At 36.3% G+C, this 288,358-nt stretch overlaps 2 protein-coding genes and 1 non-coding gene across 9 annotated transcripts; 1 reads left to right on the top strand and 2 right to left on the bottom strand.

Moving 5' to 3' along the window:
• Positions 1-80,558: 80,558 nt before the first annotated feature.
• Positions 80,559-166,047, top strand: FANCL (FA complementation group L). 3 transcript variants are annotated; one of them, XM_043603439.1, is made up of 15 exons: positions 80,560-80,718; positions 92,663-92,721; positions 94,852-94,912; positions 97,396-97,452; positions 102,120-102,220; positions 116,561-116,657; positions 121,588-121,656; positions 125,646-125,768; positions 157,756-157,906; positions 162,113-162,196; positions 162,678-162,723; positions 162,801-162,882; positions 163,724-163,840; positions 165,165-165,236; positions 165,546-166,047. In XM_043603439.1, exons 1-15 carry the CDS (start codon positions 80,632-80,634, stop codon positions 165,579-165,581), a joined length of 1,242 nt encoding a protein of 413 aa, XP_043459374.1. In that variant the 5' UTR covers positions 80,560-80,631; the 3' UTR covers positions 165,582-166,047. The 3 variants fall into 3 exon arrangements, with proteins under 3 accessions (XP_043459372.1, XP_043459373.1, XP_043459374.1); XM_043603437.1 differs by lacking the exon at positions 125,646-125,768 and having other exon boundaries at positions 80,559-80,718; XM_043603438.1 differs by lacking the exons at positions 162,801-162,882; positions 165,546-166,047 and having other exon boundaries at positions 80,559-80,718.
• On the bottom strand, positions 127,721-127,827 carry LOC122467352. Its single transcript, XR_006292897.1, has one exon. It is a non-coding gene; the product is annotated as a U6 spliceosomal RNA (small nuclear RNA).
• On the bottom strand, positions 165,619-276,022 carry VRK2 (VRK serine/threonine kinase 2). 5 transcript variants are annotated; one of them, XM_043603433.1, is made up of 13 exons: positions 275,911-276,022; positions 273,704-273,844; positions 248,058-248,107; positions 247,273-247,342; positions 245,738-245,825; positions 243,267-243,372; positions 241,965-242,057; positions 203,688-203,820; positions 193,266-193,386; positions 190,914-190,972; positions 186,282-186,448; positions 180,991-181,152; positions 165,619-165,955 (listed from the first exon to the last, which is right to left on the bottom strand). In XM_043603433.1, exons 2-13 carry the CDS (start codon positions 273,837-273,839, stop codon positions 165,653-165,655), a joined length of 1,488 nt encoding a protein of 495 aa, XP_043459368.1. In that variant the 5' UTR covers positions 273,840-273,844; positions 275,911-276,022; the 3' UTR covers positions 165,619-165,652. The 5 variants fall into 5 exon arrangements, with proteins under 5 accessions (XP_043459368.1, XP_043459367.1, XP_043459369.1 ...); XM_043603432.1 differs by lacking the exon at positions 275,911-276,022 and adding an exon at positions 275,608-275,787; XM_043603434.1 differs by lacking the exon at positions 275,911-276,022 and adding an exon at positions 252,241-252,337 and having other exon boundaries at positions 273,704-273,803.
• Positions 276,023-288,358: the final 12,336 nt, after the last annotated feature.

Here is a 288,358-nt window from a genome sequence, read left to right as displayed (position 1 = left end):
CCAAATACACACAACTTCTACTACCCAACCTCAGCTTCCTCTCTATATATCTAACCCATATGTTTCTTATGAGATTATTCAATTTCCCCCACCTCTACTGTAACCAGCTTCTCCAAAGCTCCTTCTTTTGTTGAGTCTTCTATTTTCTGTACCATCCACTTGGCATGTATCCAGAGCTATTTTAGATTTCTGTTTAGCTACTTCTGGTTGCCTTTCACATAACATATCCTGACAACTATTTAGTGGGAATTTTTAATATTCATGAGATATTCCGATTATAGCACAGAGTTATCCAAGTGATGAAGCAAAAAAGCTATGTCCTTAGTCTATAAGTTTAAAAAGAATTTCTTGTAGATTTGCTTTTTCCACTTTCCTTTAAAGTTCAAAGTGTTCTTTCTCTCTTTCCCATACTCTCTGCAGGGTACAGCTAAGTTAAAAAATAAAGCAAAATTAAGAAAACAAACGGAAAAGACCCAACCACTGAGATATAAGAATGTCAGCTGAAATACCTAAAAATAATATTCATTAGTATAAGCAAAATTAGACAAGAGCAACAGTTCCAATCTGCAACAAGGGCAACAATCTAAAAGGCAGTCCATGCTTTATGACGTTTCTGATTTCCACCCTTCCTGAGAGCAATATTATGTGCAAACTAAACAAGTGATTTCTAGAGAGGGAAAATAAAATAACAACACAAGCTTTATCATCACTTTACCAGGGTTAATAAACATTGTTTTTAAAGTAAAATTAGAAAGTGTTAAGTTAGTTTAAAAGATCAGCAAATCTATTAATTTGAGAACAAACATATAAACCAAACAACAGTTGGCCAATTCAGAGATCATCTTTGATCATGACCTGTGTTTTGTTTGTCACCTTTACTTAAAGCAATGGTTGTGGGAGATGGGGAAGTTGAGGACTTTGGTGTTAGACGTGTTGGTTGTGTATTTTTTGTTTCTGACAAATAAACATTGTATATATTTAAGGCACACAATGGGATGTTTTGATATATGGCTACATCATGAAATGGTTACCATAATCAAACTAATTAACATTTCCATCACCTCCCATAGTTACCGTGTGTGTGTGTGGGGGGGAGGGGTAAGAACACTTGAGATTTATTCTCTTAGCAAATTTCATGTATCTATTATTATTAACGCTAGTCACCATGCTATAAATTAGGTCTCCAGAACTTATAACTGAAAGTTTGCATCAACTGATTCAATAGCTTCTCTTTTCTCCCACCCAGCAGCCTATGGAAACCACTACTTTACTTTCTGCTACTATAAGTTTGACCTTTTTATTTTAGATTTGACATGTAAGTGAAATCATGTGATATCCGTCTTTCTGTGTCTGGCTTATTTCACTTAGCATAATGACCTCTAGGTTCATCTATGTTGTCTCAAATGGCAAAATTCCTTCTTTTTAAAAATGAATAATATACCACTGTTTATATATACCACATTTTCTTACCATTAATCTATCAACAGATACTTAGACTGTTTCCATATCTTAGCTACTATGAATAATGCTATGAATATGGGAGTGTAGCTATCTCTTTGAGATAGTGATTTTATTTCCTTTGGATATATACCCAATAGGGGGATCGCTGGATCATATAGTAGTTCTATTTTTAATTTTGTCAGAACTTCCATATCGTTTTCCATAATGACTGTACCAATTTACATCCTGACCAACAGTGCACAAGGGTTCCCTTTGCTCCACATTCTCATCAACACTTATCTTTTGACTTTTTGACAATAGCCATCTCATCTGGTGTGAGGCGGTATCTCATTGTGGTTGTGATTTACATTTCCCTAATGATCAGTGATGTTGAGCATCTTTTTCATATACCTATTGGCCATGTGTATGTCTTCTTTGGCAAAATGTCTATTCAGGTCCTTCACCATTTTTAAATTGGGTTATTTGTTTGCTTTTGCTATTGAGTTGTATGAGTTCCTTGTATGTTTTGGATATTAACCCCTTATCAGATATATGTTATACAAATGTTTTCACCCATTCCAGAGGTGGCCTTTTCATTCTGTTGACTATTTCCTTTCCTATGCAGAATTTTTTTTTAATTTTGATGTCATCCCACTTATTTATTTTTGTGTTTATTGCCTGTGTTTTGGTGTCAATTGCAAAAAATCATTGCCAGGATCAAAGTTAAGGAACTTTTTCCCTGTCATTTTTCTTGGAGTTTTATAGTTTCAAGTCTTACATTTAAGTCTTTACTCCATTTTGAGTTGATATTTGTGTGTGGTGTAAGGTAAGGTCCAATTGCATTCTTTTGCACGTGGATATCCAACTTTCCCCATTGTATATTCTCAGAGACTTTGTCAAAAATTAGTTGACTATATATGCATGAATTTCTTTCTGGGGTCTCTATTCTGTTCCATTGGCCGATATGTCTGTTTTTATGCCAGCAACTATAGTTAGGTAATATTGTTTGAGATCATAAATTGTAATGCCTTCAACTTCATTCTACTTGTTTAAGATTGCTTTAGCTATTTGGCATCTTTTGTGGTTCCATACAAATTCTAGGACTATGTTTTCTCTTTCTGTGAAAAGTACCATTGGAATTTTGATAGGGATTACACTGAATATCTGGCCTGATTTGAGAAGAATAGACATGTTAACAATATCATTCTAGTCCACAAACATGAACTATCTTTCCATTTATCTTAGACACATTATGAAATGCCAGCACATCACAGGAAAGGAAAAAGGAAATCCTCCCCAAAGGAGGACATTCATATAGGCACACACATGCCTTCTCAGTCAGCATCTCAAACAGTGCCCAAAGCATCCCCTGAAGCAAACACCAAATTTAGGCTCATGCTACCATTGCCATAGTCTCTAAGATTTGCCTCAGCAACCTCATTTCTAAAAACCTCTTTTTAAAACTATTTTCACAAGTATACAAAACAAAACGTAACACAGATATCATGCAAGGCACCCTATCCTATGAGGTTTTCATCATATTAGAAGTGTGTTCTGAGTTTCTTCCAACACTTCTGGGAACTCTGTTGGGATGACAGTAAAGCCTAGAGCTTCCTAGTTTCCTCCTGTTCCAAGATCTGCTTCTATGGAATTAGTTTTGTCACATGCAAACTGTTCCTACTCCACATGGGAACACAGCCCTCTCTTTCTGAGATTACTGTGAAATCATCATTCACACAAGGCTTTTGTGCATCTAGCCAGCTTCATGAAAAGTTTAGAATGAAAGAGGGATTTTATATCACTAGGCTGCTCAACCCTCTCTTTCTAAAGACATCTGCTTCTCTGTCTTCAGGATTGCAACCCACAATGGGAGCATTTTCTTCTCCTAATCCTGACATATATCTCCATTTCTTTTTTAGAAAATCATACCCCTTTTTCATGAGAGTGGGCATTCTCTTCCTCTTCACAAGGCAGTCTATATGATGCTATAGGATTCTGCACAGTATGTTTGCTTTGAATTGAACTAATCAAAATAGAAAATAAATCATGTTGTTACATCAAATATATATATTATTATCTTCTTTTAGCTTAATAAAGACTAGGCAGGACTTAGCTTTGAAATTGCCTCTTCCAAGGATTTAAATATTTAGACAATCTAAAAGTCTATCAGAAGGGGATAGCTAAATAAGTTACACATCACTATTAAGAAGAATGAAGCAGTTCTCTATGAATTGACATTAAGATGTGTTGTTATGCTATTGTACGTAAAATATTTTAAGTTAAAAAAGTATTGTGCCATTTTTTTGGTGTGAATACATACATGTATTTGTAAGTCCATAGAAAAGAGTCTACATAGGTACATGTCTCTCTGGGGAAGGAAAACATTTACTAGTTTTTTGTATTATTTTAATCATAATAAGTATTTCTTAAACTATTTTTATGGCACAAGCACCAGAGTATCTCAGAAAATTTCTACTAAACTTCAAGGAAAATGCAGTTCCTTTATTATTTGGCTTATTTGCAAACAAAAACATAATGCAAAAATCCTCAGTTTTCTATGAAGTATTTTTTCCTATCAATATTTGTTATTTAATTTTATTTCCTCATTTGGAAATTATGTATTCATATTATTTGGGCATCCATCAGAACACTGAAAATTGATGAGACAGAAACCAATCCTGGTTTATACATTTCAGCCTGAGCTGATGATCAGTATAGAGCATTGTGTGTGGCCTTGGAACTGGCTCTGGGAGGCTAAGCAATCTTAGCCTCTTGTTTGACAGTTGTTTGACTGTCCCGCTGGACTAAGTTGAGAAATCACACAGCTTTGTTTACTGCCAGCAGCCATTCTGCTATCCCAGAGGAGCTAGCTTTCAGATGAAACTGATGCTGAGGATGCTGGGCAGAAAGACAGAAACTGGGTGTTTGGTGATGTCATCAGCCTGATGGATGGACCAACACTGAAACCTTCCCTACTCTGTATTTCCAGTCATAAGATACAAAAATTTTCTTTATTATTTAAGCCATTTTGACTTTGCTTTTCTATTGCTCTTGAAGGTGTTCTGTTAAAGTATATATATATATATATTATATAATATATATATATCACACACACACACACACACACACACATATACGAAAGATTTTATTTTTAACTAATCTCTATACATAACATGGGGCTCAAACTCACAACCCTGAGATCAAGAGTCACATGCTCTGTCGACTGAGCCAGACAAATGCCCCTCTGTTAATATATTTTTTAAGTAAATAATCAATATAGACAAAAACTTCTGCATGATAATTGTCATCAGAAATGTTTTATGACAATGAAAAGTACAAATGATCAAGATATTGAATATTGGGGAAAAGGCACATATGATTAATATTATGTAGCTATTCAAATTGATGTTATAAAGTATTTTTTATTTTATTTTTTTTTAATTTTTTTTTTCAACGTTTATTTATTTTGGGGACAGAGAGAGACAGAGCATGAATGGGGGAGGGGCAGAGAGAGAGGGAGACACAGAATCAGAAACAGGCTCCAGGCTCTGAGCCATCAGCCCAGAGCCTGACGCGGGGCTCAAACTCACGGAGCGCGAGATCGTGACCTGGCTGAAGTCGGACGCTTGCGCCACCCAGGCGCCCCTAAAGTATTTTTTAATTGACAATCCAGCTCCTATTCCATCTCTCTGGCCTTGGTAACTCTCGCGTATTCCCTGTCCTCATTCTACTGTCTCAACTATTTGCTTTGTCTCCTGGGGTTTTCTCTGACTAGAGTGCCTCTAAATTCTTCCTACTTGTGGCCCCATTCTACCTCCCCTTTAATTTTTTTTTTAATGTTTATTTATTTCAGAGACAGAGACAGAGCACAAGCAGGGGAGGGGCAGAGAGAGCCAGAGACAGAATCTGAAACAGGCTGCAGGCTCTGAGCTGTCGGCACAGAGCCCAATGCGGGGCTCGAACCCACGAACTAGGAGATCATGACCTGAGCTGGAGTCGGACACTTAACCGACTGAGCCACCCAGGCGGTTAAGTTCTACTTCCCCTTTAAACTCTGCCCAGGTACACTTCGTCCAGGAAACCTTTCCATAAACCCTTCCTTGTCCCCCAACTTGGTACTAGCCTCTCCTTTATGCACCCACAATATCTGTGGTTATCATTTCTCTAACTGTTCATGTTTCAACTACATGATTTTATGTCTTTGTTCACAATGAGATTGTGAGCTGTTGAAGACAAAGACCAACTGGTTCTTGTGTATCCCTAATGTCCAGCCAGAGGCCTAGCATTGCATAAATGCTCTATAAATATTTGTAGACTGTGTGTGTGGATGGTTAGATGAATAAAGAATGAATCTTAATCATAGATATATCACGAATGGAGGATGGTTAGCGTCTAAATTTTGTAATGGTTTTCTGTATTTTTCCCAGAAATGGGAAAACTTGTGTTTAGAAAAAATTGGCTATTTATGCAGAAATGAAAACTAGATTTTGAAAAATATCACTCATCTCTTAAGCTCCTTTGTAAAAGTTTATTGACCAAGATTCATTAACAAATATTTATAATTGAGATAGCCAAAGACAAACTTCATAGTGTTATTCTCTCCTGAAAAATTAAATCGACTTACTCTTTTTGATTAATTTTGAAAGCTTTGGTTTAAGGTTATAGAAGTCTGACAGAAAAATTGAAGCCGTGATTGATTTACATGACACACTTTTAAAAATGCTGTAAAACATTGCAAAAGCTCTGTGACATCTTTAAAGATGAACTCAGATGAGAAATGCTAGGTTTGCTGGGCAGGGAAGGAGCTCTATAGGTAGCATTCACCTCCAACCCACCCTTTCTGAAGATCCTGGTTGGGCAGTGTACTTTCGCATTCCTAACTGGTACCTTCAGGAAAACCGAGAGACCAGGCGGCATCATGCCCTCATCTTCTTTTTTTTCTTTTTTCTTTTTTTTTTTTTAATTTTTTTTCAACGTTTATTTATTTTTGGGACAGAGAGAGACAGAGCATGAACGGGGAGGGGCAGAGAGAGAGGGAGACACAGAATCGGAAACAGGCTCCAGGCTCCGAGCCATCAGCCCAGAGCCTGACGCGGGGCTCGAACTCCCGGACCGCGAGATCGTGACCTGGCTGAAGTCGGACGCTTAACCGACTGCGTCACCCAGGCGCCCCATGCCCTCATCTTCTAAACAATGTTAATACTAAGCTTTCTAGAGAGATGTAACACAGTAGAGAATATAAAATAAATTCTGAATCTGCATATCACACATTAGAGGTACCAGGCTGGCAAAATTTCCCCTCCCTACTCCTGTCTTGGGGACCGTTGGATTAGTCATTTTTGTATGCACACTACCTGAGGGTAGATGACATACCACAGGCATTCCTAGGAATTGCCAACTAAATGGTTGTATCTATGTGGTGAGATTATCTAGGACTATTAATTCTTTGGTTACATTCTTTAGTCTTTTCCACAATTTCTTGAATCTTTTCAAATTTTTGAATGATAGTCCGTTGAGAGAAAGGGGGAAGGAAGAAAAACCATATTCTGATATTGGGACACCTTTGTTCTCTTTTGTAATTCAGCATGCCCTTACGTATTGCTTTTGTACACCAAGATAGAAAGAGGTCTTCTCGGAGCATGAGCCTGTCAGATGCGCAGCCTCCCTGATGTTTTTCCTCCAGGTATCAAAATTTTTACTCTGATATCTACCTATGTAAAATCTGAACTCACAAGAGAGTAATAATGAAGAGAACTAAATATTTGTTTAGTACCTAAATGAGTTTGATACTTAGGTTACCCCCCCCCCCAAATTTACCCATTAACCCCACATCCCTTGGTAGTACCAATGAGTGACATGAGCATGGGAGAAACCTTTGACTTCCCTACAGTTTCCATCACTTCTAATAAATGCAAGTAAAGACAGTGTGATTATTCTTCAAATTCAGTTTTATGACAAATTCCATTGCCACTTACCAACAAGATTGCCATCCCTAGGCCTCTCCTGGAAAGATGATCTGTAGCTACCACCATAGATATTATCCTCATTTTAGAGATGAGAAGATTAAGTAAACCACTCAAGTGCATGATTAGTGAGATGTAGAGCCCAGAAGAGAACACTTGTTTTTTCAACCCCAAATTCTCTCCATTTCCTACTGTACCATACCATCAGAACTTTATAAAATCACAACATGATAGATTTAGAAAGACAGGTTTAGAATTATAGAATGAAGACCATATATAGCTTATTATCAAGAAAACTTAAGCCAAAGGATAAGCAATTCTGACATTAGTGGTTAAATTCTCCTCACTAGAAAATATAAAAGCCTCTCTACCAACAGTGGCTGAAGAAAATATTTCTGTTCTTTCCTAGTTTGAGATGTCTTTCAGATTGACATTCTGTTCTGTTTGTTTTTTACATTAGCTGATCTTCTGTAGCCCATGCTGCTTATATCCTAATGATCTCAATGTTGTAATGACTATATTCTTAGTTTAGCACTTAAATATTACTTGTAGATAAGATTCCCTCATTCTCCTTTACATAATTGCTACAGGCTCTCATTTTTAAAAAAAATTTAATGTTTCTTTATATTTGAAGGAGAGAGAGACAGAGCATGAGTAGGGAGGGGCAGAGAGGGTGACACAGAATCCAAAGCAGGCTTCAGGCTTGTAGCTGTCAGCACAAGAGCCTGATGTGGGGCTCAAACTCAGGAGCTATGAGATCATGACCTGAGCCAAAGTCAGATGCCCAACTGACTGAGCCACCCAGGTGTCCCTACAGGCTGTCATTTTAGATGCAATATTAGTCAAGCATACTTCTTTCTCTCCAACTAGCTCTGTGATTACTAGCTACTGCGTAGATCCACATAACTCTAGAACACACTTTAATTTGTTCACTTCAAACGACTGGTTATCTTACTTGAAAATTAATTATCTGTATGTGAGCCATTTCTGGCCTTTTGTCTCTTGTATATAGAAGGGAAAACTTGTATAATTCCTCACTTTGGGGAAGAATGTGAATAGTTATAATCTGATAAAGGTTTTCCACCTTGGAGCTGAATTCACTTACTGTTACCTCCAGTATGGCAATCTTACTATTCCTGTCCTGATCACAACAGCTAACTGGATTGTTTCAAGCTCACTAAACAACCAGAATTCTTGAATAGAAAACGTCATCTTCTCTCTGTGCCATTATTCTTCTTCACTACCATTAATTTCCTCCCCAGAGCCATCTTCTTATATTCTCTTTCTCATAGAAGCAATGGATAAATTTCACAAGCCTCAATTGATTTTGGTCAGGAGTCTCATCTTGAAAACTCCCATACATTCTTGTCTCCATACATACTTGTATGTGTACAAATGACCACAATGTAGTGATCCACATGCACAACCCCAGATCTAGATCTCCTGGGTTTGAATCTTGACTCTATAGCCTACTATGTTTTTAAAGTTTACCCAAATAACATTTTTATATGTTTTGCAACTCCAGAATAAAGAAGAAAATGAAAAACTGGCCTTTGAATCTAATTTAAATTGTTAGGAAATGAGTTTTTTGTTTTTGTTTTTGTTTTCACCAGAGACCTCTCTTACTATGACAGTACAGGCCCTTACACAGATTAGGAACAAAATAAATTAATAAATCTACTCCATTGCCTACTTGCATTCTACTTCCAAGTTGTACTAATTCCTCTTCAGTAATATTTCTTAATATTTATCTATATATTTCATTTTTGCATTATTAAATTGCAGATTTTGTAATTATGGAGGCAGCATGAACACTGTGGTTGTTCATTGTTTGGGCTTTAGAACCAGACTGCATGGGTTGGAAACCTGTCCCATACTTTCAGTAGCTGTGTGACCCGGGGCACAACCTGTTGTTTGTTACCTTCAGATTTCCCTTCTACACAATGGAAATGATAACACTTTCCTCATAGAAAAGAGTAGTTATTAGGTTAAATGAGTTAATGCATGTGATGCTTTTAGATCAGAATTTGGCACATAGTAAGTGCTCAAAAACAGTAGCTATTATTATACTTGCAAGATGATTAATGCTTTTCTTTTTGCCTTTAGCCTATTTTAAGTACTTTTCTAAGGTTTCTAAGCAATCACATTTAGCACTTTAATGGATTATATAATATCCCATAGTTTACCCAATATTTTCCCCAAAATTGGATATTCATATTATCACCAGTTTTTTTTTTGTATATAAACACAGCTATGTGCATCTCTCTTCATTCAGGCCCCTCTCTTCCCAGAACCCTACATTTTGTATTATTCTTCTGAGTTAATTTTCCAGAGGTTGAGATTTCTGTTTCACATAAGGCATGTAAATTTTTTTTTATTTTTAAAAATTTACATCCAAATTAGTTAGCATATAGTACAACAATGATTTCAGGAGTAGATTCCTTAGTGCCCCTTACCCTTTAGCCCATCCCCCCTCCCACAACCTGTCCAGTAACCCTCAGATTGTTCTCCATATTTAAGAGTCTCTTATGTTTTGTCCCCCTCCCTGTTTTTATATTATTTTTGTTTCCCTTCCCTTATGTTCATCTGTTTTGTCTCTTAAAGTCCTCATATGAGTGCAGTCATATGATTTTTGTCTTTCTCTGACTGATTAATTTCACTTAGCATAATACCCTCCAGTTCCATCTACGTAGTTGCAAATGGAAAGATTTCATTCTTTTCTGATTGCTGAGTAATACTCCCTTGTATGCATATATCTATATCTATATCTATCTATCTATCTATATCTATCTATCTATCTATCTATCTATCTATCTATATATCTTCTTTTTCCATTCATCCATCAATGGACATTTGGGCTCTTTCCATACTTTGGCTATGGTTGATAGTGCTGCTATAAACATGGGGGTGTATGTGTCCCTTCGAAACAGCACACCTGTATCCCTTGGATAAATGCCTAGTAGTGCAATTGCTGGGTCGTAGGGTAGTTCTCTTTTTAGTTTTTTGAGGAACCTCCATACTGTTTTCCAGAATGGCTATACCAGCTTGCATTCCCAGGGGTTTTTTTTTAATCCTAGATTTTATACCTTTTCCTTCTGGATAAAAGAGGAGGTTTTCCTATACATGCAGAATTTGAAATTTAAGTTAATAAAATGTAAGGCCACATTTCACTTTGATGAAAGTTCATTTTGAAGATCAAGTTTTTGCTTTTTTTTTGGTCCTTGCTGGAATCTTGTAAAAGGAGGACTCGAGGAGAATAAGAAGCCTGTCAATGAATCTGAAACAGTGACTATTTAATATTCAATATGAATTAAAGTAGGTTTTGTCTTTCTGTTTAGCTTTAATTTGTTCTCACCAAAGCAGGAGGATATACCTAATATGTAACCAAGTATGCTATAAATCTATCTTGTTAACAGATGTTTCAATCATATGATCTCTCCAGAAGCAGGGTTTATTTGTTTGTTTGCTTTGTGTGGGGGGTCGTTTATTATTTTATTTCTGTGTGTGTGTCTAATAGCTTTAATGAAGTATAATTTACATACCACAAACACACTGCTAAGTGTACAATTCAGTGCTTTTTAGTAAATTGACAGAATTGTGCAGCTATCATCACAATTCAGTTTTAAAACATTTTCATCGCCTGAAAAAGATGTTTCATTTGCGGGCATGCCCTGTTCCCATTCTCAGTGCCTGCAGCAAATTACAAGGAGAAAAAAGTTTTCTTAAAAACAATCCAACTCCTCTGTTATTTACTTTTTAGATAGGTCAATAGGCTAACGGATTAACATTAGCAAATCAAAACAAAAATGTACCTCAGATCAAACTAGCTTAGGAAGTTCAATGGCTTCCTGAGATTTATTTTCTGTTTCTTTTACATAAATCTGGCATTGTTTATGTCTAACATATGTCAGAAGGAAGATCTAAGTAAGAGGTGGAGCCAGCAAGTTATTTAGGCTGATTCTGTTTATCTCTAATTTAAACTCAATAAAAATGCATTTAAAATATTTCTTTGAACATAACTGAAATGTATAGAGTTTTTAAGAAACATAAACTCACTTTTTAAAATGTTTATTTATTTATTTGAAGAGAGAGAGAGCATTCAAGCAGGGGAGAGGCAGAGAGAGAGAGAGAGAGAGAGAGAATCCCAAGTAGGCTCTAAACTGCCATCACAGAGCCCAATGTGGGGCTCAATCTCACCAACCATGAGCATGACCTAAGCCAAAATCAAGAACCAGATGCTTAACCAAATGAGCCACCCAGGCACCTCAGAAACATAAATTCACTTCTAAATACTCTTTTAAACTCAGTAATTAAAAAAAAATTATATTTTGAGTAAACGCTTTTCCCCATACTGTTCCAGTTTCCACAAATAATATACAATGATTTCAGCTAAAATTTTAAATTCTGAAGCAAAATGATCCCAATATAAGTCACCGAGGACAAAGGTCAATGTCCCCACATGATTGATTGTACCCAACTTGGACATTATAGGTGGTTAGAAGGTGGGCTTTTGAAAGGTAGGATGTGGATCCATTCAATAAAGACACCTACCTCATCAACCTTGTTGGCCTTGAAGAAGGGGTTACTGCTTAGTGAACACATAGATTTCTAAGTTATTCATTAACAACCCAGAAAAAAGGAATGAAAACATAAGAAGTGGGTTATGGACCTAATATTAGGAACTATCTCATATCTTCTCCACCTGCTTGCAGGTGCTTTAAATGATTTCATTGGACAGTAAAATCTTTCTTTCATGAAGATAAGAATTATCATATTGCTCCATATATATATATGCTAACAAATGCATGACATATAATAAAGAGCCTATGTTATAGACAGACCATGCAATGGTAGAATTAAAAGCATTTCGTAGTTGGGAGGAAGAGATCTGAACTGCATTAGAGACAAGAAAGGAAGAGCAAGAGTACTTAATCCTTCTATAATTAATCAGGAAGGTTTCACATAATCAGTAAAGAAGTTGAATCAGCAATCAAAAATCTCCCAACAAACAAGAGGAAGGTTTCAGGAAGAAAACATAGGTCAGAAGTTTGTTGTAGGTATGTGATAGATTCAGAGGCTATAAAATTGGGGATGAAATGACAACAGACAGCATTCTGGTGATATTGAAAAGAATGGCGTTCTGTTACCAATGTGATGGCAGGAGGCCAATAAGGATATGACCATCTTCAATTCAATTCCTTTCTATTTAACTTCACAAATATTTAGTAAAAGCTTATTGTATGAAATCCACTATGCTAGAGCCACAGGCAGTGTACTAGGGCCATATAAGTAAATGCAACAGGAGAATGGCTAGAGCTCAACAAAATACAATTGTGGCCTCGAGCATACCAATCATCGTATTGTCTGCATTTCTTTTGGGTCCAATCTTAAAAACTGTAAGGATTATTCATTTTCTCACGAGGCTGAATAATCCAGGCTTCAGATAGAGGGGCTCCTCTAGGCAATGCTAAAAATATCTGAGAGGCTCTCAATGTTTCTTCACAATCTTGAAACTCTGCAAGGTAAAATTTCCACAACTTTCAAATTTTGCCAAATTTGACAAAGTCACCAAATCCAAATCCAAATTTGAAGTAACATATAGTTAGGAATTCCAAAGATCTTCAATGACTCCTTTACCGTTTGTACGAACGTTGCAGGGCAATGTTGGCATTGTATGGAAGTTCAGACGTCCAAACTGGAGGAAAAGAAGGAGCTGTGGTAAGGAGGAGCACTGTAGAAGAGCCGACTTTCAAGGTGGGTTATGGAGACAATCAGAAAGTGTTTCTTTGCCAGGCCTCCTGATAATTTCTTCCTTGCTCCCAACGTTTTTCAGGTCATTCTCATTTATCCAGGAAAATCTATTCACTACTCAATCAATTGGGTGACTAAGCATCATCTTTTTAAATACAAATAATTTTCAAGAGACTAAGAAGGCCAGAATACCTGGGTGGCTCAGGCAGTTGAGCGTCGGACTCTTGATCTCACAGCCCTGTGTTGAGCTCTGCACTGATGGTGCGGAGCCTGCTTGGGATTCTGTGTCTCCCTCTCACTCTGTGTCTCCCCTGCTCATGCTCTCCTCTCTCTCAAAAATAAATAAACATTTACAAAAGAGAGAGAGAATAAGAAAGATAGTAGTTATTCATAAGTTAATGAGAATTAGTTCTAAAATGTTTACTATAATTGTTTTCCTCTTAGTAAATTAAAAGCAATGGCAATGTCACAATGGTAGTTTTTATTTGTTAGAATAGTTACAAAACAACAAAATGTGTGTGTGTGTGTGTGTGTATTGTTCAGAAATTTAGGTTTTTTAATGTTGTTTTTTTTTTAATTTACATCCAACTTAGTTAACATATAGTGTTGGGGTGCCTGGGTGGCTCAGTCGGTTGAGCATCTGACTTCAGCTCAGGTCATGTTCTCACAGTCCGTGGTTCGAGCCCCGCATGGGGCTCTGTGCTGACAGTTCAGAGCCTAGAGCTTTCTTCTGATTCTGTGTCTCCCTTTCTCTGGAGTTCCCCCTCCCATGCTCTGTCTCACTCTTTCTCTCAAAAATAAATGAATATCAAAAAAAATTTTTTTTAATATAGTGTAATAATGATTTCAAGAATAGAATTTAGTGATTCATCGCTTACATATAATACCCAGTGTTCATCCTATGTGCCCTCCTTAATGCTCATCACGCATTTAGTCCATCTCCCCCACCCAACACCCCTCCAGCAACCCTCAATTTGTTCTCTCTGTTTAAGAGTCTCTTATAGTTTGTCTCCCTCCCTGTTTTTATATTATTTTTACTTCCCTTCCTTTATGGTCATCTGTTTTGTATCTTAAATTCCACATATGAGTGAAGTCATATGATATTTGTCTTTCTCTGACTGACTTATTTCACTTAGCATGATAGTCTAGTTCCATCCACATTGTTGTAAATGGCAAGAATTCATTCTTTTTGATCATGGAGTCATATTTCATTGTATATTATATACCACATCTTCTTTATCCATTCATCAGTCAATGGACATTTGGGCTCTTTCTCCATACTTTCACTATTGTTGATATTGCTGCTATAAACATTGGGATACATGTGTCCCTTTGAAACAGCATCCCTGTATCCCTTGGATAAATACCTAGTAGTGCAATTGCTGGGTCGTGGGGTAGTTCTGTTTTTAATTTTTTGAAGAACCTCCATTTAAGTTTATTTGAGAGAGAGAGAGAGAAAGCATGAGCAGGGGAGGGGCAGAGAGAGAGGGAGAGAGAGAATCCCAAGAGACACCCCCCCAAGATTCTGGGCCCGTTCTCACAAACCATGAGATCATGACCTGAGCTAAAATCAAGAGTCACTTAACTGACTGAGACACACAGGAGCCCCAGAACTTTAAATTTTAAAAAGAATTGTCACATGCATTAGCTAGTTTGATGCTTATAAATGTCATGTGACAAAAGACACTGTTGGCTGACTAGGACCAGTTGTTTGCATGTAAAATCCTGATTTGGGGTATGCCCCACATCTCGTTGTAACTCAGGGCTTTAGCAAGAAAAGTCTAAACCACATGGTTACCAGTGACTGGTTTAGGGTGAGCATGTAATGCATCTGGCCAATGAGATATGGGAAAAGTCTGTTGAAGGGCTTCCAGAAAAGCCCTTCTTTGATCTAACGGGAAAAAAAGATAAAGGATGCACAGGAAGAAATAAGTCCCCTTCCTTTCACCGTATATGGAATCATATAATAATCAATATACATTGTTATATTTGCATGTGAGACCACACTTTAGGAGACAAGAAAACCAGAACTGAGGAAGCCATTTTACAACCAGGAGATTGTTAAGTCACCATTTGGAAAATGACTGACAGAGAGGTGGAAAGTTCTAGAGTCCTTAAGTCATGTTCTTTAGCTGCCAATTTAAATATTCCTATAGCTTCACACACTTAGGATATTTTGTTATATGAATGACCTCATCTAACCTTATTGGTTAAAGTGATTCTAGTCAGTTTTTGGTTACTGCTAACTGACATCACAAAGATACATGTGAATTGGTTAGATACCCGGTTTAGAGATAAGGTAACTGAGGTTCAAAAAGTTCAGGAATTTGACTAAGAGACAGAAGATATGCTACAGACATGTGACATATTTGCAATTTCACATTCCAAGGGTCGTATGCCTTCCTTTTAATGCTATGTCAATCTTGTTGACAAGAAATACTAAATAGTTTTGGGATACTAGTTTGGGATAATAGTTTGGATGGGTACTTTGGAAAACCAACTCGATTTATTCTTCTATCCTCTCCAAAATAGGAATGTTGTGCTAGGGGCCTGAGGGCATTAAAATTGGAGCTCATAAAGGGACAGCATGGTATCATCCTCATATTTTGCCTATTTTGAAATTTTGTCTAAAACTGGCCTGAAACTCATGAGAAAGTTGAAACTCTCTTCCTCCTTTTTCTTCCTATTTCACATGTACTTCTATTCCCAGGACCCCACATATTGATGAGTAGCATTGGTAATTCAGCTACATTCTGTTTAATAGAGCCATATTCAGCCCAGTAACTTAGGTGGAATCTCACAATGACAAGGAAAAGAATCCACTTAAACTAAAGAAAAAAAATACAAATTTGTTAAAGAAAAAATGGGGGAATCTCATGGGAACAGAAAGAGCACTGATTGACTGAATATGTCTCTTTCTGTTCAGACCAGCTTTGCTCTACTCCTCATGCACAGGGCCCAAACATGCATCATCCCATTCCTCACCAACCCACCAGTGCAGATCTAACATGACTTTCCAGGCAAATGCTCTGTTATAATGGACCTATTCTGCCCATATCTCAGTCTTTAGTCCTGAATTCCTCAAGACAGAATAGGTCTGGCCAAGCTGAGCCTCTGGATTGGTTTCACTCTAACCAGATATCTCTAACTTTGTTCAATCAACTGTGGCCATAGGGTGATAGCCATATTGAAACATCATCACCTGTACAGTAAGGGACGGTTCTCAGAGAACAATCTATGGCTGGGAAGTAGCCTCAAATTGAATCTGACCAGTATTTAAAACTTCATTTTATTGAGTTTCCTAATGATTTCAAAATTTGTAATAGGCAATTTGTAAATAACAAACATAATTTGGTCTTAAGTAGGAAACTCCCTTCTACTGATAAAGGGGAAAAAACAACCAGACATCCCAGATGAAGATGATTACCTCATGTGGATAATGACAAATAAATGACAAAAATCCCGGAAGCATATCTCACCATTTTTCAAAGTGCAGTTATCTGTGTAATTTATAATTACCCATAATATATATATTACAAATACAAAAAAATTTTAATGTATACATATTCAAGGAGAATGAAAATGAATATATTTTATGTGGAAAGTACATTAAAAACTAAATTCTTACAGATCTGTGTTAAAGTAACTCAGCAATGTGCCTTCAGGACTATAGATGTAATGTTAAAATTCAGATAAATGTGTGATATACAGTCTTGTAATGACATCAGAAAATATAACATATATTTTAAAGTGGTGAAAATAAGTAATGTGAAAGCTAGATCACACTACAAATAATTCCAAGCATACAAAATATATAATTTAAGTCAAATAAAAAATGCCCATATGTGAAATAAATTGAAATTAAATGTTAATGAAAGTTAGGGAGGTACAGGTATAAAAACTGTTAAGAATTGTATAGGTTGTAAATTTTCACCATTAGATTTTTTAAGCTGAAATTCATGTTCTATATGTGTCAACACCAGTATGAATTTTGTTTATCAAAAGTGTTTTTCAAGCATCACAAATTTTAGGGGCACAATGACTCAAATCATAAATTCTGACATGATATGTGTATCTATGAAAATATATATTATATATGTAGTTATATATGTGAAAATATATTAGGGAAAACCTAGCTAACATGAAATTCCTTTTGTAAATTGAAGTAGGCAATAATATAGTTCTTTGTGAGATTTACAGGGAGTTTGAAAAGAAATGCTATGCCGAGTAGATCTTTTGAAAAAGTAATGACTTAAGATTTCAGAGTGAGATGACAAGAAATGTCAGAATTAAATCATATGGATTCATGTGCTGTACATAGAGGGGTTATCCAGGATGGGAGCTGTTTCAGCATAAAAATGAAAGTAAAAATCATACCATCCATTTAGGAAAATCAGAACCACACAAACATTTACCCAGTACTGTAAAAACAAATTTCCCACTTTTTTTCATAAGATAGGGCAATTTCATTCCTTTGTTAATTTCTATTTTCACTAATCTCTGCCTTCCCTGAGTTGAGTGAACGTGCCCAAATATTATGCAAAAAAGCTGTTCTTGTTTCAGCTTAATTGGGACCTCAAAACAGAGAACAACCCAAGGGATTCCTGACTGAGCATTGCAGACATGAAGTGTGTGGCATGTTCCGATCAGATTTTGGTTAAGAATGTGAACTATGTTTATTCAAATGGTCTTAAACCTCCAGAATCTTTAGGCCAAACTCTCCATGACTTTGACTAAAGAGTGATATTTTATACTACAAATGAGGCCGATTCTGCCGTGGCTATACCAGACACTTCCTCTGGAAGCTTGAGCCCTTCCAATGCCTTCAACCAGGAGCGGAGCCACAAGGGTTCCTGGGACCCCACATCCCAGATGGAATGTATTAATAACTTCAAGCAGCCACTGGCATTTTGCACAGGGCCATCAGGATACTAACTGCAAATCCATCAGGACACCCCAAATGGATGCTGCCAGGAATCCTCAGCCACTTCTGGCCCCCTAAGGGCCAGTTAATTTTGCCTCTCATGCTTGTAATTTTAGGACGATAAGCAATATTCAAACTCTTCTAGTCACCTGATTCTTCACTATTTGATCTGTGCTTTCCTTTCTTTGGCTTGTTTTCCTACTCTGCCTACTTTTTTCTCTTGTCGGTTCCCTGTTCCGCTCTTTGAAACTTGGAATTCAGTTGCAAATCAATTTTCCTACATTATTAACTTTCTCACATTTACTCCATGGTGATGTCTCCTCCCATGTGTATATTTCTTTGCAATAACCACCTTCTTGAGGTAGAATTTATATTTAACAAAAGCCCTAGATTTTAATTTGTAGTTCCATGAGCTATAAATACCTTGACCACCTCTCCAATCAAAATCTAGAACATTTCCATCATTCCAGAAAGTTCTCACAAGCACCTTTCCAGGCAATTGCTTATACTCCCTCTAAGCAAGCATTTTTACTTTTTTATTTTAAATGTTCATTTATTTATTTTGAGAGAGAGAGAGAGAGAGAGAACAAGAGTGAGAGGGGAGAGGCACACACACAGAGAAAGAGAGAGAGAGAGAGAGAGAGAGAGAGAATCTTAAGCAAGCTCCACACTCAGTGTTAAGTGCATGCAGGGCTTGATCTCATGACCCTGGGATCATGACCTGAGCCAAAATCAAGAGTTGGACACTTAACTGACTTAGCCACCCAGGCGTCCCTAAGCCAGCATTTTAAAATTTCTGTTACCCTAGATTAGTCCAGTACTTCATGCAAAAGCAACTATGTAGTGTGAATTCCTTTGTCTGACTTCTTTAGCTTAGAATGTTTTTGAGATTTGTCCATGTTGTCTGTATCAGTCATTCATTCTTTTTACTGTTGAATAGTATCCTATTGTATGGCGTTTCCACTGAACATTTGGGTTTTTTGAATTTTTTTGCTCTTAGGATTAAATCTGTTAAGAACATTTATTTACTTTTTTTTTTTTGCGAACATAAGTTTTCATCTCTCTTGAGTCTTAGGATTGGATTGCTAATTCCTAAGGTATCTGGTTCTTATAAAAAATTGACCATGACCCTCAGATTTTATAAATCAATCTAGTGAGTTTATTTAAGGTTAAGTTCACCTGTGAGAACTGGATCCCCTCTAAGCATGATGACAAATGGGGCTTCTAAAACTGAAGAGCAATCCTGAGTTGTGACGAATGAATCATGGAAAGCTCCCATGAGGAGCCATTTCTGGATACCAGTTGACCTTCACAACCATGTTTCACTTCTGCCCCCTGCAGATCATATGCATTGTCACTTAAAGCTCTATACATTTTACCTGTTCTGTCTGCCCTGTGTCATACTTTCACCCACATTCCACCATCTACTACGTCACTGTTGGGAGGAAAACTTTTCCTCTTCCAACCTGAGTTCAGAGATTGGGGGCCTGCAAATTAACTGACAATGGATTAACAGGAGAGAAAACAGCGTTCCTTTACGTGTGCATTGCATACATGCAAGAGTGCTTAGTGGTGAGTATTGCACTCAACAGTCAGAAATAAAAAGTTTATATTCCAAACTTGACAAAGAGGAGGTGGGTATGAGGGAGATGTGTAAAGTTTCAATGGGAAGATATGGAAGGTTCTGTTGGGCCTTTGATACGGATGGAAATGGGCAGTCTGTCTCCTTAGCAGCTGAATCCACAGGAAGCTTCCTCAGAGTGGGGGTTATTGGCAGCTTTATTTTCTGGAGGCTCTGCTTTAGTCAGATAAGAGAAGTTCAGATAAGACTACTTTCTGCATCTTTTTAGCACAAATGTTTTCACTTTAACATAATCTTTATGCCACCTCTGGGAGTCCAAGTAGGCCTCCATATTTCCCCTATCTTAAAATTTTACAGTACATTAGACAAAAAAAGAAGCTAGGTTGATTGCTATGGAGAGATTCAGGTTATAAGTTGTGAGGTAGGAGGTCTGCAAAGGGAGAGAAAAACAAACATTTATGCTCAGAGCTGACTATAAACCCAGTTTTTATGTCCAGAAGGCAGCTAGTCAAGATTTCTAGACATTGGGATCGAAGCATCTTTAGCGAGAGGAGGAGTGGTAATGTCACAATAATGGTCATTTCCTGGAGCAGAGATTGGAAGATGTAAGTATGGGGTGAACTTTCTGAGCAGTTCACAGTGTTGTGGTGATAAAACCTTTGAAGTTACATCAAGTCATCCAACTTCAGCTTACAGGGATTCAGGAAAAAGGTAACTGTAGGTCTCAGTGATGCCAAGTCAGGAGAATGGGAGAAAAATTGGAACATTAATTACTGAGAAAATGTGCAAGGTGGCAGGATTCAGTCTACAAAGAGGTGAAAAATAGTTCAAGACAATGAGCAAGACTAGAATCTGGTAACTCACAAGAACAGGTTACAGTTTTCCACTGAAACACAAAATTTCTCTCTACAATCACCCCCGCTTTGATCAAAGGTAATCAAAGTAAAATAATCCTTGTGAACAAAATAAGTCTAGTTTCATTAAATTTGGCCTCATCATTTAATAAGTACAGCAAGAATGATAGCTGAGGGTCTTTTAAGGTTTGCTTTGCTGGATTTCAGATTGCACTTTTAAAAATCTCTCGGGGCTAGTGTGTCAAACTAAGAACTTGCCATCAGATTTCACCTGTAGTACCTACAGACTTGGGTGAGTTCCTCTCTTCTCAGAGTCCCCAAAAGAGCTTAAGTTTCCTGGGCCTGCGAGGAAGTGACCTTCCCTACTCATCGACAGTACAGGGAAACTTGTAAGTCAGGTAACGGGTCATTTTTTCCAAGAGGGCTTTGTAAACATTGGTTCCGTAAAGCCAATCCTTGGTCCTTAAAACTGTCTGCTCATATCTGATTCTGTGCACATCATTCTCAAATATGACATTCTAGTCAAAACCTTAGTAATATAACCAATTTTCCCAACTATGACCTATTACAAGGAGAACAGATTCTTACTGAAGTTATGCAAATAACTATATCACCATGAAAATAAGAATGTTCAATAAGAGTTTCTGAATTCTGGAAAAATCAGGTGGGGAGAAAAATAGAAATTTTTATTTTTGTTTACAAAAGTATAATTTACTAAATTGTTCGAGTTACAGATAAGGGAAAAGAGAAAGGGATTCCTTAAATCCAGAGAATAGAACATTAAAGAACTAGAAATGTTCCAAACAAAAGGCCATAAGAGGTAAGAGGGGCGCCTGGGTGGCTCAGTCCGTAAACCGTCCAACTTCAGCTCAGGTCACGATCTCGTGGTCCGCGAGTTTGAGCCCCACGTGGGGCTCTGGACTGATGGCTCAGAGCCTGGAGCCTGCTTCCGATTCTGTGTCTCCCTCTCTCTCTGCCCCTCCCCCGTTCATGCTCTGTCTCTCTCTGTCTCAAAAAGAAATAAACATTAAAAAAAAAAAAGGCCATAAGAATTAGAATCATTCTTTGTCAGTTCGTTTGGTCCCATGTAATTAGTTCTTGTTCTGCTTGTTCTTGGTTTAGCAGTTTTATGAATCCATGAGCTTTTCCACCAGTGTTCTGGAAATTCTTAGTCCCATGGTATGATCTTAAAGTTATTTAAGCAATGCCATCAGAAGGCTGTACCACCAGGTACCCATCATAATCTTTTCTGTGGATCTCTGAGATAGTCTCTTTTGGGGACAAAGTATTCTGGCTTGTTGCTGATTGTAAGAGCTTTCAGGAAAGCACTAAAATAAAACAATAACTATTTGTGAACAGCAAACGATTTAAAATGGCTGCTATTAACGATTTGACAAGAGTTCATTATTATAAAAACAATGCAATTGACAAATGTTGTTTCTGTGACATACAAAACTCCAAGATAATAGCAGGAGTTTTGATTGATAACATCATATCAGAAGATATTATGGGCAGCTGACAAATTTCTGTTGATTTTATATAGCTTTGAAATATATTAACAATGTGTACCCAAACTAATATAATCCAGGGAAGATTAAGTACTCTTCTTACCTGATAATGTTTCTTATGCAATTAAACATAAAATAAACCCATTTTTAAGAAATATCTCTTTTTACAAAATGAAGGAACAAATCCTTTGCGATATTCCAGGGACTCTGTGGGAAATGTCAAAGGCAGTTCAAGATCAAGATTTTATTTAAGATTTGATTTGGAGAAGATAAATAGCAAAAGTTGTCAAAAATGACAAAAAGTTTGAATACTTGATTAAATAGGATCAGAGACCACTATGAAACAGTACTTAGTATTCAGCCAAACTGACAATAAAAGACTTTAAAAGTACATTTAGGAGGTAACATAACTGTAAAAAAAAAAAAACAAACAAGAACAAAAACAAAACACAACTTAGCTTGTTTAACACTGAGAAGATTTGATTCTCTCAAATAATTGAAGGGGTTGAGAACAGCAGACCGCCCCTCCCCCCCCCCAAAATGTGCCAATTTGGCATGTGGATTATTCTGAGCTGAAGGCCCTTGAGACCCTGTGGGCTCAAGAGAAACTTTGCCCCTCCTGTAACCACACAGAAGAATCTAAATTGGGGGTCTTTCCCAGAATAAGGTTTATTAACAGAGATATATTTTATCTGTATAGCAGGGCACACATCTAATTACCAAACATCTCTTCTTATCGCCCTGTGAAGTGCATTCCTTTCCTCTGAAATCCCAAACCACTGCCCCCTTCTCCTTAGTTCAGAATGACACATATACCTCATTTTCCTGACTTCCTTTGGAATTTCCATGTCTGTGTGGATTCCCCCGTATGTAAATTATTAAATTTCTCATGCCAATTTAATTCTTAGTCTAGTTAGAAGGACCTTTGAGGGGACAGGAATTCTTTCTCCCCTACATAATCAAGGACATTATAATGACAACATAAAGCACAAAATTAAGGTACAGATTCTTTGGGGTTTTATTTTTCGATTGAAAATTTTATTAAGTTTTTACTTAAATTCCAGTTAGTTAACATACAGTGTAATATTAGTATCAGGAGCACAACATAATTCAATACCTCCATACGTCACCAGCTACTCATCACAAGTGCCTCCCCCTCCTTTTTTTCACTGTCGAGGAGGAAAACCTTCCTCTGCCCTACAAGGTCCTTCCAGTTGGACTTAGAATCAAATTGACACAAGACAGATTCACAGGAGAACATCAAATTTAATAGCAGTATGTAAGGGGAATCCACACAGAGATGAAATTTCAAAGACAATGAGGCAACATGGTGCTTATGTGAGCTAAGGAGAAGGACATGTTCTAAGGATACAAAGAGGGGAAGGCCATTAGCAAGAAGGTGTAAGGAGATATTCTGAAAAATAAAGGTTGCCCTATTATGCAGAGAAGTCTCTTAGCTAAGGGGGAGTCTTAATAGTTATTTTCCTGGTACAAGCTCTTTCCAATGTAAATTTAGGTACCTGAGCATCAGGAAGAGAACTTTTCCTGCATCTGCTGAGTTTTGATTACTTTTAACTCAAAATAATGTTTATGCCAAATCAGCCCATCTAGGGTCAGCCTGCCATTGGGCCCCCTGCTACAAAGATTACTCAAAAGGTAAGGAAAAAATTTTTATAATCTCTTATGAAGAGCAGACCAATTATCTAAGAAACTGTGTCCTTTTGAGAGAGAGGGAGAAAAACAACAGTATTGCATTAGCGCACTATTGACATTAAAGCTCATTTTAAAAACCTATATTCTTGATGCCTGGGTGGCTTAGTTGGTTAAGCGTCCAACTCATGGTCTCAGCTCAGGTCATGATCTTAATGTGGGTTCAAGCCCCACATTGGGTTCTGAGCTCACAGCCCAGAGCCTGCTTGCTATTCTCTCTCTCCCTCTCTCTCTCTCTCCACCTCCTCTGCTCTCTCTCACACTAAATAAACTTAAAAAAATTAAAATTAAAATTAAAATTAAAACTTCCAGTAAATCCATTCAACTATAGCCAGCTTGACACTGCGGGATAGCATTCTTTCTCTCTCCTTTCTTTTTCTTTCTTACACTTCTTTCTTTCTTTCTCCACAAACCCTTTACTACCATCTAGATCCATTCAGGTTTTTGTCCTTAACCACCCTCTTTCTCATTCTGAAACAACCTTTGAACAGCATCTGAACAATTACTTTAGGATGATATTACTTTCTCACTCTCTTTTTTTTTTTACCTTAACAAAAACACATTCCTATATTCCTTGACAATCTTTGTACAGAAATATTATCATTCACCCTTGGTATTCATGGTAGTTGTATCCTTTTTTTTTTAATTTTTATTATTATTTTTTTCATGGTAGTTGTATCCTTAAAGTTAGTTTTCCAAAATGCAGATGCAATCATGTAACTATATGACATTCAACAATTGCAATATATCACCTAGTGGATGAAGTTCAAATTCCTATCCATGGAAGGTACTCCTCAACAAAGATTTTGGCTAACTTTCTAGTGTTGCCCAATAACATACCCTCCCCACGCCCTCTGCTTTTTTTAGCCACAGTACATAAGGGCTATTCCTTGAACAGACTGCCTTTTCACACCTCCAAGTCTTAGCACCTGGTAACCCTGCTCCCTTGAATCTCCCTTCTACTTCTCACCACAGGCAAACTTCTACACCTCTCAAGAGTCAGTCCAGTTGTTTCCTCCTCTGTGAAGACTTTCCAGATTGCCTTATTCATACCTGACACTTCTTCATGACTCCCATGGCAGCTTATACCGACCTTCGTTCCAGTAACTTTCCCAGGGTATCATTTTGTCAGTTTTCACATTTTGCCTCATTTTGACAGATATCAATGGAATCTCAAGGGAAGGAATCTGATCTTTCCTTCTGTGGGTCCCCATCACCCATCACAGTGCCTTGCAAAAAAGTTGTTGCTCAATAAGCAGTTGTTGAGTGAATAAGTGCATAAATGAATGATGTTCTTGAGCACTATTTTAGCCCATGCCTCTGGGAAAAGAAGATGCAGTAACAGATGTCATGTGCAGTAAGAAGAGGACTTTTGCTTGAATGAAAATCCAGGAGGCTTATATATGATAGTGCTTTCAAGTATTCTTTATTTTTATTTTGAGCCTTTCAGTAACCAGTGACAGGAGCAGAAGAGATAATATTTTCGTTTCTTATTTGATAGGTGAGGAAATAGGCTTAGAATGGTTAAAGGTCATAGAGCTGGGTAGGAACAGAGATGAAGCTAAAACAGTAGTGCCTAGAAATAACAACATCTATCCCACCTTTTTCTGATTTTCATTATGTTCTTCTTTTTAAGCCCTGTGTATTTTCCTTAACATGCATGCACGCGTGCACACACACACTGAACTCAGTCATAACGCTATAAGAGACGAGCTGGGAAGAACCCTAGAAATCATGTGATCCTCCTCCTTATAATAAGAATGACAATTTAATTTCCTACCAGAAGACAAACACCATCTACATCATCTCATTTAATCTGAACTGGTCTTTTTCGTCACCAGTGTCACTTCTTCACTTGCAAATAGGTACCCTTTTGTCTCACTGAAGCCTTAGAAACAAGTAAAAACTTACTTCTCAAGGCTAGACATTCTTTACGATGTGGCGTCCTCCTCCCCTGCAGAAGGACTCTTGAGGTGCCTGGGTGGCTTAGTCGGTTGAGCATCCAACCCTTGATTTTGGCTCAGGTCATGATCCCAGGATCGTGGGATCAAGCCCATGTCAGGCTCTGTGCTGAAAGCATGGAGCCTGTTTGGGATTCTCTCTCCCCGTCTCTCTCTGCCCCTCTCCTACTCACACTCATGTGCCCTCTCTTTCTCTCTCAAAAGAAATTTAATAATAATAATAATAATAATAATAAATAGAAGGTCTCTCTCTTTCTCTCTCTCTCTCTCTCTCATCCCCATCCTCTTCCCTGCACTCAAACATTCCCCAGGCCTGGTAGGGGAAGAGTCATACCTGGCAAATTGTTGTAACCCCAAACTTCTACACCCTAAATGAACTATTAAGGGCATCCTTCTGGTTTGAGTGCAGACCAAAAGACAGGCTAACCTGTCATTTGTGAGCCTAGAAGGCAATTGTGAACCAACACATCAGCCAGGTTCTGATATTCATCTCTAGTTTACCTGTATCAAAGGAAGGACAATGGGAACCACCTTCACCTTTGGCTGTATCACTTCCTCAATTTAAATATAGTCAGGCACCTGGGGTGCCTGGCTGGCTCAGTCAGTGGAGCATGCAATTCTTGATCTCAGGGTTGTGAGTTGGAGCCCATGCTGGATGTAGAGATTGTATAAAAATAAAATATTAAATATATATATCTATATACAGTCAAGCACCCTTCCCAGAATAAGACATGTTGCCATAGCGACTGATTTTTATAGCTATTGTTGTTTTGTTTTAGATTTTGCTTCTTGTTTTATGTTTTCTGACCTACTGTCAGGCCAACTGTAGCCCAGTCCTACAGGGTGTGGTGACTAGAGTAAAGAGTTTCAACCTAGCATAAATCAATGGAAGTAATCCTGAGTAGATAGAAGTAATGTTAGAAAGAAATGAATACCTAAAATTAAAGTTGGGATGGGTAAATGTATATTACTAAAAAGATAAAATAAAAAGCAATATCATGCTCAAGTCACAAAGTTCATTACCACTCATGACTAGGTTAGGTAATTCTAAAGGACTGTTAACTGTTAAACAATCGGCAAGAACATGGATTTGCTTTGTGTGTTTTATTTCTGTTTTGTGCATTTAACATACAACGTCTATTAATATCAAAGACATAGATATTTTCTGTTTTTTATGGGTGCCTGCTGTTTCTCAATACAAGGGCATGGAGAATTTATAGCAGAATTTGAAAATGAAAGCACGGTATAATACTTTCAAAGTCTAGTATACACGTTTGTTGTACTTTTCTGCAGGTGGCAAAAGAGATTAAAACACAGGAGTCCTTTTCTGATAAAGTCGACTTTTCTCTCATGGAAACCTCACAGTAAAATAACGTTAGATGTGTGAAATTTAAATGCATCTTTTTCATTTGAAAATCTTGGTGTGCTTATTTGTGATTTTCATGACAAAACAAAAGTTTTCTGTACTTTTTATAAAAGTAAATTACTATTCTAGATGACCTAAATCAGAAGCATCTCAACTGATAAGAGTTTTGCAGGATAGAATAGAGCTGGAAACTAGTTTCTCTGGGTGTAGACAGGTGTCTCCTCTCTCCTCCTCTAAAAAAGAAAAGAAGCCGAGTGGTAGACAATTTTATTATCTGAAAGCAGCCTAATTATTTATTATAGACTGTAATCATATTAATTCTTAATTCAAGTCTCTTTATATGATTTCTGATGTAAGTTTAATGCAAGGGGCAGAAGCTTTTGTATGTAGCTTATCAAAGATAATAAAAGCAATAAAAGCTGGATTTGTCTTTTAGGCTTGAAAAAAACCCTACCAAATTTACACAGAGAAAGTGATATACAGTGATGACACAAGCTATACTCCTGTTATCAGAAAATAACACAATTGAATTGCACTGGGCCAGCTCAAGTTGTCATATCATGTTGCTATTGTTTCTTATAAAATAAATAGCTTTGTTTATCATGAGCCAATGTGACATGGCAGTGCAAAAATCATATTCCATGCTGTGGCAGCAGGGAGGAGAGCAGATGTCACCATTCAACTAAACCTGCAAAATCCTTTGGAATTCCCATTTATTAAAGCCCACATTCTTTGCACCTTGCTCACTAGCAAGGTCTGTAGCTGGTCTACATCGTCTGCAGCCAAATTCGCAAATATCCTCACTCATAAACCAATACAAGTGCCCATCCAGAAAAACAAAGGCCTTTCTTAAGAAATGCTGGAATACAAATTGATTTCACCAGGGCAACCCAAGTGCACTGTGTAATGTACACTTACTTGTAACCAATTAACCTGCTCTTTCACCACAGTTAAAATGCAGCTTTTAAAAATTGCTCTTTGCCTTTATATATAAAAGTACAGGGCAGAAATCTTGCAATGCACCATTCATAATAATAATTTCGTTTACCTGTCTCCCTACCTCCTCTTGATATTTCTCATTTTATCCCCAGCATCTTGTGGCTTTCCTTTTGTAAGTTGCATTATAGAATCTTGCAGTGAGGGTACGATAATGAAGAAAAACAAAACTAATGGGGAAAAATTGTAATTAAGCAGTCCATGGCACATTTCTGCATGAAGCAATAAAGGCAATTTACAACATTGGTCATATCTATAGGAAAAGCTTTTGTTGTGCTAGGGCACATTTTTATGCTGATAAACTATTGAACTAGAGTGCACTCATAATGTCTTTCCCATAATATAACTCCGTTCTGTGTCCTGAAGTGGAGATAAGAGAGAAAAATAAAAATCAAAGTAAATTGATAATGGGTGTTTCTTTTTCCACTGAAAAGTGGAAAAATTCATGTACTCCGTGTAGATGCACAATAAATTGTCATTTTTATTTATGTATATAGGTAAAAAACATAATATTTTTACATGTATATGCATGTAACATATATAAACATATGTTTTATATGTATATGTAATATACTTTATATATATTTATTTTATATTATTTAATTTACATATATGTGTGTATATGTGTATATATATATACTTTATATATATATATTTACTTTATATATATATTGGGAAAGACTATAAGACAAGATGCCATAATTACAGGGCTCATATTCATGGAATACATTCCCTACATAAATCTCAAGGAATCCTTCAAAAGGTTAATTTCAAAAACATGCCTATTGATTATTTTTACTTTCCCTACCTTAGAGATTTGTGACCTATGATAGAATAGGAAAAGGAGTTTGCACACATTCACATAATAAATAGAAGAGCTAGTCTGGTACAATGTCTGACACCTCATCTTGATAATAACATCCCAATTGTTTGCTACCCTTCACTGAACTTAGTCTTCATGGGACTTGGAAGCCAATGAATGTTCCTATGGACCAAGCTAAGTCAATCAAATTAGACTCTTTTTGGAATTAGAATCTTGAGCAGAGTGTCACCAGAATAGAAAATAGCTGGATCTCACTCCTTTTGATCTCAGAGTCCTGGAAAAATTGTTCACTAGTTCCTGTAAACCAGATCCAAATGCTTGTCTGGAGGCCTGACTTTCCAAGGCTTGATAGTCATGATTTTCCTTTAGTTTTATGAGCTACCCTAACCACTTCCAATAGTTCTATTTTTTTTCTTTCATGCTTAGATTAACCAGAATAGCTTTCTGTTCCATGCATCCAAAGAACCCTGACTAAAGTAGTTAGCAATATTTTCTACTCTGTTTAGCAAAGTTTTCTATCCTGTATACAAGCCATTGGGCTGCTCCAGAAAATTCTCCATTTCCAATATGTAGAGAAGGAATTTAGAAGTGTGCCTGTGATACAATCAATAAAACCTCTGTCAGAAGTCAGTATTGAACTTCAATTCTGGTTTTTCCTGTTTAATTTTGGACCTTTTTCAAATCATTGAATATCTCTGAGCATCAGTTTTGTCGTTTGTAAATTGGGAATGTTTCTTGTTTAGTTATGTTGAAGACCAACTGATATTACTATTATTATTTGAAAATCTTTGGTAGGTTGCACAGTATCATCCAACTGGTAATTGTGATCATTACCTCCTTAATTCCAGCTTTGCCACTTACAGATGCTTCAGCATAATACCTCTCTTTTTTCCTCTCTATTGTAGATTGTCTTTTAAAAAACCACAATAGAGGCATCCAGATTGGAAAGAAGAAAATAAAACTATTTCTATTTGTAGATGACATGCTTTTGCACATAGGAACTTAAGGAACTTGCTAAAAAATCATTAGAACTAAAAATGAATTCAATAAGTGTTGTAGGGAGTATGGCCGAAGTCGCAAAAGATGAGTCCGCAAACAAAGTGCACATAAGTGAAGGTCCTCGTACTTGAGTCGGAATGAGGCCCAGACTCCAGAATGAAGCTTCTTTTTATTAGGATAATTGCTAAAGACTACATGCAGAAAGTCAGCTAAGCAAGTGTGTTAATCAATCAATCTAATGGTTTCGTTTTCAGGGTTGAATTTTGACTTAATTGGTTTCTATAACACTAGGAAGGATCAGGTGTGAAGGAGGATCAGGCCCTGGACAATATTAATGGCTCTAGGCATTTCTTACGAGCCCCAGTGGTGTTCAGCTGTGTATACATGTCCTAAGGCCTTGCATCTTCTCCAACCCTTTCCTTTTGAAGTCTTTTCTTTTGATGCTCCTCTCCTGCATCTCCCACAAACAAGGTTGCAGGATACAAGATCAATATACAAAAATCATTGTATTTCTATACACCTGCAATAAACTATCTGAAAATGAAATTATGAAAACAATTCCATTTAAGAGGGCATTAAAAAGAATAAAATACTTGTAAATAAGTTAAACAAAATATATGCAAAATGTATACTCTGAAAATTACAAAGCATTGTTGAGAGAAACTAAAGACCTCATTCTCACATTCATGGGTTGAAAGACTTAATATTATTAAAATGGTAACACTCCCAATATTAACCTATGGATTTGATACAATTCCTATCAGAGTCTCAGTGAGTTTCTTTGTAGAAATTAACAAGCTGATTCTAAAATTCTTGGGGAATTGCATGGAAATCAGAGTAGCTATGAAGTCTTTAAAAAGAAGAACAAAGGGGCGCTTCGGTGCTCGGTCAGTTGATTCTGACTTGGGCTCGAGTCGTGAGCTCAGGGTTTGTGGGTTAGAGCCCCGCATTGGGCTCTGTGCTGACAGCTCAGAGCTTGGAGCCTGCTTCAGATTCTGTGTCTCCTCTCTCTGCCCCTCCCTCACTCATACTCTGTCTCTTTGTCTCTCAAAAACAAAAAAAAAATTGTCAAAAAATTATTTTTTAATAAAAAAGAATTAAAAAAAGAACAAAGGTGGAGGACATACATTTGCAATGTCAAAACTCACTACAAAGCAACAGTAATCAAGAAAGAGGCACTGTATGGAGGTTTCTCAAAAAACTAAACATAGAACTACCTTATGACCCAGCAATTACAGTACTAGGAATTTATCCAAAGGATACAGAAATGCTGATTTGAAGGGGCACATGAACCCCAATGTTTATAGTAGTGCTATCAACAATAGACAGATTACAGAAAAAGCCCAAATGTAAATTGGCCAATGAACGGATAAAGAAGATGTGGGGTGTGTGTGTGTGTGTGTGTGTATAATGCAATACTACTCAGTGATGAAAAAGAATGATATCTTGCCATTTGCATCAACATGGATGAAACTAGAGGGTATTATGCTAAGCAAAATAAGTCAGTCAGAGAAAGACAGATACCATATGATTTCACTCATATGTGGAATTTAGGATGCAAAACAGATGAACAGAGAAGCAAAAATAATATAAAGACAGACAGGGGGACAAACTGAAAGAGACTCTTAAATACAGAGAACAAACTGAGGGTTGCTGGAGGGGAGGTTGGGTGGGCGAATGGGTTAAATGGGTGATGGGGATTAAAGAGGGCACTTTTTGGGATGAGCACTGGGTGTCATATGTAAGAGATGAAACACTGGGTTTTCTACTCCTGAATCCAAGAATACACTGTATATTAACTAACTTAATTTAAATTTAAAAACAATAATAATAATTTATTTATTTATTTAAAAGAGGGAGGGAGAGAGAGAGAGAGAGAGTGAGACAGAGAGAGTGGTGCTGGCACAATAATAAACATAGATCAATGGAATAAAATTGAGAGTCCAAAAATAAATCCATGTGACTTTGGTCAACTTATTTTGACTGTGGTCCCAAGACCATTTAATGGGGAAAGAATAGCCGTTTCAAAAAATGATACTGGGACAACTAGATAGCCACATCTAAAAGAATGAACTGGACCTTTACCTCATACTACAGATAAACATTAATGCAAAATAGATCAAAGGCCTAAAAGTAAGAGCTAAAACTATAAAATTATTAAAAGAAAGTATAGTATATCCCTTCACGTCTTCAGATCTGGCACTAGATTCTTAGACATGACAGAAAAGTACAAGCAACAAAAGACAAAATAGATAGATTGGACTTCATCAAGGTTAAAAATGTTTGTACCTTTGTTTCCAGTGTCAGGAAACAAAGTGAGAGACAACCCACAGGATGGGGGAAAATATTTACAAATGATGGATCTGATAAGAGACTTTTATCTAGAATATGTAAAGAACTCTTGCAACCAATAATATAAAGACAACTAAATTTCAAAAATGGGCAAAATATCTACATGGACATTTCTGCAAAGAAAATCAAATAGCCAATGATTACAGGAAAATATGCTTGACACAGTTTTCCATTAGGGAAATGCAAATCAAAAACACAATGAGATACATTACACTCACTAGGATAGCTGGAAGTAAAAAGTCAGATAGTTACAAGTTTTGGAGAAGTTGGAGAAGTTGGCACCCTCATATGTTACTAGTGGGAATGTAAAATGGTGCAGCTACTTTGAAAAATAGTCTGGCAGTTTCTTAAACAAACATTTAATTATCATGTGATCCAGGAATTCCACATCCAGCTATAGACCTGAGATAAATAAAAACAAAAACTTGTGCACAAATGTTTATAGTTGCATTATTCATAATAGCCAAAGACAGAAACAGCCCAAGTGCCCATCAACTGATGAATGGATAAAAAATGTGACATATCCATACAACAGAATAATATTCGGCAATAAAAAAGAATGAAGTAATGATACATGTGACAATATGGATGAACCTGGAAAAATTTATGCTAAGTGGAAAAAGTCAGTCATAAAATGTAACCTATGATTCCATTTACATTAAACATCCAGAATAGACAAATATATAAAGTAGATTAGTGGTTGCTTAGAGCTGTGGGGGATGGGAGAATGGGGGATCATACCTAAAGGGAATGAATAGAGTTTGAGGTGATGAAAATGTTCTAAAATTAGTATATTGTGAATATACTAAAAACAGTTGAATTCTGTACTTTAGAGGTGTGAATTGTATAATATGTTAATTAAATTTCAATAAAGGTGTTTTTTTTTTAATTAAAGCCATGATAAAGAAAGGAAATGGTACGTCTCCAGGTACAAATATTTAATAAAAGCAGGGGCACCTGGGTGGCTCAGTCGATTAAGCATCCGACTTCAGCTCAGGTCATGATCTCATGGTCCGTGAGTTCGAGCCCCTCATCGGACTCTGTGCTGACAGCTCGGAGCCCGGAGCCTGCTTGATTCTGTGTCTCCCTCTCTCTCTGTGCCTCCCCCTTCATGCTCTGTCTCTCTCTGTTTCAAAAATAAACAAACATTAAAAAAAATAAATATTTAATGAAAGCAAATAAAATACATTGGGTGCAAAAGTTATATAGTGCTGGGATCTACGCAAGCTTGTTTATATATTTATAGAGCATATTATGCCCAACATAGGTATATAAGTCCTGTAGCTTATATATGAAACTTTATTGCAGATCCTATGCCCCACCTCCTTATCTTCTGTATAGGATATAGAGCTCAATACTGGATGCAGACCCAAACTTTACACATCTTATACTAGTATTTCTCATAGTAAACTGAAGTACCTTGGTGGAAAGTAATAATAATATGCTCTTTGCTTTGGGTTATTGACCCATTTTACTTTTTATCCATATCCCACCAAAAAAAGCAAAACAGGAAGAATTATCTCCTGGCTTCTCTGTTAAGCTTTTCTACTTCTGTCTTACTGCTACCCCCATCAGGACTAAATACTATCATATTTTCTCAGAGAACTTTGTGTATAACTGCATCACAGTATTGATTTCATCTGAGTCATTTCTGTTTTTAAATGCTTGTTATCTCTGCTAGAGTACAGCACCTTGAGATCAGAGACTGTGTTATGTTATTTGTATTCTCCCATGGTGATAGACCTTCAGTACATTTCTGCAAAAAGGATAAAAATTTTACATTTGGGCACTCTTTTCTAGCAATTATAATAAGAAATCATAGAAATTCAGACTTGAGAGACCTGAAAAATTTGGTGTAATGTCTCAATAAATGTAAGAAATGTTTCCACAGCATTCCTGAAAAAATGCTTTATTCACGCCACTGTTTGAACATTTCTAATGCTGCAGAATCCATACCTCTTGCTACATTTGAGCTAGGTTTTATTGTTGAAAGCTTCATCATTAATGTTAAACCTAATCTCATAACTTCCACAATTTGGTTTGTCTAAGGTCTGTCACGTATGCCTATACAGCATTATCTAATTCATCTCCCATGACAGCATATTAATTATTTAAAGACACTATTATAATCTCCCTTGTCTTCTCTTTGTGGAGCATCCCACTCTATTTAAATGTTTCTCATAGACGTCGTTTCTGGACTTTGTACCATATGGATTCAACTCTTTGGACATCACCAAATTTTCAGCATTCATTTTAACTTGTACTTCCCTGAAAAGGAGCCTAAAATATGTGATTTATGTCAATTATATACATGTCTTTTCCCTCCACACTCTATCACCTGGTCTTCTGTTAATCATTCTAAAATTCTTGAGTTATTTTGAAAGTCACATCGTATCACAGTCTCTTACTAAACTTGTCATGAGTTGAGCTCTTTTCATATATTTTTTTCTGTATGAATCCTGTTAAATCAGATCTCCTTAGTTCTTAAACTTGCAATTAATCCTTTCAACCTTCATGTAAGATGCTATATTGATTTATGGAACAAACAAAATGCTTGGCATAAACTAGATGTTTAACAAATGTCTGTACCTCTCTTTCACCTCTCTTATCCCATAAGTAATGTTATGCTTATTACATAATTATTTGAGTCAAATATTTTTGGTCATCAGTATATTCTTTTCACTTGGCAATGTAGCTGACATACATTAGTTGCTCAAGAACACTATTTCCTTCCATAATTCTTTGACTGCATTGCCATGATGCTGAAAACAAGTCAAGTCAGGGAAATAGTTAAGTTGTGTTCTCAGTCAGTTCAGTCAAAACAGTTAACCGAGTGACCTCCTGGTGACAGCGTTTGGAACAACCTTCCTAACAAAGGATCGAAGATGGGTGCCATTAAAAACCCAAAGTTGGTGCCAGATTTCTAAATCATGCCCCCTCTTGCCTAAGAATCTAACCTTTGTGTCAAACAGTTAACGATCCCATAGCCTGAGAAGCATTATTTCTGTTAAGTGGCTGGCGGTTCACATGCTTAATCTCCATAATGCTGCCTTGTGATTCATAGGTTCACAATACTGATGGCCAGTTCTACCACATGTAAGGTTCAAAGGAGAAAGGCTGATATTTTATTTTCCTAGTTTTATCAACTCATGAAAATATCGATTTGAGCAAGTATGATTTGTGAGGTGTGTAATCCATTCTTGTTTCCTTGATTAAGGAAAGGTGAATTCAAAGACATCTCCCAAGAAAATACCTTTTTAAAAGTATAAAGGTAACTTGTAAATAAATCATAGGTACTATTGGCAGAGACAAGCTTCTCTGCAACCCAAATTTTCTAATTAAAATTGGGTTGTCATAGTTGCATAGTTTGTCTTGGCTAAAGGTGATCTTTTCTATCTCACACCAACTGGAACACATTATTTCATAAACGAAGCTTGAAATTCTAAGTGATTTTAGGATTTGGGAAGCTTTTTGTCATTTTTTGATATCCTCATATTTAGGGAAGGATAGTCAGACAAACCTCCTGTTCTTTAATAACATAACATCAGGTACTTCTTGGAAACAGGACACAATGGAGAGAGAGAGAGAGAGAGAGAGAGGGAGAGAGAGAGAGAGACTGTTTATGAGTCAGAGAAACATGTGCCACTGTCAACTTGAATAAGAGCCATCAGATATTTCTGGTGATGAAAACCTTTCAGTGAGGTGAAACAGGCCACATTCCATTTCTTTTATTTTCAGAGATGAGATGGATTTGAAAACCATAACCTGGCTTCTTGATGCAAGGACTCGCCACATGAGATAATCTCCAGCACATTACTATTGGCAAGCAGATCTTTCACCCTTTTGTCTCCATGCATTACAGAAAATGTTAAATCAGTTTGGTGTCCATATAGACTTTTGATCCTAGGAATAGCCTAGGGTATCATCATTATCTTCCCGAGGACCATGTATAGGCCTTCAGTAGGAAGTACTAATTTAATTTCTTTGCTAGAGGAAAAAGTAGCTGATTTTCTAGATCAATATTTGATTGAATATGTTTGAAATGTTGGCAGATAAAGGCCCCTTTTCTGGTCCAAAGACTTTTTGAACCACAGAGGTATAGCGTTCTAGCTCCCCTGGGATTTGAGTGGAAGGAGGTCTCAAAGATCTGTAAGAAGCCTTCCTGCCTTTCCTTGTGTTCTTCCAGCAAGACTCTCTAAAGGTTGAGATGAGAAAAAGATAAGATCAAGAACTGGAATGTCTTTATATCCATTTTTTTAATCTTTCCTGGGGCTTCTCTTAACTAAAAATAATCGTTTATAACACTAGTTTACAAAAACCTCCTATAATAGGATGGTAGAAAGAAAGCCCATCTGATCAGCTTTAAGGAGATAACCCAGTGACTTTGGCAAATAATTTGAGACATCAGATTCTACAACTCATTCCACTAATTAAACAAGAATGCCCGCATACCAAAAAGGAGATGAATAGAAATTAAAAAGCTGAGGTGTTAGACATAGATTAGAACTTGAGTTGTCTAGTTAAATTGATAAATAAAAGAGTTTTTCACAAACTGTACTGGTTTTGTAAAGACATTTAAGAGAGGAAACAATGAAAATTGGGGGAAAATTCCATCTAATATTTGACCATATGAACAACAACAAAGATGTTCAGAGGTACATGTGTCATTTTTGTTTTTTTCTTTTTAAATTTTTACCTAAATTACCAAAATTTGTTTATTGGGTAAATAAATGTATTCCCCCAATAAAATAGCTTACATGTGACTGAAAAGTATTATTCAGAGGAAGCAATGCTAGGAGATACTGTTTTCTAAGTCTACATAGGAAATTCAAAGAGATTCTTGAGGAGAACATTTTCTTTAATTTTTTCCTTTACTGCAGAAATGTACATGCATTCTCTAAGCACAAAGAGGAAAGGATACTTACAAATTCCTTCAACTTTCTTTCCCATCATTGAACTTTCGTTTGGCTGAAGGAAAAATTTACTTTCTCCTTGTCACTGATTTGAACACACGTGTTCATTTTATAAAAGAGAGTAATCACTACATACAAAGCCAACCACAACTCCTCAGAAATGCGGACTCCAAAAGATTTATTTTCCTCAGATTAATCAAGTCAATTCTCTTATTTTGAGATGGGAGGGTTGCAGTCAGTGTATCTTCCTTCCTTCCTTCCTTCCTTTTTTTTCACGACAATTCCTCACTGCTTCCATCTATATTGATAAAAGCACCCAGCCAAAGCAATGATATTTGCCATATAAACTGAACAATTATCCAGGGCATTGTATCAAATTTCTTACTTGAGATGGGAAATACTTAGCTTGTGAAAAGGGACTTAGTTTTCCATATGTTTTATTTTATAACACCTTGCTCCCTGCTATGGCACCTACATGAATAGGTATGAATATATATTATATGAATAGGTATTCAATAATACTTAAGTTGATCAATTACGTAGACAAATTTAATTTTCAAGTTCTGCTTTTAAGGAAGGGTCATAATTTGAATTAAGTAGACCAAATTTCTATCTATAATTATATTATGAAGTACACAATGCTAATGTTATCAGGAATTATAATAGAGTATTTTGGCTCAGTGCTTATATATCAACTGAACAAAACACATAAGCTTCTGCTACAAGCAGAAGGATCTTAAATGCAAATTCAAATTGTCCCTGAATCTGCGATTTAGAATCTTTGCTTCAGGTTGTCTTACAACAAGAACCTCCCTTGTCAATCAGGCAGCTCTGATTGTTAGCCCTTGAGAGACTTTCCATACTTTTCATGGCCTAAAAAGAAGGAAGGAAAAAAACACTGAATGTTATTGGATATGAAAATTTATAGTGACACCAGCCAAAAAAAAATAAAGAAAAGAAAAGAAAAAGAAAAAATTAATAAAGTCTTTCATATACTTTTCCTTAATATTATTGCTAATACAAATATGACTCTACACGTCTCCAAAACCTCAAGTTTTATAAGGTTCAATTTACATATTTCTGTAATAGAGGCCCTTTCATATGCTAAGATTTAAGGTCTTAAATTTCCTGATAATTTCCTTAAATAAAATGATGGGTAGTGGACTAAGACATTTCATTGGCTCGTATCAAGTCTGATTTTAAAATTCTAATTTTAAAATGGACAAATATTGGTTACACATATCCCCTGTCCTTTCTGAAACCAGAATTTGGGTAGGTTGGGGTATGTATTTACTCCTTCACTACATAATCCATATTTTAGGGAAAGTTGGCCCTACTCTCAGCCTCCCAGCTCTGGGAGAATCTCATTGACTTGCCTGACAATTTTGTCTCCCATGAAGAGGAAGCATGGAACTCCACCGAGGCCACACACCTATCATCTCGGCACAGGGGGAGGCAGCCTTGGGATGAGGCCCTTACTGTCACCCACAGAGAACTGACTAGAGAGACAGAAAGACCCTGGGTCCTTGATAGCATATCGAAGTCTCTGGATCAAGCACCTCTATGGTCTGCCCACCTCTTTATTTTCCTTGCTGGAACAATCAATCTTCTCTATCATTTGGGTTGTCTTGATCAGGTTTTCTGTTATCTGCAACATTATAGGTGCTGATACTCCAGCTTTCCATTTTTTAGTACATTTCTTTGCCATTTTGTCATTGCCCAAAGGAACATAGATCATTTGTGGCAAATTACGTGGTTTCCTTGTCACAATGTAGCCATGCCCCAAATTCTACTATTTGGATATTTAAATTCCTAGTTCATTTTCTCAATGGAATTTTCAGTGTTTCTAACATCATAATCCATCTGGAAATAAAATTATAAAAATACCTGTGTTAGGCTTGACTACCTCCCAATTGACTCTGAATCTGGGGAGGTAAATGTTTCATGAAAGATACTGTGCTGATAGAGAAACCTACTACTAAGAGCAGAAGGTTTCATCCACACTGTGTATATACTCTGTTGAAACTCAGCAGATCCTTTTACTCAAACAAAGTGTATGAGCAAATAGAATTATTTGAACATTATCCTGAAACAGTGATGTTAATATAATCTCATTAAGGTGAATTTTAAAATATACATATATGACCTTAAACAAAGTGGCATAATAACAAATGTCCATGAGTAAATAATTCCGTTTAATCAAAATATCATGAAAATATTATTTGTATTGATATGAATCAGGGACAAACTTTTCCAAAGAACCTGAGTGATTATTACATATATTTTTAAGTTTCTCAGCTTACTAATCATTTTTGTTTGTTTACTTTTGTCGATAAATTTGCAAGAGACTTTCAGACAGCTGAAGTTTACAAATGAAACTAATGTATGTCTGGAGGCACTACGATGCACTTAGTATACTTACCATTTGTTTGGATTATGTGATTAGCATGTTCTTACTTACTCATACTATAAGAAACAGGATATGGTTAGTTGCACGACTTTTAATCCTAATAAAACAATGCAACTGAAGTATGCCATCTATTTTTATCTGCTACTGTTACCTATTGCACACTCTTTTTGCACTCTTATTGCACAATGAGGACTGGATGCTCTTACAATAGAACAAAAGGTGAACCACAGTGGGTAGTATCAGTTCACTCCTAACATTTACGGCACTGAAATGAATATAATACATGGTGGAAAACTCAAGCAAACTCTGTTGTATATGTAAAGTATTCTGTATTTGTACATAGGTTCTCAGGCATTTTAAATAGTTTGAACATTCTTTTCCTTGATATTCATATTCTGGAATGATTACGCTGTCTTTAAATCAGCTAGATGAATATTCTGGTTGTATGTCAAAACCTATGACTGAGGGATGGGGATTCCCCACTTGCCAAAGCAAGAAACTCCCAGGAGCACAGGGAATAAAGATATGGTTTAATGGGAGCAGAAGAGAAAAACATGGGACCCGTGTAGTCAGAGTTGACTCTGAGATTGCATTAGGTGTGTTAAGCCCTGTGCATTGGCTCTCATTAATCCAAACACACTTCAACCAGTGTCCTATCACATAGAGAAAGCACAGTCGCACTGAATGCAAGAAACAGCTATTTTTTCTTATTTTTTTAAAGTTTTTATTTATTTTTGACAGAGAGAGAGCCAGTGAGTGTGAGCTGGGGAGGGGCAGAGAGAGAGGCACAGAATCTGAAACAGGCTCCAGGCTCTGAACTGTCAGCACACAGCCCAACGCGGGGCTCAAACTCACGAACCATGAGATCTTGACCTGGGCCGAAGTCAGATGCTTAACCAACTGAGACACCCAGGTACCCTGAGAGGCAGCCGTTTTTCTGGAGTCAGACAAAAGGGGTTGGCCACACGAGAGGTGTTCTCCCTCATCTTGGGAATGGGGCTTCTGGATAAAGTCAAGGCAGAGTGGCATCCTTTCCATCCCTGGATGGGGATTCAGGTCAGGCTTTCAAGCCAATAGTACCATGGATACTGAAGTTAGGGGACACAAGGAAAAACAAAGATGATGCCTATTGTCTCAGGAAATCTACCAGAAATGTAGTAACACTTTGTTTTTTACACCAGGAGATTAGCACTGCTACTCATACCATAATGCTGAATGCTTTTTCCAAAAGCTACAAATTGGGGAGTACTTTAGATGACATGTTGATATAACTTAATAAATAGAAGTTATGATGGAGGCTTATGGAAGCAGGAGGTATGGATTACATAGTTCTTGTTAGTTTTCTGCACTCACATATTATAGACTGAACCTGGAACATTGAATAGAGCACAAGTTAGAGGCCCTACATTCTGGTTTCAGCTGTTGCCAATAACTGCATTGCTTTGGGAAAGCCAGAACCAGCGTAAGCCTCAATTCCCTCATTTATGAAATGAAAATGAAGAAATCAGTCAGGTTGATCTCTAAGATCTCTCAAAAAATTCCATGGTTTACACATTTCTGGTAGATTTCCCGAGACAATAAGCACCATCTCTGCTTTTGCTTGTCCCACCTAACTTCAGTAGACTTATTACTATTCGTTTTTATATATAAGCTGATTTTCGTAACTCACTTGCCATTTTATGATCAGCGGCTCTTCCACTACTTCCACAACATCTTTAAGGACATTGATCATATAAGTGACTCTAAAAAGTAGAAACTAAGCACCCCATGGTGATGTTGGATACGCAATAGTGTCCAAAAGGATAAAAGTAAGCCTGGCAAAATCTGTTCTGTACCTGCCTCCGATACATTTGCGAAGGAGTGTTAATGAAAAACGAGAGTGATGTTCCCATCACACATTTTTGGATTACCGTGCAGCAACATCAATTGGAAACCTAATGAAACAGAGACCACCTATGGAGAAGGGATATTGTGTTCCTCTGTCTGCCTGCATCCAATTTACCAACTGACTCTATGAAACAAGTTGCCTGTTTGTTTGAGACACTAGGGCTGTCTGACCATGCCTTTAACAGTGATAATTGTCAGTGCCAATTTCTACTGTCTTTCACTGGTAGGAGTATGTTGTGGCCCTATAAAATTATGTGGTGAATGGTAACAGGTTAACAGGCACATTTTCACTCAGGGTGATCTCAAAATTCCGGCACTGTGTCCTCTCACAGTGTGAACTGTTGGAACCAGACCAGGTTCCAGGTAAATTAGCTGGTCACTCCTCTTTAATTCTTTCCGTTGATTAAGGAAACATGTTATGTATTCAGCAAATAGAACTTCTCCCAAGCAGGGGAATAACAATAAGAAACCTAGTAGGTGAGTTCCTGCAAAGCATATTAGGGACTGCATATGAAGAGGAAAGCTGATGATGTTCCAAATGGAAATGTTCTATTCTTTGTTTTTGCACCTGTTCAAACTGGCATCTGGTATTAGGTGTGTAACTAGTCAAACATTACTACTTTCTGTCAAGCTGGCTGGGAGAAACAAAAGAAAGAGAATATAGTATAAAACATTAGTTTTGTGTTATTTCAGAATGTAGTTACTGTGTTTTCCTTGTCAGGCTTCCTACCTGTACTTATCATTGACTGCGGTTTATTCTTTTTTTTTTTTTTTTTTTTTAATTTGACTTCTACAAGCCATCTGGCATTCAGTCTAATTCCCACATTACAGTTCTCCATAAGTCAGTCAGCTGACTGCCTGTCAGGTTATAGGATTAAGTTTAAGGTTTTCTTAATTCATTGTGAGGTTCTTCATGGATTTGATCTATTATATCTTCCTGAGCTTGTCCAGCTGTAGATTTCTGTATGTGATTTATGTTTAGCAGGTGTTAGTTTGCTAGAGCTTTCTAAATATCAGCTTCACCATGCAAGAGAGCCTCAGGAAGACACTAGGACTCAAAATTGTATTCCTCCACAACTGGAGAATGGCCTCCCTGCTGAAATCCAGTGTTGCAGAGCTATTTATTAAGCTAAAAAGATGGATATTTCAATATATGGAAAAGTAAAGAGGCTCAAATTCTATCATCAACTCACCAGTTGCGCTTATGTATTCTGGGGCTCCCAGGATATATCATTTAAGAGGTAGGACAACTGGATGAGTTTAAAAGACACAGATTTACTCTTTGCTGTGGATTGCCATGAACTGGAGTGTGATTTTGTAACGTCCCACTTTTAAGTTGAATTCCTTTGTATGGTTTTTGTTTTCCTGGTGTAAAGTTTAACTGCTTAATGGAAACATACTCATTGTTAGGAAGAGGGGGAAAAAAGTCTTCCTTTCATTTTAATATGCGTTATTACACATTTGGAAGATGTATGTAGCATTGAAGAAAACACAGCATACAGAGTAAAGCTCATTTAATAATCCATGCCCATATTAAGTTCTGACAGCTATTACAAAATGTTTATTTCTTACATTACATGTACTGTAATAAAATTTTTAGTTTGGGATATGGTGATTTCCATACTTCTCATGACAACGGGCCATTTTTCTTATCTTTGTGTAAATGACACAATGCAATGTTTATTAAATCCATAACATCTTTAGTCTCATTTGGTATTTTTTTGTGGTATGTATATATAGTGCCCTTTTATTTCAAGCCACTCTATTTTGTGGTTAGTCCTCACCTCAGCCACAGGAAGGAAATTTTTACATACATATTGTAGATGAATAATCCAACGTACAGGGAGATTAAGGTACTGTGCCTGTGATCACACTGAGAGTTAATGGAAATTAAAATGCACAGCTCTGAGTTCCCAGGCCACTGCTCAGCCCCTGGAGCAATGCCATTTTGCACTATAAATTGTCCCTATAATTTAAAAAATTTATCATGTGTTCATCAATTTGCATATCTGAGTATGAATTACTAACATTAAAATTGGCTACAACTCCTCATCACCCAATTACTAACAAGAAGCACCTAAAAGGTCAAAGTCATGAAAGACCAAAGTAAACAGATGTGTGTGCATCTTTTGCTAAACACCATGCATTCAATATAACATGTATTCATAAGTTTTTGATGCTTTGGCTTATTCATAATAGTTGCATTTGAATTATTAGGAGACATTAAAATTGTATTTAAAAATTATTTTCATATGATTCAGATTTGATGAGATCATCTTTAGACACCAACCAGTAGGGGAAAGTACTTGTACGTCTAAGTCAGTAACAAGATATAATTTGTCAATTGAAAATTGGTACAAATCTTTTTTAAAAGCCAGAATATATCAAGAAGTTGTATACATTGTAATATGTATTTAGCACTGACCAAATACATTCTGGTTTTGGAAGTTCTTGATTTTTATGCACGTTGCTTCTGTACTAAGAAATTTGCCACAATTTCTACCTTTCTGCCAGCTGTCATTGTTCTCATTCCTCGTCCTATCGTGGTTCCATTGTTTGGCTTCTCACAGTCGGTCTCAGTGGAGCAATTAACCATATAGCATTAAGAATACTAACTCAGGAAAATTGTCAAAAGAACACAGAAAATTCAGGATCTTTTTTAAAAAGGCTGGCAGTCTCACTGAAAACTGTAATTAAAGTATGTGTGATTCTGCTTGTGTGTTGTTACACAATTCTACTGGTCTAGAGTTACAGAAAATGTGGGCCCCTACGGTGGAGTACAATGGGAAAGCACTTTTATTCTCTAGGCAGTGATAATAAAGCATAACTCCTTGGGGAGGAGGGACTTTTCCCCAATGGTACTCGAACCACCTTCCTTTTAAATGCTGCTAAGTGTGAAATTAGTGTTGTCCCTCAAAGTGCATAAGATTAATTGTCGGTAATTGAACACAGTTTGGGGGCTAATTATATAAAAATTGATATTAAAAGAATACTACCAGATTGATTGAGTTTTACATTTTGCATTTAGTTTTCAAATTACATGAGTTGAAAGGCAGTGGTAAGAAACAATAAAAATCCATTCGAAGCTGCTAAAGCAAATCAAGGTTTACTTAGTCCTTTGAAAGACAAATGAGTCAAATGCTGTTATGTAGGGAAAGCAGTAGAAATGATTCTGAAATTAACTATAGAATTAAAATATCAACTGTTCTAAGATTGTATGGGTTGCCCACATTTTGTGGAGGTGACCTGGCTCTCTTTGTGCGGCTGACTAGTGAAGGTAGTCTGGCACTGTCCTTTGACAATGTAAGATATGATGATTTGACAAATGAGAAAAAGTGCAGGTCTTCCCTGCCTCCCATGATTCCCAATTTATTTTTAAATCTTCAGCTAAAGATTTCTGCCTCCTGGAGATGGAGTAGATGCTTTTTTCCCTATTCTTCCCACTGAGTACAACTAAAAACCACGAGACTTGTATATAAAGCAAACATAAGGAGACAAAAAGATGGAGAGAAGAAGACAGACTGGCTAGAGACCTGGGGACCAAAGGAAGGACAGACACACTGGTTTTCTTTATGCCTCATATATTCCAGACAAGGTGGTGGAGAATGTCAGAAAACACCAGTAGGTACAGACCATAGAGGTAGAAACCTGTTCTGTCTTGCCAAAAAAGTAAACAAACAAAAACCAAAACACACACACACACACACACACACACACCCAGAAAGAGATAGCCTAGCAGGACAGAAATGCTTAGAAATGACTGCTTTTCTCCAGCAAGCACCACAGGAAAACAAAACAAACAAAAGAAAACAGAACTACAGCTCCTCACCCCTCATCACCTCCAGCAAAGGCCCAGTGGGGAACCTAAACTTCTACCCTTGCCAGGCTCCCCAAAGCACACTAAGCCACAAGATGACAAGATGAGTAGCAGGACACGATGAGTAGAAGGACAAGATGACTAGAAAGTTGAATCAAATGAAAAACACACTCAACAAAATAAAATTAACTTTCTTACAAACAGAAAAAAATAAGGTTTAAGGCTACAAAGAATCCAATCAATGCTATGGAGGCTGTATTTGAGAAGTGTCCCTAGACATCTAAATGACTATATGAAAAGAGAAACTATGAATTAAAATCTAAATAGTTATAAAGAACAGCCCAAACAGATCAGAAATAATAAGCAAAGATATAAAAAACTTTTCAAGATGTAATAAGAGAACCAGGACATTAACAAAGCTAAACATGTAGCAGGCAAGAATTAGGAATAGAGATTAATAGCTAGACATAGCCTGCTAAGGTTTGATTTTTGCTTTATGTAGGAACTTGTAAGCAATCAGTACAAACACGCACACACACATACACATGTGCTTTTGCTTTAGGAAATAATTAAATTAGATTGGCCTCTGCAAAAATACTCCTGAAATCATTGTTTCACTATATGCTAACTAATTTGGATGTAAGGTTTAAAAAATAAGAAATAAAAATAAAATGAAAATAAAAATAAATAAATATCAGAAGATAATCGAGTAAGTTTCTTAGAACGTCTAGAGAAAAAGAGGAAAAGGCAATTTTCTAATAATTTTATAATCAATTAAGTTGTTGTTCATGTGCAATGGCGACAAGAAGACATTCTTAAATACCAAGAGCCACAGAAAATATATCAGCCAGATATAATTTCTGAAAGGTTACTAAAGAATGCGCTTCTAACTGGAAAATGAATCAGTGGTGAGTTGTGTCAAGTAGGGATGAGATATGAGGACAAAAATCAGCTGAGAAAATGACAATAAGTGGAGAAAAGAAAAGTAATCAGGAAGCAGTTTATAGTGTCACAATGGTTAAAAAAATGGAATAAAAAATGAGAAAATAACATAGTCTTTAACGATGGAACTTGTGACTCCAGATTAAATTAGCAAAACCAGTAAAAGGGAAAAGAGTTTGAGTGGTGAGTGGAATATGGAGCATGAAGTTCCCTGTCTCCCTAAAAAAAAAGTCATAACTCACTATTTCAATTTTGCTAATAAGATAACTATAGGTTTAGCTTTAAGGCAAATAGTATATTTTAAAACAAGATATTCGTTTCACAAATCATTGAAATATTCAGCACAATGTACCACATATCACAAAGGAGCTGTGCCAATAAACAATTGAAAAATAAACAGCATAGAACCTAAACATAAAAAAAGCTAAACAGTCATGTAAGTTTGGGTAACACTAGCTGTTATAATAAATAATTTCTAAGATTTCAGTGCTTTTACACAATAATAGTCGGCATTTTGCTCACAAAACAACCCAATGTGCATATTAGCAATAGATGATGTGGGGGTTGCTGTACTGGGTCCCTCAGGGAATTAGCTGAAAGGCTCTGACATCTACAGTTTCAAATGTCATCCCAGGCATTGACATCCAGCCAGAATATGGGAAAAGAGTGAGGGTGGAGAGGACACAGCTGCTTTGCTCGCACGATGACACCCCAATATTCAATCCTTGGGCTAAATAGCCTTTCTGTACATTATGGGAGAGGAGCACAGATCTTTAGTGAACAGCCCACCGTCTCTAGCACAGCCTTATATGTTGGTTTTATGCAACTAAAAATAAAAGATTCCCAAGTTAGATTCTTTTTTTTTAATCCAGCTATTTTCTGATTAAAAAGGATATGGTTTAAATTTAAACAAATAATACAGATAGGCCAAACACAAAGTAAAAGGGACTTAGGTGAAAGAAAGGTGGCAGTGTTCGTTTCCAATGAAGTAGCATTTACAAGATTCACTCCAAAGCGGAGATATTATTGTTTCCCCCTGCTTTTCTTTTCCCCTGTGGATGAGGAAATAAAACAACCTGAATTCAAATGAGAGTGTGCTCGGGACCTCCTCTTTAGACAGGGCTCTGCTTCTTGGCAAGGTAATCACAGGCTTACTTCTCTCTTGTATCTTTCTAATACTTTCTTGGTACCACCTCGCACTCCTGAAGCTAAACTTCCTGACCTCATATGTTCTCTCATCACACACACCCAACTCTCATTCCAGGCTATTTATTCTTTTGTACCCACCACTTGGTTCACCCTATGCCCTACTTCATCCCTGGTTTCCTCTTTGACTCTCTGGCACCGAGGCCTTTTTTGTTCTAACAGCCATGGCATCTACTAGGGCTTTTGGCAGTGTCATTCTGTCCTTGTCAAATGATTTCCTCGCTGGTCTTCGACTTCTGATTGCATTCTTTCTGAGCATCCTGTGGACAGACCCCACTGATGGATTTTGGCCCACCCCAGGCTAGTCATCTTACAAGAACTGATGCTGAGTGCCAAATAACAGAGTCAGAATAACAAAATACCTAAGGGGGAAAAGAAATCAATTACAGAGCAAAAAGAGACAAACAGAAAACAATTATGCTAAGATATTTTAACATAGTGTTATTAATCTAGGATGAGGGAACTTGGCTAAAATAAATAAGATCTCAGACGATCAAACAAAAATTAGCAGCTTGGAGTTCTAATATTTTGAAAATTATACCACACAGAGGTAATATAACTTTTCTCAGAACACTCTGGAATAATACATAGGCAACAGTATTTTTTTTTTTAATTTGGGGAAAAATGGATAATGAATGAGTATCAGCTTTACTGTACATGAAAACAATTCTATACTAGGTAAAACAGTAAGATTTCTGGTGTAAAAATAGATAGGTCAATGGAACAGAAAGAGAACCTCTAACTAGATCATGTTATATGTAATTATTTAATGTATCATAAGGGTTTTACAATTTGATGGGGGAAGAAAAGGGCTACCAGGGACTACTTTTTGGATAAGTGATTGGTAACTTAGGAATAGGATCAATTTTGACTTTCACTTTACATCATATATTGGCGTTTTTTAATCTACTTCTCAAAAAACTAAGGACACTCGCAAATATAGGACCAGAAATGAAAGAAAGCAGAAGAGAGAGATGGGACTGAGTGAATAACAATCCCCCCAACATTCATTCACCTAAACTATTCCACTTTCTCATTTTTACGAATTAAGTTTTCGTGTAAGATTTTGTTTGAAGAAAGAGTTTTTCACCTAAAAGAAAACAAAAGTTTAAAAATTTGCCATATACAAAAAATAAAATAAAATAAAATTTGCCATATATCAAACTATATTCAGAGGGATGAAGTGTTTATTATTGAAAATAAAATACAGACAATTCAAGGGTACACATAATTCGCTAGTAGTATTTGAAACAAGTAGAATTTTCCAAATACAGATGCAATGCAATAAAATATAGGAAAGGCTGAGAGATGACTAGATAAAAATTTTAAACTCTTTATTGAGGGAGCGCCTGGGTGGCTTAGTCAGTTAAGCGTCTGACTCTTGATTTCAGCTTAGGTAGTGATCTCATGGTTTGTGGGTTCAAGCCCCTCATCAAACTATGTGCTGATAAAGCAGAGCCTGCTTGGGATTCTCTCTCTGCCCCTCTGCCCCTCTGCCCCCTGTGCATGTGCACTCTCTTGCATGCCCTCTCTCTCTACCTCAAAATAAATAAATCAACTTTAAAAAAAAATCAGAATTTCCTTTTTGAAAGAAAATGAGCCACTTCTCTGGGGAGGATTCAGGAGTGTGATAATGCTGCCTCATAGCAAAACCTTCTTTTCCTGCTTTAGGGCTTCCCAGCATGGTGGCTGGCTTCCACCCTACTCACCCTAAAGCAAAGCATGCCGGTGGATAAACTCTGCTCATGTACACAAAGCACACAGTGATTTAGTTTTACTGTCACATTCTTAAACACGGACATTTAAAAAAAGATCACCTGGCATTGAGCAGAGCCTGTAATATGAAAGAGAATGATCACAAAGTATAAACGGAAATAACCATCAAAGATAGAATTCAGGCTAAAGGAAATAAATTAAGAAAAAAATCTAATAATACTTCATGAATATTTCAGAAAATACCATATTTATAAAATATGAACAGGATGCTATTAAAAGAGGAGGGTCAATCAGAGAACAGGAAAAACTCATGGAAATTAGAATGGTATAGCTAAACAAAGAACTGCTACAAGCAGACGAGTATATGGGAAAATGAACAGCATCACAAATATGTAAAACAAGCAAATTAACACAAAATGCTTTGCTTTGTTCACTATTAAAAAAAGCACAAGAAAATGTTAATAAAAATAATGCTGGGGAGGACACAGTAAAACTCTGCTTGTGGCATTGTATGTTTTTACAACTCTTTGAAAATAATTTGGCAATATGTATATGAAAAGAAACATGAAAACAAAATTTTGGCCTAGTAATTTTGTTTTGTTTCCATCTAGGTGGAAGATAAAAGGAAATTAAAGCAAAATGTAGAAAGAGGTGCCCAAATATGTCATCACAATAGCTGTTCTTGAGTGAACCCTCACTATTCTGCATGCAGTTCTGAAAGATCCACAAAGGATCACTGAGGATGTTTAAAGTCTCTTCCAATAGGTTGCAGAACCTACTCTTGGAAGTGAATTGTTTTGGCTTTTCTTTTCACAATTACTGTGAGATAAAAGCTGGTTAATAAAACTTGTTCCAAGAAGAAATAATGCCTGGGATGGGGTTTGAAAAATGAATAAATACTAAACAGACTAAGGAAAGTGAGACTAGCTCTTCTCACCACAGAAAAGCATGAGCAAGTATATTCAAAGTAACATTGTCTAAAGCGCATGAAAAACTATAGGTGGCTTCGAGTTTCTAATGCTTAATTAAACTATTAAGTGGGGAGAGCTGGAGATGAGGCCAGGGAGATGGATAGAGGAGTGCCAGGTCAAGGAGGGTTTTACGATATACCAGGCCAGAAAGTTTTAACATTAGGTAACGAAGAGCCATGAAAAGGTTTAAGCAGAGAAGTGACAATTTCAGATTGTGTTTTGAGACATCACTATTGCCACATGAAAGGGAAACCTATTTCCTTTCTCTATACTCATATATCTCTGGTCATCAAATTTGTGGGGATTTTCCCACACCTAGCAATTTGACTCTCCGGTGGACATGAACTGGGTGTACTACAATTTAGCCCAATTTTGACACTATTTACCTGAAGATAATGTCATATCCCACAGGTTAAGGGCTCAGTTCTACAAGGCTGCCTTCTCTAGAACCATGGCATTTACACCCCAATTACAAGTTCAGGTTGTCACCTGTACTTTTGAGCTACAGGTTATGAAGTGGGGGTCGCCATGATTTCCTCTTCAGATTTGATCCTTTGCAAGAACGGCTCACAGCACTCAGGAAAGCAGTCTACTTACTAGATTGCTAGTTTATTACTCAGGAACAGGTAGATGGAAGAGATGCATGGGCAAGATATACAGGAAGGGGCACGGAGCTTCCATGCCCCGCTGCAGGTATGCCACCCTCGTGGCATCTCACCTGCCAGGAAGCTTCTCAACTTCTTCGGTTAGAGGTTTTGTTTTGTTTTGTTTTGTTAACAGTTTTATCACATAGGCTTCACTGATGAAATTGTTCACCCTTGTGATTTACTCAACCATTCAGCCTCTCTCTCCTCTTTGGAGGTTGACAAGTGAAGCTGAAGTTCCAACCTTCTAATCCCAGAGGTTGGTCCCCTTGGTAACCAGTCCCCATCCTTAGGGACTTGCCAAAAGTCACGTCCTGATCCTAAACCCAGGTGTGGTTGAAAGAAACTTTTTATGAATAACTGAAGACTCTCTTTGCTCCTTGCATCTTTATCACTCTTTCACTTAGGAAACTTCAATGGTTTTAGAAGATCTGTGCCAGGAAGATGTTGAAGACCAAATATACATTTCTTATAAATCACGATATCACACTATAGATATAACAGGAAAATATGGGAAAGGAGAGGGGTGGGAGATGATGAGTTCAGTTTACGAGATAGTACATATATGGTTATTATAAAACATCTAACAGGGATATGTCTAGTAGGCAATTGGATATTTAAATATAAAGGGGAGGGAATAGGTTAGGGCTGAAGACACACTTTTTGAAGTCATTAGCATCATAAGTAGGAGTTAAAGCCGGGAAAAGGAAATTACTATACACTTCATGCAAGAGAGTGTGTAAAAGAAAAAAAAATAACAGTGAGTGAAAAGTGGCACTTACTCAGGCACCAGTACAAAAGTAGCAGGCAGGAGAAAGAATCCACAAGATGAAGACGGAATGGACAGAGGTGAAAGATGAAAATGAAGCAACAGTAAGATATCAACCAATGGAACAGAGAGTTTCAAAAATATATCAGTAGTGGTAAATGGAGTAGGGGGGTTCAATAAGATATTAGGTTGAGGACCAAAAAAAGACTTGGTTGCCTAAAAGTTGTCAGTAGTTTTTCCCCCAGCAGCAGTTTCTGTAGAACCTAACTGCAGGAAGTTTGAGTGTTGGAGAGTTAAAGGAAGCGAGAGTCACCTCCTCCTTTTTTAAATATTTATTCATTTTTGAGAGAGAGAATGAGCGGGGAAAGGGTAGAGAGAGATGGGGGCAGAGGATGCAAAAGGGGGCTCTGTGCTGATAGTGGCAGCCTGGTGTAGGCTCTAACTCACCAACTGTGAGATCACTACCGGAGCTGAAGTCAGATGCTTAACTGACTGAGCCACCCAGGTGTCCCAAGAGTCACCTCCTCTTTAAGGGCAGCTTATTAACCAGTAAAGGAGAGTGACAGAGGAAGGCAGGGGAGAGTAGAGGGTGTGTATGGGGGGAAGTGGGGGGAGTGGCTACTGTAGCTGCTTTGTTCTTTAAGACTTGGGAGACACTTGAATACATTTATGAGATAAAAGAAAAACAAGAGAAAATAAAACATGAAAATAAGAAAGGACAGTATGATCTTGGGGTAGACAGCAAGAATTGAGACATAAAGCAGAGAAAGTAGGGGTCTTCAACAAAAAGAGACTTGAGAAAGGCAAGTGATATGATGTGGGTGTAGATAGACTGGGGGTGGGGGTAGTCAAGGGAGAATAAGTGGAGGTTTCAAACCTCATAGCCTTACTTTTTCTATGAAGTAGGAGGCAAGCTCGTTTGGGTAAGGGAGTTGAAAAATATGGTAAAATATGGTCAGGTTAAAGACTCACTGAGTCCAAACCGGAAAGGGAACTGACAGGGTGCAATTCAAGGGTTGTGGGATGGCGCTGAGGCCCCACAATGGGAAACTGTAAATGTGTAACAGTGCCCATCTGCACGGTCCTGAGGATTCTCTCTGGCTGTTTTCAGCAGCTCAAGTGTAGCAGAGAGTGGTCTGTCACATTGGCCAGGGGGTGATGCTACCGGGAAGATGTGTTACAAGAGTAGTGGTGGAAGAGCTTGGAGAGCAAATAGTTCAGGGGATGATCCGTGTAGTCTACCCAGGTACATAAATTAGGCCAGAGTGGAGCTAACAGATTAGGGAGACATTAATTAGTCAAGGGAGTTGTATCAAATCAAGAGCAGCTATAGTAAGAGCGGGCCTTTACCCACAGTGAGTTTGTGTTACTATTATTATAGGGAAAAATAATTCTCCAAGGTTTTTAAAGTCCACCATCAATAAGTACGGAAGTACTTTTTATGAATACCCCATCCTGAGATTAAAACATATCATGGGGCACCTGGGTGGCTCAGCTGGTTAAGCATCCGACTTTGGCTCAGGTCATGATCTCGCGGTCCGTGAGTTCGAGCCCCACGTCGGGCTCTGTGCTGACAGCTCAGAGCCTGGAGCCTGTTTCAGATTCGTTAAATCTGAAACGTTAAAAAAAATTTTAAACATATCATTTTCAGATTATAGTAAGAAAAGATAACCTAACATCAAATAGAGAATAAAATTTTATGATATAGAAACACCTTTCTAATGTTCATGAACTAGGTCGTCACTTTATTATTTGCTCCAGACTAAAAAAGAAAAAAAAGAAAAAAGAAAAGAAAAAAAAAAGGCTTACTGGCAAATTATTTCAATATTCACCTATGTCCCTCATAGGTGTTCAAGTTATTATAAATATCAAAGTAAATATGTGTAATTTCAAGCACATGCCAACAAGGACTTTTGACTCATGCTAGGTCATGTGTTTGGGGTTTTAACCAAATGGGTAGCTGGGAAAATGATAAGAATCAATTAAAAGGTGTATGTTAAAACATTTAAAAGTTAACACTTTTTTTTTTTTTTTAATTTTTTTTCAACGTTTATTTATTTTGGGGACAGAGAGAGACAGAGCATGAACGGGGGAGGGGCAGAGAGAGAGGGAGACACAGAATCTGAAGCAGGCTCCAGGCTCTGAGCCGTCAGCCCAGAGCCCAACACGGGGCTCGAACTCACAGACCACGAGATCGTGACCTGAGTTGAAGTCAGACGCTTAACCGACTGAGCCACCCAGGCGCCCCTAAAAGTTAGCACTTTAATGGCCCCATTCTGGTAGGGAGCAGCCTAAACCGATATGGGTGAATTTTTCACTCAGATGGAATGTCTTCAAGGCTTTTTCCTACTGACCAGAGAATATTTGAAGACAGTTTATTCATTCATTCAGCAAGCATATTTTGAATATCTAGTATGTACCTTATACTGTGCTAGAGGCTGAAAATCAAAGGTCCCTGTTTGCCTGGGACCTATCCAGTTTTAGCACGGAAGTGCTGCATCCCAGAAAATCCCTATGTTTTGGGCAAATCAAGATCACTCCCCCAAGGTAAATAAAACACAGTACTTGGTCACAGGACTTCCCAGACAATTAACCAATAACTACAATCTGATATAGTAACACAGGTCTACAATTGCTAACCTAAACCCCCTGGGGCCAGATGTGTTTCAAAATTCCTCATATTTCAGAAAAGTAGAATTGTGCGTATGCCATATATCCAGAAAACATTTCACAAGAGCTTCTGTAGTGGAACAATTTACACTTGGATACTTTGCTATCAATTTCCAGTGAAGTCAATGTCATCTATAACTCCTGAGAAAAACTATTGAATATGAAAAGGAATCTTGTTAAGAGGTAGAAAGCTGTGTGAGAAATGATAGAAATCAATACATCTAAGTCATATGCAGATATGGATTAATTAAAACATTATTAAGTCAAACATCAAAGTTTCTTATTACTAGAGTTTAACTGAATCAAAAGGTATTTGTATTACAAGAAAGTTTTGCTCTGAAACAAAGAACTTTTTAAGGAAAAATGCTTATCTATCATTTTGTGCAGTAGCATTAAGCATTTGCTAGTTCAAATCTAATAAAGCCCTCTCCATGAATGCATCATTAATAAAATCTTCAAAATGGCTTCTCTCAACATTTTCTTTTTGATTTTTCATGATTTAATTAGAAACATCCTTAAAAAGGCTGGTTTTACTACGGCAGTATCACATCTGCATTTTCAGCAGTATGCTGTTTAATCACAATGGGTTATAAAGTGAAACTCCCAGTACTTAGTGTATTATCTAGAAGAACCCACACATTTTGTATTTTTAGTGCCCCTGAGTCATCATCTTATATTTGTTCATCAACATTTTAACTGCCCCTCTTAAAAAAATGTAATTTGATAGTTAATTTTCTAAACTTGTTATTCTTTTATTTCTTTTCAAAGTAATGACATTTCATATGCCTTTGATATATGCTTCATCCTGCACCTGAACCCTTTAACAAGTCAAAAGTTATTTCTCTCTTTTTACCTTATATTATTTTTGCTCTTTTTCTTTAAAGGCTCGATAAGCCTAAATTCTTCAAAGATTTTATGATCATCGGTAAAAATGAATTAGCTATTTTATGCCACATCATTGGATAGTTTTAGACTATATATAAACACTATAGTGGTAGTATGGAAACAGTAGTGTGAGATTAAAGGTCTAGGAAAATTTTATATAGAGAGAGAGGGAGACTATGTAGGTGATTTGGACAGCAGAAAAAATTCAAGTTATTTTCAAGTGAAAGATTTCTTTTTCTAACCAAGAATAATTCTCAAATGTTTCAATATTCAAAGAATGGTGAGAATAAATGTGTGGGTTAAGTGCTGGCTGCCGGTTTGAGAGCTTTTCATTCATTGTTGTTTGTTGGGAATGGAATCAAACATGTATAAAATGGGTCACAAATTTGCTGGTTAAGAACTAAGGCTGTTTCCCTCCTACCCTCCCTTGTCCCTCTTTCCCCCTCTTTCCTCCCTCCCTTCCTGTCCTCTCTCTCTCTCTCTCCCTACCCTCTCTCATCTTTTATTAAATTTCAGAGAAACAGAGGGAACAAGTTAAACATGTATTGTTAATTATTATAAGCCTCCTTGAAAGCAAGAGCCTGTTCTTAGCATCCTCCGCGGCTCCTAGCACAGTACCTTTCTCATTGTCTGCATTCCTCAGAGTAATAGCTTAGAGCTGGGATTCTTGCCTCCAGCTGATTTCAGTGCTGGTTCTGCCTTACTGGATATGTGACTTTGGGACCTTCTTTTATTCTGAAATAAAGTAATAGTCGTAGTGGTAGTATTTCATATATAGTGTTGTATGAATTAAATACGTCAATGAAAACATTTAGAACTTTCTGACACAGTAAGAATTTAAACATTGTTCGTGACTGTTATTATTGTGTCTCTGTTTCATTTTGCCAGAAGGTAAATTCCTTTTTACAAATGAAAAAATGTTAATTTCTATGTAGTTAACACATTCCTTTTCTTTTTAAAAAATTGACTTAATTTACCCAAGCAGTTCTGCTTTAAGAAGTTCATTCATTAACTTATTCTTTTATCCAATAAGTATTATTTCAACACCTGTCATGTTCCAGGAATGGTACTATATTCTGGAGACTTAGGAGTAAGTAAGAAACTTATGGCCCTATTTTCAGCCTTGAGTCACGGAAGGGCTTCCTAACTAAGCAAGCTTTACAGTGCAGTGCTATGAAGTGTTATGGTTGGAGTGGTAGGGGGTGGCATGGAGCCCGAGGATGTACACCCAACCCCATGCGGGGAAAGTACCTGGTGGGGAACCCCAGCAGCTGACAGTAATATCATCTTATTGGAGAATGCCATGCCTTTTGCCACTCTGTAACTCCTAAAACATTCCTCCCTCATCTTGGTAGGTGTCTACAGATTCACAAATTGGGTTTATTTGATCCCAAAGAAGGACGGGGCCCTCAGGGATTCAAGTACTTAGAAACACTCCAATTGATTTCTATTCAAGAGTCTGGAAGACAATTTGTAGTAAGTCTTAAGCAAAATGGGAAAGACAAGAAACACTGGAATAAAATCTCAGTGCTGTTGCAGCATATCCAAATTATAAACAAATTGGTACGTCATTCTAATAATGCGTTAAAGAAAAAGATCTTTCGGGTATAGTGCATTTCAAAGAGGTTTATCATAAACAGGACAATTAATCAATGTCACCACCTCCTATTCAGTAATAGCATGCCAGAAAGACCCAAGTATCCTATTTTAAAAGACTTCCAGGTAAGAGGATTCTGTAACAATCCTCGATAACACTTTCTAATGATTATAATGTTAATTATCATCACATTCTTTGGCAAAATTAAGAACTTGAGCTCTCTTACTCTTTTATTTCATTTTCTGCATTTTTCATCCTCAACAGTTCCTATAATTTCTTCTTTCAACTTCTTAGTTCCCCCATATCCCATCCCTTTTCAACACACTGTATCTGGAAAGTCTGTGAAACTCATTAAAATAATGCAATAATGAATAAGTTTCAAAGAATAATTCATCGCAAGTAGTATTTGTATTTTAAAGTAAAGAAAGCCTTTAAAAATACAAATTAAATTTTGGAATTTTGAGACAACTGGTGATATATGGCTGTGTGTGTGTGTGTGTGTGTGTGTGTGTGTTGTTTTTTTGTTTTGGGGTTTTTTGCTTTTTTGTGGGGTTTTTTTGTTTGTTTGTTTTTGGGTTTTTTGCTGTTCCTTAAATTATGCCACCCTGGATGTCTATTGACTGGTAGCCAGTGCTATTTTTTAGGTGTTTAATTACTAGGATAATTACATTTATATTCCCCATCACTGTATATGTGCTGTGCTGGTTTGAGTGTGTATCATGTGCTGAGAACTCTGTGCTCTGATTATATCTGAGGTATGGGGGAACAAAATGAAAATTGTCCACAATGGGTTTTTAAAGCCAATTGTTACTCTTTATCCATGGCAGAATAATAATAATAATTGTCACCACTTAAATAGTGCCTTTCATCTACAGACCTCAGGGCACTTCAACATTGTTACTTCACATTATTTGAGAGAATTTCTTTTGGAAGACAGGGCAAACTGAGAGACGCATAATACATGGTTAGCTATGCTAATTTTGTTTTCTTTAACAAATGCAAAATAAATAGCCTACTGAAAAGCCAGATAATATCTTGAAGATAAACTCTTCCTAAAGTAGGTTATTCTAAACAGATGTGTTTTGTTTTATATCAATGTTATTTTAAAAAATGTTATTCACACAGACATAAATCCTAGACTTGATTAACTAATACTGATTTTTTTGGCTTCTACTTTATCAGAGAAACAGAAACAAGCAAACTTGCTTGCACACAGAAGAAAAAAATGGTTTTAGTGAATAATAAAACTACAGATTTTTTAAAGCTTTGCTGCCTTCTAAATTTTATGAGTAAATTTTGTGGAAAGCTGTGTAAATAGAGCATAATTATTTTAAAAATAGAAGTCTTTGTTATTAGTCATCTAACTGTCATGGGTATTCAAAGCACCCTGCTGTATAGACAAAGGATTGGAAAAAAAAAAGTTACCTGTAGAGAGTTTTTTGCTGTTGAAAGAATAAAAACTAAAGCGGTGGGGTGAACTTTTGGTTTACAGCCGCAACTACAGAAGGCTAAACCTGACTGAGGGAAAATCACTTTAGCCTGATAACCGGATTACTTAGAACAAAAACAGAGAAAATTAAGAACTGAAGAGCAGAAAATTAAGGTGGAATGCAATTTAAAGAGTAAGTAGATGATGTAGGCTTTCATTTTCTTCCCCCCCAGTGTCCAGCTAATTAAAATTACAATCAAAATGAAAGAGTCTAAACTTGTAAATATCTTTAGCTAATGATTTTGTCTTTTTAATCATCTTCACATTCAAAGTCTTCTTTTATTCATTTAGGTCTTTACAATAAAATGAAATTGTTTTTCCCCTGTAAAAATCCTCCTTTAATTTTCCTTATCTGCTTCTCTTTATATTGTATATTCTCTAGTTCCTTTTTCTCTGTCTCTCTTTATGCCGTATTTTTTAAAGGGTTTTCTGTTACTTTGAACAGACTTTAAGAAGGAAAAGTTGAACAGGTGTAGAAGTATTATTTTATTTTAGAATTCAACTGCCAATCCAAATACAACTATTTGGTTCCCTCACGCAAAAAAGGCATAATTACTCATTACATAATATATACCTTATAAATTTGCACTTTCAAAATCTACGTGGACTCAATTTTCTTACTAGAAATATTTCTTCATTGCTTTTACCACCAGGAATCTTCTTTAGATTCCCAAGCAAAATTGTAGCTGAAGATGTGGCTGACCCATGAAAATCTTGCTTTATATCTGTGTTTACAAATGTATCGTTCTTCAAACTCTCCTAGAAATAAGTACTTGGGGACCTAGGGAATGGAGAGGCACCTAAGGAGCATAACGTCCATAATAGTGGAGGCTTTTACTTAAGTGTCCAGGTTCCATGCCCATTAATTGGGCACCACCATCCGTATGTCTTGTGGAGGACTTGCTCCTGAACTTGGAGGTCAGATCTGGGCTTCACGTAGTAATCCATGTCTCTCTTGATCAGTTTCTGCTCCAGCTGCTTAGGTGGTTATTTTCTCTTCTGGCTTGCCAGCTTACAAATACAAGTTAAACCCTGGCCAGTGAAAGTGTGGGCAGCAGCATTCCTGTAGCTTGGGAGCTTGTTGAAAATACAGAATCCCAGGCAGCAAATCAGAAGAACTGATCAGAATCTTCATCTTAACCAGAACCCCAGATATTTTTTGTGCACATTAAAAGTTGAGAAACACTCTTTACAGAATTCATCTCTAAGCAGTCTGAATATATGACTACTCTTTTTTGCCCGGCTGCACTCCTTCAACCCTACCCATTAGCGAAGAACATACAATGTCTAAGGGAGGAAAGGAAAGGATTGGCTTTCATGCCTTGTCAGCATAGTACCTAACCAAGAATGTCATTTCTCATTACCTGGGTCCCTTCCTGATAAGCTGGCTGGAATGCCTCAAGCATGTAGCCCGACTAGGTGGTGATGATGGCATGCCAACTAAGGCCAGCTTGTCACTCCCAGTGCCTGTCTTCTATATATGAGACTAGTGTGGGGCAGCCACACCCAAGACCAAGCTCAGGGGCAACGAGGGCGTGTACATGGGGGTAGGGATAATGTACTTTCTATAGCCAAGAACGAATGCTCCCAGCAGGCATTAGGTACCTCTATATCATCTGTGATATCCAGGTGCACTACCAGGAAATATTTTGTTTTGCAGGTAAGGGAAGAATCTAGCAGTATATTCCCAGAACTCTCCTATACACATTCACTCCTTGAGCATTTAGGCTGATGCTACCTGGTTTTTATCCTACCTCTCTGGTAACTTATTTTCAGTATCTTTTGATCACCCTTTTTCCTATATCCAACTTAGAAATATTTGAGTTCCTTAAGGCAACTTCTCTTTTCTCATACTGTCTAGACTCCATCTCTATCTAGTCTAGTGGCTTCAATCTATGTGCAAACCATCTATGTGCAAACCACTCTCGTTTCTATCTCTAGCCCAGATCTTTCCTCCATGCTTTAAACCCATAAACACAGTGTTCATTTTGCAAGTCACTTGGATATCCCCCAGGTATCTCACTCTCACTATATTCAATACCAAACTCATAATTTTCTTTCACTATTCACTTATTTCTCTGTTCATGAGCCTAGTAAATAAGTCAACTTTGCTTCCATTTATGCCCATCCTACCTCATAGCCAATTAATCCGCAGGGCTTACTGATTCTCTTTCCTTCAGAATCCTTCTATTCTTCCCATCTCCATAATTTCTCCCCCTGTCCAAGTGTCCTCATAGCCTAACCAATTTACTTCAGTAGCCTCTCAACTGGCCTTTTCCTATAAACTCTAATGTATTAAAAGCACAACTTAAAAGATAGCCCTAAGAAAGCTCATTTCAGATTATCAGTAGAGACATCCAATGGCCTCATTAGAAGTTAACAAAAGAAATTATCTATCTTCTTAACTAATCAATCCCTGCCTTTACCTGGACCCTTCTATTATCAACAGGGCAGCTGCTGAGATTTTATATACCAAGAAATGTTATATTCCATACTTAGGGTGGAAATAGAATTTCCTATTCTGAAAATCAGGTTCTAATCATGTCTAATCATGTCAGTCTCCTGCTAAAAATCCCACAAACTCTTCCAAACTCTCATAAAATTAAAATTCCTTACACTGACTTTAAGGCATTCTAAGAACGGTCTCCTGCCTCACACATTAGAGTCATTCCTCTCTACAGTTCTATTTGTTATACTTTAATCTCTGGAATGTGCCACATACCTTCTTACCTCATACTGCCACGCCTGTATGTATTGTCTTCCTTTCTTTTGCCTTATTAACTCCTATCTATCCTTTAGCTCTCAAATTAATCACTTCCTCTGAGACTTCATTTCATGCACCTCAAATTAGGTCAGATCTAGGATGTATGCTTTTTTACCAACATCTTCTTATCAAAGGCTCCTCCTTTGTAATAGATACCATAATTGTGTTATGCTACATCTGCCTCTCCAGTTAGATCCAAGTTCCATTCTGGTAAAAATTGTTGGTTCTTGTTCACTACTTTAGCTCTAACAGTAGGTTCCCAACACAGGTAGGTTCTCAATAAATATTTCTGAACAAAGAAATAAAATATGGAAGGAATGAATTAGTAGAGAATGCCGGGTGCTGCTGGGGATGTAGAAGAATCAGCAGAATGAGATTGCTTTGATCTCTGTCATCCCACTGATCACCAGACTTGATTTTCCTGATGTGGTCAAATGTCCTCCTCCCCCATTGCTCTCCATGTTAGCCCCACCTAAAGCTAAGGGCTTCACTGGATTCTGAAGTATGGTGTAAATAGAAGTGCACGTGGCCAAGACCTGTTTATAACTCCATGCAGTGGCAGACTCTGAAGTGTTGAATACCCTGATCAGGTAGTAGGGTTAGTTGATACTTTACCAAGTTAGTATAGTATGCCCAGTTGCCAGAATAATTCATGACTAATTATATCAGACTATTGGATGCCTTTTGCTCCATGACACAAGAAAGGTCAAATGAAGGAACATTCTAACCCTACTAGTGATGATGTGATGAAGTTCTCAGCAGGGGTTGCCTTCATATGGTATTCTTCCCCATGAGTGATGGCCTGGGTTGAGTTAGTAACCTATGTGATCTACCAACCTAACTTAAATTTTGTTTTTGCGGTTGTTGTTATCATCTTATAGCCAGAAAAATTTCCACTTTGGCTGCAGTTTGAGGCAGTGTGGGGATGGATCTAACTTTCCCCCATCACTACAGGGCAATAGATTCTGCTCAGAATGGGTGATCCATTCTGTTGCATGTATTTCTCAAATATGTTCAAAGTCTCAATATATTATAAATAATAAGAAAATGTGACATTCACTTTTATGATTGTATTGCACTTGCAAAATATCACATTCATTTGTATCAGATCATCCTCAGATTTCAGGTTATGTAGCTTATTCACTCATGTTTTCATTAGTAATTTTATGACTCTAACATAACTAAAAACGGGTAAAAGTAAGACAAAATCTGTGTATGTGTTTGTTCATTCAGCAAATATGTATTTGAGTTCCTATTATGTTCAAGGGACTAGTCCAAGTGCTGTGGATATGGCAGAAATTAAAACAGAAAAAAATATCCTGTTTATGCAGTCTATATGCATTCTTGAGAGGGGAGACAGACAAGTGAAACAAACAAGTTAAATTTACAGTTGTTAGAAGATAATAAGTTTAAGAGAAAAATTAATCAGGCTAAGGGATATAGGATGTAGTAGTGGGCTACAATTTTAAATAGAGTTTTCTGAGAGGTCTTATTGAAAAGATGATATTTGGGCAAAGACTTGAAGATGGGAAGAGAGGGAGAAGCAATGTGGGGAACAAACATTCCATTCTCATTATTTCAATGAGAATAATCAATATAAAGACCTGGGACTGGAACATGCCTAGTGTGGTCAAGGAACAGCAAGGAGGCTAATGTGGCTGGAGTAGTGTACAAGGAAAACAGCATAGGATTGGATCACGAAGGAAAAGCAGGTGGCAAGAGAGACCTGTAGGGCCCTGTAAACTATTGTGAGAATTTTGGCTTTTACTTTGATTGAAATTGGGAGCTATCAGAGGGATTTGAGCAGCATGGTGACATGATGTGATTTCCATTTAAAAAGGATCTTAGGGGCTTCTGTGTTGGGAATAGAGGACCAAGGGTGGGTGCAGGGATCAGTCAGGAGACTAGCTAGAGAACAATTTTTGCTAGGCTTTCTGACTAGGCGATTACATGTCTCCAGTGATCGTTCTAAATAAGCTGTGTTAACATTATGAGTTTTAAGTCTTATTTTTCATATAGTGATGGACCTGGTGGAGATAGATTAAAAATAAATTCAATAGGCTCAACATAACTGTTCGTTCCTCTCTAAAAGTTGTAGAGTTTCCTTGTGGAACCTGAGAAATCTTAACCACAGCTCTTTGGCAGATAGAAATAGGACACTGCTGGGTAAAAAAGTAGCTAGCCATGTCTTATAGAGCATAGAAAGAATCATTTCTTCTTATCATGCTATTCAGATAATTTGGAAACCTGTGATATTCATTCATAAATTCATTACACAGGTATTTCCTTGATTCCTATTATTGCACAGCATAGTTAATCAGTTGACTTAGGGGATAGAAAAAAATATATACATGTGCCCAGCCTTGAGCAAATAATTTATTTAAAAAATTTTTTTGATGTTTATTTATTTTTGAGGGAGAGAGAGAGAGAGAGTGCGTGAGTGAGAGAGGGGCAGAGAGAAAGGGAGACGCAGAATCTGAAGCAGGTTCCAGGCTCTGAGCTGTCAGCACAGAGCCTGATGTAGGGCTCGAACTCATGAACCATGAGATCATGACCTGAGCCAAAGTCAGACCCTCAACCGACTGAGCCACCCAGGTGCCCCAAGCAACTTATTTATAATATAATTAACGTCATGAATATGATTATAATGGAATTAGAATAAATTTTATATAGGGAATCAGACTTACAACCTAACTTAGCATAAGATACCACATATTTATGATATGATATGGCCTACTTCCCTAAAATTTTATATTTAAAATTTACTGCAAATTGTGTTTCAACAAATAATTTCAAATAATAATTTCAACAAATAGATTTCATGCCTAATATGAAAGAAACAGAAATTGATCTTCAGTATAGATATGAGATTGCTCTTGCAAAGTAAAAGAGCAGTTAAAGAGTGTTTAATGCTAGTAGATGAGATTTAAAAAAAATGTTCTTTGGGATGTTTTCTTAAACGTTAAATAAAAACAGAGTCTATAGTAATAACTTAAAGTAGCAACCTGAAGCAATTCAGTCTGAATTTCCAGACTTAAAACTTAAGTCCTAGACACCTTAAAATAGCTAAAATTTGACATAAATGTCAATTTTAATAGAAGCCAAATAATGAAAATGTTTTTATGTGTTGGTCAGTGGCCTACGATTACAGTGCTTTGTAATCTCATTTTAGAATTTGATATGATAAAAAATTCCATAATGAGCACCAAACCATGCCATAAAAATTAATGTATGTACAACATATGTATACACACTATAAATATATGTATTTGTATATATATATTTAAATATGAAAGATCATAGCTTAACCTGGGTCTCATGATTCCTCTCCTGGTGCTTTTTCTCACTCATTCATAAACTCAACAACAAAGGGATCAGAATTGTCTATCTTGTCGAATATTCCCCTTAATGGAGGTTTCCTCTACATAACCCAGCACAACTGAATAATCTGTCCACAATCTATAAGTGCCCATTTAAATTATATTAAATAATCTCTTCTTAAAAAAAAACTATTATTCTAGATCAGAGTTAAATGATCTTATTTGGAACTAGCTACAGTGGACCAGTTTCTTGGATGCCAGATCATTTTTAGTTCCATATGTATTGTCACTGAATAAATCTTTTAAAATGTAAGGCTCAGAGTCTTTGACACATCCCATAAGATATGGAAGCCTAAAGCAAATAGCACATTATTTTGAGGATTGTTTTTTAAAAAAGATAGTTTATCAAACCCTGACAGTATCTTTATGAATGGAGTAAACAAAGTGTTTTTTTTTTTCAGGGGAAATATTTTCTGTAACATTATAAAGCAGCATTTGTCAAAACGACATGTGTTTCAACTCAAGGCTTTAGTTTGAAAGAGGACCCCATGAAAAATACTAGTACTGTATTAACACGCATTGTTGGTATTAAAATATAAAATACTTTCTGGTGCAAGAACTATTTCATTAACATCATAGATTAATTTATGTTCTCCTCTTTAGTAACAATTTCAGTAATTTTCCACATAATTTTCAATTATGGATGAAATCTCCTCTAAAAATCGATGACTATTATTCCTTCACTAGTATGATCTTTTTATTTTTTCACTGAATTATTGAATTCATTTTATTTTTTATTGAATTTTTATCATTGAAAGGTATAATCTTAATTGTATATTTTTCATGCTTCCCTACTGAATTGCAAGTTGAAGTAAAGCACTCTAAAGGTGTATTTTATTAATTTCTACCCTTCTGAATGTTGTCGCTTGTTCATTTTTGTTTTTGCTTTTGTTTTTTTGAGAGGGAGAGAGCTCAAGTGTGCATGCGGCACAAGAAAGCAGGGGAGGGGCAGAGGGAGAGAGAGAGAGAATCCTAAGCAGGCTCCATGCCAGTGCAGAACTGGATGCAGGGCTCAATCTCATGACCATGAGATCATGGCTGTGAGATCATGACCTGAGCCAAAAGCAAGAGTCGGATGCTTAACTGACTGAGCCACCCAGGTGCCCCACACACTTCTAAGTTTTAAACTTCACTATTTTTGCCTCCTGGCAAAAAGTCTTTGCAGTAAGATTCAGTTTCTGTTTTCAAAACACAGAAATACAAAGTTAAAATTCAAACTTTTGCTTTTCATCTCCAAGAAAAATATAAAATTTAGATTTCTTAGTAAAATCTTGGATTTAACAATTCAGAGCCTATCCATATGATCCAAATCAAAGTAAACATTTTAAACATCTCCTTTGTATCAATAAGCTCACTGGTAAATCCACCATGTCCAAGTATAAAAGAAAAGATCGAACACTTGCTAGCAATTTTTTAGTTTGGGTAGGGAAACAGAACAGATGCACATGTAATAAGTGAAAACACTTTCAGAGAAACATCAACAGGTGCAAATTACTATAATACACAGTCTTCAAATAGCACAAAATCAAGATGTAGATTAAGGGTGGATTAAAATTAAGCTGTAATTAGGGTGATTAAAAAAATAGTCTTTGGAGATGAGTTTTGAGCAAGGTTTTGAAAAAGTTGCAATATATGAATTGGCAGATGGGAGCAGGTTTTCCAGTGAGACAAGTAGGCCAAAGACATGGAAAGGAGCAATTGTGGGAAGGGTCAAGAAAATGCTAATGGCAAAGCAGGGGAGGGTTGCAAGAATATATGCTTTTGACCCAAGTGCTTCTTTAATCTTTTAATCCTCTCTCTTTCAGCCTATCACTTATCACTTCTTTGCCCATTCAGCTTAAACCCTTTGGTGTATCACTGCAGCTACACTGGGTCTGGAACACTCAGTGCCTTGGATCCTGTCCTATTACCACCCAGGCGTGACCAGTTTCAGAAATCAGAGGAAAAATCTTTGCTGCCAAGCCTGTGCAGTGGTTGGTAGTGAACTGAATGAAGTTGGTCAAATGTAAGTTTTCTTTCTTTCTTTTTCTTTCTTTCTTTCTTTCTTTCTTTCTTTCTTTCTTTCTTTCTATGTTTATTTATTTTGAGATAGACAAGAATCTCAAGCTACAGCACAGAGCCTGCTTGAGATTGCCTCTCCCTCTCATATGGATAGGCTCTGAATTGTAGTCCTTGGTCTAACAGCACAGAGCCCAATGAGGGGCTTGAACTCATGAACTGTGAGATCGTGACCTGAGCCAAAATCAAAAGTCAGACACTTAATGGACTGAGCCACCCATGCGCCCTGTGAGTTATTCTTCTAACATGACTCACAATTCTGCTCTCACACTGCTTCCTCTTGTGCTGATTCATCATAATCTTAACAACTTTCACATCAAACTATTTCCTCTATAAAACGTATTTGTGGAAATGTTGCCAATGCTGAAAGGTGGAGAATCTTCTCGTGGACAGCTACAGTTCCCCCACTTCCTATCCAACTCTCCCTGTATGCTGTACTTCTAGTTATAGCTACCAGTGAACCCCCAAATTTGGGTCAATTTAGCTTTTTCATCCTTAAATCTAGAACATTAAAGAAAAACTCAGGGCGCCTGGGTGGCGCAGTCGGTTAAGCGTCCGACTTCAGCCAGGTCACAATCTCGCGGTCCGTGAGTTCGAGCCCCACGTCAGGCTCTGGGCTGATGGCTCAGAGCCTGGAGCCTGTTTCCGATTCTGTGTCTCCCTCTCTCTCTCTGCCCCTCCCCCGTTCATGCTCTGTCTCTCTCTGTCCCAAAAATAAATAAAACGTTGAAAAAAAAAATTTAAAAAAAAAAAAAAGAAAAACTCATACTTGCTCATGCTGCAGCTACGTATACATCATCTTTGGCTTCACTTAGGCTTCCAGAGCCATTTGGCAAAAATTCTATGCCTCCTGTCTTTTGTGATGTCCTCTCCCATTTTCCATTTTCTCCCTTCTAATTGCCCTCCTCAGGTCTCCTAGCTCAATATTACTCTGTTGAGCAGATCACTGATCAAATACCAAGCCAGGTCATCTTGTCCACTAGATTATTAAGGGGCCTCTCCTTCGGCTGAGTATTTGCTTGAAGCACAAACATTTCCAGGGTCTAGAACTATTATAAGTGATCCACCCCATATATATATATATATATATATATATATATATATATGCCCATTCCATACATAAGCTTGCTTTTTACCAAACCTTTGATTTTGTTCCTTCCAAATCCTAAAGAATCCACACTATTCGTCTCTGCCTAGGAATCAGTATATATCTTGACCTCAGGCCCGATCTTCTTCCATGAAAAGTGTCTAATGTGTAAAGCACAAGTTCTGCCTACTAATGTGATTTTTATTCTCTATCGTCCAAGCCAGCAATCTTCTTTCATCTGGTATAGGCATGTTGGGTGGAGCCATCTTTAAGCCAGGATAGTCCACTACCTCCAGTATTTAAACTGGGATGTACATTTGATTTTTACATCATCCATCAATTGCTCATGGGAAACTCCCTCTAGGCTACAGATGTGAGTTTAAGCAAGTATGGCACTTTGCAGAAGGCACAGGAATATAGGATGTGTTCAGTTATTAAATTATTTGTCACCACAGACCTTATGGCTGGGTTCATTGAATAGCACACGGTTCATTATTGACAGCATGAACTAAAGAGAACCCCATAGTCAATTTCCTCCAGAGTTAATGTCAATTCAGGAATGTTTTAACAAAATGTTAGTTACTGAAGAGGCCATGGCCTTTGTCCAAACTTGAGGATCCTTCTCTATATATCTCCTACCTGGAGTTAGCAAGTCCATTCAGTATCTTGGTCTGCTATAAAATGTTCAAAGACAATGAAAGTTTCCAGATCATAATGACCAGTTCACAGTCACTTGCACCGAAACTCTGGACCAGGTACTAAGCTTTCTTTTATTATGGATCCCAATTATAGATAGGTAAAATTTGGATCATCTTGTTAATGGTCAGAGTAAGATATACAAATATGCTGCATCCAAAATTTGGATACCTATTTTGAAAGGAGTATCTTGGAATGCCATAGATCCTTAAGCACCCAGGCCCTTTATCTCTCTCTCTCTCTCTCTCTCTTTCTCATCTATCCAGTGGGGGAGGGGGAGTGGGAAGGGGATGAGAGAGAGAGAGAGAGAGAGAGAGAGAAGAGAAAATCTCAAGCAGGTTCCATGCTTAGTATGGAGCCTGACACAGTCCTCGATCCCAGAACCCTGGGATGATGACGTGAGCTGAAATAAAGTTAGATGATCAGTGGACTGAGTCACCCAGGCACTGCTTCTCAACTACTCAGGCCCTTTAGTGTCATATCCAAATTGTTATGATTTTTATTTTTATAGAATTTCACACATATGACTTACAAGAGCATCCAGGAACATTTCTATTGTCTGATCTTCATGTCCTATCAGCATGATGTTTTGTGGGTTTTGGATCAAATGGATGTACCATTTGGATCCAAAAGGTGACATTCCCAGCAAACTAGACTATAGCATAGAGTCAGAAAGCTGATGCATAACAATAAAGATTTTTTGGTTCTTATGTCAATGAAGGCAAATTTCTGGTAGTGTCTATAAAATGACTAAAAAATGTTTTGGCAAGATTAATAACTGCAGCTAAAAGATAGATTAATTTACTCTAGTGAGGAGAAAAAAAATTGCAACAATAGCCACAACTGGAGTCTCAACTGATTTTGTTTTCAATAATCTGTCATTCACCATGACTCATGCCAAGCCAGCCTATTAAATTAATCGCCAAATCTCACCTTCCAGGAAGCAACCTCCAGGGTTCAGTGCTCCTGTTCACTGTTTTGGCAGGGAAGGAGAGTGCCAAATAGCCTCCACTTGGTGCTTCCCAAAATGATGACCCTTACTTTATAGGTGTAAGAAACTGTGTGGGATTCTGCCAGTTCCCTAAAATATCCATTCCCACAATTCCCTCAGGATCTGAGAAAATGACCCCAAGATGGTTTTGGGAACCCCACTTGGCCTCCCATGGAAAAAAAAAACGCAGGGCAGAACTCCACTTATCATGTGGGCTCCATAAGGATCCCAAACCCTAACAAACCTGACTATAGTACAATTACAGATCCCCAGTAATCAGTGATAACTTTGAGCCAATATTCAGTATTTTCCGAGTTTCAGTATTTCCCTTTCCTCAATGCACAAGTATTCAGCTTAACGATGGCCAGCCCCATTAGGAAAGACATGGCAAAATGTTACATACAGCAGGATCTTTCCTCATAGGAGCTAGCCTCTCCTTCATTGGGTGATGCTGGGTCTGTGAACCCAAAATTCTCTAGCACACTGGCTTCAATGAGACCTCTGTTCACCAGACCTAGAATAGCTTTGGTTAAATAAATCCAGACACACCTTAATTGGCTGTCTTTCTATTTCATTCCTGGGGACCCCATGATTAATTAACCATAGCCAGAGATTTCTGCTCCTAAAGCCATTCCCTGATCCCCGAGTGTAGCATCTGGCTATTAAAACAATACCCACTTTGCTTTAGACTGTTAACAGTCATCACCTGGGCCAGGCCTCAGCTGGCTTCTCAACTGAGATCCACTGAGATTGGAATACCATTTTTATTGTAGCTCTTTCCACGAGCATTCTGAGCTCAGACAAAAATAAAAATAAAAAATAAAAGCCAGCAAAGCACTTTTAAATATTTGGGTATTTCCTTTTTTGCTCTCTTCTATTGGCAAGGGAAAGGAGTCTTCAGGGCTCTGGCAGGATATAGAAATAAGACACACGATCCATTTAATCTACTTTGTTACCTCACAAAATCTTTAAATTCTTTCTTCTGTGTTGTGCCAAGGACTTTATAGCCTTTATTTTACCAAAGCAACCAACAGTGGGTTCCTTTTTGCTTTGCCAAACCCAGAAAAACTGCTAAAACTTTTTGAGCTACCACACTGAATGTAGTATGTTTTATGAATAAACTCATCATAATGAATACAGTTCATTTGTGTTCAGAAAAAAAAAAATCTTAGCTTTCCAACAGTGGCTACACATTAAAATAATATGAGTTTTTAAAAAATATGATGCTTATTATACCCTCTACTCCCAGACATTTAAATCAGAATCTATGGGTTTAGACCAAGCATCTGCATTTTCTCAAAACCGCGCAAGTGATTTTGAGCCACGGTGAGGTGTGATGCTCGCTGCTACAGAAGTTCTCATTCACCTCCAAGGTTTCTATCACCACCTTTATGCTAATGATGTATATTTATAAATCCTTCTAAGATTGGTCTTCTAAGCTTCAGCCCCCAAACAATATTTCTCTCTTTGCCTCTCCCCCCAATATTCCAAGACTCTGTAGGCTTATACAATATAAAAGGGATTATCAAATCTTTTTTCTTACCACGTGCGAGGAACTGTGCGAAGATCAAAGTAACCATATTAACCCTTGTCTCTGCTTTCTTTGTGTAGACATTTGATTGCCTATTGTGGGGTTTCTTAACCTCAGCACCATTAACACTTTGGGCTGGGTCATTCTTTGTTGAATGGGCTGTCTTGTGCTTTGTAGGGAATTGAGGACCTTTCTTAGCCTCTACCCACCAGATTCCAGCAGCCTCCTACTCACTCCCTTCTAGATATTGCCAAATGTCACCTGGGAGTCAAAATTGCCCTTAGTTGAGAACCACTGATTTATGGTCATTTTCACATAAACACTTCACAAGAACTTGCATTTTCTCATTTGATCTACCGAGGAATAATTTTCTCTTCATTGTTCCTAGTCTTGGATGTTTCTACCATTATCAAGACTTCGCTAATCCAGAGACCCAGTACTCAAAATTCAGTTTCAGATTGCTTTTGAGTGTTATGTTTCCTAGTCTCTTTTTGACTTGAACAGTTTTTCCCCTCCTGTCCACCCCCTCTTTTTTTCCCATGATACTGACTAAAGAAATTGGTTTAGTTGTCTTGTGGTATATTTGACATTCTAGATTTGCCTGATTATTCCATCTTGACTTTATTTAGCTTGCTCCTCTATCCCTGTTTTACCAGTAAACTAGATATTACATCCATTAGATTCGTGTCAGCCAGTTTTGGCGTTGTATTTCATATTGCAGGGTATCAGTTGGCACATAATTAAGGGTGTCCAGCTTCTGGCTAAAGAGTTATCAGGTGGTGATAGCCCTGATTCCACCTTCATGAAGTTGATAATTTTGCATCATGTGATTATTTCACCATAACTTTTCACATAATGGTTTAGGCACCTATCGTTGTTTATTGCCCAATTATTTAAACTTAAAAAAATTTTAAATCTATCAGCTCTATTAGTTTCCAGATTAAAACCTGCTAAAAGCTCTGCATTGCCTTTAGGATAAAGCTCAAATGTTTACATCACCACGTGAGACTCCTTCTGATGTGTGTCTTTCCTACTTGCTTAGATCACATCTTGCCATTCCCCATCCTTTACCTGTAGGCACCGCAAGGCAGTTTCTTTAAACATTCTAAGTTTCTTAACATTTCTGTAACTTTTATTCAACTTCCTTGTGGGAGAATTTGTTTCACCTAATTCATGTTTTAGAACTAAGCTAAAGGCAACTATGAAAACTTTCCTGACACCAGCAAGGTGGAATTGACCACGATTATTTTGTAGTGGTGTGTGTGTGTGTGTGTGTGTGTGTGTCTCAAAGCGAGACCTTAATGCACTGTTCTACAAACTGAGTACAAAAATGGCTGCTTATTTTCTTTCCAATTGATTACCTAGAGTATACCTTAAATGCCACACTAGAAAAAAAAAAAAGCATTTCCCTCTTTGTTCCCTCCCTGAAATATTCCACAGTTCTAGAGGCTTTCACAGTCCAAAAAAGGGTAATCAGGAAGATATGCTGTGATAGTCATTAGGGCTGTTAAAAAAAAGTATCCAGGTTCTCCTTCTAAACACACAGTGAATATATACTTTTCTGCTCTATTGAAGAAAGAAGTAGCCATGTTATTTGGTTGGACAATGAAATATAAGTAAAAATGAGGCATTTCCCTTTCTTGGAGAAGACTTTAAGGCCCAGTATTTGATTTGTCCTTCCCTTCCCTATGTTTTAGTGGCTGTGGAAGCATGTGTTGAAATGGAGTCTGCATCAGCCTACGTCCCTGGGTAATGGACATTTCAGTCTGTGTTGGAATGTAGCATGAACAAGAAATAAACTTTATTTGGTGTTCAGCCACTGAGATTTTGGAAGTTTCTGATAGCACTACACAATGTAGGTAATTTGGGCTGACAGAAACACTAAGTAGGAAGAGTATAAAGCCTGATGATTCTAGTATGTAAAGCTGGTAACCAAGCCTGGCTGCTGAAGAGTTTTGCTGCACACGTCTGTAGAGGAGAGTTTCTCAACCTTGGCATGTTTAACATTTTGGTCTGGAAGAATATTTGTTGAAGGAGGCCATCTTATGCATTGTAGGATGTTTAGTAACAGTCCTGGCTTCCAACTATTAGATGCCAGTAGTATCCTCCACCCCCAGTTGTGACAACCAAAATGTCTGCAAGTACCATATGCCCTGGGGGTCAACATTGCCCCGAATGGAAAAATCGCTGCTTTAGGCAATGCATATTGGCTTTTGACACAACTTTCTACTCAGGCTGCTAGAGATCTGTGGGAGAGAAATACTACTGTGTCAGAGCTCAGGTCTGCCAGTGTGCCCTTGATGGGTTCCCAGAGTCACAGTTTTTCCATGTTGGCTCTTCCAAGGCCATGGGGCTCAAAACATCTCCCTGTGGCAATCCCAGAGTCCACTTGTTGAGATCCTGAATCTATTATCCTTGGACATCAATAGCATCAGGAATGAGGTAGCTATCCCTTTGTGACCCTGAAAAAATATCTAATTTATACATACTCTTTCCAGGACAACAAATGCACCAAGCTCAAAAGGCTCAGCTAACCTGATGCGATAAGAAAAGAAAAGGTAAGAGCAAATTTATGTATAATCAAATGTTAATGTTCCTACTGAAATTCAGTAGGAATTTGTTACTAGTATGTAGTACCAGGTATTCTTAAATTTTTTTTTAACGTTTTATTTTTATTTTTGAGACAGAGACAGAGCATGAACAGGGAAGGGGCAGACAGAGAGGGAGACACAGAACCGGAAGCAGGCTCCAGGCTCTGAGCCATCAGCCCAGAGCCCGATGCGGGGCCTGAACTCACAGACCGCGAGATCATGACCTGAGCTGAAGTCGGACGCTAACCGACTGAGCCACCCAGGCACCCCTTAGTACCAGGTATTCTTAAAGATACTAAGTTTTACTATACTCCTAAGTGAAAGGAGGCTAAGAAAATGTTTTCAAAGAGAAGTTCAGCATGAAAAACAAAACAAAACAAAGCAAACAAACAAAAAAACCTCTGACAGATAAAATGTTTATCCCATGGTAGTTTTTCCAGAGTTATTGAATGCATTTAAATGTGGATTCTTGGGGCGCCTGGGTGGCGCAGTCGGTTAAGCGTCCGACTTCAGCCAGGTCACGATCTCGCGGTCCGTGAGTTCGAGCCCCGCGTCGGGCTCTGGGCTGATGGCTCAGAGCCTGGAGCCTGTTTCTGATTCTGTGTCTCCCTCTCTCTCTGCCCCTCCCTCGTTCATGCTCTGTCTCTCTCTGTCCCAAAAATAAATAAACGTTGAAAAAAAAATTTAAAAAAAATGTGGATTCTTAATCTGCATAATATCACCAGGGTTTTATCATGTATATTAATGGAAAAATAATAGTGGAATAATAATCTAAGTAGAATAATAGTGAAGCCTCTGGGAAGCAGTCTTTACACATTTTCACTCACATATCCCACAGATTAAATTTTTCATTGCATATATTTTTGCTGACATCTAAAATTTTTTGTTGTAAGTTTAAATAGATCCAAAGGATATCATTTTGGCATATTGTAAATATTTGACTCTTTACAATAAGGCTGTTATTTCACTTTTTTTAGATGTTCAAATAGAATCGAAATACTAAGGCAACTTGATACCCACCATATTATAGTAATGCATGCTGTATGCTGGTGTAATACACAAATTTCCCCCATTTCAGTGCCTTAATAAGGTTTATTTCTCCCGCACACATGGTCAATTGGAAGACACTGCAGAAACAGCTTCTTTCCATCTCATGCCTCCACCATTCCTGAGGGCTTTAGAATACTTGGATTCAGTTCACTCTCTCAATAAGGAAAGAGAATGTTGAATCATGCTTAGAAAAGTTTCATGAGCCACCCACTTCCCATTGGTTACAATTCAGTCACCTGGTCACACCAACCTGCAAGAGAGGGTGGGAATGTAGTTTAGCTTTAGGCCCAGGAGACAGAGGAAATGGGTTCAGTGAGCTCATAGAAGTCTCCACTACACTTTACTCTTTTACTCTTCTGATCACCAAATACCTTTTCTCTTCTCACATGTAAAACGTATGCCCAACCCCCATTCCCAAAGTAGACAGCCCAATGTTTCATCTATCATTGCATTCACCTTCAACTCCAGGATTTCTCAGTAGTCCACATCCTCTCTGTTAGAGTCTGGAGTTTGATTCCTCTGGTCTTTGCCACCACCTCCCCTCCACCCCCCCCAACCCCCCACAAAAATACAGATACAAAATACAATGGTGGGCCAGGGACAGGATAAATATAATAAGCTTACCCATTTGGAAAAAAGAATAGTAGAAGTACAAAGCAGTTACTTATTAATAGAGGTTAGGAAATTCTGCAGGGTAAGAGACTATAAGAAGCCCCTGCCCTAGCAGCAGAAAATATTTCTTGATTCGGTTTTCATTTTGCTCATTGGGTAATCCTTTATAGTACATAAAGTTGTATTTGAATAAAATTAGGTTTGTTGAAAATCAACTAAATAAAGTATAAGCCATGACTATTTCTGGGAACGGATTGCCTCTGAGGTTTTACCTTTGTTGAGTGAAACTGCTTATCCAATGAGTCTATTCAATTTTCTTCTTAATTTACAATTGTTTTCTGGAGTCTCAGGACATAATTTAGGTTGTGACTTCTAGCAAACTATGCACACTAAGGTAAGGTAAGATACTCTGTTTCAGAAATTTGAATAAGTTTTAAATACAGAAAATAACTTTGACACATTTATATGAAATATAATAGTATAAAATTATAAATATATTATATATATTTATATTAATATATGTCTAGTGAATAAATATTGGTACTCTTAAGAGTCCTAAAAATTTGTGTGATTACATCTGTTAACCCCCATTGGTCAGGTTTTCATATGGAGTCCCAGTTATAAAACTTGGACCAGCCAACTTTGACACATGATTATTTGTTTCTTTGTGCCTTTTTCTTCTCACAAATCTTTTCTTTTGTACCTGTTTTAGTCTCTAAAGTAGAATGAGATTAAAATGAATCCTCCTCAAATGGATTACTTGAATATAACTATAAGAAACAATTTTATACACTTAAGATTTTGAAGAATATTTTAAAAGTCCTGCTAATTTTTGTACAAACTTACAATGTTTTTGTCATTTTCAAATGACTGTATATGTATACAAAATTGCTTTGAATTTTGAACTGATGATATATAATCATTTCTGAATAAGTACCTACAGAAGGGAGATTATCTACATCTAGATAAGGTTTTTAAAAATTTTTTTTGTTTTCAACGTTTATTTATTTTTGGGACAGAGAGAGACAGAGCATGAACGGGGGAGGGGCGGAGAGAGAGGGAGACACAGAATCGGAAACAGGCTCCAGGCTCTGAGCCATCAGCCCAGAGCCCGACGCGGGGCTCGAACCCACGGACCGTGAGATCGTGACCTGGCTGAAGTCGGACGCTTAACCGACTGCGCCACCCAGGCGCCCCTAGATAAGGTTTTTAGTTCATAATTTGAACATGAACATCCAAAGGCTGAATCCTCTTGATTCATCAATTAAACTAATAAAACCTTATGTAAAGATGTTTGCTTCAACTCTTTGTTGCTGTTCCTTCTGTACTGAACACAAACTTCATCTCCTGCTGCAATAATTGGTTCACAACGTTCCTACAACATTTCCTGAAAGCATTTATTGTCCAACTAAAAGTGAACATGACTAAACTATCTTAATTGTTGACAAAACAGCAAAAATATCCAATGCCAGTTTTCCACATTAGATTTCGCAAACACAATCTTATTAAGTGGAGTGACAACGTGAATGAGATTTTCAAAGTTTTATTTTCAGATTTATTATTCAGATAATCCACACCTGTGTTTTTGAGCCCATTCACCTTTTAAAAAATTTATTTTTTATCTATTTTGACAGAGAGAGAGAGAGAGAGAGAGAGGCAGTGTGAGTGAGGCAGGGACAGAGAGAGTGAGACAGAGTGCGAGAGAGAGAGAGAGAGAGAGAGAGTGAGTTAGTTCCAAGCAGGCTCCATGCTGTCAGCACAGAGCCCCCTACGGGACTCCATCCCACGAACCATGAGATCATGACGTGAGCTGAAATCAACAGTGCACTAAGCCTACTGAGTCACCCAGGTGCCCTGAGCCCATTTGCTTCCTACAGATACATTTTTGGAATTGCAAAGGACCTTAGAGATCATAATGTGATCTATACGAAGTCAAGCATTTGAAGTTTCTTGACTCTCTTTTCATTATATTGTGCTTCCTCTAACTTAATAGATGATTTTAAGTTGGATAGCATTTACATTTATAAAAATCTTTGCTAATGCTTTCTTTTAAAAAATTCATGGTACTGTTAAGTAATTTGCTTTACATGGAAAAATGAAAGGTCTTTTATCTTTAAAATATCAACTGATTATGTAAGTTCCTTCCTTTTATCTTGACGTTGTTTTGCTCTTTTCACATATCAAGATTTCATACACACTTTTAATGTACCAATACCACACACTCACATATGTCATTTTAATGGCTTTTAACATTCTATCATGTTATATAATTTGGCCATTTCTAAGTTATTAGGCATTAAGTTGTCTCCTATTTCTATTAACATTTTTGGATTATCTTCTTGGGATATACTCCCATAAGTTGTACTTATTCAAAAGAAAATAGTTTTTATGTTTTCTGCTGTATATAAGTAGATTGCTTTTTTAGAAACATTTTTCAAATTACACATAATAATAAGCAATGTATAATTATATCTGTTTCCTCATAGACCTGCTAACATTAAGTTTAAATAAGATTTCAAAGAATAAAAAAGGTGTTACTAATTTTTTGATAAAGATACTTTTAAAATGTTTTTGTTATTTTGAAATTACTATATATGTATAAAATTACCTCTAAACTTTTGAATTTTGGTGTGAATTTTAATTTATTTTTATTAATTTAGTTACTTCTTAAAATTTTATAAAATCAGCTATTTCCACATTATGGATAACTCATTACTTGCTCTCCTTTGTCCGTAGATAGAAACAAGCAACACTGAAAGAAATAAAATTGCTATTTTAGCAAATCCTATCCCTATCAACAAAGGATTCTTTAAAGGAATGTGATAAACCACAACCATATCTTTTTTATTTTTCATAGCTGAAGGACATTTTTGGATGAAAAATATACTTGTGATTTCATGGCTTCCTTATTCTATTTGTAGGGTATTTCGTTACTATGTAGATTACACTAAGTTTCCAAAATGTAAAATTGGTTCCTTATTGCTTATAATGTTACCTATTCATCTGATTTCTTTCTTTCTTTTCCTTTTTCTTTCTTTCTTCCTTCCTTCCATCCCCTTCCTTCCTTCCTTCCTTCCTTCCTTTCTTTCCTTCTGAGAGAGTGAGTGTGAATGAGGGAGAGGGGCAGAGAGAGAGAATCTCAAGCAGGCTCCATGCTCAGCTCAGAGCCCCATACTGGGCTATATTCCATGACCCTGGGATCATGATCTGAGCTGAAATCAAGAGTCAGATGCTCAACCATCTGAGCCACCTAGGAGCCCCTATTCATCTGATTTCTAATCCTTAATGCTTTTATAAATGATGTTCATTTCAGTTAGTCAACAAAATATAAATTAATTTTAGTGCTCTTTGAAAGGAAAAATCATCTTGAAATAAAAAGAAAATACAGGAAAATATTATCATATCTTTAGAAGTACACATACAAGAAAATTTGTCATATAAAGCATATATTTCATTAATAATGCATTGCCAAGAAAGTACATATCTTTTTTGGGGGGGAGAGGGCAGGTGGATTTTTCAGTGTTACAGAAATGGAAAGCAGCCCATCTCCACCATTCTCTCCTTTATTCTTACTAACAAATTCCAAACGATATATTTGCCAAAAAAAACACCTGTGTTTCCCAGACCCTTTGCATATGGGATGGCCAATGTGATATAAGACTTGTTCAAGGGACCTCTGTGAAAGCAATCACTGCCCTTCTATCTATTGATGGTTAGGGCTCTAGTAGTGATCTTGAGACCATGATAGAAAAGCCAAGGCAATTTCCGTTCCCTAATATCAGACCCAAATTGCCATTACTCTTTCAGCTTTTTTTTCCTTTAAAGTTTCTCTTTTTATAACTGAAATGATCTCTGTATTAAGAATGTCTTTTAAATGATGGTTTGACACTAATAAACTATGTGTATTCACATAGCTAATGTCTAAACCTTAAACTATGTGGTGAGGTAACTCCGACGTTGGAACTGTAAAATCTTTGACAATTATTCACTTGATTAGTGCAATGACTTTCAGCTGGTTGCACAGTAGAATCAGGTGTGAAAATAAAACTTCACTAAGTCTAAGGTAATGGTGTTCAAATTTCGGTTTACATTAGAGTCCCTTGTTAAAACACAGAGGTGTTAAACGTGTGATTCTTAAAACAGATTGCTGAACTCGTCTCCCAGAATTAAGAGATTCAATTGGTCTGGGGTGACATGGTCTCAGGTGATACTGATGATGCTGGTCCAAGGACCACCCTTTGAGAACCCCTAGTCAAGGCTACAGCCTGGGCATCCATGTAAATAGTTTAACATGATTGTGATGGTTGAATGCAGTATCATCCTTAATGAATGAGTTTCATAATTGAGGGAGGGGAGGGTCATATCCCTAAGAAGGTTCTCAAACTTTGCATGCATCATAATCATCTGGAGGGATTGTTAAAACACACATGGTTAGGCCTTACTCCCAGAGTTTGGGATTCCCTAGATCTGAGACAGAGGGGTGAAAATTTGCATTTCCCAGGTGATACTGCTGCTGATGGTTCTAGACATTTTAAAAACGACTGCTTTAGTGTAATTTGTATCTAACTACCACTGCCATACTCTTGTTTTTCCCTAAGTATCCAGAATATGGTGATAATTGTTGTGAAAGTTTAAGAATCTTCAGGAAGTCAAATTCCATTTTGAGGGCAATAAAGACGGGAGGGAGTACATCTTAGGCATCTTTACATGGCCTGTGGCATATTACAATGATGTTTTGCAAATATTAGGGTTCAAAAATATAATGCATTGAATACTGATGGTGATATCAAACAATTTTGTGGTAAATAGTAGTAAGCTGCTTATTTAATCAGCCCTCAGTAAAAGGAAATGGATAATCACCATTTCTGAGTTAAAAAAAAATGTATAGAAAGGGTTATCAAAGAAAAATTAACTTTGGCTCAACAAGTTAATCGGCAATCTTCCCTCACATTTTGCCCTTAGACGTTTGTGAATGCAGTGCACCAAAGCTGAGTGTGATGTTGACTTGAGTCTGGAGATACGTATGTATATGTGTGTATATATATTTGTGTGTGTGTGTGTGTGTGTGTGTGTGTGTGTATACACACATACACAATTGTGCAGTTCTGAAATAGTAACTGACTAAACTTGGTAAGCCATAGAATTACAATGTTGCATGTGATATACTGAATGGATTATAATACATTGTATAGTAATACATACAGAACAATACATTTTTCTGTATGCTGAAGGCATACAAGAGATCCTGTAGAACAGGCTAATAGACTGATTACAGTGAAGAAGGGGAGTTGAGGCAGGTTCAGGGTAAAGGAAATACAATACCCAGACTGTACAAACCATCTTATGCGGTAAGAAATGCAACTCCACAAAGCTGTAGTAGTCTCTCAGTAAAATCAAACAAAATTACCAAAAGGGTTAATTGGGACAATCAAGGCTGGAATGCTCTTGTTCAATTACATCTGTGAAAATAACAATCTTCCCTCCTGCCCCCTATTGGGGCCAATGCCATCTCCTGCCGAGCATCTACTGTGGCTGGGCCTGAGTCCAGGTGCCCGGACTAGCACAAGACCTTCATTTCCCCTCGCGCGGAATCTTCGAGACTTTTTCCCGCCAAAGCCGGTGTTTCCGCCCCTCGGAGCCCAGGGCGCTGGCGGGACTGCGCATGTGCGGGGCGCAGCCAGTGGCTAAACCCCCGGCGGCTCCACGGACGGCGAACCGTGGCGGAGATGGAAGCGAGCCTGTTGCGCCAGTGCCCGCTGCTTCTGCCTCAGAACCGGGCGAAAACCGTGTACGAAGGATTCATTTCAGTTCAGGTACCTGCCCGCTTGTTGCCTGCTCGCTAGTTGGGCCTTCCTCTCGCGGCGCAGCTCCGCCCCTGGAAGTCAGTTACGGGAGCGGTTAGCGGCCCGGACCTGTGGGGATCGAGGGGGGCGGCACGGGACCACTTCCTCCGAGTCTAGAGGTTTGAGAACGGCTGCTGTTGTGGGCAAGCCGGCCCCTCGCTACCGCGTCGGTGGCCGGGACGGGCTCGCAGCCAGGGACTTGGCCGGCGGAGCCCCGCGCTGGACCGGAGCGGGGGGCGGGGCGGAGGGCCACGCCCCCTCGCTCAGCTTCCTGAGTTTGGCCTCCCTTTTGACTCGGTGTCTGTCCCACCGTTAACTGTGGTTTTGTTTGTTCGTTTTTTCGCAAATTTTTGCCTACTTCGATTCTAACGCCATTCCCACCCCGCCCGACAAAACCCACGAAGGTTGGTGCCCGTTCACGAGGAAATCCGTGCTAATTATATTCGTTTTACAGTAAAATAAACAAATAAATGAAAAAAATATGTATATATAAGCCTCCTTTTGGCTCCCAGCTTAGTCGTGTGTACCTGAACACCTCCAGCAGCGATATTTTGTACGGAATCTTAACAGAATTCGTTACTTCTGAGTGCAAGTGGCTTCTCTTGTGGAGTTTATCACACATGGTAACACACGTGTACATTTCTGAAGTTTACAGAGTGCTTTCCAAGTACCTTGTTTCACTAATGCTCAGCCCCTTGAGGCACAATTTTTAAAAAAAAAGTCATTCTCTCTTCATAGTTAAGTAAGTCAAAGCATGGGAAGGCGGAGAGGTTAAGTTACTTGCTGATGATCACCAGAATTCCTTAAAGCCAGGCTATGCGATTCACTCGTGGATGGATTTTGCTCCTTTGCATTGCACCAAGATACCCTAGGGTAGAATTTTAAGGATAGATTTTTGCTCCCTGACCTTTACACTCATAATGGTACCACCTCTCTGACCACACATATATATGTTTTTTTTAATCTTTTAAAATTAACAGATCCAGCCTGAGGGAAAACTGGTGAAACCACACACAAATTAACCACCTGCAACATTTTTTAATTTTTAATTTTTTTTTAAGTTTGTTTATTGAGAGACAGAGAGTGATGGAGCAGTGGAGCGCGAGCGGGGGCAACGAAGGGCAGCGAGAGAGAGGGAGGGAGAGAATCCCAAGCAGGCTCCGGAGGTGGGGCTCTGAACTCCTCAATAGTGAGATCACGATCCGAGCTGAAATCAAGAGACTGATGCTTAACCAAGCGGTGGGCCCTAACCACCTGCAACTTATAATAGGGGTCATGAATAGGTTAAATGATCAATCCGTACCGAACCAGAGGATTTGGTTTGCTATGTGAAATAAGGAGAAATTCCTGAAGAGGAAAGAAACAAAGTGGTCATTTTAAAACAACTTAACATTGAAGCAGAACTGTATTTTCTAAGAAAATATGTATGAATCTTAGGCAAGTTTTCAATTATTTGGACTCCTTTTTATAGAAACACAAATTATACAATTTTGTCATAATTTAAAATTTAGTGATTAACCAGATAATTTGGAAAAATATCATGGTAATGAATAAAAATTTCTGTTCTCAGAATTATTTTTATTTTCTGAAAGGAAAATGAATAATTGCATTGCTCCACCTTACCTTGATTAACGCTCCATTCAACAATTCTCATCAAAACAGACATTGCCAGTATTAAATGAATGGGATGGAGGTAAAATTTAACTCTTAATTATAGTGATTAAGAGAATGGCTTCACCTTTCAAAAATGTTTGAGTATTGGGTATTTGAAAACTTGATAATTTATTTAACTTTAAAGGGAAGTATATTTCTTGCTTTTTTTTTTAGTTATAAATGACATGCAACGTTATATTAGTTTCAGGTGTACAACATAATGACTTGATGTATGTATGTATTGTGAAATGATCACAGTTAAGTCTAGCTGTTCATCTGATTCGCCATATGTAGTTGTAGAATTTTTTTCCTGTGATGAGAACTTTTAAGATTAGTCTCTTCGCAGCTTTCAGATATGCAACAGTATTAACTCTGGTTGCCATGCTGTACGTTGCATCCCTTTAACTTTTTTATGACTGGGTGTTTGTGCCTAGAAGGTGCACAACCTTTACCTGTTTGACCTACTTCCCCACTAGCACACATACTTTTTGAAGATCGGGGCCATATCCTAGAATTATCGTTAAGTTTTGAAGTTTACTCAAAACATATAATAATCTCTCAAAAATACAGAGTGAGTTATCAAATTTACTTGCTAAATGAAACTTTTACCCACCCCTCAGAATATTGAGTGTATAACTAATCAATACACTGTAATTAAGGGAAGGTTACAGAGGGTACATATGGATATATTCATTTTTCTTCAAATTCATCGGGATCATCACAGAAAGTAGAGGTTAAATTTCATTATTATTTCTGGAATAAAGGTAATCCACTTTTCCCTTCCCCAGTTGGAAGTACCAGTCTTGAATTACCTAGGTGAAAACATGATTCACTTTTCAGACAATATTTAGAAAAATTGAAGAGATCTTAAGTTACGTTTTTATTAGGAACCATGTTTCCAGCATTTTAGGCACTTTAAGGAAAGTGCTTTGTATTATATGTGTCTGTCTGCTAAAGCCTCTTAGAAAATGTGTAAACAAAAAAACAAAACAAAAAAAATGTGTAAACATCAGAATTGAGATTAGATGAAATTTACCTGTGACCCTTTGTTGTAGCTACAGTTCTGATTTGTACTTGCCTTAAGCAGCTTACTGAAATCATAACGTAAACAACTTAATTTAACATTGTTTTGTTTGGTGGAGCTGATTTTCGTCTGTTTGTTTTGTATATAATTTCAAACTTACAATAACAAGCATGTATGAAGATTACCCAGATTCTCCATTTTACTTTTGCCCCATTTGATTTATTATTCTGAGTGTGTGTGTGTGTGTATATATATATATATATAATATAATATATATAATATTTTATATATATATGTGGATGGGTATATATACACATTATTTTTCTGAACAGTTTAAAATTAGGTTGTAAACATAGTGCCTCTTTATTCTTAAATATTTCAGCATATATTTCATGAGAACAAGGATACACTTATGTAAATCCACAGTACAGTTACCAAAATCAGGAAATTTTTTTTTTTTAAACAGATTTTAACGTTTATTTATTTTTGGGACAGAGAGATACAGAGCATGAACGGGCGAGGGACAGAGAGAGAGGGAGACACAGAATCGGAAACAGGCTCCAGGCTCTGAGCCATCAGCCCAGAGCCCGACACGGGGCTTGAACTCACGGACCGCGAGATCGTGACCTGGCTGAAGTCGGACGTTTAACCGACTGCGCCACCCAGGCGCCCCCAAGATCAGGAAATTTAATCATGATGTAATGCCATTATCTGGAGTCCAAATTCAAATTTTGTTGATGTTGCAATTACATATTTTGTAGCCCTTTCCAGCCTCCTAAAAGATACCACATTACATTTAGTTGACATATCTCTTTAATCTGGAATAGTTCCATGGTCTCTTTGCTTTTAATAAATTTGAGAATTTTTAAGTTTATTTATTTTGAAAGAGACAGAGTGTGAGTCAGGGAGGGGCAGAGAGAGGGAGAGAGATTGAGAGCGAGAGAGAAGATCCCAAGCAGTCTCCATACTGTCAGCGCAGAGCCTGATGCGGGCTCGAACCCACAAAACCATGAGTGAGATCATGACCTGAGCCGAAACCAAGGGTTGGACCCTTAACCAAGGGTCGGACGCTTAACCAACTGAGCCACAAGAGTCTGACGCTTAACCGAGAGTGGGACTGAGCCGCCCAGGTGCCCTAAACTTGATGTTGTTTAAGAATACAGTTTGGTTATTAGGCAGAATGTCCCTCAGTTTGGGTTTGACTGATGTTTCCTCATCATTAAATTCAGATCATGTCACTTTGGCAGAGATGACACAGAAAGAATGTTGTGTTATTTTCAGGGCTCATGAAGTTAGCGGGTTTCATTGATGATGTTACCTCTGATCACCTGTTTAAGGTGACATGTGGCAGGTTTTCCTTTTGTAATTCAGAAGTAGTTATAGAGAGCTATGAGGCATCAAACTTTCAGGGGTACACACCAGTTTTAGCATCTATTGACTCTTGATTGAACCAGTTAGTACTGTGGTGGTTGCCAAATAAATGATGATTTCCTTTTCTTTTTCTAAAGTTTATTTCTTTTGAGAGAGAGAAAGAGAGACACAGAAAGTGTGCGTGAGTGGGGCAGGTGCGTGAGTGAGAAAATAACAAGCAGGCTGCACACTGTCTGCATGGAGCCAGATGCAGGGCTCAAACCCGTGAAACCATGAGATCGTAACCTGAGCCAAAATCGAGAGTCGGCCGCTCAATTGACTGAGCCACCCAGGTGCTGCACCAAATGATGCTTTTCTAACTTCACTAGTTTTTCTTTATTGTCATTTTATTATAAGGAGTAGCTTTCTCTTTTTCCCCACTTACTTGTATCAGACGGGACTCATTGGTTTTAAAAATAATTTATTTAATGGATTGTGATCATTACTTATTTTGATGTTTAAATTATCCCAGATTTGGCTATGAGTGCACATTTTTATTGATAAAATTTTTATAGCTCTGCATTATCCTCTTATTACTGTTTTTATAGTACTCTGTATATGCTGACTTACAGTGTTTCATCGTCATAGTTTTTTAGTACTGAAGTTTACTTTGTAGATCCCTTGTACCCAGGAGTTATTTAATAGAAAAGTAAAACATTTTCTCACAAGTCTTGTTTTGATTTTTAATTTTGTTATTTCTAGTTCTCTTACATTGTGATTAGATAATCTTTGTAAAAATTATAGCGTGTGAAACTTATTGATCCTTTGTATGTGTATGTGTGTGTGAGAATAAACCCTCTGGCTTTAAGAAGATATTTTAAGAAGATATTATTAGATTGTTCCTTTTCTTTTGAGTGAGCCTTGGTAGTTTGTTTCCTTCAAGGAATTTGATTATTTCCTCTAGATTTTTGAATTTATTGTCTTGAATGTTATATTCCATTATTATCCTTTTAATGAATGCTTTTAGGATCTATAATGATGTTCCCTATATTATCTTTTGCTGCATAACTACCTACTCCAAATCTTTGTGGCTTAGAACAACAAACATTGTCACATATGCTGTGGATCAGGAATTTGAAAGTTACTTGGGTGGATGGTTCTGGATCAGTGTTCCTCATGAACTTGCAATGAAGATGCTAGCTAGTTTCCCAGTACTCCAAAGGCTTGACTAGAGCTGAAAGATTTGCTTCCAGGATAGCTCATGAACATGGCTGTTGGCTGGAGCCCTCTGTTTTCTGCTGCTTTTGACTGGAGGCCCTCAGTTCCTTACGGCACAGACCTCCATAGTGTCCTCACAACATGGCAGCTAGCTTCCCCTGAGTGACATAACAGAGACCAGGCAGAAAGCTGCATAGTCCCTTTTTGCCCCTGACCTCTGATGTTAATACATACTTACTTCTGCTTTATTCAGTTTTTCTAGAAGCAAGTCGTAAATCTAGTCTTTATTCAAAAGGAGAGAAATGAGGTACTGACTCTTAAAGGCAGAAATAACTGGATAGAGGCTTATAAATTTTATTGATCTCAGGGCACCTGGGTGGCTCAGTTGGTTAAATGTCTGACTCTTAATTTTGGGTCTGATTCTTGATTTCGACTTAGGTCATGATCTCACAGTGTGTGAGGTCAGGCCCTGTGTCCAGTGGGCTCTGCGCTGACGGTGCAGAGCCTGCTTCTGATTTTCTCTCTCTCTCTCTCTCTCTCTGCCCCTCCCCAACTTTCTCGCACACTCTCTCAAAATAAACTTAAAAAAAAATTATTGATCTCTTCAAAGAACCTACTTTTCATTTTACTGATTTTTTTCTCTTATTTTTGTGCTTGTGTTTCATTGCTTTCTGTTAAGTTTCCCAATTTCTTCAAGTGGGAGGTTAGCTCCTTGATAATGAGAAGTTTTTTGTCTTATAATATAGATGTTTAGTGGTGTAAATTTTTCTTCAGATGCTACTTTAGCTATGTAAAATCTACTTCATATGTTGTATTTTCATTTTTGTTTTTTCAGTTCAGGATACTTGTTAATTTCTTTTTCTTTTTCTTTCTTTTTTTTTTTTTTTTTTTTGCACAGGTTACTTAGAAGAACAATATGTCTTCCTAAATATTTGAGGATTTTCCAGATCTCTTTTTGATACTGATCTATAATTTAGTTTCATATTGGTCACAACATGATTTTTATGATTTAAACTTTTTAAAATATTTTGGGACTTATGGCATAGAATATGGCCTATATTGGTAAATGTTATGGCTGTACTTGAAAAGAATGTGCATTCTGCTGCTGTTGGGTGGATTGTTCTATAATGTCAGGTCTAGTTGTTCATAATGCTATTTGAGTTTTTTATATGCTCACTGATTTTCTGTCTGCTTGTTTTATTAATGAAAGGGGGTATTGAAATCTACTATAATTATCGATCAATTTCTGCTTTCATTTCTCAGTTTTTGCTTCATTTATTTTGAAGTCCTTTTATTAGGTACATAAACTTTTAGGATTATTAAGCAATCTTGAGCTAATTTTTTTCTTTCCTTTCTTTTTTTTTATGATTCTGAAATGACCCTTTTTATCTGTGGTAATCTTTATCCTAGAATCTCTATTTTCTGATATTAGTATAGTGACTCCAGCTTTCTTTTGATTAGTGCTGGCATGGCTTAATGTTTTTCCATTCTTTATTTTATACCTATCTGTGCCTGTATATTTAAAGGGGATTTCTTTTGGGATTTCTTTTCTTCCTAAAGTTATTCCTTTAACATTTCTTGTGGTGCATGTCTTGTACTGATAAATTGGCTGTTTTGTATCTGACATATTGTTTGGCCTTTTGAAAGATACTTTTACTAGGTCTAAAACTCTAGATTGATTTTTTTTTTCCCTTTTCATATTTTACAGATGTTGCTTAACTGTCTTGCATTATTTCCTGTGTGAAATCTCTAGTATTTCTTACTTTTGGTCCTCTAAGTAGTGTGTCGTTTTTCTTTGCTTATAATACGATTTTTGTTTTTTGTCATTAGTTTTTACCAATTAGATTATGATATACCTTGGTGTAGTTTTCTTCATGTTTTTCCTCCACTGGGTTTGTTTGTTGAGCTCTTTGGATTTGTGAGTATATATTTTCACTTAATTTGGGAAAAAACGTCAGTCATTATTTTTTCAAAAATGTTTTTGTCCCTCCCTTTCTTTCCCTTGTATTGGAGACTCAAACTACATGCATATTAGGCCACTATAAAGTTGTTTTATAATTCACTAATGGTTCTGTTCTTTTTTGGTGTTTGTTTTAGGCTCTTTCTCTGTTTTATTTTTAATGTTCTGTGTTTTGAGGTACCCTAAAATCATCTTTTGCAAGGCTTAATCTGCTAATACTGTCTACCATCTCAGACATTGTACTTTTCATTTCTTTGATTTGGGTCATTATCTTTCCTGTTTGTTCTATTTAGCATACTCCTGCTTTTCTCTACCTTCTTGGGTATCTATAATGTAGTTAAAACTGTTGAAAATTTTTTAAGGAATTCTATTATTTGCCATTTTTGTATTTCTCTGGATTTTCATCTTTATTATGAATCTTATTTTCCTGTCTCTCTGCATGCCTGGTATAGTTTGATTGGATGCCAGACACTATGCATTCTAACTATTGTGTGCTAGATGATTTTATTTTCTTAAACATTCTTGATTTGTTCTAAGATGTAGTTAAATTACTTGAAAACAGTTTAATTTTGTCATGGTTTGCTTGTAAGCTTTGTAAGGCAGAACCAAAACAGACTTTAGCCTAGATTTAATTTGGTTCTACTACTGGGGCATTAGTCTTCAGCATGTATACGTGTGTATGTATGTATGTATGTACATACATATATGTTTTGATGATAACTTTTATAGGACAAGGTTTTCCACTCTTGCTGGTCAGAAACAGGATATTCCCAGTCTTGTGTGAGTTCCAAGATTGTTTTGCATGTTCTGTTCTCATGGGTCCTCAGCTTTTGGTGGTTTTCTCACATACGTGCAACTGTCATACTCAGCTAATTACACTGATTCTCTAGGTTTATTCTCTGTAGATTTCTCTCTTTTCCACGTATTTCTTTCCTCTTTGATACTGTACCTTGTGAATTATAGGTACCTTTGCCTCCCCCGACTTAACCCCTCTATCTCAGATTGGGGGCAATGTTGGACTCCATTTGGTTCTCCATCCTTGCTGTGTAGCCTGAAAAATCTTCAGAGAGTAAGACTGGACAGCTAAAGAGATTTTCTCATTTGTTTCCCTTCTTGCAAGTATGACTGTCTTTTAGTGTCTATTTGATGTCTGAATATCATCGTCTCATGTATTTTTTTGTCCAGTTTTTACCTAACGTAGAAAGTAAGTCCTGCCACTGTTACTCCATGTTAGCTAGAGGGAGAAATCCTCTTTCAGTGTCTTAAAAGTTGTATTGTTGCTTTTTTAAAATTTTGCTTTGAGAAATGTGGTGCTACTCTTATTCTGTTTCCCATATACTATTTGAAATTTTTTTTTTTTTTTTTTTTTTTTTTTTTTTACGTTTTTATTTATTTTTGGGACAGAGAGAGACAGGGCATGAACGGGGGAGGGGCAGAGAGAGAGGGAGACACAGAATCGGAAACAGGCTCCAGGCTCTGAGCCATCAGCCCAGAGCCCGACGCGGGGCTCGAACTCACGGACCGCGAGATCGTGACCTGGCTGAAGTCGGACGCTCAACCGATTGCGCCACCCAGGCGCCCCTGAAATTTTTTTTTTAATGTTTATTTATTTTTGACAGAGAGATGGAGCATGAGTGGGGGAGGGGCAGAGAGAGAGGGAGACACAGAATCCAAAGCAGCTCCAGGCTCTGAGCTGTCAGCACAGAGCCCAACGTGGGGCTCAAACTTACAGACCCTGAGATCATGACCTGAGCTGAAGTCGGATGCTCAACCAACTGAGCCACCCAGGCGCCCCTCCCATATACTATTTGATCTTAGCAGTTGTGGACTTTTTTTTTTTTTTCCCCAACATTTATTTATTTTTGGGACAGAGAGAGACAGAGCATGAACGGGGGAGGGGCAGAGAGAGAGGGAGACACAGAATCGGAAACAGGCTCCAGGCTCTGAGCCATCAGCCCAGAGCCCAACGCGGGGCTCGAACTCACGGACCAGGAGATCGTGACCTGGCTGAAGTCGGACGCTTAACCGACTGCGCCACCCAGGCGCCCCAGTTGTGGACTTTTTATTGTTAAGGTCTGCATATTAAGATAGCTCTTAGAGTCGATCGTTAGAAATCATTTCTCACATGTTCAGTTGGCTCTTTTCCTTATGTGAATTGCCAGAAAATATACTTGGACTGTAATTTAAAATATTTTTTTCTGCTATCTTATTTTCAAGGTCTCCAGTTCTTTGTGTATTGTATTGTCTTTACCTGTTTCCACTTCAATTGCTTTTTTCTGATGGTTTTTAATTTTTTTCTCATTTGGTGATTTTCTGGCTTTTTGTTTGCCTCTTAAGAAACTTAAAAATATTTTATTGGAGTAAAGTATACATAACCTTTGCCAGTTTAACCATTTTATTTTAAGTAATCACTACCCCAGCTTGGGGCTTGAACTCACAACTCTGAGATCAAGAGTCATGCAGTCTACCAATTGAGCCATTCAGGCACCCCACCTCTTACAAAATTTTTATTTTGCTCTGTTCTTCCTTGAGCACCTATTAATTTATTCCATTCTAGTATTTTATCTTTTTCTGAAGTAAAATTTTTTTCCTTACAATTTCTGTTCTTGGTTTTTGAATTTCTGAATATTAGTACAAATACTTAATGATAATATAATTCAGTATTGTAATTTGTTTATGCCTGTGTTTTGTTGTTTGCACAGGTGATTTGTTATCACTTGAAATGTTTTCTTTCATTCTGGTTTTGACTCCTAGCTTGACATTGATGAAACCAATATCTTGGTGAATTTGGTTGTTGACAATAGTTTATAAAATTCCTAGCTTAAGTATAATTTCTTCTGTAGGTGAAGCAAAGTGCAGTTTATTTAGTGGATAATTTTTTAGTGGTGTTGAGGGAGGAGTTGAGTGTTTTTATTTTGTTATATAAGCTCCTCCATTTCTCACTCTTAATTTTTCCTCCTAACATCCATTTTCCAAAGGATGGCTCTACCTGCCTTTTTTATCATCTATTCATATATTTCTTTTCCAAGGTGAGCCTCTTGACTTTTGTGTTTATACTAAGCCCCCCTACCCGTAGTCAGTGCTCTGATATACCAAACTCTTTATTATTATTTTAACACTTAGTCCAATTCCTCTTCTCTCTTCCATGCTTTTTTTTCTGAACCCCCTAGTTCTTTAAGAGGACTTGCTATGGAAGTCCCAGGGTAGAAGCCACTAGAAAGTGGTTTTTATTTTTCTTCCTAGGTAGCTTGAAGTTTATAGTGTGCTCTCTCTGATTTTTCTGGAGACGTGGGATTTTTGTGGTTTTAATTTGTTCCTAATATTGATCTATTTGGGAGGATGAGTGGAGAGATTCAGATTTAGGCAACTCTCTGTACCTTGTTCCCTGCAACCTGGAAGTTCTTCTTGAGAACAATTAACATTTTTTATATGCTTTAACTAAAAAAAGCTAATTTTGAACATTTTCTTGAATCAGAAAAATATTGTGACATGTAACATGGCATTTGACCTTTTAAAATGGCTGGATTTTGCACATAAGGGACTTTGAAATTTTATTCTTTCAGATAACAGATCGGTAGAGTAGTTTTACTATTTTTCATGTAAATTTTGAATTCCAGATTGTTCTTACACCTATGTGTGGGATGTCTATAAAGTTAGGTTAAAGTTACTACATAATATCTTCTAGTGCTTTAATGAAATAGTGAATTATTGTTACTTGACCTTTTGAAAAGGTCAGTAGTACATTTTGTTTCATTTTTTTTAAAGGACATTTAAATGTAATGAAAGTCAGAACTGTAATATTATCATGAAAGTAAAGGTTATGGGGTACATTTAATTGTGTTCCTCTAGTTTTGAATCTGCTTTGAGGGAGCCTGTGCTAAAATTCTCATGGTGATTATTTTTCGAGAATTTTATTACTCTTTTTCATTTTATATTGTTGGAGTAAAAGATTATATTTCTGTTTGTCTTTTTCTGCTTACCTTTGCTCAGATCATGTGTATTATCCTATTTAAGATATAAAGTTTAAGCTGCTTACCCATTCACTTTCTCAAGAAAGAAACTGAATATGTTTTTCGGAGAACAGTTCTTTCCTAAGAAAGACTCTTGAGTAAAACTTGGTATATTCAAATGTATAGCTTGTGAATATTTAAAATAAATATTAGTGACTTTATTCATTAACGGCACATGAATGTGGGAGAATTAAATATTTTGTTTTATGAAAATATTTCTCTCATGTCTGTATGTTCAGATTATGGAACTAAATATATTTTCATTTTATTAAAATTAGGAAATTGAAAATTACAAAGCTGGTAATGTATCAGATGCTCTTATTTTACATTGTGATTTTTTCTTCCATAATCAAAGCAATTGAAGGAATTTCTTCACAGACTTATTTTCTAAGAAATACTTAAATTTCTTTGTTTACATTAACAATATCTTAATATTTCTTGTGACATGAGTTGATTCTAAGACTCTTTTGATTTCCCAGTAATTACAAAGCTTCTGACATTTTTAAGTTATTTTTCCTCAAATGCAATATTTTATTCTATACATTTTAACAAATGTAAAGATTTGGATGAAGTTAATACCTTTTAGAAAATAAAGGAAAAACCTTGCTGTTTCTGTGTGATTTTTTTAAGTTTAACTTTTTTTTTTAACATTAAGCAAAAGATGAAAATTTGAGTGAACCTTTTCAATATTTTCCACAGGGACGAGATTTTCACCTTAGAATAGAGTTGCCTGAAGATTTACAAATGAAGAATGCAAGGTGATGTGGTGTTTTGTTATATACATGCATCTTGGTAGGATGGACAGTCATTTAATCTGGTAAAAGCTGATTCTAGCAATTAGTTTTGCCTAAAGTGCTTATTAGCCAACCAGAAATGTTTCCGGTTTTTTCAAATCAGCGTACATTTGTAAATTATTTTCCCTTGTGCTGAAGTACTTTTCAAAGGTAAAACATTAATTCTCTATTTTTCTTTTTTCATTAAAGTAGTAAATAGCAATTGTGTAATGTACCTCTTGGTACAGACAGCCCTTCAAGGAGTATCAAGAGATGAGATTGGAAAGTAGGCAGCATCTAAAAATCTCATTTCTGTTCTTAAACATCTCTGGGAGTAGAGTGGACAAAGAATCCAGAGACATTGTTAGTAGAATTGACTGGATTTTGTGACTAATTAGAAGTAGGAGATCGAGGGAAAGAGTTGTGAAGGATGCTTTCCAAGTTCTGGCAACACTAAGCTAGAGAAGAGGTTAAAGTGGAGAAGTAAGAGAGCCATCATTTAGAGATGTTGTCAGGTGTGAAGTATCAAGAGGAGATGTTTAGTGTATTGGCGTTGAAATCAAGTGTGAGACATGCAAGTCACAGTAGGCGTGGGATTTGGGCCTGTTAGTATGGATACTTTCCAGTTTCTGCAAGTGTGGGGTGAAAAGAGAAAGCCAATGTTTAAAAGACTTGAGAGTATACCAACATTTACAGGACTGGTAAATAAAGAGGAACTTGGAAGAAGACTAAGGACTGACCAGAGAAGTAAGAGGAAAATCTGGACGACAATTATCACTAAAGCTATGAAGAGGCTTAATGAGAAAATGGTTCACTGAGTATTGCAGAGGGATCAGGTTAAATATGAATAGGTTTCGTGTAGTGGCAGAAAGCAAATTGTATTGGGTTTGGGAGTGGGTAAGGGAGTAGAAAGAAAACATAAACAGTATAAAGTACATTTGACCCTTGAAGAACCCAGGATTAAGGGGTACTAATCCCTCATGCACTTAAACATTTGCATATAACTTTTGACTCTCCCAAAACCGTTGACCAGAAACTTTATCAATAACATGAACAAGTTGTTTAACACTTGTATACTGTCTGTTGTATGTACTATATACTGTATTCTTAAAGCAAACTAGAGAGAATGTATTAAGAAAATCATAAGAGGAAGTGGCGTTTATAGTACCATATGTATATTTATTGAAATAATCTGTAAGTGGACCTGTGCAGTTCAACCAGTGTTGTTCAAATGTCAATTCTATTTTGAAAAAAAGGAGTGGCTAGAGAAGGGTAATGCCGTCAAAGAAGAGTTGTAATGATCTTGTTTTTTTAAGTTGAGATTTACTTGGGCAAGTTAATATATTAAGTTGAAAAAACTAGCAGGAAATAAAGATACCACAGTAAAGTGATAATGAATTGATGGTCAACTTGGCAAGGGATGGAACGTACATTTGGAGAAGTTTTCTTGTGGGCAGTTGAATGAACTACTTTGTTATTAAGAGAGGAAATAGGGGGGAAATGGAGGTTAGCAGACCAAGAATGGGGGAGAGTCATGATGTCCTGAAGGGGCTATAATTGGGGAAACTCAGAGGTGCTTCCTACTTCAAGGTAAGGAAGGAAAAGCACATCTTAGAAGAGTTACTCATCTAAGCAATATCAAGAGCACAGCTGAGGTGAGCCAGTGGATAGACGAACACTAACTTATTACTACTTACATAATTAAAAGTACCTTTTACATTAATCTTTAATTTGAAGATTATATCATTACATATGCTTTCTCAAATACAAGTTCTGTACATTATGATCAAAACTGTTGGTTTTCTTTAACCTAACTTGGAGAAGAATCTAGTTCAATAGAAAATTTTTCTTTGGATATGGTTAAAAAAAAAAAAGATTTCCTGTTTGCATGTCATTTACTGATTGCAGTTATTTATATTTTGAAATAAAATTAGTCCCGACAGTTTGAAGACAAGACTTTCAAAAGTATCAGTGGTAAAAAATTTTATTAACTTGTCAGAATTATATTTATGTCATTCTTTTCTATGTACATGCATGTTTGTGCTAGCATACAAATACGTTTTTTCCTTTTAATTCTGAACAATAAAGAAACCATTTTGTTCCATTAAATTTTAGATTATTATGTAGTTGGCAACTGAAAACAATACTTAATGGATACCATCAAATAGTACAACAGGTAAGTCCTTTAAAAAGTTTGTTTTAAGCAAGGATAAGAAATTACAAAGTTAACTCTTTTTTAGAGGACTGTTTGCAGAACGTTGTAACAAACTGGTTTAATAGTTGCTGACTTTTGTAGGTTTCATTTCTATTAAATATTTTAAGGATCCATGCATTATAGAAAGCGTTTTCTCAGAATCCTCCGTACATCTCTAGGCAGCATTTGTTCTGAAACTGATTTCCATCCTGGAGACTTGAGGGTCTTCAAATGTAATATTTGGCCATACATGCCATCACTTTTTTGAGAGATTTTTTTGCTGAGACTGAATAGTGGTAGTAAGGAGAAGAAAAACAGGACCCATTTAGGAATTGTAGAGTATCTGTGGCAAAAATGGGATTGTAGTTCTAGATTAGGAACAGGAAAGGTGTGGTGGAAATCACTTAGGATCATACATACATACTTAATGAGTGTACATGTAAATACAGCATACATGAGGTATAGACAGGATTAGTCTTTTTTTTTTTAATTGTCATAACTGGAAGTTTGTATTATGGATTACCTACACCTATTTCACTCTCAGCCCCACGGTAGTTATTCTTGATGTTTAGGTTCTGCCTGAAAATTCTTTTAAAAATTAGAGAAACTTAAAAAAAAAATCACTGTTACTAAAGAAACCAAAAACAAATGAAATGCCTCTTGTAGAAAAATAAATGTAAGTAGAACTGCATTTCCTTTGATGCTTTATTCATTTGTATGTTTTTCCTGATTTCTGCTATTCCTATATTTTTTCTATCTTAAAAGCAGGTTATTATCTATGATAACTGACAATGACAGTCACTCTCACATAAAGCATTACTGAACCACAAAGAAATATAGGAGATAAACTATTTGATTTGTAGAATGTAGGCTGTCATTGCTGGCAGCATAATTACTGCAGTTTTTTAAGGGGATATTTAAATTATTTCTCTGTTTTCTTTACACTGCCTCGTCCTCATCCACTGTGACTATTTATATTGTATACTAGAGTTTAAGAAACGAATCTATTGAGATATTTAAATAGCCTGGAAAAAATTGTTAATAGAGACTAAGTATAATATCTATAATTGTTTTTCTCCTCCAGTTCACCACAAGAGTTCCTAGAAAAAGTCCCAATTACTTATTAATCTCTTTTCTGCCCTCCAGTGGGTCATATAGAACCAAGAATTAGTTTTTCTTTGTTTTATTCCAGTATTCCTGTTCTTTCCTTATAGTGTTTTTAACTTTAATAAGTATGGGTTGGGGGATCAACAGTCTTTTTCTGTGAAGAGTCAGACAGTAAATTTTTCAGGCTTTGGTGGTCCTAAAATCTGTCTCAACTACTTAACTTTTAGGGCCATAGCAGCCATGACCAGAGGTAAACGAATGGGTGTGGCTGCATTTCCGTACAACTTTAGTTCTGGAAACAGGTATTGGGCTGCTTCTAGCCTCTAGGCTATCTTTCACAGAAACTTGATACTATTTATTGCTCATTACTAGTAAGCTAACAGGGCACATATTGTATAGAAGATGAGAAAGTCAAAGATTCATTTTACAGATTTGCTCACTCAAAGCTATGTTGTGATTCATATGTCTCATGAATTGTTGAAGTATCTTAGATTATTATTTTTCTTGTCTAAAAGAGTGAACAAATTCACAGATGGGCTTTGTTCAGAACTGCGTGGTGGTACTGCAGTGTATCACAAAAAAGTAACAAAAATGCAATATTTTGATTTCAAGAAGAGAAGTGATGTAGGGTTTCATCTAAAAGTTACACTTGAGAATTTGCTTTGCTTTCCTTTATTCTATAGTTATTTTAAGAATCAAAGATTCTAGGAAATAAAATTATAACTCTTAAATATTCAACTTTAGAAGTTATTTCCTTTTTGCCTTTTTGTTACAATGGCTTTATCTTGTTTAAAGATTGCTTTTGAATTAATATGGGTTAGTTGTGAAAAAACAAAATTAACAATTGTAGGTAGTTTTAAGGTCAAGGGCAAAAATAAAAATACAGTATTGATCATTAATTCATCACTCTAATTAGATTTTTTAATTGTATAGATTTGCCTGAATTTTATTTTATGTTCTTCTTTTCTTCACTCCTATAACACCTTTGTCTTTCTTCTTTCTTTTTTCTTTCTTTGTTTCCTTTGTTTCCTTTGTTTTCTTTTCTTTCTTTCTTTCATAATGATGTGGTTTGGCAGATTTGCTAAACTTGACCAGTAGTAAGTGCTGAAGGAACTAAGGTGTGTGGGATTTTAAGTACAATTCAGTGTATCTCACCAAAATAGATTTGAGGGCTTTAAATTACTCTTTGAAATTGGTAGACATAGTGGAGATGGTTATAAGTACTTTAATTGTTACGCTTTTAAGATGTAGATACATTTAATATTTTTTTCATTCACATGGACCTGTACTTTAGTTCAATTTCAGTATATGGAATATTCATTGTACAAATGAAATTAATTAGAAATGTTTTAATCTAGAGAATGCAGCACTCTCCTGATCTAATGAGCTTTCTGATGGAGTTGAAGATGGTTTTGGTAAGAATTTGTTTTCTAGTGCTGTTACCATATTCTATAAGTCTTGATGTTTTAAAAAATTCCTTTAAAAACTAACATCATTGGAATTTAAAACTTCTCAACTCCCAGTCACTTAATGTTTTATTTTACTGTGTGTGTAAATGTGGGTGATGCTTTTTCTAAATTGCGTGAGGAACAGAAATGTGTATAGGAACCAATTTGACTGTGTCATAAAATGGGTACATTTGACACTAGTCTTAGGTGGTGAAGAAATAAAATGTACTCCTGGTTTGTCAGAGAATTTAACATCTATGGAGAGATAGTCACACCTAAAGATATATGTATAAATTTGTATATAGCTGCAGATTTCTGAAGAACTTCTTAGGCTTATTACATACATATACTTACATATAGTAATTGATTATTCTGTTAATCAATTATGCATAAAATACTTTTTAGTTTATCCTATGGACATTGTATTATTTAAAAAATTGTTATGCAAGTTTTCAACATAAGCAGAAAAGGGAAGACTGCATAGTGAAAACTGATGGGTCCATGACCTGACATTTTGTCATTTTCCCCCCTACTCTTTAAGGAGAAAGGGACTAGAATATTTTTAAGGAAATCCTGGACATTGTATTCATCCCTCCACGGATATATTGGTGTATACTTCTAACAGCTAAGTGTTTTTTTTTTAATGTTGTTAAATATACTATTATAACCCTGACAAAGTTAGTGGTAATTTCTTTTGACTTCTCATTATCTGTATGAGAATAAGGTCCACACATTATATGTGTTGATATGTCTCCTAAGTCTCTTAATTTCTAGCAGCATTTCATCTTTCCCTTTTTTCTTCATGCCATTTACTTGTTAAATAAACTAGATCATGTGTCCTATAACATTTCTTGCATTCTGGATTTGGTTTATTAGATATTCATGGTGTCTTTTAACGTAGTCTTCTGCCTTTTTTTGTAATTCAGTCTCAACAGAGTTGGGTTCATTTTCTGGTAAGAATACTTTGTGCTGTGTACTTAGATTGCATGAGGGAGGCACATAGTATCTGATAATTCCTCTTTTAGTAAAGTTAAGATTGATCAATAGATTTAGATCCATTGAATATAAAGTTTCATATCAGCCTGTCACCTAATGGTTTTAGCATCCAATGATAATCATTGCAGATGGTGATTTAAAAAATTCTGTCATCTACATTTGTTATCTGGAGGTCTGTAGAGAAGAACTTCCCTTCATCAGTTATTTGGTTAATTTGAGGTATAGCTCATACTGGAGAAATAGGTTAAGTGCTTGTTTCTTTTCCCTTTTTTTTTAAAAAAAAATCAATTTTTAGAGTAATGAGTTAGTGCCTAGCAACTGTCAAAGGGAACTAATGATTTTTTTTTTTTTTTTTTAGTAGCATTAAGAACTCATGGACTTTTATATATTGACTTTAGTCCATTGCAATCACTATACCTTTTGATGCTTAAATTGTTATCATTTTTGGTCAGTGTATCCCCCTTCATCTCGGCTTTTTAGTTCTTTTAACACAGCCCAAACTTTGCTTTCTGACACCAGTTGCCCCAGTTTAATTTACTCATCCTTTTGCAGAACTATAATCAGTTACTTCTCTGAAGAGCCATGGTTTCTTTATAGGAGATAGTGTTTGGATGCCACAGATCTAGAAACTGGAGTGTTCATTGCTATTACTGCTAGGTCTTGTCAGTGGACAAAAACTAGGAAAAAATACTGTTTAGAAAGAGTAATTTATCATGAATTCATATTGATATTTCCAAGTCAAATTTGGCATTATAGCATTTTTACTTTGATATTCATGCTTGTGTTTCTTTTACTCTGAAAATCTTGGTTTCTAATATTAACATAATTATTTTTTGTTATGTTTTACTTGTTATGTTTTACTTATGCTTTCCTTATATCTCTATATTTATATTTGTCTTACAAAATTGTAGTACCAATGTATTGGTACTAACAACAAGCAGTTTATTTTTTTGTAGTTCTTTTTGAGTTTTTTATTCTTAGTAGCATTTGCCACATACTAAGAGCTTAGTTGCCAGTTGTTCGGAGTCCTTTTTTCAATCCTCCTAACAAGCCTCTGAGGTAGGGCTTTGATCAAATGTTTGGGATCAGAATAGACAATAGTCAGTTTCTAAAGTTTGACTTATAAATTCATAAACCCTAATAAGAATTATCAAAATTGATTATGAATTTCATCAAAGGCCAAAATATGATAAACTTAAAAAAGATGAGGTGAAGATGTGAAGCATATTTTGGTTTATCCTTGACATTGCAAAAAAAGTCTGTAAGGTTTTTTTTTTTTTAAATCTTTTTAGCATACTTTAAAAAAATGGTACAAATAAAAGGACTAAGGGACCAAGGTAAAACTATATATACTGTGTCCCATTAAGCTCTTATTACTAAAGCTAACTTTATTAGGTTGTAAGAACAGCTCTATTGGTCATTTAATTTTGAAGAAACTTACTGGTTTAAAATGTTGACATTGATCTCTGATTAACAATATTCTATTTAGTACATTTGTTATCGCGTTTCTCAATAAAATGACTTGCTGTATTTTAGCTTTCTAAAGAAATTGACAGATTGGTGATACTATTGCACATTTATGAACAGTATACCTAAGAAAATAAGAATTGCATTAGTTTATTTGTTGGGCTGTGTTGTCGGTAATAGGGTTCCTATAACATAATCACCAATGGAAGTATTGAGGATGATGTTCAAATGAAATGTGTAGTTATTTAACCTTTTCAGGAAATTGGTATATCTCCACAGTTTCCTAGTAATAACTAGGCATATAGGGGAGTTCAGTATATATTTAATATGTGAGCATTTACCTGTGTTTTAACAGAACTCTGATGTGGGTAGGTTTTTGGTTTTTTTTTTTATTCCTCTTTAGGGCTTAGTCACTAAGCAGCTAAGGCCTTAAAATAGGAAATGGTAAAGTTAGAATTTAAAACCTTTGTAAAGCTTGTGCTCTTTCTACCATGTGTCTTGCCTCTTCACAAAGAATGCTTTGCTCCTCTGACTTAGACCTTTTTCTTGTTGTGGTTCTGGAATAGGAGTAACTTGTCTGATTCAAGGTAGAAGGTAGAGTTTACAAATGTCATAAACCTAGGATTAAAATACATCTTTAAGTTTATTAGAGCACGCATGAGCTGGGGGAGGAGAAGACAGTGAGAGAGACAGGAGGGAGAGAATTCCGAGCAGGCTCTGCGGTGTCAGCCTGGAGCCCTATGCGGGGCTCGAACTCAGGAACCAAGAGATCATGACCTGAGCCGAAATCAAGAGTTGGACGCTTAACCAACTGAGCCACCAGGTGCCCCCCAAATACATTTTTATTATCATCCGAACTTATTTTTACCTTCAATGTATGTGGATAGCAGTATTTAATATTTCTGGATTTTAAAAAAACTTCAAAAGAATTACTGAAGCTGTTTAATATATATGTATACGAACTACACTGACTTGTTTTTGTCATAACAGGATAATCTTAATAGTAAAAATTTATTTTTATGGACCATCAGGCAACTTACAGATAATGTTAGGTATTTAGTTCGTTAAAAAAGCAGCATACTTCTTGTCTAATTAAATCCAAAATGACATTTTAGGCTTTACAAACCTGCTTTCAAAGTTTTGTTGTTATTGTTTTTGCTTGTTTCTATCCTAAAGCAGATTTAGAACTGTGTTAATTTCAGTTGATAGTCCTGATTTTGAAATACTGTTTTTGAAATACTGTTGTGTAAAATCTATTCTTTCTGGTATTGTCTCAATTTAATTGTATTCTATCCTTGTTTAAAAAAGTGTAAGAACTTTATATATGAATAAAACTTAACACCTTTTATTAGGGTTGTAGAAACATGATTTTTATACTTGTTCTCATCTGGTTTTATTATTTATTATATCTGACTTCTTTTTTAATTTATTTTTTTATGATCTCTTGATAATCCAGACCACATGTATATCTGTAATTTGCAAGATACATATATTTTCACTTTCCAAATGAGATATTTGTCTAGGTCAGCACCTCTGAAGTAATTGATAATATTCAGCCCTAGCAATTCTAATGATGTTAGTATTGCTTGCAAAAAAAAAAATCTTAGTTTTTTTGAGGGTACATAAACCATCTTGAAGATATCATGGGTGGGCCTAGCAGGGAAAGGAACTGTGATCTAGCCAGATAGATGAAAAAAACACTTAACCTGGTCTGGGAATAATACAGAATGTTAAGTCAGTGAAAGAAAGTAGCAGGTGAATATTTACTGTAATAAAGGAATTTTGTTTGTAAGGGTGTGATTCAATTCAAGCTTTTCTTAAAGGTACATGTTTCTATCAAAACTTCTGTCCACAGGAATAGAAAAATGGTGAAGCCTTGTGTTTTGTTTTTTTCTTTTAACTCTTATCTCTGATAAGCATAGTAGTCTAGGAAAAAATTTGATGTTTCAATGGTATAATAATTGATATTTTCACATAACATTCTGTGCAGTCCTTCAACTTTTTCAGGTTTCTTTATAGGAGACTGGGAGTGATTCAGCTGGAATTTCTATGAAAGTAATGGACACTTTGGTTAGCCACAAAGGAAATTTTGAAATTGTTTTGTAATCAGGTACTAACAATTCACTGCCTAGCATTCCACAGCAGATTCAAGTTTTTTTTCTTTTACGCAGGAAGTTGCTTTAAAGAAGAAACAGGAGTTGTGTCCACCACCTCCTCCTCCCCAGTTCTACTCAAGCCTTATTGAAGAGATAGGAATTCTTGGTTGGGACAAGTAGGTCTATTTTAAAATACTTCAGAAGTTTTTTTTTTTGTTTTTTTTTTTCACATTTCAGTCAATGTATTTGCAGTTTTAGCAATTTATACCCTTTTTAGTCAAAGTATTTGATTATAATTAGGGCAACCGATCATTACTGTGGCTATGAATTAAAGGGATATCATGTTTAACAAACTGATCTACAAGGTAAAATACTAAATATGATTTGGAAAAAAAATAACATTTTTATATACAAAATAAGATGTTACCATATTTTTATTGAATATAAATGTGTTACTGTTTTAGTTTTGTTGAGGTATAATTGACAAAGAAGATTATAATATTTTTAATGTGTACAATATGATCATTTTGATTTTTATGCATATTGTGGAAGAATTCCTATAAACTCGTTAACATCTCCATCACCGCACATATTTGCTTTTTTTCCTGATATTTTTTGGGCCATTGTTCTTGTGGCTGTTATGGAAGAGAGACTTTTAGGAACTTCTCACTGCCATTGTCCCTGACATCACTCAATATATTTACTGCCATTTTCACTGATAGCTTGCTGTATGTTTTCTGTTTGTCTCACCCATTTTGTGTTTTTCTCTCCCATCTGCTTTCATCTGCCTTTATTTGAAATAATCAAGAATTTTATTAGTTTTTATTCTATTAAATTGTTATACATTCTTTTACTGTTCTTCTAGAATTACCTTAGAAATTACAACATACATATAGCAAAATATACATTGTTACTGTTACCAATTTTCTTATAAATCTCCTTAATGTGTTTTCTCATTTCTTTACATGTTGTATTATTGTTATCATACATTTTAATTCTCTATTTAAAATTGGCAAGCTTTTAAAAAAAATTTTTTTTTGAGGGAGTGTGTGCATGAGCTGGGGAGGAATAGATGGGGGGGGTGGTGGTAGGGGGAGGAAGGAAGGGAAAGACTTTTAAGCAGGCTCTACTCCCAGCGCGGAGCCTAATGTGGGGCTCTAACTCACAATTGTGAGATCATGACTTGAACTAAAATCAAGAGTCAGATGCTTAACTGACTGAGCCACCCAAGCGTCCCCCCCACCCCCCAAGTTGGCAAGCTTTGTGATTCTATTTTAAGTCAGTATACATATATTTGTGTGTATATATGTGTCCCAGAAACAATGATTTCTTCCAGTGTTCTTCACTCTTTCCTGCATTTCTGTCCTTCTGTCTGGAATCTTTTTCTTCCTGACACAAGACTTTTTTTAATATATTTTTTGAGATATAATTGACATATAATACTAGTTTCAAGTAGACAACATAGTGATTTGATAGATGTATATATCATGAAATGATCACAACAATAAGGCTAGCCAACATCTACCATCACACATACTTACACAATTTTTTCTTGTGAGGAGAGCTTTCAAGACTTACTTTCGGGGCACCTGGGTGGCTCAGTCAGTTGAGCGTCTCTTAATTTTGTCTTAGGTCATGATCTTAGGGTTCATGAGATGGGGTCCCATGCTATTAGTGTGGAGCTTGCCTGGGATTCTCTCTCTCCTCCCTCTGCCCCTACCCCGCTCATGTTCACTCTCTCTCTTTCTCTTTCTCAAAATAAAATAAACATTAAAAAAAATTTAGTCTCTTAGCAACTTCCAAATATATAATACAGTATTAATTATAGTCACTGTGCTTTACATTACATAACTGGAAGTTTGTATCATTTTACCACCTTCACTCATTTCACCTCTGCCTCTGGCAACCACCAGTGCATTCTCTGTATTTGAGTTCTGTTTTTTTCTTTTCTTTTGCTTTTTCTTTTTTTAAAGATTCCATGTACAAGTGAGGTCATGTAGTATTTCTTTCCTCTGTCTGACTTGTTTTACTTAGCATAATGCCCTGAAGGTCCATCTGTGGTGTCACAATAGCAGGATGTCCTTTTTTGTGGCCGAATAGTATTTCATTGTATATTTGGTGTATATAATTATACCAAATTTTCTTTCTCCATTCATGATGTTAGCGGATACTTAGGTTGTTTCCATGTCATGGCTATGGTAAATATTGCTGCAGTGAACTTGGGGATGCAGCTATCTCTTCAACATTGTGATTTTGTTTTCTTTGGATGTATACCCAGAAATGGAATTGCTGGACCATATGGCAGTTCTATTTTTAATTTTAGAATGTGTACAGATTTATAATTGCTGTATCTTCCTGTGGATTTTCGTTTTTATCATTAAATGTTTCTTTTAGTCTCTGGTAATACTTATTCCCTTAATGTCTACTTTGTTAGATATTAATATAAGATTTCAGTGCTTTATTAAAATTCTTTTTCCCTATTTTCTTACATAGTTGTTTAAAAATACTACTAACTCTCATAATCTAGATCCACCAGAGTTTGTTTTTAATTTTTTTTTCTTATAGTTTTCAGTCATATAGTTAGTCCTGGGTCTTGGCATTCCTAGTACTTTTTTTTTTTTCCTTCTCTTTTTTCCAAATTGTCTGTCGGCTTTCTTCCTTTCTAGAGCAGTTTAGGTTCACAGCAAAATTGAGAAGAAGGTACAGGGATTCTTCTTGTACTTTTTGCCTCTGTGTATGTGTAGACTGCCCTGTTATTCCCCACACCAAGGTGCTACATTTGTGATAATGGATCAGCTTCTATCCACACATTGTCACCCCAAAACCATACTTTACATTGGGGTTTACTCTTAGGCATGTACATCTTATGGTTTTGGACAAATGTTTAATGACCTGTATTTCCTCTGTGCTCACGTATCCATCCCTGCCTTCTTATCCCCTAACCTCTAGCAGCCACTGATCTTTTTTACTGTCTCCACAGCTTTGGATTTTCCAGAATGCCTATAGTTGGAATCCTACAGTATGTAGCCTTTTCAGATTGGCTTCTTTTAGTTAGTAATATGTGTTTAAATTTCTTCTTAGTCTTTTCATGGCCTGTTAGTTCATTTGTTTTTACCACTGAATATAATTCCATTGTCTGGATATACCAATTTTATTGATCCATTAAGTTAGTAAAGGACATCTTGGTTGCATCCAAGTTTTGGCATTACTAACAAAGCTGCTATAGACATCTGTATGTAGGTTTTCATGGTTTTTTTTTCCTTTTTTCATCTACATTGGTAAATACCTGGACCTGCTACTTTTTTTTCTTAAGTTTTTATTTAAATTCCAGTTAACATACAGTAGTATGTTAGTTATGTTAGTATGTTAATTAGTTTCAGGTGTACAATATAATGATTCAGTACTTCCATACACCATGGGGTGCTTATCACAATCAGTGCACTCCTTAATCCCACCCACCTCCCCTCTGGTAACCATCAGTTTGTTCTCTGTAGTTAAGAGCCTGTTTCTTGGTTTGCTTCTTTTTTTTTATTTTTAATGTTTTTGCTCATTTTTTTAATTCCACATGAGTGAAATCATATGGAATTGGTCTTTCTCTGATTCTTCTATTTCACTTAGCTAATACTGTCTAGTTCCATCCATGTCATTGCAAATGGTAAGATTTTATTCTTTTTTATGGCTGGATAATATTCCATTGTATATATACCACATCTTCCTTAACCATTCATCAGTCAGTAGACACTTGGGCTGTTTCCATAATTTGGCTATTGATGACAATGGTGCTATAAACATTGGGGTGCATGTATCCCTTTGAATCAGTATTTTTGTATCCTTTGGGTAAATACCTAGTAGTGTAATTGCTGGGTGTAGGGTAGTTCTATTTTTAACTTTTTGAGGAACCTCCATACTGTTTTCCAGAGTGACTTCACTAGTTTGTCTTCCCACCAACAATGTAAGAGGGCTCCCCTTTCTCCCCCCTCCTCCCCAATACCTGTTGTTTCTTGTGTTGTTGATTGTAGTCATTTTGACAGGGGTGAGGCGGTATGCCATTGTGGTTTTGATTTGTATTTTTCCCTGATGATGAGTCATGTTGAGAATCTTTTCATGTGGGCCCAATACTTTTTTTTTTTTTTTAACAATAAAGAGTAAAGGGTTTTTCTTTATTTTCACAATAGAATGGCTTGAATACTCTAACAACAACAAAAATGTAAAACCTGAAATTTCCTGGTCTCTACTCGATAAGATGACTACTTTTTCTTAAAAAAAAAAAAAACCAAAAACCAAAAACAAAAACTGGTAAAAGGGGAGAAGTGAAGAAATGAACTTAGTTTGCACATATTTTAGTTAATGCACCTTTTCTCACTGACTGTTGCTGGCTGTTCTTCAGTATTTGCCCTTGTTCATTCAGGCTAAGTGCTATGCCTGATAATCTTTTGCTGAGTGTTAGAAGTTGTGTATAAAAAAGTTGAGAGGCTCTAGATGAGGATATTTTCTTTGACGAAGTGTTTACTTTTTCATTTGCTAAGAAATAGAGTAGGGGCAGGTTATTGTAATCCTGCTAGAGACTGAACTGGTTCAGGTTAGGTTATATAGTCTTTGTAAGATTCACTGTAGTACGTACTGTTCCCCTCTCTCTCCTAAGCTATAAGTCTTCAGAACTTTCCAGCGGGAGCTAGGTGTGTTCATTGGAATTTCTCCCTTGGTAGATCCTAAACTCGTGTGTGTGTGTGTGTGTGTGTGTGTGTGTGTGTGTGTGTGTGTGTTTTCACTCATTTTTGAAAGACAGACAGAATCCAAAGTAGGCTCCAGGCTCTAGGCACAGAGCCCAATGCAGAACTTGGACCCATGAACCACGAGATCATGATCTGAGCCGAAGTCGGATGCTTAACCGACTGAATCACCCTGGCACCCTTTATATGTGTCTTTTCACAAGTCCAGTTTACCTCCCAGTTGGAGTCAGGGGTCTGCTTTTGACAATGCTTCATCTACCTCTTGTTTGTTTTGCTTTTAGGGGTAGCCATACAAGAGTTCCCACTGAGAGCCTGGGGATATTCACTGGGGCTTTTTCCCACTAGTGGGAAATGTTAATTAATTTTTTCTTATATTATGAGAGATCTAATTATTCTCCTTTGGTTTTCATTGGCTTTCTGCTTATTTTTTTTTCTTTTATCCTCTTATCCCTTGCAGTTTAAGGATTTATCAAAAGTTTTGATGGAAAAATGGCCTGAATATTAGGATAAGATCTCTGGCCCTACCATTCACTAGATTCTGGCCCTTTATGTCTGTTATTTTTATTTCTCTAACCTTAAGAGATGGCCAGAAATGCTGCTAGGTGGTTTTGTTGTTTTATGTTTTGGTGCCACTTAATGGCAGCTATCTGTGCCCTTCACCCAAATCCTACTTCTCTTGCCCTGTGCCCAGAGTTGGCAAATTAGCCGAGGGAAAAATGGCTGCAGTATTGGCTTACCTCTCCGTTGTTTCTCTTACTTCAGGACGTTGGTTCTTCAAGTTTTGTTGCCTTCAAACTTACTTTCCCCTTGCATCAGGCTGGTCTAAGTAGTTCTCAGTGGGAGTGTAGTTCTGTGGCAAGCTACTCCATTTTCGCCAGAAATGGATGCTACGTGTAACTTTAAATGTACTGTTGGTGGTTTTAGTGGGGACTGGCTAATGTTTATTCATATGATTAGGCATGATTTGATAAGGTGCCATTCATGAATAAGATTTGAGAAAAGCTAGAACTTTTAAATAAAATTTAGCATAACGATGGAGGGGAGAGACAGAAGACAAGTAATGAATTGAGATGAACTAATAGTAATTTGGCTGAAATCATGGAGGTTTGTCTGGAGGTATTGACACCATGGACCTGATCATTCTTTGGATTTAAGGTGATGGAGAAAAATCATGTTGACTTATTTAAAGATGCTTAAATGTTAAGATCTTAGGTGTTTAGAGGATAGTTAGGAATGTAGGAAGGACTTGGGAAGGGAAACCCTTTTTTAAGTGGATGTGACCTGTTTGGAGGAACTCCAGTAATAAGTAGTTCAAGAATTGAGAATGCAAATATGAGATTTTTGAATCATTCTTCCCCCCCCCCCCCTAACTATTGAATGCCTATAATGTAAGGCAGTGGAGATCTATAGGCAAGACTTGGGATTCCTCAAGGAACTTAAATCTAGTGGGAGAGTCAGCATTTAAGTAGATGATCACAGTAGTACTTAATTATAGCTGTGACAAGGACTACAGAATGTAATTGTAAGATTTCTTGAACGCCATTAGCAACAAAGGTATATGAGAAATAGTGCAAGTATTAAAATATTTTATGGAATAAATATCTTTTAGGGACAAATAGAAAGTATTTACTTTTACTTTGCGTTATATACATTTTTCTGATGTGGGAGAAAAAGAAATGTCTATCTTGGATAACAGAGGATGCCAAAAAGAAGGTTATGAATACCTCTATGATAGCACTGCTTACAACATGAATGCTTGTCTCCCCCTGGAACTAAGATTATTATATACAGGAACTTCCACTTTCGAAGTTTCTGTCATATGCTACTTACTGCTAACCATTTTACATAATTCTTAGTTAATTCTCAGAATAAATTTCAAGATACATATTTTTATGCTGAACTTTATATATAAAATGAGCGTATGTAGCCAAGACTGGCTGCATAACAGTCCTCAGGCGTTCTGTGTGAACGATGCTGCCTGGAATTGTGCTGTGGGGGAGCTCTGAGATGGAGCCTTTATTGAAGTTACCTCAAGTACTTGGAGAGATAGTTTTTATTAGTTTCATCCTCAGTGTGTGACTATCTCATCATGGATAAAATTGGCCATATGCAAAATTAACCCATCCTGAGAGAGAGTTTTGAAATCTGTTGCTTAGATTTGTGAAAGATCAAAGTTTAATTATAGTGACTAGTGTGCATGATTGAATTAGAATATAGCTCCTGTTTCTGAATCATTTGTTTCATAGTCTTTACAAATGAGGAATGCGTTAGCAGAAGAGAAGTTGTTTGCATGGATTGTCCGAAGCCAAAGAAGATGTTGTCAGTATTTATTCACTCTCTGGAATAAGAAAATCTATCGATATTATTTTGTGATTTGATTCTTAAATTAGGTCTGGTATAGTTGGCACACTGATAGTTCTGAGGGTCCTGAAACCCAATATTAACACCAAGAGTTGAATTGGGCTGTTCACATACTAGAATTGCTACCTTTTGAGATCCTGGCTGGCCAGGTGGCCAGCTTCTTAATGTAAAATATCCCTTAAAATGACGCAGATAGTGATTTGTACAACTAATTGATTTGAATGGATTGTCAGAATCTTAATGATTCCCAGACCATGTCAGTATGTCTATATTTTCCCTACACTCTAAATAATAATCGTATAGAGTTTTTGGGGTAATGGTAAAATCTGATAATAAAAAACAAATATTTTTTTAAGGTAATGAAGACCTTGCTGTGTTTTTAAATTAGATATTTGACATATCTAGTCAGTTCTGTTGGATCAGACATTATAAAAAAAATAGGAAAAATAAATAAATACTTAGAATATGATTGAAATCTTTTTTTTCTATATTCACATACCTTTTTTATAGAAATGACATTGAGAATTAGTAACTGACCTTAAGTTTGATTGCTATTGTTATAATTTCTGAATTTGTTTCAACTTCTATAACTACTCACTAAAAACATCTAGGAGTCCAAAGGGTAAAAAGATGATAAGGCAGCTATGGGTGATTTTAGGTGTTACACAGTTTGCAAAGGTGAGTGATGCAGAAGGAGGTTTTGATGGGTTTCTATTCACTTCTGCTTGTGTTGTTTTGTAGAATGGCTCATGAAAATGATAAGAATTAAGTAGAGTCCTTGGGGTTTAGCAAGATTTTCTGTTTGTTATTAAGAATGTCCTGACTGAATACTTTTCATTATAAGTGGGTTGACATAAATTAGGATTTTTATCCTTTTATCCTGGCCTCTTTCAGTCTCAGAAGTGTCTCAATTTGGAAGAAATGCACGTCTTAGTGATAAAATACCTTATGTTTGTTTTAGTAATCACATGGCCCAGGTAATTCAGAGATTAGATAGTTCCAACTGGGGGAAGTGAGATCTGATGGTTGTTTTTTGTCAACTAGAGTGAGTAGAATTCCAACTATTTAGCCTTTTAAATTTGTCTTGTAAAAGAGCTGAGTTTTATTAAATTTATTGTGCTGTTAAAAGATTGTAGACATATATTAAGTTGGATTTTTAATGAAGTACCTTATTTTGGTAATGGACTTAATCCATTGATGGCGATATTTTCTATAATTCTCAGTACATTTCAAAGAACTGTATACCTTATTGGGAGAAATGGAGATACTTGTCTAGTTATTGGAATTCATTTTGTCTTAACAAGAGCTTTAATTCTGGCTTATCAGCTGTGTGAACTTGGGCAAGTAATGTAACTTCTTTGAGCCACATTTTCATAGTTTTTCAAATGAAACTAATACTTAATAAGGATTGAAAAGAAACACATGTCATTCGATTTCAAATAATGCCTTGTGTAAAGTAGGTATAAAGTTGTTGAGCCACCAGTTCACTTAAAAGTGTCAGACTACATAGGAGTTTTACAGCTCTTAATAAGTATTATGATTTAATTACAACCAGTAATGATAATTTCCATTGCATAATGCATAAGAACATAGATGTTAATAAGTATGATTTTCATTCTTAATTACCTATATATTAGAGTGCTTTTTCCTCGTATATATTCAAATCACTGAATAACTGGAAATTATCTAATAGTGAAAAAATTGCATTTTTCTAAATTGGTAAGAAGTTTATAGTATATATTACAATTTAAACAATATGCATTCAGTTGTTTAAAACTTGCATATGAATCAATAAATATGAACCAGTCTGATAGCAGCATCTCCATGGTCGTATAATACATACATGCATAGAAGTTTAAAACTTTCACATTCCTGGGGCACTTGGGTGGCTTAGTGGATTAAGCATCTGACTCTTGATTTCGGCTCCACATTGGGTTCCTCGCTGACAGCACGGAGCCTGCTCGAGATTCTCTCTCTCCCCTCTCTCTTTGCTTCCCCCCTGCTATGCATGCATGCTTGCTCTCTCGCTCTCTCAAACTTAAAAAAAACCCTTTCATATTCCTTTAAAAAAAGGTTATTTGGGAAGCAAAAATTTACACGAAGAGGAACAGTGTGACAGTTGTGAGAAAGGTGAAATCCTTTAGGGCTGCAGATGATCTAGGAAGGTTCTTAGAGGAGGTGGATATTGGGATAAGCTTGGAAGGAATATAGAGAGCCTTACAAGGGAGGCAGTGGTAGAAACAAGTTTGTACTGCTGGAAATTTGCCGTTCATCTTTGGACTTTGGAGATCAATTGTTGACTTAAGAGGATTAATATCAGGGCCAGACTGAAAGGTCTTGACTATTAGCCTAAGGATTGTTTATATGCAAGTGATGGGGACTCCTTGACTGTTTTTGAGCAAGAGGTTGATACAATTTAAAAAGTACTTAGGGAGATTAATTTAGCCATGGGAGGACAGGGTAGATTGATGTATACAGAAGATACAAGAAAAAAACACCAATTAGGGAGGTTTTTTGAAGTAGTTAATGCTTAAACTTGAGGGTGGTGGTAAACATGGAATTGATGCTTTATTAAAATATGAAGGTCTGTAACCTGCCTTTTGATGTGATTGCTGCATAAATGCAACTATTTTATATTATTTTAGTTTTGTTTATTTGAGAGCAAGACAGGGAGAGTGTGACGGAGGGAGAGGGGCAGAGGCAGAGAGAGAGAAAATACCAAGCAGGCTCCACGCTCAGCATGGAGCCTGACACAGGGCTGGATCCCACAACCCTAGGGTCATGACCTGAGCTGAAATCAAGAGTCAGACACTCAGCCTCAACCTGTTGAGCCACTCAGGCACCCATGCATCTTAGATGTTTAAAGAAAAACTGTAACTTAAGCTGTTGGTCAAACTAAGGATAGTGTTACAAAGCAATTTTCTTCTGTTTTTCTCTATTGATAACATTCAGCTATTAATGTGAATAGCAAAAACCTCTGGTAAGCTTAAGAATTAGTGTCCTTTTCAAATGTTTAAAAAACTTAACTGTCAAGTTTAGTGCCATTTTATTGTAAGCAGTAACTTGTAAAGAAATGTAGCAAATGATAAATACAAAGTAAAGTGCCAAAAATAGAGTTTTTTCTTTAGGTTTTATATTTGTATGTTTACACTTGCTTAGTCAATTTTGGATTATGCCTAGCTAAGTAAGAACACCTAAATATAAATAAGTAATAACTTCTAAATATAAATTTGAAATGTGATTTTATAACTTTTCAAAAATGTGAGCTTTTCAAAAGTGATGACTTTCCTGTTTATTATTTATATGAATTTATGTTACTTGAATGAGTGAAAACTACTAGTTATTCCATATTGTCTAAATTGAGATACCCAACTTTACAATAAAGCAGAACATTTGAAATAGGCTTTTTTTTAGAAAAATTGATTTTAATATTATTTGTTAACAGTTTATTACTTTTTTCCCCTCCCTTAATATCTCTTCCATACACCAAACAATAAGATACTATTCTTATTGTGGATAGAAATATATTCTGTTGGTAAGGGTACAAGCTAAGGTGCCATTAACAAAGAGAATGCCAAATTCTCAATTTTCAAACAAGATAGAATTTTATTCATCTCTCATTTAACAGTTGAGAGGTAGGCAAGGTGGTCAGGAGGGAGTTCATGGCTCTGTTTGGTCCATAAGGTCATCCAGGAACTCAAGTTTCTTTTATTTGTTTCTCAACCATCCACCCTGGGTGCATTTTTTTGTTTGTTTTTAAGTTTATTGATTGATTGTGTGTGTGTGTGTGTGTGTGTGTGTGAAAGAGAGAGAGAGAGAATGAATCCCAGGTGGGCTTTGTGCCATTAGCACAGAGCCCAACGTGGGGCTTGAACCCTTGAACCATGAGATCATGACCTGAGTCAAAATCAAGAGTCCCATGCTTAACCGACTGAGCCACCCAGGCGCCCCACCCTGGCTGCATTGTTAAGTACAGTAGTTATTAGCCATATGTGGCTATTGATATTTATATTTAAATTACATTAAAAATTCAGTTTTAATGTATTTTAAGTTCTTCACAGCTACATGTGGCTGTTGCTGCTGTTTTGGACAGTGCGGGTATAGACTACTTCCATCCTAGCAGAGGTTCTGTTGGTCAGAGCTGCTCTAAGAGGGTTGTTCTTGTCTGCATGGTCTTTGCTGGCTTATGTTGGCTTAAGTTCTGGTGTACAGGTAGGGAGAATGAGAGGAGTAGGGGGAGGGGAAGGCGTGGTTTTGTTACAAATAATTCAAGAGATGCACAAATCACTGCTTACAGTTCATCGGCCAGATTTAGTGACATGCTGACATCCAAGTGCAGCTGGAAGGACTGCTAGCTGTCGGATGTACCCTGCCAAAATTTGGTTTAGCAAATTTGTACCCAAGATGTTAATAATTTAGAATAAGGTTTCTTTCTGTCCCTTATACAAAGTAGACAGGCATCAGCACGGGTAAAATGCTTAATTTTAAATGACTATGCCGAGATTAACCTGCAATTACAAACATTGTTTTGATACTTTATTTGAATTACTTCTTAAAATTTTTTTTTTCAACGTTTATTTATTTTTGGGACAGAGAGAGACAGAGCATGAACGGGGGAGGGGCAGAGAGAGAGGGAGACACAGAATCGGAAACAGGCTCCAGGCTCTGAGCCATCAGCCCAGAGCCTGACGTGGGGCTCGAACTCACGGACTGCGAGATCGTGACCTGGCTGAAGTTGGACGCCCAACCGACTGCGCCACCCAGGCGCCCCATTGAATTACTTCTTAAAGTTCAGCAGAATTAACGTTATGATCATTTTGACAGCAAGGCCATATCTAATGTAGTTCCTCTGTCTTAAACTTTGTGAGAAGATAATTTTTTGTGTAATTGAATAAAGACCAGAACTTTTATTTCTATCTTATTTTATAGATGTTCAGTAACTTTTAATATTTTGATGCTGAGCAGCAGTGTGAAAAGTACTGGTTAATGATTTAGTCTTTCTTTTTCTCTCCCCACCCCTCTTGTTCTCTCTGTGTCTATATATTTATCATGATTGTAAACTGCTTAGGGCTTATGATAAGGAGCAGCAGTCTTTTTTTTTTTTTTTTTTCCTCCACACCATTTTTGTATCCCTGCTCTTAGTCTTTAAGATAGACACTGAAACGTTCACGTTCACTGAAATGTTCATGTTCACAACTTCCATATTTCTAAATAATGTGCCTTATTCAATATAACTTGATTTATCAGTTTTGGAAATTACATACCGATTATTATAGTAGAAAAGGATTTGGCTCTCATACTACCTTTTCTCTCCCTTCCTCACTCTTCTTTTATTCCTCTGTTAGCTTTAATATTTCTTAAATTTCTTTCATGTCCCTTCAATTAAAGATGGTATCTCTTACTCTCAAATTAGCAATTACAAATTTTAGTGTCCCTGATCTTCCTTCCTCATATCTTTTCCTCCTATCTCTCAAGTTTTGTCCTCTCTTCCTTTTAAATTGCCGTGGTCAAATATATTTACATTAGTTTCTATAACTATAATTAAGTTTCTTAGTTTTGTCTGTTGCTGGATTCTAAAAATCATAATTAGTAAGCAGCTAAATTTTTAATGACTACATAAATGCTTTTCACTGAAAACTAATGGTGGAGCAATTACAGTTTTTGTCATAGCTTTATTGTTTCTAACTTCACTTAAAATTCCCTCATTCCTTTTTGGTTTCTTGCATTTTTAAAAAATTTTTCTTAATTTCATCTTGTATTTAAGTCATACTTTCTATTCTCCGTATTATACAAACTTCCCTTTTTTTGCCCACTGTCTACCCTCTGGAGCCTTCTTTTCTTCCTGTTCTAATCTGTTTTGTCACCCAGTACTTTTCTAACCACTATTCATTTTTGTAATAGCTGTTGGAAATTTGTTTTGTTAATGTTTGTTCCTTCTTGTTCTTTTTGTTAACTGTTTATTTGTAACTTTTTAAAATTCCTTGGTTCTGTTTTGATTAGAGAGAATATGAATGCATGTCTCAACGTCTTGAATCTGAAGTGTCAGCGTTTTTAGAGTCAGAGCCTTAGAGTCGTCTTGATGAAACACGTGACGAAGTCTCATGTTCTAAACTGTCGGGGGTAGGGGATTGGGGAGATGTTTACAGATATATAACCATTATTTTCTTTTACTTACAAGTCATTAATATTTTAATGTAAATAGTTTTTTTCTAGAATAATTTTGCTTTCATTTATTTTCTAGGACCCTAGACTTTGCATAGTTTAGGATACATATTTCTTCTGTTGATAAAGACTGTTTTGTTTTACTTCTTATTCTATTTTTGAGGATCCAGATCTTTAGACTTAGATCTATTTTTCATTACAAGCAGTGTTCCACAACTATTGCCCAGCATTTCGTGAAATTGACCCATTTTACCATTACATCTGGCTAGTGACTATGGCATATAGTGATGTTAAAAGAAATGTTTCCTAGGTGAGGAGGCTAATGTTAGTTTTGAACTCTAATGGGTCTCACCATCAGTCTGGGTGATAAGTTGTGCAATACTCTTAGACTACTTTTTATCTTTACAAGAGAATAGTATTGTAAAAATGTCAAAAAATATCCACATGCCCAGTTCACTAGTAAATATACTGCTAAATTTGAACCTTTTTGGCAGTAGCTTATACTACTCAAGGGACCATATTTTTACAGAATGATGTATTTCAAAGGGTATTGGTTTCCGTTGTAGAAAATTCATGCATTTAGAGCAACTTAAAGCCAGAAACAATTGTGCTTGTGCTATGGGTTTAAAATATTAGTCATCTTGAATGCATGTCCAGGTTAAATGTCAGAAGCTATATATTGCACAAAAAGAAAATTTATTGTTACCAGATTGGACTGTACCTGTGCTTATATAACCTTTTCCTTAGAGCATCAATTGAGTATATGAACTAATATCAGCCAGATTTTTGTACACTAACATTATTGATAATAAAGGAGAAGTTCATTGAAGAGAAAAACAAATAAAGGAAGCACAAAAGTCTCATACTGTATGAAACTACAGAAATGGATCAAAGAGTTTGACAGGAAGTTTAATGTGTACATAAGTAGAAGCTGACAGCAACATGCTGTGTGTGCCAAAGGTTCCAGTGATGGAAAACCGAAACATAGTGCTCACTGACCACAGCATGAGCCTTGACACACATTGTAAATAATCCAGAGATCTATGACTGCATTAAGCACCAGGCTGGTGTATTAACGGCAGTAAATCTATAGCTGCATAAAGGGCTGGCATGCAGAAATTCCTCGGATTAATTTTTGTAATGGATTAATACGAATACAGCAGATATTTTCATTTTGAATTCTACCATCCTTTACCTCCCCCTCCCCCCCCCCAACTTTGCCCTCCCTAGCATGATCATTTTTTATTTCCTTCTACTCACCAGACTTGTATTTGTGGATACTTGTCTCAGTACCATCAAGTTAAAAGCTGAAGATGCTTCTGGTAGAAAACATTTAATTACTCTCAAGTTGAAGGCAAAGGTATGTGCTTCATTAAACTGTTATGGTTAGGAAATACTTTGTGAAATGAACTCTGAATGTTTTCAATGTAAAGAGGTGCTAGTTGCTTCCAAAAAATATATATATATTTGGTACTTTAAGTAATTTATTTTGGAAAGCTCCTAAAACTTACCCAAGTTTCCAAAAGCATAGACATAATTTCATGTCACTGTTCAGTGCAAATTGGATCAAAATATAGGCTTCATAATAAATACTACGGATAAGTCTCCACGTGCCATTTGTAATGCTGTACAAAGAAAAAACTTGAGTTTCCACTGTCCCAAGTAAAGTTTCACTGAAGTCTCTTGTCTTCAGCTCTATGAATTACATTTGTAGTTCTTATTTCTGAACATCACTCGGACTCTGAAAACACATCCACATGCATTGCTTTTTATTGCTTGCTTGTTTTGTCTGAAATTTTACTCCTGTATTTTAAGAATTTGCAAAGGTTATGCCTTCATTTGTAGACTCTTCACAGGTTGGTGATCTGTGATTACTTACTAACTTTATTGGCACAAAACATAGCTGTTTCATCCTTATTTTTTAGTTCTAGATTTTGAACTTTGAGAAATAAGTAGAATAAGCAAGTTCAGCATATTAATCGTTTACTTGGTAATCACTAGGGAAACATTAGAATTTGGGAAAACTAGGACATCTAACTTTTTTTGTTTCTAGGAATCATCAATCAACTCTATTTCAGAAGATTGTAGTGATGAAAAGATCAATTGTGTTTGTCCTTTTTAAAAATGTGTCTGGCATTTAAGCTTTCCATGAGAGAAAATATATAAAGCTGTACTGGGTGACACAGAAAAGTTGGTATCTTATAATGCCTCTTTATCAGACAAGTTGAGAAATGACTTTCTCTTTTTCCTCACACACATAAAATTATTCAGGTATAATTTTAAGATTCATGACTGTTAAGTGTTGAAAAAATTAGTGGGATAGAAATCTTGTTCGTAAAAGAAGATATTATGGATAGTTTTGTTAAGGTGAACATTTTTTATTTTCTTTTTAAAGGTGTGCTTGCTTTCTTTTCTCTTTCTTTCTTTCTTTCTTTCTTTCTTTCTTTCTTTCTTTCTCTTTCTCTCTTTCTCTCTCTCTTTCTTTCTCTTTCTCTCTTTCTCTCTCTCTTTCTTTCTTTTTTTAGATCAGGGAGAAATCTTATTTTATTCTACCACCAAAGGTCACATACCACTAGTGGCAAGGGTTCTGTCATTTACTTCAAAGTTTTATTTGTTTATACTTTGTACATTGATAAAAGTTCCTTTGCCACTGTGAAGACCAAAATGAAAAATTTTAAATGCATCTCATCCTTATTATGGGTGCTGGTGGGGTAATGTTTTTTTAATAGCCTGATTTTTATAAAAAATAATTTTTTTTTTTTTACTAAGGAGACGATGCTTTACGTCAGCTCTGCCTGTAACTACAAGATTTTGTTATTAACTCTAATTAATGACATTATTAGTAGTATTGAGAGTGAGGATGTAGCCACTAGTATGTTCCATCCTGTTTGCTTTTTATTATATCTTTTTTTGGGTAGATAAGGTGACACTTAATATAATTTCTGTGAAGAATGTTTTCAAGTGTCGATATTTGCAGCATTGATAGCTGTGAAGCATTGTTATGGATGTCCTGGCAAGAGAGACTAGAAAGCTTTATTTAAATTAAGGAAGGAATTAAGAAAAAAACTATATCAAAAAAACCAAAAAAAGCCAAGGTGGAAATGAATGAATCTTATGTTGGTATGATTTCATTAGAGTCCTTAATTGTCCATTTAGTTCAGTTTTCATAGACCAAAGATGTATTTTAGATGTGGTAATTATTATTTCTCCTTCTTCTTCTTCTTCTTCTTCTTCTTCTTCTTCTTCTTCTTCTTCTTCTTCTTCTTCTTTTTAGGAGTATTTGAGATTTTCAGTTAAAAACTGATAACTGAAGCTATACGTTGAGAGTATATAAGGCAAATATCATAGCTCAAACTAAATTTTAAAGAGTCAAGCTGATTAAAAAAAAAAAAGTAAACCATAAAGCACGCTTATCTTTGCAAATATACAAACCTTTATTTCTTATATCTGATACTTTTTGATATATAGTAAAAGAACACATTTATTTTTTTGCTTAAATACATATTCTTCCAATTCTGCCATTCCCCCTCACTGTCTCCAACCCTCAAAGAAAATATTAATTTTAAATAATCACTCTATTAAGTACAGAAATCAAAAAAGGGAAACAGTTGAATTTTGTCACTTTTCTAGGTGTATTTCTATGCAGTATTTACAATACCTGGTGGACCAGAGCTTCCTCGGCTTTGGCCAAGGGCAGAACTACTTGAAAACCAAATCACATGTTTCAGAGGCTGGGCACTCTGTCTCTGATGGCTGTTTCTGTAATTTGCTACAGTTTGTATGTATTTACTTGGCGGTAACCTTGCTGCTTAGATGGTCCAATCACAGAACATTTGGGTTAAAATTTTCCTTAGAACAATATGCTACAGAGTCTAAAAAATACCATATATGATAAAAATATTTACTTAATATGCTATGATAATTCTTTTATAGTTACTGATTTGATTGAATTGTTTCAAGTGAGATTTGAAAAACTGTTAATAAAAATGATTGACCACTTATTTTTTAGTTAATGCCCCTTTATGTGGAGCTTTTGTTGTCATTTAGACTGCTAAAGAAAAACTTGGCAATTAGTCTCTGGTTTTATATATACCTATCTATACAGCTTCCTATCAAAAACTATCTGAATTTTGATAAAGCTGTTTCACAATATTGCATTAATCATCTGTGTTGTAGTTAGTGCTACCACACAAATGATTCTGAAATATCTAGGATCCTACTTCATAATTCATGTTAAGTCTTCCAGAAGTATATCAGTTTGCTTTTTAGGTTCTATAAAAAATTATGTATAGTTTCCTATATAAACAAAATCGATGTTGAACATGAATATAACATACAGTATATTTGCATTTAACTTCTACAATAAAGTCACCTACAGATAGATCAATCTAATTTATTGTATTTGTATGTCTGCATAATTATACATAAAAATATATTTGAAAGATGTTCTTATCTCAAATTCTAAAATTCTGTGGAGACTCATTTATGGATATGGGATCATATCAAATTTATTCTAACCTCTTTTTTAACTATCTGTAGGTCTCTTTCTGTATCTGTCTGTATATACTTATTTACTGAGTCCTATTTGGATTAGGATCATATTTTCTTTTAAAATAATGTTGCTGTATGTACTAAATGACTTCCACATTAACAGCTATTTTCCTTTGTTCATCTGCTCTCAATACAGTAAACATTTCATTAACTTTGTACTCTTCCCTAGATTGATGATTTAAGTTAAAGAGTTGATATTGTTCATTGTCGGCATGAGTAGGAGATAAAAAGCAGCGATTTAAATTGAACTAGATACTCCATTTTTGGCCCATGGAGGTTTCAAGTGTGCATTATTATTTTTACAGAATCTTAACATGTTAGAGGGAAGAGATGTTATAAGACTTTTAGTTGCGTCTCATCAATTTTACATATCAAACAGCCAGGGAGGTTAAATGACTTGTCCAAGATCATACAAGTTAGCAGAACTAGAAATCAGAAAGTTAAGGTCTCTGCCTGCACTTACTTTGAGATAATCACAGGACTTGTAAAAATGGCATACAGATCGTTTTTGTAGTGATTATAACAGTTATAATCTGAAGTACTTAGAATCTGATATTTAGAATTGTACTAGAGCTCCCTCAGTCTCAGCCTGACCTTCTTCTTTTTTCCTTTTCTCCAAATTAAATCATTATTATATTTTTATATGATTTCCTGTATACTTTCCTTTGTGTTACCAGTTCTGTGTAGTCAGGTACCATCAGAATATGTTGATAAGCTTCTTTTTAGCAAACCACATATTATAACTAAATGTTAATTCTTTTCAAAACATTGACTTCGGATGGTCTGGCGTGTGCTAAATACTGTAGTGCTAATTCTTGGAACCCATTTGCTTATTCAGCGAAGTAGTGAAAAAAGTGAAAGTCTAAAACTTCTTTTAAACATTTTCTCAAATGAGAGACAGAGGTTTTCCCCAAACTCATTTTCTCTTAGTAAGTTTTGCTTTTTAATGAAAAAAGAAATGAGTATTTTATAATTACATGTGACTTTCAAGAATCCAGAATTGGATTTTACAGAAATCATGTAGTACAATTCTATAATAATGAAATTGATTTTAGGAAAAATTGCCTTTGTCTTTCTTAACTTGGACATCTGATTTGTCCTTAATGACTGTCACTTTTTGTGTGAAGGTATTGAATTAATTTTCTCTTTATCAACCATGAAAAGGTTTTTCTTAAAGCTGTTACTTCTATTTTTCCTTAATAACCAGAAAGCATTTCATTGCTTCTTTTTATTTATGTTCTTGCTAGGAGTAATTGCTTTGTTGTGGAAAATACTTCTTTTAATTGATAGCTTACATTTTTTGTACATTTCATGATTCTTTTAACAGATACAGCATTTTTAAATAGTGACTGAGACTGAGATTAAATTTTAGTTTGAAAGGATATTAAATACCAATCAGTTTTAAAGATGAAAAATCTCTCATTTTAAAGATAAAGAAACTGAGATCCTGTGTGGTTCTCCCCTCAACTTACATTAACAGGTGACCTGACACTGAATTAATTCATTATTCTTTACTCAAAACCAGTGCTTTGGCATCCCAGTAACCAAACTTTGAACCTCCTGAGCATAACTTGACTATTAATTAGCTCTTGACATTTTCTATAAGAATAGAATCAAAATATTTATATATAATGCGTTTGAATTTATAATAAAACTTTTCCTATTCAGTTTTTCTAAGATACTTCGTGTGAAATTACCACACAGAAGCAAAAATCACCTGATTTTATGCTTTCTTGTAGTACCCTGCAGAATCACCAGATTGTTTTGTGGATTTTCCTGTTCCATTTTCTGTTTCTTGGACACCACAGGTAAGTTGTTAAATTTATTTTAAGTAGCTAAAAAGCATAAGTGGCCTTTATAGGTTATAGAGTGTTTTTTTTTCTTTTTAGGTTTTTTCCTAAGCATTTATTTATAAACAGAACTTTTAGAGTGCTTTTTTTCCATATTTTCTAGTAGTTAATATCTACTTTCTCCCTCACCTCACATGTAAACACACCATCCAGTATTGAGATGTTTGTGCCTCATAGTAGATAAATATGAAGGTCTAATGACAGGAATTTTCCTTTAAATTTAAATCATAAAGAACTCTATAAAGCCGTGAGCAGTAAGTGGAAAGTTGAGTGGATTTTTCAGATTGCTAAAACTGTTAATATTGATGGCATAATATCAGAGAATCATTTTTCATAGGAGAATGAGTTGTGACTGAAAATACAAATCATTTCCACTCAGTTTTTATTGTTATAAAGGAGTTCCCATAATTCATCCCTGAACTTAGATTATATTTTTGTGTGGGCTTTGGAACATTCATACTTCATGTAAAGAATGTAGGAAATTCTTGCTCCTGCTTCTGTCAATTTAATTTCTTAAAAAGTTGGTGATAATTTAACAAGAGGATGAAATTAGAAGTGCAGTATAAACAGCAGCATTATGTAGATACAAGGTGGTATGGGTATTAGTAGCACCGTCATCAACATGACGTGTGTGTGATTTTTAAAGATCTGACAGAGTGGTGGTTAGACTCCAAGAACAATCTAATGATGACAGGCAGGGTCCTTCTTTCACCAAGTAAATTGTGGCAGTTGAGAGCAAAATGGAGAGAGCATTTCTATTCTTACGCAAAGAGGGGGGAAAAACATTCCTGTGGACATTTCACAGATACTCTCTAGGCTGCCCATATTTGTGTTAGGAAATTTTGATAGGGCCAAGTGAAAATTTATGCTTAATGTTTTCAATAAAAACAGAGTCAAGTGATTGTATATGTAGTTAGTTTTTTAAAAAAACCTAACAGGATTTAAATAGTGTTGTGTAAGTTCAAATATCCTTTTAATCACATACATGTTAAAAATTATTTTTCTAATTTTTTTCTTTAAAAACAAAAGTCTCCCTCCTTTCGATGGAAATTGAGAAAACACAGCAAAATAAAGGAGAGGAAATACCTTGTGATTTGCTTTTGGTATTCTGATATATGTTATAAATATCTAAGAAATGCTGTGTTTTGGTTTTTTTTTTTTTTAAAGAAACTTTTCCTCTTTTCCAAATGTACATTTTCTATTTGGCCTTCCTCTTTTTAAAATATATATTTTCCTTTTTTTTTAAATACACATGTCCTATTGGCTCTGTAAATTTTGTTATGTGTGAGATTATGAGATAACACTGTGCTTGTATTATTCTTTCCAGATCTGCTATCTCTAGATTATATTTTAATATATATCAAAATCCCAAGACTATACTTTTGATGAGTTTCTAGTGTTTTTGAATGTAGATAACTCAGGTTTTTCCCATACTTAAATCTGTGAAAAAGTTTGCATCTCCACAAAAAGAGTGTTAGCACTTACCTTATTCTGTCATTTAGCAAAATTTGTGATTTCAATACACTGGGAAGTCTCTGAGGGTAATTTCTTTCAAAGTTTCTATCGCTCCTTAACACCAGCTCAATGCCTTGCACATTTAAGCATGGGATGAATTTTAGATTTAATTAGGTCATATAGCAAGTTTTCTGTTTTGTACTAGCTCTAAGAAGACAGAACTAATTAGTGACTGGAATGTCCTATTTATTTTTTAATTAAAGAAGATACTAAAATTCTTGGTAAAGCACAGATGAAAATTTGGCTACCTTCCTTTTTATCCACAGACTCTGATTTGACAGATGTTAACTTTTTGTCATGTTTGTTTCACTTACATCTTTTATTTCTGTCTCTCTCTTAGGAATAAAATGTTCTAGGAACAAGTAAGACTTTATTTCCCTCTTTTTCCTTTTTTTCTTCTCTCCCTTTCTAGAGGTAACCACCTTCCTGAAATTGATACATGGTCTCTCCATGCATATTTTTTTGCCACATTTGCTCAAGCCATATTCTATAATACAGGCTGGCTGAAGTTTTTAAACAGCATTGTTTCTGAGATTTACCCATGGTCTTTGTATGTTTAGTACATTTACTTTAAATGCTTAATATAGTTCCATTATATGAATCCACCAGTTAACTTCTTCATTGCCATACTGATAGGGTTGTTCACAATTTCTTAGGTAGTACTCTAGTGAACATCCTTCTGTTTCCTTGTACACATGGGAGACTTTTAGGGTGGCTTATGCCTAGAAGTGAAAATGTTGGATTGAAAGGAATGTGCCTCTTTGAGATTACCAAATGTTGCCAGATTGCCTTCCCAAATTGGTTGTCTAAGTTTACACTCGTATCCAGGATTGCATAGTAATACCTACTTTTCCAAATCCTTTCCAAGTCTTAGTCCGACTGTAGTCTGACCTTAATTTTTAACAAGAATTGATAATCATCATTATGGTACTTAAAATCTTTGTATATTTAAAATTTTGTCTTTTATTGTAAGTGTCCCTTTTTTATTTGGATACCAGTTGTTGGCTACATGGAATGTATCTTCTTTCTGTGGCATACTTGTTAACTTTGTGTATGATCTTTTCTGTCAGTCAGAAGTTTAACTTTCAGTGTGGTCCCATGTATCATCTCTTTCTTGTGATTTCTGCTTTTTGTGTCTTGAATGAGAAAATCTTTCATATCTTGTTCTGAAAAGATAGTTTCCTAATATTCTAAAAGTTATATGTTTTCTTCACATTTAATTAGGAGCTGGGACTCTTATTTACACTTGGCTATTTAGTATATGCTCATAAAATTTGGATTTGTCTTCATTGTGTAGGTCTAGGGGTGATTTCAGTTTTTCTTTTACATTTGCCATTAAAATTTAGAAAATTTTCAAAATACACTATTTACCTGTTTTAGCATCGAGCATAGCAATACATCATAAGCATTTTGGTGATTCTACCAGTGGTATGAACTCTTGAGTCTTTTAGACATGATAAGAGTATTGGCAAGGTTTATTTTAAGCGTAAGCAGCAGTATCAGACCACTTTGTATGGTCTTTTTCCATTGCCTTTTTGGAAACAATTTTGCTTGTGGGAGTTATTTTCTCTTAACAATCTTTAAACAGTTGTAGTTCTTAAGCAAAATAAACGTAGTCTAACAGCAAACTTCTGTTTACGAGATTGTAAATAGGTCCCAGATAATTGATTTAAAAAATCCTTGTCTGTTTTTGTACATTTCCTCTTTGGATTCAGTGTTTCTGGACTTTAAACTTGGAAGATCTTTATTTTCCTTTCTTTTTGTGAAATAATAGGCATGGCTTTGTGGCATCCATATTAAAAATGGGTAATTTTCCTTATGGTCCCTGTCTTCCTGCTGGGTTGATAATGTTTTGATGTATTTTTCTTTTGCTCTGATGAGAGGTCTGCTGCTGCTGCTCTGACATATTCATTTGGATGAATAATTATAACTTGCACAATGTCAAGCTGAAGATGGTAGGGTTTTGTGCGTCATGACAAGCCTAGTAGCCAGTGCAGGTGTCTCACAGCATGATCAGCAACAGCCAGTGTATTCTGGCTCAGAGGAGACATTTAGAGTAGTAAGAAATCAGCACCAAGGGCAAGGCTGCTGCTACTACTGCTGCCGTGATCTGTGCCAAAGAAACACAAAGTGCTTCTCAAAGACAAGTGACTGCATACGTCTTTTCAGCAATTTACTTTGTTTACCCAATAAATTTTCCTTTATAGATTTTAGCGTATAATGTAAGAATATCTCATGATTTTTATCTTCGTCTACTTCCCAGCATCACAGATGCTCCAAAATGTATCTTTAACAATCTGCTACCTTTGGGACTTTTACTTCCAGGTTGTATTTGCAGATTTTGTTGACTAATGAGACCATAGAATTCTGTAATGTAAGATTTTAAGTGCACTGAAATTGGGATCTAAAAGAACACAATTCATTCTCTCCAGGTCACTGATCAACCCCAAAGAGGTGTTAGAATTGCAGTTCTACCTATAACTGTGCCATTAAGTGCAGGTTTGGTGGTGTATCCTTGCCATTGCAGTTGGAATTTTCAGATTTGGTATGATACAGTAAGTAGCGGTCTTTATGTTTTTTATCATGGAAGTCTCATACACTTAGAGTAATGCCATGAATGCAAGAATAGCAAAACCAGTGATGAAACCTCTGGCTGATAAGCTGATGGTGAATGAAGAACTCATAATTAAAGGAAACAGTCCTATTACATAGCAGGGAGCATGATCCATTAGTTAGAGCAGCCGACTAGCAGTTGGGAATCGTTGGTTTTGTTTACAGTTCAGCCATTGACTTAATTGTATAATTTCAAACAAGTCATGTGACTGCCCCTTGCCTCAGTTCATATGTGTATGCAGATAATGAACTTTTCCTTTTTCACAGAGGTATTGAGAAAAATAAATTTGATTTAAAATAAACAATGTCTGGGGAAAAACCCTCCATACCCCATCTAAGGATCCTGTGCAACTACTCCTTTTTTGCCCTCCTAGATTATCTTTCTTTCCATTTTTTTCTTTGCTCTCTTTACTGGAGAACACCAAGTACTGGATTCTTGTTCACTCTTAAATTGATTAATTAAATGTGCTTTTGCCAAGGCAGTTTTGTTGCCATAGTGGTATGCTTAAAAAGACATCAAAAGGACCAAAACAAAGAAACTTAACTCAGTGTTGAGATCATGTGATATGGTAAAAGTATCAATGTGATATTGGCCTCAGTAATCTAGTAGCCATCTTTCATTTTTTTTCTTTTTTAATAACTGTTGTTGTTGTTGTTGATTTATTTTGAGAGAGAGTGAGAGAAAGAGAGCATGAGCAGGTGAGGGGCAGAGATGGGTAGGAGGGGAGAGAGAATCCCAAGGAGGCTCCACGCTCAGTGCAGAGCCTAACACAGGGCTTGATCTCATGACCCAGATCATAACTTGACATGAAATCAAGAGTTGGATGCTTAACTGACTGAGCCACCCCAGTGCCCAGTAACTTATTTTAAAAGTACCCTGCATTAATTCTAAAAAAGAGAGAGAAAATACAAATAAGCAAACTTAAGAAAATATAAAATCACCTGTAATGCCTTCATTTAGAATGGGGTTCTCACCAGATAATAGCTTTGAAACTATGCTTGTCACTTGACAAAATATTTTAGTTTTTAAAACATCACCGATAATGCTGTGCATTTATCCTAGGAACTCCTTAGAATAATTTAGTTTTTAGTTAGGTTTATGTTTATCCATCAAATTAAGAACTGTCATGTCCGTAAACTAGGAACTGGTTATGCTTACATTTATTTAGGTCCCTCCCTTAACTGACAGTGGTTTCTTAATCCATATTTTGCATATTTTTGTTGAATTTACACCTAAGCATTTAAAAAATGTGTTGCTACTGTGAATACTTGTTTAAGAAATCATATTTTCTAGGGGCACCTGGGTGTCTCCGTTGGTTAAGCATCCGGCTCTTGGTTTTGGCTCAGGTCACGATCTCATGGTTCATGGGTTCGAGCCCCATGTCAGGTTCTGCACTGACAGCTCAGAGCCTTCTTGGAATTCTCTCTCTCCCCCTCACTCCCTGCCTCTCTCTCTCTCTCTTTCAAAATAAATAAACTTAAAAAAATAATATTTCCTAGTTTACCATGACAGTATGGGCAAGCTATTTGTTTTTAAGTTTTTACTTTTTACTATAATTACATGAGAACATAGTTTGAAGAGTTAGGTTACAGGGTTTTTGTTGATGTTGTTTGCTTTTTAGAACAAATAGTACTTCCTAGCCACCTTCCCACCTTTTTCTCCTTCTGCAGAGTCAGTGACTTTTAATTTTTAGCTGATCCTTTTGGTCTTATAATATTATTTGTATTATTACATGCTCTTGTAATTATACTGCATTTTGTTTTTGTGTTAGTCCTTATCTGTTAACTTTCCACTATAGATGAGGTTGCTGTTTCTTCTCCCACTCCACACACATGCATACTTCGTATCTTCCTGTTTTCCCCAAATAGCTTATCTTTTATTTATTTCCTTTTTTTTTATATGGAATGTTTCACGAATTTGTGTGTCCTCCTTATGCAGGGGCCATGCTAATCTTCTCTGTATTATTCCAATGTTAGTAGATGTGCTGCTGAGGTGAGCGTCCAAATAGTTATCTTTTAATTTTGTTTATATTAATATTCAGGGTTTACATTATTATGAACACGTATGTGTATTATGCAGAGATGAGCCTTGTAGTTAACCCTCATTTTTCCTTTGCCACCCTGGCTGTTGCTATTCCTAGAGTTAACAGTTACCTTACTTTGTCACTCTGTAGTTTTCTCTGTACTTAACACTCATTCCGCCCCCAATTTCCATCACTTGTCTACATCTCCTCTTAGCCATCTATATTAGGTTTTCTGTTAGCTTTATTTTCTGGGAAATTTCATCAACTTTACCTCATAACCTTCCTGTTGAGGTGTTTTGTTTGTTTGTTTGTTTCTTTTTACTTCTGTCATGTTCATCTCTAAGAGTTCACTTCATAGGTATATGTTCTTTTTTCCCCAGAGATAGTAATATTTTTCTTTTTTTTTTTTTCCCCTCCGCCTCTGAGTCATTTCTATTTCCTTGAGTTGCTTTTTTGTCTAGGCTTATAATCTTTGCTTATCTGCTTGTGATGAAAAGTCAGCTATAAAAAGCTCTTTGGAAGCTTTGAGTGTGTATGTGGGGCCTGTCAACTGTGAACCTTCGTGTAGAGTCATCTGAGTAGATCGTGTAGTGAGGAATGCCAAATGTCAGTACCTTTTAGGTCTTTTTGAATGATTGGTTGGTTGGTTAGATTTCTTGGAGAAGACTCTTCCAACCTTCTGCCTGGTAGTCCCTGAGCAAGCAGAAAACACTCCTGTGAGGTATAAGTTGACCAAGGCTGGTGGACAGGACACCACAGCCTGAATTGGTAAGCAGTTAACCTTATGGCATCTTCTACTGATAAGGCGGAACATCATGTAGCTGTTAAAGAGACATGCTTACAGGGTAAACTTCTATTACCATAGAGCAGATAAATAATGAGGGTGGATTTGGAGCTAAGAGGCAAAAAATGATATCCAAGTTATCACTTGGTATTTTCAGACTTTTTAATTTAGCCATTCTTGGTTGTGTATAGTAGTCATTTTTTTCCCCTTTTTTTCCTTCCATTTTGTTTATTGCTGATGTATTTAAATCTGTTTTCTTTAATGATTTTCTATCCACTAGCCTTGTTAAAGTCTTATCTAATAATTTATCAGTAAATTCATTGGATTTACTGTGAACATAATCATATCATTTGTAACAACAGTTTTATTTCCTCCATTCCCATCTTTATACCTCCCCCCCCCCCCCTTTTTACTGCTCTGGCTAAGCTCTCCAATACAATGTGAACTATAAATAGTAAACACAAGCGTTCTTGTATTGTTCTAGATCTCAAAGGAAAAACTTCTGAGTTTTTAATATTAGGTAGATTTTTGTCTATGTATTTCTTGTACTGAAATCCTTTAACAATAATTAATGGAATTTATTTCTATTTCTAGTTTGCTAAGAGTTTTGTTATGACTGGGAAGTTGAAATTATTAAATGTATTCTCTTTAAACATAAAGACATAATCAAATTGTTTTTCTCCTTTAATCTGTTAATGTGGTGAATTATTGGATTTCCTAATATTAAACCAGTCCTGTGTTCTTGAAATAGACCCTGTTAGGTCATGGTGTATGTTATAACTGTTTATCTGTTGATCACACACTTATGATCTCTGATGTATATTGTATATCGCCAGATTTCATTTCTTATATTTTTAGGAATTTGCGTCTGTGAGCAATCACTTTGTTTTTTCTGCTTCCAAAATTTTGTTTTTATTTATTATTTTTTTTAACTTTTTTTTTTCAATGTTTATTTATTTTTGGGACAGAGAGAGACAGCATGAACGGGCGAGGGGCAGAGAGAGAGGGAGACACAGATTCGGAAACAGGCTCCAGGCTCTGAGCCATCTGCCCAGAGCCCGACGCGGGGCTCGAACTCACAGACCGCGAGATCGTGACCTGGCTGAAGTCGGACGCTTAACCGACTGCGCCACCCAGGCGCCCCCAAAATTTTGTTTTTGTTGCCTGTCTAGTTTTCCCTGTTTTTTTGTGAGATTATGCCATGAAGAAAAAACAGCGATAACATAGTTTTAGTGCATTTTGGGGAGGGACCAAAATTAGATGTGTGTATTTAATACACCTTCCTTACCTAGTAGCTTTTACCCCCCCCTTTTTTTAATAGAATATTAAATATTAGATGTGTAGTTACTACTTTATTTGAATTCTGATGTATAAACTAGTTGTGAACATGGGATGTTAAAATTCATTCTTTGCTTTTGCCAGTGGGCTGCTAGTTAAAAAGAAATACTGAAATTTCTGAATAAGTGTGCTGAATATGAATGGAGTCCCACATTTCCAACTACAGGCAAGTGAGAAAAGAGATAAATCCTCTTATTTTCACACCCACTTGTGTTATACAGAGGGGATTAGTGTGGAAAGTTCAGGGTTCTTTGGACTTTCATAGAACTTAGGAAGATAAGTAAGAGGAACTAACTTATCAAAGGTCTACTAGGGAAGTTCTATCTTATTTTTAGTGCTTTATTAGATGAAATTGTATAGCTGTCATGGTCAAGTCTTTCTTTATAGTTAACCTTGAAAAAGGACATAAACAGAAAAGGAAGAAGCAACATTTTTCAGTAGGGAACAATTTAAATGTCGCATACATTTATTTCCACTAGTAATATGTGGAGCACTGAGTCGGATCCAGACATTGTTGTGGTGAATTAGGTTCTAATACCTAGGGTAGGCTTTCAGGATTAACTTTCAGTCTGATAAGGAGAGAGTTATTAAAAAGATGATTTTAGTAAAATATGTTGAGTGTCATGATGAACTGTTGTGATAAGGTGGAGAAGAAGCACATAATCTAACCTGATGTGACTAAGCACGTTTTCTGGATAGGATGTTACTTGAGCTCAGTGCGTCTTGAGGCATGAGAAGTTTGGTTTGGGAAGGAAGATGATACTTCAGGAGACAACTGCATTAGCCAAAGAACAAAGGCATGAAATTAGGAGATAGTACATGAATTGCACAGCTTTTGGTGTTCTGTGGGCAGTCTTAGAACACTGGAGCTTTTGCTAGACTGAGGCAGCATCTACTGTACTCGCACACCGTGTTTTACTGTGTTTTGCTTTATTGCACTTCACAGATATTTTCTTTTGTGCTTTTGTTTTTGTCTTTTACAAATTGAAGGTTTGTGGACTCTTGCCTTGAGGAAGTCTCTTGGCTCCGTTTTCCAATAGCATTTGCTCCTTTCTGGTCCCCATCCACTGTGGTAATTCTTATGGCATTTCAGGGTTTTTCATTATTATTTGTTATGATGATCTGTGACCAGTGAACCTTGATGTGACTATTTTGATTGTTTTGAGTCCCCGTGAATTGCACCCATTTAAGATGGTGAACTTAATCGATAAATGTTGTGTGTGTTCTGACTGCTGCACATACTGGCTTTCCCCCGTCTTGCTCCCTTTCCCATGGCTGTCCTGTTCTCCGAGGCACAAAAATCTTGAAATTAAGCCAATTAATAACCCTAAATGGCATCTAAGTATTCAGGTGAGAAGAAGAGTTGAAGGTCTCTCACTTTAAATCAGAAGCTAGAAATGATTAAACTTAGTGAGGAAGGCATGGTAAAAACCAGGATAGGCTGAAAGCTGGGCCTCTTGAGCCAAACACTAAACCAGGTTATGAATGCAAAGAAGTTCTTGAAAGAGATTAAAAGTGTTACTCCAGTGAACACATAAGTGAACACACAAATGATAAGAAAGCAAAACTGTTTAGTGGTTCGAGCGGTCTGGATAGAAAGGCAAACCAGTCACATCATTCTTTTAAGCCAAAGCCTAATGCAGAGAAAAGCCTTAACTCTCGTCAATTCTGTGAAGGCAGGGAAGGGGTGAGGAAGTACCAGAAGGAAGGTTTGAGGCTGCAGAGGTTGGTTCATGAGGTTCAAGGAAAGAAGTCCTCTCTAAAGCATAAAAGGGCAAGGTGAAGCAGCAAGTGCCAATCTAGGAGCTGCAGTAACTTTATTCGAAAGATCTAGCTAAGATAGTGAATGAAAGTGGCTACACTAAAGAAGAGATTTTCTGTGTAGACAAAGCAGCATTCTTTGCAAGATGCTGCCATCTGGGACTTGCATAGCGAGAGAGAAGTCAATGCCTGGCCTCATAAGCTTCAAATGACAAGTTGACTGCCTTTTTAAGGCCTAATGCAGCTGGTGACTTTAAGTTGAAGCCGGTGCTCATTTACCATTCTGAAGATCCTAGAGCTCTTAAGAATGATGCTATATCAGCTCTGCCCGTGCTCTATAAATGGAACAACAAAGCCTGGGAGACATCACATCTGTTTACAACATGGTAAGAAAAAAAAAGATTACTTTTAAAAATGTCACTACTCATTGACAACGTACCTGGTCACTCAAGAGCTCTGATGGAGATCTACAAGGAGATTCATGTTTTCATGCCTGTTAGTGCAACATCCATTCTGCAGCCTGTGGATCAAGGGATGATTTTGACTTTCACGTCTTAATATTTAAGAAATGCATTTTGTAAGGCCATAGCCCCATAGCCTCCAGATCTGGGAAAAAAATTGAAAACCTTCTGGAAGGGATTCATAGTTGTAGATGCCGTAAGAACATTCGTGATTGATGGGAAGAGGTCAAAATACCTACATGAACAGGAGTCTGGAAGAAGTTGTTGCAAACCCTCATGGAAGACTTTAAGGGTTCAAGACTTCAGTGGAAATGTGGTGCGGATGTGGGGGAAACATCAAGAGAACTAGACTTGGAATTGGAACCTGAAGGTGAGACTGACTTGCTTCAATCTCCTGATCAAACTTTAACGGATAGGGAATTATTTCTTATGAATGAGCAAAGAAATTGTTTTTTTTGAGATAGAGTCTACACCAGGCAAAGATGCTGTGAAGACTGTCAAAATGACGGCAAGGGATTAGATATTACAGAAACTTAGTTGATAAAGCAGTGGTGGAGTTTGAGAGAATTGACTGCAGTGTGTGTCAGATGCTGTCAACCAGCATTGCATGCCACAGAGAAATTGTTTGTGAAGGGGAGGAAGTCCCTCAGTGACTCAAACTTCATTGTTGTCGTACCTTAAGAAATTAGTGCAGCCACTCTAACCTCCAGCAGCCACTACCCTTGTCAGTTTGCTGCCACCAACGTCGAGACAAGACCCTCTTCAGGCAGAAAGATAGGACTCTGAAAGCTCGGGGGATAGTTAGCACTTTCTGGCAATAATGTGGTTTTTTTTTTAATAAAATAACATTATTTTACACATACGTTATTGTGCACTTAATAGGTCACAGTGCAGTATCAGCGTAACTTTTACATGCACCGGGAAACCAAAAAATTCATTTGACTTGCTTTAGTGCAACATTTGCTTTATCGTGATAACCACTTCAATGCAGTGGTCTGGAATCAAACCCACAGCATATGGAAGATGAGCCTGTAATGTCCTTGTCTTTTGTAACCTATTTTAATTTAAAGTCTGCTTTGATAATTAGTATTGCCACCCCTGCTCTCTTTTGGCTGTTATTTGCACAGAATATCTTTTTTTATCCTTTCACTTTTAACCTTTTTGTCTCTGTGGATTTAAAGTGAGACTCTTACAGACAGCATATAGTTGGAACATGTGTTTTTATCCATTAGCCAATCTGTGTCTTTTGTTTTTTTTTTTGGTTCTTGCATATACATTTCTTACTGAAAAACTCATTCATAAGTTAACGTACAAAAATGTACAAACACATGATTAAATAATGATGAAGGACTGTTTTTGGGGCAGATATTTTTGAAGGTACCTTTAGATTTCCGTGTAAAAATGCACACCTGGTACCTCTTAAAACATAAGAACAAACTCAAGAAAAACATAGTGACAAAAGTAAGCTAGCTTACATTCAATGCCATTGTCCATTGTGAATGGATACAATCAGTACATGTGGCTGTTACTCACCTGTTAATGTCTGTGGTAGAGGAGCTCTAACAAAAGGGCCCCTGTAATGTTAAAATGAATATTTTTGCAATAACCCCTGTCCCCCAAGAAATAAATGAAAGGAGAAACCTTTCCCTGCATGCAGCAATCAGACAAGACTGATTTAAGGGGTCACCCGTCAGTAGCCTTAAAGAATTTTAGCTGCCAAAATATGTACAAGGTCACATTTGGTTCTTATTGAAATCTGTCTTTTGATTGGAGAGTTTAATCCATTAATATTTAAAGTAATTACTGATAAGGGGGGACATTTCTGTCATGTTGCTGCTGTTTTCCATATGTCTTATTTTGTCCCTTAGTTTTTGCATTACTGTTTTATTTAGACTTAGTTAAATTTTTCTAGTTAAACATTTAAATTTCTCCTTTTTGTGTATATGTAATAGATATTTTCTCTGTGATTACCAGGGGGATTACATTTAATATCTTGAAGGTATAACCTTCTAACTTGAATTTATACCAGCTTGACTTCGAAAACATATACAACCTTTGGTCCTTTGCAACTCTGTACCTGTGCTTTTCAGTTGTTATCACAAAGTTACATTTTTATACATTGTGTGCCCCCAAACCACAAACTAATAATTTTTAAATGCATTTGTCTCATAAATTATGTAGAAAGCAAAATGCAGAGTTATAGACCAAAGTTACAAATAATGCTAGCTTTTAGACTAATTGTTATAAAAATGTGTTAGTCTCTTAAATCTTAGAGGAAACAAAGTAGTGTTAAGCCATTGTTTACGATAATACTAGCTTTTATAATTGCCCATGTAATTACCTTTACTGAGATCTTTATTTCTTCAAAGAGCTTCATGTTACTGTCTACTGTCCTTTCATTTCAACCTGTGAGACTCCCTTGAGCATTTCCTGCAGCATAGGTCTAATGATAGAACTACTTCAGCTTTTATTCAGTTGGGAATGTCTTAATTTCTTCTTCTCTTATGAAGGACAGTTTTGCCAAGATTTTTGGTTGTAAGTTGTTTTTGTTTTTGTTTTAAGCACTTTGAATATATCAGCCCACAACCTTCTGGCTTTCAAAATTTCTTGGAAATCTGATTGTTTTTGAGGATCCCTTGTCTGTGATGAGTCACGTCTTGCTTTTTACAAGATTCTGTCTTTGGCTTTTGAAAGTTTGTTTATAATGTGTCCTGGTGTGGATCTCTTTGATTTCATCTTACTTAGACTTCACTGATCTCTTGGATGTTTATATTCATGTCTTTCATCAAAATTGGGATTTTTAAGGTATTATTTCTTCAAATGTTCTCTGTTACTTTCTGTCTTCTTTTGGGTCCTCACAGTGCTTGCATTGTTGATGTGCCACCTTTCCCTTAGGTTCTGTTCTCTTCATTCCTTTTTGTCTCTGTTGCTCAGATTTGATCATTTACACTGTCTCGTCTTTAAGGTCCCTACTCTTTTGCACGCTCAAATCTGCGTTTAGATTGCTTTTATGAATGTTCCATTTCAGTCATTGTACTTTCAGCTCCAAAATTTCTTTCTGGTTTCTTTTTAGGTTTTCTTTCTCTTTATTGGTATTTCCATTTTGCTCATACATCATTTTCTTGACTTTCTCCACATCTCTAATTTTTAAAGCATCCTTAAGACCATTTTTTCAGATTCTTTGTCTAGTAGGTCTACTATCAGGTCTTTTTAAGGGACCATTTCTTTAATGTTTTTTCTTTGGATCAAGGCCACATTTTCCTGTTACTTTATGCCTTGTAATTTTGTTGTTGTTGAAAACTGGATACTTTTAGTAGTGAGGTAAGTCTAGAAGTTGGATTTTCCCTTCTCCCTAGAAAGGAAAGATCATAATCTCCCGTTTTTTTATTTTATTCTTTTGGTTTTTTGTTTTGTTTTGTTTTGTTTTTTTTGTTTTGGTTTGGTTTTTTTTTTTTTTTTTTTTTTTGATTCTCATAGGTTGTCTCTGTGCCAAGGATCAGATTAAGGTATAAGCTTATTAGGGCCTTTCCTGGTCAGTTTTGAGCCTGCATCTTTCCCTGCACTTGTATATTGACTTCCACATTCCCCCTTTATATGCAGTTACTTTTAAATGCTTGCTTCTTTAATGTCTGACTCCTAAAAAGGGGATAAAAAGAAAAATGATGAGGGAAGAGGGCACTGGCTCTTAAAATACTCTGCAGGAGGAGGAGAGGCTTGCAACAATTGGCGGAGATACAACAACAATGTCCAACTGCCTCTTTGCCCCTCTGAGATTAGAAGCCACATTCACATCAGAGCACAGATTGCTGCTAATTGCCAAGACAAGATCCCTTTTGCCTACTCTTCCTCCTATAAGCTATGCAAGTTGCTCCTGGAGTACCTGCGGGGCTGCTGGTCATGGGGCTGGGTGATGGAGAGCCTCTGTCAAGTGAAGAGCTGAAATAGAATTTGCAAGCCTTCAGTAGACTTCCAGGGTTCCAAAATAGATGTATCACACAGGTTCTATCAGTGTAAATGCTGTCTAGGTGGGAGACAGATTCCTGGTGTTTTCTACTCAGCTGTCTACTCAGAATCATCTCCTAATTAACTTGATGTTGAGTTTTTATTTTTTTTAATGGTCTACATTTTGAGAGTGCCTACTAATTGTCAGCATGCACTGACAGATGTTTCTTTTCTTTTCTTTTCTTTTCTTTTCTTTTCTTTTCTTTTCTTTTCTTTTCTCTTTTCTTTCTTGGCTGCTGTAGTCATTCTGTAATGGCTGTTTATGAAGTGACTGTATTTCATTTGACTTTGTGGGTAGATACCCTCTTCTTAGGACTTATAAATAGTAGCAAATCTTTTTTTTTTTTTCTTTTTGAGCAAGAGACGGGGTGGGGGGGAGAGGGAGCTGGAAAGGGCAGGAGGAAAGGGAGAGAGAGAACTTTAATGTGGCTTCACGCCCAGTGGAGCCTTCCAGCGGGGCTTGACCTCACAACTGTGAGATCATGACCTTAGCCGAAGTCAAGAGTCAGACACTTAACCAACTGACCCCCCAGATGCCCCTAGTAGCACATCTTTTAAGTCATCATCAGCAGTGGTCAGTTACAGTCAAAATAAGGTTAAGTATTGGAAGAGTTGATACATTCCGTGTGGATTGCTTGACAGAGAATAGCATTTGATTAAATAGGTGTAGTTATAGGGCTATCTACAGAAAATGTGGAGAACATCAATGAAGCTTGCAAATAAGATCAAATGAACTGAATATTTAAGAGATTTACTATCTCTTTAAAGATATCTGATTAGAAATACTGCAATTAATATTAAAATTAAGTTTCTTAAAAAAGTTTAATCTTGATATTTCCTTATTCTGTTGAAGCTTTTTGAATCCCCTAGAGATAAAGACAAAAATGATTATTAGAGGATTTATCTGCACATATTATAGGAAAGTATAAAAAAAAATCAGAATGGAAAGCAACTGTTGCAAGTACCAGAAAATTATGCTATTAATTTAAGTGTCATCAGAGCACAAAAGATCACATTCCGGGACTGTGAGAAAATTATTAAAATACTGGAAATAATAGTACTTAAGATGAAGATATTATACTCTAAGATCTGGTTAAGTGACTGACATTATTATATCACTTCAGGTATTATAAAAGTAACAAAATGCTTTTAAAGATAATAAGCATTACATTTTGAGATTGGCAGTGTTCACACTTTTCTGCTTAAGTGCTTTCCTAGTTTAACATAATTTAATAACAGTTATGGGAGAATAGCTAACATCTGAGTTCTCCTATATATCTTTTCTTCTTCCTTCTCCAGTATATACATATTTTATATAACTATATATGTATAAAATATAAAATTTCATTCTCCAAGTGATGAGTTTATGGACAGTTATTTTTTGCCTTTGTCCTTGGAATTAGAAATACTGCTACTTTATAATTTTTTTAGCTCCTAATTATTGATTAATCTGCAAAAATAATCCTGCTTTGTAGATACATTACTACCCAGAAGTCATAACAAGTGGTTTTTTTAAACAGCTTTATTAAGGTATAATTGATGTACAATAAACTGAATATAAAGTGTACAATTTGAGTTTTGACAAATGTTTACACCTGTGAAATCAACCCTGCAATCAAGATAATAAACATTTCCATTATGTCCAAGTTTCCCCACTTCCCTTTGTCAGGTGAACATGGTAGCTCCCCACTCCCCTTTGTAATCTCTCTGTTCTTCTTGTTCCTCCCGCTGGTCCCCAGGCAACTACTGATATGCTTTCTAGAATTTTGTATAATTCTGTGTGTTCTTTTCTGTCAGATTTCTTTCCTCAGCATAGAGATTCTTCCATATTTGGCATATAATAACAGTTCATTCTTTTTAGGCCAAGTAGTACTCCATTATATGGATTTGCTATATATTGTCCATTTACTTGTTGATGGACATAGGAATAGATTTTAAGATTTGGCTATTATAGATAGAGCTGCTGTTAATATTATGCGATGTCATTATATGAACATATGCTTTCATTTCCCTATAGCAAACACCTAGGGGTGGAATGAATGGTGGATCATATAAAAGGTGTATGTTTAATTTAAGAAACTGCTAACATCTAAAATTTTTTTTTAACTAATTTAATTGAAAAAAAAGCTGTAGAAACTGTTTTAAAACTTTAAACTGTTTCAAAACCAGTTGCTTAAGAAAGTGGTTGTTGGGGCACCTGGGTGGCTCAGTCAGTTAAGCACCCAACTCTCGATTTTGGCTCAGGTCAGGATATCACAGTTGTGACATTGAGCCCCACATTGAGCTCTGAGCTGAGCATGGAGCCTGCTTAAGATATATTCATTCATTCATTCATTCATTCATTCATTTTTCTCTCATATATATATATATATATATATATATATATATACATACACACACACATATATACACACACACACATATATACACATACATGTATACACATATATACATATATATGTATATATACATATATAGACACATATATACGTATAGGTGTACACATGTACGTATATATGTGTGTATATATATACATGTATATGTATATACATATATATACACACATATATACACGTATATATATAATCTGTCTCTTACCCTCTCCCCTGCTTGTTCTCTTTCTCTACAATTTTGTTCACATTTGGTCTGGCCAGTCTTTCTCATTTTAGCCATCCTAATAGTGTGTAGTGAAAAGTCATTGTGATTTTAATTGCATTCCTTTAATGACCAATAATGTTGAACATATTTTTTATGTGTTTGTCACCCAGATATCTCCTCTGGTGAAGTATCTGCAAATTTTTTGCCCAAACGACCTAATTAGATGGAGAGATAGTCTACATTAATGCATTAGACTACTCAGTATTGTTAAGATGTCATTTCTCTTCAAATTGATCTATAGATTCAATATAATCCCAGTCAGAATTCCAACAGATTTAGTTTAGAAATTGACAATATAATTCTAAACTACATAAGGAAAATGCAAAGGATCTAAAATAGAGAAACTGAAAAAGACAAAGTTAAAGAACTAATGTGACCTGATTTCAGGACACAAATTACATTTATCAAGATAATGTGGCATTATCGTAGAAATACTCCTTGACTGGAGATGGGGTTATGTCCTGATAAACACATTGTAAGTTAAAAATACTGTAAGTTGAAAATGCAATTAATAATACACGTAACCTACCAAACATCATAACTTAGCCCAGCCTGCCTTAAACATGCTCAGAACACTTACGTTAGTCCAGAGTTGGGCAAGATCATCTAACAAAGGCTATTTTATAATAATGGGTTGGAAATCTCATATAATTTATTGAATCCTGTACTGAAAGTGAAAAGCAGAATGGTTGTATGGGTGCAGCATGGTTGTTTACCTTCGTGATTGCATGGCTCACTGGGAGCTGTGGCTTGCTGCCACTGCCCAGCATCACAAGAATATCCTACTGCATATTATTAGCCTGGAAAGATCAGGATTCAACATTTGAAGTACACATTCTACTGAATGCATACCAGTTTTCATACTGTTGTAAAGTTGGAATATCCCAAGTTAGACCGTTGAAGTTGGGGACTGCGTGTATACCTATACAACTGTTTGTGTATACAAAGAACTATTGTTAGTAAAGGTGGAAAGATAATTCAGTGTGGAGGAAAGCCTGTCTTTTCAATAAATGGGGCTGAAACAATTTGCTGTATGCAAAAGATGAACTTCAATCTGTATACAAAAATTAACTCCAAGTGGATTATGAACTTAATGTAAAACCTAAGGCAGTGAAACTTCTGGAACCACAAAGAACAGCTTTGGAACTTCTGGATTTCTTAATTTTTTTAATGTCTGTTTATTTTTGAGAGAGACAGAGCACAAATGGGAGAGGGGCAGATGGATGGAGACATAGAATCTGAGGCAGGTTCCAGGCTCTGAGCTGTCAGCACAGAGCCCAATGAGGGGCTCGAACTCACGAACTGCGAGATTGTGACCTGAGCCGAAGTCGGACACTTAACGAACTAAGCCACCCAGGCACCCCTGGGATTTCTTAATATAAGACCCAAAGTGAGATCCATATAAGAACAAATTGATAAATTGGATTTAATCAAAGTTAAAATTTTCTTTTCTTGAAAAATACTGTTAAAAGACTGAAAAGACAGGCCACAGACTAAGAATATTTTCGAATTACCTATCTGATAATGGACTTCTATTTAGAATATGTAATGAGTTTTCAAAGCTCAATAATAAGACAACAACCCAAAATGAGCTGACTTTTTTTATAGACATGTATTTTGGATACTTCAGAGATCTCCCTTTTGTTATCATTAAAATTTTATATAAATTGATTTTGTGAGGAAAAATTTTTTAAAATATATTTATTTACCTTTTAGGGAATTGCCCATGTGTCCCTTCCTTTGTTGGCAAATGGCTAGGAATCCGGTAATTCTTGCTCCCTCTTTCACTTCCGTTGCATTCACTTTTTACTTGGCCACATCCCTTCAGTCAGCTGCAGACAAAACCCCTCACCTCAACTCTACCACTGCTTTGTTCTTTGTCCCAGGGCTTTTCTAATGCCAGGACCAAGGGTGCCTAGAGGAGCATCCATGTATACATGCAAATCTGGAAGTGTGAGAATTATCCCTTTTAGGGCAATTTGACCATTCGAGAACAGAGGCCAGTGAATAAATGTTTTGAGCTCCCATTTTGGGGCACTGATTCTGAGCTTTCTCTACAACTCACAGGGCCAACCGTTGACCACAGTGACCAGCTTGACAGTACACCCTTATTTTGGCTTTCTGTCCTATTTCACTTTTCCCAGCACCCCCTCCCTCTCAGTCCCTAAGATTATTGCCAATAGCCTATGTACACATAAGCTCTTGTCTCAGAGTTTGCTTTTCTGGGGAGACCCCAAGCTCAAATTATCCTTGCATATATCACTTGCTGTTACAGCTACAGATAAAGATGATGTAGAATATGGGTCCAAATGTACCAATCATCCTTATGGCCCAGGAATTTACCTTCTTAAAAATCATTGCTTTTAGCTTATTTGATTTTTCTTTTTTTCAAAGATTGAACAAAACCTATGCAACTATGTATGACCTTCTAAGCAATATAACTTGACAGGCCTTCTTTAAAATCAATTTATAAATCAAAGACTACACTAGTTTGTTTTCAGGTGATGTCCTTGCTCCTACAAAATTTCTAGGAGCAATCCCAGTTGCTGTCAGCTTCCTTGACTTGTCACCACCACTTGGAAAATTTTATGTGACTTGTGTATAGCAGTGGGCCATAGGCACTAACTTCTTAGCTTGTACTTGTACTTAATTTCGTAGAATGTAAAAAAAAAAAAATCCTCAGTATATAAGTAATAGGTACTAGCATGCCTTGAAAAGGGTTTAGACTTAAGCATACAGACAATTCATGAGTGGACAATAACACTGTGGAAAACAGATCATTGATTTCTTTCTCTAAAAGTACATTGTCTAGTCCTGGAGCTAATTAGAACATTTTTATCTACCTCCCTGTTCATTGGCTATGCTTCATAAGAAAATATGGGACCATTTAAGGTTTTTAGAATGATATAATCTAGTCTTCTGATGGTTTATTTTATTTATTAAACATGAACTATATATAATAACCAAGTTGACCTTTCTGTGCTCAAATATCAAGGCACTTGATTCATGCACATCCTCTAGCAATAAAAGTGGGCAAGCATTGCTAACTGTGTTTTAGCGTAAAACTAGTCAGGAAATAGAATAAGCCTTTTAGGTTTTTGTTGTGTTTTGTTTTTCTAATTATTTTAATGTTTATTTTTGAGAGAGAGAGAGAGAGAGAGAGAGAGAGAGAGAGAGAGAGAGAGAAACAGAGCATGACTGGGGGAGGAGCAGAAAGAGAGCCACAGAATCTGAAGCAGGCTCCAGGCTCTGAGCTGTCAGCACAGAGCCTGACACCGGGCTCGAACCCACGAACCATGAGATTATGACCTGAGCCAAAGTCGGACGCTCAACCGACTGAACTACCCATGTGCCCCATCTTTTAGTTTTTTTGTAAGGCATCTGTAGACCTTTGACCAGACAAACTTTCTATTGGTTCATGATCTCAAGGTTTAAATACCAAATCTATCACACTGAACAGACTGCTTGCTTAGTGCAGTGCAGGGATCCCACATATAGATCTTCCCACTGAGAAGTCCACACACAGAACAGTCTAGGTATTCTGATTTCAGTGCAGAAAATTTCATTAAGTGACTGAGGTGAACTTAATATTAGATTGATCTCTTATTATCTTTATGCCTGCTCTTTTCAAATTTTGTCGAGATGCCTATTTTTTCCTACTTTTTTCTTGAGATTAATACATTCTTGTTATTTTCTGACCTTTGGTTTTCACACAGGAAGATTGGACTCCATACCAGAGAATATCTCCCCTGTTAACTTAGCTCTTGTGTTCCCTGTGCATGTAATGTTATAAATGTAGTTTTCCAATTTCCAGTGTTGGGTATGTGCCTTTTTTCTGTTAAAGTTTTACCCCACATGAAAATAAACAGACTGCAAGATAGTGTGGTTGGTATGCCTCAACATGGGCCCTTGCTGCCAATCTTTGGAGCAAGTAGAGTATAGAATGTACTCTTCCCACCTTGTTTTATATTTTCTAGCTTTCTCGGGATTTCTTTTTTTTTTCTTTTTTTCTTTTTAACGTTTTAAGGACAAGAGGTTGTTTAGCATCCTGTCTTCTCCTTTCTCCTACCACAGCAAGGTTAAAGCGTTGGGTTTCTGCATCATTATTTTTGTTACTGGGAACTTAAGGCTCTTGCGTGTGTGTGTTTATGGGATTTTTGTTGTTTGTGCTTTTGCTTTTGTTTTTTGCTGCTTATTTCTGTTGTCTTTCTTCCCTAGTTTTTTCCCATCTTATGTCTTTGTTCCTCTATTTCATTTCCTTTTAATCATGGTATTATATATGTGTTCAAAAAAAAAAGGCATTTTCCTTTGATTAGTAAATTAATCCCTTGCGGTATTCTGGGTATAATTTTTGGATCTTTGCCATGTTATAGTTATGTAATCGCTTTTCTATTCCTGCTAGAAATTTGTGGTTCTTAACCTATTCCAAAACCTTTGAGTTTTTGGAAGACTGATTTTTTTTCTTTTATATTAGAAAATAATAGTGTTATGTAATGCATCATGGACTTCTCTTCTTGAATACATGGGAATAAAAGATATATTGTAGTCCAAATAGTTTGATTCTGGTCTGAAAGTTCTTTTGATTAAAAAGGAAATGATTATGTTCAGGCATATAAGTTCATATTTAATGGTTATATTTCTATATAATTTGAGTGAGAAAATCTGTTTGTAAACACGAGTTGGAAATAATGGGTGTATGTTGTAGTAATTGGCATCTTGAAAGATAGGTACTTTGTAATTTTTTTTTTTTAATTTAATGTTTATTCTTAGAGAGAGCATGAGTGAGGAAGGGGCAGAGTCAGAGAAGGACACAGAATCTGAGGCAGGCTCCAGGCTCTGAACTGTCAGCACAGAGCCCAACGTGGAGCTCGAACTCACTAGCTGTCAGATCATGACCTGAGCCGAAGTCAGACACCTAACTGACTGAGCCACCCAGGAGCCCCAGGAAAGATAGGTACTTTTAAGTGGACAGAATTACCTATGGATTTTCAAATAGTTATTGAGTTCTTGGCTACTAGAGCTGGAAGTCACCTTAGAAGTTATCTACTGCACACCCATATTTATAGATGCAGTGTTAAGGCTTTAAGTTGCTGAGTATGTCTTGATCAAATACTTTGTTACCATCAAGATGATAGCTGAGACCTCATTGTGTACTGGATGCTCTTATCTTTGTATCAGAGATCCCAACATAGATCTGACACATAGTTGAAATATAAGTTTCATTAAATTAAGGGTTATGTATCTTTTCACTATACTGTGCACATCATGAAATGAAAGGATGGCTAACAGACCGTTTATTTTTATTTTTACATACGCTTTTTTATGGTTGTAAAAGTAATACATATTATAGGTAATATGGAGAAGTACAAGAAGAAAATAAAAATTGTCGTAAAAAGGATTAAAACTACATTAGAGACTGTTGAAACATGGGAACAAAGTCATTGGAGCCAAATCAGAATAAAACCACTGTGGATAATTCTGGAATAGATTAAAGGCATGCATCATGGTCTTGTATGATCTACAAGATGCTAACCTCTTCAGTGAGGTTTTAAAATAAAACAGTAACTAATAACAGGAGTGTTGTAAGAGAGAAGCTAACCTGTGGAACTGAGCTATCTCAGCTTTGAAGGAAGAATTGCTCTGGTAAAAGCAGACCCCCGTCTAGTACACCTCATTTTTCTCATCGTCCTCTAATTCATCTCTTCTCTTTCTCTTACCTGAAGTGTTGCACTTAGAGAAGTTATGTGTAAACTTACGAGGTTGAGTATTTTTTATTTGATCATGTGTATTCTTTTCTTTAGGGAATTATCTCTTCGTCCCCCCCTTTTTTAAAATTCCTATATACTTTTTTTTTTTTACTGATTTTTCCATAACCTTTTTATATCAAGAGTATTGATACTTTAATACAATAGGTATTTTTCAGTTTACTGGTTTTTTTTTTCAATTTTTTTTTCAACATTTATTTATTTTTGGGACAGAGAGAGACAGAGCATGAACGGGGGAGGGGCAGAGAGAGAGGGAGACACAGAATGGGAAACAGGCTCCAGGCTCTGAGCCATCAGCCCAGAGCCTGACGCGGGGCTCGAACTCACAGACCGCGAGATCGTGACCTGGCTGAAGTCGGACGCTTAACCGACTGTGCCACCCAGGCGCCCCTGGTTTACTGTTTTTGTTCATGAGCTGTGAACTTCTCCAGATCAAGGACTGTAATAATGTCTATCAATTTTTAAACATATATGCTAATCAGTTAAGCATTGTACACACATTATCTCACTCAAGTTTTGTAAGGATTAACACTATTTCCATGTTGTAGAAGCTAAGTGAGATTAATTTGCTGAGAAAGATGCAGCTAGCATTAAGAGGACGGAGCTAGGAATGAGACTCAAGATTTGACTACCAAGTCCGTCATCTTAACATGCTGTGTTGTATCTCATATTTCTTTAGATCAACCCATATCTACGATAGACCATAACTCTTAGTAGACATGTTTTGTACATTTGCTGGATTGAATTATTAACACATAACTCATTTTGTATATTATTTGCTTATTTAATTTTGTATAATTCAGTGTGCTGTAATGAGAACATACATTCTTTTGCTTCTTTTATTTACTGAAGTGTAGTTGACACACATTAGTTTCACCTGTACAACATGGTGCTTCAAAAGGCTATCCTTGGTGCTGTGCTCACCATGGGTGTAGCACCAGCTGTCACCATAAAGTGTCATTACGGTACCACTGACTGTATTTCCTGTGCTGTACCTTGATCACCATGACTTAATCATTCCATAACTGGAAGCCTATGTCTCCTACTCTTCTTCCCTGTTTGCCCTCCCCGCAAACTTCCCTTCCGGAAGCTCTGGCAACCATCAGTTCTCTGTATTTATGGATCTGTTTCTGCTTTTTGTTTATGTGTTTGTTTTGCTTTTTAGATTCCACATTTAAGTGAAATCATATAATATTTGTCTCTGCATTCAATTCTTAACCCAGATACTTTATGAAATATGGTTACAAATTGATTGTTCTAAGTTGAATTTAAAACTTTTTTCCATAGTTTTAATTTTATAAAACGTGTTCATTTTTACAAATTTATTGTATACCTTCCTAAATCCCAAAATTATGATTAAAATGTTATTTAAAAACAGCAAATTAAAATTATGATGTAAATGTTCTTAAGGATGCTATTTTCCTCATAAACTGGGCCACTTGAATCTTTTTTTAAGTTTTATTTATTTTGGGGGAGAGAGAGCATGAGCATGGAAGGGGCAGACAGAGAGGAGATAGAATCTCAAGCAGACTCCGTGCTTTTAGCCCAGAGCCCGAGGTGGGTTTGATCTCATAAACCGTGAGATCATGACCTGAGCTGAAATCAAGAGTCACATGCTTAACCAGGTGCCCCAAATCTTTTGTTAATTGAACTGTACCATACAGTGTTACATTAGTTTCAGGTGTAGAACATATTGATTTGACAATTCTATATATTACTCAATGTTTACCATGATAAATGTAGTCCATCTGTCTTCATACAATGTTATTACGGTATTATTGACTGCATTCCCTATGCTGTACTTTTCATCTTCGTGACCTATTTTTTAACAGGAAGTTTGGGCTTCTTAATCCCCTTTATCTGTTTCACCTCTCACCACCCCCCACACACCAGTTTATTCTCTATATTTGAGTTTTTTGTTTGTTTTTTAGATTCTACATAAAATGAGATCATAAGGTATTTGTTTTTGATTCATTTCACTTAGCTTAATACCCTCTAGGTTCATCCATATTGTTACAAAGGTCAAGATCTTACCCTTTTTATGGCTGCATAATATTCCATTGTGTGTTATGTATGCACATAGAAACCCCACATCTCCTTTATCCATTCATTTATCAGTGGACACTTGGGTTGCTTTCATAGTTTGCCTGCCATAAATAATGCTGCAACCAACAGAGGGGTGCATATATCTTTTTGAATTAATTTTTTTCTATTCTTTGGGTAGTGGAATTCAGTAGTGGAATTACTGAATCATATGTTTTTATTTTTAATTTTTTTGAGGAGCTGATACACTGATTTCCACAGGGGCTGCACCAGTTTACATTCTCACCAACAGTATACAGGGATTCATTTTTTCCATATCCTCACCAATATTGTGATTTCTTTTTTTTGATTCTAGTCATTCTGATAGATGTAGGCTGATTAATCACTGTGGTTTTGATTTGCATTTCACTGATGTGACTAACGATGTCAAATATCTTTTCATGTGTTTGGTGGCCATCTGTAGGTCTTCTTTGGAAACATGTCTATTCAGGTCCTCTGCCCATTTTCTAATTGTTTTTTGTTTGTGTTTTGGTGTTTAGGAGTGTAAGTTCTTTATATATTTTGGATATTAACCTCTTATTGGATGTATTATTGCCAATATATTTTCCCATTCATCAGGTTTCCTTTTTGTTTTGTTGATAGTTTCCTTCACTGTGCAAAACCTTTTCCTTTTGGTATAGTCCTAGAAATTTTTTTTGCTTTCATTTTTCTTGACTGGGGAGTCACATTTAGAAAAATGCTGCTAAGGCTGATATCAGAGATTTCTTCCTATTGTTTCTTCCAGGATTTTTGTGGTTTCAGGTTTCACATTTAGGTCTTTAATCAATTTTTTTAAATTTTATTTTTGAGAGAGAGAGAGACAGAATGCTAGTGGGGAAGGGGCAGAGAGAGAGAGGGAGACAGAGAATCTAAAGCAGGCTCCAAGCTGTCAGCACTCTATGCTGACATGGGACTAACTCACGAACTGCAGGATCATGACCTGAGCCGAAGTTTGAGGCTTCACTGACTGAGCCATCCAGTCATCCCAGGTCTTTAATCCATTTTGAGTTTTCTTTTGTGTGTGGTATAAGAAAGTGGTTCAGTTTCATTTTTTTGCATGTAGCTGTCCAGTTTTCCCAGCACCATTGATTGAAGATACAGTCTTCTTTCCATTGTATATTCTTGCCTCCTTTGCCATAAGTTGATTGACCACATAGGCATGGGCTTAATTTGGGCTCTTTATTCTGTTCCATTGATCTGTGTGTCTATTTTTGTGCCAGTACCATACTGTTTTAATTACCACATATGATTGTAGCGTATCTTGGGATTTAAAACCTTCAGTTTTGTTCTTTTTTCTCAAAATTTCTTTGGCTATTACAGGTCCTCTGTCCTTCCACACAAATTTTAGTATTTGTTCTAGTTCTGTGAAAAATGCTGTTGGTATTTTGATGGGATTGTATTGAATCTATAGATTGCTTTGGGTAGTATGGACATTTCAACAGTATTAATTCTAATCCATGAGCATGGAACATCTATTTGCTTTTGTCATCTTCAGTTTCTTTCATTAGTGTTTTATAGTTTTCAGGGTACAGCAGCAGGTCTTTCACCTTCTCGATTAAGTTTATCCCTGGGTTTTTAATTTTTTTGGTGTAATTGTAAATGATACTGTTTTCTTAATTTCTGTATATTGATTTTGTATCCTGTAATTTATCAGTTCTGATAGTTTTTTGGTGGAGTCTTTAGGGTTTTCTATGTGTAGGATCATGTCATCTGCAAAGAGTGACAGTTTTACTTCATCCTTACCAATTTTATATGGCTTTTAATTCTTTTCCTTTTCTGATTGCTGCAGCTAGGACTTCCAGTGCTATATTAACTAAAAGTGGTAAGAGTGGACACTCTTGTCGTGTTTCTGATCTTAGGAGAAAAGCTCTCTTTTTCACCATTGAGTATGATGCTGTCTGTGAGTTTGTGACATATGGCCATTATTATGTTGAGATATGTTTCCTTTAAATTCACTTTGTTGAGAATTTTTATCATAAATGGATGTCAGAAGCCTTTGTCACATGCTTTTCTGCATCTTATTGAGATGATCATATGATTTTTACCCTTTCTCTTATTAATGTGATGTATCACATTGATTTTTGAGTTTTGAACTACCTTGCATCCTAGAATAATTCCTACTTAATCACGGTGAATGATTTTTTTTAATGTTTTGTTGAATTTGGTTTAATATTTTTTGAGGACTTTTAGTCTGTGTTCATCTGAGACATTGGCCTGCAATTTCCTCTTTTTGTAGTGTTTTTGTCTGGTGTTGGTATCAGGGTAATGCTGGCCTTATAGAATGAATTTGGAAGCTTCTCTTTCTCTTCTGTTTTTTGAGATAGTTTGAGAAGATTAGGATATTAACTCTTCTTTAAATGTTTGGTAGTGTTTAACAGTGAATCTGTCTTGTCCTGAACCTTTGTTTGTTAGGAGTTTTGTGAATGCCAATTCAATTTTATTAGTAATAACTGGTATGTTCAAATTTTGTATTTCTTTATGATTCAGTCTTGGAAGATTATGTGTTTCTAGGAATTTATCCATTTCTTTTTTAAAAATTTATTTGGGGGAGAGTGCAAGTGGGGGAGGGGCAGAAAGACAGCTGGACAGCTCTGTGCTGACAGGCTGGCAGCAGGGAGCCTGATGTGGGGTCAGACTCACCAACCATGAGATCATGACCTGAGCTGAAGTCTGACACTTAACCTACTGAGCCACTCAGGTGCCCTGGAATTTATTCATTTCTTCCAGGTTATCCCATTTGTTGGCATTTAGTTTTACATAATATTCTTTTAATCCTTTGTATTTTTGTAGTGTCAGTTGTTATTTCTTCTCCTTCATTTCTCATTTTAATTGTGTGAGTCCTCTCTTTTTCTTAAATTTTTTTTCAACGTTTATTTATTTTTGGGACAGAGAGAGACAGAGCATGAACAGGGGAGGGGCAGAGAGAGAGGGAGACACAGAATCAGAAACAGGCTCCAGGCTCTGAGCCATCAGCCCAGACCCTGACGCAGGGCTCGAACTCCCGGACCGCGAGATCGTGACCTGGCTGAAGTCGGACGCTTAACTGACTGCGCCACCCAGGCGCCCCAGTCCTCTCTTTTTCTTGATTAGTCTGGCTAATGGTTTATCAATTTTGTTTATATTTTCAAAGAATAAGTTCCTGGTCCTATTGCTCTTTTCTATTTTTTTAATCTCGATTTCATTTATTTCTGCTCTAACCTTTATCCTTCTCTTTTTTCTAGCTTTGGGCATTATTTTTCTGTGTCTAGCTATTTTAGGTGTAAAGTTGTTTGAGATTTTTCTTGATTTCTTGAGGTAGACCCGTATTGCTATAAATTTCCCTCTTAGAACAGCTTTTGCTGCATCCCAAAGATTTTGAACCATTGTGTTTTCATTTTTCTCCATATGTTTTTTTTAATTTCCTCTTTGATTTTTGGTTGACTCATTTATTGTTTAGTGGCATGTTTTTTAGCCTTGATGCATATTACGTTCATTTCGGACTTTTTCTTGTAATTGATTTCTAGTTTCACACTATAGTGGTTGGAAAAGATGCTTGATATGGTTTCAGTTTTCTTCAATTTATTGAGACTTGTGTTGTGGCCTAACATGTGATCTGTTCTTTAGGAATTTCTATATGCACTTGAAAAAGAATGTGTACTTTGCTGTTTCTGAATGGAATGTTTTGTATATAAATGTGAGGTCCATCTGGTTGAATGTGTCATTTAAAGTCACTGTTTCCTTGTTGAATTTTTTTTTCTCTTGATGACCTATCCTTTGATGCTAGTGAGGTGTTCAAGTCCTCTACTTGTATTACCATCAGTTTCTCCTTTCTTGTATGTTAATATTTGCTTTATATTTTTAAGTGTTCCAATGTTGGGTGCATAGACACTTCCAGTTGGACTGTTCCTTTTGTCATTGTGCCCTTCTTTGTCTCTTGCTACATGAATTGTTTAAATCTTTTAGAAATATGATTCTGTAAGTGTCGGACTATGACAAGCATGGCTATTCTTCATTGTTCTATCATTGTTTCTTAACTTTGTACATTAGAATCATTTGGGGACCTTTTAGAAGTCCAAATGCCAAGGCTGCATTGAACCAAGATTAATTAAAAAGTAATGACTGACAATGGACTGTAGATATTAGTATTCAATTTCCCTAGGTGATTACAATATAATGTTAGTTGTATAGAAAGTTACAGGTATTGATACTATTTCTATTCTTTGTTTTTTGTATCTGTAGTTGAAATAAGTGCTAAATTTTACTTAAAGAAAATAAAGATGTATTTTTTTTAACCCAAGCTTCTGATTGTCTGGTTAAGAATATCTGTTACAGACTTTTCAAAGATTATAACTTGCCTTATACAGTGAGCTTCTTGTCTAGGAAGACCTATTCTTATTTTGTTTTGGAGAGGGTCTAAATATGTTATCTAAATATGTAGCTGTAAAGAATTAAATGTTATTGAATATTTGAAAAAAATGAAAATGTAGTCTAACCTAATTCAACAAACTTAACTTTCTCAGTTACAATGAATAATTTACACATTATGTAATTATCCCTCCCCACCCCCCCCATTATTTTATTATAAATTTTAAAACCCACAAAACATTGAAAGAGTTTATGGTGAATATACTCCTATATCCACCACTTAGATTCTACAGTTAATATTCACTATTCTGGCTTCGTCACTTACCTTTCCATTTGTGCATCTTTCCATTCATCAGTGTATCTGAGTTTTGGTGCCTTTCAAAATATTTTGCAGGTGTCTGAGATCTTTCTCCAAAATACTTCAGTATGTCTGCATTAACTAGAATTTAGGTCTTGGTAAAATTTGGAAATAATGAAATGAATAATCCTAAGTGTAGCATAAGTTTCTGTGAATGAATATACTCATGCAGTCCATTTTCAAGATGCAGAACATTACCATTATCTTGGCTCTTTTATCTCTTCCCAGTAAATACTATTGTATTGATTTTTCTGAACCATGCCTTATTTATGTCTGTACCAGATTTAATATAAATAGAAGTGGACACTGTGTTCTCTTTGTAGATAGCTTCATTTCACCTGGCATATTTTTGAAATTCATCCATGTTGTGACATGTGTCACAATTTTTATTTTGTTTATTCCCGAGTAGTAGTCCATTACATGAATATACTGGAGTTTATTCTATCTTTTATTAATGGACATTTGGACTTGTACTGATTTTTTGCTCTTTGAATAAAACTGTTCTGAACGTTCTTGTATAAGTCTTACTATGGGCATATCTTTTCACTTCTGTTGGAGTGGAATTGCTAGGTCTTAAGATAGGAATAGATTTAGTTTTTACAGAAGGTGTCTGATCTTTTCAAAAGTTGTTATGCCATTTTACATGCTCAGCAGCATATGAGAGTTTAGGTTGTTTACATCTTCACTGACATTTGATATTTTAATGTTACCTCTTAATATTAGTATTCTTACTTTTCCCTGAGTTTTTCTTTGATTCAATTTTAAATTTATTTTGCACATTGCAAATTTGCCTACCCCCCACCTCAAAAAGTACCCCAAAACCTTAAAATGGTAGCTTTGGTGAGATGGGAAACTACCTTGGTAGTTCATTCAGTTGAGCATGTGACTCGATTTTGGCTCAGGTCTTGGCCCTGAGGTCGTGGGATTGAGGCCCACCTCAGGCTCTGTGCTGAGCCTGGAGCCTCCTTGGAATTCTCTCTGTCTGTGTCTCTCTCTGTCCCTTCCCCCCACTCACACGCTCTAAAATAAAATAAAAAAAAAGAACTTGGCAATTTTTATTTTTGAACATTTTTTAGAAAACTTGCAAAATATTTAACTTTGTTACTAATTTAGGTCATATTATAGTGCGCTCTTTTGGCATTTATGATGTATATAGAATATTTAATGACATTGTTAGAAATAGGATTTATAAATGTTTCTTTTTCAATTTCAGTAGGGAAATCAATTAGGAGTAAGAGTTTGTGAATGATTTAATGGATAAAAGAAGCAGTTAGAGAAAAATCTGTTAGTTTTTCAGATAGCTTACTGATGTAATAGTTTTAATGTCTACCTCTTAAGTTCATTGAAATTTCTAAGATTAATGTTTGTGTCCCACTTTTCACCTTTTTTTGGCTTTTTTAATCTACCTCATGTGACTAGCAAAAAGAAGAAGAGTCTTTTGAACAAATGGTATTGAGAAATAGGATATCCACATGAAAAAGGGAAATTGGACCCTTACCTTGCATTTGTACACAAAAACTAACTCAAAATAAAGACTTAAATATAAGACCTGAAAGTATAAAACTCCTAGTAGAAACAAAGGGGGAATACTTCTTGACATTAGTCTTGATAATGATCTGTTGATTACGACACCAATAGCAATGACAACAAAGCAAAAAGAGATAAGTGGGACTGTATCAAACTAAGGGACTTCCTGCACAATAAAGGAAACAATTGGCAGGATGAAAAGGCATCCTATAGAGTTGACGATAATACTTGAAAACAATGTTTCTGATAAGGGGTTAACATCCAAAATACATAAGAAACCTCTCAGCAGCAAAAAAACAAATAACCTGGTTAGAAAATGGGCAAAGGACTTGAACAGATACTTTTTCAAAGATGACCTACAAATCGCCAACAGAGATATGAAAAGATGTTCAACTTCATTAATTATCAAGGAAATGCAAATCAAAACTAAAATGAGATACCACCGTACAACTGTTAGGATGGCTATTGAAAACAAACCAAAAAAACGGGGTGCCTGAGTGCCTCATTCAGTTAAGCATCTGACTTCAGCTCAGGTTATGATCTCACGGTTCATGAGTTTGGGCCCCACGTCGGGCTCTGTACCGACAGCTGAGTCTGGAGCCTGCTTCAGATTCTGTGTCTCCCTCTCTCTCTCTGCCTGTCCCCAGTTCGCACTCTGTCTCTGTCTCTCTCTCCCTCAAAAATAAACAAATGTTAAAATTAAAAAACAAAAGTGAAATAAATGCCAAGTGTTAGAGGATGTGGAGAAATTGGAACCCTGTATGTACACTATTGGTGGGAGTGTAAAATGGTATGGCAACAATGGAAAACAGTGTGGATGTTCCTCCAAAAAGTAAGTAATATAACTGCTGTATGACCTAGCAATCTCACTTCTGAGTATATATACAGAAGGGCTAAAATCAGAATCTCAAAGAGCTACCTGTACCTCCATGTTCATTATAGTGTTCTCACAATAGCAAAGAGACAGGAAAAAATCCCAGTGTCTATCAACAAATGAATGTGATATGTAAGAAAAGATAGTATATACAGACAGCCTGAAAGGAGAAAATCCTGCCAGTTGCAAAAATACAGATGAATCTAGAGGACATTATGCCAACTGAAATAAACCAGTCACAGCAGGACAAATATTGCATGTTTCTAACATGAAGTATCTAACTTAGTCAAACTCACACATACAGAGACTACAGTAGTGGTTGCCAGGGGTCTGGAAGTTGGAGGAAGGATGGAGTTGTTGTTCGGTGCGTGTAAAGTTTCAGCTCTGGTAGATGAACAAATTCTAGAGATGTACTGTACAACATAATGCTTATACTTAACAATACAGTATTGTGCATTTCAAAACTTGAGAGGGTAGACAGAGCTTATGTTAAGTCCCCGCTGAAAACCCCCTGAAAAAGACACGAGGAACCTTTGGGGAAGTGTTGGATAGGTTTATTACTTTGATTGTGATGATGGTATCAGGTTGTACCGCACATGCTCATATTCATCAACTTGTACACATTAAATATGTGCAGTTCTTTGTATATCGCTTACATCTGAGTAAAGCTATTAAAAAAATCAACGTACCGTCCAGCAATTGGATTATTGTATATGTATCTGATGATCAATATCTTATAAACAAAGAAACTATAGTATCACATCTGCAGAATACAAAAATCAATTTAATTGCAGTGTAAATAATGAGTTTTAGGAGACTGTGACTAAAGGAAGAAAATTTAGTTACAAGGTTGTTTTAGTGATCTAGTTTAATAATCTGTGCTTAGATTTCTGGTTTGCACAATAGGGCAGGTAGTATCCCCTGTCACCTGGGGGGGTGGGGGGTGGGGGGCGTGGACCTAGGAGGGTTGGATTTCTCTGGGAAGATCATGAGATCAGGGTGGAGCAAGAAGTCTGTTAGCAGTGTGGAGATTATCTATATAGTGATGGTTGAGCAGTTCTGGAGTTGTCTGTTTGGCCTAAAGAAATTTGGGAATGATCATGTATAGAGAGGGTGCTTACTGAAGCTTGGAGTAGTAAATATACCCATGGAAAGTATTTCAATTTACTCTGTGTAAACATATCTATGTATACATGTTAAACAATGTTAATTGCAAGCCACGATAAAGAACTGTGGTTTTAATCAGTAACATAAAACATAATTTGCAAACTACTTGTAAATAACAGTAGCCTTAATAAATAGAATGATGAAGGTCATAAATGATTATTTTTATATCAAGTAGTTGACTTCAATTTACTTAAACAAATATTTATTGAATAGCTTTTGGAGTTTGTGTTGCTGTCATAAGTGGTGGTATTACAAAGAAAAAATATCACTGAGAACTGCACTTAAGTTGTTTTGTTATAAACCAGGAAGCGGTAGTATCAGGTTTACAGAATACAAATATCAACTTAATTGCAATATAAATAATGGGAGTTAGGGGAATATGACTAGAGGGGGAAAAACCAGTTAGAAGGTTGTTTTAAATGGTTTTATGAGGCACACTGATATGTTCAGTGTTACATTTTAGATAGGGTACTCCGCAGTAGGGTATTAGAAGATAGTGATGGCATGTCTGGATATGGAAACAAGAAAAAGGGGGTTATTTTATATACTTTTTACTGTCCTCTGCAAGGACTTGTTTATTTTTTTAAGGGGGTTATCCTAATAGTACATAAAAATATTAGGGTAAATAGAGTTATCAAGAAATTTGCTAAAAATAGAATCAGGTCTTTAGTTAATGAATTTATTAGGTGTAAAAAACAATCTGCAGGGATCCCAACTGGTTTCTTGTTTGCATAGCTAAAGAATTGTGGCACATTTAATGAAAGAGGAGATAAAGTGCAGCCCATAGTAAAGTCAAAACAAAACTTGGAAGTTTGGTTTCTGATTTCCGGATTCTGGCATCTAAATTTATAGATAAGTATGGCATATTGGAAGAGAACAGGTGTGCTAAAAGGGATCCTAAAAGGTTATTTGCAGGTATTAAGCTCTCATTACTACTCTTACTTTTTTCCCCTGTGTATAGAAGGTTAGAAGAGTTGAAACTAACTTTGTGAAACTGAGCCATGAAATCATCTAAGTGTGAACCCTGACTGAAGTGATGGGATGAAATGGGTTTTCCTTAAGTACATATGAGTACAAAATATACCTTTAAGGAAGTGAGTACTTCCTTTTCATCTCACTCATGGTATACTGTATTCTTGCATTGTTGTCTTGTATCTGTTTTTGGATAAATAATGTTGGTAGAATTTCCAGTAATTTTTTTAAAATGTGTTTTGCTTATTTGAAACAATAAGATCCTTAATTCTTAAACTTTTAGTTTTGATGGCTTTTTATATAAAATATTCAGTAAGTATTGGTATCATTTAAACATACTACTTTATGAGAAACTCTTTACTTCAGTTGAAAGTAATTATAAATTGATTTTTAAAATCAGTAATGGCTTTAGTTCTTATCATTAGTGAAAATGTATTTAAGTTAATTCCCATAGAATATTGTCTGAAATAACTGAATTCAGACGTTGGCTAAACGTTTAGCCTCAGAAGAAATTTTAAACCTAGTCTATAATATTGTATTCCATTTTGAAAATAGAATCCTAAAAGAAATAATAAATCTAAAAAGTTCTCATCACAAGGGAAGAAAAAAATTCTCAAAACTTTATAGTGTGACAGACTTATTGTGATTGTTTTACGGTGTATACAAATGAATTATGCTGTACACCTGAAACTAATATGATATACGTTGATTTTTTTACCTCAAAAAAAAAAAAAAAAGAACCTCATAGAATTCACAGATGCCTTCCTAGTAATGAATAGTCTCTATTAAATCCAGTGCTTCTGGATTTATATCAGTATTTGGCAGTGCTTAGATGCTCCACACAGTACCTGTGTGTGAGAAAAGACATTTCTAGGGATGACATATGTAAAGTTTCATTACAAGCATTAACAGATAAACATTTGCAATTGATTATGATAATAGGGAACACTACTTTCAGCCCCAATTAAACATTATTCCCCTCCTACCGAAAGATGCATTATTCTCATTAATAGATCTATATTACAAAAAAAATGTACTCCATTATTATTTGAATTTAATCAATAAAAACCTTGTAGAGAAAATATATGTAGAACCTTTTTATACTCTTTGCCTAATTAAGTCTGTAAAGTTAATAATGTGTAATCAAATTACAAGTGGTGCTGCATTTAACTTGATAACTGCACAAACTAGATAACTTGACAACTTTCATACTAAAATTGTATAGACTCTATGCTCAATATGTATATAGTATATTCATTAAGAAAGTACACACATGTCATCTTGTATTAGTAGTTACTATTCTATAAATACAGTACAGAATACATCATAATAAAAATAAATATGGTCTTTAAAAAACAATTCCTGGGGCACCTGGGTGGCTCAGTCGGTTAAGCATCTGACTTTGGCTCAGGTCATGATCTCACGGTTCACGAGTTCGAGCCCCACATTGGGCTCTGTGCTGACAGCTCAGAGCCTGATGCCTCCTTCAGATTTTGTGTCTCTCTCTTTCTCTGCCCCTCTCCTGCTGTGATCTCTCTCAAAAATAAACAAACATTAAAAAATTAAAAAAAAAATAAACTATTCCTGGTAAGATGCACAGTCCCAATGACAGGCAAAAAATTCTGTTAATGCTAATGGAGGTGAAGAGCTATGAAGCAGGGACAGTTAGTTGACTCTTGTTTACTAGGGTAGTTTTACCTGAAGTGAAACAGAGCTTAAAATTTCTAAATTGAATGATATTTTAAGTGAAAAATTATCTGTTGTTGATACGAGTGTCATGCAACTTACTCTGCTTTTATCTGTCTTTCACAGAGCTCTTTAATAAGCATTTACGGTCAGTTTTTGGCAGCCTTAGAATCACTGAAAGCATTCTGGGATGCTACGGATGAAATCGACGAGAAGACTTGGGTACTGGAGCCAGAAAAACCTACACGGAGTGCAACAGCACGCAGGATTGCACTGGGTAGGGAAAAGGGATTAAGGAGGCTTTTTGTTTGTTTAGATGTTGGATTATACTTTGTATTACTAAGGAAAATGGAGCTCAAGAGGACATTGGACCCTTAGGTGAGACTTTTTTTGCATGAAGTCAACTATTTAAGCTCTGATTTAGCCCTGTGTATTTGAATGTAAATATTTCAGGAGAAAGGGCAAGTACTAAGGTGTTTCATTATAAAAGGTGATGATCCAATGGCAGTATCATTCAGAGATCCTGTATAATCAGCTGTTAAGTAGCTCAGAAATAGTGGAACCGGTTTTTCAGAACTTCCATTATTTGGGAAAAGAAACTGTTAGAAATAGGGGCACCTGGGTGGCTCAAGTCGGTTAAGTGTTGGACGTCAGCTTAGGTCATGATTGTACAGTTTGTGAGTGCAAGCCCCGCACTGGGCTCTGTGCTGACAGCTCAGAGCCTGGAGCCTACTTTGGGTTCTGTCCCCCTCTCTCTCTGCCCCTCCCTCACTCATGCTCTGTGTTTCTCCTTCAAAATTAAATAAACATTAAGAAAAAAAAATTTTTTTTAAAAGAAACTGTTAGAAATAATGAAATCTTCATCCATGAAACTAGACAAGATTAATATCAACAGATCTGGGAATATTTTCTGATGAACTTTAGAGGATGAAAGGATCTGAAGTGGGCCATACATGCCATTGAAGAGTAAACAGGAAGCACAAAATAATAATTAAATATATTTTAAGTATTTACTATAAATATATGTGACATTAATGAATAAGATGTGGTACAACTGTGAATACCCCTGCAACATTACCATATTCTTTATTATAAAATTACTGTTTTATGTATTTTCATTATGAGCAAGCCATATATGAAGTCAGTTTTGAGTTCAGCCTCTCCAGATTTTAGATGTTTTAAACTGTGTTTCAGTTCACAGTAAATAGTGTAGTTAGGTGATTATATGATATCTATTTGTGTCTTCCCTTCTCTGTTTTTTTTTTTTTAGCCTAAATAAATATATTGTTAAAAGACATATGTTCTGAAAGATATTACGAAATTCTGTTGTGAGTCCTATCCACATTAGCAATTTTTATGGTTTCTCCCCAGGCATAATAGATTATCTGGGAGAAAATAAGTAATATGTAATTATGAGAAAAGGAAGATACCGTTGTATAGCAGTTGTACAAATAATATTGTTACTTAGTCTAAAAAGTTTAGTCCATATTTAATTTTGAATAGTTGACCAAATAATGGTATATTTGTGAACAAATAGATATTAAGAATGAAAATAGTTTCTTCAAAATAGTGTAGTAATTTATTTTCTTCATAGCCCCATGTAAATAATTATTTTAATTAGGTAATGATTAAATATACTTTTATTATATATCTCATTGTTCAGCATAAACTACCTGCTTTTTAGTCACTTTCTCTGTATTTACCTATAGCTCTTTTTTTGTCCCCTTTCAGGCACTGATATGCCTTTTGAAGACCAAGTTTTCAGCAAACTAATTGAGATATATTAAATAATATACTCATTATTAAGTGAAGCCATTAGTATATGACATAGCTAAAGGCTAATATGGGATTTGTGTTCATGGTAAAGAATGTATAAGCAAATGAGATTATAGCACTTTTATGTTTTATATATCATTTTTACTTGATTACCTTTTTGTCAGGTCTGTAATAATTGTGTTCATATTGTTGTCAACCTTAACCAAAAGTTAATGTTATGGTGTGTAGAATTTATTAAGTCCTTTTTACTGTAAAAATAAAACCCAAATACCCTTATACAGTTATACTATGTGCCTTTAAAAGTAAAACTTCTGAAATCCATACAATATTCCAGTATAGATAGAACTTATGAAAGAATCTAGTGCCAAGTAGAAATAGATTTTTCTTAGATCCTATAAACTAGGTTAGTTGTTTGTTATTAAACGAACAGTTTCAGTTTAATGTGAATTGAGTCCGTTGTTGAAGTGGAAAGCTTCACAATGAGCAAAAGAATTCAGAAAATGTTTTTTAAAAATATTTAAATTTCAGTTGACATACAATGTAATTTTGGTTTCAGGGGTACAATATAGTGATTCAACAGTTCCATGTTACTCAGTGATCATCAAGATAAGTTTTGATTTGTATTTTCCTGATGAAGAGTGATGTTGACCATGTGTCCATTGGCTATCTGCATGTCTTCTTGGGAAAAATGTCTGTTCGTGTCCTCTGTCCATTTCTTAACTGCATTATTCATTTTTGCGATGTTGAGTTTTATAAGTTCTTTATAGATTTTGGATACTGACCCTTTCTCAGATATGTCATTTGGAAATATCTTCTCCCAGTTTGTAGGTTGCCTTTTAGTTTTGTTGACCATTTCCTTTGCTGTGCAGAAGCTTTTTATTTTGCTGAAGTCCCAATAGTTTATTTTTGCTTTTGTGTCCCTTACCTCAGGAGACATCTCTAGAAAGAAGTTGCTACAGCCACCGTCAAAGGGATGTTCTCCTCTAGGATTTTTATGGTTTTAGTTCTCACATTTATTTAGGTCTTTCATCCATTTGGAATTTACTTTTATGTTTGGTGTAAGAAATAGTCCAGTTTTTCCAACACCATTTGTTGAAGAGATTGTCTTTTTCCCAATGGATATTATTTCCTGCTTTGTCGAAGATTAATTGACCATATAGTTATGGGTTTATTTCTGAGTATTCTGTTTTGTTCCATTGATCTATATTTTGTGCCAGTACTACACTGTTTCGATCACTACAACATTGTAATATAATTTGAAGTCTGGAATAGTGATACCTCCAGCTTTGCTTTTCTTTTTCAAGGTTGCTTTGGCTATTCAGGGTCTTTTCTGGCTCCATACAAATATCAGGGTTGTTTTTCTAACTCTGTGTAAAATGCTAATGGTAGTTTGACAGGGATTGCATATTAAATGTGTAGATTGCTTTAGGTAATAAAGACATTTTAGCAATATTCATTCTTCTAACCTATGAGCATGGAATGTCTTTCCATTTTTTTGTATCACTGTTTCCCTTCATCAGTGTTGTATAGTTTTCAGAGCACAGGACTTTCACCTCTTTGGTTAGGTTTATTCCTAGGTATCTTTTTTTTTTTTTTTTTTTTGGTGTAGTTGTAAGTGGGATTGATTTCTTAATTTCTCTTTCTGCTGCTTCATTTTTAGTGTATAGAAATGCAACAGATTTCTGTATGTTGATTTTGTATCCTGTGACTTTACTGAATTCATATATAAGTTCTAGCAGTTTTTTGGAGGAGTCTTTTGGGTTTTCTCTATGGAGTATCAGAAAGTTTTACCTCCTTGCTGATTTGGATACCTGATATAAGTGAGATGTTAAAATTCCCTGCTATTACTGTGTTATTATCAATTAGTTCCTTTATGTTTGTTATTGTTTTATATATTTGGGTGCTTTCATGTTGGGTGCATAGATATTTACAATTGTTAGATATTCTTGTTGGATTGTCCCCTTTATTATGATATAGTGCCCTTCTTCATCTCTTGTTACGGTCTTTGGTTTAAAGTCTACTTTGTCCAGTATAAGTATTGCTACTCTGGCTTTCTTTTGACATCCATTTGTGTAGTAAATATTTCTCTTTAAGTCTAAAATGAGTCTCCTGTAGGCAGAATATAGATAGGTCTTAACTTTTGTTTATCCATTCTGACAACTTCTGTCTTTTGATTGGAGCGTTTAGTCCACTTCATTGGAAGTGATTATTGATAGAAAATGTTTCGATAAAACTCCATAAAACTCAAATCATAATTTATTGTATGCTGGTCTTTTTACATCTGACCATAATTGTGCTTTCCAAGAAAGTTATGGAAGTCACTTTGATAATTATTTCTTGAACTTGTGATTTCTTTTAATATTAAAGATCTATCACTCTATAAAAAATTTTTATTTAATCTAAAATAGAATTCTGACCAGAATTTCACTAGAAATCAATTAACTTAATGGATTGACTCTGTATTTTAAAACTTTAGATGGATCCCCAAATCTTTATTCATAATCATAATTTCAAAGTGCATTTCTTTTAGACTATAAAATTATATTTATAAATATATTTTATAAATAAATACATTTATATATTTATTGAAACCCATAACACATTGGCTACTCTTTCCTGTGGTACAGTAAGTACCCAGACAGATACTGCTTTATTTTTTATTTGATGAACTTCTACTTCTATAAACTTTAATGTTCTTTTATTCTAGGGAATAATGCTTCAATACATATAGAGGTTGACCCCAAGCATCCTACTATGCTTCCTGAGTGCTGCTTTCTTGGAGCTGACCATGGTATGAGATCTCCTATTTAAATGTTTTTAACAGTCATAAAATTCTTGTCTTTCACTGTTAAAATATTCTAAAATATTAACATATGGTAATTATTTTAAATGAAAATGTTTCATCATTCTGAACTGTGTAGTTTTGTGTTTTTTTAAGTAGATGATTTAGATTTTCCAGTCAAATAATTAGCAAATTCTGTGTTTTAACAAGAGAGTATATTAGAGTTGCTAAGAGATCTTAGAAGTTTTCATCAGAAAATAATTTGTAACTACATGTGGTAATAGGTATTAACTGAATTTGTAGTGATCATTTTGCAATACACACACATACCAAATCATGATGTTGTACACCTAAAAGTAATACAATATTATATACCAATTATATCTCAGTTAAAAAAAAATTCTGTGCTAAATGTGGCTTTACAAAGCGAGAGCTGCAGACACTACATTTTTAAACTTTTTTTTTTTTTTTTTTTTTAAAATCTCTGAAGTGGTAAAACCTCTTGGAATTAAGCTGAGCAGGAACATACATTTGTGGTAGGTATTTTTTATAACACAATGTTTATTTTTCTATTATTTTGCAAATTTAATAACAATTTTTTTCATGCTTTTAGGGATCCAGAAAATAGTCTGTTACAAAATTTGAAAGATGTTTTAGAAATAGATTTTCCAGCTCGCACTAACCTGGAAAAATCTGTAAGTTTTATGAGTGCTTTGATATTCCAAACAGCATAGCATAATGAAAGTTAAATGTTCTTCTTTTAGACACCAGAGAAAAATGAGGCTGAAAGGGAGGGAATTGGAAGAATATTGTAACAGACTTCTGAACTGCAAGCAACAGTAGCATCAAAGAATTTGTTAACCTTTGATTAGTGGTTTAAGTATACTTTTGTCATGGTCTTTGTAGCAATGAAGTGATTAATGACAGACATCTTTATTATTAAAAATAGGGGGAAAGGTCCAAAGTAGCTAATGAGATGTTTGGATATTCTAATACTATCTGCTTATGGATGATTGAAATAAAGTTTTAATTAGCTTGATGTATTTTGTGAAGGATGGCAGTACAGTTTTTGAAAATGAATAGATGTTACTGTGTTGCAAAAATGATAAACTTGGAATTGAGTTTTGATAAAGTTGCAGAGGTTGTAGACTATTAAAGTGGTGGGAATGTTTTTGTCTTCTTCCTTTAGTTAAAGAATTTTGAAGTTTAGTAATCATTAGCTAATGTCAGTTAGTATCTTTATATATTACATTGGCATAATATTGATGTACAATGTGGGAAATTTACTTAAGCCCCAAGTAGAATCTGTTTTTAGTATATCTATGTGTATTACTTACTGGATGAAAAAGGAAGCACTCTTACAAATCGCTTTTCTGAAGTGTTAAGCAGTGATGTAACTGTATTTTCTGTAAAGAATGCTATAGTTACCTTTATGAAAACTTTGAATGAAAATTTGATCTTGTCTATCCTATATTATTCTTACATTACCTTGTGTGTTTTAAACACTTGTGCTTATAAATATTTCTTCTTTTGAAGGATTTTTCTATGGATTGTGGCATTTGTTATTCATATCAACTTGATGGTGCCATTCCTGATCAAGTGTGTGATAATCCTCAATGTGCACAGCCTTTCCATCAAATATGCTTATATGAGGTAAAAAATAAAAATAACGCTGTTAAGACTATTTTGGCTACCATGACCTAGCAAGTCTGCATGTTGAAATATACAGAATCCAAAATCTGTTTAAGTGAATAGCAATCTCTTTTTTCCATTAGCTTCTTTACCAGTCCATTTCCAGATGCCCGTGTGCTTTCATTTCTTCATCCTGGTTACTAATGAGTGAATAAATGTCCTAAAGTAGTATCCTAGGAAGGGAGAAAATGTATCCAGAATATATTCATGGGCTGCTTACTGATGCATAACAGATCAAATTGATGCTACATTGGAATCTTTCAGTGAAAATCTCATGTGACCACAATGCAAACTGTCACTCATCCAAGTGGGAGTAGTAGTGGTAGCAATAAGGTGAAAGGGAACTGGCACTAATGAGTGTCTGTTACTTTTCAAAGTATATTTAAATATAGAATAAATGTAATAATCTTACTTTTGATATTGAGAAAAATGCGTTTTGTGATCTGGATATGTCACAGCACTCTCAGTGACATTTTATTTATTATTTACTATCTGTGAAGTCTGCTTTCATTCCTGTGTATAGTCATTTGATCTCTACAGCATTCATCTTAGGGCACAGTTGACATGATTATATATGCATGTATATATGAAACACCTTGCAGTTGTATAGTGCGTTCAGTCTTCTTGAATATCACCTCTTGTTTTCGTGATTAGAGGTAGCAAACAGTTGGTGTTACCCGCACTTTAAGAATGGAGAACTGAGAGATGTCAATTCACCTTCTATAAACTCACAAAATACCAGGTCTAATTATAGAGATACTCTTAAGGGAACATGTGCTTTCTTTTATAATAATGAATATTCATTTAATTTTTAAAAATGGACTGCCTCGTGCTTATAATTAGTGGATTGAGAATTAACCCACTATTGGTGATTAAGACCAGAATTGAGACCTAAATTTTCACGAGCTTACGGTATCTTTTACAGCAAGAGTTCTTAATTTGTAATTAATGACTTCAGGTCAGGTCTGTGAACCCCATTGACTTGTGTACATTATTTTTGTGTCTATTTTGGATGTTGAGAAAATGCATAAAGGGGCCCATAATTTGGCTATAAACCGGTGGTATAGATCTCGAAATTCGTGGTGGTCTCCCCTTATTATTCAGCATACTACTAGTCTGGTATTGGCCAGGAAATGTTCCCCTTACTTTTTGTAAAAGAAAATTAAGAAGGTAAATCTTTTGGAATAAAAATATATGTAATCATAAAGGAAATGAATTTAGAGTATCTGTAATGTGTAATCATGCTGACATTGCTCCCTTTTTCTTCTCTTTTTAAAATCTTCAGTGGTTGAGAGGACTGTTGACTAGTAGACAGAGTTTTAACATCATATTTGGTGAATGCCCATATTGTAGTAAGGTAAGGAAATCATTAATCAAATTTCATAAAATACACCTAACTTTTAATAGTGTGCTTTGGAAGATAGATAAGTATATAGAATATCAGCTTATGCAAAACTTTTTGTTACTTCTGTTATTCTATGTGGTAAGAAAAAAAAAAAAGGTAAAATTGTCCCTGTCAATGACATTTTGTTTTTTAAATTGCTCCTTTGATCAAAAAAAGTTATTTTTCAAACTGTATCATGACACTGTTTTCTACAATAAAGCAATCTTATTTTTTAGAATGTCCACAAACTTACTTTGTTAAATTGTATTCTCTTTTTACAAGCCAATTACCTTGAAAATGTCTGGGAGGAAATCCTAAAATAAGAATGTAACATTTCTGTGAAGAACTGGCAGCCTTAAGAATTATCAAAAGGATTTTATTTGATATCTTCAGAGAAAGTATAAAGTAAGACCTACTAAAATCAAAAGAAAAAGAACGATAAAGCCATAATAATACACGTCAGTAACTGTCTCTTCACTGAGAGTAGAGTCTCTGACCTCCATTCCGGTTGGAGAAGTATATGTATACCAAGATGAAGATCTTGAGTTGTCGAGTATATACGGACTGATAAAATCTTGATATGGTTTGTAAAGTGAATTTGGGAACTGTATAGAGCTCGGTTTTTGTGGAGAACTGTTTCTTTCATTCAGAATTTGAGACTCACAGTACTTTTGTCTTCTCTTTGTGCTTTCCTATGGAAAAGTATATATATTGTGTTAGGTCTGAGTTATCCTTATACTGTGTACTCTAAGAGTTCTAAATAAAACATGTTACACAAAACGAACAAATTTTTTGCATATTCTTCCTGAGAAGTTTTTTTTTTTTTTTGGGACAGAGAGAGACAGAGCATGAACGGGGGAGGGGCAGAGAGAGAGAGGGAGACACAGAATTGGAAACAGGCTCCAGGCTCAGAGCCATCAGCCCAGAGCCTGACGCGGGGCTCGAACTCACGGACTGCGAGATCGTGACCTGAAGTAGGACGCTTAACCGACTGCGCCACCCAGGCGCCCCCTGAGAAGTTTTTTATAAAGTACTTATCCCATTAACCAACCCAAATCTAGTTAAACTGATTGGTTCTTTTAAATCAGGCAATAGGCCATCTTATAAATAATTTGCCCTCTAAAAATACAACGAACTATGAAACCTGAATTTTCTTGGCAAGACAAATCTTATGTGGGCAAGATAGTCACGATTAGAAAGCTTTTTGGTTATTAATAATTAGTGATTCTGAGGCAGCCATGGCAGCAGAGCGAGATGTTGGTGGCAGTGCTGCACGTCCACAGAGCAGCCTTGGTCCAGCAGCCTCCTGCCTGGATTCCAGAGAATGACATCTCCCAATAACAGACCTTAAGAAGAAAGTTGGTTAAAATCCTTATTTGTCCTGAACGTTGATCCAAGAAAAGATGCTCATTTCCTAGCCAAAAAGGAAAAAGTCTCCACAGATTACAGTTTTGCAATGTTAAACTGGAATGCCTAGAAGCATACGAAAAAATTTGTCAGAGGATGTTGCCAAAGACTCAAGAAGATCAACATGACCCTTGTTCTTTGGTGGGGACTTAGAACACACTGTTTGGAAAGCAGCGTCAAGCTGTCCACCCGTGGAGGTATGAAGGAGGATATCATTATAAATAAACCTCCAAATACCCTCAGAGAAAATCAGGTATTTGTGAAATTCCATAAAGCAAGAAGCAAAATACCTATTTCTAAGAAGAATCAGCTGTTACTAGAATTCAGTTTCTGGAATGAGCCTGTGTCACGGAGGGCCTGATATATGTGAATTCAGAGCCTAGAACTCCCACCAGGAGCGGTGATTACATAGGGCAGTTATTGTTTAGCCAAACAAAAAAACAATTTTCCCCCAAACTGATCTATAGATTCAACACTGTCCCAGTCAAAATCTAATCAGGCTTTGGAAATGCAGTGGACCCAGAATAGCTAAAACAACCGTGACAGTCAAGAACAAAGTGGAAAAACATACTTCACAATTTGAAAACTAATCACAAAGCTAGACTAATCAAGACAGTATGGTCCTGGCACAGGGACAGGCATATAGATCAGTGGAATAGAATTGAAAGTCCAGAAGAAAACTCTCACATACATGAGGAATTGGTTTCCAACAAATGTACGAAGGCAATTCAGTGGGGACAGGTAATCTTCAACAAAGGTGCAGAGACAACTGGACATCCTTGTAAAAATATAAATTTAGACCTTCATTTTGTACAAAAATTGACCAGAACCAAATTGTAAATGTAAATATAGTTGGAATTTAAAACTTTAAGGAAAAAAAAAAAAAACAGGAGAAAATCTGTGATCTAGGGTCAGGTAAAGTGTTCTCTATAATATCAAACGTACAAAAGCAAATAAAAGTTTACATAATTGAAGGACATCATTTAAAAAAATTCAAAGACAACTCACAGACTGGGAGAAAATTCTGCAAATCATTTATCTGATAAAGGATTTGTATCCAGAATACATAAAGACTTGAATAGACAGTTCTCTGAAAGCATATGAAAAGATGCTCAACATCACCAATTGCAAGAGAAATGCAAATCAAACTATAATGAGATATCATCTTACCCTTTAAGGCCATTATCAAAAGAACAGAAAATAACAAATGATGAAGATACAGAGAAATTGGGACCCTTGTGTACTGTTGAGAGGACTGTAAAATGGTGTAGCCATTATGGGAAACAGCACAGAAGTTCCTCAAAACATTAGAAGTAGAATTACCATATAATCCAGCAATCCTACTTCTGGGTATATATTGAGAACTCAAGTGTCTTGAAGAGATATATGTACACCCATGTTCATCATAGCATTATTCACAGTAGCCAAGAGGCAGAAGCAACCCAGATTCCTATGGGCAGATGAATAAAGAATATATACATATAATGGAATATTATGCAGCCTTAAAAAAGGAAATCCTGCCATATGCTACAATATGGATCAATCCTTGAGGACATTCTGAAGAGCAAATTAAGCCAGTCACAAAAGGACATCTATGATTCCACTAACACGAAATATCTCAAGAAGTCAAAATAACAGAAACAAAAAGGTAGTTGCCAAGGTAGAGGGTAGTTGGTCTAAAGTTTCAATTTTGCAAGATGTAAAAGTTCTAGAGATCTTTTGCACAACAGTGTGAATATACTTGGCACTAAACTACACGGTTAAGTTTAATGTTACTTCCTTTTTACTACAATAAAAAATAAAAATAGTCATTCCCAACCTTTATCATGACATGGAACCCTTTACCTGACCTACATGCCATATATTGGATAAAGGAATTGGCTGTTCACAACCAGAGGAAATTGCCCCAGGGTGGATATTGTGGCATGTCTCATAGAAAGCTCTGGGAACAGACCAACCACTGTAGACTGAATATTATTGATACATGCAAGTTCCAGGAATTTCTTACACCATTCCTATTAGCCAGAGCTCTTAATCAGTTTCCTGCTTTAATCTTAACTGGTTACGAGTCGTTCTGTTTCTGCTTCACTTTGGTGACCTGCCCTGCCCTGTCCGTGTACTATTTATCAAGTAACTTAGAAGGAAAAAATTAAAAAACAAGGCAAAATATTTCAATCTTCAGCCATCTGATGTAATACCATCATTCTTCACAATAGCTACTTTCTTGACCTCTTCAAAGAGCCTTTTTTACCCCCCTGAAAGTCACTTTCAGGATGCAGTTTTAGAAGGCAAGAAGTAATTACCTTCTACATAAGGTATACAAAACAAAATAGAGGTCTTGAAGGAAGGCCCTTTAACTTTTCTACTTAGAAGAAATCATTGAAAGTCAAATAACTAACTTTAAGCTACTCTTTACTGCCTGAGAGCTAATAAAGACACACTATCCCAATTGTCCTAAAGTTTTCTCAGCTTTAGAGGTGCCTAGTTGGCCCAGGGTGTACAGCACGTGACTTTTGATCTCAGGGGCATGAGTTCATGCCCCACATGGGTGTGGAGCCTACTTTAAAAAAAAAAATTGTCAGCTTTATTTGCCAAAGGCAAAATAACTACTCCTGTGGCCCCCTAAAGCGTTGTTCTCCCACAAAGAAAAAGAAATATGCCATCAAATTTTATATTTTTAAAGACGGAGAGCCACTAGTTAGCTAACAAGTAGCATTTACGTATAATAACTTACATGTAGACGATATCCCCATCCAGGTAAGAACAGAAGTCAAGCTACTAAAATTTCAAGGTTGGTTACACACTAGAGAAGTCTGTGTACCTAATCTCTCTTTAAGCAACAACTGATATCAAATGGGGAGGCCCTCATCTAAGGATTTAACCACCAGTTGTCTTCGGCTTACTGAGAGATCTGCTTGGGAAAGATAGTCTATGGCATAGGTTGTAAAATGTTGTGAGTTGCCTGTTTTGTGAATAAAGATTGATTGGAACACAGCCACACTCATTTGTATTTTACTGTGTATGGCTGCTTTTATACTGCAATGGCAGAGTTGAATTGTTTCTGACAAAGGCTAGGCTGTAAACCCAAAATATTTACCATCTGGCTCTTTACGAAAAAGCTTTCTGGTCTATGGCATAGTATTTCAAACATTAGAAAAAGCGTACAAATCATTTTGGGATCCTGTTAAAATAGATTTCAGGGGAGCCTGGGTGGCTCAGGTGGTTAAGCCTCGACTTTGGTTCAGGTCATGATCTTGCGATTTGTGAGTCTGAACCCCACACTGGCCTCTTCTGTCAGTGCAGAGTCTGCTTTGGATCCTCTTACTCTCTCTCAAAAATAACAAACATGAAAAATACACATTTCATTCAGAAGGTCTAAGACAAGACTTAGATTCTGTGTTTCTAAGAAGCTCCAGGTGATGCCAGTGCAGCTGGTTGGCACAGCAGACCTTTAGTAGCAGAGGCTTAAGGCATACAATAATCCTAGTCAGTATAGTGTTTCTGAACCTGGGACACTTGTGCTCCATAGGACATTTAACAATTTCTGGAGACATTCTGGGTACTACAACTGGGAGGAAGTACTATTGGCATCTACAAGATAAAGGCCAGAGGTGGCTTACAGTGTACAGAACAGCCAGCTCAGTAAGCCCATAGTAGTGCTGTTGAGAAACCTTGGGTTCTGAGCAAGTTATTAGCCTTGAATGCACGTCAGAGTCAATTAGGAAGCTATGAAAAATACCAATACCCTTTTTAGTTCTAGCCATGAATAATGGGCATCAGATCTCCCCTCCTGCTGTGAAAAGCCCATGAAATGAATACAAACCAATAGAGTTGGACAAAATATATGAAGGAACTTATCACACAGAGAAAACAAGGCTGTGATTCTTGAGGAAAGGAAAACACCCAGAGTGATAAAGGCTACGGTTTCAGATGATCTTTACCTTAGCCCAGCCTTCAAAAAGCCTAAATGAAGTGAAGCATGACTAATCAAGTTGAACCACCAATAAATTATTTGTCTGCCAGAACAAAAGTCAGTACTCTTTAAAGGAATACAATAAAATGTGGAGTTTCAAGAACTGACTAGCAGCCACGATATTCAGCGTATAATAAAACTTTTACGACACACAAGTAACAGGAAACTGTGACCCATAACTAGGAGAAGAGGAGAAATAGGTGTGACCCAGATGGTAAAATTATCAAACAGGGACAATAAAACCACTACATAAGTATGTTCAAGGAATTAAATATAAAGTTAAACATAATTAGTGAACAGATCGAGAGACTCAGCAGAGAAATGGGAAATATAAAATGCTTCTAGAATGGAAAAATACAATAAATGAAGTTAAACATCCACTGGTTAAATAGGTAGAGACCAGGCAAAGGACCAGAATGAAGCACAGCAAGATAAAAGACTAATTTGAAAAACGAACAGAGCCTCCGAAAAGGCCTGAGAGAAGGTAGACAATTCTAACTGCATGTATTTGGATCTCAGAGAAGAGGGATTGAGGCATGAAACAAATCCTAGCTGAAACTTTTCCAGTGATGACAATTACGAACCCACAGATGAAAAAAGCTCAATGAGCCCAAAGCAGAATAAACATAAAGACAACTATCTCTAGAAAACCAAAGATAAAAAGCAAATATTAAAAGCCAGAAGGGACACATTATATATAGGGTCAATGATAAGAATAACTGCTAACTTCTCATCGGAAAAAAAACACAAGACGACAAGAAACATTTTTAAATTCAGAACGAAAAATCTCATGTCAGGTGAGGCCTTCACAATGAAGGTGAGGGGCATCTAGTTCCAGCCAAGGCAGTAAGTACATTCTACTTTATTCCTTCTAATTACTACTAAAGATTTTAGACAAAAATTAATACAACATTCTGAAAGTTGTAGAATAGAAGGCGGACTGGATAAGGACCTTAGAACACACAGAATGACCCAGCCCCAAGTCTCATCCCAACCACCTTTTTTTTTGATGCCTATTTATCCCAGCCTGGGCCACAGTGCAATCTACAATTGGAAAACAACACTGTGCACACAAAAAAGTCCAGGAAAAGCCTGTTGTCTTTAAACAGTGGATCAGCAGGAAGGCAAGTATACAGTTCAGAACACTTGTCTCCTATACCTGCTGTACTTTAGGTGAACACATGAAAGAAGCTGTACCCTTCCCACTTCCCACTAGGGGTTGTGGAAACTGGGGTAGAGTCCTGTCAGGTGTCACCACCATGCGTTAACCAGGAAGCACACCTACCCTTCCCCACCAAGCACTGAGAAGACTAAAGTGGAGCCCTGTCAAAAGACCAACCCCACACTAACAAAGCAGTACCCTCTCCACTGGCGTTATGGAAATTATGAGACAGAGCCCTGTCAATGCCCAGCCTGTACTACTGAGCACTGACTTCTCCTTCCCTCTCTCCCAGACACTCTGGAGACCAAAGGGTAGAGCCTTGTAGACTGTCCTTCCCTGCACTCACAACATAAGTAGTGCTTCTCTTCCTCTGCAACAGACACTGTGGACATTGTGCAGTAGAGCCCTAAGGACCATGCCCAGCCTGCATTAAGCAAACATTAGCAAAAAGCAGCAACCCTCTATTTCTCTTTGGCCTCAAATGTGGATAGGAGCCCAACTGACCCATCACTGTCATGCATTAAAAAAAAAAAAAAAAGTATACCTCACATCCTTCTAGTTAGAAAACCTTGTTCTCAGGAATAGAACTACAAGAGAGCTAACTAGCCAAGCTATAGAAAAAAAAAAAAAATCAATAATACTACAAACCAATGGGATCTGATAATATTTATAGAGCACTACACCTCAAAACAGTAGAATGCATGGTCTCTTTAATCTCTCATTAAGACAATACCCTGTGTCAAAAAATAAACCTTAACAAATTTGAAATGATACAAAATATGTTCTCAGACAATAATATAAATTAGAAATCAGTAACAAAGAAAATGGAAAAAATCTTCACTTAGAAATTAACACACTCCTAACAGCCAAGGCATCAAAAGAAGTCTCATGAAAAAGTACAAAATTAAAAATACTGGGGTGCCTGGGTGGCTCAGTTGGTTAAGCATCCAACTTCAGCCCAAGTCATGATCTTGCAGCTCGTGGGTTCGAGCCCCACATCAGCCTCTCTGCTCTCAGATCCTCTATCTTCCCCTCTCTCTGCCCCTCCCCAACTTGCTCTCTCTCTCTCTGAAAAACAAATCAACGTTAAAAAATAAGTAAAATTAGGGGCACCTGGGTGGCGCAGTCAGTTAAGCAACCAACTTCTGCTCAGATCATGATCTCACAGTTCCTGAGTTTGAGCCCTGCTGACAGCTCAGAGCCTGGAGCCTGCTTCTGATTCTGTGTCTCCCTCTCTTACTGCCCCTACCCTGCTCATGCTCTGTCTCTCAGAAATAAATAAATGTAAATAAATAATAAAATAGGTACAAGAAAAGTACATTACATAAGGATTTATGGGATACAGTTAAACCAATACTTAATAGGACATTTATAGCATTAAATACCTACATTAGAAAAAATGAAAGGGCTCAAACAATAGTCTAACCTTCTACCTAAACTAGAAAAAGGAAAATAAACTAAAAATCAAGTTGAAACAAAGAATAGGAAAATCTGCCCAGTCTAAATCCAGCCTGTTTTGTAGAGTTACCAACTAAGAATTAATTTTAAATTTTTAAATGGTTGCAACAGTTTCTGATTGGAAAATTTTATGGAATTCAAACAAGTGCCATAAAACTTTGTTGGAACTCAGACTCGTTTGTTTACATATTGTATATGATACTTTTGTACTATGGTATACAGCTGAATAGTTGTAACAGAGAGCATGTGACCTATAAAACCTACATATTTAACTATTTGGCTGCTTGCAGAGAACTTTGACTACTCTTGAAATTGAATCCATAGTGAAAAGGAGAAATCTCTAGGCCCAGATGGTTTCACTGGAGAATTCTCTAAAATACTTTATTTACTTTAAAAATTTTTTAAATGTTTATTATTGAGAGAGTGTGAGCACGGGAGGAGCAGAGAAAGCAAGCGACAGAATCTGAAACAGGCTCCAGGCTCTGAGCTGTCAGCACAGAGCCCCATGCGGGGCTTGAACTCATGAGCGGTGAGATCATGTCCTGAGCCAAAGCCGGAAGCTTAACTGACTGAGCCACCCAGGCGCCCCTCTAAAACATTTTAAAAAGAGACAACACGAATTCTACTAATTCTGTTCCAGAAATTAAAAGGAGGAAGACTTGTCAACTCATTTTATGAGGCCAGCACTGCCGTGATACAAACACTGGATAAAGACAGTAGAATAAAAAGAAAGCTACACACCAGTAGTCCTCATTAACAGATGTAAAAGTTCTCAACAAAATACTAGGAAATTGAACCTAACAACATATGAAAAGAATTCTACACCATGTAAGACTAGAGGGGTGCCTGGGTGGCTCAGTCAGTTGAGCATCCGACTTTGGCTCAGGTCATGATCTCACAGTTTGTGAGTTCAAGCCCCACGTTGGGCTCTGTGCTGACAACGTGGAGCCTGGAGCTCACTTCAGATTCTGTGTCTCCCTCTCTCTCTGCCCCTTCCCTGCTCGTGCTCTGTCTCTGTCTCTCTCTCTCTCAAAAATAAACAAACATTAAAGAAATGTAAGACTAGTTCAATATTCAAACACTAATCAATGTCATCCACCATGGCAACAGTGTAAAGCTGAAAAATCATATGATCATATTAATTGATACAGAAAAAGCACTTGATAAAATTTAATACCCATTCATGATAACTCTTAGTACACTAGAAATAGAGGTGAGCCTCATCAACCTGATAACACCTACCAAAAATATACAGCTAACATCACACTAAATGGTGAAGAATAAACAACTCACATGTTCTTCAACACTACGTCCATACTTCAGAACATTCCTTATCAGTAAAAAGGAATGAACTATACTGAGACATGCAAACTCAGATGGATCTCTAGGGCATTATGGTGAATGAAATAAAGCCCATGTCAACAAGTTACATAGTAAAGAATTTGATTTGTACAACATGCTCAAGATAATCTATTATAGTGATATGGAACAAATCAGTGCTTTCCAGGGTTTAGGATAAAAGGGAGGGTGTCCATATAAAGCAATACACGGAAGTTTCTATGTGAGGGAGTTTCTTCCTAGAACAGTTCTGTACAGTAATTTTTGTGATTAGTCTATACATGTAATACAATTTAACAGCAACATACACATATGAGTGCATGTAAAAACTGATGACCAAATAAGGTATGTGTTTTATAGTAGTATGCCAAAGTTAGTTCCTGGTTTTGAAAATTATACTATTAAGATGATGTCATTGGAGGAAGCTGGGTAAAGGGTACACGGGAGCTGAAGGAAGGGTACATGGGAGCTCTCTGTTGCAATTTCTGAGTGTGCAATTATTTTAAAATGAAATGTTAAAAAAATAAATTCAGAGGTAAAATACAGTTCCAGCTCTCCCACACCAAAAAACAAAATACAAACAAACAAACAAAAAAAGTAAAGGTGAAATAAAGATATTTTCAGACAAGAAGTGAGAGAATTAGTCTCCAGGAACTTTCCACTACAATGTTAAAGGAAATTCTCTGCGAAGACGGGAAATGAACCAACTGTAAACTCAGATCTAGAGGGCTGAAGAATTCCAACAGCAATAAATATGAGACTTTTTTTTCCCTCTCAATTTCTTTGAAATAAAAGTGATTTTTAAAAAAAATAATTTAACGTTTATTCATTTTTGAGAGACAGAGACAGAGCATGAGCAGGGAAGGAGCAGAGAGAGAGGGAGACACAGGATCTGAAGCAGACTCCAGGCTCTGAGCTGTCAGCACAGAGCCCAACGTGGAGCTTGAACCCATGAACTGTGAGTTCACAACCTGAGCCAAAGTTGGATGCTTAACTGACTGGGCCACCCAGGCGCCCCAAAACTGATTTTTTAAAGCACAATAGTAACCGCATTATGGAATTAATTATATATGTTAAAGTATGACAACAGTAGCACAAAGGATGGAAATGTATTTTTGCAAGATTCTTACATTATATATGAAGTCGTTTATTAAATCAAGGTAGATTATTATACAAGTGAAAGATGTATATTATAATTTCTAGAGCTATGTTAATATGGTAGCCACCGACCACATATGACTTGAATACTTGGAATATGGCTAGTCTAAATTGAGGTGTGCTGTTAGTGTAAAACACACCAGATTTTGAAGACTTAATATGAAAAAAAGAATGTAATATGTCTCCATTTTTATTATAGTTACAATATTTGGGGTATTGGTTTAATTAGAGTTGTTTTTATATTATTAAAGTAAACTTTAATTAGAGTGGTTTTAGAGCAGGGGTTTGCAAACTTTTTCTTTCAAGGGCAGATAGTAAATATTTTAGGATTTGGGGGCCACGCAGTCTGTGTTCTAAATACTCAGCTCTCCCACTGTAGCATGGAAATACCCATAGACAACATGTAAGAGACTATGTAAACGAATGAGTATGGCTATGTTGCAATATAACTATTTAACTATTAACAATACAACCATATAAGTATATTTAAATATAACTACTTAAAATAGGTGACCCGCTGACTTTGGCCCATAGGCCATATCTTGCTGTACGAAAGTAACCACTACAACAAAAACAAAACAGCCCAGAGAAGCACAGTTTACAAATTGAAGGTATGAGAGACAAATTCCCACTTACTCCAAAAGAAAGCAGGAGGGAGGTAAAAAGTGACAAAGAATAAACGGAGCAAAAAGAAACCAAATAGTGAGATTGTAGATTAAATTGAACTACAATAATTACATTAAATGGAAATGGGACAGATTGAAAGGAAGGTTTGTGAGGTCGTGCAAAAAAGCAAGACTTAAACTGTTATTTACAAAAGCACTCACAGACACAAAGACACAAAACACAAACATTAAACAGAAGGATGGAAAAGGACACACCATGCAAACTAATCATAGGAAGGCTGGAATTATTAAAATTAAAGTAAAATTCAAGGCAAAAGAATATTGACACATGTAAGAAAGATGTTTAACAATGATAAACAATATTTCACCAAGAAGATGTAACAGTTCTGTATCTGTATGTCCCTATTAACAGCATGAAAATTCATGAAGCAAGAACTTACAAAACTAAAGGAAATATAGACAACTCCACAATTACAGTTGAAGATTTAACATACCTTGTCATTGATTGATTAAACAGGAGGATAAAATAAAGCAAAGCAGTAAGGATATAGAAGGACTGAACAACACTATCAATTTAACCTAATCAACATTTATAGAATAGTAAATTCCAAATTCAGAATATATATTTGTTACAAGCACATGAGGAACATTCATCAAACTAAGTCTTCTTCTTGACCATAAAACAAGTTTCAGTGTATTTTAAAGGATTGCAAGAATATGCTCTGATAAATTAGAAGTCAATAACAAAAACATAGCAGTAAAATCTCAAAAATATTTAGGAATTAAAAAATCATGCTTCTAAAATCCATGGGGTCAAAGACTAAGTGAAGGGAAATTAGAAAATATGTTTAACTGAACAACAATGAAACACAATATATCAAGATTTGTGGAATACATCTAAAGCACTGCTTAAAATTCTTTGTAGCTTTATATATTTTAGAAAGAAAGGCTTAAAAGTAATGATTTAAGCATTTACCTTATGAAGCTTAAAAAAAAGAGTACCCAAAATAAGTATAAGGAAATGATAAAGAACGGTAATTAGTAAAAGAGAAAAAAACAAAAACAAAAACAAAAAAAACCCTCAGCAGTAGATAATTCAACAAATCCAAAAATTGGTTCTTTGAAAAGATCAATAAAAGTGATAAGCATCTAGCTAGACTGTAAAAAAAAAAAAAAAAAAAAAGGAAAGAAAAAAATTCCTTGGAAGATACATATTACCAAAGCTGACACAAGAAGAAAAAGAAAATCTAATGATCATTATAGAGAGTAAATTCATAATTAAAGATTTTCCTACAATAAAATTCTAGGCCCAGATGATTTTCTTGCTAAATTCTAGGAAACATTTATGAAAGATAAATCTTACTAAAACAGTTTCTGAAAATAGACATGTCCAATTTGCATAATGACCTGAAAACAAAACCACACAAGGATATTATAAGAAAAAAAATTACAGATCAATATCCCTCATCAACGTAGATATAAAAACCCTTAATGGAATAATAACAAATTGAATTCAGTATGACAACACATCGTGACTAAATGTGGTTTACCCCAGAGAAAAAGGTTGATTTAACACTCAAAAATCAATGCAATTCATTGCACTAGTAAAGGAGAAAAATCATATGATCATTTCAGTAGATCCCAAAAGAGGACTTAATATACACTCATGACTTAATTTTTTTCAACAACTACAATGAAATTTCCTCAGCCTGATAAGAGGGCATTTAGGAAAAACCTACAGCTAACATCATACTTAATGTATAAAGAATGAATGTTTTCCACCAAAGAACAGGAAGAAAGCAAGGATGCCCATGCTCAGTGTAGTATTAGAGGTCATAGAAGGTATAACAAAGCATGAAAAAAAGCTATGAAAGGCATACATGTTGGAAAAGAAGTAAAACTCTATTCACAAACATTACTGACTATGTATAAAATCCTAAGAATCTGCCAAAAAACGAGAATTAAAAAGTGACTTTAGAAAGATCTCAAGACACAAGGTCAATATACAAAATGATATTTACAATAGAATTAAAAAACAAGAGATTTAGAGATAATTTTAATGGAAGATGTATACGATACCTACACCAAAAACTACAAAACACTTAGAGAAATTAAAAATCCACATAAATGGAGACAAGTATCAGGTTCATGCATTGGAAGACTCAAATGTGTTGTTGGGATTTCAGTTGCCCCTAAACTGATCTTTAGATTTAGTGGAATCACAATCAAAATTCCATTTTGCTTTTTAGTGGAAACTGACAAACCGGTTCTTAAATTTTATGGAGAGGAACAGGACCCAAAGCATTCTTGAAGAAAAGGGTTGAAGGACTTGTACTACCTAATTTCAGAACTAGTTGTAAAGCTGCAGTAATTGATGTACTATGGTTTTGGTGTAAGGACAGATAGACTGATTAGAAGACAAGAGATAGTTCAGAAATAGACCACAATTTACACTGTCAGCTGACTTTTGAAAAAGACTCCAAGGAAATTTAATTAGGAGAAGGAAATCTTTTTAACAAATGGTGCTGTGACAGCTGGCTCTGATGGAAAACAAGAACCTCAACCCCTTATACACACAAGAATGATTTGAGCTCATGGACTCAAAATGAAAGCCAAAACTAGAAGGCTTTTAAAAAAATATTTAGCAAACTGTGACCCTATGATAGGCAAAGTTTTCCCAGGTTTCTTTACAGAAAACGTTGATAAATTGAACTTCAAATAAAAATAACAAACAGTTTTTGCTCATTAAAGACAAATAAATGAATAGGGAGGCTGTACACTAGGAGAACATATCCACAATACAGATGTATAAAGAATTCCTACAACTCAGTAATAAGGAGACTATCATCCAAATAAAAATGGATCAAGACATTTTACAAAAGAAGACATATGAATGGGGAGTCAGCACATGAAAATGGTGCCCACAGTTATTAATTATCAGGTCAATGATAATCGGACTCAACAGAAATACTAATACATAAATGTTGGAATGCCCAAAATTAAAAAGACCAACACCACCAAATGCTGGGGAGGATCTGGGATTACTGGTGGGAGTATAAAATGGAAGTACTTGTCAGCTTTTTATAGAGGTGAACGTACATCTGCCCTGTGAACCAGCAATTCCACTTCTCAGGACAAACGAAATGTAACCATAGAAGGACTTGTGTCACAATGTTCATAGCAACTATTAGTTATGATGGCTAGAGCCAGGGGCAGCCCAGGTGTCCTGGGAGAATGGATATATGGCTTATGGTGTACTACACAATGGAGTTCTGCTCAACAAGAACAAATTAGTGATACGTGTAACAATATGGATGAGTTTCAAAAACAAACTAACAAACAAACAAACATGCTGAGTGAAAGAAGCCAGACACAAAAGAGTGCATTCTGTATGACTAACATAGTATGTGACATTCTAGAAGAGGCAAAACTAACCTAGTGTGAAAATCAGAATATCAGAACAGTGGTTGTTTGGGGGAAAGGGACTGACTGAGAAAAGGAACAAAGAGCTTTCTGGAGTGATAAGATCTGCACACACATATCACAAATGCCCACACCAGTTACAATGAATCAATTTCTTGGCTTGGAACCTGGGCATCAGGTTTTTTTTTTTATAGTCCCTTCCTATCTCCATACACAAAGTGATTCTGGTGCATAGTACAGGTTGAAAAAGAACACACAAGAATCTCAAAATTTTGTCACCAAGCAATATTTGTAATTTTACAAATGGGAACTATAAGTTCAAAGGATTCTTATTAGTACTGTAAAAACATTCTCTGGATAAACGTGTATGCTTGTTGGTTGGGTAAGAAATGCCCAACTTGTATGTGTCTAATTTTCACCTTGGCTGCCAAGAGGTTCAGAGCCAAATTCAGTGCTCAGTTTAGTGATTAACGTATCAGTGCCTGATAAACCAATTTTGAGGGGCGAGGGTTTGGGAGATAGAAGATGGGGGGATTAAAATATCCTGTTTCACATTTTAAACTACGTCAAATTATTTGAGGAAAATGATGGTGTATAAATCATATAAAACGTTGGTCATTTTGGAAAAAAAATATTTTTTCATTGAGGATATAAATACATTGATTGTATGCTTCTCCTTCTCAGAAAAAGGTTCGATTAGGAAAGACTTTTGGTGTTGCTTGAATGAGTCCTCTGCTAAAGGTACGTCACGACTCAACCAAATGATCGAATAACGTAAAAAATACATCATTTTACAATACAACCGTATCAACAGGGAAACTCTTCACTCAAATTTGATTATAAGGGCGAGAGTGGAGGAACCCACGTAAGAGTATGGAACATGCTAAGAGTCCCTAATGGATCGTAGATGGCATAAAAAATTTAAGTGCACTTCATTACGTTCTCAGGGTAAAGAAATCAGATCTGTACGCAAATGTGCTCACTGTCCTTCTGTTTCTGTGATGATTGGTGTGGGCTGCTTTGATTTTATCCACTGGATAGGATATTTTCTGCCCCTTCTCATTTAACAAAACCATACAACCTTGGCCCCCAGGAGAAAATAAAAGGTCTTTATACCCAAACGGCATATTCTAATATAACATTAAGGAAAAAAAAAACAAAACACAACAAAAAGCCTCTCACCTGAGCTGTTTCACTGTTAAGCAATCTAGTCAGCAGCTCCTCTGTTTGCACTTTTCTCCCGGTTGAACAGGACTCAGCACTTCTCTCACCACGGATGTTTTTTTCTATTAACCTACTTTGCATCTGATTGACTTGCTTTGTTGCAGCCTTTTGAGAAACAACCTGTTGATTGAGAGTAATAATGTATAATGAAAACTTTTGACACTTGTAAAACAAAAATGCTTCTATGTCCAGATTCTTGAAAATTCTAAACTTTACAAGCTTTGAAAAAAAAAAAAAAGGAAGAATTAAAGAGGAAACCAACAAATGGATGTTATAGAAAGAATATAGCAGTTGGCAAGATCCAGACCGTTTCTCATCAGTAGTACAAGACCAATTAAAATTAGTGTCACTGTTATACGCTCTTTAGAAATTATCTCTACAGATAACTTGCTTATTGAAAACGGCATTTTTACAGAAAACTGTCACATTCTAAAACTGCACATGAATTCATTATTAACCTTTGCTGGGAGTGGATCCAGTACATCTTTTTAGTTTAAATTCTTATTAATTAGAATCTTCGTTTTCTATCATTGAAGTGAGCCTAATGAATGTGAACGTATAAAAGGAGCTTATAATGTTGCTTACTTTCTTATACAGGTAATTTAACCTTTGAGTAGATGAGTAACAGTTCGTGCCACCTGGTACTGTGCACCAGTATCAAAGGTTAAGTTCTACAACAAGCCTGCTGTCTCTCAGGTTCTTTTTCACACCGTGGTGTTATCTGGGGGATGACTGACTCTTAATAACCTTGAAGTAGACACGGAAATCGAAGGGCAGATCCCACAATTCAGCTGGAAGATTAAAAGCCACAGTGAAGATCCTTATGTGAAGTATTTGGTCAGCAGCTTCATGTTTACAGCAGCTGAAAGTGCCATCACCTTTCTTCATGGGTTAAAGAGGGGCCAGAAGATAGGAACAGCACAAGGGGAAATAATGAAGTAGCCAGTGCCAAAACAGAGAATGAATTACGTTGGCTAGGCGAGCAGAGCCTTAATTTGTAGTCTCTCAATTTTTAGCTTCTATTGCCAAGTGTGTTCACTCCTTCCCTTTAAAATATGCTGGTGTTTTGTGGCGAGGTCTAAGCTGTCACAACACCATTCTTTATTCGCCCCTCCTCCCGGATCCCGGCTTCTCAAAGGGTAGCAAAGCCATTGCTTTTCAGTACCCTGACAATTGGCATTGTTCCCTAATCACTCAGGGTTTCTTTATTTTCACCACTCAAGTCTCCCAAACTACTGGGAAAATTCATGGGTAACCACCTTCTGAGTCACACTCCCACTGAAGTCATCTTAGTGATAAATGCTCACCATACCACTGATGCGAAACAAAGGGTTTCCCAAAGCTGTTGTACACCGGTTCGTTCTGATGAAAGACTGGCTTGCCAATCACTGTGAAAATGTGTTTTATGATAGAAGGGATTAGTTGAGATACTGAGGTTTTTAATGCCTCACTTTAGGTATAAGAGTTTCTGGCCTGGGAGCCTCTGATGTACAAACAAAATCTAATCTAATATATTCAGTCCTCTGTGAAGCTTTCTGGAAGAGATGGTGCCTCCTGGATCTGCCGTCAGTTGGCTGGATGGGCAGGTTGCGCTGCCATAAGCATTTCTAGCTAATAAACAAGATGATACCCAGTTTATGGAAATTTTCTATTTCTAGGGGAACTTTTAAAATGGTAAGAGTGAAGTGGGATAAGTTTTACTCTTAATTGTGAACAGAGGTAAAACGTTTTCTCAAAGATGTAAGAGTGAAGATAGAAAACACTCTGGGCATCGCAAGAAATCAAATAAAATACTACCCAAATAGGTGTCATCTTCAAGAGAGAGGCTATTCAGATCAGGTATTTTTTATTTAATTTTCCATTGGCACTTCAGTGTTCCAAGAAATCAGGAATACTTTTGGCCTCCTGAAATCTAGTGAGCCAAAAATGTGCTCACAAATGAGAATTTATATTCTACTTTTCTCACACAGTATAAATATAAATAGAATTATTTTGAGAATTAAAGCTCAAGAAAGAATTTTATGAACTTTCAAGGTCAACACAAAGATTACTACCACGAATAATAATATATATATTCATCCCTGGATTTGCTGCTAACCTCAGATTTAGAGTAAATGAAGGGACAAACTCTTACTTGTCTGAAACGGAAGACAGCTTGAACATTTTCATTCTGCCCTACAGTTACTCCTCTGCCTAGGGAGAGCACTTAGGAAGGATGGGTGTCTGTAGTATTACAATATGGATTCAAGCATCATAACAAGGAGAGAGATATGATAAGCTGGTAAAAGGATCCTCTACTGGCTGTGGAAGAAACAGCTTATTCAGAGGGTTGAACGGGGGCCTTCAATAATGCTGGTTTTCCAACGTGGCTTTAACATTCTCATCTGGGAATTCTAGAGCTTTAGCTCACCTCAATAAGCATTCTTACTGAAATATGGTTTCCTTCAGTGAATTTTGGACATTAAATCCCAGTGGATGGTATAAATAGACTGTGGTAGCCTGATGATAGATTCTTCTAATTTGACAGTGTTACCTCAGGAGCCATCGGAGCTACTAAAGAGTGATTTCAGCTATACAGAACATCATTTTGATTGAGGCAAATGCCCCAAAAGATTTGCCTTTCAGAAAAAAAAATATCAATGTCTCTACTGTCTTGACAAAAATTCATTTCCAATTTAACTCCAGTAACAGTATTGGAGGACTTGTGTAAGAAGGCGGCTCTGTTTACAGGGAACAGTTTATGATGCCTTGTAAAAACCTAGTATTGCAAAAATACCTCCTTTTTCTTTTGCAAAAAGATGCTGTAAGTTTGCCAAGATTCTTAACGGTGATGTGCTATTTTCTAATACCTAACCAAAGCATATTTTTGTTAGGAATACTAAATTTAAAAGGTACAACCATTTCTGCTGAGGGAAATAACATTTAAAAAAAATGAGCATTCATAACTTTCCTTTGAATACTGAATGATAGAAATATTTTATTTACCTAACGGTATATGTTTTCTGGTCCACTGACTTCTTTTTTAGTATCTTTGTCCAAAGAGTGTAAGTCCAGGATTCATTCAATATTCTGTTAAATAACTAGAGTAATCCATGTATGAAGTAACAGAAAACGTTTTTAGTTACTAATAAGGAGATTCTGTCTGGGACTAAAAAGAGAAATCTGGGGCCATGTGGTTGATACTCATTCTGGACCTAAAATAATTTTTATTATGGAAGCAATCAATTGTGGAAACTAGCCTATACTTTTATCATTCAGGGAAACTGAGTACAGCACAGTTTATATTGTCATATTTTGCTTTTCAACATTTTCAAGTTTAGTATTTGCAACATTACAAAATCTGTAAACTTTAAAAATACTTATTCACCACATGGTGAACCTATTTTTATATTAAGATTATAACATATTTATGTGCACTTAAAATACTACAGAAATAAAGTCTTTATTCAGTAACTATTGATCGGCTGTGAACTACATCCCCAAAACCTCTTACTGTCTTTATATCGGGGGTGGTCATATTGTTAGAAATTAACTAAGGTCTTAAGAATGCATATTATTCTTAGTGTTTGCTTTTTACTCATAATCAAAGCCCTCTAATCAAAAGGGAAGAATAAAATATTTTTGATTGAGGCTCATTGGAAAAAATGTTTTATGTTCTATTCTCTGCATATAAAAGTGGTTTCACAACAAACATCTTTTGAATTTGATGAAACTGAAAAATTCTGGTGGATAATAATTAGAATTTTACATCAGAGGATATAACTATCAGTTTTTAAAATGGCTTCTTTTATATTTCAATTAAGTTTATGAAACTGAAAAACTACAGAAAAGGAAAAAAATCTACTTAAATTAGTGTAGATTAAGTGGTGACCATTATTGCAAGGGAGATACTACGTTAAGGAAATGGCTCTTTGTTTTGTTGCAAAAGTGATAAAAACACAAAAGTCAATAAAACTGTTAAAATAAGTCTCAGTAATTACCAAGATCAAAATCCACTGGCTTTTTATTAAACATGAACTTTTGTTCTGCCTTCTGCAATACGTAAATAGTGCTGACAATTGGTTTGTGAGGCATTTGCTACAATAAAATGTAATTGTATCATGAGAGAAAGGTGACAATCAGGAGATCATGAAAAAATTACATATTCTCACTGGTAGTTAATTAGCCATGCAAAACCTCCTCAAACAGATATTCTCTTCTATTAGGAATGATTACTATGCAGGCCTACAGATGTCAATACCACAGTCATTCAAATACTTCTTTCCCTACTAATTGAAGGTTGTAAAGCTCTGGTGCCAAGGTTTTGCTTCCAAAGAGCTAATTTATGACTAGAAGGATATTTTATGTCTTCAGTTGCAGCAGCTACAAAATTCAGCAAATCAGAACCATCTGTGCACTGATACTTGACTCACCATCCATCTAGCGGCCTATCAGTCACGTTAGTTTGCATCCTGCATTCTTGGCTCATGAACACTTGTGATGATCCAAAGTTCATAAGAAATATTAAAAATGAATGGCATCCTGACCCTACCTTATTGCACATGCATCGGGGAGAAAAAGCCCTCCCCACAGGTTTTGCATGTGGATCGTGTCCAGGAAGGACTGGACATTTAGTTGCCTGTCCAGTAGCACTGCTCACAGGAATCTCAGGTTTCCCCCACCCTGTAGAAAATGTTTTAAATCCTAATTCTTGTGTATTGTTTCAAGTTCTCTCTCTCTTTTTTTAAGTCAGTGGGAAGATAACAGAGTATAGGAGAAAAGGGTAACTTAAAACTTTTTAAAAGGTTATTTTTGTAGATTGATATATCAGTGCATACAAGCAGTCTGGTTAAACCTAAGAATATCATCATTATCACCCCCAAATTATGGAATTATGGCCAAACTGGCAAACAAAAGCAGAGGGCAATAACCAAAGAAATCTGAAGAAAAGCAACGAATAAAGGTTGTCCTGAATAAAGTCAGATTAGCCTTTAATCTTACCCTGTTCGTGTCTCTGTGACCTCAGCAACTGCTTTATTTCTTTAATAGTACCCTAAATAGGCCATGGATCCTACTGTTTTTCTCTAAGAGACAATAGGTCAAAAGAACTTGCAACAAAATTTCCTGGAGCTCAGTTAGGAGAAATAGGAATTAAATGTAATAAGCAAGAAAGTGGGTTGTCAGACTCCCTCTGAGACCCAAAACAACTTCATTTGGTAGAAAAGCCTCACAGAAGGTAATCGTAGGATCCCAGGGACTACGTTACTTACTTTTTGATTGTTTGGAGTATCCACATTCACACTCTCTCCTTTAGTGGAAAATTCCAGTGGTCCTAAAGGTGTTCCACCTGGGTTCAGAATTTTCTTGAGCATTTGATAGTTTGGCTTTTCATCATACGCTAAATTATGAGCACATACCAAATACTGGGCTATTTCACCTGTGAAGTGTAAATTTTTTTTACATGTTATTCGTAATTGGCAAGAATTGTCAAGACTCCAATATCATCAAAATCTCTCTATTCTGTCTTACACGTGCACACAACACACATCCTGAAGAAACTAAGAATAAACAGTTCGATGCAAAGCACTTTTCAAATGATATCCAAAAATGACTGAAATATAGTGACTTAGAGATTTGACAAGATGGGAGAAACTGGTAATTTTTTTACACATCTTTGTTGATATGTTTACATTTCACTAATCTTATCAAAGGAAGCAAATTTTAAAATTATAGTTAGTGAGTTTGATTTATGAAGTGCAACTACTAAGAACTACATGAATAATATAATAGGCCAGACATGCTTCATACTTTATGTTGAAGTTTTAAAAATTCAGTTAAAAACAAGTGTTACTTATTATAAACCTCCTTACTTCAACGGAAAAAAAAAAAAATCACTGCAAGTTTTAATTCAGGCTTTGATTTTGAGATTATAAAAGTACATTTAGAGGGATGCCTGGGTGGCTTAGTCAGTTGAGCGTCCGACTTCGGCTCAGGTCATGATCTCACGGTTTGTGAGTTCAAGCGCGGAGTCGGGCTCTGTGCTGACAGCTCAGAGCCTGGAGCCTGCTTCAGATTCTGTGTCTCCCCCTCTCTCTGCCCCTCACCTGCTCATGCTCTACGTCCCTCTGTCTCTCAATAATAAATAAACGTAAAAAAAATTTTTAAAGTACATTTAGAAATGAGCTTGAATGCTAGGTTTTTAGCCATGACTAATTTTAGAATTCATCGAACCTCCCTGGAGTCCTCCACACCTAGCTAGCCTAGTGCATTCACTAGTGCATTCATTATATAGCCTTTCTGATTTAGAGCAGAAGGGTAAAATGTTGCTACATTTTCTTTTCAAGTTTGTTTGTTTATTTTGAGAAAGAGAGAGTGCAAGTGGGAAAGGGGCAGAGAGAGGGGGACAGAGGGAATCCCAAGCAGACTCCCTGCTGTCAGTGTGGAGCCCAGTGTGGGGCTCGAACTCACAAACTGTGAGATCATGACTGAAGCCAAAACCCAGAGTCAGATGCTGAACGGACTGAGCCACCCAGGCATCCCTAATCTTTTTCTAATGTAATCTCTTCCCTAGAACTGTAGTAACCCCCTTCCCCCTGCCAGAAACTATGAACTACAAACTTCTAAATACAAGCAGAATTAGTAACCCAAAGTTACAAATATAGCTGCCTTAAAACAAATGTAGTTTTCATTTTTGTTTCAGATGGAGATTCAATCTAAAATCCAGACACAAGTTAAGTGATCATACCATATACTGTTTAAAATCTGGCATGTTTTCATTTGTTCACAGAGATGTTTAGATACTCCACTTTTTACAAGCTTTTCCCCTTCAAAAACTTATTACTGACACAGACACAAGTACCTTTTACTAAGTTGTTTATATTCCCATGGCAGGGAAAATCTGGGAAGCTTTGTGGGTTGGCAGGAGTGACTTCCTAATCCTTCCTTTCCCCTCCAGGCCCACCTCCATTCCAGTGGGGAACCGCGGACCCTGGGTTTATCTCCCTATGGGGAAGAATTCCAAAAGGAACAGTCACCATCCTGTTCCGCTATGAAAGTCGGAGTGACCATTTTATACCATATTGTCCATAGCCATTTTCTAGGAATATAAGGCTACTGTGGTGAAAATGAGAACTCTTAGCTCCAGGTTTTTTTGGTTTTGTTTTTTGGGTTTTTCTTTTTTCTTTTCTTTTCTTTTCTTTTTTCTTTTCTTTTCTTTTCTTCCTTCCCTTTCTTTTGATACTTAGGCAATTATAATGCAACCTACTTTTTCCCCTAATGTCTAAGATATACCAAATTCTGTTCTCTAACATTTGATCAAACAGATCTCTATTAGCTAGCAAGTAGTTATAACTCATGTTTCCAGAAGCCCATTGGGGAGGTTTGATTGCTGAAGGGATGATTAAAAAGAAAATGAGATTAAATTACATTCACTGTTATTTTAATGTAAATATTCTGTTGTTCTTTGGCCCTTTCAAGATTGGTAAACCAGGTTTGGCATATATTATTATAATTCTATTAACCAAAATATCCCAAATGGAGGAGAGAGCTGAATAATCGGGGAGAAGTTTTCACAGGTCACCATTAGAAGGCAATGGAAGATCCTGGCACGGCACCAATGGACAGCAGCTGTGCGGCAAAGCCTTCATGGGTCTGGGGCTTGGAAAAATGAGGCATCGGTGAGGTAGGAAAAGGAGAGAAAGAACCGCCCTCTTATAAATTCATTATTATCAACCTGAAGCTTAGACTATTGTGATGTATTACTGCTTTAAATGTGAGCCTTCCAAGATCTAGATTTATTATATTAAGTATACTTTTTAATTTACTAGCATATTTCTGGAGCTATAAAACAAAATGCTTTGGGTAGTATGAAATGGTGATATTCTTGAATCATCTGCTTTTAAGCTAATGAAATATTAAGTATCATTACTATCAAGAAATACAAACTTTTCAAACTATTATTATTACACTGAACTAGACATGCGTGTTTCAACCTCTGTGGTGGTTTTATTTCATAAGCTGCCTTAGTAATAAACCTTTTATAAATCGGATTAATTGTCATGCTTGCAATACCCACTCCTCAGCACGACCAACTAAGGGATCTTCAGTTAATAGTAAAGTTTCAAAGTTTTATGCTTTAGAAACAGAAATCTGCATTTTATAAAATAATAGGATGGTCTCAAATAAATGGTTTGTACTGAAAATGGGGGACCGGGCACTCCTGTCATTTCTCATTATCATCCAAATCTTCTGATCTCCAGTAATAGAAGTGTCCCGAGTATACACAGGTCCACAGGCATTTATCTTGTGGGACCCAGGGCATCTGGGCTTTCTTTTCCATTCCAGAACAGTTAGTTGCCTTTCGTGCAGGAGGGGCAGAAAAGGTAAAGGAGATACACAGTGAAAAAAAATTTTTTTGACATCTCCCATCTCTCTTTTTTGCTGTCTTATTGAGTAAAACATAAACGGTATAACTTGGTCAAAATGTCAATAAGCATATTAGCCAAGAAAGAATATTGGCATTTGAACCACATCACTCAGTGCAGTTACAGAAAGGAAAAGCCTTCAGTCCATCCCCTGACCCCCAGGAGAATACTCCCCCTATGGCGCCTCCATCAGAAGAGGGACCACAGAAAGTGGGAAGCAGGAGGCACAACACTGGGGCAGGCTTAGGACTTGGGGAATAGAGGTGGAAAAGCAGAACTGCTTTGTTCTTCTTTCGTTTCCCATGGAAATGAACATTTTCGTTTCTTGTCAAAGAAGGGCTATAAATATAAGTTTAAGATGATTTAACTCTACTTTTAAACTCTCAGATGGAAACTGATGCTATTTGACCTTATCTAGAGGGTCAGCTTACACATTTACTTTCATAAGTCAGCTAAAAGCTAACGTTGAGATTACCCAATATAGAGAGAGAACAAGGTTCTTTCTGCTTATCTGTCTCTGAGAAAAAGTGAGGCTGACAATAGAAGGGACTCTTTTCTCTAAGACAATCGAACTCATTTGCTAAATTGGTGAACTACGTGCTATGCATGCATATGCAAACGACAGGCACTTGGGTAATTCTGAATTGACTATTTTTACTGATAATTCTGTCAATTTAAAGAATTCCAAAACAATCCATACTAACTCAAAAGAGAAAACCATTTAATGAAATGTACCTTCAAATCCCAAGGTTATATGCCTTTGCTAATCCAAAATTTTTTTGCAGGCTGTTCAGAGCGCAAACCCTGAAGGGTTCAGCGATGCAAGTGTTCAATGATATGGTTATTTTATTTTATTTTTATTTTATTTTTTTAAGTTTATTTATTTTGAGAGAGAGAAAGCGAGAGAGTACAAGCGGAGGAGGGGCAGAGAGAAGGAGAGGCAGAATCCCAAGCAGGCTCTGCACCATCAGCACAGAGCCCTGTGTGGAGCTCGAACTCAGCAAGATCATGACCTGAGCCGAGATCCAATCAGATGCTTAACCAACTGTGCCACCTAGGCACCCCAATGATTTGTTTTTTTTAAATTAATGATTGAAGGTGCTTTTTCCTTAGATCAACTTTATCTTCTTTGAACAATATGAAGAGGAACAAAAACAGAACGTCAACTCTAAAAATACTAGATACAGTTGACTATTAAACCTGTATATGATACCCCCTCCCCTGCCAAAAAAAAAAAAATCAGTCAACAAAGCCTACAACACTGCCTAAATATTTTCTTGTAGCATTCTTGTGTTCTAATGTCAAAGAGGATGTAAACATTCTCTTCCGTAGCAACTTATCTGTAACCCTGTGTAGGGTTTTCTCTGACCCATGTGGCAGTGGGAGAGTGTGGGTTAAGCAAAAGCTGTAAAACAAGAGTGACAAATGTGGTGACGTGTAAATCACATAGGAGAAGGTAGAAGTTATCATTTGACTTACAGCAACTGCTTCCGGAAGGAGCCCATTTAAGCACTGACTCAGGAAGCTCATCCAACAGACTAAAATGAAGTAGAGTAATACACAATTAATTTGTTTGTAATCCTGCGATTTGTTGTTTTGATTAGAAAACAAAATTCAAATTCTGTGTTAGTAGGTCACCCATATTGTGACCTTCAATATTTTTTTCACCCACCTGTTATGGATAAGAGGGTAAGTAGAGGAGGAGGGGATCCCTCCATTCTCACTGACCAATTTTATATCAACCACCTAGAAACTAAATGTAGATTTATACTATAAATGCTTGCATTCGAAGTTTGTAATACAAAAGTAGGGATATCCATCATGATTTTTTCTTAAAAACAAGAAAAAATACATAGGAAAATTCGATCTGGATTTTCAGGAGATTTTTCCTCAGGTACTTACCACTGGGGAGGGGCAAATTAATTATTTATGTATACTGTTCCCCAGTGGGAGCAGTATATGCTATCCTATGATTCGAGAGGTTAACATTAAATAACCAAACAACAAAACAACAACCAAGAAAAGTCATTTTTCTAACTCTTTCCAGTGTTTTAGACTGAACAAGTACAATTTTTTTAAGTTGCTTCATCCACCAGTAATATAAACATGCAACTAAAATTACTGACATGAACGTCTGATTGACAAACTCAGGCCCAGGCAGAATTGCAACAATAAATTCACTGATCTAATATTACCCTATGTCAGGTAGATAAAAGGCATAGGGAGATAAAGTATTATGACTGTATACGCAAGCATGCCCTTACAAGGAAATTCAGAGTATGCCTTCTTAGCAGTTGAATGAATTATGATTATATAATATCAGAAGTTTAAAAATGTCTGTAGCTTATCTTAATTATAAACTTCATTATGTATCAGCTTCACTGGCTTATAGATTTATATTAGTAATTAAATAAAAATGAAGATATTAATATACATAAGGATCCCCAAAATGGAAATAGAGGTTACATTTATTAACATTATATTTTATTATTTTACATGATACACTATTTTTGTATTTGAATATACACACATAGGCATATTCTTTAGATATCCACAATGAATTCAACTACATATGTATATTCTTAAAAGATTACAACAAATCATATTCATAAGTTTTCTTAAAAGAAAAAATACACATAATCAATAAAATTAAAATGTGAGCCTTTTAAATATAGTACATTATTCAAATCAGGTAAACTGAGGTTAAAAACTGGATATCCAGATTGCTTACACATGCCCATTTCTGTGCTTTGACTTGACCCATACATTGAAGAGTGTTGGTTAATATGGACACATTAATCACTGCAGTAAAAAACTGATTAGATAGTTCTAATATTGACTTATATGAATGTGTTCGTTTGGGGTAAGGGACTAGGATGGTCAAGATTCCAGGCAGAGAAATATTTCATATAATATATCCGTACTTACAAATGTAACCTGCATTACTTTGCATCTGCAGGCTATATCCTATCAGGCACTGACACCACACTGAATTTGAAGACTGATTTCAAATCAGACTGATTTACCCCTTCTGTAAACTTCTGTTGGGACTCACCCTACTTAAAACATAGCTGCCTTTTCCAATCACAATATTACACGTGTGGATAACTACTGTTGAGCATATCCTAGTATATAATGAAAAACTGGCTATTCTGTGCTGCATGCAATTGCTTTCTGTTAAGCCTTATCAGTGAGAAATTAGTAAAATAGTAACATACTCTGTTCTCAGTCTGACCTAGTTCTCTGCTAACAGATTCTAGATGAGAAGAATTGAATGAGGAATATTAAAAGTGTTTATGTGGTTGCAAGATTATCTCTTATATAAATACCTTATATAAAAGTTTTGTTTGTTTCTTCCTTAAGAAACAAAACTTCCCTCCAAGATACAGAATTAAGAAAGAGGTATATTGCTCTCACTTGAAAAATACAAGCCGAATTTGTCCCATTTCTCGTTGTTGCTTCGCCCAGTTAATATCAACCCCACCGAACTCAGACTGCCTCCTTATACATGTACAATGCTAATTTGAAAATACTCTTCCTTGAAAAGACTACCACCTAGAATCTAAGCTTTGGAAAACACCATGTAAAAGAACAAACACTTCACTTTATGTTTTGCATGACAACTCACATACATGCGATTTCATAGGTGTCTTCTTAATTGATTTTATGTCTGTAAGGTGTTTGGTTTTTCAAAAAATAGTTTTCAAATTTCAGAAATTTGCCTTGGTTCTCAGACTAGGAGAATGGCAATCTTCTCTGGGATATTTACTCCCTTTAATGTATCCCTTCAGACCTGCCGCTGTACGTGATGGAATACTTGAAAATGTGTACTTTGTTTTAGCAGTCTGAACAGCCACAGGGTCCCGCAGGCTCCGCTCCCAGGGCAGTCTCCCACATAACCACCGCAGCAGGCAGTAGCCAAGGGTTTCGAGGTCACTTCGTCTGGACAGGGCTAGAGGAGGAAGCATTGAGAAAGAAACATGAGGGACAAGCAAGTTTTGAGACAGAGAGAAATTGTCGAATGAACTACCACTGATGAAATACGAAAAAGCCAAATGGGCAAATGTGTTTTGTTTGTTCAGCTGGACTAAAACTTAAACGCCCAGGCTTTTGGCCCCAGTCCACAGACAGGCAGTGACTTGTTGCTGTTGAAAGTAAGGGTCAGTTTCCTCACCTCCTCCAACTTCATCCTTCCTTAGTCTGGCCTGTCACATGAACTTGATCTCCATGGCCTCTGACATGATCCAGACAACCCATAACCTGGCACCAACACTTTCTCAAAGAGCCAAGCAGTAAAACAAAGAAATAAATGTCTGCAGCTAAATTGCTAACATATGTTCCAGGAAGTCCATGGGGTCTGCGTTGGTCATGCAGAGACCCTTTGAGTGCAGACTAAACACTGATGGCCTTTCCTGTTCCACTCACACTGGGAGCATTTGATGTTGGAAGAATATGACAAAACTGCCATCTAGTGTGCAGTATTAAAAAACAGGTCTGTCGTAAGATTTTTCAATTAAATGAAAGTATAGGGTAAAAAATGCCTCCTGCTTTTAGGTATCCGGTTCGAAAATTTTACAAATATTTTCAGATATATAAGCAGTGCCAAGCTAAAATTCTGGCCAAATATCCTGAACAGAAATATAAAGGTGAGGCAATGGTGTGCATGGGGTAGAGGCAGAGGTGGTTGGATACAGATTTTTGAAGTCAAACAGAGGCTTTCAGAATTTACAATAAGATGGCTTTTCATCAAAAAATACAGAACATTTCAGGCCACTGTAAGTATCATTTATATCAAACTATTAAATGCTGTAGACTGATTTTATCATAATTTTATATATTTTTTAAAATACCTATTTCAAAAGATGGACAATGAAATCTAATATAAGTAAAAAATACATATAACAAATACTACTGAAATAATGATTAACACATTAATGAGATCCCACAAAGTGATCTCATTTTTTTTTATAACCATTTCAAATTGTCATAAAACAATGGGCTGGTATTTACATTTCTGCCATTACTTGAATGTTCATCTGTGTAGGGAAATAAAATCTCCTAAGTGCAGTATGTGGCTGTTAAACCTGCTGTAAACAGGTATCCTATTTTATTATCTTTCATTAAATAAACTCTGAAAAGTCACTCAGGAAACTTAGTTTTTAATTTAAAAAGTCACCTACTAAGAAGAATGCTGCTAGCACATCATAACTACTTTTGGTTAGCATACACAAGTTATAATAAAAGCAGAAGACAAGATTAACTCTTACACATACTCGATCTTAACTGCTATTAGAGTATTGGATTATTAAAGGCCCTCCAATTGAGCAGAATGCTACAGTCCCATGGGTACTATTTACTTTCTTCACAAGCTTCAACAATGTCCTAATGCAAGACTTGGCTCTCCTATTCAAAGAAAAACACAATCTCTACCACGCTGGTTGGTACTGATTTCTTCAGTAATAAATCTCCCACTAATAATGGAATGGCTCCATTTATACAGATGTATTCACAAGTCCCTTTTCCATTATGGCAATTCCCGATTACCACCACTTTAAATTCACATCCTCTAATTTTCTTTTCTTTTCTTTTTTTTTTTTTAATTTTTTTTTCAACGTTTTTTTATTTTATTTTTGGGACAGAGAGAGACAGAGCATGAACGGGGGAGGGGCAGAGAGAGAGGGAGACACAGAATCGGAAACAGGCTCCAGGCTCTGAGCCATCAGCCCAGAGCCCAACGCGGGGCTCGAACTCACGGACCGCGAGATCGTGACCTGGCTGAAGTCGGACGCTTAACCGACTGCGCCACCCAGGCGCCCCCACATCCTCTAATTTTCAAAAAATAATTTTCAAAGAAAATATATATTCTGGCACCTGTTTGGACAACATAGGCTACACACAAAAGGCCCCTGGAGGAAAAATGATTAGAATTAAAATGGAATGAACCTTCCCATCACTTTCCCCCCCTTCAACTGAGGGATGAATTGATATGAAGTTGTAAGTAATGACAAATCATTTAGATTTCTGAAGTCAATTTTTCATAAACTGGTCTTCCATTGAAATAGCCCTGTGAGAGTTAACTTTTACTTCACTATTATAATTAAAATACATGATCAAATTTTTCAACCTTTATTTTGTTTTATTGCACATATGCATTGATAATTTTAGTTAGGTAAATGTTTTACTACTATTTCCACTAAAATACATGTAATGTTAAAAAAAAATCCTATAGTCACTCTTTCGCACCATTAAAAAGATAACTCTCCCTGAAATTCCCTCCCAGAGAAACAAATTACAAAGTTCTATGTGTTTTAATGAAGTTCACCTCTAAGACCTAATGATTAGGTCTTCTTCCATCTACTATACAGAAAAAGCATGTTAAATTAATTAAAAATAAATATTCTAGATGACAATATTAGCATATGTGTGGGTATAATTAACAGAATGATCATATAGCTTTAATTGACGTTAAAATGCATCATCAAAATAGAGATGATATTACAAAAGTATAATAATTCTAGATAACAATAATAATATTAATAATCCAATCCAATCCCAGGAAATGGAGTTTTGTATATGTACCATACAATATAATTGGATAGTTGGATAGTCTATTTCCTGTTTATCTGGAAAAAATTAAAATGCATAAAATAAAAAAATAAGAATTTATTATATCTAAAAATAAATATTAATATCTAACTATAAAAATATTTTTATAATTTGAAAGTTAAAATATATTATGAACTATTTTGTTTCTGTAGAATTTGTATCTCTGTATAATTTATTATAATAAAGTTCCTCAGTGGAATTTGATAATTAATGTAATCATTAACAGTATATTTTCACATAGATTTCCTAAAAAAATCAAACTTTTACTTATTCTGAGCTACTGCTCAGAAATGTGGCAAGATTCAGTTATTAATATTTTTCTTCTATACTCTCTTAGTTTTATTTTATAATTTTTTTAAACATTTATTTGTTTTTGAAAGAGAGAGAGAGAGGGAGGGAGAGAGGGGGAGAGGGTGTGAGTGGGGTAGGGGCAGAAAGAGGGAGACAGAGGGTCCAAAGCAGGGGCCACACTGTGAGTGCAAAAGCCCCATGTGGACCTTGAACTCATGACCAACAGTGAGAGCACCACCTGAGCCAAAATCAAGAGTCACTTGATCAAATCAAGGCTGCCCAACCAACTGAGCCACCCAGGGGCCCCTCTCTTATTAGTTTTAAAATAAAATTTAGCATCTAGTTTTTATTTAGCTTATTACTATGGAGCAATGCAAATGACTCTTTATTGAAAGCCTGTTGTATTCTCAATTGTTTAACATTTCTAAATTATGAAGTACTGCCAAGAGTAACAGCAATTTAAAAAAAGCACAACGGGGCACCTGGGTGGAGCAGTCGGTTAAGCGTCCGACTTCTGCCAGGTCACTATCTCGCGGTCCGGGAGTTCGAGCCCCCGCGTAGGGCTCTGGGCTGATGGCTCGGAGCCTGGAGCCTGTTTCCGATTCTGTGTCTCCCTCTCTCTCCGCCCCTCCCCCGTTCATGCTTTGTCTCTCTCTGTCCCAAAAATAAATAAACGTTGAAAAAAAAAATTAAAAAAAAAAAAGCACAGGTGTGGCTTGAATGCCATTTCATGAAAAAGCAGATTCCAGAAAGAGTGGACACTAGAATGCATAATGAAAATAAAAATAGTTAATATGATTTATGGATCTGCTAATGTGCCAGCCTGGGAGGGGTAGAGATAGAGAGAGACAGAGAATCCCAAACAGGCTCCGTGGTATCCAGGCAGAGCCTGAGACGGGGCTTGATCTCAAGAACCTCGAGATCATGACCTCAGCAGAAAACCAAGAATCTCAACGTTCTTGAGATCAAGCCCTGTCTCGGGGTCTGCGTGAACACTATGGAGCCTGCCTGGGATACTCTCTCTCTCTCTCTCTCTCTCTGTCTCTCTGTCTCTCTCTCTGTCTCATGCTCCTGCGCTCCCATGCTTCACCCCTCTGTCTCACGCAATAAATAAACTTTTTTTTTTTTTTGATTTTTTTTTTCCAACATTTATTTTATTTTTTGGGACAGAGAGAGACAGAGCATGAACGGGGGAGGGGCAGAGAGAGAGGGAGACACAGAATCGGAAACAGGCTCCAGGCTCCGAGCCATCAGCCCAGAGCCTGACGTGGGGCTCGAACTCACGGACCGCGAGATGGTGACCTGGCTGAAGTCGGACGCTTAACCGACTGCGCCACCCAGGCGCCCCAAACTTTTTTTTTTAAAGAAAATAGATGCTCAGAGAGGTTAAATAACTTTTCTTGTTTCACAAAGCAAAAATTGAGAGAGCTCTGCATTGAAATCCAAATCTTTCCGAACCCCAAACCCACACTCAATCTAACAATTACATTACATCTATCATTTAACACCATTCAGACCACATTACCTTAACTACTTCTATAGTTGGGGGATTATTTGAAGCAGGCATTTTAACTTAAAATACCAAAGGACATATTGAGGCAAAGACAGCTGTTTGTCAAGGAATAAACAAACAGCAGGTTCTGAGGTCTAAGCTGCCACACCAAAAAAAGTTTCCATGCAACTATCCCTTCGTGAAACAATTCCTTTCAAACTACTTCATTCTGATGAAGAAGGGTGTCTAGTTAAAACATTACTTTCTAAAAGTGTTTCGATGGTCATGGTCCTCCGAGCTGGTATGAGAATGAGAGAAGTTCACTTAGAGAACTGGTCCTTATTCTAAAGACAAACTGGAGTAAAATTATCTAGGGTCAACTCACCAAACAGGATGAAACAGGAACTGAGGGCAAAAGAAAGTTTAAGTGTTCATCCCAAAATATATCGATTATTTGATGACAGTATTTTCTGTTTAGTTTTATTTTTTATATAGAGTAACATGAAATATGAAGTATGAAGAAAAACAAGATTTGGTAGGAAATAATAAAGTGAACTTGAAAACTTCTGCCTTAAGCAGACAGGGTTTAAATGCCCAAAACACTAGTTTCTATGCTCAGAGATGACATAAGAAAGGAGAAAATATCTGAATGAGATGTTCACCAGATGTATCAAATGGTGCCTATCTGCAGAACAAATTTAGAGCTTTCTTTTTTTCCCCCAGCTAGTTGCCTATGTTATTATATTTTGTCAATTTAGATGCATAAAGAGCTAAAAAATTTTATGGTGGCCACAATTTATTTTAATTAATTTCAGTTTCAAAAAGGGTACTAGGAAAGCAGAATGCAATGTGTCACATTTCAAATAAAATATTCAGCTCAGGTCTCTCTTATTTTTCATTATCTTTAAAAAAGTTTTTAATGAAGGGGCGTATGGGCGGCTCAGTTGGTTAGCGCCTGACTTTGGCTCAGGTCGTGACCTTGTGGTTCCTGAGTTCCAGCGCCTCGTATCTGGCTCTCCGCTGTCAGCTCAGAGCCTGGAGCCTGATTGGGACTCTGTGTCTTCCTCTCTCTCTGCCCCTCCCCCATTCGCGCTCGGTCTCTCTCTCTCTCTCTCTCTCTCTCTCTCTCTCTCTTTCTCTCTCTCTCCCTCCCTCCCTCCCTCCCTCCAAAAAATAAAACCATCAAAAAAAAATATTTTTTTTAAAGTTGTCCATGAAACACTACTCTGTGAGGCATAGGAAACGTTATTCAACAGAGCAAAGCTTTTTTACTTTTATTTTTATGTTTTATTTTTATTTTACCCATCCCACCACCCACCTCCCCTCTGGAAACATTCATCAGTATGTTCTCTGTAGTTAAGAGTTGTTTTCTTGGTTTGCTTCCCTTTCTGTTTCTTCCCCCCTCTTCTTTACTTGTTTGTTTTGTTTCTTAAATTCCTCAAAGGTATCTTACATTTGGCCAATGTGTACTATTAACCCAAAAAAAATAGATTAAGACCTATGTTAAGACTTTAAAAGTCATGTCTAAATGTTAAAATTGGGGTATGCCATGTAGAAGGAATAGTGTCTTAATTTTTATTTATATATCAACCAAATACTATTTATAGCAGTCACATTTACCTAAAAATCGAAATCAATGGTATGTTTTTCTGACTACTAACAGGATCCAAGCTTGATGGTTTACCTTAATATCATAATTGAAAAATTATGATAATAATTGAATCATTGTTTAAGGAGATAAATATTGTATAAACCGTATCATTTCCTCAAGTTTGGTAACATGAAAATACACTCTCAGTTTATTTCACATACATTTTGTAAGCTGGAGTGCTAGATTAGGGTGAAAGGAAACTGTGCAAGAAATAACACAAGACTTGGATTTCATACACCGTAGCAACTGGCAAAAATAAAAAAAGTCTGTATCTCTTTCCTTGATACTGAATATATTACACAAACAAATGGACATTTAAAATGCAATTTAGATATCATATTTTATGGTCACCAATGATGTCAAATTAAAACAGGTATTATACACTCAATGTAGAGGTCTGAAGTATTTAAAAAAAACTCAATATGTTAAATGCAGTATATCTCTGGAGAAATTAGGTATTGACTGCATGCCTCAGTGAGTAGAAAAATCTACAAAAATCCATACCACACATTGATCCAAATATTGCTTTTTAACATTACTAAGAATGTAAGAAATTTTAAAACACTATATTTGACACAGATATAATTCTCTTTAATTATCAGGCAACAAGCCCAAAATATGTCAATGTTTATACATGTTAGTGTTTATGAAGAATAAAAAATTAATAATAGAAGAGACAGATAAACCCAATGTATATTACTCTAATTTTACACTAAATGAAGCATTTCAGCCACTCAGAAAATACCTTTAGGCCATATAAGAGAACCGAGTTTAGAAGAGTAACTCCAATTTTTAAAAAGCATACGGATATACAGAGATATAGGACAGTCCCGGAAATGCTCATCCTTCTATCCATCCATCCCTGTATCCTCTATTCATAGCTTTTGGTTTGTAATAATACAAGCTGCCTTTCTTTTTACATAAAGTTGAACTAGAAAATGCTTAGGCGAAACTGCTGATTGGCACCTTATACAAACGCTTGCATTAGAAAAACCCAACTAATCCACAGAAAAATGAGAGTTAGCTCTGGTTTCCAAGTATCCACTAGAAAAAGTAGGTGAGACCAGATAGTCTGATTACGTTAACAGACTCTGTTAAGTGGCTAATTCAGAAGCCAGTTTTACACGGAAGCATGTATATTTCCCTGGGCCTGACCAGACACAGATACACCTGACATACAGCAAATGCTTTGACAACCAGAGGTTCTACTTCCTAGAGATAACTTGTTTTGCTCTTTATGTTTTCCTTTGCATTATCTTTCTCAGTATTTATTTGATCTCACGGCTGGACTGGTAGAGAAAAGATTTTTTTCTGAGATTAAACTACATAGTGACTGTACTGAAAAGTAAACACATGAATATTTATGAATCTGACCTTTCGCATTTACCTACAGGATTTATGGCCCTGTTTATTCTGGTTTCTACGTATGACTAAATGATTATTTCATTCCTAATAAAATCCTAAAGTAAAATGTTTTATTTTGGAAAATTAAATGCAAAACGTTAGGAATGAATAGCTTTCAAACATTTGAGGATATCAAACCCTTCACTTCTTATACCAGACTAAAACTGCACACTAAAACTTCAGCAAAAATGCATACTTATATGTATCTATGTATATATGTGGGTACACGTGCATGTATGTATGTATATATGTGTATATAGTGGACAACACAGATTTGAATTGTACGGGTCTACTTAAATGCAGATTTTTTTACAGTATAGCACTGTAAATACATTTTCTCTTCCTTACAATTTTCTTAGTAATGTTTTCTTTCTCTAGCTTACTTTATTGTAAGAATGCAGTATGCAATACATATAACATAAAAAACATATTAATCAACTATATTATCCGGTAAGGCTTCTGGTTATTCAGTAGGCTATTAGTGGTTAAGTTATGGGGGGTCAAAATTTATGTGTGGATTTTTGACCACATGGGGCACTGGCACCCCTAATCCTCATGATGTTTAAGGGTTAACTGTATCTATATGTCTACCTGTGCAGATATAGATATTCCTAGAAGTTTAGTGTAAATTCTATTTTAAATGCATTAAGGGAATCTATTTTTTATATGAATCTGGTGAAACCCATGATAAAAAAGAATTATTCACCCTAGCATCTAACTTTTTAGCAAATACCAAAAACATGTCGTATAGGCACTTCCCTGACTATCCTCCTAAGAAGGTAATACCACCTTTCTACCATCCTTCTCAGTTCAGTCTTCTCCCCAGAGACATAGCATGCGGAAATCTGCCCGATTCATCAACACGTTTTATTATTTAGGGACGAAAAACTTAAATGGACTACAGAATAAAAAAAAATTATTTGAGTCATTCATGAAGATGGCACAATGAAAACACTGCCCTAAACTAGGGGATGACTGTTGAGGACGTTCAGAACTCAGTCCAAACACTAACTAAACCAACATGTAACAACTCTACTTCCCCTTCTGCAATCACTATGGTTTCTTAGTGATTTTGATAGCCGAAATCAGGCAGGATCAGTATTAGAGCAGTCAGTTTTAGAAGTAAGTGGCCCAACCATAAGTTAATATCATTAACATCACTAGACCAATGCTTAAGAATCTGTATGATGAATTTCCAGTTACACCACTATGAAAAAAGTACCTCCAGGTTTCTGCAAATTCTTTCATACCAATACATCTGGCAAAAGTAAGGAACAAAATTCATTCAGAGTGCAAGAACTTTAAATTGAAAAAAATATGTATCAATAAGCATTTGACTCTTACATTTCTTAATTTAATTAAAGCCATGTCCCATTTACGTCTTTAAATGCTCATTGATTCATTAACAATGTAAACGGTGAAAAATTATACAATATTACTGTTTCTGAGTGATCACTACTTTTCTAACTATCCTATTATTGGGGAAAAAATGTAGTGATTTCTGTTACTCTGATCAGGAATATAAAAACGCTAATTTCCATTTCAGAAAATTTAACCTATGATGCTTCTCGGAAAGAAGGTATACAACTGACACACTTGTTTCACTTTTTTCATTGGCCTACCTCACACTAGTGTGGGTTTTAACTGCTCTGGAAAATGATCAAGACCTTCTACATTACATGGTCAATGGTCCTTTTAATAGAAAATGCAATAATATACAGTTGTTTGCACCAACTAAAACTCGTCAGAAAGTATCAGTTTAGGGTAACAGTTCAACAGCCATTAACAAGTGCAAATGTCTAATTGCCTCTGAGTGAAATGTGGTCCTTTCAAAGCTGCTTGTAAATTATTTGTATGGTTTAGCATATTTTAAAATACTTTTATAAATAAAGTTTACAAATAATATAATTTTGAAAGCCAAACTTTTTCAATATTCACCATTTTTTTTACTAGCATAACATTAGAATTGACTTTTTGTCTTGCTGACAGAGCAACTAAGAAAGTACAGTTGCATTGACCATATTGATTGTGAACAAAGCAACCATCGGTGGGACTCTGCACCATATATTTTCAATATTGACCTCCTACTTCCTTTTCCATGGCTCTCTGGGTCGGCTATTGGATTTGGACTGCAGTGTAATAAACAGCTAAGGTTTAATTAATGGTAAATGAATACAAGACATAGGTTATGACTTTAACTAATTAGGGAATTGTTGAATTAAGTCTGCCTTGGAATGCAAGGCAGTACAATCAATATCCAATAAAAGGACTATGTATGTAATTTACCTGCAAATGTGTTTCCAATACCATCAAAGTGAGTTTAAATAAGTAAGATATATGAAAGGCGACTAGGAGAGATTTCCACAAGTTAACACTTTATAGTTTCAGAAAAGATTTCCTTATTGTGGAAAGATGATATCTTCTAAAGCTCTGATAAGGGCATGGTGAAAAACAAGAATAACTCTTCCCATGTGCACCTTTACCAAATCTGTGATATTAACGACAGCATACAGATTCAGTTGCCGACCTACAAGTTTAACCCATACAAACTAGTAATTTCTTGCCCCAAATCCATCAAGTTTTGCTTACTTGACACTCTGTTGTGCCCTTCTCGCTTGTCACGATCTCTACCTCCTCCCCTTGTTAGAAGAAATACTCACTGGCATACAGAATTCAATACTTTTGATAAAAATCTTGTCAGTGTTCTCACTCTTCAAACTGACTATGCAAAGGTCATTTCATAGGCCTTATTACTCTTTAATCATTCTCCTGAAATAAAAATAAGAAAAAGAGAAAAAAAGAAACCTACCTACTCCCTTGTGGGCATCCACGCTGGTAAACTCTATTGTCCCATTATGGCCTTTTCTAGGATTTTCTTGATACTGTTTGTGGTTCCCATTGGGACAATATCTGTAGCAAAGTCCATAATCTGCAAGATAAACCTGGAAGACATGAACAGAGAAATGAATAATGCTTTTGTCCTCTGAAAATATAACCTTTATAATTAAGTCTTAAGAAACTGATAGGTTAAGAACAGCCTCAGATCTACATTTTATTAAACCAAATGGTGCCTGAGGATAAAATATATACAACCGGGGGCCATAACAACTAACTTTCCAGCTTAAATCCTTACTTCATCATAGACATATCTTGTTTCTGAGTTGACTTAAATTTTAGTCCTTTTTATTTTACTCCTAAATTCCGTTCCCTCCAGGTGAGCATCTAGATATCATAAACTACAATTTTTTTAAATCTGTATTCATACAGCTTATGGGATCTGCCTTTTCTTACAACCCCTCCCTGAATCATAAAAGTGGTTCAAGCAGGGAGAGGAGAGGAGAGCTAACAATCTAAAAATATAAACCTAATGTTATCGGAATCTCCATTACCAGGAAGTATGGAAACAGTGAACAGACTATAAGAGGTAATGACTCTTAAAGAAAAAAAAAAAAACAACAAACCCACCATGTTGTCTGTATTTAAGAAGGGAACATCAATGCAGTACTTTTGGCCTTTCAGACCGATCCATATCATCACTGTTATCTTTGTAAGTCAGTCAGAATTGCAAACAAGTTCTCCAAACAGAATATAGATTGTTAAAAGTCAGATGGCAATTCAAGTGAATTTTTCTCAGATTACTTTTGGAGAGAGAAAGAAGGGGGAGAAGTAGTTTTCCAGATATAACATGCACTGAATAGGAAACTGAAATGACTAGACATTTATCCTGATATGTAGTCAGAATATAGGAGTTCCCAACTATGTCACCATGCTCCCCCCACAAAAAGAAGGTAGTGTAAAAAAATTTTTTAAAGTTTTTATTTTGTTTTGAGAGAGAGTGTGTGTGTGTGTGACCTGGGAAGGGCAGAGAGAGAGGAAGAGAGAGAATCCCAACCAGGCTCTATGCTGTCTGTACAAAGCCTGACGCGGGGCTTGAACCCACGAACCATGAAATCATGACCTGAGCCAAAATCAAGAGTCCAACACTCAACCAACTGAGCCACCTAGGTGCCCAAAAGCAGTTTAAAAGTTTTAAATGTACTGTTTCACATGTATTTCTTTAAAATTTAGGGACTGAGGCAACATTTCATGATAGAGCTTTAAGACAACAGAGTACTGCAATACAACTTGCATTTTTAAAATATAATTCCCATTAAAAGAAAATTTAGTATTAAATTTTAGTCTAAGTTTTTGGTTTTATGATAGCCTAAGAAGGAGATAATTTGACCTTAAAAATATAAGCAGCACAGAGTTTTCTTCATTTGTTGGAGAATATAGCTTGCTAGAGTGTCTGAAAACATGATATTTCAGTTTTGTCTCTCTCGCCCACAGACACCATTTCTCAACATGGCCTCAGAAGTAACCCTATCCCTCTGCCCTAAATAACTAGACTCCAGGATTAGATATATAACTGCTTTCACTATTTATGATGCACTCATTTTAGTTCAAGAACTAAACAGACTTCACTTTGCAAAGTAGATACCCTGAAAATATACATACTGGTAATTCAGCTAAAGGAAACCTTTTAAATACGCTAGAGTAATTTACTATGTGTGCATATATATAATATATTATATTATATATAATATATATGTATATATTATATATATACACACTATACTATATATATATACTATGCTATATATATATTTATACTATAAATATATAGTATATTTATATATATACTATATATATATAAAAGACATATCAAGAGGCTTTTCATATAGTCATTAGTCAAAAAAAAAAACAAAACATCAGACCTAAAATTCATTGTGCCTAATATGCACCAGGCAGCATGCTAAGAGCTTTATATTCACTGACCCATGCCATCCTCATAGAAATCCTGTAGGTAGGTACCATTATCTCCATTTTTTTTTTCAAATAAAAACTGAAGCCTGGTGAGATTATGTGATTTGTGTAGTAAAATGGAGTCAGAGTCTGACCCCAGAGTTTTCACTCTCAATCACTGTCAAAGGGAAGTTGTACTGATCAAGTCAAACAGACAAAGAAGGCTACTGAATAAGGGAGAGAGACTGCAGCAGTTGGGTAGGGCTTGAATTCAACTCCACTGAAGCAAAACGTGGGCAAATTTTTAAGTCCTGAGGGTGAGGTAGTGAAATAACTGGAGGAGGTTAAGAGAGAAGGCTGGTCAGTGTGAGTAGGTTTGTTAACTGGTGTGTAGGCTCCGCCCCTTCATCAGAGACAAGGGGATAAGGGCACATCCTTCTTAATGACTACATTTTAAAGGGATGGCTCCCAGGTCCTTGAGAAAGACATTCCCTGGTTGCAACACTGGCAAGAGGCTGGGAGGAGATTTATATCTCAAAGATGCAGAGAAAGAACTTACAATTTTAAGTGTTCTTAGGTAAATGCTTTAAGAAGAGGGAGGACAGGGGCCTATAATCCAGAAGAAAATGGTCTAAAATTTAGTCAAGCTGAGGGGGAACACTAAGGCCTTCTCGACCATCACTGAGCTATGGGTCTCAAGACTGTGTTGGCTTACTCAAAGTCTAAAGGGCAGTGTGGGGTCTACGTTTAATATAAAGACAAGAAGCGAACAATATAGTAAAGAAAACATATGCTAACCATTTGGCTCAGAATACAGTAATTCTTTAGATAATGCTGCAGTGAACATGACAGTAAAGGTAAGTCTCAGAGACAATGATTTCACTTCCTTTGGATACATACCCAGAAGTGGATTGCTGGATGATATGGTAGTTCTATTTTTAATTTCTTGAGGAATCTCTGTACTATTTTCCACAGTAGCTGTGGTAGTTTACATTCCCACCAACAGTGCACAAGGGTTCCCTTTTTTCCATATCCTTGCCAGTATTTGTTATCTGGTATTTTTGATAATAGCCTAACAAGTGTGAGTTGATATCACATTGTGGTTTTGATTTGCATTTGTCTGATGATTTAGCGATGCTGAGTACAATTTTATATACCCGGTGGCCATTTGGATATCTTCTTTGGAAAATGCCTATACATATCCTTTGCTCACTTTTCAACTGGGTTGCTTTGTTTTTGCTATTGAGTTATATGAGTTCATTTGCATATTTTGGATATATCCTCACTGGACATGTGGTTTGTACATGTTTTCTCCCATTCCATAATTGCCTATTCATCGTGTTGATGGTTTCCTTTAATATGAAGAGGCTTTTTAGTTTGATGCAGTCTCACTTGTTTATTTTTGCATTAGTTGCCTTTGCTTTTGGCGTTAAATCCAAAAATCACTGGCAAGACCAATGTCAAGTTTTCCTTACGTTTTCTTCTAGAAGTTTTATGGTTTCAAGTCTTATGTTCAAGTCTTTAATCCATTTGGAGTTAATTTTTGTGTGTGGTGTAAGATATGGGTCCAGTTTCATTCTTTTCCATGTAGCTGTTAAATTTTCCCAGCACCATTAAAAAAAATATCCTTTTCCTATGTACATTCTTGGCTCCTTGTCAAAGATTAATTTACCGTATATGCATGAGTTTATTTCTGGGATCTCTATTCTGTTGCATTGATCTATGTTTCTGTTCTCATGCTAACACCATATTGTTTTGATTACTAGAACACTGTAATCCAGTTTGAGATCAGGAAGTGTGATGCCTCCAACACCATTCTTCCTTCTCAGGATTGCTATGGCAACTCAGGGTCTTTTGTGGTTCCAAACAATTTTTAGAATTGTTTTTCTATTTCTGTGAAAAAAGCCATTGGAACTTTGATAGAGACTAAGTTGAATCTGTTGACTGTTCTGGACAGTATGTACATTTTTACAATTTTAATTCTTTCAACCCATCAGCATGGAATGTCTATTTATTTGTGCCTTCTTCAATTTCTTTCATCAGTATTTTATGGTTTTCAGTATATAGATCTTTCATGTTCTTGGTTAAATTTATTCCTAAATATTTTATTCTTTTTGATGTGATTTTAAATGGGATTATTTTAATTTCTCTTTTCAATAGCTCATCGTTAGTATATAGAAATGCAACTGACTTTTCTATACTGATTTTGTATCCTGCAACTTTACTGAAATTCTTTATTACTTCATTATTACCATTATTACTTCTAATGGTTTTTTGGTGGAATCTTTAGGGTTTTCTGTATATAAGATCATGTCATCCCCAGAGACAATTTTACTTCCTTTCCTATTTGGATGACTTTATTTCTTTTTCTTGACAAATTGCTCTGAGTAGGACTTCCAGTACTATATTGAATAAAAATGGTGAGAGTGGGCATTCTTGTCATTTTCCTGATCTTAGAGGAAGAGCTTTCAGCTTTTCACCATCAATTATGATGTTGTCTATGGGCTTGTCATAACTGGCCTTTTTTATGTTGAGGTACGTTCCTTCTATGCCTAATTTTTAGAGACTTTTTAATCATGAAAAGATGTTGAATTTGTCAAATGTTTTTTTTTCTGCATCTATTTACATGATCGTATGATTCTTAGCACTCATTTTGTTAATGTGATGTATTACACTGATTGATTTGTTTATTTGAACCATCCTTGCATCCCAGGAATAAGTCTCACTTGATCGTGGTGTATTAACCCTTTAACATACTGTTGAAATTGGATTGCTAGTATTTTGCTTAGTATTTTTGCATCTACGGTCATCAGGGATATTGGGCTGTAATTTTCTTTTCCTATAGCATCCTTACCTGGCCTTGGTACCACGGCAATGCTGGCTTCTTAAAATGAGTTTGGAAGTGTGTCCTTCTTCTATTTTGGGAGAAGAGTTTGAAAACAATTCATATGAATTCTTCTTTAAATGTTTGGTAGAATTAACCAGGGAAGCCATCTGGTCCTGGACGTTTCCTTGTTCCTTACTAGTAATAGGTCTGTTCAGATTTTCTATTTTTCTGTGATTCGATCTTGGTAGGTTGCATGTTTCTAGAAATATATCCATTTCTTCTAACTTATCTAGTGTGTTGCTATATAATTGTCCATAGTAGTTTCTTAAGATTCTTAGAGATTTTTTTTTAATAAAAAAATGTTTATTTGAGAGAGAGAGAGAGAGAGAGAAGGGGAGGGGCAGAAAGAGAGAAAGAGAGAGGTAGAGAATCCCAAGCAGGATTTGTGCTGCCAGTGCAGAGCCCAATGAGGGCTCAAACTCATGAATCTTTAAATCATGACCTGAGCTGAAATCAAGAGTCAAACACTTAACCAACTAAGCCACCCAGGAGCCCCTAGAGTTTATCAGTTATAATCTCTCCTCTTTCATCCCTGACTTCATTGATATGGGTCTCTTTTTTTTTTAGTCTAGCTAAAAGTTTGCCAATATTTTCTATCTTTTCAAAAGCCAGCTGTTTCCTTGATCTTTTCTATTCTTTTTGGTCTCTATTTCATGAATTTTGGCTCTGGAGTTTATTATTTTCTTCTTTTACTAACTTCATGCTTACAAACTTTGTGTTTGTTCTTCTTTTTCTCGTTTCTTTAGATGTAAAGCTAGGTTGTTTAAGATCTTTCTTTTTTCTTAATGTAGGCATTTATCACTATAAAGTTACTTTTTGGAACTTCTTTTCTTGCATCCTATAAGTTTTGGTATGTGTCTTTCCGTTTTCATTTGTCTGGAGATATTCTTTGATGTGCCTTTTTAAAAAATATTTACTTATTTAAGTAATCTCTATACCCGATGTGGGGCTCAAACTCACAACCCCGAGATCAAGAGTGACATGCTCTACCAACTGAGCCAGCCAGGTGCCCTTGTTGTCCCTTTTGATTTGGTAGTTCCTTTGATGTCTGTCCCTTTCACTAATGGTAGTTCAGGAACATGTTGTTTAATCTCCATACATACGGGAAGTTTCCAGTTTTCCTCTTATAATTGATTTCAAGTTTCATAATGTTGTGGTTGGAAACGATGCTTGATATTTCAGTCTTCTTAAATTTATTAACTTGTCCTGTGGCCTAACAAATGATCTGCTCTAGAAAATGTTCCATGTGTGTTTGAGAAGAATGTATATTCTGCTGCAGTTGGTTGGAATGATTTGTATATGTCTGTTAGTCCATCTGATCTAACATGCAGTTTAAGCCCAATGTTTCCTCATTGATTTTCATCTGGATGATGTATCCGTTGTTGAGAATGTATTGGAACCCCATATCACTGTATTGTTGCCTATAGGTGGAGTCTTTAATTTGTTAACTTATGCTTTATATACTTGGTGCTCCAACTGTGGGTGCATAACCAGTGGTCTTAATAGAGACTTGTGGGCAGGATTCAAATAATCATAGAAGGCTATTGAACAAAATGGTAAAACAAACAACTAACAATCTTCACCAGCCTATATAACCCCCGTTTTTTTAGTTTGTTTTTTTATCTAATAATGTAGCATATGGCTTAAAATATTTATATTCTATGAGTATTGGATAAATTCTCTAAAATTCCCATATGGGGCGCCTGGGTGGCTCAGTCGGTTAAGCGTCCGACTTTGGCTCAGGTCATGATCTTACGGTCCGTGAGTTTGAGCCCCGCGTCGGGCTCTGTGCTGACAGCTCAGAGCCTGGAGCCTGCTTCTGATTCTGTGTCTCCCTCTCTCTCTGCCCCTCCCCTGCTCATGCCCTGTCTCTCTGTGTCTCAAAAATAAATAAACACTAAACAAAAATTAAAAATAAATAAATAAATAAAATTCTCATAAAAGTTTTATCACTACTATCTATCAACATTATAGATCTTGATACAGTACTGAAGAAATTTAGGAGTGACTGCATTTAGTGGGTATAGATTTTGGTGTAAATAAAGTCAATAATTTGTCCCAAGTAATAAAAATGTTGATAAATTAATTTTACACAAATTAGGTCAAAGTGAGAGTTTCTATGAAGATATTATATTAGAAATACACAGTCTAGAATTCTGTTAAAGCAATTCAAGAAAGAAAGGACTGGGAAATATTGTCAAAGAAGATAAGAAAGGGAGGGAAGGAAGAAAATTTGTTGAGGTTCTAATTATGTGATGATCATTGGGCAAAGTATCTTTCACAAATTATCTCATTAAATCAAGGCCACCTCCCAGCCAGGAAGCTAAGCACCCCAGCAAGTAACCTGCCCAAGTCAGAACTAGTAATGGACAGACGCAGGATTCAATCCCATGCCTCTATGACATCAAAGTTCATTCTCATTTTTTAATATAGTTTAGAATTTGAGGTTCTATCTATTTCTGAAATTTTGCTGAAGTTAAAAATAAGTTTGAGCAAAACTTAATCCACAATAAGGTTTGCAGTCTAAGTCCTATTTTTATGTGTCCTTGAGCTAAGAATGATTTTTACATTTTTATAGGATTATAAAAAAAAAGAAAAGAAAGAAAGAAAAAGAATATGCAACAGAGACCCATATGTGGCCCACAGAGCTCATAAAAGCCTAAAATATTTACTATCTGGTTCTTTACAGAAAAAGTTTGCCAACCCCTAATCTAAAATAAAACTTGCTTTCCAGTTAACTTTTTAAATATTATCTCTTCTTTTTTTTCTATGAAATAAAAAATAACAACTAGTTAATATTTTCACTTTAAGTATGTACAATATCCCTAGTTTTAGACAACCCTGTGGTAGGAAACTCAAGAGTACTAAGATCAGGTAGGAAATGATTATTTGCATTGTAATCATACTAGGCATAGCAAAATGTAAATATCTAGCTCCCTAATGCATTTTAAATGATTTTCTTTTTATGTGATTTTTCTGAATTTAGTAATCGTTTTTCTTTTCGCCACGAATAAAAGGAGAGCCCTGCCTGCTTCCCCTTTATTCTAATTCCAGAGATCTTTCTATTACATTGTACTTTATTTCCACATGGTAGTCATTTTCTTCTCACCTTTCATAGATACGTATTATGGGTTGTTGTTGTTGTTTTCAACTTCATGAGGTGGGTAAGGAAAATATGTCATTATGCACATTTAACAGATAAAAAAATAATGTGTTACACCCAGATAATGCAAATTACCCACACCAAATCCAGCTTCTACAAAAGTTTTATTGTTGTAGTGAGTTTTTCAGGCTCCCTAATCTCCCCACCTCCAAAAAACAAAACAAAACAAAAAACAAAAAACAAAACCCACCTAATCTGAACTAAGGTTTACCTGGACTTTTGACTTTAATATTTTACTACTGGAAAGGTAGCGTGGTAGCCACTGAGGTCCAGTCCCACCCAGAAAGAAGGGACCTTTTGCCTGTGAAGAAGGCAATAAGCGGACAACCTCAACTGGCAGGTCCACTGGGAACTGTTACAGTGTGTGAGCCAAGGGCATGCTCTCCCTAGGCAGCACCCGCCACACAAGGAGCACAGTGGGGATACCATGTGGCCATTTCTACCCAGGGGTTCTTCTAATGGGTACTCTCTGGTCTGGTGCTGCCTGTCAGACCTGTATCACAGTCTGAGCTCTCCCGGCCCAATCCTTCCTGCCCCCCTTTCCTCTTGTGGGGGTCACATGAACATCCCACTCTCAAAGCTTTCTTTGTCCAATCTTGCTTTTTCTCTTTTTCCCTCGCATGGATAATATACTTGCTTCTCCAATAAAGACCTTGCAATCCTAATTCTGTCTCAGTAGCAGCCCCTCTGAAAACTGGATTTGGCACAGGTGGTAAGTCATAGCTTTCATTAAAAGCACTAGGCAAATAAAGATGAAAAGCAAGTTAGACTTTGATGTCCATAAAAAATGCAACTTTCCTGTACTAACCAAGACTGTCTCAAACATCATCTTCCCCTTTAACCTAACCAGATCTGCACCCATACCACATTCTCAAGTTCTGCACTTAGTCAATCCTTTACGTCCCATCTCCTTTGTTTCCTGATGTGGTGAGGGTCTTATACCACTTTAATTCTCCAAATGGATAGGTAGAACTGATGATGACAGAACACCCTGCCATAACTCTTCTTTGCAGTGAATTGCATGGGAAGGGCCTTCATCTTCAATCAGGCACCCCTCTAGGGTGCCCAAAGTGCTCTTCTCTGCCTCCTACCACACCCCTGGCTCCACACTTCACAATTCCTGGGTTCACCACTCACACCTGAATCCTGGTATGTACATTCCTTTAACCACAAAGCAACTTACTGGGTTTTCATTTGTGTCCACATGGATTTACTATTTAAAAATGTACAGAATTATTTAGCTTTTCTTGTATTTAAGCCTTGGTGCCACATTTACCAGTTGTAAGCTCCAAGGGGAGAAGTGGCCAGGACAATGTTGCATACATATACTTTTGCAACTGTGACAGTACCTCCTCTTAAGGCCTTCTGCACAGGCTGAAATAATTTTTTATTAATTTTTCTTGATGTTAATAATTGGAAAAATTGGAGTAAATTCTTTTCAATAGACATCTGAGTGCCAAGCACGATAAACTATTGAGAATCCTATGTTTACAAAAAACAAAGAAAAACAAAAATGAGTGCATGTGTATCGAATGCATATTTACTGAGTGCTTTAGAGAAGTCAAATCATTTAACCCTCATGACCCTAAAAGGAGATTATTTTAAGATGTCTTGAAGATGTGGAAACAGAATGAGTAAAGGTAGGTATTCTGTGCACAACAAACTTACAGTAACTGGCAAAGTTGAAAATGAACCTAAATCAGTCTGATCAGAAGTAGAGTTTTTTCCATATATCTCATACAAAGGAGAGATGACAGAAGTCTACCTACAGGTCTAAAGAAAGCATTACTTTGAGAAAAAGTGTAACAGATGTAAATTTAGTAGCACTTTATTATTTTTTTAATGTTTATTTTTGAGAGAGAGCACGCGCACGTGCGCATGTGCGAGTTGGGAAGGGGCAGAGAGACAGGGAGATACAGAATCCAAAGTAGGCTCTAGGCTCTGAGCTGTCAGCACAGAATCTGATGTGGGGCTCAAACTCATGAACCATGAGATCATGACCTGAGCTGAAGCTGGACGCCTGACTGAGCCACCCAGGTACCCCAAAGTTAGCAACACTTTGGAGCAAGGGGAAGTTATTTCTAACTGAAAGACTCAGAGAAAGAAACATTTGTGTTGGGTCTTGACAAATATCTAAGCTTTCCACAAATAGAGATAGGGAAAAGAAGTAACACAAGAAGGAAAACCAGAGTATGGGTCAATGCATGTTGGGAGTGCAGAGGCTACTGGAAATACAACAAAAGCCAGAAAAAAACTGGTTATCATCAGTTAGCACAGTTTCCAAAACCGTGCTAAGAAGCTAGAACACAATTTTAGTATGCAAATACAAGTCACCAAAGGCTTTTGGCAAGGAATAATATTATCAGTACTGTCAGCACCATGATGAGGAAAGGGAAGCAGAGAATTCATTTGGGAGAATATAACAATAGTCCGGGCAAAGGGTGATGGGAGGGTGGACTAGGGCACTGGTGAACAAAAGAAGGGAGACCACGGAGAACCACAGTTACTGGATAAGTGGATCAATGACAACTCTAAGAATGGTATGGTTGGCTGGTAAGGGAGGATTCGATGAATAAAGAATGCAGAGGAGGAAGAAGAAGTTTGGAAAGAAAATGATTTATTCATTTTTGTACCAAAAATAAACTGGTTGATTGGTGGCTAACAACCTCACCCAACCAGTTCCTGATTCTTTCAGTTTATGCAAATTTGAGGGACATGCTCATAGTTGATGAAAAAAAGTAAAGAACCTCTTTCCCATCAAGAGTCAAATCTGGCTGCCCGAGCAACTGGGAATCCTAAGCAGCCACACTGGCTCAAATGGAAGCATTTCTCAACACTTGATGTGATGGACAGGAAAGATGTCAGCTGGAGAAGGGGTGCAAGAGATTATGGAGCTGAGAGAGAAGCGAGAAGCAAGACACAATTGTGAGCAAATATCACTGCTCAGTGGCATGTGACCAACCATTAAACCACGTTACTACTCTACCTCCACTTTGCATTTTCAGTATACATTAGAGATATATATTTAGCCCCAAGATGCAATTCACTTTTCAAGAACTTAAATTTTTGTTATACAATCTCGTGTCTTATCATTTTTCACGCTATTTTATACAATTAAATCTTTTTAACTGGCACACCTTGCCGTATCAAGAAATGTGTCTCTTAAGCTCTCGTTGGAAATTACACTATGGAGAAAGATAGTTACTATTCATGACTTTTTAAAGTGGAAACTTAAAAAAAAAACCACTCTTAAAACTCTAGCAAGAACATAGTCTTAGTCAGCAACTTTAAACACATTTTTTAAAAAGCCAGCATTTATCTTATTTGAATAGGGTATAATATTTCCCTATTCTATCAACAAGATACAATAGTGTGAAAATCTTCACAGTAAACTAAGTGCTTATGAACTAATGAAAATCTCTGCATGCCAAAGCAGGAATGAAGCATGCAATGTGTAAGCAACATGGCTCTGTTCACAAACATCACTCATGTCTGTTAAAAACTGACGTGTAACCTCATAGATGCTACTATGTTTTGATATAAACCCGTGCTTTTTATTCTCTTACTGTCCAGTACTTTGTTTTTCAGCTTCTCTTTTTTTCTTTTTCTTCTTGTTTTTGCCAGTAATGTTGCATCACCACTACAGTCTAGACGAAATAATGCAACTTTTAAAAGGTTCCGACTTACTTTTCAAATGTGATGCTTATTAGAATCAGCATGAAATGTATTTTTCAAAACTATAGTCTGACCTTATCTGAGCTGTAAAAAGTCTGAAGCCTCTGTTTTCTGATGGCTGCAACATGCGATTATTCTTTAAAAAAAAATGTGCCTTCTATGTTGGAGGTTTTTCCCTCTTAGATCTCATAACTACCTACTCTACTTCAAATCTGGAATTTTATCCTGTTTTCTTTATATGTAACATTCACTGAGAGTGAGAGACTTAAAGACACATCCATGAGGTTAACATATGAAGAGATGGCAGACGAGCTATGCCTCTTATCATCATCTCTTTACGGCATCTACTGCTCCGTCAGGCTCAAGTCCATGGCTCCTTTAAATGGAACTATAAATTCAAGCATCATAACAAAATCCTGAGAGGCACTTAGCAGTATTCTAAATGATATTAGCATTTTGAACCCATGACCTGTTTTTCTATTCCAGCTTAGTTTTTTTTTTTCCCCTAAGCATTATGTGAAAGCCTATTTGATCAAATAGGGCTGTGACTTAATATGCTTTCCAGACTTTGGGGGAAATTCCCTCAATAGTTCATATGCTAGCAATTGCTTCTTTACTAAAAATGCCTTTCACCCACAAAAGAAAACCTTTCCAATTACAGTCTCTTTCCAATTTGTCCTTCTGACACAAGTTCTCAAGAATTGTATGAAAGAACCTACAATACCCTTTCTTTCTAATTTCCAACGTGCTATCAAAGCACATAATTTGTGTCTGTCCTTTAACAAAATAAATAGGCAATGGAAGAGGAGAATCTGAATTGCATCCAATTTATGGTTTTCCTTTTTGTCTAAATCAAGTCTGAACTTAAGAGTTTTCAGCATGTCAGTAAGCATTCTCAGTGCTTGGTATATCTGTAAATAGTAGATACTCCAAAACGTTAGCTGATATAATTTAACTGTCATTGCTATAATATTATAAACAGGTTCACCACATGGAAGCTGTATCTACATAAAACACAGCTATCCAACATTCAAAATAGCCACCTGTTCTACTTTAACTGTAAATTCCAATGATTTCAAAGACAGTATTTGAGGTTGCCGACACCAACACCATTCTTACATGCACAGTCCCTTGGGGTGCCAGTTTTTTAATAGCCTCTAAACAGGGGTACATCTTAACCCATCCAACTTATGCAGCTTAATGAGTTGATTCAGAATTCAAAAAGGCCATCTTCCCATAATAACTAAAAACAAAACAAAACAAAATAAAACCCCTATATATAGCCTTTTGTGAATCAGGATGCTCAAATATTCCTTGGTCAAGTATGCCTCTGGCCTTCAGAAATAGAAATAATATGACCAATGGGACTCAGTAGGCACTCAATAAGCTTGTATTGATTATAGGAAAACACTAATTTTTCAACAGCATTAACTCTCTTGGGAACCATATTCTTGGGGATAGGTAATTTGTTAAATGGGCCATCCTATATTTACAGTGCATACACACTCATAAATGTAAAATCTTTTCCCTTACATAGAAAATAGACCCTGGGTGTTCTGTTCCATACAACTTGAGAGACATCTATCATTAAACTACACACCCGGGGAGAACTACACTTATTACATCCAATTCATTACCATCTTCTTAATATTTAACCAGAACATCATTATATCTTTTTTCATAAATCGAAAGAATTCTTGGAGAGCAAAATAAGATACGGTATTCTTTCAGCATAAGTATAAAAATAATAAAATTATTTTCTAGCTATTATTTACTGAGTGCTTACTACGTGCCTGATATTTGCCTAAGCCTTTCACATTTTAAATCATTTGATTATTGGGGCGCCTGGGTGGCGCAGTCGGTTAAGCGTCCGACTTCAGCCAGGTCACAATCTCGCGGTCCGGGAGTTCGAGCCCCGCGTCGGGCTCTGGGCTGATGGCTCAGAGCCTGGAGCCTGTTTCCGATTCTGTGTCTCCCTCTCTCTCTGCCCCTCCCCCATTCATGCTCTGTCTCTCTCTGTCCCCCAAAAAATAAATAAACGTTGAAAAAAAAATTTTAAATCATTTGATTATTAAAATACCTCTTTGAGGGAAGTTCTCTTATTAGCTTTAGATGTGGAAACAGCACAGGCAGGTAAAATAATATGGCAAAGAAAACAGAGCTAGTAAGAGCAGGGCCAGAAGTCAAAGCCAGAGAATCTGATTCTAGAGCTCATATCCTCAAACCCTCAACTATTTCTACACTAAATCTGTATTGAAAGTTATGCAAATAGTTGCCATCTTTTTCTAATAAAACCTTTTTGCCTGGGATTAGGAAAAGGTAAACCACCCTTTTCTAGTATCTTCTGAACAAGGACATTTATTTATTTTTCTAAAGGTTCTTTTTTTTTTTTAAGAAGCAGGGGAGATGGGAGCAGGAGAGAGAGAGAGAGAAAGAGAGACAGAAAGAGAAAATCTTAAGCAGACTCCATGCTCAGTGTGGGAGCCCAGTGTAGGGCTTGAACCCATGACCCTGGGATCATGACCTGAGTTGAAATCAAGAGTCGGACGCTCAACTGACTGAGCCACCCAGGTCAGTGGCTCTAAACAAAGACATTTAGTTCCAGAATAAACAAGCAGTCTATTATCATGAAGATTCCACCACACATGGTCAAGAATTAACTGCCTGAGATCCCATGTGTAAGAATAAATTATGTTAGAAACACTAAGTGATTTGGCCCAGCCTGGAGTGGCCCTAGGCAAAACAAAAGTACCCTAGGGTACTTCTCTTTCCCCTCTGTTCTTAACTTTTTCCTCTTTCCGTTTTTCCCCCCTATCCTGGTGCCTGAATTTTTTATTAAAATTGTTTGGAAATGTTCTTATATCAACTTCCACCCAAAGATTTGTCTATGTTCCTGTATTAGTTTTGCAGGGCTACTGCTATAACAAGGTACCACAAACTGAGTGGCTTAAACAAAAACAGAAATATATCATCTCATAGTCTTCGAGGCTACATGTCTGCCATGAAGGCGTTTGCAGGGTTGATCCCTTCTGAGGGATGTGAGGGATAATCTGTTCTATGCCTCTCGCCTAGCTTCAAGTGATCTCAGGTGCTCCAAGGTTTAGAGGAGGCATTCTTCCTATTTCTTCACACTGTCTTTCATCTCTTCATGTCTGGTTTCTCTCTGTGTCCAAGTTTCCCCATTTGTAATATCAACCATACTGGATTAGGGCCTTCTCTAATGACCTCTTGGTAACTCAAAAAGACCTTATTTCCAAATAAGGTCACATGCACAAATGCTGGGGGTTGGGACTTCAACATCTTTTGAGAGGACACAATTTAATCCAGAGCAGCCCCTATTTCTCAGTTTCTCTTCATGGATATGCTGGCAGAGCTCTATCTCTAAGAAAACACTGATAATGGCAATATAAAGTACTAATGATCTCTTGACACTGGATAGATTTCTCCCAGTAGGAATTTAGTTGCTATATGTTACTGTACTCTATCCAGCTCTACTTGATTGGCTTTGCCTGTTACTCCTGAACATCGAATGACTAATTAATCAATTCATTTATGCATTAACCTATTCAATTACTCACTGTTCAGTCATCATTTATTTATTGAGTGCTTATTATATGCCATGCTCTGTGCCAGCTGCTGGATACACATCAATGAATAAAACATAATCTCTGTTTTCTTGTATACAAGACTAGAAACTTGCTCTCCTGATGGACATTTAACTGAGAGAAATACGCTCACGTGGTTCTGTACCAGTAGTTTCCTAAGTGAGATTTGTAGCTTACAACCAGTCCTGTCCAGGAAGAAAGAGGCTATGAGAGCTAAAAGGGGTCCAAGAGATCTCATGATCTACGTCACTCAATTTATAGAAAGGAAAATTAGAGCACAGAAGTCTACTACAACAAGTAATTTTGTAAAAAGGAAAAAAGTGTTTAAGTACAATTAGAATAAAAATTGCTTATATTCCCATTTTCTAATGAATTTTAGGAGAAAGGAGAAAGAAAATAGAACGTATAAAATCATACCTGACATGAAGGAATGATGTTAATTTTGTTAAGTAATAGCATGGTGATAATACAGTGAATTGTCCTCGTTTTTTGAAAATGCATACATAAGTATTTAGAGATAAGATGACATGATATCTGTTTAATTGCTTTAAAACCTTTCAGCCAAAAAATAGATAAAATAAAATTTCAGAATGTTAATTTTTAAATCAAAGTGATGGGTATCTGGAGTTCTCTATTATTCAGTATGTTTCAAATTTTTCAAAACAAAAGGTTAAAAAAACTGTGTCCTCCTAAAGGCACAATTATCTACTTAACAGGTTCTCACTTGTCTCAGAGTCCCAGCACTGGGAAATAAGCTTCACAAAATATTAATTTTAAATATGGAGACCATGGCTTCTAAATTATAATTATTATGCTGTTTTCTTCAATATTTTCCACTCATCACCACCTTTCAATAACACTCCAGTAGTATATATTCATATTACTGTCATTTGCATAGTATTTTGAGTATGAATTATTTCTTTTTATATGGATCTAATCTGATTTAAAATCAGACATCTTAATATACACATGTTAAGAATAAATTTTGATAATAGGAACACTATTCAGTATCAGATAACAGAGCTAAAATACATTTGATTACTTCAATGATTTTAAAGTAATTTAATCAGAATGTAGTAAAACATAGCAGCATTAAACATTAAAGAATGCTAGATTGAAATAAAATTTGGAACTGACTTTATTTTTATTTGACAAATCATACTGAAAAAATCTCCAAATAGTAAGTTTGTAAAACTAATCCATGAGTAGAGATACACACACGGTATTACATCTTAAAAACATATTCAGATGACAAATTATGTTGAGACAAAAAAAAATTCAGTGAAAGTGTGTATTTTACAAACAATTCCATTAACATAAAACTCATAAAATTTTGGGGCGCCTGGGTGGCACAGTCGGTTAAGCGTCCGACTTCAGCCAGGTCACGATCTCGCGGTCCGGGAGTTCGAGCCCCGCGTCAGGCTCTGGGCTGATGGCTCAGAGCCTGGAGCCTGTTTCCGATTCTGTGTCTCCCTCTCTCTCTGCCCCTCCCCCGTTCATGCTCTGTCTCTCTCTGTCCCAAAAATAAATAAATGTCGAAAAAAAAAAATTAAAAAAAAAAACTCATAAAATTTTAAAAGTTCAAGTAACTAAAATCATAGGAATAAGTTTCAAAATCCCTTTGCTCAACTAAAAATGTAGAGCAGAACCTCACTAGGAAGAAAGAAAATGACGTGCATGCTATTGCACGTTACAAGTGACTATAAACACCACCATGTTATTTAATCTACAGTATAATCCTATCCATGTGATACCAAAATACTTTAAAGTAGCCTTACCAGCTGTACCATCTGGTAATATTATGGTATCATCAAGCTAAGACATACAATACCACTCCAAAGATAATGAAATACAGAAGTATATCACCAGGACTAAATTTTATAAATGTTCAACAAAGGAAATGCTGCCTCTAAAAATGGTACCATATTATGTGCATATACCATGAAAAATTCTTACAAACACACATTTGCACTCCATCTTACAAGAAACTGTAACTGATAAATGGATTATGTTAGAATTCCCTCTAGCAAACAGCGAACAAGCAACTTTAATGAGGCTTATGACCCTACCCTATGGATGAAAGTGAGCATTTTGCCACCAGATACAGGTCAGGTACTACAATTCCCTCTCCCAGATCATTAAGGTTTTTTTGTTTTGTTTTGTTTTTCTAAATTTGAGCTTTTTAACTTCCTTAGCTATGCAACAATAAGTGGACGCTTTGGAAACATTATAAGAAACATTACCTTCTGCAATGAGCATTAAGCATTTGGAAACATGTTTTCAGAGAATCACAGAATTTTAGAGCTAGAAGGAAATTTTAATATCACTCAGTCAAAGGCTTACATTTTATAGATTGGAGAGCTAACATCCTCACAGGTTAAATCATTTGCCGAAGGCTGCAAGCCTGCTCAATGTTAGGGCTGAGTCTGAAACCTCATCTCCTGACTTTCAGTCCAACACAACTCCCAGTAGTCAAGCAAGTGTTTTTAAAAATCACAGGTTTCCTAAGCCATACTCCAGATGCTGACACGCAGAACTGTTTTCTCTACCTGTGAGGGCCTTTCTCTTTCACTTACCAGGCAGCTTTGGGACAGAGACACATGGAGTGTGGTCGGGTGGAGGCCCTGAAGAGTCAGGGTGCTCTGGGCACTAAGAGAGATGACAGGCATTGCATCAAGACTATCCTTTCGTCCTGAGAGGTCAATAAAGTATTTCCTGAGGGGTAATTACAAAAGCAACACTAACCTAGATGCTGTGAGAAATACAAAAGAAGGGAAGTATACATATCTACATGTCTCAAGGAGTCCATTCTAGTTCATAAGACAATATGAAACAACTAAGACTTGAGGGCTCATGTGTTTAAAAAAAAACATTAGAAGCTAAAGGAAATTGGGAATCAGTATAAACCAGAATCATCAAGAAAGACTTCATGTAAAAGCAGGGTTATAAGCTGGTGCATGAAAAAATGATGTGCTTCCATTAAAAGATGCTCAACATCACTGATCATCAGGGAAATGCGGAAATGCAAATCAAAATGACAGTGAGATATCCCCTCACACCTAAAATCAACAACACAAGAATGACTAAAATCAACAACACAAGAAACAACAGGTGTTGGTAAGGATATAGAGAAAGGGGAACACTTTTGCACTATTGGTGGGAATACAAACTGGTGCAGCCACTCTGGAAAACAGTATGGAAGTTCCTCAAAAAGATACAAATAGAACTACCCTACGATCCAGGAATCACACTACTAGGTATTTACCCAAAGAATACAAATATGCCAATTCAATGGGATACATGCACCCCAATGTTTATAGCAGCAGCATCTACAATAGTCAAATTATGGAAACAAGGCAAGTGTCCACTGACTGATGAATGGATAAAGATGTGGTAAAGAGTGCCTGGATGGCTCAGTTGGTTAAGTGTCTGACTTTGGCTCAGGTCATGATCCCGCATGTGGGTCTGAGCCCCACATGGGGCTCTGTGCTGACAGCTCAAAGCCTGGAGCCTGCTTTGGATTCTGTGTCTCCCTCGCTCTCTGCCTGCCTCTCTCTCTCTCTCTCTCTCTCTCTCTCTCTCTCTCTCTCTCTCAAAAATAAATAAACATTAAAAATGTTTTAAAGATACACACATATATACATACACACACACACACACACACACACACAAATGGAGTATTACTCAGACATAAAAAAGAATGAAATTTTACAACTTACAATGACATGGATGGAGCTAGAGAATATTATCTAAGTGAATTAAGTCAGTCAGAGAAAGAAAAATACTATATGATTTCACTCATATGTGGAATTTAAGACACAAAACAAATGAACAAAGGTAAAAATAGAGGGAGAGAGAAAACAAGAAACAGACTCTTAAGTCTAGAAAACAAACTGATGGTTACCAGAGGGGAGGCTGGGGGGCGGGAGTCATAAGGGTGATGGGGATTGAGGAAGGCATTTGTCATGATGAGCACGGTGTATTGCATATTAAGTGTTTATACTGAAACTAATATTGCACTGCATTTTAACTAACTGGAGTTGAAATAAAAACTTTAAAAAAGTGATGTCCTTCTAATCAACAAAGTGGACTTTTACACGTGGGACAGCAACTGCACCTCTGAAATAGAAAGATATAAAAAGATGTGCACAAACCCTGATTTTAACTAATGTGCCTCACCTTTTTTCACTAATGACACTGTCAGATACAGCCAAGTGGGTGGTACTCCATGGCAAAACCACCACTTGATGTCATTTCTGGTAATGCCATTTTAAGCAATGAAATAAGAAAGGCACATTTGTTCTCTAAATATCATAATGGCACCCATAAGCCTCATTGCCAGTAATCAGTTGTACAACGCCATATCATACTCCAAAGTCAGTGAGCTTTCTAAACAGAAGTTAGGAAACTTAAGTAGACTAAGAGGATGTTGCCTACTTATCTATCAGGGAAGTATAGATTTAGAAACATAATGTTATTAAAGAATATAACAGGGGCTGCTGGGTGGCTCAGTTGGTTAAAAGTCCAACTTCGGCTCAGGTCATGATCTCGTGGTTTGTCAGTTCGAGCCCTGTGTCGGGCTCTTTGCTGACAGCTCACAGCCTGGAGCCTGCTTCAGATTCTGTGTCTCCTTCTCTCTCTGCCCCTCCCCAATTTGTGATCTGTCTCTGTCTCTCAAAAATAAATAAATGCGGGGAGTTGCGGCAAGATGGCGGCTTAGGAGGACGCTGGGCTCACCGCATGTCCTGCTGATCACTTAGATTCCATCTACACCTGCCTAAATAACCCAGAAAACAACAGAGGATTAGCAGAACGAGGCGCCGGAGCCAAACGCAGACGAGAGGCCCACGGAAGAGGGTAGGAAGGGCGGCGAGGCGGTGCGCGCTACACGGACTGGCGGGAGGGGGCTGGGGCGGAGGGGCGGCTCGCCGGCCAAGCAGAGCCCCCAAGTCTGCCTTGCAAAAGCGGAGGGGCCGGGCAGACTGTGTTCCGACAGCAAGCGCGACTTAGCGTCTGGAAGGTCATAAATTAACAGCTCTGCTCGGAAAGCGGGAAGGCTGGAGGACAAAGGGAGGGAGAGCTGCTGAGCCCCCTGACAACAGAGCTCAGTTTGGTGGGGAACAAAGGCGCTCGCAAGCGCCATTTCCCCCAGCCATCCCCCAGCCGAAATCCCAAAGGGAACCGGTTCCTGCCAGGGAACTTGCTCGCTCCACGCAAACACCCAACTCTGCGCTTCAGCGGAGCCAAACCTCCGGCAGTGGATCTGACTCCCTCCCGCTGCCACAGGGCCCCTCCTGAAGTGGATCACCTAAGGAGAAGCGATCTAAGCCTGCCCCTCCTGCCCCCGAGCACCTTGCCTACCCACCCCAGCTAATACGCCAGATCCCCAGCATCACAAGCCTGGCAGGGTGCAAGTAGCCCAGACGAGCCACACCACCTCACAGTGAATCCCACCCTTAGGAGAGGGGAAGAGAAGGCACACACCAGTCTGACTGTGGCCCCAGCGGTGGGCTGGGGGCAGACATCAGGTCTGACTGCGGCCCCGCCCACCAACTCCAGTTATACACCACAGCACAGGGGAAGTGCCCAGCAGGTCCTCACCACGCCAGGGACTATCCAAAATGACCAAGCGGAAGAACTCCCCTCAGAAGAATCTCCAGGAAATAACAACAGCTAATGAGCTGATCAAAAAGGATTTAAATATAACAGAAAGTGAATTTAGAATAATAGTCATAAAATTAATCGCTGGGCTTGAAAACAGTATACAGGACAGCAGAGAATCTCTTGCTACAGAGATCAAGGGACTAAGGAACAGTCACGAGGAGCTGAAAAACGCTTTAAACGAAATGCATAACAAAATGGAAACCACCACAGCTCGGCTTGAAGAGGCAGAAGAGAGAATAGGAGAACTAGAAGATAAAGTTATGGAAAAAGATGAAGCTGAGAAAAAGAGAGATAAAAAAATCCAGGAGTATGAGGGGAAAATTAGAGAATTAAGTGATACACTAAAAAGAAATAATATACGCATAATTGGTATCCCAGAGGAGGAAGAGAGAGGGAAAGGGGCTGAAGGGGTACTTGAAGAAATCATAGCTGAGAACTTCCCTGAACTGGGGAAGGAAAAAGGCATTGAAATCCAAGAGGCACAGAGAACTCCCTTCAGACGTAACTTGAATCGATCTTCTGCACGACATATCATAGTGAAACTGGCAAAATACAAGGATAAAGAGAAAATTCTGAAAGCAGCAAGGGGTAAACGTGCCCTCACATATAAAGGGAGACCTATAAGACTCGTGACTGATCTCTCTTTTGAAACTTGGCAGGCCAGAAAGAATTGGCACGAGATTTTCAGGGTGCTAGACAGAAAAAATATGCAGCCAAGAATCCTTTATCCAGCAAGTCTGTCATTTAGAATAGAAGGAGAGATAAAGGTCTTCCCAAACAAACAAAAACTGAAGGAATTTGTCACCACTAAACCAGCCCTACAAGAGATCCTAAGGGGGACCCTGTGAGACAAAGTCCCAGAGACATCACTACAAGCATAAAACATACAGACATCACAATGACTCTAAACCCGTATCTTTCTATAATAACACTGAATGTAAATGGATTAAATGCGCCAACCAAAAGACACAGGGTATCAGAATGGATAAGAAAACAAGACCCATCTATTTGCTGTCTACAAGAGACTCATTTTAGACCTGAGGACACCTTTAGATTGAGAGTGAGGGGATGGAGAACTATTTATCATGCGACTGGAAGCCAAAAGAAAGCTGGAGTAGCCATACTTATATCAGACAAACTAGACTTTAAATTAAAGGCTGTAACAAGAGATGAAGAAGGACATTATATAAAAGTTACAGGGTCTATCCATCAGGAAGAGCTAACAATTATAAATGTCTATGCGCCGAATACCGGAGCCCCCAAATATATAAAACAATTACTCATAAACATAAGCAACCTTATTGATAAGAATGTGGTAATTGCAGGGGACTTTAATACACCACTTACAGAAACGGATAGATCATCTAGACACACGGTCAATAAAGAAACAAGGGCCCTGAATGAGACATTGGATCAGATGGACTTGACAGATATATTTAGAACTCTGCATCCCAAAGCAACAGAATATACTTTCTTCTCGAGTGCACATGGAACATTCTCCAAGATAGATCATATACTGGGTCACAAAACAGCCCTTCATAAGTTTACAAGAATTGAAATTATACCATGCTTACTTTCAGACCACAATGCTATGAAGCTTGAAATCAACCACAGAAAAAAGTCTGGAAAACCTCCAAAAGCATGGAGGTTAAAGAACACCCTACTAACGAATGAGTGGGTCAACCAGGCAATTAGAGAAGAAATTAAAAAATATATGGACACAAACGAAAATGAAAATACAACAATCCAAACGCTTTGGGACGCAGCAAAGGCAGTCCTGAGAGGAAAATACATTGCAATCCAGGCCTATCTCAAGAAACAAGAAAAATCCCAAATACAAAACCTAACAGCACACCTAAAGGAACTAGAAGCAGAACAGCAAAGGCAGCTTAAGCCCAGCAGAAGAAGAGAAATAATAAAGATCAGAGCAGAAATAAACAATATAGAAACTAAAAAAACTGTAGAGCAGATCAACGAAACCAAGAGTTGGTTTTTTGAAAAAATAAACAAAATTGACAAACCTCTAGCCAGGCTTCTCAAAAAGAAAAGGGAGATGACCCAAATAGATAAAATCATGAATGAAAATGGAATTATTACAACCAATCCCTCAGAGATACAAACAATTATCAGGGAATACTATGAAAACTTATATGCCAACAAATTGGACAACCTGGAAGAAATGGACAAATTCCTGAACACCCACACTCTTCCAAAACTCAATCAGGAGGAAATAGAAAGCTTGAACAGACCCATAACCAGTGAAGAAATTGAATCGGTTATCAAAAATCTCCCAACAAATAAGAGTCCAGGACCAGATGGCTTCCCAGGGGAGTTCTACCAGACGTTTAAAGCAGAGATAATACCTATCCTTCTCAAGCTATTCCAAGAAATAGAAAGGGAAGGAAAACTTCCAGACTCATTCTATGAAGCCAGTATTACTTTGATTCCTAAACCAGACAGAGACCCAGTAAAAAAAGAGAACTACAGGCCAATATCCCTGATGAATATGGATGCAAAAATTCTCAATAAGATACTAGCAAATCGAATTCAACAGCATATAAAAAGAATTATTCACCATGATCAAGTGGGATTCATTCCTGGGATGCAGGGCTGGTTCAACATTCGCAAATCAATCAACGTGATACATCACATTAACAAAAAAAGAGAGAAGAACCATATGATCCTGTCAATCGATGCAGAAAAGGCCTTCGACAAAATCCAGCACCCTTTCTTAATAAAAACCCTTGAGAAAGTCGGGATAGAAGGAACATACTTAAAGATCATAAAAGCCATTTATGAAAAGCCCACAGCTAACATCATCCTCAACGGGGAAAAACTGAAAGCTTTTTCCCTGAGATCAGGAACACGACAAGGATGCCCACTCTCACCGCTGCTGTTTAACATAGTGCTGGAAGTTCTAGCATCAGCAATCAGACAACAAAAGGAAATCAAAGGCATCAAAATTGGCAAAGATGAAGTCAAGCTTTCGCTTTTTGCAGATGACATGATATTATACATGGAAAATCCGATAGACTCCACCAAAAGTCTGCTAGAACTGATACAGGAATTCAGCAAAGTTGCAGGATACAAAATCAATGGACAGAAATCAGTTGCATTCTTATACACTAACAATGAAGCAACAGAAAGACAAATAAAGAAACTGATCCCATTCACAATTGCACCAAGAAGCATAAAATACCTAGGAATAAATCTAACCAAAGATGTAAAGGATCTGTATGCTGAAAACTATAGAAAGCTTATGAAGGAAATTGAAGAAGATTTAAAGAAATGGAAAGACATTCCCTGCTCATGGATTGGGAGAATAAATATTGTAAAAATGTCAATACTACCCAAAGCTATCTACACATTCAATGCAATCCCAATCAAAATTGCACCAGCATTCTTCTCGAAACTAGAACAAGCAATCCTAAAATTCATATGGAACCACAAAAGGCCCCGAATAGCCAAAGGAATTTTGAAGAAGAAGACCAAAGCAGGAGGCATCACAATCCCAGACTTTAGCCTCTACTACAAAGCTGTCATCATCAAGACAGCATGGTATTGGCACCAAAACAGACACATAGACCAATGGAATAGAATAGAAACCCCAGAACTAGACCCACAAACGTATGGCCAACTCATCTTTGACAAAGCAGGAAAGAACATCCAATGGAAAAAAGACAGCCTCTTTAACAAATGGTGCTGGGAGAACTGGACAGCAACATGCAGAAGGTTGAAACTAGACCACTTTCTCACACCATTCACAAAAATAAACTCAAAATGGATAAAGGACCTCAATGTGAGACAGGAAACCATCAAAACCTTAGAGGAGAAAGCAGGAAAAGACCTCTCTGACCTCAGCCGTAGCAATCTCTTCCTCGACACATCCCCAAAGGCAAGGGAATTAAAAGCAAAAGTGAATTACTGGGACCTTATGAAGATAAAAAGCTTCTGCACAGCAAAGGAAACAACCAACAAAACTAAAAGGCAACCAACGGAATGGGAAAAGATATTCGCAAATGACATATCGGACAAAGGGCTAGTATCCAAAATCTATAAAGAGCTCACCAAACTCCACACCCAAAAAACAAATAACCCAGTGAAGAAATGGGCAGAAAACATGAATAGACACTTCTCTAAAGAAGACATCCGGATGGCCAACAGGCACATGAAAAGATGTTCAGCGTCGCTCCTTATCAGGGAAATACAAATCAAAACCACACTCAGGTATCACCTCACGCCAGTCAGAGTGGCCAAAATGAACAAATCAGGAGACTATAGATGCTGGCGAGGATGTGGAGAAACGGGAACCCTCTTGCACTGTTGGTGGGAATGCAAATTGGTGCAGCCGCTCTGGAAAGCAGTGTGGAGGTTCCTCAGAAAATTAAAAATAGACCTACCCTATGACCCAGCAATAGCACTGCTAGGAATTTATCCAAGGGATACAGGAGCACTGATGCATAGGGCCACTTGTACCCCAATGTTCATAGCAGCACTCTCAACAATAGCCAAATTATGGAAAGAGCCTAAATGTCCATCAACTGATGAATGGATAAAGAAATTGTGGTTTATATACACAATGGAATATTACGTGGCAATGAGAAAAAATGAAATATGGCCTTTTGTAGCAACGTGGATGGAACTGGAGAGTGTGATGCTAAGTGAAATAAGCCATACAGAGAAAGACAGATACCATATGGTTTCACTCTTATGTGGATCCTGAGAAACTTAACAGGAACCCATGGGGGAGGGGAAGGAAAAAAAAAAAAAGAGGTTAGAATGGGAGAGAGCCAAAGCATAAGAGACTGTTAAAAACTGAGAACAAACTGAGGGTTGATGGGGGGTGGGAGGGAGGAGAGGGTGGGTGATGGGTATTGAGGAGGGCACCTTTTGGGATGAGCACCGGGTGTTGTATGGAAACCAATTTGTCAATAAATTTCAGAAAAAAAAAAATAAATAAAAAAAAAATAAAATAAATAAATTTTTTGTAAGATAAAAAAAAAATAAATAAATAAAATAAATAAATAAATGCAAAAAATAAAAAATAAAAAAAAACAATATAACATAATTTTCAACAAAAAATGATAAAGATGACAAAAGAAAGAAGGTAAATGGTGTATACTTTGGGAGTCTTCATAATACCAAATTTGGAAAGTATCAGATGAGTTATGAAGAAATGGACAATATGCAATGAAGACATAGGGAAAAAGAAGAATAAAATAATCTACAATGAGCTAATTCAACTCTCAGTGAGGTTACCTGTCTGAATTTAAGGAAAAACACTGTTTGATCCATGTCTGAATAGTATTTGAAGAGATTTTTTTTTTTTAAAAAACACAGTAAAATGAAAACAGCTCAGAACATCAAGTGTGCCCCCAATGGACTACCCAGAACTTTATTTTGACTATCATCCCTATCAGGACCCTTTCTTTCCATCTTAACTAAAATGGCTGTTTCTACTCAACACCTCTTTGGGTCTATTTCCTAAGTTTATCTCAATCTTTACAACTCTACTGCTTTGACAAAGGTGGTATAAATGTCAACATTTTTGGCTTTTTCTGTTGCCAAGTCATTCAACAATGCCTTCCCTCTCTGCTGTTGAATCTCTTTTTCCAGTTTTTTCTCTCCATTAAACAGCTTATTGCTCAAAGTTCTTTTTGCCATAATTTTAACTCAAAATATACATGAAGAGTGAATTAATATTTAAAACTATAATCCAAGAAAACTTTCTGAAAATAAAAGAATCTATATATCAAAAGGGCCCACCAGACATCTGGGAAAACCGATACAAGATGATCTACACTAAACATATCCTGGTAACACCATTAGACATTATTAGTAAAGAAATAAAAATCCTAAAGGTAGCAAGGGAAAAAGAACAAATAACATATACTGGTAAGAGAATTAAACTAGCAGCAGATTCTTAAAAGCAACATGCAAAACAAGGCAACAACAGATTAGCATTTTCAAGAGATTCAAGGAAAAACATGTGAACTAAATATTTTAAACCCATTCAAGCTATCCCTCAGGGATCAATGTTATTGAAAAAGTGTAACACATGCAAGGGTATTTTGTACCCTTGGGCACTTCTTGAGCAATCAAGTTACTAAAGCATTAGTTTCATCCAATCTAAAGATGAGCAGGTAACTCTGGTAAAAGGACAGAGAGATGAGCATTTAATGTACTTAATTACATCTAAGACCAAAACAAGGCTGGTGATACATGAAGAATATACAAGTGACCCATGTTCTGACAAGGTAAAGTAGTAGGACTAAAAACTAAGAAAACAACATTAAGGGAAAGAGGAAAGTAAAATAAACAATAGTGAATTAGTAGTAAGTGAAGTAAAACTACCATAAAAGATTATCATAGTAGCAACAAAAGGTTAAATATGGATAAAGTGAGCCAAAGCATCTTTAAAAGGTATAGATACCAAGGCCAATCACTACAACAAAAATATGAGCTTTCATAAATAGTCCTCCCACCCAAAGAAACCTTAAAGAATAAGATCAAAGAAAACACATATGAAACAGAGCAAATATGAATAATGAATATTTACCAAGTAGCACAGCAATGATCTTTATGAAACAAAAACTACAGAACTTGATTCTGGCCCTTGAGGCCACATAGAAACACACTAATAACAGAAGATTTTTAAATACCCTCTTGGTCAAAACAAATCAAGTGAACAAAAACTAAGTAAAGGTATAGATGACATAAATAATATAGTCAATAAGATAGAACTTTTGGACAGATATTAAACTATACACTATAAGAATACAGATATTCTTTTGGACAGATATTAAACTATACACTATAAGAATACAGACTACCTTTTTCTCAAACAGACGTGGAATACTGACAAAAGCTGACCTTGTTCTAAGTCACCAATAAAGGCTTCAGGGCATTCCAAAGAGTAAAATTATCAGAGTAAACAATATCCTGATCATCTTGTTACAAGTCTAGAATTTAATAACAAAAGTTTTAAAAAGGTCCTTCTACATGAAAATTTAAAAACCTGCTGCTGCACAACTTTTTGGTGAAGAAGAAATACAAATCTTCTAAAAGAATAAGATAATAAAAAACATATTAAAATTGATGAGTACAACATAAAGCTGTGACCAGAGGAAAAATCATGGCTTCAAACACTTAGAGAAATAAAATAATTTTTAATGAAAATAAATGAAATAGATCTGAAACTGAAGACCAAGTAAAAAAAGAAAAGGGTGAAATAAAAAGATGATAAGAAATGACATAATAAAGGCAAAATCAGAAATTAATGAGATAGAAAAAGGAAAATATTTCTCAGTAATCAAATCAGAATCCAAGTGAGTTGAAAAAGAAACACCTTTATTAAGGCAGAAAAAAGGAAGAAAGAAATAATAAAAAATAACCAGAGGGAAACAACCATTGAAGTAGAATAAATTTAAAATTCAGAAGAGACTAACTACAATGCGTAACACCATAGAAGTACATTTGGAAAAAAAAAAAAATACATTTGGAAAACTAGACAAAATGGACAACTATCACAATTGACCCATGTAGAGATAAAAAGCTTAAACAGTTCCATAGGAAGAGGTAGCTACATTACAAGGAACTGCCTCATAGAAAAACAGCAGAACCAGATGATTTCATATTCAAAAACCAATTGTTGCCAATTTAATAGAAATGGTTCTAGAATATAGGAAATGAAGTAAAACTTACAAATTCTTTTTATGAAGTATAATGTTGATACCTAAATCTGATAAAAAAAATAGTACAGGGGCGCCTGGGTGGTGCAGTCGGTTAAGCGTCCGACTTCAGCCAGGTCACGATGTTGCGGTCCGTGAGTTCGAGCCCCGCGTCGGGCTCTGGGCTGATGGCTCAGAGCCTGGAGCCTGTTTCCGATTCTGTGTCTCCCTCTCTCTCTGACCCTCCCCCGTTCATGCTCTGTCTCTCTCTGTCCCAAAAATAAATAAACGTTGAAAAAAAAATTAAAAAAAATAGTACAAAAATAGAAAATTACAGATCAACATCACTTACAAATACCTATATGAAAATACTACATAAAATATTAGTGAACATACCTCAACACCATATTAAATAAATAATGTACTATAACAAAGTGGGATTTATTCCTGGAAAGTAAGGTTGATTAAATATTAGAAGAACAGTGATATATCACACCATATTAATTGATCTGAGAGAAATGTGTAATTATTTCCATACACACTAAGTAAATCTTTGATGAAATTCAATACCCATCCCATAAAATCAAAAAATCCACTCGAGAACATAGGAATTGATGGTGATTTCCTTGATATGACTATAAGGACACACACATGCACACACTCACATACGTATACATAGGCACACCTTAGTCCTAAAGCCAGCATCATATTTAATGGGGTAAACTTCAGGCATTTCCATTAAGATCAGGAAGAAGCAAGGATAATCACTACTTTCACTACTATTTACTACATACTGGATATACTAGCAATACAATTAATTAGACAAAAGAAATCAGAGATACAAGAACTGAAAGACAACTACATCTACTTGTGTCTGAAATGCTTCCTAAGAAAACCCTAGATAATCACTACTAAAACTACCTCAAAGTCAATAAATTAATAGGATATAAAATGAATATATAGAAATCAACAATGCACATATACACAAACAATAATCACTTAGAAGATAAAATAGTAGAGTAAAATAGCAGTGACAATACCAACAAAAGTGGTTTAATCTTTAAGAATAAGGGTAGCAAGAAATATAAAAAACTTAATATGAGGAAAAATTAAAATACTCGAGAGGGGCGCCTGGGTGGCTCAGTCGGTTAAGCTTCCAACTTCGGCTCAGGTCATGATCTCGCAGTTTGTGAGTTTGAGCCCCACATCGGGCTCTGTGCTGGAAGCTTGGAGCCTGGAGCCTGCTTCGGATTCTGTGTCTCCCTCTCTCTCTGTGCCTCCCCCCTCTCTCTGTGTGTGTCTCTCTCTCTCTCTCTCAAAAATAAATAAACATTAAAAAAAAATTTTTTTTAAATACTCAAGAGATAATAAATGTAATACTGATGAAATACAAAATCATTCCTTGCTGTTGAAAAGCATCTATACATCATAAAAATGTCAGGTCTTCCCCAAGTTAATTTAAAAATTTAACAAAATGCCAATAAAAATGCCAACATGTATTTTTTTTAACGTTTATTTATTTTTGAGACAATGCAAGAGACAGAGTGCAAGCTGCAGGCACTCTGAAGAGAATCTGAAGCAGGTTCCAGGCTCCGAGCTGTCAGCCCAGAACCTGACGCAGGGCTCGAACTCATGAACCACGAGATCATAACCTGAGCCAAAGTCAGACGGTTAACCGACTGAGCCACTCAGGCACCCCAGCCAACATGTATTTTTTAAATGAAGCTAAACAAAATAATATAGAAACTATAAATATCTAGAGTAATACTGAAAAAGAAAGCTACAAGGCACAAAGCCTCATCAGATATTACATTATGTTATAAAGCCTCAGATATTAATGCACTAGTATTATAATTAAACATAATTAGACAAACCAGAAGGATTCAGTAGAAAGTACAGAAATGAACTCAAGTACATATGGAAGTTTAGTATATGATAAAGGTGGCATCTAATATCACTGAAGGCAAAAAAAATTTTTTTCAAGTTTGTTTTGAGAGCAAGAGACAGCGCAAGCAGGAGAGAGGCAGAGAGAGAGGGAGAAAGAGAATCCCAAGCAGGCCCCACACTGCCAGCACAGAGCCCAATGCGGGGCACAAACTCAAGAACCGTGAGATCATGACCTGAGTCGAAATCAAGTCAGACACTCAACCATCTGAGCCACCCAGGTGCCCTGAAGCAAAAAAAAAAAAAAAAAAAAAAATAGCATTGGAAAAACTAGAAAATCATTTAGAAAATGACAACACTGAGTCAACACTTCTTCTCATGTAAAAGAATAAACTCTAAATTAATAAGAGATTTAAATGTAAAAAATGAAAATATACAATTAAATTCATATAAAATCTCTCTGTGGAGCAAGGTTTTTAATCATGCTTGAATACCCATAGTAAATAAAAAATTAATAATTTGACCGCATTAAAAATAAAGTTTCACCTTCTATGTGGCAATAAAACATCACAAATATAATCAAAGGACAGAAGGCAAACTGAAAGAACATATTTGTAAAATCTGTAATAGATGATGGGCTTATATATTTAAAGAACTCTTCAAAAGAGAGGGAATAAAAAAACAACAAAAAAGAGAAACAGGCAAAAGACATGAGCAGACATTTCACGTACACACACACAAATTATTTAAAACTAGCCCTTTTTCCAGTATCCAAAATCTATAAAGAACTCACCAAATTCCACACCCGAAAAACAAATAATCCAGTGAAGAAATGGGCAGAAAACATGAGTAGAAGAACTTCTATTAACATGAATAGAACTTCTCTAAAGAAGACATCCAGATGGCCAACAGGCACATGAAAAGATGCTCAACGTCACTCCTCATCAGGGAAATACAAACCAAAACCACACTCAGATATCACCTCATGCCAGTCAGAATGGCTAAAATGAACAAATTAGGAGACTATAGATGCTGGAGAAGATGTGGAGAAATGGGAACCCTCTTGCATTGTTGATGAGAATGCAAACTGGTGCAGCCACTCTGGAAAACAGTGTGGAGGTTCCTCAAAATATTAAAAATAGATCTACCCTATGACCTAGCAATAGCACTGCTAGGAATTTACCCAAGGGATACAGGAGTGCTGATGCATAGGGGCACCTGTACCCCAGTGTTTATACCAGTACTTTCAACAATAGCCAAATTATGCAAAGAGCCTAAATGTCCATCCACTGATGAATGGATAAGAAATTGTGGTTTATATACACAATGGAATACTACTTGGTAATGAGAAAGAATGAAATATGGCCTTTTGTAGCAATGTGGATGGAACTGGAGCATGTTATGCTAAGTGAAATAAATCATACAGAGAAAGACAGATACCATATGTTGTCACTCTTATGTGGATCCTGAGAAACTTAACAGAAGACCATGGGGGAGGGGAAGGAAAAAAAAAAAAAGTTAGAAAGGGAGAGAGCCAAACCATAAGAGACTCTTAAAAACTGAGAATAAACTGAGGGTTGATGGAGCGGGTGGGAGGGAGGGGGGTGGGTGATGGGCATTGAGGAGGGCACCTTTTGGGATGAGCACTGGGTGTTGTATGGAAACCAATTTGATAACAAATTTCATATTAAAAAAATAATAAAAAATAAAACTAGCCCTTTTTGCTTTTGGCAAAAAAGGAATACAGTGACTGGATTTACACTGCCACTGCCTGGGGGAAACTGCATAAAATGAAAGATACAAATGTTTTGGATATTAAATAGGCAGCATATGACTGAGATCCTTGAGAAAAAGAGGGGAAAAAAGATTAGTTGAGTCCCACAGATGCCCCAGCTTTCTGCCTGGTGACAATTCCAAACTCAAGAACAGGAAGGGAAATCCTAACGGCAGTACAGCAATCCTGACGACACAGTCATTGAATTCAGCGAGGCTCCCAAAGAGCCTGAAATTGCAGAGAGGAGTTTAGAAGAAGAGAAGAGGGAGCTACATGGGGGTAGGGGTAGGGGCAGGGGCAGGAGGGGAGGAAGTTCCAGAAAAATCTGCCTAAGTATCTCCTTACCTGTAGTATAAAAGGTGGAGCCAACGACCAATAGGAGTAGGGAGAAGAATAACTCCCAGGGTTCACAAAGAGCTGGGAGTTGAGTTCTGACCAACCAGAGTTAAGTCCTCACACGGAATTCCATTAGAAATCACAGAACTTCACAGCATAGAACCAGGAATAAACTATCCACAGAAGTAAAGGCTACTATAGACTCATTTTAGCAAAGCTTAAAAAATAGCCTCAAAATGAACATACTGTCTCAAAGAAATTAGAGATTGATTAGATTAAAAGAAGGGAGAAGCTATATAATGTAAACATTAATCAAAAGAAAGGGGTGTGGTTATATTAATATCAGACAAAGTTGAACAAGTAATATTACTAGCTATAAAAGCAAGAAATGTACTAGCTATAAAAACTCACAATCTCAATCAAAATCCTTGCAGGTTTTGGGACAGAAATTGACAAACTGATTCTAAAATATTACAAAAGGAATTGCAAAGTAGCCAGAAAAGTCAAAATAATTTTGAAGAAAAGAACAGAGTTGGAAGACTCCTCCTACTTTCCAGACCATGAACTGTGATAATGACTGTATGATACTGTAACAGAGAATCCAGAAACAGACCCATTCATAGATGGTCAATAATTTTGACAGAGGAGCTGAAAGCAATTCACTGGGGTTCACTTCAACATCATATGTATGTATGTATACATACATATGTATGTCCCATATGTATGTCCACCCTCCCCCTAGAAAACAGCCTTGATCCTTACCTGGCACCAAATACAAACTTGAAACAGATCAGGAATCTAAATATAAGAGTTGTATAAAACCCCTTGAAGAAAACTTATGAGAAAACATTTTATGATCCTAGCCTAGGACAGAAGTAGCACAAATCATAAAAAGAAAAAAAAATCATAAACTGGGCCTCATTATAATTAAAAACAACTGCTTTCTGAAAGACACTGATAAGAAAATGAAAAGATAAGCTACAGATGTAGAAAGCATCTGCAAACAAGTATCTGACAAAATGTTCCTATCCTTAAAAAATAAAGCTCTCTTAAGACAAATCTGATTTAAAAATGGGAGCATATAATTCACCAAAGAAGATAAAAGAGTGGCAAATATATACATGAAAGACGCTCCGTATCATCAGTCATTACATAACTGATGCACATTAAGACTACTAGATATGACACCACATTTACCATAATGGCTAAAATTTTAGAAACTAATGACACCAAGTGGTGGCAAGATGTGGAGAACTACACATCACTGGTGGGAATGTATAACAATGGTACAACCGCTCTGGAAGACAGTTTGGCTGCTTCTTTTAAATTAAACATATACTTCCATATAATCCAGAAATCCCACTCCTAGTTATTTACCCAGAAGTTGTTAAAACATATACCTACATAACTTTATGTGAATGCTTATAGCAACTTTACTAATAATTGCCCCCAAACTGGAAAAGACACAAATCTCCAACAGGTAAACAGATACCCTGTGGTAGTTTTCCATTGGAATACTACCTATCATTAAAGAAGAATCAACTACTAACAACTACAGCCCAGGTAAATCTCCCAAACATCATGCTCGGTGAAGGAAGCCAGACACAAGGGTATATATCCTATAATTCCATTTTTATATGACATTCCTTAAACATGCAAAAACTATGGGGGCAGAAATCATCACCAGCGGTTAGGGGAGTGAGAGAAGGGAACTAAGCAGGCATGGGGGAAGGACAGAAAGTGTGAGGATGATAGGAACATTCTGTATCATGATTGCAGTGGTGGTTATATGATATACATTTGTCAAAACACATCAAGCTGTACAGTTAAAAGGGTGAATTTTACTGTTTGTAAATTATACTTCACAAAACCTAACCTTAAAAAAGTATGCAGACGTTTACAGGATTTTAATATACATTGCCAAATTGCCCTTCCATTAACTTAATTTCTTCTTCTACTCCCATTTAATTTACATTCCCACTGGCGGTCTACAAGTGCCTGCACTTCATCAGCTCGATATCATCAGATTATTATTTCAGGCTTTTCCAATCTGATACGTTCTTTGAAAATGTTACCTCTGCATCTCTCTTTTTTTTAGTGATGGTGAACTATTGTTTATCCATTTCTGACAGCTGTATTTCTTCTCTGTTCTGTTAATTCCTTTTAGTCATTGTTACAAGAAAATATTTAGTGTTTTTCTTATTAATTTTTTTGAGTTTGATACATCTCCTCAAATATCTGTCATAATTCTACTTTCCATTTCTTCATTTCTTTCATTTTTTCAACTTTTTAAACGTAGACATCTTAAAGTTGGAAATTTCTCAATATTTTCTAGGATTTGTTCTTTAGTACCATTATTTAAAAAATTTTTTCCTCCTCCTCAGAGTTCAGGTAAATATTCAACTATGACTTTTTAAATTTTTTATAGAGTCAATTTAAAAAATGTTAAATCTCTTTTGTCTGATACAGTGGCTACCAGCCACATGTAATTATTGAAATTTAAATTAATTTAAGCTATCTTCTTGTGTTTTCTTCTGGTTTTATGGTTTCAGGCCTTACATTTAAGTATTTAATCCATTCTGAGTTAATTTTTATGTGTGGTATAAGAGTCCAGTTTCATTCTTTTGCATGTAGCTATCCAGTTGCCCACCATTATTTATTAAAGAGACTATCCCTTCCCCATTGTATATTACTGGTACCCTTGTCAAAGACTAGTTCATTGTATCTGTGTGAGTTTATTTCTGAGCTCTCTGTTTTGGTCCACTGTTTTTATGCCAATAGTATACTGTTTTTATACTATAACATTGTCATATATTCGAAATCAGGAAGTATGATGCTTCCAACTTTGTTCTCAAGATTGCTTTGGCTATTCACGGTCTTTTGTGGTCCCATACTAACCTTAGGATTCTCTTTTCTGTTTCTATGAAAAATGCCATTGGAATTTTGATAGGGATTGCAGTGAATCTGTAGATTGTGTTGGGTAGTATGGACATTTTAACAATATTAGTTCTTGCGATCCATGAACATGGGTCACGGCAATGATTCTTTCAACTGACACTAAAAGCATTGGCAATGAAGACAAAAATAAACAAGTAGAACTACCTCAAACCAAAAAGATTCCACACAGCAAAGGAAGTCACCAACAAAATAAAAAGGCAAACTACCAAACTGGAGAAAATATTTGCAAACCATAGATATGATAAAGGGTTAATATCCAAAATATAGAAGAACTCATACAACTCACTAGCAAGAAAATAAGCCAACTGAAAAATATACAAAGGACCTGCACAGACATTTTGCCAAAGAAGGCATACACATGCCCAACAGGTATAAGAAAAGGTGCTCAATATTATCATCAGGGAAATGAACACCCAAACCACAATGAGACATCACTCAATACCTGTTAAGATGGCTGTTATGAAAAAGACAAGAGATAACCAGTGTTATCCAGTGATAACCAGTGATAACCAGTGGGGAGGGTGTGAAGAAAAGGTAACCCTTGTGTACTGTATAGTCTTTATGCAAAATAGTCAAGCAGTTCCTCTGAATGCAACTATCATATGATCCAGCAATCCGACTTCTGGGTATATACCAAAAGGAAAATAAATCATTATCTTAAGGAGATATGTGCACTCTCGTGTTACTGCAGCATTTTTCACAACAGCCAAAATAAGTAAATAACCTTAGTGTTCACTGATGGATGGATGAATGAATAAAGAAAATGCGGTATACACATGCAACAGAATTATTCAGCCATAAAAGGAAATATGGCATTTGTGACACCATGGATGAACCTGGAGGACATTAAGTCAGACACAGAAAGACTGTATTATCTCACTTATACATGGCATGTAAAACAGTAAAACTTACTGAACCAGCAAGTAGAAAAGTGGTTGCCAGGGGCTGGGGGTGGTGGTGGGGGGTGTGTGGAGGAAATAGGGAGATGTTGGTCAAAAAGATGAATAAGTTCTAGGGCTCTAACATACAGCATGGAGACAACAGCTAATAATGCTATGTACTTCAAATTTGCCAAGAGTAGATCTTAAGTGGTCTTACCACAAAAGCAAACAAAACAGTAGCTATATGAAACAAATGCATTAATTAAATTGATTATGGCAATCACTTCACAACATATACATCATCACTTTGTACACCTTTAAAAAATCATGTTGTACAACCTAAACATATGCATTTTTTTGACAATCCTACCTCAAGAAAGCTGGGGGTGGGGGAGAGAAAGCAAGGTAAAATAAAAAATTAATTAGTAATTAAGTTAAATTTAAAATTCAGTTCCTCAGTCACACTAGCCACATTTTTTAGAGATTCTTTTTTTTAAAGCAGTTAATTTATACTCAATTTTGGCAAATTTAGAGCAATTCAGGTAAAACTGAGTGGAAAGTACAGTGAGTTCTCATATACCCACTGCCCCTCCCCCCAGACAGTCTCCATCCCATACCAGAGTATTACATCTGTTACAATGGATGAACTTACATTACTTACATAGCAACACATCATTATAACTAAAAGTCTATAGTTTGCAATAGGGCTCACTTTTGGTGTTGAACATTCTATGAGTTTTGACAAATGTGTAGCAACATATATCCACCATTGTAGTATCTTACAGAACAGTTTCACTTCCCTAAAAATCTTCTGTGCTCTGCCTATTCATCACTCCCTTCCCTCTAAGCCCTAGCAATCACTGATCTTTTTAGTGTCTCCATAGTTTCTCCTTGTCCAAAACCTTGTAAAGTTGGAATTATATAGATTTTCACTTAGTAAAATGCATTTAAGTTTCCTCCATGTCTTTTCATGTCTTGACTGCTCACTTCTTTTAACATTGAGTAATATTGCCTTATTTGGATATACCACAGTTGATTTATCCATTCACCTATTAAAGAACATCTTCATTGCTTCAAGTTTTGGCAACTATGAATAAAGCTGCTATAAACATGTGTGTGTAGGTTTTTGTGTGGATATAAGTTTTCAACTCCTTTGGGTAAATACCAAGCAGTGTAATTGCAGATCATATGTTACGAATATGTTCAGCTTTTAAAGAAAACGCCAAACTGTCTGCCACAGTGGCCATATCATTTTGCATTTCCAGCAGCAATGAATGGGAGTTCCTGACATTCTCCATCCTCATCAGCATTTGATGGTACACTACCCATGTTTCAGGTGCTGGATAGCCACACGTGGCTCATGGCTACCATACTGGACAGTATCATATAGAATATTTCCATCATTAGAGAAAGTTCCACTGGAAAAGCTGCTCTGTTTAAGACTTAAGTGTTTATACAGTGAAAGGGGAGCTAATATGACTTTTAATTTTTTTTTTCTCTGCACAAATCCATCCCTTCTCCCACTGAATTTTGATAGTTCTTTATATTCACTCTGAAGGTCAAATTTCAGCCATTTTACTATATGTCCATTAACAAATTAACCCCTCTGAGTCTCAGTGTCCTCATCCTAATTACTTATCAGTTTAGTGCATTGAATGAGATAAGCAAGGTAAGATAAATCACAACATTCATCATGTTAATCCTCATTTATAAACTCTCCTGGGTTAGGAGTTTGATTTTTGAATGTCTCAGTATGATACTTTGAGGATCCTTACTGAAAGCAAAAGCTTAATACTGTACTTACCCGATCTGGATTTCTATAACCTAATAGTAGATTTGCTGCTTTTATATCACCATGAACATATTCATTTTCATGTATATATTCCAGAACATCCAACTATGAAAAGAAATATATAAGGTTATACTAATGTCTATTTCAAACTCATGATCAACTTGAACATTTTGAATATAGAATAACATGTATTTTTTCTCACTAACAATAACAAAGTGACATATTATACAATTATGTGTTTGCCTATTCTCAAATATCACATGAACTGGTCACTTATCCTGGAAAAAAAGTTGAACAACACGATCCTCAAATATCAAGTGTTTTAATTAAGCTTCTGATGAAAGGGGACCGAGATTCAACAATGCCGATACCTATGTTCCCGACAGCCTGGTGGCCAAATCACACTGGGCAAGGAGGAAAAAATCTGAGATTTTTATTGTACAATAATCATGAAGCCCACTCAGGAATCCCTCACCCAAGCAATGATTATAAATCAAGTTTTGGAGACCCCAGAACAAAACACCGTGTCCATGAGCTCAGAGAAAGGCATTCTCCCTCTGGACAGTAATAGGAAAAAAACCTGAGCTTCATCTTTAAAGCCCTTGAGCCTTGCATATTACCTTCACCCAGTGCTCAATAAACATTTGCTGGCTGGCTAAACGGATGAATGGATGAACGGGAAAATTAGCGAGTTCTATTTGCCACATCCCAACCTGGCATGAGTAGTTTCATTCTATTTAAAATGGAAAAAATAAAATGGAGCTTGGGCAAACCCAACACAAACAAGATAAGACAAATATGTGATATAAACAAAATGTGTGCATGGGTGCTATTAAGATTTCATTGCTTCTTATTTGGCAAAGTATATATTATTCATTGCCATACTAATTACTGCCACCATCCCAAACTCATAATAAAAACTGCACAGCGCCCCATACTGTCACATGTTTAGTATGGAAAATAATATATTTTGCCATAGTTTGCATTGTTATAAATACAACTGACAAAAGAGAGGTTATTCTTATAGCAATGCAAGCTTGTTCTGATATGTAAAACAAAGCTGTGAGGGGAAAAAAAAATCAGACTGTAGAACCAATGCCTAATTGAGTTTGTAGTGCCAAACACAGCACATTCTGTCACTTACAGAGCCCACTGTTATCAATTTCACCAAAATAGCCTCTACTCTAAATAACTGACATTTCTAGGGCAATAATCCTTCATTCTCTGATAATTCCACAAAGGGCAACGATTTGTGTATTGTAACAAGTAAATAATCTGAAAATGAGGCATGTGAAATAAGTCATTCCTTCTTACCATTCGGATACCTAGCTGCAGGACAGTTGACTTTTTAAAAGTACCATTCTGGTCTGAGATCTTCTGTAAATCTATTCCTAGTCTTTCCATTACCATAAATCTGTAACTATAAGAAGGAGACGTCAAAAAGAGATCTTAAGATAGCAATGCTTGAAACTGCCTATTTATGAATTTGAAACAAGGAAAAATACCCTCAACCTAACAACGAAGAATACTGCAACCTGAACCATTAAAGAATGAGTGTACGTTAATAATCTTGCTGTTCTTTTACAGAAAAATACTAGTCAGTATTTACTTTGCAGTTAGTTTTCTAGAAGAAGAGAATGTTGTGCTGAAACATTCATACTCACTCTTAGACCATGAAAAGAGAATACTCTTTCTAAATTAAAGAGTCCTGAGTTTGATTCATTTTGACTCCATCACCTTCTCACTGTGTGACCTTGAACAAATTATTTGTTTGGACAGAAATTTTTATTTATATTTGCTTCTTGAGCTTATAAATCATAATAACTTTCTCCATACACATACAAATATGACTTTTTTAAAAAATGTACTTCCTTTCTGTTTGGCACCTCCACCCCTTCTTGTCTTCCCTTAACAGATCCACACCAGCCCCTATTCTTTATTGATCTATGTATACACACATGAACACAGACATAGAGGAATTTTTGTCCTTGTTTTACAAAAATGTGATCTTATTATATGCACTTTTCTGCATCCTACTTTTTTTCATTAATAGCTCACTGAAATCCTTCCAAATCAACTGCATTAGCTCTCTTTTTAATGTCTGTTTATTCGGGGTGGGAAGGGATGGGGAGAGGCAGAGAGAGAGAATCCCAAGTGGGCTCTGCGTGCTCACAGCATGAAGCCCAACACAGTGCTCGATCCCATGAACTTAGGTCATGACCTGAGCCAAAATCAAGAGTCGGACGCTTCATCACCAAGCCACCTATGCACCCCTCAACTGGTATAGCTGTAATTGATTCCTTTCATGGGCTGCATAATAGTACATGATATGGATATACCATGATCTACTCAGTCACTCAGTCCTCTATTAACAGCCCTTTACTTTGTTTCCAGATTACTGTTTGTTCATTTTTTAGTGATAGCATTTGAAGACCATTTGAACAAAGCACTGAACACTGAGCCTATTTTCTCACTTAGGAAAGAAAACATCACTATTTTAAAAGCTATTGAAAGGACCAAATGGGATACCTAACAAATAGAATTTTTTTTTCTTTTTAAAATTTTTTTAATGTTTATTTTTGAGAGATAGAGACAGAATGTGAACAAGGGAGGGGCAGAGAGAGAGAAGAAGACACAGAATTTGAAGCAGGCTCCATGTTCTGAGCTGTCAGCACAGAGCCGGATACGGGGCTCCAACTCACAAACCGCGAGATCATGACCTGAGCTAAAGTCGGATGCTTAATCAATTGAGCCACCCAGGTGCCCCGAATTTTTTTCTTCTTTAAAAACCACTACTCAGTTATTTATATGTGATGACTAGCCATATGTGGTGATTTTAAAAATATTTCCACAAATTTTTTCTTGTGTCTCTTCTCAAGAGATGAAGTTTAATTGAATCTCCTCTTACATATGGAGTAGACTTAGTGACTTGCCTCTAGCAAAGAGACTACAGTGGAAATGATGTGATATTACTATAAGATTTTAAATAAGTCAGTCAAAGAAAGACAAATACCATATGTGGAATTTAAGAGACAAAACAGATGAACATAGGGGAAGGGGGAAAAAAGAGAAGGGAGCAAACCAGAAGACTCTTAACTATAAGGAACAAACTGAGGGTTGTTGGAGAGGCATGGGTGAGGGATAGACTAAATGGGTGATGGAGATTAAGGAGGGCACTTGTTACGATTTGCACTGGGTATTGTATGTAAGTGATGAATCCCTACGTTCTACTCCTGAAACTAATATTACCCTCTATATTAACTAACTAGAAGTTAAATAAAATTTTGATAAAACAGTTTAAATTATAAAAAGGCTTTGGCTTTCTTCTTGGATGCATGCTCGTGTGTGTGTGTGTGTGTGTGTGCGCGCGCGCGCGCACGCGCGCGTGCATATGCTCTCTTTCTCCCTCTCTCTCTCTCTCTCTCTGTTCCTATTATTTCCTCTAGGGAAAGCCAGCCACCATGTCTTTATAACATTGAGGCAGCCTATGGAGAGACCTACATGATGGGAAAGTGAGGCTTGCCAATAGCTACAGCAGTGACCTTGAAAAGAGATCCTTCCCCAGTCAAGTACAGAGATGACTGTAACCCAGCAGGCAGCTAACCACATCCTCACAAGTCCCGAGCTGGTAACCCAGTTATAGAAACTGATCATGGAAACTAAGATGATATTAGTCTGTTGTTATAAATCACTATGAATTAGGTAATTAGTTACATAGCAACAGGTATTAGACCACGTAAGAAACAGTCATAGAACAACACTTGATTATAATAATTGCATTTTACCTTCTTCCCTTGAATTCAGTAATACCGGATCCATAAAACATAGGAATTCCTAAATAATCAAGTTGTTTGAGTTCTATCCAGTTTTTGACTACAAAGACAAATTTAACAGGAAAAAAGTTATTTAATTTTAGAAATGTTATTTCTCACTTTTACATAGATCCTAAAACTTATCTAGCTAACCTAAGTAGAAATTAGACTTCCTGGAAAATGTTTTAAAGAATCTAATATCTATCTATCCAGTGGCTTTTAAATTCTCTGTCACCATAATTAACATAAAAACATATACAGAAATTTTAAATTAAATCAATTATAACCAAAACAGAAGTAGTCATGGTCATAAAATGCACTGCTATCATATACTCAAATCTTTCTATTCATGAAAAAAAATTCATTCCCTTATATGTTAAATTCCAAAACATAACATATGCTCAAAAAATTAAAATAAAATAAAATATAACATATGTTAACTACCAAAGAATCAGTAGAGAGATGGCTTTTTCTTTTCCATTACTTAAAAATCTAAAGCCATGGTGGTTGAAAAAATAGAAATTGGGCAGAAAAATCATTTACTATGAAATTGTTATACAGAAACTTTTTTGACTAAATTTAGTCTAAAAAAGTCAAATCCACTGAAATCATCAGGTAGTTTATTTTCCACTTTTCTACCATATATGTTTAATGTGTAAGACAGCTCTACGATAGATAATCAATGTTTAATGGATTCTATTTGTCACCCTGACATAGTTTAAGCAGTTAGTAAAGACTACTTTCATAACATTTAGGTTTTATTAAGGAAAACAAAGTTAATTATTGAGTCTAGACTCATTATTCTTTTTCTTAAGCATAATGTAGAGGATCTTGACTATATCACTTTTATTCATATCAACTTCCATTAAGTTTTACTTTGTCCATCTATATTCTACTGTATTTATAAAATGTTTCACTTATTCCTCAGCTCTGCTTACATTCATTTCTCATTAAATTCCTCTAACTGGTGGTTCTCACATGTGATTTCCAGCTCCAATTGATTTTCCAACATTCAAGTTTCTAACACTTTTAGCTTCTAAAAGTTCTAAAAGTTTTAGCTTCTAAATGTTCTAAATCATTTCAATGTTAATCATTTCCATACACCTTACACTAATCCATTGTATGGCCATTCCTTTTGTTTATATATCTGCTGCCCATTTTAATATATTTTCTTTATTACCTTTGACTCCACATGGTTTTCTATTAAAAATTATTATTTCATTCTACTATCTTTTACACTTAAAGAACACTTAGTAGCTTAGACCAACAACCTAATATTGTATGTAAAGTAGTGGAAACAACTTTGATTTGAAATATATAACTCATTATGTATGTAATATCAACATTTATATACCATCTATCTTATTTTTATATAATAACTAATTGTATCATTTTACAATAAAATTCGTGATTGAAAAGAATTTTCCAGAAGGCCAGAAAAGAGAAATATATTAACACTCACTTCAGCAAACTATACAGAAGTAGCTTGCTTTGCTAAATTTACTTACTATAGTCTTTTTTTGCAGCTCTTTGATAAAATTTAAGTTCTGAAAATAATGGGCCATTTTCCTGATATTCCTATAAAAGATAAGAACAATTAATTTTATTAGGAAAAAAATCTTAAAGATAGATTTGGTATTTCAACTGTGAAAATATGAGTACACATTGGTAATATATAATAGTGCTTGAATAATTTACTATAAAATAGAGGCATCAAATTTCCATTAAAAAGCTCAGAAAGCACTAAACTTGGAGAATCTCATGTTTAAATTTAACACCTGTAATGCTGTCTATACAATCTTACACATGAAAGTAGTCTTCTTATGGAAAGAACCTGCTAAAAATACTGACAACTGGATATACACACATACAAAGATATTCAGCATCTACCAACATGGACATCAGGGTAGATATACTGTAAACTACCCTGGGGTTCATTCATACATGATACCTTTATTAAGTGTCTACTACATTTCATCCATTGTGTTAGGCATAGGGGATACAAACAGAAATAAAACCTCATCCTCGCCTTTAAGGACCTTACCATCTAGAGTAGAAAGGAAGGAAGGGAAGAAATAAGAGGAGAGATAGCTAGATAGGATACAAAGATGATAAATGTCAACACAGAAGAACAAAGTTCTCCAATCTTTACATTTTAAGAATGTGAAAATATACCATAATACTATATTTATCGATAAGTAAAATTAGAAAAGCTAAGAAACAGTTTTACAAAGATACCAGGAAAAAAGCAGAAAAGAAAAAAGTGAAATATAAATTTAAGAGCAATACTCACCACTTTTATTACATGTCTTGCATCTTTATCTGGTTTATTTGTGGGGAAAGCTGCAGAACAAAACACAAGGGGGGGGGGTGAGAATTGGCTGTTCACAATTACCGAACACCTATATAGCAGACACTGAGCTAAGCACTTCACATATATTCACTTATTGCATCCTCCCAAGAACTTCTTATGGTAGGTATTATCTCCATGTTACACAAGATCCGACTAAGGTTCAAAAGTTGAATAATTTGCTGAGAAGTATCAGATTGGGGATTGAAACTCAAATCTATCTGATGCCAGAGCCCACACTTTGCCATAAACCATATTCAAATATTCAATCATGGAAAACAACAGATATTAATCACACAGATCCAAATGTAGGGGAAAATATTTTCTAGATGTACAGCATTAAACCCAGTAAATGATACATATTAAAATCCATTGATTCAATGTTACTAAATTAAAATCTATGATGATTCAGAAAGAAAAACATATGCATCTTAACTAAAAAGTTCAGAACAATTTCTACGTGGCAAAATTCTAAAATAAATCAAGTGATAATGAATGAGAATAAACTCTTTTAAAAATCATCTTCTGACCCTGGCAATCCATCATTCCTACATTAAAGAATGTGTATTTCATAATTATGTGCATTTCAATTTCATTTTATCTTATTATTTGCCATTTGTATTTTAGATATAGCAATTCAACTTCTGAAAATTCCACTGTTCAAATTTTAGATCCAATCGATCCTTTCATCTCTGTTATCTAAATTATTTAAAAAATTATGTTTTTCAAATCTTGGTATGTTGACTTGTATATTTATTTGTGCTATAAAAGTCTAGAAACTTGCCATTCATCCATTCATTCTTCATCCATGCATTCCTTCATTCATTCAACCAGTACTTCTTTACCATGAGGCTAGGATTTGCAAGGCATTGTGTTAAGTGTCAGTATTATGTTTAAAGGAAAGTGAAAGGAAAGATGGTGAAGCTAGTATTCGATATGATTAAATATCAGCACCTAACAAATGGAGAACAAGATAAAATTCTCCAGGTAAATTTTCAGTATGTTTATCAAACACTGTCCTCTTATGACTACTTCTAAAATTTCTCCTACTCCATGGACTTTCTTTTATTTCACATGATAGATGCAAAAAAAAAAAAACCCAAAAAACAAAACAAAACACAAATTTACTAAAATATGTCAATTCTACTTTACAGTAGAGTCAACTTATGCACATTTTTTTAACCACTCTCCAAAATTTTTAACATCAGAAACGTTACCAACCATTTGAAGAAACTATTACTTCGATGTTAGTTGATACTGGATACAAATTATGAACCCAGACCTCTTTACAGTAGCAAAAAAAAAAAAATTAAACTTGTCTAGATCAAGTAAAACTCTCTTTTCGCCTTGATGTATGTAAATTCATTCCACTTTCACCCATGCAAGAGGAATGGATTATCCATATCTAAAGCAAGAAAAAACAAAAGAGAGTATGTACAGAAGAAGGGGTCCAGTCCTGTTATAGAAGAAATAAGAAAAGCCTTTCTTCCCACCCTACAGCAGACTATTTTTATTAGTGCGGTGCCCAAGCCTGGGGAGAAACAGCCCTGTCCTAATCCCGGTCCACTTAGTACAACACTGGCTCTGGGAAAGCTGCAATGGGCTACTCCTTGCTGATTTCAGTCAGTATAGCCCTACCACTTAAAGTCTGCATCTCCCTTTCACATTATTCACAGGAACATAACTATATGTTGACCTATATTCGAAACATCCCACACTTGTCATCTGATAGCTACATAATATTCTCCATAAACTTCCAAGTCAGATTATATTGGAAGGCCTAAATCCAAAATCAATGGACTAGAAAGCTCTTGGAGATGGATGTTGAACAAATAAATTGTCCTAGTTACCATGGAGGTCTCTTTTTGGTAATCCATCAACTAATGAATGAAACAAATAGTTATTTTCTACTGTAAGCTAAACCACATTCTAGCTGGTATTAAAAGATTAAACATTTGTAATTAAAAAATTAAAAGATAATGGAAAACAGACATGGTATGTGCTTTTATAGTCTAATGGAGAAATCGGACATTCATCAAATACTCAAGCACAAGTGCAAAACTTTAAGTATAATAAATGTAAAAAGGGGGAGGTAGATAGTAATAAGAGGATGCATAATTGAATCTATACAGAAGGGAATTATTGAGCCAGGACAGTTTGAGAAGTGATGTTGGGCCAGATGCAAATCTGGTTAATAACTTCTGCCTAATGAAAGGTTTTAAAAACTTGAGGTATAGGTGGAGGATAGAAAACACATAATTAGACATGCATTCTGAGCATATCACTACACTACAGTGTGGAGAACAGACTGAAGGGGAACCAGAGTAGACACTGGACCCATCAGTAAGGATTTAATTTTGATTGATCACAGAAAAGAGGACTACAGCTTGGACTAGACTATCAATGGTACGTAGATTTCAGAGATTTCAGAAAGCGAAATTGGTAGGACTTGATGATGGAGGAAAAGGGCTCTTGCTTGGTAGATTCCTGCTGATTAATCTATTAGGGTTTGAAAAGAATGCTCAATCATCGACAGTGACAGTGTTGACAGTAGAGCAGTCTCACACCTCCATTTAAATTTCTGATGAGATAAATGAATAAACTTAAAAATATTTTTTAAAGGGGCACCTAGGTGGCTCAGTCAGTTAAGCGCCCAACACTTGGTTTTTGGGTCAGGTCATGATCTCAGGGTTCATGGGTTCGAGCCCTGCATGGGGCTCTGCACTGACAGTGAGGAGCCTGGTTGGGCTTTTCTCTCTCTCCCCCTCTCTTTGCCCTTCCCCTGCTTTTGCTCTTTTCCCCCCCTCTCTCTCAAAATAAATAAATAAACAAAAATAAAGTTCTGATGAGAGCTCTGATGAGCTGCTAAAAATGCATCTTGCACATATAGAATATCTGCCCTCCTAGCACTTTTTTCTATTCACTAGGAAGTCTATCTGGTTTTTCCCTTGAGGAACCAAACCTCCCACTACCCACGTGGATCTAGTAGGATTGCTTCACACAGTACTCCCGCCCTTACGTCTCAGAGTTGGGCACATGGCCAAGCCTGGCTAATTGGGATATACAAACCCACTGGCCACAGCAACCAGTTCAGAAAGAGCAACATGCCCCAACTAGGTAAAAAGTTACTCCCTAAGATTTGACATTAAAATGCAATGTAATACAAGTAGACCATCAGATGTAAGGATACCAAACCCTAGAAATTACCTTCCTCACTTAAACTGAAAATAAAGTCTGAAAAGTCAAATCCAACACTGATAAAAGTGAGGTTAAGGTAGGAAGCGAGAAAGGACTCTGTGGACATTGCTTAAGCCCTATACTATCCATACCTGAAGCCAGAAAAAGCCCTATACTTCTCAGTGATAAGAGTTAAAAAAAAATCCCCTTTGTTTAATACATTTGAGCTTCTGACATTGGCAACCAGGTTTACACAGAAGGCAACTAGAAAAACTAAAATATGATGAAGTCTGATAAAAAATGTCAGTAAAGTAGCACACTAGATAAACCAAAAACCTTGTATACAATAAATAGGATGCTGAATATAATAATCAAACTTTCTTATAAATGAAGAGTTCATCTGGTGAAATAAATAAACAATAAGGAAGTCAAAAATAAAGAGAAATCTAAAAACCACAGGGAGCCTTAATGTTCTAGGCTAGGTAGAAAGGCTGCCCACTCTGGATAAACAAGGACATTAGTGTTAAAGCTCTCTTGGGAAAAAGACAAGTCCCTGGGTCTGCAAGAGGCAGACATTTGAAGTTAAGATGGCCACATAAAGTCAGAATTTTTAAAGTGCTATGTCTTGTATTAGTGTGAAACATTAAAAAAAGAGAGCGAAAGAAATAGGGAGATGGGGGAAGGGGAGAAAGTGGGGAGAAAGGAAGGGAGGGAAGGAGGTAGAGGAAGGAAAGGGAAAGAATAAAAGAAGAAAGGGAATTCACCAACGACAAACACAGAAAGAAAAACAAAAAACCCCACCTTATTTTGGCCTAGACCATGAGTGTGAGGCAAAGTACAGTCTTTCCTGATAATTTATTCTGCCAAAGTTGCCTTCAGGAATTTGAGGCTCAAATTCACACAATTGTATGGTACAGGGGACTTGAAGTCAAATGGTAACCCAGAGCACCTTGCAGAAGCAAAAGAAACAAATCTTCAAGGGACACACTGGACTCCCATGACCTCCAGCGATAAAGCATGGCTACAGATGAGGAAATGATCCAACACTACAAAATAGTAAAGAAAATAAACAAAAGGCATAAATCCCAAGAAACTCAGACCTCCCATATAGTTCAATTATCTGCTTGAAATGATAACAGACACAAAGTATCAGTAGCATAAGAAACAATGCAAAATATTTTATGAAAAAATGAACAAATTGATTGTAATTCAGAAAGCATCAGAGAGCTATAAGAGCCAGTGACCAAGAACAAGGAATACATTTGAACTCCAAGATGAAATCTGGGAGTAAGTTTGAATTTGGAATAGTCAAATACTGGAAACTACCTGCACATCTATCTTCATTAGAATGTGTAACACACTGTACTATAGTCATAGCATGAAACACACCGTAGAAAAAAAAATGAGTGAAATACATATACTGAAGTAATATAAATATATCTTAGACATAATGGTAAGTAGAAAAAAAAACATAAAACATAATTCATACTTATGATTATATTTATATAAATTTAAAACCCACAAACAAATTATATTTGTTTAGGGATACACACGTACACTGTAATAAAAAACAGTATAATTAAAGCCATAAATAGTGTAGACTAGTGTTGTTACTAATACAAGGGAGGGAAGAGATGTTAGAGGTTCTAGAGTGCTGGTTATTTTATGATATATTAGTTTTATGATATATAATTATATATATATTATATATATGATAATATATATAATATATATATTATATTATATTATATGATAATTATATAATCATATAATATGATAAATAATTTTATGATATATTATAAGAATTTCCCACACAGGAAATAGAGATATAAGATATGAAGAAGAGATTATGAAACATCAAGGAAATATGTGACAGTAACACAATTTTCTAAAAAGCTCCAGAAATAGAGAATAGAGAGAACAGAGGCCAGGCACTTCTGAATAAATAATATCTGATAACTTTCAAATACCGATAAAAGTCATGAATCCTCTGATTTAAGAATTGCAAGTCCACAAGATAATAAATCTGCACTCCAGCCCACCATAGTCAAAACTGCAGAACATTAAAGACAAAGTTCTAACAAACAACTCGATAGAAAAGATTAGATTACATACAAGAGACAGATGAAGTGACAGCAGACCTAACAGCAACAAGGTAGTAGGAAGACATCGAATAATATCATTATTCGTATAATATCATATATTCATATGCTGGGAGAAAATAATTATCAATCTAGAATAAGGTGCACTAAAAACATGAACAAAAATAACGAACAAAACAGGAACATGATGACTAGAGTTACAGGGTCGTAATGCCATGTATTTATTCAAGAGAAACAAGGAGACAATGATTAGCTTCATAGTTTATTAAATCAAGAGAGTGTACTGAAAGTTTACAGGCAACCTCTACAATAATAGAAATAAAATTGATAACTTCAAAATCTATAAGGGAAAAAAGAATTTTAAAAAGACCTAAAAATAGGAAGATAGGCAAAAATAGAAAAAAAAGAAGATAGGAAAAGAACAGTTTTTTTTAAAAGGCAGAGAAAATATAAAATCTGATGAAAGAAATAAATACCAATTTTATATCAATTTTTAGCCACACATTTTTTCATATTATATTATCTCTGAAATTTGAATGCATCTTATAACTGAAGACATCTTACAGTTGCTGTTGACCACACAGCAGTGGAGAGTTGTCACTGCCTATACAGGTACAAACCTAGCCCTGATGTCTGTCTTCACTTCCGTTGAGTCTTCTACATTGCTGGCAACGTTACATGTTACAGTTAATTGTCATTTACAATGATTTCTGCATGTAGAAAAACTAATTAACCAGTCCAAAACAGAAAAGTGGTACCTAAACTTAATAGTAGTCAAAAAATGTTAAGACAGGACTGTACCAATTGAGTACTCTATGAGTTCCACATGTAAGACTATTTTAAAGGTACTGTGTTCTAGTTTAAAGGGAAGTATTAGGCATTAGATATAAAGCAGGTCTTATATAAACACAAAAAGAATGATTGAAGAGACAGATAATTATGAACTTTTAAGCATCTAATGGAGACTCAACATATGTACATAAAATAATGATGTATCTTATAATCACAGACATCTTAGATGTGAAAAAACATGCCATAATCATAATAAATTTGAGTAGACTAACTTCACCAGTAAGAAAAGAAACTGTAAGATTGTCAGAAAAATAGATGAATGCATACTATATATGAGACATAACTAAAACCTAGCGATGCAGAGAAAATGAAAAGATAAATAAACTAGCTAAAACAGGCTGAAAAAAAGGCCAGAATATGTATTTTCAAAATTATAGAAATCTGAGGACAAAAGAATTACTAGATATAAAGTTAGTACCACTTAATCATTAAAAAAAAAATGATTCAATAGAAAAAAATTAATTCAATGGAATGACTAAGTTCATGAATTTGAAAACATCTGATAATGTACCTTCATAATAGAGAAATCAAAACCACCAGAATTATAAGAAAAAAATGAGAAAGTGTAAAAATCATGGAATATTTTAAAACAATCCATAATGTATAGGCAAGCAGACAAAAATAAATTAGAATAATACAATTAACAGTTTTTATCTAAAGGCCACATAAAATAACAAAACAATTAAATAACATACATTCTTTTCAAAAACAAAACAGTTTTTAATTGCCCATAATTTTACCCAGAAAGGTTTCTTTGAATATCAAAGAATAAGAATTATTAAGGCTACATTATGTGACCATAATGGCTAGATCCTAGGCCAAAGAAGAAATCACAATGGAATTTAGAAAATACATAGCACTTGTTTACGCCCCGGTGGCTCAGTCAGTTAAGTATCCGACTCTTGATTTTAGCTCAGGTCATGATCTCAGGGTCATGAGTTTGAGCCCCTCATTGGGCTCCGTGCAGACAGCTCAGAGCCTGGAGTCTGCTTCGGATTCTGTGTCTCCCTCTCTCTCTGCCCCTCCCCCACTCACGCTCTGTCTCTCTCTCTCTCTCTCAAAAAATTAATAAACATTAATTTTTTTTTTTTTTTTTAATGGGAAGGGGAGGACAACTGGGTGGCTTAGTCAGTTAAAGCCTAACTTTAGTTCAGGTCATGATCTCATGGCTCGTGAGTTCAAGTCCTGCATTGGGCTGTCTGTTGTCAGCACAGAGCCACTTCAGATCTTCTGTCTCCCTCTCTCTCTGCCCCTCTCCTGCTCTCTTTCTCAAATAAATTTTGAAAATGGGCAGAGGATCTAAACAGACATTTTTCCAAGAAGACATACAGTTGTCCAGCAGACACATGAAAAGATGCTCAACATCACTAATCATGAAATAACAAGAAATAACAAATGTTGGTGAGGATGTAGAGGAAAAGGAACTTTCACACGCTGTTGGTGGGAATGTAAATTGGTACAGCCACTGCGGAAAATAGTATGGGGGTTCTTCAAACAATTAAAGATGGAAATACCACATGATCCAATAATTCCACTACCGGGTATTTACCCAAAGAAAATGAAAACACTAATTCAAAAAGATATACTCACCTCTATGTTTACTATAGCATTATTTACAATAGCCAAGATATGGCAGCAGTCTAAGTGCCCATCAATAGTTGAATGGATAAGGAAGATATGATGTATACACACACACATACACACACACACACACACATATGAATGTTACATAGCCATAAAAAAGGATAAGATTGTGCCATTTGCAACCACATGGATGGACCTAGAGGGTATTATGCTAAGTGAAATAACTCAGACTGAGAAAGACAAATACCATATAATTTCACTCATATGTGGAATAAAACAAACAAACAAGCAAAAATGAGGTAGAATCAGACCTATAAATACAGAGAATAGAGTGATGGTTGCCAGAGGGAATGGGGGTGGAAGGATGGGCAAAATGGGTGAAGGGGAGTGGGAAATACAGGCTTCCAGTTATGGAATGAATAAGTCATGAGAATAAAAGGCACAGCATAGTGAATATAGTCAATGGTATTGTAATAGTATTGTATGCTGACAGATGGTAGCTACACTCGTGGTGAGTATAGAATATCCTATAAAGAAGCTGAATCACTGCGTTGTACACCTGAAATTAATCTCACTTTGTGTGTCAACTATAAAAATTTCAAAAAATAAATGAGTAAAGTACACTTTCCAATTAAAAAATACTTGAAACAAATGAAAATGAAAATACCACATATCAATACTTATGAAATGCAGCAAAAGCAGTTCTAAGAGGAAAGTGTGTAACAATAAACTTCTACACTGAGAAAAAAGAAAAATCTAAAATAACAATGTAACTTTACACACTAAGACCCCAGAAAAAGAACAAATCTCAAAGTTAGTAGAAAGAAGGAAATAACAAAGATCAGAGTGGAAATAAATGAAATAGAGACTAGGAAGACAATAGTAAAGATCAAGCCAGACAAGAACACTCCAAGAAAAAAAATTATAGGCCAATATCCCTAATGAACATATACACAAAAGTACTCAACAAAATATTGGCAAAATGAATTCAGCATTACATTAAAGGTTCATATATCATGGTGAAGTAGGATTTATTTTTGAAATGCAAGGATGGTTCAACATATGCAAATCAATCAATGAAATCCACCCACCACATTAACAAAATGAAGGATAAAAGTCATAAGATCATGTCAGTAGATTTTTAAAAAAAGCATCTGACAAATTCAACATCCTTTCACCATGAAAGCCTCTCAAAAATTCAGGTATAGAAAGAACATACCTCAACATAATTAAGGCCAATTATAACAAGCTGATACTGAACATCATACTGAACTGTGAAAAGCTTAAAAGCTTTTCCTTTAAGATCAGGAACAAGACAAGGATACTCACTCTCACCAATTTTACTCAAAATAGTACTGGAAATCCTACCCAGAGCAACTAGCAAGAAAAAGATAAAAAATTATCTATATCAGGAATGAAACAGGGAACATCACTATAGAACCTGCTGACATTCAAAGTATAATAAATATGGGGGCACCTGGGTGATTTAGTCAGTTGAACATTTGACTCTTGATTTCAGCTCAACCATGATCCCAGGTTTTGGGATCAAGCTCCACATTGGGCTCTATACTGAGCATGGAGTATGCTTAAGATTTGCTCTCTCTCCCTCTGCCCTTCTCCCCTACTTGCATGCTTCTCTCTCAAAATAAGTACAATTATGAACAACTTTATACATACAAATTTGAACAATTTAGATACAATGGACCAGTTCCTTAAAAATCACAAATTACTAAAAATTATCTAAGATGAAACAACCAAATTAGTCCTAAAACTACTAATGAAAGTAAAATGAAAAAAAAAAAAAAAAAAAAAAGCTCCTGGTACAAAGTATCTCTAGGCCCAGTGACTTCACTGTAGAATTCTACAAAACATTTACAAAAGAAATAATACCAACTGTACCTACTCATTTCCAGGAGGCAGAAAAGGAGAGATTAACTCACAACTCATTTTATGAAGCCAGCATTACCCTGATATCAAAACTAGACTAAATTAGTAGGAAAAAAGAGAAAAAGGAAACTATAGACCAACAGCCCATATGACTCTGATGAAAAACAAAACAAAACTACTGTCATCCACCATATGAAGTCTAAATGAGAAAAACCACACAATCATAACAATTGAAGCAGAAAAAGCATTTGACAAATACCTATTCCTGATAAAAAAAAAACTTTCAGTATACTAGGAGAGAGCTCCCTCAACTTTATAAAGACTATTTACAAAATACCTATCTTATTGTTAACATGATACTAAATGATGAGAGGCTGAAAGCTTTCTCCCTAAAATTTGGATCAAGTCAACGATATCCATTATTACTAATCCTATTCAATAAAGTACTAGAAGTCATGGCCAGTGCAAGGAGTCAAGGAAAAAAATAAAAGACATACAGATTGGAAAAGAAGAAATAAAGTGGTCCCTTTTTACAGAAGATAGGATTATCCATATAGAAAATCCCAAAGAATCAGAAAAAAAAATCCTACAATAAATAAGTTTTCCAAGATCATGGAACATAAGGTCAACATGCAAAAATCAAATATATTTCTATATGCTAATAATGTACAATTTGAAACCAAAATTACAAAAGCAATGACATTTTCAATAGCACCAAAAATATAAAAACCTTCATGTATACTTAAGTAACAGTACATGTACAAGGCCAATTATGCTAAAAACTATAAAATGCTGATGAAAGAAATCAAACACCTAAAGAAATGGAGAAACATAATGTATTTGTGGATTGAAAGACTCCACATAGTAAAAATGACAATTCTCTCCAAATTTATCTATGGATTTAATCCAATACCAACCAAAATCTCAGTAAAGTTTCTTTCTTTTGCCTTTTTTTTTTTTTGTAAATACAGGCAACTTGATTTAAAAATCTATACAGAAAGGTAGGAACTAGAAAAGATAAAATAATTTTGAAAGAGAACAAAGTTGAAGGGATCACACTATCCATATGTCCTTCAAGAGCAGAATAAACAAATTGTGGTACATCCATACAATACTACTCGGCAATAAAAAGAAATGAACTATGGCTATGTACAACTTGGATGAATTTTGAAGGTACTATGCTACGTGAAACAAATCCAGTCTCAAAAGGTACATGCTATATGATCCCACGGATAGGAATTCTGTACGTTCTTAAAAAGACAAAATTGGGGGCGCCTGGGTGGCTCAGTCGGTTAAGCATCCAACTTCGGCTCAGGTCATGATCTCGCAGTCCGTCAGTTCGAGCCCCGCGTCAGGCTCTGTGCTGACAGCTCAGAGCCTGGAGCCTGTTTCAGATTCTGTGTCTCCCTCTCTCTCTGCCCCTCCCCCGTTCATGCTCTGTCTCTCTCTGTCCTAAAAATAAATAAAACGTTGAAAAAAAAAAATTTTTTTTTAAATAAATAAAAATAATATTAACAAAAAGATAAAATATAGGGGTGCCTGGGTGGCTCAGTTGGTTAAGTGTCCAACTCTTGATTTCAGCTCAGGTCACGATCTCACAGTTCATGGGTTCGAGCCCCACATCAGGCTCTGTGCTGATAGCATGGAGCCTGCTTGGGATTCTTTCTCGCCCTCTCTCTCTGCACCACCCCCAACTCATGCATGCACATGCACTTGTTCTCTAATACACTTAAAAAATTTTTAAAAGATATAATACACAATAGTAATATAAAGTAAAATATGCTTAATGATAAAAAGGCAAAAATAATTTTGAAAACAAATATACAATGTATAACTTTGGCAGAAAATGCAGAAAGGATAGCAATAGTAGGCCTCAAGGGGAAGGTGGCCTTCAAATAAACACAATTGGAATATATAGAAACTGGAGACAGAATGTTAGGGCTAAAGACAAAAACAGAACAAGCAAGTTGATCTTAGTATTTACTTCCAGCAGTGACAAAAGCATATTCTCTCTAAAGGTGTTAAATCCCCTCCAAATAAAAATTATTAATTGCATATTCAACTTTGTAGCTTATTAAATGTTATAGCACAGTTATCTTCAAACTCTTTTAGTGATAGAATGTTCCTCAAAAGCTCGATACACAGGGGGCGCCTGGATGGCTCAGTTGGTCAAGCGTCCAACTCCGGCTCAGGTCATGATCTCATGACTCGTGAATTTGAGCCCTACATTGGGCCATGTGCTGACAGCCCAGAGACTGGAGCCTGCTTCAGATTCTGGGTCTCTGGCTGTTTCTGCCCCTCCCCCAGTTGTGTTCTGTCTGTCTGTCTGTCTCTCTCTCTCTCTCGCTCTCAAAAATAAATAAACATTAAAAAAATTGCTTTAAATAAAAACAAAGTTTGATATGTGGAAGATCAAAGTGAAAATGCGCAGGTTGAAACATGAGTGGAGGGACCAGAGCCCCTACCCATTTCACCTGTATGCCAGGTTCCATTAGAAAACTGTGAAGACCTATTGGTAACAGATTTGTCCCATTCTGAGTTTGCTTATAACACTTCTAGTCGTAACTACATTTGTAATAATTTCTTATTAAGTATCTGCTAGATTTTCTTTTCTTTAAGCATAAAAATCAACAGTAGCATTCTGGTCATATTACATTCTATCATTACATTTTCACTTGGCTTTATTAAATTTCTGCCATTCTGTAATGTCTTTGTTTAGCTCTTTTAATGGTTTTACTATAGAATGTAAAATATAACAACAACAACAAAAAACCCGGCTTTATTTTACTCTTTATTTACATGCGCATGGGAAACCTTGATCTTTTCATTGTTTTAAGTACTTCTCTTTTGACAACTGATAAGGGATTTTTGTCAATGATACTCCACAAAGGATTTCAGACTATTTTTATCAAATATAATAACTGGCAATTGTATTACGATCCAACACTCAGTAAATTTATATTATTGTTATTCTTCTTTGTGCTTCTTTGCCCATTCCTTAGCGGTAGTGATACATACTTCATATTTAACTTCATTTTATAATAGGCTATTTTTCAATCCATTTACCTGTTTCTCAAACACCCAACACTGCTACATTCTAATTCAGATATTTTCATCATTATTAACTAATACATTTTAAGCTTGCTTGAAGGATTAACATATAATTTAACTTTCTTTAACTTTCAACTCTATAATTCCTAACCACGGTTTATAAATCTACCTTAGAAATATGGATTGCAATATAAAATTCTATGTTCATAATGATTTTTACTGAACTGGTTGTACATTGTTATCATCAAATCTTCTCTTAAGTTTTTAATTCATTTATCTCTTATAAGTCTCTTTCAATTATATATTTTCAAGTGTCCTTTATCTTTGTGGTAATCTGTTATAAAACGATTTCAGATTTCCTAAGACCTCAAATGTTCCCTCCTATCTCTTAAGAGACATTTAATTTGGCTGGATAGTATACTGGAATGGTAGTCATATTTCTTTTAGCTATCATGAAGTCTGTATTTTCAGCCTATGAATTAAGGGCTAATATAGTTCTTGACCTCATTTCCTAAAATGGTATTGTAAATTGTGTATTTTGTTTAAAAACCTACTATGTAAGAGCTTTAACCTCGCCCTCACTTTTTAAAAACACTTTCTAAAATTCATGCTGAAATTAGGTTTCAAAGGGAAATCTTTCTCTTTAATAATGGTCTCTATTTTGAAAAGGTCTTTACCTTCTTGTGTGATATTCTTATTATCCAAAGATATATTACACACACAGGTAAGAGAACTATTATTTTTTTCTTCTTGATGATCTCTTTTAGGTCACTGTTCTCTGACACAGATTTGCTTTGCTCATTCATTAATAGTACAACTAATTTTTGCTCAGTTGTATCAATTCTTTCCATAAAACCACTATGTTTCAGTATCTCTTACCATCTTTTTGGATCTCACAGATTTTCGGGGTCAGAAAGAACTTAAATGTCCTTCTTCCAATAAAAACCTCTATTTTTACAATGATTCCATAATTCATTCAATTTACATTACACTAATTTCAGAACAGTTACACTTGTTCAAAAGTTTTTTGCTGGAGTAGAAATTCTGATACTATAGAGTCTATACAATTTTTTTCTTCTCTTTTTCATCACATGGCAACATTTGCTCATTAGATATGCAGCTTTCTTTTGCTTTTTTCTCACTTATCTTGACATGTATTGTTTGGGGATGTTTTTTAATGGGTCTTACTATTTCTTCTCTGCCATCTTCCTAACACTTTGTAAGAAAGTGTACATAATATCCACTCTCAACTGTAATACTCACATTTGACACTGGAGATCTATGCTAGAATTGGAACACATGATCTTTTAATAGAAACAAGATCAAGTATAATGGATAGCTTTTCTTCACACTTTCCAGAAATTGAAATTAATAATCCTATATCACTATAAGTGCTCAAAAACAAATATTCTAATGTAATATTATATTTTGTTCATTCTTTCCCTTGCTATGTATATACTCCAAAGAAAAAAGTAACCTAGCATAAAAACTAGCATTGCAATACCTATTAAATATCTCTTCTCCACTAAAAACACCTAAGCATTTGCCTCTGCATGAAATGTTACAATTTTTTTTCATAAAATCATTTATAAATTTGTAATAAATTACTATTATGTAAAAATATCTTGAAGGTACTGAATAATCTTGCACAAATTATACTTCTATTAAAGATTAAGTATTTGGGTACTTGAACAAATTCTGTATGACAATATACTCTTTATCAAGATTCTACTAATCTAAGTATTTTTTGTTTTGTTTTACTCTCAAAAGACCTAGTTTTCTAAATATTAGTGTATCTTTACTACCCAATGAATAAAAAGACATGGTCAAGAACAATCCAATATTTGCTAAATTATGTTTTTACAGGATGCCTATTCAAATTGTATCATAGGGTTTTAAAGAGGCTTCTTTTGATCTTCTTGCTGCTGTTTAGAATCAAAACAACTGCATAAAATTATTCATTTTTCAAAAAGCAACAAATCCACCAACTCTTTCTTACCAGTTTGTATGCGCTATTGGTTGACTGCTCTCACTTTTTTTTTTCATAAAAATATTGTTTGACCCAAGTATAGTACTTTTTTAATGCATTTTTCCAGTTCTTAGCATTAGATTTACTATAAATATCAGATGTTCCTCCACAGATTTTGTGAACTTAATATTAAAAACATATCACTGATGCCTGACACACCAGGTTCTCAATCTGAAGGAAAATGACACCGTTATCAGCATTATCACTAACAGATTTCTTAAATGAGCTGCCAATACTATCAATTAGATATTTCACAGTTATTTTAGAAATGAGCGTGTCACGAGCATGTCATTTGCAACTATCTTCCCTGGCTAGCGTTAAATTCAAAGTGTTCTTTGACAAAGGACATCAATCAGTAGAGCCAAGAGATCTGAGTTCAACTGTAGATTGGGACAATTATACAAACTGTGGCACACAAGCAAATTCCTTCACCGCCCTAAGCCTCCACATCTTCCTTATTAGTTTATTGAGAGAACGAAATGAAATAATGCACGTAAAGCATTCAACACAGAGCTAGGCACGCACTTAAGTGGAAGATTTTAGTAGAAGTTGATGTTGATAATGATTTCCTAACAAAGATTTCAACAACTATCCGTAGCAGTTACTGGATGCCGCGGACACGTATGACTCATCTGCTACTCTTTAGTGTAGATTCGCTCTTTCATTCTTTTCTGCTTTTCTGTGTTCTGTGTTCACGGCCTCCTGGGTGAGGCTTTGGGAGCATCACCTCTAAGAATTTCATCAGGTGGCACTCAGAACATATACAATGGAAGCTATGCTCTCCATGAGCCTCTTTTTCATACATGTTGTAGCTTCCAATTGCTCTTGCTTGAAATAAATTTGGGGAAAGCTGCTGTTACTCCATGTTGAGCCTAGATGAGAAAAATGGCCAGTGTCTCTGGGGAATAATTAACAAAAGACAGTTTGTTTCATCTTCATGATAAAATACGGCATCCCTATTAAAAGGCAAATTCATCATTCCCAAAAGTTAAATAGGATGACACTTTAAAAGTAATTCCAGCTGATTAAATTTAGGGTTCTGAAAAAAAAATTAATTCATGAATATAGTCTGAATCCTTCATTTGATTTTAAAATGTATAAATGTTCATTTAACTTTGAGCCCTTGCCTCTCAGTGTTCTATTCTGAGCTAGTCAAACAAGTGGTAGCAGGCATGCTGGGCTCAATAATACTGCCTCTCATATTTAAATACTCTTTTTCACTTGGATTGCAAATTAAAGACAGTCTCCTGAACACTGACACATTTTCAATGATTGATTTTGCAAAACGTGTTGATTTTTCTTACACTGTTTTGCCTCTGTGTGTGTCAACTTTGGCCTTCTTTTCTTGCTCCTTTGCAGCATTGCTGTCTCTTTGAAGCCATTGTCTGCCTGATATGAAAAATGTACATTAAACCTCATGACTAATTACACAGACAGAAAATTCCTGAGCTCAAATATAAAACTCCCAATGCCCAGAAACCATAACAAAAGCTTCTGACTATGTACAAAACTCTTAATCAAACCTTTCATTCACTTGAGTTAAAAGAAATTCCAATAATTTATTTTCTGTTAAAGTTGTGTTTATATTCTTTGAAAAGCAGATTTCTTATGCATGTTACATGCCTACAAATCAATCCATTTAACAACAAACAACATCCATGCATTCCCTCCACAAAAGTTTATACTTGCTGTTAGGTCTGCTATTAGGTACTCCTGGATGAATTCAATCAAGTGCTATGCATAATTGTTTTCTGCTAGATACAAAACTGTTTAGGCTTAATGCAGTGTCCAGTTTGTTTTTTTTTTTAACTCCCTGCATAATGCATTAGCAAAGTAGACTTTTCCCAATAAATCCTAAGATCTATGAAGTACATAGTTTCCTATACTTTAAAAATATACTTGAAAAGAAAATGAACAGATACTTGTCTCCCCTAGAATACACAGAATAACATCCCTAAAAGTACAGAGCCATACACACACACACACACACACACACACACACACACACCACATGATACAGTACACAGAGCACAAAATTTCATCTCAGATAACCTAGCAGTTGGGAAAATTATTTTTCCGTAACAGACTAGCTCTGGAGTTCATCTAGCCTATCGTTTTTGAAACACTGTCTGTCATAGGCAAGGCCTTGCTTAAGCACCCTGAGAGAATGCCCGCAAGGAGTTTCTGATGTAGCGTTGTGGGGGAGGTGAATGAAAGAGTACACGCATAGTCATCGTAGGAAGACACGAGATAAACACTGAAAGAACACACCATGGAAACAAAGACGGGAAAGTTGTGGGTGCTCCCCTGCTCGCTTGCCTCTTCCTCATGTTCGGATTTTCGCTAAGGGCCACCGGCCGCCATTGGTTTTCACGACCCAAGCTACGACAGACTCCCCTAGCTGCCGGTCCACCAAATCGAGGTACTCTGCTCTGTGTAAGCTGTTGCTTGCCTTTCTGTTAGACCAGCTCTCCTCTGCCTCTAGCTGTTCTTCTCATGCACTTACAGAGTACAGTCAAGGCATCACATGCCATCACACTACTCTTTGGGGAAACCTTGCACCAACTACCAGCGCACCAATTGGCTGGTCCAACCTTGGAGATAAAATTTTAGTTGCCTGAAAACAATGTTCCAGAACAGGGAGGTGAGAGGAGGAAGGGGGGAAAGTGGCCACATGACTCCAGAAATGGCCACAATACCTAAGCAGAGTAAGTTGGAATAAGGTCTGCACATGAGCCAAAGCTTAGAATTTCATTGCCTTTGTTGGCTCATGTCACTTCTTTAATTAATGTCACTTTCTCTGTTTTAATATCAGAGCAAGTGACAAGAGTGCTTCTGGATGAATTGTGTTTTCTGAGGGCTGTATGGCATACTCTCCCGCAGTCTGACAGAGGGACGTGCCAGCTTTACTTGGCAGTTACAATGCACCAGCTTTAGTTTTAGTAGTTTAATTTGTGGCAGTTATATGTTTTGAATACGTTGAAGTATTCACAACGGTCTCATGGAATCTGTTCCATAGATAAAGTTTACACAGTGGAAAAGAAAAAGCAATGGCTATAAGGCGATTAGGAAAAGCTTCTCTTGGCCACAGCTGGCCTTATAGGCATTCCTGTAAATTTAAGAGCATTTAGAGGGATACGATTAAAGTGGTCATAAGGAATGATGCCCTCCCCTTTTTCTGCCCAGTTCTGTAGTTGGTGTGAGACGATCATAAGGAATATGATATTTAGAACTCAATTTTATGCAAAATCCATTATTCAAGAAGTGAAGTTTATATACATGATAGACATGCAATGAAATAAATGTTAGAATAGAAAACTTTGTTACTTATGCATTAAGTTGATTCTAACATTTTGGTAAACTAAGTTTTTATTGATATAAAATTCAGAACAATTCCTGCATTGAGGATAAAGGACTAAACTTTTTCTTTCGGTTTGGAGGGTGAAGTATCCTGAAGGGTTTTTGTTTGTGGAGTTTTTCCTTCATCTCCTTTATACGCTTTCGTGAAGCTCCATCAGCTCACGGTGAGAGCTGCCACCAAGGAGTTCTTCCAAACTTTGCCTGCCCTTTCTAAATGTAGGGTTCTTTACTGCAGCAGGTTGAAGATCTGGCTTTGATTGCACCTGGCTCTGCTGGAGAATGGAAATATTCATCTCCACTGAATGCATGCTGCTTAAGTGCTGGAGGCACTTGCAGGAGAGTAACTCTCATTGGAAACTTCATTACAATACTTTCTCTTCCCTACATGAAGTAGTAATTCTCATTCACCAAAGATAGAATTTTGCCTGACACAGCCACGGGAGCTCCTGTTTGACTTTCAAAATTAATCAACCTCTAAGCTGGAGTAGAAATGGCATGTCCTTTAACCTTAAGCACAAAAAGCTCTCAACAGACTGCAGTTTTTATATCCCTGGATGAGAGTTTGGGCCCCTAATACTTAAACTTGATGCACATACTGGGTTTCTGGCATGCTTTTGCCCATACCCATCTGCTAGCCTGGCACCGGGCCCATTCAGAAGGTGTGATGCCAGTTTCAATAGGGCATAGGTGCCAATCAAAGATGGGTTTGGAGGGGCAGCATGCAGAACGCAGCAAAAGTCAGCTCTTCTGCCAGAAGATCCTCCTGTTATCATATAATGCCAATGAAGGGCCACATGCTTCATTGCTTGGGATCACACGGCATCTGTAGATGTTTCTGGCCTTCAATGGATGTCTTTCCACAGAATCATTTTCCTCAAGTATTACTTGATTGGAGACGTTAAAGAAAAGTCTACCTGACTGAAGTTCATCCTTTTAAAAGGAACGGTGGAAGCATTCAACAATTGTCTTGACATACTTACTGAGTTTTCTGCCTTTTCTCCTACAATACTCTTCCGTGTAGAATACGGTACAGTGTATAAAGTCCACGCATTGGACTTTTAAGAGACAAACATTCTGAAGAAGCACTAATTGCAAAACCAAGTATGGGAGCAGTATAAGATCCATAAACCCCTCTGTACCATTAAATGTGAATGGTGGACAAGTTTCCATCCTCCAAAAAACTATTTTCAAGTGAATTCTCATATTTAGAGCTTCAGAGTTTAATTTTCCTCTCCTTTATTTCATAAACATGGATATTCCTGTGTCTGAAAAGAAAGACCATACCTACTCTTTATTCCTCTTCTTCCATATCGAAAGGAAAAAGAAAAAAAAAAAAAAACCAAAACACTTCAGAAGCAAAGTTTATCCATATTTCATAAGGAAGCCAGAAGCTCTCAAAAGCTGAGAATTCTTTTATTGTGTGGCAATAGAGGTGAGCTCATTTCATGAAGAAGAAATTTCCCTATAGCAATAGGTTTCAAATTTTAAAACCTTGACCACTGTAAACAGTTACAAGACAGTAACAGGTGCAGTGGAAGAAACATAATATATAAATCAATGAAGAATGGAGTAGTTTGTAAATCTTCCCTGAAGGCAAAAAAAATTTGACAGTAAAAATGTTGAAAATGAAGAACCATAATATATGTTAAAAAGAAGATCAGACACTCAACAAAATGAAAAAGACAAGCAAAGGCTAAGCCTTAGAAGAACTCTCCCTTTTTATACAAAGAACCCAAACTTCTGTAAATACTTAGATTTCTTAAGCTGATAGGTACACGAACACTCCTCTTTCTATAAAAACTCAAAATTAATAGCCTATGGACAACAAACACAAAATTAAAATATATCTTCTATAGACTTCTATTTCTGGTGTATAGGTCTAACAAGTGCATTAAATTCACAGAATCCCAAGTGATCCCTTCCTCTTGTCTCTCTCTCCACACCTTCATCTGGGAACTAATTTACTATATATACTAGTTTCTAGTACTAGTTTTCCCGATTTCATGTTTATTTCCTTCTTCTCACTCCCACAGTATCATTTTCAAAATTTCCTAGTTACAGTCACAGTGGCACTGTAATGTTGCATTGTGTCAGATAAGAGTAACTGCTTACCCCAAAGCCTTCTCTATAAGACACTGCCAAAATGGCATTTAATACAGCAATACATAATGAAGCCATATGTGTTCCAATAATGCCACTCTGTTGCCAGAATTATCATTGGCTCTTCTGAACGTTATTCTATATACCTTAAAAATTAACCCATTACCGTGGACAAAAAAGTAAAGTAAGTAAAAATGACACATGCATAAATCATCTTTTCTATTCCTTCAAAAATAGAAGTCTGTTTCCTTATCAGTAAGTGAGGTAAGCTTTGATAATTTCTAAGAATCCTACTTAGGCTACCCTCTTCCTCATTCCCCTGAAAAAACATTTCTTCTATGTTTCTAAAGCAAAGTAGAGCTAATCTGAAAGCATGTCCTAAAAAAGGTACGACCATCACTTAGATGAAATCTACACATTTATTCATGGACAAGTGATTCAATCTTAAGGCTCCACCAGAGTTTAATTTTAGTTATAATAATGTGTTCTTCTTCCTAAAACATAATGCTTTTGATTTTTCAATAAAACATAGATTCTGCTAGATGATGTTGTGATAATCAACTTGTCTCAGCTTTTCTTGTGACTAAGAGTACTTCTGTCAGATTATAGACTGGAATTAAGGGTGATATCTGTAATTATGGAACAGAATAAAGACTGGCTTGTGTAGGTTGCGTATCCCAACCTCAGCCTCATTCTCTTAGGAAAATACCTGTTGAACGTCTATTCTGTGCTTGGTATTCCCAAGATGCTAAATGGTCATCACTATGCCCAACTTCAAAAAAACTAAAACTTCTACAGATAAACCATTGTTATTTTTACTCATATAAGCCTTCAAAGGAATTGGGCTTAAGTTTACTACATATAACTCTGATTTTCTGGATAGTTGGCCTAATTTCTGAAACCCAGTATCCTCCATATCTGAGGTACACGAGATATAGCTTAAATGAGAACTTTTTACTATGTCATCATGGCTACTATTGTAAATTTTAGGGGTAAAAAATATTCAGGTCAGTAAAACATCAGTCTTCCAATGGCATTCTCTATATTCTTAATTTTACCACATCAGTAGCTAAATCTATCATAATCCATGGCAAGATAAATGGAATATCAGTCCAATGGATGTCTCTGTCACCATCCCAATCCCCTGTGGTACCAGACACTGAACCTGAGATTCAGCTAATCACTGAGGATGGGAGTTTCTAAATAAATAAATAAACAAACAAACAAATAAGAAACATTTAAATGCTCACCAAGTTCCAAAGTTTTTAAAAACATTACTCCATTTAATCCTCATAATTACTATTATCTCAACGATGCAGAATAGGAAGAAAGTCTTGTGACTAAGGAGGAGTCATTCAGTTTCTAAATGACTCATTCAGGTCAGAATTCTACCCAGATTTGCCTAACACCAAAACCCATGCCTTTACTTATGCAATTCTCCCTTAGTTTGCTTGGTTCTGTGTTGCACCTAGCATTAAATCAGAATTCAAACTCTCAGTTCTCTCTCCTTCCCTCGATTTTCAGAAACTTTTTCACGTATTTGATACTAAAATTATAGCAATTTTTCCCATTCCGTAAAACAGCTTTCTTTGTTCCTTTTCCTCCTCCTCTTTTCATACACAAAGAACCTTGTCTTTGTTCTTGTATTCAGACTTTTCTTTTCCCTCTTATAACTATTTCTATTAATGCTACAGGCACAGTATTTCTCCAAGTCAAGAGTAAATACCAAACTTCTCTGCTCCTTCCCCTTTACTCTAGGTTGATAATTACTGAAAGGCCTTGGCTATTGATCTCAAAGCTAGAGGACAGCCGTACATGCACAAGGAGTTAGACACAGCGGCTAGTTTCTTCTCAGCCTTAGGCAACAAATGCTGATGAAGCGTCTGCCGAAACAGTGTATCTGGAAGGAGTACTACCTGAAAAGAATGTAGCTGGACATAAAGGTGTTATTAAGGAAAATCTGAATTTCTTCATTTATATACAGGAAATGATGAAAAACATGGCAAAATGCAAAATGTGATACAATTTGATATGAATTTGCTTAGACAGCTTTGAAATGATTCAGTACAAACTAACCTGAACAAAAGAGCTGATCCTACATTTACAAGTACCACTTTTGATGGAACAATGACAACATTGGGAACACACAGCTCTGTTATATTTTCTGAAGTATGAGCCTCTTCCTCAAAATAGCTACATATTTCTTCAAAGTCCTTCCTCAGTGCTGTGCACTTGCTAATGTTCCCAGGATCCGGGTTCTAACATTCAGATAGTAGAGGGTACTGCGTAACATATGAAACCTTAAAAATTGTTGTAAAATAAGTATTAGTTTGGTAATGAGAAAAACTAAAACATGTGACACAGACTGAAAGAAGCAAAGACTTTTTCTACTTGAATACAGACAAATAAATCACACGCCTCAGCAAGTTTCTTTTTCACGACAGGAACCACACAAGTAGTGAATGTGCGTATATGTGTATACTTAGTTTTTAAAATTCACTTACAATTAAATACATATTAACATATATATTTACATTAAAAAAAGGAATAAGATCATTACAATCAAAGTATTTCAAAGTATTTCTTTGAAATTACTCAAATAATCCAAATATCAGAAAGCTAACAGTATAACTGATAATCCATGGAATCCAGGGCTATATAGCTCAGTGACATCAGAAATTTATTCAACTCCCTCTCTCTGACTTTGAGTCGACACTATATTAGAGATCTTAGTTAGCTCTTTGCTATACAAGAGAATTCGCTAATTCAAAGTCTCAATCAACACTTCTACAGGGAATTCTACTCTGCTGACTCTAAGTATACTCTAATGGTCTTTACCAGTACCATTCAATATGGTAGGCACTAGCTGTATGTAGCTACTGAGCTCCTGAAAGTGACTCAATACATCCTGGATTTTAAAGACTTTAACTAAAAATAATTTTCTTTAATTTGATAACATGTTGGAATAACATTTTAGATATACTGGATTAAATAAATATAGATCATTGAAATAAATTTCACCTGTTTCTTTTTTACTTTTTTTTTTTTAACGTGGCTCTTAGAAAATTTTAAATTACCTAAACAGCTTGCCTTATCTATTTAACAGAGCTGCCTATGTCACTCAACCTAGTACTTAGAATCATAGCATTTTTCAAGAAAGTTCAAACCCTTTAAATAAGGAAAATGTTCTCTATTTAACCCATGCTTTATTTATTTATTTATCTATTTGTATTTTAGAAAGAGAGAGAGAAAGAGAGAGAGAACGAGTGGGGGAGAGGGGCAGAGGGAGAAAGAATCTTAAGCAGTCTCCAGGCTCAGTGCAAAGCCCCACCTGGGCTTGATCCTAAGACCCTGGGATCATGACCTGAGCCGAATCAAGAGTTGATGCTCAACCAACTGGGCCACCCAGGTGCCCCTAACTCATGCATTTTTGTGTATTGGTCTTATGTTTCCAACTAGAGTAGGCACTAAGATGATTAATAAGCAGGGGTTTTTTTGTTTTGGGTTTTTTTTTTATTGAATAACATTCACTTGTTCAAAATTATAATCTTAATTCTATCAGAAGAAGAGCTTTATCCGTCATTATCCACGAAACATGTTTGTGAAGGATAGCAAAATATGTGACCCTAAAATATGCCTCTTTGGCAGAAGGATTATTTTGGGCTAACAGCACCTGATAAAAGAGCAAATGCAGGGAGAGGCTTTCTCTGAATTCCCTTTATTTGCATAAAGACTGAGCCTCCAAAAAAGACTCAATTGTTATAAATTCCCTCCAGGGAAGTTTCATCAACCAGAGAAGACTGACTCTTACCACAGGAGATTAGAAATTGATGCCAATCTCAGACAAACTTTGTCACAAACTATCATATCCCCCATCTATTCTCCTAAGGGCCCATTCATCTTTCCTAAAAATCATTTACTCTCCTTTAAGAGAGCTCCATCCCCTTTCCCTTTCTCCTATTAAGACAGTATATAAGCTCTCAGGGCACCTGGGTGGCTCAGTCCGTTAAGCGTCAAACTCTGGCTCAGGCCATAATCTCATGGTTTGTGGGTCTGAGCCCCACGTTGGGCTCTGTGCTGACAGCTCAAAGCCTGGAGGCTGCTTCAGATTCTGTGTTTCCCTCTCTCTCTGTCCCCCCCTCCCCCCGCCCCGCCCCACTTGTGCACTCTCTCTGTCTCAGCTCTCAAAAATAAAAAACATTAAAAAAAAAAAAAAAGACACTATATAAGTTCTCAAATATCACTGCTTTGTGGGGTATTCACTTTTTTACTGTGATATCCTCATGTACATAACATTAAAAATTAGTAAATTTGTATACCTTTTCTCCTGTTGTCAGTTTATTTCATATCCCAGCTCTCGAACCTAGGAGAGTAGAGGAAAAGTTTTTCCTTCCCTACTGTCTGAAATGGTTAATAAGGAATCCAAGATTCCCCAGTGTAGGTCTTTTACCAGTTTCTTAAACTCCTATAAAAACAGATGTAATGAGTCAATCCACTTACGATTGGGAGTAATTTTTTTTAATCACTAATATTTATGTTATTCATTAAATCCAGTCATGTAATGGATAGTCCTGATCATTAAACTACAGATTTAAGGTAGCCCTGAATGATCCTTTTAAGTTCAGCATAATTTAAAATTTTTAAATGTAAAGATATACTCAACTAGGATTCCTTATCTGTACCAAAGAACAAAAACATAGATTTGAGGGTCTATTTTCTCATTTATCAAGGATGGCAAATAACAAGTACCATCTAGATGCACGGGACAGAAGTTAATTGATTCCACACAACAGATGCCGTGAGGTATTAAGACTCAATTCTCTAGTGAAGCCTAGTTAAGAAATGACCACAACCCTGTATTACTTAAATATTAATGATTAAGGGGCGCCTGGGTGGCGCAGTCGGTTAAGCGTCCGACTTCAGCCAGGTCACGATCTTGCGGTCCGTGAGTTCGAGCCCCGCGTCAGGCTCTGGGCTGATGGCTCAGAGCCTGGAGCCTGTTTCGGATTCTGTGTCTCCCTCTCTCTCTGCCCCTCCCCCGTTCATGCTCTGTCTCTCTCTGTCCCAAAAATAAAATAAACGTTAAAAAAAAAAATATTAATGATTAAGATTCACAGTTTGGATTTATACAGCTGTGGTTTCTGAGCTACAAAATGCAAAATTTCCAGGAAAACACACTCTCAAAAAAGAACATTAACAATTGCCTGGTGGACTTTGTAATTATGCTCTGGAAGGACTTCTAAGATTATCAGAACACGAATGGCAAGTAGTGGGGTCAGCCGTATCTTAAACCAGACATGCTAGTAAATGTTAATGATCCTCATTTACCTAATAAGGTATATTTATGAATTCTATTGTATTTCAAAGTTTCAATGTTCAAAACAGTAAGTAATCACAGTTCCAGTCACATATGTAGGAATATTTGGTAACTTACAGTTATACTTTACCTAAATATATCAATCCAAATCCTCCAGAGCCAATCATCTTGCCCAGCACCCATTGTTTTCCTTCCATATCATCCAGAATGGTGCCTTCTGGAAGTGGAACAGGAAGTCTGTATTTCTCATTTCTTCTTGGAGGCATCACTTCTGTTGGCAGAAAGGTTGAGATAAGTAATTAAAAATAAGAACAACAAAAAGTCCAGGTAAAATCCATTTCTCAAAATACCTTCTATGGGGCACTTTCCCAGGTTCCTCAGAATTAGGATTCTAAAGTCGACAGGACTTGGGAAGGCCCACATACTACATTCAAGTCGGAATTTCACATACAATATTGAAATCTAAGAAGTACTGACATTAAAAAACAAGCAAACAAACAAACCTGTTGAACTTCACTTAACATTTCCAAAATTCATTTATGGAAGTCTATTATACGGGGCAGAATATACCTTAAGACGTGAGTTTATAATTCCCAATGACAAACAGAAAATAAATTTCATATACATGTAAATATGCCTTCCTTTAAGAATGTAAGTATGAAAGACAACGTCTTGGGTCACTAGGAAAGAATACAGTTTCGGATTAGGAAAAAGTGATAACAGCAACATATATCATCACCAAGCACAGCAAGTGACATCACGGACACAGAATAGGTACTCAGGAAATATTTGTAAAATAAGTCTAGAATTTTCACGGACATATAACTTCTCAGAGCACAAAGTCACAGGGCAGTTTCATTGCTGGCACACTACACTTTCAGCTTGTTTCCCTCTACCCTGTGTCTTCCCCACCCTCACCAAAGTGAAAATTGCTCTGCCTTAGAGATTGATCAATTACATTTGTACACAGGTTTGTGATTTTCACAATGAAAGATTTTTAGTTGGAAGAAAAAAATTGCATAAGGAGATAAAAAACCCACAGCATATCTGCCAGAAACTAATTTAAATGTGAAGGTAATTGCAATCCTCTAAGTATTTCCAAAAAAAATTTGAAGAGTGGTGAGTACTTTGAAATGAAAGTTAAAGTTTTCGTTGTATAATCTTTCCATGTTTTGAATGAGAAAGTTTGTTCCTTTTAATAAGGTTTCGCTTCTTCACTTTAATCCAATGCCCTGCTATCTTTTACTTAGCATCAAGGTCTCAGCGCCAAGGAACACAGGAGAAACCTTTAAGGATAGTATTCACCTGTCCTCCTTACAGGAACACAAGGGAAGCGGGGAATTTAGATGGTGAACTATGCCTACAGCAGCTTTGTGGGAGTTCCCCTTGACCGATACTTTATATATACTGGTGTCCAATACATGTTTGCTGAGTTAAAACCTAAAGTGTTCAAAGAACAACTTTTCAGCCGGACCTAAATTCTAAATACGTATAAACAGGATAAACACATTTTGGGGGCGGGAGGGAAGTCCGTGGCATCAGAACTTGAGACCTGAATTGTGACAGTCAAATGCACATCCTGGGCGCGGCTACAGTGAGCAAGCGGCGGCCTCCTCTCCAGGCCAGTTCCACCCCCACCCCCGACCCCACAAGGGTGTCCCTCTGCTCCGGGGCTCCTTACAGGGCTACGATGAAAAGCGCTCAACACGAGTTGCTGGGGACAAACCGGTGCCCAGAGGCCTGAACACGCGCCAGGACTGGGGGGAAGGGGCGGGGGGGGGGGGGGGCGCAGGCACAGCGCGGCCCACCACCCGCCTGCCTAGACCCTCGGCGGGGCCCTTGGCGGGCCCGGAACCGCCGCGAAGCCCGCGGGCGTCTGGAGACTCCCTTCCTGCCCCCAGGCTCTCTTCGCACCGCCGAAAAGCGAACCCGACCCCCTCCCGGGTCTAGCTCCTCCGGCCCAAGCTCTGGGCAAAGGCGAGATGAAGGGGGCGCCGGTTCTCGCTCCAAGTTAGGGGAAAGTGAGCAACCAACCGCGGCAGCAGGGACCCGCCCGAGCCCAGAGGCCCCGGCGCTCGCTCCGACAGCAGCTCCTTCCGCGGCCCGCGGGGCGGCAGGGCAGGCGGAGAGCCCGACGCTGAAGTACCGCTCCGCCCGACGCCCAGTACCGGGAGAGAGAGAGTGCTCGCCCGGCCCCAGGCTTCCCCCGCCGCCAGGCCGCGCGCGGCCCCTCCCGCCTGCTTTTGGGGCCGGGCGGGGCCGCGGGCCACCAATCCCGCGGGGAGGCGGGCCGGGCCGGAGCCGGCCCTCGGAAGGGCCCAGGCTAACGTCCCGCACCTGGGCCGGCTGCTCGGGACGAGCCCGGCGCCTTCTGACTCCGGGCCGAACTCAGGCCTAGGGGCCGGCGAAGCCTCCGACGCCCGCAGCCTGCGCCTGCGTGCCAGCGGCCTGCCCTCGCTCCATGGAAGACCAGGGGAAGAGCGAGCGGTGGGTCTAAATCGGAAAAGGGGGCTGTTACTGCCACACCCTGGCCCGCCAGTCTGGAGGATGAGCCATCAGATCACTTTGGTGCATTTGTGTAGGAGGAATTTTACGTCTCGCATACCACGATCTCTGTACCTAGAGCTTCCAGACCAGTCGGCGAGCCTTTCCTGAGCTCTTACCCGGTAACTGGTCACACTAGCCAGGCCCTCTGGAGCAAGAAGCGTGGTGTGAGTCAGAAGGCCTATGACAGCGTTTCGGTTCTCAGAGGCATACTGTCTCAAGACCTATTTAGTGGTTGGATAGACTTTACCAAACTTTCTTGTGCCAAACTTTCTTTTCTTCTTTTTCTTTTTCTTTCTTTCTTTCTTTCTTTCTTTCTTTCTTTCTTTCTTTCTGCCTGTAAACTGGAAATAACCAAATTTAGGTCATAAGGTATGTTAAATAAAAATTTATAATGACACATGTTAAAATGATAAAGAAAACTTTATTCCAAACTATTACAATAGGAGAAAGAGGTGCATTCAAGGTCAAAGACAACAAAGGAAAGTGGGAATTTATAGTCGGCGGGGGGGGGGGGGGGGGAGTTCAGTGGATGGAAAATTATTAAGAGGAAATGTCAGGGATAAAAGGAGTATTCTGGCTAAACTGAGCTAACAGGATTCTTGCTGAAGATAGACAGGCCTGGGTGATCAGAACTGATCTGGGGGATGGTGAAGGATGAGGAACTGCGTTAGACGTGGAGGGTGTTCCATTATAGTAGATGAGGGATTGGCCTAAACTGACTTAGTGGGGTTCTCACTAAAATTGGACAATGTAGACAGAACATGGCAGTCAAAAGCCATGCCCAGTTGAAAAAGAGTTTGGGGGAGCCTGAGTAGAGTTGGGTCTAAGAAAGGATGTTCGGCAGGTCATTAGCTATAAGATTATTATGATAATTTAGTGAGAGAAACGTATTAAGTGGTTTCCTAACACATAATAATGACTCATAGTGAGCTTCGAATATTTTAGGGTGAGCTTCGAATATTTTAGGGTAGACAAAAGAAATGCTCCAAAAGCCATTATTAAACAATATATCAACATCCTATTTAGGAAATCAGTACTAACTTGGAATGTAAACTGAAAGAAAAACCAAAGTCCTTGAATGACTTTGATGGAATAAGATTTTAGGGCTTCCTACATCTGTCACCAAATGAAAGATGGCATGAGAAAACATTTCTTAAAAAGCACTTGGTGCTGTGGATAAAAAGCCTTTTTAAAGAAATTCAGTAGTCTATATGTAGAATAATTGCATCCTTTAAGGTCGTCATTCACTAACCCAACAGTGTCCATTCTTATTTCCATAAGGTATATATGTAACTGATGCTCTTGGTTGCCTATCCAAACATATGGGCATTCTTTCTCCCATTCCAAATTTGTTCAGGTTTCTACCCACTTCCCCGGGGTTAATTTCTTTGGGAAGATGCAGCTCCAGCACCAGGCACAACCAATTACTCCTGAGGAGTGATACATGGCTCTTCTCTTCACACCTGTATATCTAGTGTATTTGTGTCTTTGTCTGCTCAGGCCACTATAACAAAATACCACAGGCTGGGGGGCTCATAAACAACAAATTTATTTCTCATAGTTCTGAAGGCTGGGGAGGTTATGACCTAATGACCCCCCATAGGCCGCATCTCCACCATCACATTGGGAATTAGGTTCCAACATATGAATTTTAGGGGGACACAAACATTTAGTCTATGGTAGTTGGCAAATCCTGTTAGCTCAACTTCCAAAACATATCCAGAATCCATCACTTCTCACCACCCCTACTGCCACCATCCTGGTCCAAACCATCATGTCTTTCTTAGTTAATTGTGGTACCCTCCTAAATGCTGTCCTATTTTCTACCCGTCGACCCCTTCAGTCTATTCACAACAAACAACTAAGTGATCTTTTTAAGAAATTAAATTAGATCATTCTTTGGTAAAAACACTTTAGTTTCATTCTAAGTCATTCAGGAAAAGCCAGTCCTTACTATGACCTTACTTCAACCTTGGCAGTATTGACATTTGAGCCAGATAATTCCTTGCTGAGAGGGGGAGGAGGGCCCAGAGGGAGTCTATCTCCTATAGATACTTAGGATATTTAGCACTGTAGGATATATAGCAGCATCCCTAGCCCCCCTAGCAGTTCCTTCCCACCAAGTTATGATGACCAAAACTGTCAACCAGATTTTATACATGTTGTCAAAATTGCCTCTGGGTGAGAATGACTTGTCTGCAAGGATCTACATTTTCTGTAACTACCCCATTTCCTACTACTCCCTCCAGCCACTGTGGCCTCCTTGACCTTCTCAAGACCTTTGCACTTTCCTTTTTCCTGGACTACTCTTCAGTCTGTATCTGTATCGCCTACTCTATCACTTTATTCAGGACTTTATCCAAAAGTCAACTCAGGGAGTCCTTTTTTAAACCACCCTATCTCAAATTTCAACTTACCCATGATACTTCATAGCCCCTTTCTTTTTTTCCTCCTAGTAGTTACTACTGTACAACAACATATTATACAGGTAACTTATTTTGAAAATAAACAAAGAGTATTCCTTGGTACATTGTATGCTCCATGAGAACAGGCAACATTTTTGACTATTTGAGTCACTACTATATTCCAAGTCCCTAGAATGCAAATAGAAAACACACTATTTTCTTGTTAAATAATAAATGAATCATGATATTACCATTCCCCTTTCCAGTGATTGGTTTAGATAGTATGTATATATGAAGTGTAGGTGGAGACAAAGAAAAGTTTTCTGGGCACTTCTATAAAGAGATGCTCTCTTCTGGATATCATTCTGAATGTGGTGCCTAGAATTTCTGCAGTCATCTTGTGAACATGAGGGTAAAAGTATAAATCGAACACCAGAAATTGCAGAACTTTCAACAAATGAGGTTAAAATACTTATTTATATATCCAAAAAAATAAAGGAAGAATAAAAGAAAGAAAAGAAATTCAACCCTTAACTCACTCCTCATATAAAACTTGACTTAAAATTGATCATAGACCTAAATCTAAATGCAGGAACTAAAACTATAAAACTTCTGGGAGAAAACCTAAGAGAAATTCCTTATGATTTTGGATTCTGTAAATCTTTGTGATCTTTGAGTTTGTACAATTAGAATGTACCCAAAAAGCTGAAAGCCTAAAAAACTTGATAAATTAACTTCATCAAAATTAAAAAATTTGCTCTTCAAAAAGCCCTGTTAAAATATCAAGTTTTGGTAGGTATGTGGAGTAACAGGAATTCTCTTTCTTTGCTGGTGGGGATCCAAAGTGGTACAGCCACTTCAGAAAATAGTTTGTCAGTTTCTTATAATATTAAATGTATAATTAGCATATGACCCAGCATGCACGTTCCTGGTTATTTACCTAAGAGGAATGTCAACCTATATCTACACAAAGACTTTTATGTAGATGCTTACAGAGCTTCTTATGTAATAGCCAAAAACTGAAAACAGCTCAAATTCACATCAAGTAGATTGTGGAATATAATATATCTTCTACACATCGGAATATCACTCAGCAATAAAGAAGAACAAATGACTGATACACGCAACAACCTGGCTGGATCTCAAAAGCATGATGCTATGTAAAGAAAAAAAGACACAAAAGAGTACATATTGTATAATTCCACTGAAATGCCCAGGGATTAGTTTGAAGGGGTGGATTGACTGCAAAGGGGCTAGTGGAATTTTTGGAATGATAGAAATGTTTAATTTCTTGATTGTAGTAGTGATTACATGAGAATACATTTGTCACAACTCATCTAATTGTACATGTAAGATTTATGAATTTTATTATATGTAAATTTTGCCTCAATAAAACTGACTTACAAGAAAACAATGGCTGAGGAGAAAGATGAGAAGAACCTGAGTCCTTGAGACCTTCCTTGAATCACTCATTCAACTAACCTTGAAGCCACCATACTTTCCATATTCCTCAATAAAGTGTTTAAGTGTCCATATTTCTGAAGCTTCTTAGCATTGGTTTTTATGTTTCTTGCAGCCAAAATCTTCCTAACAGATGAAATAGTTTCAAGTGACACTATATTTAAAATGTTGATAAATTTGTGGTTTAAAAAAATGGGAACAGAAGTGCAGGTAAACCTGTATTGAGAATATGTGGGGTTTTCTTAAGTGTTGGGTTTTAATGCAGAATTTTATGATTCAGAGCATATTGCTGTGTGTATGTTTCAAGATGAAAACTGACAGAATATAGAAATACAAATTTTGGAACTAGTGAAAGAGCGTCTTCTGAATGAACATGATGAGAAACAAGAAAGAAAAGAGAATCTAGACATGAAGCACAAAGTATGAGTCATCAGAAGAAGAAAAAATAGGGAAAACAAGGTTTTCAAACAAGGCTATTTTGATAGATCTTACAGACTATGAGTGATTCATCACACACACACGTGCACGCGTACTCTCTCTCTCTCGCTCTCTCTCTCTCGCTCTCTCTCTCACACACACACACACACACACACACACACGAGGACTTTCTTGGCAGTGTGCCAACATTGTAGGTACTGCTTGGGTTCTGTTTTTCAAAGAACCAGGTGCTGTGAAATGCTTGTACTGGTTCATAGAAAAAAGAAAAACCTAGCCATTCAGTGAGCATACTTTACAAGGCCAAGATCATTTCATATCAGTTAAAGTGTTAAAGATGTTGCATAGACAAAACATTTAGAAAAATCCAATCTTTGTTATTTAATGTGAGAAAAGGAGATCACTTCACTGGAAACATTTTGCCTGCCAAAGAAGAGCTAGTTTTTGTTTTGTAAAAATCAGGAGGCCATTTGCACTCATAAACGCAAAATCCCTGGAGAGCTAAGCAGTTACTGACATAGAAATTTTGAAAATGATAGTATTCAGATAAATGGAATCTCAAAGCTCTCAGATATACAATCAGACCAAATATCTATGTCCTTTGTATTCTTTACATATAAGACCATTACAAAGCATGAATGTATTGTCCCCAAAACATAATTCTTGATTGTCCATATAAATGAAAGACAAGGATAGAAAAAATTAATTTAAAATGTCATCTGTCGGTATGTCAACAGGCTTCATAAAATTGTGTCCAGAGATATTAATTAGCAGAGCCCTACTGCCAAACAATTGGAAGTAAATATGTATCAAATTATCTCCCAAACAATTGAATATGGTAGAACCTAGTATGGCTAGCCAAAATGACATTAGTCCTACCCTGTCCATTCGTCTAATGCAAGCATCATAAAAGGTTAATTAATCATAAGACTATATCCACACTTCGCATCCTCTTTCTTTCCAACTAACATGCCTGCAATAATCAAAAACATGAGCTGGAAAAGGAGGAAGGGCAACTGGCTGACTGGTTTTCAAGAAAAAGCTGTGCTTTCAATAAGAATAGAGTTGATGATGTATTCAATGGAGAGATGAGGACAGTTTTCCCACGTGTGATGTAAGCTATGCTCTTAGGCTTGCCTTTCACACACTTGCAGCACTGCCGTCTTTCAGTTTTTATTCTTAAACCCTATAGGCTTTGAACTCAGGTTGACTTTAAGCACAATTCAAGCACAATTAAAAACTCAGGACCTCAGTTTAATGAGCCATGTTTCAAGTGCTCAATGGCCACAGGTAGCAGCTAGTGGCTACCCTACTGGACAGAACAAGTTACAGAATATTTCCACTGTCATTGAAAGTTTGGCGGGGTGAACCTGAGTAGACCTGAGTGGCTCAGTTGGCTAAACATCTGACTTTGGCTCAAGTCATGATCTCAAGGTTAGTGAGTTCAAAGTTCAAGCCCTGCATGGAGCTCTACGCTGACAGCTCAGAACCTGGAGCCTGCCTCAGATTCTGTATCTCCCTCTCTCTCTGCCCCTTGCCCACTTGTTCTCTCTTTGTCTCTCTCTCTCTCTCTCTCTCTCTCTCAGTCTCTTTCAAAAATAAACATCAAAAAAAAATTAAAAAAAGAAAAAGAAAGTTCTGCTGGACAGCACTGCTATAGACAATGGAGAATCCTTGGCAACTCAAGCTGTGGTAGTGTCCCCTCCCTAGGAGAGAAAATAAAACAAACTTCAATGCAACCTGGCTATATGCATACGTGATAACATCCCTCACGACCTTGTAACATGAGACCACTTAATCAGACTGCATGCTTGTGTGTTTCCATATATGGGAGACAAAGAAATAGAAAATATATAAAAAACTACACCATGTGGTGATTGGGGCTCAGTTCTTCCGGTACAGAATCCAACTGAGCCATGCCGGCATGAATAAAGTTGCTTCCTGGAAAGAAAAGCCTCATTGTTATGACTCTCCATGCAAGAATCCTGCACAAAGCAGGAGGCTAACCCTAAACGCTTATTATGTTAGTCCGCCCAGAGTATAGACAAGTGTGTCTGGAAAAGGTCTGTTCCTCAGCCCATACTATATTCTTTTGATTATAGTAATTTTATAATAGATTTAGTTCATTTCGTACATTGTCTTAGATATTTTGACACATTTCACATATATTTTCACATATATATGTATATAAAGTTTGTATTAATTTTATTGGCATGAACATAGAAAGGATATGGAGGATAGACACTATCCTGATGCTGAGAGCTTTGCGTTATATCCAGATGTGAAATTGAAATGGTAGGAGTAGATTAACATTTTATTTTAGACTTATGACATGTTTTACCTACTGTAACAAAGAAAAATCTATGCATGTTATCTCTATAAGATGAAATTAATGATATACTGACTCCCTTATCACATTTGTTTTTTTAAAAAATTTCTAAGGGAAGATAATTAGGTACCCAGTAGAAAATAGGCACTTCATATTTTAAAGGGATATAAATTCTCATTTTCAATATGAAGGGTCCAAAATAATATTATTATATCAAATATACTCCCTTGATGGAAAATGAAACATAATCTTACTTATACTCTACTTTTTGTTTATGATCTATATTAGGTGAGAAAAAAATCATAACTGGAACCACTTCAGGAGGCAATTGGAATACATTAATGATATGTCATGTGAGTCTCACTTCTGGAAAAAACCATGCTTTATTTAGCTGTCTCTGGCACATAGGAGAAAAAGTCAAGGATGTTTAAGAGGATATTCTTCTAATGAAGTCATTCTAATGGATAACAGCCATAACTACTGTTGGAAGTTCTTCTTTCCAAGATTATCCTCCAATGATTCAGTTCAAAAGAACAGATGTATTTTTAGGATAGTGTTTCTTATGCAGTAATCTCATTTTACACCTGAGTGTTATCCATACCTTAGTGTTTCCTATTTTCACACATATGTGGTTGGGTTTCATCTGATGCTACTTGAATGCACTTATAAAAATGGAGGAATTCTAGTACTCTTTTATACCTCATGGAGCTTTCTCTCTTCTCTTCTGCCAAATTATGGAGAAGAAGCCTACAAAAATCCCATTCCCTAGAAGTGAAGTTAGTAATGCTGAATTGATTTGATAGGGGTGATGAACATTCAAATCCCAATATATTGGAGTGAATCAACAGTGTGAAGGACTCATGACACTGCTCGTTCATTTCACAAGGGTATTTGATCAACTATGAAATGCAAATGTTACTAGCATCATGAAATCTTCCTCTGAAGCTATCTGGACAATCTATTACAGGATATTTCACGCTATATGGATACTCTTGAGTTTTTTAATACACATAATAATTTCCTGGGATTCAGTTCCTACTCATAACAAAAATAAACGGGTAAATAGCAGACGAGAGAGTATATGGAGACCATAGTCTGGTGAAGAAATCATTGGAAGCTTCTGGGCAAGATAATAACAAAAGCAGACTTTTATCTCTCTGCTCTCAAATTCTGATTGCAATGCCTAACATAATATTTTTAAAGGGGAAAGAGGAAAAAAAACAATTCCACATTAGCACCAGAAAGTAAAAATGAATACGGGCCATATGCAAGGAACTTGGAGGCATTTCTGTTAAAAGTTATACAGGTAGAGGGGCACGTGGGTGGCTCAGTCAGTTAAGTGTCCTACTCTTGATTTTGGCTCAGGTTGTGATGTCACAGTTCATGAGATCCAGCCTGTGTCGGGCTCTGTGCTGACAGTGTGGAGCCTGCTTAGGATTCTCTCTCTCCCTCTCTCTCTGCCCCTCCCCCATTTTTGCTAACTCGCTTTCTCTGTCTCTCACTAAATAAATTAAATAAATAGACATTTTTAAACAAGTTATGTAGGTGGAATTATATTGAAGGACAGCATGGAGTATCAATGTCAAACATCCTCTGTTAAAGGAGCCATGTACCAAAATGCGATAGACAAAACGCTGACCAATTAATACTACCAGCTTCTGAAATGTGAAGGTATTAGGGTTAAGAGTGAAATCTATGCATTGAATCATCAGGAGCACAACTCTCCTATGTGGACCATAACATTTTGACCATATCACTGGTACTGCAAGGCCTCATGAGCAGTGAGCTGGCAACATTGCAGCTTGCTCCCCACACCCAGGGAGAGTCACCAAACATTTATAATAGTGCTTGGAGTATAACTGCTTCGTCAATATTTTGAATGAATAAATGAAGTTTATATATGTATATAAACTTCATTTATATATATAAACTTTGCTGTATCTATATATACAGCAAAGTTTATATATATATATATATAAACAGCATATATATATATATATATATATATATAAACAGCAAACCTGCAACCTGTTGTCAGCTTTCCTTTAGCACTGACCTGGGGAATAAAAAACAAAGATGAGAGATGGTGTTCATGCTCTAAGACGAAGACAAATTCACAGAACAAAACAGAGGGTGAAATGAAATGTGCAGAAACCCCTATGGAGAAACCAGAAACAGCAATGCAGATTCATTCACTTACTCGAATATTACTTCAGCTTGGCTCTGGAGACAGATTGTACCAAAAGACAGAGTCATTGCCTTCTTAAAAGTCATAGACAGGGAGCCTGGTTGGCTCAGTCGGTTAAGCATCCAACCTCAATCAGCTCATGATCTCACGGCTCATGTGTTCGAGCCACATGTCAGGCTCTGTCCTGACAGCTCAGAGCCTGGAGCCGGCCTCGGATTCTGCATCCTCCTCTTTTTCTGCCCCTCCCCTGCTTGTGCTCTCTCTCTCTCTCTCTTTCTCTGTCTCTCAAAAATAAATAAACATTAAAAACAATTTTTAAAAAGTCATACCCCTTTGGAGGGGACAGGAATTAAATAATCGCTGAGAAAACGTATAGGATTCTGTTAGAAGCTATAACAGGAGGAGCTCATTCCAACTGGCAGACAGGGTCATGGAAAACCTCTGAGGGAATGACACTTAAAATAAGACCTGAGTGGGGTGCCTGGATGGCTCAGTTGCTTAAGTGTCCAACTCTTGATTTTGGCTCATGGTTTGTGATATCCAGCCTCACATCGAGTTCTGGGTTGACAGCACAGAGCCTGCTTAGGATTCTCTTTCTCCTCTCTCTCTCTCTGCCCCTCCCCTGCTCACTCTCTCTCACTCTCTCTAGCTCTCTCTCTCTCTCTCAAAATAAATAAACTAAAAAAAAAGGAGAGACTTGAGGGATGAAGGTCATTAGGAGTCAGAAAAGGGAAGGAAGAACACTTTGTGGAGAAAAGGATATCTGCAAAGTCCTGAGGTAGGAAGGAACTTGGTGTGTTTAAGGCCCCGAAAGGACACCTGTGAGAGATGATAGCAAAGGATGATCCTGGAGATTAAATAATGCTACAATTGGTGAGTCTAAAGACTTGTCTTTTTCCTAAGTGAAATGAGGAGCTATTGAAGAATTTAAACAAGGGAATGACATGATCCTGTCTACATGTTAAGATCACAGTAGCTACCGAGCAATTATTCTCTAAATGATCCATAGTGATATATAGCAAGTGATTATTAAAATTTGTAAGCACTTACCTGGAATCCTCAGAAGTTATTTGGGAAACAACTACGTTATCTGCACTCGCAAAGGATCAGAGCTTGAATCATTTTATTTCTAGGATAGAGGAAAGAATTTTTCGAGAAACCTTGAGATTTGTGAAGACATCAGAGTTACACTGTTATATTGTAACTTTTTCTGTTTATCACTAGAGCCATACAGGAAAGATTCCAGTAGGAAATCATATCAGTTTAACAGAAACTATATCCATTTCTATTTGTCCATAAAACAAGATGAGAAAAGCATAGATAGCCCTCTGTAGATGACCAAATTGATGTACTTAAGGAAAGATCCTACAATTTAGACTCCATTCCTTCTTTGAAAAATCAAAACTACCTTCTTTTGAAAATAAGATTATTACAGGAGCGCCTGAGTGGCTCAGTCGATTAAGCATCCAACTTCGGCTCAGGTCATAATCTCCCAGTTCATGGGTGCAAGCCCCCCATCAGGCTATGTGCTGACATCTCAGAGCCTGGAGCCTGTTTTGGATTCTGTGACTCCTTCTGTCTGTTCTTCCCCTGCTCACACTCTTTCTCTCTCTTTCAAAAATAAATAAACACTAAAAATTTTTTTTTAATTTTTTTTCAACGTTTTTTATTTATTTTTGGGACAGAGAGAGACAGAGCATGAACGGGGGAGGGGCAGAGAGAGAGGGAGACACAGAATCGGAAACAGGCTGCAGGCTCCGAGCCATCAGCCCAGAGCCTGACTCGGGGCTCGAACTCACGGACCGCGAGATCGTGACCTGGCTGAAGTCGGACGCTTAGCCGACTGCGCCACCCAGGCGCCCCTAAAAATTTTTTTAAATAAAATTACTACAATAAACAGAAAACCATTCTAATTTTTTTATTCATAAATACAATACAATCAAAGAAGAGATTTTACCTATGGAACTAAAGATAATATGTAATAATGATGTAGAAGAAGATAAACATAACATTTCTTTAAATTTCAAAAGAAATGATAGATAATAAACTTCAATGATGAGGGAAAACATTCAAAATTTATCCGAGCAAAAATCTACTTACTTGCAAAATGAGATCCGCCTCAAAGATTTTTCTCTGTGACACTAAGTGAAAGAAGGAAAGGAGTGTCAACCACAGAGTTGTAAATAAAATGACTGTGACTTCAGAATGCTAAAACAGTCAAGTTATCCTTATGCGTGAAGGCAAAAATAGCGATATTTTCAAATATGCAGAAGTCAGAACATACACCAGAAAAACTTGCTAAGTAAAGTAACTAAAAACCTGGGGGGAGGGGGGATACTAAAAATGAGGCAAAAGTAAAAGCAGAGTTTCTATCTATTCATAACTACACCACATCCTATGAAAGGGAATTTCATTTGCTGAACACCTAAAAGGGAAAATCGCTCTGTAGCATTGGGAAATAATGCGGAATTCTTAGGGTTTTCCAGGAGTAAAGAAAAGGAAACAAGACAAAGGTGGAAGAGAGGTCAACCAGAGACATAGCATGAAACTGGAGGCTGGGTGGGGTAAAAGGTCATTGCTGAGACCTTGGTTGTAGGATAGACAAAGGACTAATCAAGACTGATGTCTACTGTTCCGCTCAAAGTTGTTTGGGTTGCTATGATCTTAACTCCTCTTCAACGTTCCTTCCATTTTTGTTTAAAGTGTATGAATGAGTGTATAAATTAAAGAGTCCATGTTCCATATCTGAGCAGGTGTGACTCAAATTAGAGATGGCACATGAAGAAACAACAGTCCGACGTAGCCATGAGAATATAACATAAAGTATTTTTATGGAGAAAACCTATTCAAATTTTAGGAAAGGGACTTGAATTCATTTTTTCTAGATCTTGAGAAATTTGGAGGCACCTGGCTATCATTTAGATTGCACATTAGTTATGGAAGTTGCGTTAGAAGAAAAATACTGGTGGTGAGCTTTAATGATCTGAAGTCTAAGTAATTATTTCAAATATTTCAAATGTATTTAAAGTTTTCTTTATTTGGCCTCTCAACTTAAATGATTTTTTTTCCCTCTACTCTGCTGAAGCCAGTCACGCTGAGGGAAGGGAAGAAAATGACAGTCATATTCTTGGTCTCATTACCAAAAAATGCATCACTTCCAATCCCAATTATCTTCTTTGGTCTCCTGGTGCTCTTTTAGTCCAGTAGCTATTCCTTCTCAATTTACTTTGGTCAGTCTGTCTCTGCTCAGTCTCTACTCAGGGCACAGACATTGATCTTTTTTCATTCCAAGGCTTTAAATGCAATATATGGGTTATGAACTCCAAAATTTATATCCCTAGTTGTTTTAGTCACCATTTGGAGTCACCATTTGGACAAACACTCCAAACTTAGTGGCATAAAACCACAGCTACGTTATCA

This window comes from Prionailurus bengalensis, chromosome A3, assembly GCF_016509475.1.
Source record: "Prionailurus bengalensis isolate Pbe53 chromosome A3, Fcat_Pben_1.1_paternal_pri, whole genome shotgun sequence".
NCBI classification, from domain to species: domain Eukaryota; kingdom Metazoa; phylum Chordata; class Mammalia; order Carnivora; family Felidae; genus Prionailurus; species Prionailurus bengalensis.
This window is presented reverse-complemented; position numbering and strand designations above follow the sequence as displayed.

Coding starts and splice junctions, on each gene's coding strand:
- FANCL (XM_043603439.1), top strand. CDS start 80,632: ATGGAAGCGAGCCTGTTGCGCCAGTGCCCGCTGCTTCTGCCTCAGAAC. Junction 92,722..94,851: donor TTACAAATGAAGAATGCAAG/GTGATGTGGTGT, acceptor ATTAAATTTTAG/ATTATTATGTAGTTGGCAAC. Junction 163,841..165,164: donor ATCAAATATGCTTATATGAG/GTAAAAAATAAA, acceptor TAAAATCTTCAG/TGGTTGAGAGGACTGTTGAC.
- VRK2 (XM_043603433.1), bottom strand. CDS start 273,839: ATGCCTCCAAGAAGAAATGAGAAATACAGACTTCCTGTTCCACTTCCA. Junction 247,343..248,057: donor CAAGACATGTAATAAAAGTG/GTGAGTATTGCT, acceptor TATCTTTTATAG/GAATATCAGGAAAATGGCCC. Junction 186,449..190,913: donor TCCTTCCGGAAGCAGTTGCT/GTAAGTCAAATG, acceptor TACACTTCACAG/GTGAAATAGCCCAGTATTTG.